This window comes from Microtus pennsylvanicus, chromosome 2 (assembly GCF_037038515.1).
Source record: "Microtus pennsylvanicus isolate mMicPen1 chromosome 2, mMicPen1.hap1, whole genome shotgun sequence".
In the NCBI taxonomy this organism is placed as follows: Eukaryota; Metazoa; Chordata; class Mammalia; order Rodentia; family Cricetidae; genus Microtus; species Microtus pennsylvanicus.
In genome coordinates, this window is record NC_134580.1 from 141,758,513 (window position 1) to 142,038,449 (window position 279,937).

Below are 279,937 nucleotides of genomic sequence, written 5' to 3' on the forward strand. Positions count from 1 at the left end.
TTCCCAGAAAACACATGGTGGCTCACAACCATCTGTAATGAGGTCTGGTGCCCTCTTCTGGCCTGCGGGCATATACACAGACAGAACATTGTATACATAATAAATAAACATAAATATTTTTAAAAAAATTTATCCTTGTTTGATGCGATGCGAATGGGCGTTTCGCCTGAATGTATTTGTGTATCACACGAGTGCAGTGCCTGTGGAGACAGGAGAGGGCGTTGGACCCATGGAACTGGAGTTACAGTCAGTTGTCAGGCACTGAGTGGTGCTGGGATCTGAACTCATCTTCAAAAGCAGCGACAGCTCTTAACTGCTGAGCTCTCTCCCTAGTCCTCTGCCTCTATTTAAAACAAACAAAACCCCAGTGGATGCTTCTTGATTTTAGCGATGGCCACTCTTTCATCGTAGTTGGGCTTTAAATGTGTGATGCAGCCAAGAGAAGGATTGTTCCCTGCAAGCACAAGCAGATATACCCACGCCCTTCTGAATCCAGATAAAAAGATGATTTTCTCATGGAAATGCATCTTTGCAGGGTGGTTTTACGTACTTCAGACAGATTGCTTTGATAGTATTTGGAAATAAAGATAACAGTATGAATGAATACTTGGAAATTCTGCTCAGTTACTGTCTTTGCTTTCAGCATAATCGTTTGGTTTTTCAAGACAGGGTTTCCCTGTGTAACAATCGTTAGCAGTTTTAGCCAACACTAAACATAGGTATTGGTGTTTGTGAAGCTTCAGCATGCAGATCAGCTTTTGGAGGCAGCCACTGCAGGGTTCTTCTGTTGCTACAGAGACATACATGGTGTGTGTGGGGGCGCTTATCCTTACACAGACCTGATCATCTTGGCTCAGCTTGAGAGCTACCTACCAAAGCTGCAGTTATTGACTGATGCTAGATGCAGAACATCAGCCTGCATTCGGGGTATGTGTGGTGTACATATGTATATGTATGTATGTGTGTGTATTTGGATGTGTGATGTGCGTGATATTGGGATTGAGCATCAAATTGTAAGAAACCTGTAAGAAATCTTAAGAGTCTTTTTATCATATACTGTAACATTTGCCTTTATGACAAAAAATTCAAATCTCTTTACCTCTTCTTTATTTACTTTAGTTTCCTTCATTCCATTTTGTTTTGTTGTTGTTTTGTTTGTTTCTTTGTTTTTTGAGACAAGGTTTCTCTGTTTAGCCTTGGCCATTCTGGAACTCGCTCTGCAGACTAAACTGACTTCAACTTGGATTAAGGTGTGTGCCACCTTGCCTGACTCTTCAGTTCCTTTTGAAACTAGCCAGTGGAGAAAGAATGTGTGGTCAGACCCCAGCCAATGAGGAAAAGACAGTTACCACTTGCACAGAATTAAAAACATAGCACATGCCAGGCGGCTGGGCGCGAGCCTTTAATCCCAGCACTTGGGAGGCAAAGGCAGGTGGATCTCTGTGAGTTTGAGGCCAGCCTGGTCTATAAGAGCTAGTTCCAGGGGCTGGAGAGATGGCTCGGAGGGTAAGAGCACTGGCTGCTCTTCCAGAGGTCCTGAGTTCGGTTCCCAGCAACCACATGGTGGCTCACAACCATCTGTAATGTAATGAGACCTGGTGCCGTCCTTGCCAGCAGTACATTGTATACTTAATAAATAAATAAATCTTTTTTTAAAAAAAAGAGCTAGTTCCAGGACAGGAACTACACAGGGAAACCCTGTCTCAAACCCCCCCCTCAAAAAAAAAAGGAAAAGAAAGAAAATGTGGCACAGTTACTGCCCGCTACCCCTTGCTTGCTCTTCTGCGAGCAACACACTCTAGAATCCAGGGAATGCTCTGTCACTGAGTTATAGCTCCAGGCCTTAGGAATGGCTCTCAAAATTGAAAGACAGCAACTCATTAGCTTTCTACTTCCCATGACTAGAAGAAAATAGTTGTTTGGGAGAAATAGGTTAGTATGATTAAGATAATTGCTTATGGGCTGGTGGTGTAGTTCAGTGGCAGAGTGCTTGCTAGCAGGAATGAGGCATCAAGTTTCAGCTCCAGCGACAATCATCTGTATCAATGCCGCAACAGTAAATGTGCCATATTTGTACATGACATTTCACCTATTCCTGTGTGAATACCCAACACATGGGGCCAGAGAGGGAGCTCGGCAGTTAAAGCACTGACTGCTCTTCCAGAGAACCCAGGTTCAGTTCCCAGCTTCCACATGGTAGCTCATAAGTATCCTTAACCTCCAGGTCCAGGGGAACAAACGCCTACTTCTGCCCTCCTCGGGCACTGTATGCATGGCACACAGAAAATAAAAAGAAGTAAATCTTAAAAAAAAATATTTAACACATCTTTATTGAACAGCTAGGTTGGGCTAGGTATTGGAGTCATGAACAAGAGTAGTAAGCCCTGAGCACTTTCATAAGAGTTCTTGGGCTGGTGGGTGATAATTAATTGTAGAAACCTATAAATGCCAGACAGAAGGCATAATGAGGGCTGGTTCTGAGGGTAAAGGCGCTTGCTGCCAAGACTGAGGACCTGAGTTCAACCCCTCGAATCTACAAGTTGGAGAAAACTGACTCTCACTAGCTGTACTCTGACCTTCACACACGCCCCACGCACCCATGTACCCCTCCCCCTACATAAAGAAACAAATCTTTAAAAACATTCTAACTAAGAGCGATATAATAAAATCAGAACATCCAGCTGGGTGGTGGTGGCACACACCTTTAATCCCAGCACTCAGGAGGCAAAGGCAGGTGAATCTCTGTGAGTTTGAGATCAGCCTGGTCTACAGAGTGAGTTCCAGGACAGCAAGCATTCTACAGAGAAAGCCTGTCTAGAAAATCCAAAACCAAAACAAAATATGCCCAGTTTAATGGGAACCTTATATAAATAATGCTTTCTTAGGGTTATTAATGGTCTCAATTAATATCCATTATAAATATAAGTGTTCCCTGAAATTCAAGTAAAGTTGAGCAGTCTTTTAAGGGCTAAATGGTGTGCTGTCGAGTTCAAGTTAAGGTGGAGTGGGGAGTTTCAGAGGGGTAAAGCATCCCTGGGGAGCTGTCATTATTCTGAAACCAAATGCAAAGGGTGCCAGGCTTTGTTGGATCTAGAAGAGATCCAGGCAGAGGTGGTAGCAGCAAATATCAGTGCTGTGAAGTGGGGTAAGCTTGGAACTGGGAGGAACAGAGAAAGGAAGCTGAGCTGGCTGCTGAGTCCGTGTCCCCCACCCTGCATTTGGCCCTGATCTTTTCTTATTACATTTCACTAGTCCGAAGTCTAGCTCAGGCTGGCTTCCAACAGCTATTCTGCCCAGTTCTTGTCAAGCCGACATCACACCGCTGTCTCCTGGCTTTTAAAAAGGTAATGTTTTCTCTTGTCCAGAGGCCTCCCCTGCTCATCCCAGTTATCTTCAAGCTGCCACCGGTTACATCACCTGAAAAAAATATTTTGAGAAAGGATCTCACTCCCTAGCTCTGACTGGCCTTAAATTCACTATGTAGACTACTTTGGGCTCAAATATATGGTGATTCTCCTGCCTCTGCCTCTTACGTGCCAAGTGATAACAAGCACGTGCTATCATCTCCAGCTTCTGTCTAAAATCGTGTTGTGTGTGTGTGTGTGTGTGTGTGTCTGCTTCAGTTCCTCCCAACTTTAGTTTTTGAGGCAGGACCTCTTATGGAAACAGGAGCTCACCGATTAGCTAGGTTGGCCGGCCAACTAGCCCCAGAGATCTTCCTGTTTCTGCCTTCCCTCCTGCGGGATTACTACAGTCAGGCAGCCCAGGCTGGTTTTATGTCTTAATTGCGTGGCTATCCCTTAGCTTGAAATTCTTACTCATTCGGTTATTCTGCTTTTTTTAGGATGGACGGTCTCTCCCTTCTCTGACGGGAACGAGCACAGTCCATCCAACAGTTAAGAGTCATTAAGAGGGCTGGAGAGATGGCTCGGAGGTTAAGAGCATTGCCTGCTCTTCCAAAGGTCCTGAGTTCAATTCCCAGCAACCACATGGTGGCTCACAACCATCTGTAACGGGGTCTGGTGCCGTCTTTGGCTTGCAGGCATACACACACAGACAGAATATTGTATACATAACAATAAATAAATATTAAAAAAAAAAAGAGTCATTAAGAGCCATTTGTAGAACACGCGATGGTCTGAGCTCAGAAATCCAAACCAGCGGCGTGCGTCAAAAGGCACGGTGTCTTGCGCGACGGCACCGAAGACCAGAGCGGGGTTCCGATTGGCCCTTCCAGTAGGGGTGGGACCAAAACGATCCCTGGCCCCGCCCCGTGTCTCGGCCTCGCTCGCACATGCGCTGTGGCCGCCACCTTTGCCGCCGCGCCATTTTGCCGGGGTTTGAATGTGAGGCGGAGCAGCGGCAGGAGTGGGTAGTGTCGGCTGCAGCTCTCGCTTGGGATTCCCGTCTCGGTCTCGGTGTCCGCACGAGGTGAGGCACGGAGTGAGCAGGGTGGCTGCAGGGGCGCTGCTGAGGGCGGGGGACGAGCTCTGGGAAGTGGGTCCGGGCCTCTGCTGGAGGCCGCGCGCCGGCACCTCCCCGCACGCCGCCTCAGGGCCGAGCCTGACCGCTCCGGGAAGCGAGGGCAGCCCGAGGCTCGGCCTCACGCGAGCTTCCGCAGCTCCCGCCCCTTCCCCTCCAGCGCCGCGTTGGTTGGCCGCGCCGCCGCCCTTCGCTCCGTAGGCGTCCGCTGATTGGTCGCGCCCGCGCGTCCGTTCTCGGCGCGCCGTGGCCCGCAGCGTGAACGAACGGTGTTAGGCGCCGAGGCCTGAGTTGGCCGAGTGGGTCGGGTCCTGGGTTGGAAGGAGGCTTCGCGGGCCTTCGGTCTCCACCACAGTGGACCTGGGCCTCGGGCCTCTCCTGGCTGAGTCGTTCGTGCTCCTAGTACAGTCAAATGGGGTTCCCCCTTCCTGGGGCGCGCCGGCTTTCGAGTTGGAAAATCTGGCCTCTTGCACACTTAGTGTGTCTCCCTGGCCCTGTAATTCACGGCCAGTCGTTGCCGCTCTACGAAAATTTTCGTGTTTTGATGATGTGATGCTGGGAGTGGGTCCCGTGTTCTCGCAGAGGTTGAGCGATCTCTCCTGAGATGGCGTTTTTACCCGCACCTCAAACCCTTGCACCCTGGGTGATGTGGCTTCACGGTTCCCCCGATGGCTGGCTGTGCTTCCCAGAGGGCTCACCTGAGCTGCCGCCCGCCTCCCATCCGCCTCTCCAGCGGCGTTGTAGCCATGCTGGCCTGCTCTTAAGATTCTCGGCCCCCGCCTTCTGTGATCTTAGGTCTGGGCGAGGCTGGAGGCTGGAGGCTGCCTCCGTGCCTTTCAGGTTCCCCTCCTAGGCATCCGTTCTCACTTCTCGGTTCTCAGCACCCAGATGGCTTTGCTCCGCAGCACTGACCTTATAGGTAGTTCTTACTGCTTGTTCCTCGTCTTTCTCGTCTGCTCTGATGTAAACCCTTCGAGAATAACCTTTCTTGTTTGTTGCTGTGTCCCACGTACGCGTGCCACATGATGGATGCCCCTGTTGTTATTTCATGAAGACATGGAAGGCCTTTTTTTTTTTTTAAGTTTTAGATAAAGGGTCTTACATAGCCCAAGCTGGCCCCAGATTCATCTTTCTTCAAGTGGAGGCTACCACACTCAACCCTTTTTCACCGTTCCATGTGCACATAGGAATTTTTCCCTCCTCTGGGCTGCTTAGATTTCTAGTTGGGATTTGGGAAACCATTCTCCACCCGGGATTGGGTGTGTGAGCGAACAGTACTCTAATTGTGGAATTGATTTATTATTTTATATGTTTAATAGCTTCATTCTACTTAATCCCTAGGGTTACAGTGAAGGGGCAAAAATGGACACGGTTTCTCTCTTTGGGGACCTCATTTTCTAGTTGGGGGAGAGAACACGAATTAGATTATTTCAGATAGTGACAAGTGACAGAAGTCTCTGAACAGGTGTCATTTGAACAGAGACTATCTAGGGAAGAGTGAGGGAACCGTATTTCAGGCAGAGGGAATAGCATGCAAATTTTCAAGGACAGAAACTAAGGGAATGTTGGGATATTATAGGAAAATCCAGCAAGTTTGAAGAAGAGAGATCTCATGGGACTTTGTAGGTACTGTAAGGAGTGTGGATTTATTTAATAGAGTGGTGGATTACTGTGAGTAGAAGCAGAGAAAGGCAGTAGGTACTCAAGTTACTGTCCAACGTACTGTTGGTCTCTTGAAGTGTACCTAATAACTGTTCTTTTAAAAAAGCTAAGGATAGGCCGGGCGGTGGTGGCGCACGCCTTTAATCCCAGCACTCGGGAGGCAGAGGCAGGCGGATCTCTGTGAGTTTGAGACCAGCCTGGTCTACAGAGCTAGTTCCAGGACAGGCTCCAAAGCCACAGAGAAACCCTGTCTCGAAAAACCAAAAAAAAAAAAAAAAAAGCTAAGGATAGGGTAGGCAAGATGGATTGAGGGTGAGTAGCCCATACCTAGCTAGACAACCTGGGTTTGTTCCATGGGATACACATGGGTGGAAGGAGAGAACTGACTTCTGCACATATGATGTGGCACACAATAAATGCATATGGTGAAATTTTGGGGGACAGGAGAGATGGCTTAGCAGTCAAAGCATGTATTGCCCTTGCAGAGGACCTGAGGTAGGTTTCTAATAACTCACAGGTGGCTTACTATTGCCTCTACTTCTAACTCCAGGGAATCTGATGGCCTCTGGTTTCCTTGGGCATCTGTGCTCAGGTGTACATACATAAAATCAGAAACATGCAGAGAGAGATATACACATAAATTTGTAAAAATTTTAAGGCAAGGATAGGTATACCCTTCAATGTGTATTACGGGTTTTCGTATTGGGTTTCTTTCCCTCTCCCCAGAAATGGCTTCTCTTAGTGCAGTAGACATATCTGAGGAAAAGACAAAAATCTTGGGTCATTTTATTATGGGTGTCTGTGAGATGGCCTTGGGATATAGTATTTATTCCCAAAACCTTCATTTATAACTGAGGATCTATAGGAAGAGGCTAGACTTTCAGCTCCTCATTCAAGATTTTTTTAAAAGGTGTGTATATATTTTTTGTGTATGAGTATTTGTCTTCATGCACCACGGGTGTGTGTGTCTTATGCCTAAGGATACCAGAAAGGGCATAAAATGCCCTGGAACTGGAGTTGCAGACAGTTGTGAGTTGCAATGTGGGCACTAGGAACAAGTCAAGGTCCTCCTCTTAAAGCACTGTGTTCTTTGACTAAGCAAGAGTCATTGGGTAAGAGGGAGCCTTAGTTGATGGGTTGTCTCCATCAGGTTGCCAGATAGGCAAGTCTCTGGGATTATTATTAATTTTTTTGATGAGTGATTAATATAGGAGGGCCTAGCCTACTATTGGTGGTGCCACTTCTAAACAGGTTGTATAAGAGCAAACTGAGCAGGCCAATCAATAGCACCCCTACATGGCCTCTTCTGTTTCACTATTTTTTGTTTATTTTCGGTTTTTAGGGACAGGGTTTCTCTGTGTAATAGTTCTGACTGACCTGAAACTCGCTCTGTAGACACACAGATCCACCTGAGTGCTGGGATTAGAAGCATGTGCCCTTTGCTTCATTTCTTACCTCCAGGTTCCTGCCTTAGGTTCCTGCCCTGACTCCCCTGCCTGATATATTACAATAGGGATAAAATAAACTCTTTCTTCCCATGTTGCTTTTTTTTTTTTTTTTGGTTTTTCGAGACAGGGTTTCTCTGTGGTTTTGGAGCCTGTCCTGGAACTAGCTCTTGTAGACCAGGCTGGTCTCGAACTCACAGAGATCCGCCTGCCTCTGCCTCCCAAGTGCTGGGATTAAAGGCATGCGCCACCACCGCCCGGCTCCATGTTGCTTTTTGAGCATGATATTTTCTTGTTTTTTGAGACCCAGTTTCTCTGTTTTGTTCTGGATGTCTAGAACTTTGTGGACCAGGCTGACCTCGAACTCAAGAAATTCACCTGACTCTGCCTCCTGAGTGCTGGGACCAAAGGTGAGTGCCACCACGGCCCGTCAAGCTTGAGAGTGGTATTTGCCACAGCAATAGAAAGCATACTAAAGCAAGCAGCCAGTGTTCTTCTTAACTGCTGAGCCATCTCCCCAACACCAAAAACTTTTTATTGTTTTTATTGAGCTATATATTTTTCTCCACTCCCTTTCCTCCCTCCCCTCTCCTCTTCTGCCCTCTTCCATGATTCCCACTCTTACAGTTTACTCATAAGATCTTGTCTTTTTCTACTTCATGTGTATATCTCTCTTAGGGTCCTCTTTGTTGTCTAGGTTCTCTATGATTGTGACTTGTAGGCTGGTTTTTCTTTGCTTTATGTCTAAAAGCCTCTTATGAGTGAGTACATATGATGTTTGTTTTTCTGGGTCTGGGTAGCCTCTCTCAATATGATGTTTTCTAGATTCATCCATTTGCCTGCAAACTTCAAGATGTCATTTTTTTCTGCTGTGTAGTACTCCATTGTGTAAAAATGTACCACATCTTCTTTATCTGTTCTTCGGTCGAGGGGCATTTAGGTTGTTTCTAGGTTCTAGCTATGACAAGTAATGCTGCTATGGACATAGTTGAGCACATGTCCTTGTGGCACGATCGAGCATCCTTTGGGTATATAACTAAAAGTGGTATTGCTGGGTTTTGAGGAAGGTTGTTTCCTAATTTTCAGAGAAATCACCATACTGATTTCCACAGTGACTGTACCAGTTTGCACTCCCACCAGCAGTGCAGAAGTGTTCCCCTTTGCCTCACATCCTCTTCAGCATAAATTGTCATCAGTGTTTGTTTTTTTTTTTGTTTGTTTGTTTTTTTTTTTTTTTTTGGTTTTTCGAGACAGGGTTTCTCGGTCATCAGTGTTTTTGTTCTTGGCCATTCTTACAGGTATAAAATGGAATTTCAGAGTTGTTTTGATTTATATTTCTCTGATGGCTAAGGATGTTGAGCATTTCCTTAAGTGTCTTTAAGCCATTTTACATTCATCTATTGTGAGTTCTCTGTTTAGGTCTATACTCCATTTTTTTTTATTGGATTATTGGTTCTTTTAATGACCAATTTCTTGAGTTCTTTGAATATTTTGGAGATCAGCCCTCTGTCTGATGTGGGGTTGGTGAAGTTCTTTTCCCATTCTGTAGGCTGTCGTTTTGTCTTTTTGGCAGTTGTTCTTGGGTAGCTAGACCTCAAACTCACTAAGATCTGCCTCTGCCTCCCATCGCCTGGCTGTTTTTTTGTTTTTGCTTTTTTTCTAGGGGCTGGTAAACGATTCAGCAGAGCAAACACAAGGACTATAACTCAGATTCTTAGCACTCATTTAAAGTCAGGTAGGGCATGAATGCCTATAAGCTCAGCATTGTGGGTGACAGCGATCCCAAGGTTGTGTATCAAACTTGTGGGCCATAACCTGTACCTGTGCCTGTGCCCCGTGTTGGGTCTGGCCACCCTCCTCAAGCTCAGTATTGACTTCCCCTGGGATAAATCCTTTTATAGCTAAGGGGAAAGGACTAAGATAAGAATACAGACAGCATAGTTGTTTGTTTGTTTTGTTTTGTTTTTGAAGGTCTTGGGTTCTGGCTGTTGGGAAATGCCCTGAGAAAGTACATTAGATAGGAGTCCTTGTCTGCTTCACTTTTTCAGAGTGTATATCAAGGTGAAAGCTTAGCAGACTGTGGTAGTACTGTGATTATAATTATGCTTGTAATCTCAACACTTAGGTTGTTATAAATTCAAGGTCATTTTGTGAGACCTTGTCTCAACAAAACGTTGGTGGGAAGGTTTTTTTAATTCTTCAGAAAGGTGCTGTTGGTATCTGATCATCCTCCTTGACTGCTGCTCCATTTCCCTGGCTTCTAGGCTGCCCTCGTTTAACACCCTGCTCTCAGTTCAGCCTTGTCATTTCCATTCAGAGGCTGCCTTGTGAGCAGAAAAAGTGTTAATGGATCAGACAGGTCTTATCATTGTGGGCATGTAAATTATTAGAGTTTCCTTCTTTATTGTTTGAAAATGGTACCAGGTGGTGGTGGCGCACACCTACCTTTAATCCCAGCACTTAAGAGGCAGAGGCAGGCAGATCTCTGTGAGTTCAAGGCTAATCTGGTGAACAGAGCAAGTTTAAGACAGCCAAGGCTACACAGAAAAATCTTGTCTCAAAAGACAAATAAATGGTAAAGCAAATAAATCACCTAGCACTGTATGATTAGTTTATAGAAATTACCCTCTCCCGTTTCAAAAATACTGTCTGAATGGCCTTTACCTCTGTTTTGCAAACTATTACCAGCTCAAAGTTCCAAATTCTCTGCTTTAATTAAATTTCACCCACTTGAAAAACCTCTAGTGAGCTGGGCATAGTGACATATATCTTTAGTCCTAGCACTCAACAGGCACAGGTGGGTGGATCTCTGTGTGTTCAAGGCCAGAGTGGTCTATGTAGTAAGTTCCAGAACACCCAGAGCTACACACTGAGACCTCATCTTAAAAAAAAAAAAAGCAATCAAAAGGACTGGATAAATGGCTCAGTAGTTATGAGCAATGACTACTCTTCTAGAGGACCCAGGTTCAATTCCCAGCACCTGCATGGCTGCTCACAACTGCAATTTCAGTTCCAGAGGATTGGACACCCTCACACAGATATACACGAAGTCAAAACACCAACGCACATAAAATAAGTAAATTTTAAAAAATCAAAAACTCTTCAGTGGCTCCTATTAATACGTTTTAAGTTGTGAAACAGCTGGCTTCTAGGGACCAGTAGTTCTAGTGTTAATCTCCTACTTAATATTCGCCTCTTCCTAGCACTGGTACTGACTCATAGTATTGTCCTTTTGAAGATGATTCCAATTCTTCATATTCAATCAGGACTCAGTCCTAGTAAATCTTGGGTGACTTCATATTCCAGTAACTTTCCTAGCTGTTAAGTGCTGCCTGTAGATCCCTTTGACATTTTTACTCCAGAGGACAATGTTTCTCAGAGTTTAGGGTTTTTTTTAAATGTTTATTTATTTATTATGTATACAATAGTCTGTCTCTATGGATGCCTGCAGGCCAGAAGAGGGTCTCATTACAGATGGTTGTGAGCCATCATGTGGTTAAAGAGAATTGAACTCAGGACCTTTGGAAGAGCAGGCAATGCTCTTAACCACTGAGCCATCTCTCCAGCCCTTAGGGTTTTTTTGACATGCATGTGAATATACTTTTTACCCCGCATACCTTGTGGGGTTTAGGGTAGCACTTACAAACAGGCATGATCTTTTTCTCTCTATTTATTCATTGGGAGGTATGCCACAGTGCGTGTGTAGAAGTTGTCAAGGGGAATCTGTTCTCTCCTTCCACTACATGCCAACATTTTGCCTGCTCACTATCTCATCAGACATGTTATTTCTTTTCTTTTTTTCAGGGTGGGGTGGGATGGGGTATGAGGGGTTCCTTGTGTAGCCCTGGCTATCCTGGAACTGGCTCTATAGACCAGGCTGGCCTTGAAGTCACAGTTCTGCCTCTGCCTCCCAAGTACGTGGTTTAAAGGCATGCACCACTACCATCCACCAACACATTATTTCTTTAGTGAAACAAATTGGTATACTAAACTAGATTATTAATTATATTTGTAGTCTTAGGCAGTCTAGGCCAAGATTTTTTTAATTGTTTTTGGAGACAGTGGGTGTGCATATGTATTTGTGGTGGCATGGTGCGTGTGCGGAAGTCAGGACAACTCTTGAGTCAGTCTCTTTCCTCCCACCTTATGGGTGCTAAGAGTAAACTCAGATCATCAGGCCTGTTGACAGGCACCTTTACCCTTTGAGCCATCTTGTTGGTCTTTGAGGTCAGATTTTGTTGCCAGATGAGTTTGACACATACTTGTAAGAAACAAAAACAAAACCCTTTCCATTAATTGATTGGGGGGGGGGTTGGGACTCTAGAGAGAGATTACAATAGGTCTGTAAGAAACTGAAATCCTTTCAGTTTACTGATTGAGGGATTTTGAGTCTGCAGAAGGGATTACAGGTTTGGTTTCTTAAATTGTGTCTTCTGGGTGCTCTGGTAGCTGTGGAGGAAGAAAGTTCAAGGTCAACTATGATTATTTATTGAGTCAAGGTCACTATAGGGCCGGAGATGTGCCTTAGTTGGTAGAAAGCTGTCTAACATGTTTAGAGCCGAATTCCGTCCCCAACACTGCACAAACCAGGCATGGTGGCACACACCTGTGATCCAAGCTCTTGGGAAGTTCAAGATCATCCAAGGCTATATTCGAAGCCTGAGGCCAGGCGGGGCTAAATGACACCCTTTCTCAATAAATAAACAAATGACTAATAAAAATAAAACTAGCCGGGCGGTGGTGGCGCACGCCTTTAATCCCAGCACTCGGGAGGCAGAGGCAGGCGGATCTCTGTGAGTTCGAGACCAGCCTGGTCTGGTCTACAGAGCTAGTTCCAGGACAGGCTCCAAAGCCACAGAGAAACCCTGTCTCGAAAAACCAAAATAAATAAATAAATAAATAAATAAATAAATAAATAAATAAATAAAAATAAAACTATTTAAAACTTTATGATTGTGAATGTAATATATAAAATAATTATAGTCCACTAGGAAGACAATGAAAATCCCTGTATCCACCATATAAATAGATCATACCACTCTTTCCCCTTTTTTTCAGAGATTTATTTTTATGTATATGGGTATTTGCCTGCATGTATGTCTGTTCATTGTGTGTATAGGTCTGAGGAGGCAAGAGGGTGTTGTTTCCGCTAACACTGGAATTATAATAGTGAGCTGTCATGGGTCCTGGGAATTAAAACCAGGTCCTCCAGAAAGAGAGACCAGTGTTGAGCCATCTCTTTAGTTCCCTTCTACTTACACAAAATTAAGTAAAATTAATTATGTATAGTTAATGTAATTTGAATCATGGTATGCTTGACATTTTCTTACTTAGCTTTATTGAATTTATAAAGATTTGTTGTTTTTCGAGACAGTTTCTCTCTCCTGGAACTCGCTTTGTAGACCAGGCTGACCTCAAACTCACAGAGATCTGCCTGCCTCTGCTGCCTGAATGCTGGGACTAAAGGCTGCCCAGTTGAACATTTTTTTTTTCTCCTCTGCAGCCTAAGGATAATTTGGTGTATGATTTCCCAGGAAAGGCTACATTTCTCAGTTTGCTAGCATGTGTTGGGGTCTACAAGCTACCAGCTTATTATGTTATAATCAAATCTAAGAAGAAGTATGGTTTTTTATTTCACTTTTTACTTTTATTTATTTTGTGTGTATGATGGGTGGGGTGGAGTGGGGTAGACCCTATGTCATGGCGTGCATGTCAGAGGACAATTGGGTGTAGTTTTTTCCACCCTTATGTGGGGTTTGGATGGAATTCAGATTTGAGCAGCAAATGCTTTTTACCTACTGAACCATCTTGCTGCCCCCAAAAGTGGGTTTTAAAAAGGTTTATTGAAGGTATGTTATATCTACCATAGAATTTATCTGTTTTAAATGCACTGTTCCGCTGAGTTTAATAGTTAACTCCTCTGCACCCATCACTAGTCTGGTTTTAGAAATCACCTGCAGCCTTACAGCTCTTTTGTAAGCTAAGTGGTATGACTGAACCCAGAGTCTCAAGTGCTCATTCTTCTAGTTAGCCTCCTGTGTTAGAACGCTTAAAACCTATTTTCTGTGCCTAAAGTCACTATTGTTGACCATGGTCACATGCTCTGCAGTTTCCTGGGCTGTGTTTTTCTTTATCAGCTATTATCTATGTCAGCCATTTATTTAGCTTTGTAATGTGAGGACTGGGGATGTAGTTCAGTGGGATGTATGTGTGTTTTGCATTTGTTCATTTCTAGCACAGGAGAATTATAAGAATTTTTTTTTCTCAGTCCAGTGGTGGTGGTGCACACCTTTAATCCCAGTATTCTGGAGGCAGAAGCAGACAGATCTCTGAGTTTGAGGCCATCCTGGTCTACAAAGTGAGTTCCAGGACAGCCAGGGGTACACACAGAAATACTGTCTCAAAATACAAAAACATAAAAAACAAAAAAAAATTTCTGTTTGTGTGCATATCCATGCACATGCCATGGCATATGTGTGGAAACTAGGACAAGTTGAGGGAATTGGTTCTCTTCTTTACTGTGTTGCTTCTGATCAGGCTTAGTAGAAAGTGCCTTAACTTACAGAGCTATTTCGCTGTCTTTTTAAATAAATATTTGGGGTCACATTCTATGTCACATAGGTATCAAAGGATAATTTTGTGTGTATGTGGTTTTTTTTCCCCCTCTTACATGAGTTCCAGGGATCAAACCTAGATTCCCCCCGAATCTTCTTGCCTGTACACTTGTTTTTTGTAATTCATTTTGTTGTTTTTTTTATTTCCCCCCCTTGTTGTTTTTTTTTAATTTTTTATTTTTTTATGTATGCAGTGTTCTGCATACATGTATGTCTGCATACCAGAAGAGGGCACAAGATCTCATCACAGATGGTTGTGAGCCACCATGTGGTTGCTGGGAAATGAACTCAAGACCTCTGGAAGAACAGCCAGTGTCCTTAATCTCTAAGTCATCTCTTCAGCCCCTCATTTTATGTTTAATTAATAAAATAGTTATGTGTTTATTCATGTGACTATGTGTGCCAGAAGAAGATATCAGATCTGTTGGAGCTGGAATTATAGATGTTTGAGCTGCCTGATGTGTAGGTACTGGGAACTGAAATAGATCTTCTGCAGGATTAGTAGTGTACAAGCACTGCTGAACTATCTGCCCAGCCCCTATTTTTAAATTTTCCAGCATATTGTTGGGTACATGTGTGAGAGTGTGTGTGTGTGTGTGTGTGTGTGTGTGTGTGTGTGTGTGTGTGTGTGTGTATGGTCTCTTTTTGATTATTATTGTTCCAGGCAAGATTAGTTTTGGTTTAAGCTTTAAGAAAAAGGTGTGGTAACATAGGCCTTTAATTGCCAGCACTGGGGAGGCAGAGAGAGGTTTTCTGAAACCATTGAAATCCGCCTGCCTCTGCTTCCCAAGTGCTGGAATTAAAGGTGATTGCCACCACTGACCGGTTTACATTTTACTTTGATGTGTGTGCAGTGGCATGAATAGGAAGCAAGTGTGCTGTGTCATGTAGATGTCAGAAGACAACTTGCAGGAGTTCTCTCTTTTCATCATGTATGTCCTTCAGACACATATATACATACAAGCAAAACACCCAGATAAACAAAATTTTAACATTTTTTTTTTATAAAGATTTGGGTCATCATCAGCTAAATACCTAGTTCAGAGTTAGACTGGTCTATAAGAAACCCTGTCTCAAAGATCCTGCCCCTACCACTTCAATTAAGGAAAAAAAAAAACCCACTCCAACTGTATAATTTTAGAAAAGGGTTGTGATATAAAAGTATTCATAGACGAGTGTGCTGATTCATGTACTTTATAAAGATACAGAAGCAGAATTATGGCACAAGTTCAAGGCCACCTGGTCTAATGAGTTTGGAGCTGACCTGCTGCTAACAGTGGTCTAGACTCACCTGCCTAAAGCAAAATAGAAAAAAACAGTAACAAAAAGATTCGTTTATGTTCTTCATTCATATTCATTCATTTACTTTCTCCTCAATTGATCACTTATCGGACTGTTTTTAAATTTTAGATACAGAGCAATGGAGCTCAGTGATGGAAATTTGCAGACACTAACAGAGTATTTGAAGAAAACCTTGGATCCTGATCCTGCTATTAGACGTCCAGGTAAAGATGTCTTTGTTCTTTAGTTGATTCATTCTTTGAGACACAGGGCACAAACCTTTTGTGCTTTTGTGCAGTCTACCTGGTGGTAAATTTAAAAAAAAAAAAAATAATACTCCAGCCGGGCGGTGGTGGCGCATGCCTTTAATCCCAGCACTCGGGAGGCAGAGGCAGGCCTGGTCTACAAGAGCTAGTTCCAGGACAGGAACCAAAATCTACGGAGAAACCCTGCCTCGAAAAATCAAAAAAAATAAAAAAAAGAAAAGAAAAAGAAAACTTTGTCTCATGAACTTTCTGAAAATCTTATTTAAATCTGCCAAGTTTAGGTGTATAACAATAAAGGCATCAAGATAGGGGTAATTCCCAAAAGGTGATTACATGAATGAAATTAAGTACCAAGATCCTTTTAATTAGTTTTATCAAAGACAGAGTAACTTGTATAAACTTGGAATTTCAACCTCAGATGCCCATAAGAGTCAGGTACAAAAGTAAATGAAGGGATTCTAGCCAGGTTGGAATGTAAATATGTGTCCTTGTTAAGGGAAGTAATTGTTTGGAATATTTTTTTGTTTTTGCTTTTTGAGACAGGGTTTCTTTGTGTAACCCTGGCTGCCCTGGAACTCGTTCGGTAAACCAGAATGGCCTCAAATTTAGAAGTCCACCTGCCTATGCTTCCCAAGCACTGGAATTAAAGGAGTATGTCACCACCGCCTGATTTGTTTGGGATATGTTAACTCTAAGGATGATGCAAATCAGTTTTATGTGGTCACATTGGCAACTTTGCCTGAAAAATAAGGATACCAATATGAATTACCCTTATTTTTGAATGATAACAGCCAACTTCAAAAGACTTTGGAAATGTCGTGGTTCAGAAAGGTCTTATGAACAGACAGTTGGTAATCTTTGATACCACTCTGTGTGAACCAGAAATACCCCAACCTTTTCAGAACATAATAATGTCATGCTTGTGGAGAGGGTTTATCTTCAGAGGATATGAAGACACAAATATTAACATCATGAGTGGAGGGAAAGATTGTAAAAAATACATAGAATTGTGACTATCTGGGTGGCTTGTGTCCATGCCATATTCCCCCTGCTGGGTAAGAAATCTAATGCCAGGAACTACTTTTGAATTAGATCCCTAGCTTTATCTATTCTAGAGAAGTTCATATGATGTCTTTTTCTAGTTATACAGGATTATCAAAGCCATTTCAAGCCAGTACATAATGTACTTTGAGCATATACCCCCCCTCGTATCTGACTACCCTTCTCTTTATCACCCCATCCTTTGTGATATCTGTGTGTGTGTGTGTATATATACATATATATGTGTATATATATGCATGCTTGCACATGCATAAACCAGAAGTTAATGTTGGCTATATTCCTCTTTTTTAAAAAGATTTATGTGTATGCCTGTTTTGCCTGTGTTTGTGTATGAATATGCACTGAATTTGTGTGCATATACACTATGCGTGTGCCTGGTGCCGAAGGAGACTAGAAGAGGGAATTTTATCTCTTGGAGCTGGAGTTACAGATGGTTGTATGATGCCACATGGGTACTAGGAATTGATCTTTGGTCCTCTGGAAGAGAAGCAAGGGCTCTTCTTAATTGCTCTGCCAGCTCTCTGATTCCTTTCCATGGTATTTTTTCAGATAGGATCTCTGAACCAGGAGTTCAGTGATTTGGCCATCCAGGCCAGCAAGCCCAAGGATCCACCTGTTCTTATTTGAATAGCCCTGGGATTACAGCCATGTTCTCTTCACTTGTACCCGGTTTTTTTTTTTTAATTATTTATTTATTATGTATGTATATAATATTCTGCCTGTGTGTATGCCTGCAGGCCAGAAGAGGGCAGCAGACCCCATTACAAATGGTTGTGAGCCACCATGTAGTTGCTGGGAATTGAATTCAGGACCTTTGGAAGAGCAGGCAATGCTCTTAACCTGTGAGCCATTTCTCCAGCCCTTGTACCTGGTTTTTTATGTGGGTCCTGGGAATGGAACTCAGGTCCATATATGCTTGAGTGACAAGCACTTACCTAAGTGAGCCACCTCCATGGCCAGTCTGTTTTTAACATGTTCTTTTAATGTTAGGATGCTAAAGCTTTATGCAGTACAGAGTATAGAAATAAACTGCTGTTTCTAGGAAGCAAATTTTTTAAAGATTGATAGAAGAAGTCTGTGTGTATCTGACCAGACCTACCACCCCTTGTCTCATGCTGAGAATGGAATCCAAGGCCCCATGCTTGCTAGACTGTCTATATCTTTTTGATGTGATAAAGACACATTGTGTGCTGGATCCCAACTCTGATTGGAAGGCAACAGCCTTATGGATGTATATAAATTTTGGAAGACTCTGTTGTCTATGGAGGCCAGAAGTCAGCATCAAGTTTCTACCTCTGTCACACCTTTTGTTTTGTTTTGTTTTGCTTTTTAAGATAGGGTTTCTCTGTAACTCTGACTGTCCTGGAATTCACTCTGCAGTAGACCAGGCTGGCCTCAAACTCAGATCCGCTTGCCTCTGCCTCCCAAGTACTGGGATTAAAGGCGTGCACCACCACCTATTTTTTTTGAGACAGAATCTCTTACTGAACCTAACTTACCTTTCAAACACTAGGGTTATAGGACAAACTCTGGTCATCATCGTGCTTACTGCTGTACTGATGGAACCATCTCCCCAGCCTGGAATTGGAAGACTTTTGAGGTTTCTCGACTATGCAGATACATGTCAACATGGAAAAGTTTTAATTAATTAATTTAGAGTAGGTGGACAGATAAGATAATATGTCACAGTGTATTTGTGGCAGAGGACTAACGAGCTTTTGAGGTCCAGTCCCAACGCACTCTTCAAGGTTCAAAAAAGAAATCTACAGCCAGCGGAAGGCTTGGGATCAGAGGGCAAAAAATGAATCTCACTCTGTACTTTTTCATACTAGTTTCTTTATTCTCTTATGCTGCAAAGCTTCCAGTTTATATATACACCCACACACAATGGCTATTCTCTGGTAATAGCAAAGTTACAAGGCTTGAATTTCTCGGGGCCATCAAAGCATATGAGAACTACCCAAAATAACACTTGTCAGCTTGCTTTATGGACCCAGGAAGTCATGGTTAGAAAGACTCCCAGGCAGCATTAAGAGTCAAAAGAACTGATTTAGGAGGCTTTAAATCCTAGGAAGGGACTAGGGGAATTCATGCATGATATTACATTTGTAGGAGTAATTAATTAAACTGGAGGTTTGTGATAGATAAATGTAAAAGAAAAGGGATGAAGGACACAGTGATTGGCAGTCTCCCTCTGTCTGTCAGGCTGCAGTGCCTGTGATCAGGATTGATGCTGACATCAGGGTTGCTATGGTGATTGGCATAACAACAGAAGAAGATATGGGGAGTCTTATCTGCATTTTCGCAAATGCAACTAGCTAAAAGGGACTTCTCAGATCTAGGAATTACATCCATTACCCTAAATGGTTAGAACATGGGGAAATTATGGTTACATAGTACAAAATTCGGGGCCTGACAATTTTCCACGGCCATGCCAATTGTCAGTGCTTGTCCTCATGCCGCCTATTGAAAGGGATTACTTTTCTCCAGAGCTTGTTAGAAAAATAGTGACTTTTTCCTGTTATCTCTCAGGATTAGGACACAGTCAGTTTCCTAGATTAAAGTCCTGTATCAATAAGTTGAGGTGAAGGTAAGTGTAGGGAGTTAATAGCGTTTTTTAGGGTTAGAGCAGAGTCAGCTAAGGTTAGTACTTTCCCAAGTCAGCTGCAGGTGAATTTGGAACACCCAGTCTCCTTACCAGGAAGGACTAGGAACCAAACAAGCTTGGACATGCCAACCCTTATCTTTGAAGGTCCCAAATGTGATCTATTTGAAAAACACTTTTCCTAATCAAAATGTCATGCCAAAATAATTGCAGGGAGCTGGCTTCTAAATTTATCTCAGGGAGTGGAGTGGAGATTAGACTGTGGAAACCAAGAATTTTGACTGCGTGACTAAATTTCTCACTGGAAAAAAAATAAAAAAAATAAATTTATCTCAGGGAGTGGAGTGGAGATTAGACTGTGGAAACCAAGAATTTTGACTGCGTGACTAAATTTCTCACTGGAGGTCCCACAGAGTTGGGAAGAAGTCACCCAGTATACCAGTACATGGGAAAAATTGTGCCCCATAGTTTATATTCCAAGCCAAATGGTGATGGCACACGCTTTTAATCTCAGCATTCGGGATTAAAGAGGCAGGCAGATCTCGGAGTTCAAGGCCAGCCAGGGCTACACACAGAAACCCTATCTCAAAAAAACGAAAATAATAATAATAATAATATTTTTTTTTTTTTTTTTTGGTTTTTGGAGACAGGGTTTCTCTGTGGCTTTGGAGCCTGTCCTGGAACTAGCTCTTGTAGACCAGGTTGGTCTCGAACTCACAGAGATCCGCCTGCCTCTGCCTCCCGAGTGCTGGGATTGAAGGCGTGCGCCACCACTGCCCAGCAATAATAATAATTTATACACTGCTGAATCTTTTGGGATGAGTTGTACTTGGAGAAAGAGTCTTTGTTTATGGCTTCACAAGAAATTTGCTTTTAAGAACAGCTGTTATTCAAAGGCTGTAGCCCTTCATCTGGGTTTGCCTTCATCAGAATGCATTCATTCTGGTGGGTTGACCTTCTGTTTTATCAGCTGAAATTACTGCACATTTCTATGGACTGAGCAGAGAACAACTTTGTAGAGTTGGTTCTCTCTTCCTATCTTTACCTGGTTCACAAAGATAGAACCTGGGTTGTTAGACTAGTACAGACATATGGTAAGTGCCTTATACACTAAACTGTCTTACCATCAGTGGGTTAAAGGAAACACAAAAACATGGACTTGAACTTTTGAGAAGAATGCTTGAGGGCTAAGGGTGTAGGTAGAGTTCTTGTCTAGCATACTTGAACCTGGAGATTCAGTCCTCAGCACTGCATAGTTTGGGCATGGTAGCCCATGTCTGTAATCCCAGCTTTTGGGATCAGATACTCAGGTTCATCCCTAGCTTCATAGCAAATTAGAGGCTGCTGAGGCTACGTGAAACCCTGTCTGTGAGTAGATGAGATAGCTTAGTGGGTAAGGTGCTTGCTGCCAAACTTTTTGGCTGACTTGAGTTTGGTCTCTGGAACCAACATGGTGGAAGAGAATATCATCACATATAAACTGGGCAGACAGACACACAGTTTAAAAATAGGTAAATATAAACAAATTTTAAAAAATCACATAAGAACCCCAAACAAGAAAACCAACATTATGTGTCTTTTCCTGAAAACATTTTTTTTATTCAGCATTGAATTCTTCATGAAGGACATGGTAGGTGCAAAACAAGGTTTGGGGAAGCCAATGTGGTTACTGCAGTCACATGTGCATACATGCAGGAAAATGCTCATACATGTTCAATTTTTTAAAAAATATCTTTATTTTTCTTCTAGTCCTCCTTGTTTGTTTTTTGGTTTTATTTGTTTGACATAGGATCTCTGAGTGTAGATCAGGTTGTCCTTGAGCTCAAAGAGACCCACCTGCTTCTGCCTCCCAAGTGCTGAGATCAAAACTGTATACCATTAATCTGGAGCATAAATAAGTCTTCTTTAAAAGAAGTAAGTCTTTTGTCTTAGTTTTGTGATCTTAGATGAGCTAATAGTCACAGGCTTTCTGGGTGATAGTGACAGTTTAGCTCACTGGTAATAGCTGTTCATATAAATAATCTTAATCTAATAATCTTTGTAGAAGGTGGCAGGATGTGTAACTTACAGTAACATCTAGTACTTTCTTGGGAAGCAGCAACTTTGGATGGACAATCATCTGAGTAGGCCATCCATAAATGTGGGAGAATTGAGTTGAGGTCATTTGAAAACAAAGGCTTTGGTATACATTTCATCTGATACTATGTGTAAAACTATTTAATGACTAACACAGATGTTACCCTGTAGGAAAAATGTTTTAATCTTTGCAGTGGTTTGTTGGTTGATTTCTATGTATCTGGTTTGTTTTGTTTGTAAGACAGATCTCATTTTGTAGCTCCAGTTGGCCTGAAGTTCAATTCTTAGCCTGGATTGGCCTAGACCCTCTTCTAGGAGCTCAGCTTAAATCTTGAACCATCATTCATCATCTAATCTTTCCCTTTTTTTTTTTTTTATATTTATTTATTATGTATACAATATTCTGTCTGCATGTATGTCTGCAGGCCAGAAGAGGGCACCAGACCTCATTACAGATGGTTGTGAGCCACCATGTGGTTGCCGGGAATTGAACTCAGGACCTTTGGAAGAGCAGGCAATGCTCTTAACCACTGAGCCATCTCTCCAGCCCCTAATCTTTCCCTTTTTAAAAAAAATATTTTTATACTTTATTTTTTATTTTATTTATTATGTATAGTGTTCTGCCTGCATGTATACCTGCGGGCCAGAAGAGGGCACCAGATCTCATAGATGGTTGTGAGCTACCATGTGGTCGCTGGGACTTGAACTCAGGACCTCTGGAAGAGCCGTCAGTGCTTGTAACCTCTGAGCCATCTCTCCAACCCTATTTGTTTGTTTGTTTATTGGTTTTTCAAGACAGGGTTTCTCTGTAGCTTTGGAGCCTGTCCTGGAACTAGCTCTTGTAGACCAGGTTGGCCTCCAACTCACAGAGATCCACCTGCCTCTGCCTCCCGAGTGCTGGGATTAAAGGCGTGCGCCACCACCGCCTTATTTTTATTTTGTTTTTATTTTTTAAATATTTATTTATTTATTATGTATACAATATTCTGTTTGTGTGTATGCCTGCAGGCCAGAAGAGGGCACCAGACCCCGTTACAGATGGTTGTGAGCCACCATGTGGTTGCTGGGAATTGAACTCAGGACCTTTGGAAGAGCAGGCAATGCTCTTAACCTCTGAGCCATCTCTCCAGCCCCCCGCCTTATTTTTATACTTTAAATAAAGACATAGTTCATTACAAGTATAGAGTCTAAATGTTTTTATTATAACGAGTCTAACATGAAAATTCTTTCACAGCTGAGAAATTTCTTGAATCTGTAGAAGGAAATCAGAATTACCCACTGTTGCTTTTAACATTACTGGAAAAGTCACAGGATAACGTCATTAAAGTATGTGCTTCAGTAACCTTCAAGAACTACATTAAAAGAAACTGGAGAATTGTAAGTATTTTGGGTATACAGAATTAAATACTAGTATATTTGATATGGTTTATATAAATTCTCTTAGTATATTCAGATGTAGATTCATGATAAACAGGCTCTTTCTCCAAAACTCCTGTTATTTAAGTTCCACATAACTTTCTTAAACTTTATTACTCAGGTTAAGAGAGTTAAGAGACAGACCTACGATGGGAAGACAGTTTAAATGGATAATTAAAGGAGTTTAAGATGGGTATGTGTTATGTTTCTGTAACCCCAGATTCTGAGGTTGAAACAGAAGGATACTGAGGTCTTGACAGCCAGGTAGCACAGTGAAATCCCATTTCAAAAAAAGTAAAATTTAAAGTAATTAAGATTTCCTTATTCATTCACTTATTATTTTACAATAGGGTCTTACTGTGTAGGCCTGGCTGGTCTGGAACTCACTGTATCACTATCTATCTATCTATCTATCTATCTATCTATCTATCTATCTATCTATCTATCTATCTAAATATCTGTTTATAGTGTGTGTTGTCTAAAGATAAAATTCTTATTTACAGTCTTTTGGGTTGATGACATAAGAATTTATAAAACAAGTCTGTAAAGATGGCCTGGCAATTTAAGAACTTATTACTCTTACAGAGAACCCAGTTTTGATTCTCAGTACCTGCCTGGCTTGGAACTGCCTGAAATTGAAGCTTCAGGGGATCTGATGCCCTTTTCTTCAAGGGGCTCCTGCTTGCAGATGGTGCACGTGTACTTATGTAGGCAAGACACAAACACAAATTGAAAAAAGTTAGAGAAAATGTTTATAAAACAAATATCTTAAAGTGTAAACAGATTTTTCTTTGGACTGCCAGCTCACTAATAAAAACATGGAGACTTTTAATTGTGAAAGTTCGATCTATAACTTTACCTTGTTTCTAACTAGTTCTTAAAACTAACCCATCTATATTAATTTACGTTGTATCTCATCGCTCCTTACCTCATCTGTCTGTACTGCCCATTCTGCTCTGTGTCTGGCTGGTGACTCCACTTTTCTTCTTCCTAGAGTCGTCTCTTTCACAGGAAGTCCTGTCTAACCTTTCCCTGCCTAACTTTTGGCCATTCAGCTCTTAAACCAATCAGTAGGCACCTTTTCAAAGACACATCTTCATAGTGTAAATAAATATTCCTCAACATTTCCCCCTTTTAGTCTAAATAAAAAGGAAAGGTTTAAAATCTAATACAGTAAAATTATATGCAATAAGAACAGTTATCAAAAAGAAATACATTTACAATGTTTAGTACATTAGTATTTAGCAAATTTAAAGAAAATACTCCATTATCTATTGATGGAGTCCAAGAGATATTATCTATTTCGTGAGTCCAAAGTTTTGTACCTGATTTATTTTCTATGTATTTATTTGTTTATTTATTATGTATGCAGCATTTCTTCCATGTATGCTTGCATGCCAGAAGAGGGCACCAGATCTCATTATAGATGACTGTGAGCCACCATGTCGTTGCTGGGAATTGAACTCAGGACCTCTGGAAGAAGAGTCAGTGCTCTTAACCTCTGAGCCATCTCTCCAGCCCCTCTACGAAATCTTTAGACTGAAAAGAGCACGTTCCTGTTTCATGCCACTTTATATTCCTCTCTAGTGCTGGGATTAAAAGTGTGCGCCACCACTATCTGGCCTGTATAGCTGACTAATGAGGCTAGCTTTGCACTCTGATCTTGAGGCAAGCTCTTAATGTTATAAATATATATAAATTATAAACAGAATATCACTATATTTGTGTGTTTGGAACTTTTTCTTTTAAGCTTTCTCAGATTCTGTGTGGGAATACATGCCCCATTTTGGATGCAATTAAAGTTTATATTATTCATTAAATATTGTTCTATGTGGTGAAGAAATAATTTTGAATCTTAGAAAGACCATGCAGTTTGCAGGCATGCTAGCTTTTCTGTACGGTAGGAGGGATGGAAGGGCTTTTTGAGGCTGTCTCTTTTTGTAGCATAGGCAGTCCTTAAACTCATGAGCATTCCTTGTGCCTCAGCATCCTTAGTGTTTGTCTCTATCTATAAAACCAAAGAGAGTCTATAATATCTTTTTTTTTTTTTTTGGCTTTTCGAGACAGGGTTTCTCTGTGGCTTTGGAGCCTGTCCTGGAACTAGCTCTGTAGACCAGGCTGGTCTCGAACTCACAGAGATCCGCCTGCCTCTGCCTCCCGAGTGCGTGCGCCACCATCGCCCGGCCTATAATATCTTTTTTAAGGTTTATTTATTTATTATGTATAGTGTTGTGCCTGCACACCAGAAGAGGGCACCAGATCTCATTATATTAAGATCTCATTATAGATGGTTGTGAGCCCCCTTGTGGTTGGTTGCCGGGAACTGAACTCAGGACTTCTCAAAGAGTAATCTTCCAGATTAGCCTCTGAGCCATCTCTCCAACCCCTCATTAATCTTTAAGAGGTGTACCTCTGAGTATACTCTTAACTAGTAACACAGTGAGTTTTCATAGGACAGATCTTTAAGATGAGAATCAAATTGTTGCTTTTAAAGGTGACTCTTGATAGACCAAGCATGATGGCATGTGCCTTTTATTGCAGCCATGGGAGACAGGCAGGTGAAACTTTTTTTAATTCAAGACCAGCCAGAACTACATAGAGACCCTATCTCAAAAAACAAGTAAATCCCCCAACAACACAAGATGACTACTTAATATGCATTGACAAATCTATAGATTTTAATCACATGCTGATTAGCTTACATGTAAACTGAAATCTTCCTTCTGTAATTGGAGACTGCGCTTTCTCAGCCGTCCAGTCCCAAGTAATCACACAGAAACTTAAATTAATTACCAACTATTTGGCCAGTGGTTTAGGAATATTCCCAGCTAGCTTTCACTTCTTTTTTTTTAAATATTTATTTATTTATTATGTATACAATATTCTGTGTGTATGCCTGCAGGCCAGAAGAGGGCACCAGGCCCCATTATAGATGGTTGTGAGCCACCATGTGTTTGCTGGGAATTGAACTCAGGACCTTTGGAAGAGCAGGCAATGCTCTTAACTTCTGAGCCATCTCTCCAGCCCTAGCTTTTACTTCTTAAATTAACCCATTTCTGTTAGTTTATATTTTATCATGAGGCTCCTGGGCTTGTATTTTGTTCCCTTACATGTTGTTTCCCTGGCAGCTGGTAGTGTCTCTCCCCGACCTTGCCTTTTTTTAAAAAAAGATTTATTTATTATGTATACAACATTCCTTCCATGTATGCTTGGATGCCAGAGGAGGGCACCAGTTCTCATTATAGATGGCTGTGAGCCACCATGTGGTTGCTGGGAATTGAACTCAGGACCTCTGGAAGAGCAGTCAGTGCTCTTAACCTTTTTTTTTTTTTTAACATTTACTTATTTATTATTATACAATATTCTGTCTCTGTGCATGTCTGCAGGCCAGAAGAGGGCACCAGACCTCTTTACAGATGGTTGTGAGCCACCATGTGGTTGCCGGGAATTGAACTCAGGACCTTTGGAAGAGCAGGCAATGCTCTTAACCACTGAGCCATCTCTCCAGCCCAGTGCTCTTAACCTTTGAGCCATCTCTCCAGCCCCCAACCCTGCCTTCTTTCTCCTTCTGCCTCTGCTTGGATTTCCCACCTGTCTATATTCTGCCTGGCTATTGGCCAAATCAGTTTCTTTATTAACCAGTGGTAATAAGACATGATCACAGCATAAAGAAGGGCATCCCACATCATCCTTGCTACCTGCCTGCGTGCCTGCCTACTTGCCTTCTTTCTTTTCTCCCTCCCTCCTTCTTTCTCTCTTCCTTCCCTTCTTTTTGGTGTTACTAGGGATCAACCCTAAGGTTTTATACATCCTAGTCAATGTTTTCCAGAATATACTCACACCCTAGACCTCAAATTATTTTCTAATTGTTCCTTTTCTTTCTCTCTATCTTTTTTCCCCCTCGAAACAGATTTTCTCTGTGTAGCCCTGGCTCTCCTGGAACTATCTCTGTAGACCAGGCTGGCCTTGCACTTCCTGTTTCTACTCCCGAGTGCTGGAATTAAAGACATGCACCATCACTGCCCAGCTTTTTTTTTTTTTTTAACCAGGTCTCACATAGCCCAGAGTGGCCTCAAAATATGTTGTGTCTCTGAGAATAACCTTAAATTCCTAACCCATCTGCCTGTACTTCCTAAGTGCTAGGATTCCAGGCATCACCATGCCTAATTTATTTTTTTAGTCCTTTAAACTGAACCTAGAACGTTGTGTGTGCTGTGCAAGCATTCTTCTTCCTATTATCCGTGCTCTCAGCCCGCCCTCTCTCTCTCTCTCTTTCTCTCTCTCTCTTTCTCTCTCTCTTTTTCTCTCTCTCTCTCTTTCTCTCTCTCTCTCTCTCTCTCTCTCTCTCTTTCTCTCTCTCTCTTTCTCTCTCTCTCTCTTTCTCTCTCTCTCTTTCTCTCTCTCTCTGTCTCTCTCTCTCTGTCTCTCTCTGTCTCTCTCTGTCTCTCTCTGTCTCTGTCTCTCTCTCTCTCTCTCTCTTTCCCTCTGTGTGTGTGTCTGTGCTCTTGGGCTCAAGCACGCACATGCAAGCACACCCGGCCACTTAGTGCAAGTGCATATACAAGAGGGCCACAGTACACATTTGGAGGTCAGAGAATAGCATCTGAGTTTGGTCCTTACCTTCTATGTTCATTTTGTTGGTTTTCTGCATGGTCTACTGTCCTGGGCTTCTAGGGCTTCTGCTTCTGCCCCTCATCTCTGGGTAGCACTAGGATAATAGATGTTCATGCTATAGATCTGGATTTATATAGATTTGGGGGATTTGCTTGAACTCAGGTCCTCACATTTGCCTGGCAAACATTTATACCCATTGAACCATCTCCATCCGTACATCCATTTATTTAGGGACAACATAACCCTTAAACTCACTGTTAGCAGTACCATCTCACTGAACCATCTCCATCCATCCATTTTTTTATATAGGGAGAGTATAGATTTTAAACTCACTCTTCGGTGAAGCAGTACCTGTCACTTATCCTTTATGTGCTGGAATTACAGATGTCCATCTTTATGTTACATCTAAGAAGTAAAATTCTTTTTTTTTTTTAAAAAAATATTTATTATGTGTACAGCATTCCTTCCATGTGTGCCCGCAAGCCAGAAGGGGACACCAGATCTCATTACAGGTGGCTGTGAGTCACCATGTGGTTGCTGGGAATTGAACTCAGGACCTCTGGAAGAACAGTCAATGCTCTTAACCTTTGAGCCATCTCTCCAGCCCAGAAGTAAAATTCTTAAAAAAAAAAAAAAAAGTGGATGTTTTTCCTGCATGTATGTCTGCATACCTCTTGCCTCCTTGGTACCCAAGGAGGCCAGAAGAGAGAGGGTATTAGATCCCTGGAACAACTAGATTTATAGATGGTTATAAGCCACTGTGGGTGTTGGGAACCAAGCCTGTGTACTGTGCAAGAGTAGTACATACTTTTACCTGCTCAACAATCTCCAGCTCAGAACCAGTATTATGTTTTGTTTTTTTTTTTAAGATTTATTTATTGTGTATACAGTATTCTGTCTGTCTCCTTGCTAGCCACATAAGGGCACCAGTCTTATTACAGATGGTTGTGAGCCACCATGTGGTCGCTGGGAATTGAACTCAGGACCTCTGGAAGAGCAGTCAGTGCTCTTAACCTCTGAGCCATCTCTCCAGTCCCCGGTTTGTTTTGTTTTCAAGGCAGGGTTTCTCTGTGTAACTTTGGCTATCCTGGAACTTGCATTGTAGACCAGGATGACCTTGAACTCACCGAGTTATACCTGCCTCTGCCTCCACTTCCCAAGTGCTGGGATTAAAGGCCTGCACCACCACGCCTGGCAAGAAACAGAATTCTTAATTATCATTAGGGAGTCAGAGAGCCCAGTAGTTTTTATGCCAGATATTACATTTAGAAAAGAAAATACATTTGTTTCCTTTCTTTCTTCTTCCCTCCCTCTCTTTCTTTTTGAAACAGTTTAAGATATTTTAAGACAGGTGGTAGTGGCACATACCGTTAATCCCAGCACTAGGGAGGCAAAGACAGGCAGATCTCTGAGTTCAAGACCAGCCTGGTCTACAGAGCAGGTTCCAGGGCACCCAGGGCTGTTACACAGAGAAACCCTGTTTCAAAACACCAAAAAGGAAAAAAATAATTTAATGTAGAATTTAAGCATGAAGCTTAAGAGAAAAAGAGATACTTGGAAAGATAGACCCTGAGCATAGACTTCTCTGGTATCAACAAAATACACATTTCTCTAAGGAAAGAGTTCATGCTTGTGCCAGATTATTAAAATCTGTTGTTATTCCTGAAGGAGGAGTCTGAGGAATGGCCGCATTCTCCATTTTCCTTGATAACCTGAGATAATAAAAATTAGTTGTCTTTTACCTGTGAACTCAGATGAATGTGAATGTGGATCCTGCATCACCTACTTGTTGATGTTTCTCTTTTAGGTTGAAGATGAACCAAATAAAATTTGTGAGGCTGATCGAGTGGCTATTAAAGCCAATATAGTACATCTGATGCTGAGCAGCCCAGAGCAGATTCAGAAGCAGGTGATGTTTCTTACTTGTAGGCCCATGAAGGTGGGTGCGCCTTTCTGAGGCTCTCTGCTAATTAAACCTTTCCTTCCCTAGCTGAGTGACGCTATTAGCATCATAGGGAGAGAAGATTTCCCTCAGAAATGGCCTGACTTGTTGACAGAAATGGTGAATCGCTTTCAGAGTGGAGATTTCCATGTTATTAATGGAGTCCTTCGTACAGCACATTCACTTTTTAAAAGGTATTAATATGCAAGTTTATTCTTTTAGTATATTCTTTCTGTTACATTAGTATAACTTTCTGAGTATGAACATCCTTGAGTGGCAAAGCATTATTGTGTTTGCTTTTTCTTAAGAATCTTCATCTCAGCAGGCAGTGGTGGTGCCTGTGTGCCTTTAATCCCAGCACTTGGGAGGCAGAGGCAGGTGCATCTCTGAGTTCAAGGCCAGCTTGGTCTGTAGAGCTAGTTCCAGGACAGTCTTGAAAGCTACAGAGAAACCCTGTCTTGAAAAACCAAAACAAACAAACAAAAAAGGACATTTATCTCACACTGCCCTATTTTCTATTAGGTAATTAGATATTTGTACCTTGAATTCAGAAGGCTGTCTGGTTGAAGGTGTCTAGTCGCCTGTCTTTGGTCATCTAAATTAACAGAAAGTTGTGCTCCTATACTTCCTCTTCCTTTTCTAGATACCGGCATGAGTTTAAGTCAAACGAGTTATGGACTGAAATTAAACTTGTTTTGGATGCCTTTGCTTTGCCTTTGACTAATCTGTTTAAGGTATGGTATGTCTTGAAAATTACCTAGTATTTTAAATTGATGAAATATGTGTATACATTTTAGAGATTTTCTTTTTTAAAGCTTGGTTGTTAGTGCCTTTTTTTTTTTTTTTAAGATAGTGTTTTTGTATCTTTGGAGTCTGTCCTGAAACTTGCTCTGTAGACCAGTCTGGCCTGAATTTACATTGTCTGCCTGTCTCTGACTCCCAAGTGCTAAAGTATTTCCTTTAGAAAAATTTCAACCCTGTGCAGATATGGGCATGGTGAGGAGTGAGCTTCCATGTTGTACAAGTATTATGTTACTGACACTTTTTTAGTCTGCTCCCTCTTTTTTTTTTTTTTTTTTGGTTTTTTTTGGTTTTTTTCGAGACAGGGTTTCTCTGTGGTTTTGGAGCCTGTTCTGGAACTAACTCTTGTAGACCAGGCAGGTTTCGAACTCACAGAGATCTGCCTGCCTCTGCCTCCCAAGTGCTGGGATTAAAGGCGTGCGCCACCACCGCCCGGCTCTGCTCCCTCATTTTTATAGGGATACTTAAAGACGAAACCAAGCATCCTAGAATTTATATCTGTAAATAGAGATTGATATTTTTGACATATGTGGAATTTAATTATGTTATTTTACAGAGCACGGGGTACTTTCTTTAGAATGTTCTTCGTGTTTATAAGAATTCTATAAAATTGAAAGAAAATTTAACCTTTTTTTTTTCAGACAAGATCGCACAGCTTAAGTCTGACTTTTTTGATGACAGAAATGCTTTTCATTTCTTACCTTCACAGAAAATAGTTGTGTCGTAGTCAGTACTCAGATACAGAACTTATATAAGGGTTTTTAGTGTTTGAATAATTTTTTTTCAAAAATTAAGGCAGTGTAATCAGCTTTCCAACTTTAGATTGGTAAAGATTTTTATTTACTATCAGTGTAAAAAGTCTTAGAGACTGGGTATAGTTCACATGTCTGTAATCCCAGCGCATGGGAAGCAGATGCAGGAGGATTGGAAATTTTAGGCCATCTGGGCTATCTTGAGCAGGTTCCGTCCCCATCAGTTTGGTTTCTATGGTGAGACTGTTTGGAAAAGAAAAATGCTTTATCCAGATTACAGTGTATAAAATGAACATATTTTTCTGCATATTCTGTTAGAAATGTTGCCCCTTTTCTTGGGTATTACAGTTCATTGAGAAAACCTTAATATTTTAAATTCTGCATTCCAGAATAAAGCAAGTAACATTTACTTACATAGAATATATGTGCAAAGTATAGGAATTTTTAGCATATAAAAATCCTGTTGTTTAATATTTATACATTCTCTACACAATAGGCATTCTTTCAGTGGCTTTGAGACGGGTTGTCTCCTTTTTTAGATTATTTTCCTATTTGTATATGAATGTTTTCCTGCCTGCATGTATTTGCACTATGTGTAAGCCTGTAGGATTCTCTGGAACTGTAGGTTCTTATCCACTGTGGTACTTTTAACCACCGAGTCATCTTTCTAGCCCTCCTCTCTACTCTTTATAATGTATCTCTGGTTAGCCTGAAACTCTCTCTGTAGACCATTGTGGCCCTAATTAAGCTCAGCATGCTGATTTTATGATACACTAAAACCATGTTCCTAAATTCCCTTCCAAGGCTACCATTGAACTGTGCAGCACCCATGCAAATGACGCCTCTGCCCTGAGGATTCTTTTTTCTTCTTTGATCTTGATCTCAAAATTGTTCTATAGTTTAAACTTTCAGGTAAGTTTCATTTGATTTCTTGCTTTGGGTTCTCGTTTTTCCTCTCTTACTCTCATTCTTTCTCTTTCAACTTTAAATATACAATCTACCCCAGTGCTCCTTAACCACTGAACCATCTCTGTAGCCCCACCCTCAAGCCTTTTTCTTTTCTTTTTTTCCTTTTTTTTTTCCTCTCTCTATTTTGTTAACAGTTCTTGGAGGTGGTGACGGGGAACAGCTTTGTTTTTCTGTGAAACTGTTGTCAGGACCTTTTCTCTCTATAACGGGTCTACTTTGAACAAGTTATAAAGATAATTCTAAGAAACTGTATATTTATGTCCATGAACAAGAGAAAGTCCTCAAAAATCTTAACATCATTTTAACATTAGGGGTTGGAGAAATGACTTGACATCAGAACTGGAATTACAGACAATTGTGAGTTCCTTTGTGGATTCTAGGAGCCAAAAATCACTTAGCTATCCCTTCAGCATCTCCTCCCTCCACCTCACACCTCTGCCCTAAATTTTAAAAGCATGGCAGAGACAAAAATTAATAAATCAATGTGATTTTTGAGTTTTTATTTATTTGTATGTGTGAAGTATGCCGTGTGTGTATGGGTGCCTGAGGAGGCCAGAAGTGGGCTGAAGTTACAGTAGTGGTGAGTTACCATGTGGATGCTAGCGATCTTAACCACTGAACCATCTCATTGTAGGCTTGTGAGAGGGGAAAAGCTCTGACAGAAATAAGAGCTATAGATATGTCAGAGGGAGTGCTGGTGACCACTGCACTACAGCAAGAAAAATCTGTCGTGCTTGTTATCAAGCCTGTTCTTAACATTCAGAACATGGTAGTGTTTGCAGTGGTCAGGGAGCCTTCGCCAAAGAAATTCCATTTTTTTTTTTTTTTTTTCCGAGACAGGGTTTCTCTGTGGCTTTGGAGCCTGTCCTGGAACTAGCTCTGTAGACCAGGCTGGTCTCGAACTCACAGAGATCCGCCTGCCTCTGCCTCCCGAGTGCTGGGATTAAAGGCGTGCGCCACCACCGCCCGGCAAGAAATTCCATTTTTATTAGGTGAAGGTTGACAAATGTCTTCAAACAATGTATGTGTTAAACTGGATGGCAAAATTTTTAAGTGAGTACTACTGAGTTTTTGTTGTTGTCGTTTTGTTTTGTTTATCTGAAAAATCAGGAAAAATAAGCTTGAGTTGTCACAGGTAGGAAGCCCATTTCTTCAGAAAACTGTACTGTACTGTCTATGCTAGAGAAAATCAGCAATTGTAGAAGAAACCAGAGTCTGGACTGTGGTCATCTTACAATAAACTCACTAGTTGGAAGGGAAAGAGGTTGGTAATGAGTATACTTTGTGAACATGGGCATCATGCTAGTCCTCGTCGAATCTCTTAAGAAATACGTGGATATAGACTGGGGAAACATAGTAGGTACAGTGGTGTGATTTTCAGAGGCCTGGGACTGCAGGACAGATATCAGCTGCCACAGTCACAGATGGACCAAAGTCTGTATGTGAACCCAGAGGCATGGCCAGATGTTTTATCGTAGTGGAGAAATAGGTTACTCTCTCCATTTTATCAAAGTTTCAAGTCCACAATTATTTTTTAGGATCTCCCTGAATTCTTTGAAGATAATATGGAAACTTGGATGAACAACTTTCATACCCTCTTGACATTGGATAATAAGCTCCTACAGACTGATGTAAGTATTTAAAATATTGTCAAAAGTTTTTTTTTCTTCATTAAGAATTATCTTGATGTATAGATGAAATACATGAGTGGGCCCTGGGTTCAAAACAGCAGTAAAGGAAAAAAAATTAGTCTGAAGACTTACTTGTGGATTATTACTAGATAAAATTCCACAAATGTAGTGACTATGTAATATGTAGGAAATTTTTTAACGTAATTGGGTCTACTTTCCTATAACCTCAGCAACGTCGGCATCAGAAGATTTGGAATTCAGTGTCATTCTCAGGTTTGAGGACACCCTGGATTATGAGATTCTGAAGACAGATGCTAAAAAGAAATCTCACACTAGCTCAGAATTGAGTGTAATAAAGGGTTATTTATTTAGGGATAGATCACAGATCACAGTCTTCTGTTCAATGGGGAACAGCAACCAAATCCCACAGCTGGAAGAGAGAGAGAACGCGTACATTCTATTACTCACTATTATTATTAGTGTGAGTAAGCTCACACTAATCTATTATTCCATCCAATCCTCCCCCCCTTTTTAAAAGAGATCCCTGAGCCTATACTAATAATAGCGAGTAATAGAGTGAGTATTTGTGGGCTATTATTTATAGGCAGTTTACATTGATTTAGATTTTTGTATATTGATACAAACTTAAATTATATTGAATATGTTCCTTGGGGAGCTTGTAAGATAGCTCAGCAGATAATAGCATTTGTTGCCATGCTTGATGACTTTCTATTTATTTTCTCTCCCTTTGAGGCAGGGTTCTTCTGGGTAGCCCCAGCTTTCCTGGAACTCGCTTGTAGACCTGGCTAGCCTTGAACTCACATGCAGTGGCCTCTGCCTCCTAAGTTAGGTTATTAAAGGCATGCTTCACCATTCCCAACTCAATATTTAGTTTATTGTTAATTTATTTTTTAGCATATATTTTCAAAGTTCGTAAGAGTTGAGAAATGTTCAATTCTGTGAAGGAGATAGTATGTGGATGAGAAACTGGTCCATACAGCTAATCAAAAATGTGCCGGAGTCACTTGGTTTGGACTCAAAGCGTGAGGGGCACAAGGAGAGACTGCACTAATCAGTTTCAATGCAGTTGGTGAGCCCTACTTAAAGTTATATTAATTAAAGGCTGCTATTTTAAAAATATTTTATGTGTGTTAGTGTTTGCCTGAATACATATATGCACCACATTCGTGCCGTGCCTGCAGAGGCCAGAAGAGGATGTTTGATCCCCTGGAACTGGAGTTACCAGTGGTTATGAACTTCTGTTTGGATACTGGCAAGTAAACCCAGGGCTGCAAGAGGAGCAAGTGCTCCTAGCTTCCTATTGTGTTCCCCCAGCTGTTAAATATTTTATAGCAAAGTGTTTATATAACCTTATAGTGTTAATTTGTTTGGAGATAGGGCATTGCACATATTAGTATACTTAGTAATAAAATGATAATCCTCTGTGGAATAGCATAATAGTAAAATGGGAGTGCACTGATGTGATTGCCTAATGGGTAAAAGCACAAACAGCTCTGACACAGAGGACCTGTGTTTAGTTCCCAGGACCCACATACTGGCTCACAGCCATCTGTAATTCCAGTTCTAGGGGAATTCAATGCTCCCTTCTGATCTCCACTGGCATCAGGCATACATGAAGCACAGGCATACATATAGGCAAAACACCTATGCACATAAAACTTGAAAATAATATAGTTTTTAAAAACCCATGCTACAGAAAGTATATATAATTACTGTTCAAGCTTCTATAGTATTATGTTTTCTGTTTTATATTTTTAAATTTTATTTTTTGTGTATGTGTGTTTTCCTCACACATGCAAATGTATATCACATCCTAGAACTGAGGTTTTCGTTGGTCATGAACTAACATTTGGCTTCTAGGAATTGACCTGGGTCCTCAGCAGGAATGGGAAGTGCTCTTCAACACTGAGATGTTTCTCTAATCTCCACATATTTTTTCAGTCTCATATTTGAAATGTTTCATTATCAACAAGGAGAAAAAAGGCTTACTCAGCTCAAATAGTGAGGATCTAGGTGTTGTGATGCTCGCCTATAATTCAAGTACTTGGCATATTGAAGTCAAAGGATCATTAGTTTGAGGCTAGCCTAGTACATATTGAAAAACTATTTTCAAGGAGGGGCAGGCAGTGGTGGCGCTTGCCTTTAGGAGGCAGAGTTATGTGAATTTGAGGACCGCCTGGTCTACAGAGCTAGTTCCAGGTTAGCCAGGGCTACATGGAGAAACCTTGTCTTAAAAAATGAAAAGGTAGGGGGCTGGAGAGATGGCTCAGAGGTTAAGAGCATTGCCTGCTCTTCCAAAGGTCCTGAGTTCAATTAGTAAATTGATTAGTGATTAGTAAATAATGGTTTTATCACTTGTTTCTTTGAAATATGTGATGCCTGCAGAAATACAGTACAATAGTTGATTTGGATTTAATTACGTTTTAAAGAAGCCTATGCCTGAATTACAGCTTCTCTCCTTCCTTTATATCAACCTAAAAGTTGTATGTTTTTGAGTTTTATCTTTTCTCTCTTGTGAGGATGAAGAGGAAGCAGGCTTATTGGAGCTTCTAAAGTCTCAGATTTGTGATAATGCTGCGCTCTATGCACAAAAGTATGATGAGGAGTTTCAGCGGTACCTGCCTCGCTTTGTCACAGCGATTTGGAATTTACTAGTTACAACAGGTCAAGAGGTTAAATACGATTTGGTAAGATGATATTAGAGACAAGAAATATTCCTTCCCTGTTTATTTCATTAAAAAAATTAGTTTTGCTTTTAAATATATTCTTATTTTTGTCTTTTGTTTCAGTTGGTAAGCAATGCAATTCAATTTCTGGCTTCAGTTTGCGAAAGACCTCATTATAAGAATCTTTTTGAGGACCAGAACACACTGACAAGTATCTGTGAAAAGGTTATTGTGCCTAACATGGAATTTAGAGGTAATTGTGGGAAAGTGGAAAGGATTTTCAGGGGATTAAAAGCTGTTCTCTAAAGTACAAACTGGTGAGCTAGGCATGAGATCCCCCTCCCCTATTGTTTAAAGGTGTTTAACATCAGTTTAATAAGATGTCTTCTGATTGCTATGATTTTGTGTGTGTGTGTGTGTGTGTGTGTTTATACTTTTTTCTTTTGGTATTTTGAGAAGGATTTCTCTGTAGCTTTGAAGCCTGTCCTGGAGCTCATTCTGTAGACCAGACTGGCCTTGAACTCAGATTCTCCTGCCTCTGCCTCCTAAATGCTGGATTAAAGGTAGGTATGCGCCACCACCATCCAGCTATTGTTTCAATTGTGAGTTTTCAAAACACATCTGGACAGGTCCTTATTCTGATAATGTCTGTGCTACTTGTGTTTATCCATGAAATATTTTATCAAATAATAGTGAATACAGTTGCGTTTTGTTTTAATGTACTTACTGGCAAAATAGAAGGCATTGCTAGAATGATGCCTAAAACTTTTGAATGTTGGAGATGAAGGTGGGTTTTAGGAATAGTAAATAAAGAATATTTATTGCAATCATGATTTGTCGATTACTTACTTTTTGGGGTGTTTGCTGTTAAAGTCACAGTGAAAGAAGACTTTTAGAACAGCAGTTCAGATGTAGATTGTGATGACATGTGTTCTCTGGAGGCCACCTCAAATTAATCAACTTTCTCTGTAGCTGCTGATGAAGAGGCATTTGAAGATAATTCTGAGGAGTACATAAGAAGGGATTTAGAAGGCTCTGGTATGTATTTGGTTTTTTTAGTTAATAGTCACCTAGCAAGCCAATTTTAAGGCTTTTTTTTTTTCTAATAAATGTGGGAAATAGCTAATAGTATCGTCTTTTCCTTCTCTAACTCTGACCCTTGTGTCTGTCCCCTCATCTGCTTTCACACTGATACACACAAAAAAGTATGAAGTGATCAAGGAAGACATTCAACATTGACCTCTAGCCTGTACACACTAAAAATGCCTGTGCGTGCACAGAAACATACATATATGTACACACCACATACAAAAGTTCAATGTCATCCTCAGCTAAAGTCATCATATGCTATATGAGACCTGTCTCAAAAGATCCAATTGATAGAGACTGGGGATATAGCTCATAGTAGAGCCCTTATATTGATTACATTGCTACATTGATTACTTGGGTTCAGTCCTTATCAAAAAGCAAAAATAAAAGTCTTAAATCTTTTCTCTTTTCAAATTATTTTTTGTAGAATTTATGATATAACCACTTTAGTTTCATTCTAAACTGTGTTTTTTTTTTAAGGGAAAAAGTACGTTCTTTGTGTTGCTGACAGTTTCTTAAAAATTGGACTGGTTGGTTGCTTCTTTTTCCCAAGATACATTTTCTTTCGATTTTATAGATATTGATACTAGACGCAGGGCTGCTTGTGATCTTGTACGAGGATTATGCAAATTTTTTGAAGGTCCTGTGACAGGAATCTTCTCTGGTTATGTTAATTCTATGCTCCAGGAATACGCAAAAAATCCTTCTGTCAACTGGAAACACAAAGATGCAGCCATTTACCTTGTCACGTCTTTGGCATCCAAAGCTCAAACACAGAAGGTAAATCTTTTCTTGTTGGTTTTGTTTCTGAAATAGCTTAGCAACTACAGGACTCAAGAAGAAATGTCTATCTGCTAATGCAGCCTCTTGCTCTTAATATACTCTCCGCACAGCTTCATGTGGATGAACTGCGTACTTGCCTCTTGATCCACACTGCCCATTCTTACTTCACTGTATAAAACATAATTAATTTAGCTAAACTAATTGGTTTAGGAACATTTATTGTCTTAAGACAGTTTTGTTTTATATCTAAAAATTTGGGCATTGAAGTGTTCATCTCTGGGCTGAAAAGGTAATACCAGCACACAAGAGGCTAGAGGAGAACCGTGAGCTCAAGACCCTCAGTGCTACGTAGTGAGATCCTGGTTCATGAAAGAAAAAGGAAAAACAATGAAGAGATAGCTTTTTGGTTAAGTCTACCATCTATTTTTCCAGAAGACCTGGGTTCAAATCCCAGCATCTACATGGTTCATGCCTTCCGTAACTTCAATTGCATGGGACCGGATACCCTCTTCTGGCCTCCTCAGGCACCTGACATACATGTGGGGCATAGACATAGATGAAGTAAAACATTTATACTCAACAATAATAGAGGGTTAAATAAAGCGCTCATCTCCTAAGTTTGTGCTATTGTATGCGTATATTGTGTTATTTTACTGTTATCTATTTTTTTTTAGCATGGAATCACACAAGCCAATGAACTTGTAAACCTAACTGAATTTTTTGTGAATCACATACTTCCTGATTTAAAATCAAATAATGGTGAGTTTTGTGAAATTGTTTCTTTTCTGTAACTTATAATGTTGTACCTTTAGTTTTTGCTGCAATAATATGGCAGAAGTTCAGGGCTCCCTGTCACTGGAATTTTCAGAGGCAGTAATGACGTGGTTTCCTTAGCTCCTGTCTATGTAAAATTAACCTGACAATACTTTGTTTGTTTTAGAAGAAACTAGGAGTAAGGAGACAGACTGAAACTTGGCTTTGTTATCCTGCTACATTTTTATTGTGTTTTTCATATAGGAAGGGAAAAAAAGTAAATTAAAAGTTCTAAGATGGTTGTGGTGCTGAACATCTTTAATTCCAGCACACATTTAAGTGCAGGAAAAACAAACACATTAAATCAAAATTTTAGCCAGTTGTAGCACATGGATTTATTATCAACACCCATGAGGCACCAGGTCTCTGAGTTCTAGGCCAGTTTGATCTAAACTTGAGTTCAGGATAACTGCAGCTACATAGTGAGACCCTGTCACATATGGATGGATGGATGGATGGATGGATGGATGGATGGATGGATGGATGGATGGATGGATGGATGGATGGATGGGTGGGTGATATGTCTGTAACCCCAGCATTTTTAAAGCTGAGGCAAGAAGACTAAGGAGTTCATAGACTTCTAAAACAACAGGACAAGCTCAAGGCCATATGGTGATGGATCATATTCTGCCTTGAAAAAACAAGGAAAGAAATCAAATTTAGTTTCAAAGTATGTGAAACTGGTAAGAAAAGTTTCCCATGTTTATGAATATGCTGATGTAAATTGAGATAATTCCTTAAACTTTTTTGGTAAGAGGAATGTATATAGCCAGGCACTCTGGAGCATACCTTTTTGTGTGTATGTGTGTGTCATCGGCGTTTATGGGGGTGGGAGTCATCAGTCTTTGGCCACTACCTTCCCATGGCCACTAGCATGTTGCTTAGCTCTTCCTGCCTCCTCTTGGAACAGATGTGCATACCCGTGTTTGTCCTTGGACACCTTGAGCAGCTCCATGACACATCACTCATAGGCTACAAAGCCTCATGTCCCGCAAGAACTTGGGTGCTTAGTGAGGTGCCCTTATTGCTGGCTGTGTGTCGGCATGCTCATGTTCTTTGTCCCCTTATGGTCCTTGCTGAGGCCCATGGCCATTGGCCATGGCTGCTGTTTTCCCATGGCAACCATGATAGGAAGGACAGTGCCATGCATAAACTCAGGATATCTCTGGAGTATGCTTTAATCCCCTTACCAAAAGGCAGCCAACTTTCTATGAGCACATGGCGCTCGCTCGCGCTCTCTCCCTCCCTCCCTCCGTCCCTCCCTCCCTCCGTCCCTCCCCCCCTCTGTGTGTGTGTGTGTGTGTGTGTGTGTGTGTGTGTGTGTGTGTATATGTATATACACATACACACACACATATCAAGTTGCAGACTAGGCAGAGTTACACAATGAAAGTATATATACACACAGGGGTCAACAGTAGTAGCTTCTATGCCTCCATTGTCCAGCTGGCTTTATGATTAGCAACAGCTGGCTGGTATTATATTATCACCAATTTGTTTTTCTTTCACTAGAGGAATTGAAAGCAAATCCCAACTGAATGATGTGAGTTCAGAACAGCTTAATTGTTGGGACACTGACATACATTGCGCAGCAGCCAAACTCCAGTCACTTGACCAGTAGTAGCTCCATTGTTTAAGCTCTGATGTCACTGATTTGTGAGTAATCTTATGTAATTGTGTTTTTGTTTTTTGTTTTTTTTTAATAGTGAATGAGTTTCCTGTTCTTAAAGCTGATGGTATCAAATATATTATGATTTTTAGGAATCAAGTAAGTAGTGCTTTTTCCCCACCTGGCATTTAATAGTTTTGTGCAGCAACTTCTCCAGTCTCCTGTGTGATCAGTATTTGACATCTGCATCTAACTAAAAAAAAATCCTCTTTAATAACCTGTGATTCCAGATGATGTTTAATTTCCCTTAAATGTCTTGTTTTTCTACTTCTTACCCTGAAAACTGAACTCATGGATTCACACATGATAACAAGCAAGTGTTCTCATGGGTTGATCTCTATAACCCACCTTAGTATCTTATGTTTTATAACAGTTTTATTAAAAATTTGGATGGGTGGTGGTGGCGCACACCTTTAATATCAGCACTCAGGAGGCTGAGTCAGGCAGATCTCTGAGTTCAAGGCTACCCTGGTCTACAGAGCTAGTTTCAGGACAGCCAGGACCACACGGAGAAACCCTGTTTCGGGGGGGAAAAAAAATTGGCCATACTAGGTTGTTTGTAGTTGACAATTCTGATATTGCCTACTTTGTCACAGACCTGCTCTACTTACCGTATTTGTCAGAGACTAGTCACTGAAATCGCAGAGTTGCACATTCTGCCTTAGCTGATTGCATCCTTATGGTAGTATTCTATTCCTCTAGTCTCTGTATTGCTATTTTGAAGTAATAAATTTATTTTGGGTAGGTAGGCATGTCACAGCACATATATAGAGGTCAGAGGGGTACTGGATGAAGTGGTCCCTCTTCCTGCCATGTGTATGAAACATCAGGCATGGCTGCAAGCACCTTTACCCAAAAATTCATCTGTATTTTGATCTTGTTGTAGTTGGTAGTTGGATTGGATGTAGCCTCCCAAGAGAAGAGAAATGTATTAGATACGTTTTGTTTCATTCCACCAGAGCAGACACAATCACAGCTGTCCACTTTTAGAAATAACATTTATCAGTTGGTTCATGTGAAGAAAAATTGCTATCACCAATTCATTTTTTAATAGCATTTTAATCTTTCCAGATATGTTTTGAATAATCTTAATTTACTCTTTCAAAACATGTACCCTTGTGATTTTTACTGTATCTTAACATCACCATTATTGCGTCAACGGATAGTATACTTATCAGTCTCTACAGAAGAAAACATACTCTTGTAGTATTACACATGCAGGCTTTAGGGGGTTTTAGCTGCCTATTTTGGCCAACAAGGTTTCTGTGTCTTGATATAGACTCTATAACCTCTGAGAATTTTTCTCAAATAACAGAATGTTCCAGGCTCCTCTTGTACATTTCCTTCCTAGAACTCCTCTCAAAGGTTATACCATAAGATAATTTTTCCCTTTGTTTTGAGTTTTTTCACTTTGTCTTCACAACATTGTCCTACTATTTTCCAGACTGGCCTAGGACTGACTATGAGACCAGGTTGTCCTTAAATTCCACATACTCCTTCCAAGAATTATAAATATGCACCATTATACTCAGCTTTTATGTAACATTGTTATTCTATTTATATTTCTTTAATTTACCCTAAAATGTAAGTATGTGGCTTCAAAATAACTACCAGTGTTCTCACTAAGGACGACAACCGAATGCTGTTTATTTGTGATTTCTAACGAAAATGTCTTTAAATTTACTTTACTATTTTATGTATGCCTGTTACCCTTGACGGTCAGAAATGGGGTATCAGCTTCTCTGGTACTGGTGTTATAAATGGTTGTGAGCCACCATATGGATGCTGGAAACTAAACCCAGGTCCTATGGAAACCATATTTCTAGCTTTTATCTGTGGTGTTTATACCCTTAGCAGATTATTAGATGCTTCAAGGATAAAGACATGCACCTGTGGCCAAGCTAGGCGCTCAGTTCTTCAAATTGTTGAAAGCTGTTTTTCCATATTTTGGTGTATTTGCTTATCTATTAGATTTTGCCTTTATGATTTTGTGTTCAGAAAAGAATTGGAGGGCTGGAGAGATGGCTCAGTGGTTAAGAGCACTTGACTGTTCTTCCAGAGATACTGAGTTCAATTCCCAGCAACCACATGATGGCTCACAGCCATCCATAATGGGACCAGAATCAGCACTCATATACATAAAACGCATGAATAAATGAATCTTTAAAAAAAGAAAAAAGAATTGGAGAGGAAAAAAATTCAGTGAGGTTAGTAGCTAGAGAAGTGGTTTACAACTTTCTATGTAACTCCAGTTCGTGGAGATCTTACTCCCTCTTCTGACAAACAGGCTCCTGTGTGCATGTATTATACACTCATACACGTGAATTAATCTATTTAGAAGGGTGGTGATAGTGCATGCCTTTAATCCCAGCACTGGGAAGGCAGAGGCAGGTCGTTCTCTGTGAGTTCAAGGCTCTGTTCCAGGACAGTCAGGGCTGTACAGAGAAACCCTGTCAGAACTAACTCCCCCCCCCCTCCCCAAAGAAACTTTTTAAAAATTAGAAATTAGTGGGTTTCAAACCATTCATATTTTGTGTTTTTTAACAATATATCATTCTACAGTACATCAGAGTTTGGGGGGGTGCTGTTTTTAATGTCAGTACACCCCATTTTTCCATTGTCTTTTATTAAAAAATAATAATCGGATTTAGAAGATTTGTTAATGTGTTTTTCAGGTACCAAAAGAGCACCTTTTAGTTTCTATTCCTCTCTTGATTAGTCATCTGCAAGCTGAAAGCATTGTTGTCCACACTTACGCTGCACATGCTCTCGAAAGGCTGTTTACTATGAGAGGTCCAAATAATGCCACTCTGTAAGTATTTGATTTCTCATTCATCCGCATACTTTCTAGCTTAGGGCCGAGGGTATATCTTCCTGCTTTGAAATGTCTTTGGATGTGTTCATAATGTCATTAGTCTTCAGAAAAATGTAGATGTGTAATTTTTGTTCGTTTACCTTCTTTCATTCCAAAAGGATGTAACACAACTTGTCAAATAGACTCATTGTGATAATGGATTAGAGCAAAGGAAAATAACAGTAGTGCGGTTAATGGAAACTGGTATGTCAGAGGGCCTTAAATAATGAAGAGGCTGCAAGTTTTATTTGTAATCTTCTAGCAGCCAAAGGAGAGAGGAAAACATGGAGGGAGACTTGAGTATTCAGTGTCCATGAGAGTGAGACTAAAGCAGAGGGCAGCTCAGTGTGTAGCAGCCTGTCTCTGCAGTGTCTCCTTGATCTCGGCTGAGACGTACAGGTCAGTTGAGTGAGTCATTCGGTAGGTGCCAAAGAAAATAGCTCTTGTGGCCTGATAAGGATGAAATGCAGAGGAGGGGGGGGTCTCTGTGATTTTTCACGCCGTTTTTCAAGCGTTATTTCTTGAAACCAAGCTCTAGGTAAGACATGGAACACAGTCGTAGGCCTTGTTCTTCACCCAGCCTTGAGCACAGACACTCTCAGTTACCACTCAGGATGAAAGGTTGCCCTGTGTGGCATCTTCAGGCCCAGATATGCATGCAGAGAGCACGTGCCGCACCTCCAAGAAAAGAGGGAGCCTGAAACCCTCCTGATTGTGAGTGTTGTTCTCCATAGTGGTAGATAGGAACCAAGAAGACTGCAGGTTGAGAAGATAGTGAGTTCACCTGGTGTGTGCTCAGTTACTCGGGTGTGCCTAATTAGGATCGTGACGTGCGCGTGTGAGCAGTTATTTATCAGTGTTGCGCACCAGTTCTCACTGGTTCGAGATGCTTGTTTATGCTAAGGAGTGTGCTGCAGTAGTGCCCAGGGCTCCGCACTGAAAAGCTCGACAGTTGGCAGTGACTGAAAGCTGTTTTTTCATCTATAGTTTTACAGCTGCAGAAATCGCACCGTTTGTTGAGATTCTGCTAACAAACCTTTTCAAAGCTCTCACACTTCCTGGCTCTTCAGAAAATGAATATATTATGAAAGGTAGGCATTTCCCTGGTGTACAGACCATAACTAAGTATCTAACCTCAGATTACAAGGTAAACACTTTAGTTATACATTAGGTTTCATACTTCAAGAACCAGGCACTGTTTGTCCAAAAAAAGTTGTTTTTTTTTTTTCTGTTACCTTATTAACTAACAGTTTTTCAAAAATGTTTTACTTTAGGTTGATGAAGTGCTACTCCTTGTGTAAAACATGTAGCAAAATTTCATTTTTCCTTTCCTAGAGTTACTTTCAGAGGGCAACGATCAGCTGCGCTCTGCTGAGTGGGAATGCTGGCAGCAGTAGTGATCTGCCATACATTGCCTTAGGAAAGTCTCTTGGTGCCAGCTTTATCTTCTGGGAGCAATCTGTCTTTCTCACTGTCACACCTCAAAGGCCTTAGTGCTCTTAGATCATGGCATTTGCTTGCCAAAGGAACTCCCTGATCTTCCAGCTCCCATTAGGATTTTGGGACTGTATATATGTGGGCTTCAACACCATGAGGACAACAAAGGGATCTGTGGTCTTTGTTACTGTGTTCCTAGTGTGCATGGTACATTACCTTTTCAAAAAATAGTGTCACATCCTTTGACTGCCTTAACTTAGGCTGTGTTGATGTGTGTGTGTGTTCAGGTAGAGGAAACACCTTGTGCACAACTTGGAACCAAGAGATAATAGATTTTGTTGCTTGGGACTACCATGTCGTAGCAGGGCTTTTTAGTAAACACTGAATCTGGAAATTAGTGTATGTAATGATAATAGTCATATTTAGCTTACCAGTGTATGCCTTTCCTATGCCACGTGTTTTTAGGCACCTGTTGATGTGCAGAGTTTTTATAGTATGGACTCTGTATTTAGCTTTTTAATGTCTTTAAGGAGATCAGTAGCCAGTGTTTTCTTCTACTTTCCTGTGAGCTGAGATTGTTTTTTTTTTAATATTTTTTATGGTTTATTTAATGTGCATTGGTGTGAAGGTGTCAGATCCCCTGCAACTGATCTTCAGACAGTTGTGAGCTGCCATGTGGGTGCTGGGAATTGAACCCAGGTCCTTTGGAAGAGCAGTCGGTGCTCTTAATCACTGAGCCATCTCTCCAGCCCTGAGATTGTTTATTTTAGATCTTGGCTAATAGTTCTTCCAGTGGTTTCTAATTGAAAATCATGAGATTGGGGTCTGTTACTGAATACTCTGGTTTGCTGTCCTTGCCACCCCAATGTGCCTTCCTCCTCCTTTACTTATCTAGTAATGTTTTTATTGTTCCTTGTTGAATTATTTAAACCTTGGTCTCATAGATGTGCTTTAATATTCTCCACCTAAATGTTGCCAACCTTTAGCCTAATATAAAAGAAGGGAGACATTTTTAAATGGAGGATGGTATATAGGGAATATTTAAGCATCTTAGATTTTTATTTGATTAAGTAGTGGCCTTTTCCTCCATTCACTTTTATTTTAATGATTAACTAAACCGTTTGTGCTGTTTTTATATTTTACAGCTATCATGAGAAGTTTCTCCCTCCTGCAAGAAGCCATAATCCCCTATATCGCTACTCTCATCACTCAGCTCACACAGAAGCTGTTAGCTGTTAGTAAGGTAACAGCCCTTAAGAATAAGATTGCATTTTAAAAACATTGACTGTGTATGTGGGCACACTGATGCTGTGATGTGAGTGGAGGTGAGAGGACAACTTGCAGAAGTTCTCTCCTTACGCCATGTTGATTCTCGATATTGAACTCATACTGTCAGGCTTGTCAGAAAGTGCCTTCACCCTGCTGGGCATTCTTGCCAGCCCATAGGATTGCTTTTAAATTTCCTGTGAATTGTTTGAGCTCAGTGCCCTTGGGCACCAGGCCAGGTGTAGTAGGATGTCCTGCAGCCTGAGACCAGCTCCCTGAATTACACCAGAGTTGCAGAAAGAATGCCTTCAGAGCAGCAGGGCTTACAAAAACGTCCTGTCTATCTGAGGGAAGGAGACTCACGTATCTCTGAGGGTCATGCTCTTTATTCCCAGCTCTTGTTCTCTAGGTACAATTCTCTCCTATATACACGTTCAACAACCAAACTATTTTCAATAAAAAAGTTACAAAAGCAACATCTGAGGGGAGTAACTATGGCAACACCTGGTTTCTGGGTTTCTGGTGTATAGGCTGTGACCTGAGGCCGGGGGTACAGTGCCCGACGAGACAACCTATTGAGGAATTTGCATAGGGAGTGGGTCTTTACCATTCAGACTTGGCAAGAGAAGCAGGCATGAGGTATTTTAGGTTGCTTGTGCTAATAACCTTGGTTAGACACCTGTAACTCTGTCTTTGTGTATATCTGCAAAGTTTTTAACTTAAGATCTGTTTACAGAGACAGTCTAGTTTGAATTTGCTCCTCAGTGTTTTATTTTTGTTTTGTTTGTTCGTTTGTCTGATTTTGTTTTTTTTAAGAGACTAGGTTTCACTGTAGCTTTGGAACGTGTCCTAGAACTCTGTAGACCAGGCTGGCCTTAATCTCTGCCTCCCAAGTGCTAGGATTAAAGGCGTGTGCCACCACCGCCCAACTGATCTTGAGGTTTTAAATCAGTTAAATGTATGTAGCTTGTTTTGGACTGGGGAGAAATGGTTTTCTTACATTAATCTGAATAAAGAAACAAAACAGGCTTCTAAGTGTTTTCCAGTCCTCGTGGAACAATAGGTCTAGTTATGAAGCATATCTTAGTGTATTTCTGTTTATCTGAATTATACAGCTTAGGAAGTTATCTTCCTGCTCATACAGATATGTGTGCCCATAAGATTGAGATGTAATCATGAAATTACATGTACAAATTACATGAAAATGCACAATAATGGGGAGATTCCACAGTTGTTTTTTGCACAGGTGAATTTATAGACAAAAGCAGCCAGTTTTCAGAGTCTACGGTCCTGTAAGCTTTGCTTGAACTGGGTTCTCCTCGATCAGAGAATTATTCATCTGGTGGGTTGACATCTGAATTATCAGTTGCCATCTACAGTATTTGCATCATGGCCTGCAACAGCTCAAACAAGGAGGTCTGAGCATTCTTCTGGCCTCATGTTGGCATGCTTTTATGAAAGTATGGGGACACAAGCATGATATGCTCTGAAAAAGTATTTGATTTCATAAGTAGTAGAGTTGGTACGGTATGATAGTTCACACCTTTCATGCCAGCACTCAGGAGGCAGAGGCAGGAGGGTCTTCTAAGGTTAAGGCCAGCCAAGATTGCATAGTGAGACCTTTTATTAATTTGACAGCAGACTGATTATCTTTTGCCTCCTTTCTTAGTGTAGAACTGCTTTGGGACTTCGGGAATGGAGGGAGAACAAGGCAGGGTTGTGTGAGCACACACACACCTTGTGCGTGCTCCCTTCTACTCTAGCCAGCTCATGGTGACTTTGCAAGAGCGCTTGAGAAGATAGAACTGCTGTTGTTGAGTTTGTAGACCCGACACACGGGTGTCCATGCCGGGCAGGGCCAGAGTGGGCTGTTCCCACTGCCTATAGTGTGGGTCTCTGAGGACGATTGGCTTTAAGATCACTCTTACAGACCTGGGGACTACAGCTTACCTAATCCAAATGGAGCTGTGAAAGACCTAGCTAGCTAAGTGGTAGAGCACTTCCCTAGAGTGTGCCAAGCTGTGAGTTTCATTCCCAGCATTAACACTCCCAAAATAAACAAGAAACAAACACTGGTTTAGTTCTTTTTTTTCCTTCGTTCTTACTGGTAATTTACTTGTTTTTCTGTGTATGAGTGTTTGTACTGTGTGCATACTTGGTACCCACCAAATTCAAAAGAGGGGCGTGTCAGATTCCTCAGAACTGAATTTTACAGATGGATGTGAGCCACCACACCCCGAGTGCTGGGAACAAAACCAGGTCCTCTGTAAAAGCAGCCAGTGTTCGGAACCACTGAGTCATAGCTCGAGCTCCACTATTTTATTTCATTAAGACAGGGTCTCACTGTGTATCCCTGGCTAGCCTGGAACTACTAGCTGTAGTTGGCCCAGAGCTCAGATGATTCTGCCAGTCTCAGCCTCCCTTGTGCTAGGATTAAAGGTGTGTTCATGCCCCCCTTTGATGCCATTTTAAAAGGAGCTAACATCTATTTTACCTGTTTTTAGGAGGATCAAGTGTGTTCTGCTCTATCTAGGTAATATAGTCACTTGGATTTTTCAGATGGTATTTCCTTGGTTTTATTATTTCAGAATCCCAGCAAACCTCATTTTAATCACTACATGTTTGAAGCAATATGCTTGTCTATAAGAATAACCTGCAAAGCTAACCCTGCTGCTGTTGTGAATTTTGAGGAGGCTCTGTTCTTAGTGTTCACTGAAATCTTACAAAATGATGTACAAGGTAAGCTAGCAGAAGTCTCTTCTTATGTGATGAGACTGTGGTTATACAGTGCTGCCCTACAGCTGTGCAGGCTGCCAGTAACGATTCTCTTTGAATTTCATCAAACAGAATTTATTCCCTACGTCTTTCAAGTGATGTCTTTGCTTCTGGAAACACACAAAAATGATATCCCATCTTCATATATGGCCTTGTTTCCGCACCTCCTTCAGCCAGTGCTCTGGGAAAGAACAGGAAACATTCCTGCTCTAGTGAGGCTGCTCCAGGCATTCTTAGAACGAGGCTCAAGTACCATAGCAAGTGCTGCAGCTGACAAAATTGTGAGTCAGGATTTCCTTAAAATAATTAAATTCAATAAAATGAGATGTGATTAGTAGGAATGATAATGTATACTTTGTTGATATCAGCTATTATTTGGTTATTATATCTGTAGTGGAAAAATAAGAGCCAGTAGGTTAATTTCAAAGGTTTACCTTGAATGGGTTATTATGGTAAGAGGGCGTGTCGTCTTCACCCCTTTACAGTTCAAAAATAAGAGCTAGGAAAGGCAGGGAATGGTTGCACACATAGAATCCCAGCTCTGGGGAGGTGGAGCAGGAGGATTAAAAGTTCAAAGTCATCTTTGGCTCCATGTAGCCAATCCTACATGATTCTCAGTCCACTAGTAAGAGCAAGAGAATGAAGCTGGTTGCATTGTTTGGTGGTAGCCGCTTTCCAAAATAACAGCCTATGGAACTTGTAGAATTAGTCTCCACTTCTTTGGGTTCTCATCTTTTTTTTTTTTTTTTAATCTGATTTGTTGCAGCCTGGGTTACTGGGTGTTTTCCAGAAGCTAATTGCATCCAAAGCAAATGATCACCAAGGCTTCTATCTTCTCAACAGCATAATAGAGCACATGCCTCCGTGAGTCATATTAACCCCCTGAGTATTGAAGTAAAGATTGTGTTACATGCTCATAGGACTGACCTGATGATCTGTGTTCTTCTCTTCGGGTATTTAGTGAGTCAGTTGACCAATACAGGAAGCAGATCTTTATTCTACTGTTCCAGAGACTGCAGAGTTCCAAGACCACCAAGTTTATCAAGAGTAAGCAAATCATTTGGAAAACTGAGGATTTTGAGACTCTTGGTGGTGGGCAGACCTTTTATCAGTCATAAATATTACATATAAATATCTGGGAAAATGTTTGTTTCCCAAACAATTGCTTAGTTTGAAATGCATTATCTTCCAAAGTTTGGCGTTTGGTTTGTGTAAGTTTAGGGAGAAAAACCCTTTTCAGTAGAAATAGTGATGTGGAGATTCATAAGACTGTGATCTGACAAGGAGGCTACTCTGGGGTGTCTTGGGAGCAAGTGCTGAACTGATACATACATTCCCATGGCAGGTAAAGAGAAATTTCTTAAAATTTCAGTTAATTCCACTAATAATACTTTGTCTTTTTTTCAACAGGTTTCTTAGTGTTTATTAATTTATATTGCATTAAGTATGGAGCGTTAGCATTACAAGAAATATTTGATGGCATACAACCAAAGTGAGTTACGACTTTGTTTATAAGAAGAAAATTATTTGACCTCTTTAGTATGAACTAGGGGTGTGTGTGTGTGTGTGTGTGTGTGTGTGTGTGTGTGTGTGTGTGTTGATGGTGACTTTGTTCTGGTTTGGGGATAGGTTTTGAAGCCTTCTGGACATAGAAAGGCCTCATTTCCCAAGTTTCTGACATTCTTCACACAGCTCAGCATCTACTAAGAGATGCACTGTTCAACAGCAGCAGCTGGTGGCAATCATAGAACCTTGCAGTTGGTGAAGCTTGGTTCTGACTTCACAGAATGTGTTTGATATTGTGACCTATAGGGAACTAGGAGACTAACAGAGAAGAGATTGAGGACAGCTGTTAAGGGGAAAATCATGTGAGAAAATATCCCAAAACTGCAGATTGACTTTAAAGTCAATTATCTTGGAAAGTAGTATAAGAAAATACAATTTCTAGTAGTAGGGGATTGTGGGGCTGTCTGAAACTTATCTACTGCCCTATGGGACCCTTTTGCACAGAGCAAAACATGTCCTCTTGGGGCTAGAGAGATGGCTCAGTGGTTAAGAGCATTGACTGCTCTTCCAGAGGTCCTGAGTTCAATTGCCAGCAACCATAAATCAGATCTGGTGCCAACTTCTGTCTGCGGGGATACATGTAGGCAGATCATTGTATACATAATAAATAAATCTTTTTTTTTAAAAAAATGTCCTCTTGATATAGGGCAGTAAAGACCCCACCTTTGATCTATTTTCTGTACTTAAATAAGGATTTTGCATTAATTAGAATGTGAGAAGTTTTACTTCCAGAATGTTACCAAAAGCATATTCAAGGACTGATTAAATGCACTGTCAGCATTTATGTGCTTATAGGTGTTTAAGCAAATAAAGACAGAAACTCCCTAATCCAGAACTGGCATACTGGTCCTTGCCAGTGGTAGGTGCTCTGGCTTTTGTATCTTAGCTGTGTCCTTAATTTTTCAAAAATTTCTTGAGCAGCTTTTCAAAAGAAAAATTGGCAATTTTTGAGTAACATTTTAAGTGTATAATTCTTCCCACCTGCCCTGCCCACAAAAGCTGCAAAGGTTTTGCTTAAGGGAAGGCTTATAGTAACTGTGTTAATCAAGGTACCGTGGCAGTCAGTTGAGACAGTAGTACTTTATTTTTATTTTATTCATTTAAAACCACTGAATAAAAACATCTAATTATTTCACTTAGTGCTTGTCTGATACTGAGTGATGTGTTTTGCTTTTATTAATAGAATGTTTGGAATGGTTTTGGAAAAAATCATTATTCCAGAGATTCAGAAAGTATCTGGAAATGTGGAGAAAAAAATCTGTGCAGTTGGCATAACCAAATTACTTACCGAATGTCCACCAATGATGGATACTGAGTACACCAAGCTGTGGTGAGTACTCCCTTCTGAGAGTAGGGGAAAGTGAAGTGTTCCCAAGTCTGTGGCTGCAGATTGTGTTCTGATCTAGTCAGTTTTAACATGACGTGTAGACACTATTGGTATCAGTGTCTCATACTACAATCTAAGCAGTTCTCCTACCTACAACTCCTAATGCTAGTGGCAGATCTGGTTTTTGTAGTAATAAAGGTGGCGGCGGGGCTGCGTCCCCAACACCCCAGCCGCCTGCTCAGCTAGCTTATGCCCCGAAATAATTACACAGACACTGTATTCATTTAATCACTGCTTGGCCCTTTAGCTCTGGCCCTTACTGGCTAATTCTGATATACCGATCAACCCATCTCTAATAATCTGTGAGCACCGGTCTTACCGGGAAGATTCTAGGTCAGAGCTCCATCGCGTGTGTCTGCCTGGGAGCGGGGCATGGCGTCTCTCTGAGGCGTCCGCTCCCAAGCGGAGAGCTGTGGAGTCTGAGCTCACTTCCTCTTCCTCCCAGCGTTCTGTTCTGTTTACTCCTCCCACCTATCTTCTAACCAATAAAATGGGCCAAGGCAGTTCCTTTATTAGCCAATGACCTTCCTCCATCAGGTTTTGGTTCTTAATTTGTTTTTTTAGACAGGTTTTGCTGTTGTAGAACTTGCTCTGTACACCAGGCTGGCTTCGAACTCCCTGCCTCTGCCTCCCAAATGCTGGGATTAAAGGAGTGCACCACCACCTTCTGACTAGGACCTTGATTTGTTTGTTTGTTTTTAAGATTTATTTACTTGTGTAGGTGAGCGCTCTATAGAAGAACTCATCAGATCCCATTACAGGTACTAGGTAGGTGCTGTGAACTGAACCCAGGACCTCTGGAAGATCAGCCATTGCTCTTAACCACTTAGCTATCTTTCAGCCCCAGCCAGTGGCCTTAGTTCTTGATTTGGAGGGGTATGTTTATAGATGTGTTCATGTGTGTATGAACACACCTGTCTGGGTTCATTTGCATATTGTCCACAGTTGACCTTTGGGATGTTTTTCTCATTCACACTTTATTGAGGCTTGGTCTCTTGTTCAACTAGAAGCTTGCTGATGCCACCCAGGCTGTAGTAATTGGACTCTGGTTCTCTCCGAGCTTGTTATTCAATACTGTTTATCCCTAGCCATTTTATTTTGGGATAGATTGTTACTATGTAGCATAGGCTGGTCTGGAAACCACTGCCGTCTTCATGCCTTCATTTCTTTTTTGTTTTGTTTTGTTTCCCCCCACCCCCACCCCCCCAGACAGGGTTTCTCTGTAGCTTTAGAGCCTGTCCTGGAACTAGATCTTGTAGACCAGGCTGGTCTTGAACTCACAGAGATCTGCCTGCCTCTGATTGCTGGGATTAAAGGCCTATGCCACCACCGCCCAGCTTGTCTTCATTTCTTTTATTTTTGGAATTTTGTGCATAAGCCATCTATCTGTCTGGGTGGTAGTGGCTCACGCCTTTAATCCCAGCACACAGGAGTCAGAGGCAGGTGGATCTCTTTGATCTTTGAATTCGAGGCCAGCCTGGTCTACAAGAGCTAGCTCTAGGTCAGTTAGGGCTATTACACAAAAAATAAAAATAAATACATAATTTTCTGTGCTTTTCTTTCTTTTTTACCATCCAGGACTCCTTTGTTACAATCTCTCATTGGCCTTTTTGAGTTACCTGAAGATGATACCATTCCTGATGAAGAGCATTTTATCGACATAGAAGATACGCCAGGATACCAGACTGCCTTCTCACAACTAGCATTTGCTGGTAAAAAAGAACATGACCCTGTAGGTCAGATGGTGAACAACCCCAAAATCCACCTGGCACAGTCACTTCACAAACTGTCTACAGCTTGTCCGGGAAGGGTAAGTGTCTGTGCTGTTTCATTCTTGGGGACAAGACTGGCCAGTCAGGACATCAGTAGCTCTTGCACCTTGGGATTCTAAGGAAACCTTTTTTTTTCTTTATTTATTTATTTTATTTGGTAATATTTTTAAAAACTATAACGTGCTATGCATGGTGGCTCACACCACCCATAGTCCCAGCACTCAGAAGGCAGAATTCCAGGACAGTCAGGGCTACACAGAAAACCCTGTTCCAAAAAATAAAAACAAACAAAAAACCTGCAACATACGCAGAAATTAGGTAAGAGATTATGGATTCAATCTAATCCTGGCCTTTTAGCTGCATTTAGCTAGTCTTTCAGCATTTTTCTACTATATTGTAGTTTCTTTTTCACCTATAGAAACAGCATGACAAACCCAGCTAAAATAATTACCAACATTTTTTGTTTTTTGTTTTGTTTTGTTTTTCGAGACAGGGTTTCTCTGTGGCTTTGGAGCCTGTCCTGGAACTAGCTCTGTAGACCAGGCTGGTCTCGAACTCACAGATATCTGCCTGCCTTTTTGTACATTTTGTAAAGTACTTGTTTTATAAGTACACAGAAGTACTTAATTAGTTAATTAGGCTGTGTTTTTTTTTTTTTTTTTTTTTTGCCAAACATGCAATTCCAGCTGAGTTGGGTGGATAGCTGTGAGTTTTAGGCAAACCTGGGATACATAATTTTTCTGTAAACTAAAAGAACATAAAAACCTTATCAGATGTTAGTTGTACAAGCTTTTAATCCCAGCACTAAGGAGGCAGAGGCAGGAGTTCAGGACAGCCTGGTTGCAGGACGTCTAGAGCTGTTACAGAGAACCCGTTTAAACAAAAACAACAAAAATCTTTTATCAACCATAGCACCCCTAACAGTAATTCTTTATGGGTCTACCATGTATATGTGTATATGTATGGGCCAGAGGGCAATCTACCTTAGTTTTTGAGATGTTTGTAGAGGTCACTTGACGACTAGTCAGGTTTGTTTTTTGTTTGTTTTTTTTTTTTTTTTCGAGACAGGGTTTCTCTGTGGCTTTGGAGCCTGTCCTGGAACTAGCTCTGTAGACCAGGCTGGTCTCGAACTCACAGAGATCCGAGAGATCCGCCTGCCTCTGCCTCCCAAGTGCTGGGATTAAAGGCGTGCGCCACCACCACCCGACTGACTAGTCAGTTTTCTCCTTCCGCTGAATGAGTCCTGGGGATCAAACTTCCTCTACCCATACAGTACCTTTTCTCACCTGTAAAGCCCAGCCGTTTTGAAGGAATGAAGTCAGTTATTTCTACCTCCTGTGGACAGGGACAAGAACTAGCTGCCTTTCCCCACCTGGTGGCAAGCATTCATTCAGGTGCCAGTCTGAGTGTGACTCAAGAGCCTCCAACACCGTGTGCTTCCTTCCCTCACAGGTTCCCTCCATGGTGAGCACCAGCCTCAATGCAGAAGCATTGCAGTACCTTCAAGGGTACCTGCAGGCAGCCAGCGTTACCCTGCTGTGAACGGCTTCTTCCTGACCCCATGGGCCCAGGATGGTTTCTTAGGAACCATGTGGACTCCTCAGCACAGCTCTGGTGAAAACAGTACAGGTTTTCAACCTCTTGGATTTGTGACAAACTCCATCTTACAGAGGACAGTAAATACTGCTCTAAGCAAACGAGGCTGTTTGTGTTGAACATCAACATAACTGGTATCTTGTCTGGTTTGTGGCTTCATGGGACAAGTATTTACAATACCCTGTATGGCCATGGGTTGAGCATTTGCACGGTTTGGATTATTTCAGATTTTTGGCAGACCTTCCCTGTGGAGACCTATTTGTTTCTAACTAAGCCCTTTCTTTTAAAGCTCGTATTTCTCTCGTCATTTGTACTGTTGTCTGTTTCTTTAAGCTTTTATTGGAAATGCGAAAAAGTAAAGGATCACTTGTTGACTTACCAAGCTGTGCACATTTCATAGTTGAAGTCTAAAATCAGCAATTAAAAACACAAAAATGTGCATCTAAGAGCATCTTCAGGACAAGGTTTTGGTGCTTTCTTTAAATCTTTCCAGTTTCCCCTCTGGACTTCGTGAGTGTAGCTCAGAGTCCTTTATGTAATTAGCTCTTGGCAAATGATGGAGTACAGATGGCACGGGTGCAGCAGTAACATTATGGGAGACATTGGGTGCTCCCAGAACTGACAATTCGGTTTTTTCTTCCTCAGTTCATCTGTAAACACAGAGGAAGTGTGTTTTGGGGTTGTTTGTGGAAGGGAGACTGCTGCTTCTGTGTCCGTGTGCTGACCATTGGAGGTCCTGTGGAGTTAAGACAGCTTCAGGGACTGTACCAGATGCAGTGAGCAGGCTCACTAACATGTCAGGTGGTGAGGTACACTGACAGATGGTAGGGGAGGTTTAAGTTAAGTCTGCATTGGCTGTCTGTGGCACGATTAATAAAAACCCAGAGACAGAATTTTGGAGCTCAACCTGAAGGTCAGAAAAGCAAAGCAAAGAGGTTCTTACTCCTACCTCTGTCCAATCCTGCCTCCAGGAATCTCAGAATGAGACTGTGTCCTCCAATCTTACATTCCTCTCTAGGGCTGGGATTAAAGGTGTGTATCATCACTGCCTGGTCTGTAAGGTTGATCAGTGTGTAGCTGTTTTACTTTCTGAACTTCCGAAAAGCTTTATTTATTAAAATACAAATGAAATATCACTACAGCTATCAGCTGTAACAGTTGACTTGGCCTCTTAATTATTTGTGCTTTACTGAGAAGCAGGTGTCAATAGCCATCTTCAGGCTGAGAGACAAATAATGCACACAGCCGTGAAAGCAGAAAACCTGTGGGGAACCAGCACTGAAGGCTCTGGTCCATGATCTGTTAGTGGAGGCCAGGGACAGGTTGTGAGCAGAGGCTCATTCTCACTGAGCTTGCTGACCACTACCACCCTATCTTTCTGATGATACCACGACCGACAAGTGCATCAAATGAGGGCCTTACTTGACAGAGTAATGTCAATGTGCCTTATAGCTGCCTCTGGGTCCATTCTTTCTCTGATAATGTGATCCTGTGTTTTTTAGCAAACAGACTGCTGTGGTTTTTTGTTTGTTGAGATGGGGTGTCTGTGTAGCTTTGGTTGTCCTAGGACTAGCTCTGTAGTTCAGGCTGGCCTTGAACTCAGAGATCCATCTGTGTCTACCCCCAAGTGTTGGGATTAAACTGCCAAACACAAAGGAACTTTTAAATAACTAATTTCAAAATATTTTTCTTTGTATAATGTTATTGAGGCAGTTTCCCACTAAACCTGGAGTTGGGCATTTTCTGAATGGCTGATTCTGTCTATACCCCCTGATCAGAATCCAGGTGTACCCTCATAACATTGCAATCATGAGAAATTCTCCCTTTGGCTTTTTACTGAAAGTCCTTTCTTCATTTGGCTTCGTTTTTGAGACAGGGCTTCTCTGTGTAACAGCACTGACTGTACTGGAACTAGCTCTGCAGACCAGGTTGACCTCAAAACTTGGGATTAAGTGTGCCCTGCCGCTACCCTGTAAAAATTATGCCTTAAAATTTATCTTTTTGCTGGGTGTGGGTGACACTCTTTTCTCAGTTAAATGGTTCAGTTGCTGGGATTCCCCATGACTCCTTCCAGTGTCCTGGGCTGCCTATCCACTTTCATGCTAAGCATGTATTGCTGGCAGCCTCCCTTTCTGTGCCCATTGGTATAAAAATGCATCCTCAGCCCAAAACCCACAGTGTACTAAGCTTTTCTGTGTTTCTTTAGTTAAAAAACTAAACAGGGAGCTGGGCAGTGGTGGCACACATCTTTAATCTCAGCACGTGGGAAGCAGAGACAGATGGATCTCTCTGAGTTTAAGGTCAGCCTGGTCTATAGAGCAAGTTCCAGGACACCCAGGGCTATACACAGAAAGCCTGTCTCAAAAAATAAGGGACCAAAACTGACCAGGTCACAGTTTATAGGAAATCTGGTCTTCAGAGCTCCTGTCATTCTTTGCTGATAAGTGTTTGTTGGTGATAGTATTTCTTGACTGATGCCAGTCCTCTGTCCTGCTTTCCCTCTTGATAAAGCCTGTAGTCTATCCTGCCTGCTGCTCTCTTCATCTCATCTTTATTGTGTTACTAGCTTCTCCAGGCATGGAAATTTAGCAGATGAGGTCACATTTTAGACTCCATTTGTATTGACTTTATTGCTGTTAAGAGTGTCAAAGCCGTGCCTGAGTTATTTTCATACACACACACAAACTTTTTTGCTTAAATGGGTTTAACATTGCTTACCCAAGCATATCTGTTGTTTTCTGTGGCAATAATCAGTTAAGCTACCTCCTTAAAGTATCAACAAAGATCCTGTGAAGACAAGGTCAAAAGTGTCCGAGGCAGTTCAGTGAAATAACTTTTATAGGACAATAAAACATGCAAGGGCAGGGAGATAAAAACATCCCTAGCCTAAAGAGGTAAAGGGGCCTGTGTAGCCATCGTGCCTTGGTGTCTGAAGCTAAGAGACTCCCTCACTCAGAAATATTGTGTAGTGTCTTAAAATTGTAACCTCTAGTGCTCTCTAGCCCATCAGGAGCCATGAAGTATGTCTGTGGGTAAAAGTGCATGTTTAGTTTTATATGACATATAAATGCTCATGGAGAGACATGGAAAGAGTTCAAAGAACACAACAGCATAGGCCACAGACAATGTGGCTGGCATGCTGTCTGGCTGCAGAAGGGGCACAGGAAGATCTATAGGCAGGTAGTGGTTACTGGAAGAAGGACGATTTTCATCAGTTGTTTAGCCATATTCTTGAGTTGGCAAGGTACCTGTGTCCCTGTAAGCCATGTGGGCATGAATCAGAATGGCTTCCTCATGCTCATGTATTTGAATACTTGGTCCCCAGTTGGTGAAAATATTTGAGTATGATTTGCCTAACAGTCTGTGCACTAGGGAGTCTCAAAAGGAACTACTGAATTATGGCAGATTTTTATTTTGAAGATAAAATGTCTCATTTTGCTGCATTCATATTGAATGTGTGCCATTAATTTTTCATACATTCCACAGGCAAGTGTACATGTAGCCTTTAAAAGTAAATTCTGTCAGCATGGTGCTGCAGGGCTTCAATCCCAGCACTCAGAAGGAAGGTAGATCTCTGAGATCAGTCTGGTTTTCAAAGCTAGTTTCCAGGACAGTAAACCAAGGCTGAGAAACCCTGTCTCAAATAACCACACACACAAAAAGTAATCCCTTATTTTAATCTTCAATCACTGCCAACCTGACTTCCCCAGCTGCCACATCCCTTCCTCATAGCCTTCAGTTACTGCTCAATTGGAAAAAGACTTTCTTAGTAGCTGTTTATTGATCAATAGTTTAATATAAAGAGATTTTTAGGTCTTCAGATTTTTGCCCAGACAGAATCACAAGCATTACAAATATTCTCCTTTTTGTTTTAAAAAAAGAGGGATGGGTAATGAACCAGAAGAGGTTTGATCTAGAAGTAGTGGTGTTTGAAAATAAATTAACCAAAAAAAAAAAATTTTAGTATTACCATTTATTGTTGACAAAGACTACTTACATTCCATGGGTGAAAAGGTTCCAGCTAAACCAAATGTGGAAGCAGTGCTCAGTCTGAGGTTGCAATGCTCTCCACCAGGGCCAGCTCACCTACCTGCATCTGTGCACAGCAGCACAGCACCAGGAAACCTTTCCCCTCCAAGGAGGTTGGAATTGACTGCATTAGGCACTCCAGAGACACCAGCCTGCAGGGTCTGGACCCACAGGTAATGTCCTGTAGTGTGGTAAAAAGCTACCTCCTTAAAAGACATGCCCACTGATGATTTATGTAATAAGGTCTGGGCTCATTTAAGTCTGCTGCTTAAAATAAAAAGACCACCTAAAGTTTAAATTTCCTAAGCTGTCCAATTTATACAGGGGATGGGGTGGGGGGCTGTAAAGGATTCTGGTAAAATCTGTTTGGCCAACCTGAGGGACAGACGCATCAAACAGGCCTGTGATCTTTGCTAGACTGATAGCATCGGTCTCAGACAAGTTTCTAAACTGTGCTAGATAAGTAGATGCAACTGAGAAACTGAAAAGAAAATTATATAGTGTCATCAACCAAAGGAAATAATGAACCAGCATCGCTGTTGAGAAAGCAGTGGTTCCAGTGGGTGGGCACTACACGGGGCAGGCTGAGCACGCTGCGTCTGTTCTGCAGGACAGGAAGAACTGGCTTTTCTCTGGTGCTTTTAGCTCCGGGGCCTCTCTGGCGTGGCTGTCCAGGGTTGTCCGAAGTATCCGAATGAGCCAGCATGAGAATAGGCCATGCTTTCTGTTTCTCTTTTATCACAATATAAAAATTGAAGGTGATGGGGCTGGTCTCTCTTGATGGCTGGCAGAGCACAGCATTGTCACTAGCAGCCCAGCACAACCAAGGCCACATCACCTGGCGTCTGTGTCTTCTTTGCTACTGCTGCCACCTTCTATATTCGTGTCTCAGCCCACTGGAGTTATCAGAAATTCCAAATTTTGAAAGCAGTTCTCAGTATTTTCAGTATACATGTTGGGATTTATAATGGTTTGTGGCCAGAAAAGGTTCAGCACCTCCCACACCTTTAAGGAAGAGAAAAATGACAATGGCAAGAATGTTGAAATGAGAACTAAAGCTAACTACATGTAGCTCCCATTTGTAGGAGCTGAGAACAGTCATCCTAGAACTGGAGGGAGGAAGGAATGTATTCTGTGTCTGAGGAAAGAGATAGTGCTCTGGGAATACTTGTCTGACATGACCAAGGACTCTGGGTTTAGTCCCCACCATCTTCATAAAGAAAAATATTTAGTTGAAAGGGTTATTTCCATAAACACAGGAAAGGCTGGAGTTTCTTCACTGGTCAAAAGCACTGGCTGTTCTTCCAGAGCATGGCATCTCAACAATCTATAACTCCAATACCCTTTCTGGCCTGTGCCCACAAAATACCCTTACACATAAAAAAAAGTAAATAAAAAGAAGAGGTGACCCTTAGAGAAGGTGTGTCACCATGTACCATTAAAATCATGTGATCATGTGACTACTGAGAGTCAGATAAAGAAGGGTACTTCTGGGGGCCTGCAGGTGTTAAAGCCAGAATGCAGTTCTGGAAAATACTTCCTCAGAGTCAACCAACAGTGGCAGCAATTTGTGCATATGCTCACTCACGCTGACACTGGTCCATTTCCTGTTCTCGGCATCTCTGTGCTCTGTTGGTCCAGTTCAGACAGCAACTTTAAAATGTTCAATGCAGCCTAAGAGAGGGGAAGGAAGAGTCAAATCACAGAACACAGGCTAAACTCACATGGAAAGGGACATCAACAAACTGCTAGCAACCTTTTGGAACTTTTTTCTTCCCAATAAAATATTTAAGTCCCCTACCCCAAACAACCAAGACAGGGTTTCTCTGTATCCCTGGCTGACCTGGAACTCACTTTGTAGACCAGACTGGCCTTGAACTCACAGAGATCCACGAGTGCTGGGAAAGGCTTGCGTCACCACCGCCCAGATAAAATGTTTGAATTTTTAAGATAAGGCACCAAACTGCCATTTTCCTCGGGTACCACATATTACTTTTGGCTTTTCACCTGACAGTGACCTACCATGCTCTCAACAAAAGACTCCCATGTTTCCCTCTAAATCAGAGGCGTCCGCTCCATGCAGCATTATCATCCAGTAAGTGACAAAGCTCATGTGTGCAGGCTCTTCTCTTTTGGGGTTTAACTTTATCTGAACCAGACTCTCTAAAAGGGGGCTTTCTACAGCTGCCAGAATAGGGGCTGAAGTGAGTAAAATCACAGAACTTTGTCTCTCTTCCTGAGACCACTAACAGCCCAGAGAAGGAATGTGCCAGGTGCCCAGTCAGCTTCTTGAGGCACCTCTGAGGCCCACGTACCATATCATGACAAGACTCCACATCCTTGCCGATGCCATGGCTAATGAGGGGCGGCTGCGAGGAGCAATTGATGAGAGAGACACATTCGTTCTTGTTGTTCTTGGGGAAGTCTTTGTATTCAACCTAAGGAGAAAGAGCACCGTGTGGGACACAGCCAGAGTCCTTCAGGAGCCTACTTAGGTTTTAAATGCTGCTTCCTAAGGAAAAATATCTTCTCTCCCTGTAGACCTAAAGGACAACTTGCTGGAGTTGGTTTTCTTCCCACCAACAACCAAACTCAAGGGTTTTTGTTTTGTTTTTTGTTTTTAAAGATTTGTTTATTTATAATGTACACACTGTTCTGCCGGCATTCCAGAAGAGGGCACCGGATCTCATTACAGATGGTTGTGAGCCACCATGTGGTTGCTGGGAATTGAATTCAGATCCTCTAGGAAGAGCAGCCAGTGCTCTTAACCTCTGAGCCATCTCTCCAGCCCCCAAACTCAAGATTTGAGGATGCGCCTTTACATGATGAGCCACCTTATCATACGCCACAACTATTCCTGTTGTTTTACTTCTGCGCAAAACCATACTGTACTTCCGATCTTTTAGACAAAGCATATGATCTCACTTTTTCTGGTTTCTGTGGTGCTAGGGACAGAACCCAGGATCTTGCAAACACTACAAAAGTGATCTTATGCAGAAAGAACCTAATTTAAAGATGCTATAAAAAAGACAGTCACCTGGAATCCCTGGGCTCTGGAAAGGTAGTATAGTTGCTCAGAGGGTCTTGTGCGAGGTCCATGGGATACGTGTCCTGAAGAGATGTTACTCTTTAAAATGGTCTCGGCTGTGGGCGAGGTGCCCCCGTACAACAACTCGCGAGCTATCATGGCAGTTACCGTGGCCTTGGCAGGATTCGGAGCTGCCCTGGTGAAATCTTTGGTGTGGTGTCCTTGACTAACCCCAACAGCCTGAGCAACCTCCGGCACCATGGGGAGGATTCCAGCTGGCAGCTGCTGATGGCTAAGATAAGGCATCCGGAACTCGTCCTCCTTATTACCTATAAGGGACATAGAGGTCACAGCCACCTAAGAAGTTACAGTGCCACCCTTCCCACCATCCCAGTCCTAGGAAGGTGGTGCCTACTGGTGCTTCACACTGTCACACAAGAACCATGCAAACCCAGACAGAGCACATTGGACCAAGAGGGTTACACTTACTAGTTCCATTTTCATCCCCATGGCTAGGTTCAAAAAACGTTACTTTCCTTCCGTCTCCTGGTTTCTTTACTGGGGTCTTAAGAAAGAAAAATAGCAGTGAGCATGGACAAGCACTGGGGTCTGTGTGCATAGTCTCTCATGTCCCCCACCACACAAACTCTCATGTCTGCCCATGATGGCAGTCACATGGAACAGCTCATGAATGCAGAGCTGACTCTGCCAAGGACCAGAGAATGCTGGCTTCAAAGTGCTCAGCCCAGTAGGGTCTACACTGGTGCTAAGAAATGTGTATGTCTTACATTACCCAGAACTAACATTCAGAAACAGTACTTCCACAAAGGACACAGAGCCATTTAGTGCATAACTGTAAGACACAAGGCAAGGGTGCTTACATGTACTCTACAAGGTTTTCAAATGAGAAATCTGAAGGCCAAGTCCAGGTCTATGCAAATTCCTTATGGAATGTCTGGGTCCCGGGTACTGACTTCACAGGCACAGAGGGAGCTATTTCTTGGTCACGAAATGGCAGAGCTCAGAAGAGACTCAGTCCTACTTTAGTCAACCCCAACAGGACAATGGCTGGAGCCAAACTATAGATCTGGCCTGTTATTAACCATGCTATCTAGTCCCAGAAAAACCAAAGCCAGATCCACAAGAGCAGAAGACTAGATCATGCAGACCCCTATGAAGCACAAATGACAGCCATACTTGTTCATTCCAATCCCAACTACCCATCAGGAGAGAGCAGGACATCCTCCCAAAATGCACATCCACCCCACAGTGACACTAAACAGACTTCAAACCACGCGCGGGACACGGTGAACTGGACAGGAACCTTCCCTCCTGCAAACACTATCAACGGACGAACCCCAGGGGGCAGGCTGCTTACTGCAGGGAAGATGAAGCCTTGCCCCAGGCTTGCCCATGCAGGGAGCTAGGCCACCTGGCAGTGAGAGTCCCAGCAGTCACCTTCTCTTCTGATTTGAGTGCTGGCTTGGCAGGCTGTGCCTGGGGAACTTTGAACCCCAGGATCTCCAGCATGTTCTCGGCAGCATTGCGCTTGGCCACCTTCTTATTGGTACCCGCTCCTTCTGCAGTGTGATTCCCAACCTTTACCTGAAGAAAACATCAAAGACCTGTGACTAAACCTTCTAAGACACAACAGGAACTGGTTGGTTGCTGCCAAAAGCCCGAGGATGACTTTACTACATGTTTTGTGTACTCTGAAACTATTCCTGTGATGGCCACAATCAAGTTAAAATCCAAGAATACTATATGGAAATGTGTGCCACAATCCCTTCCAACAGCATATTTACAAAGACAGGTATGTGTCTAGATCTAACCACAGTGAAGCCTCCTCCTCCACTCTCCTGAGGGCTGGCTGTTGGACAAGTTCCAGTATACTCTTTTAAAGCTGTTCCATCCACAGGTATCTGGCTGCTAAATCAAAATCTGCCAGAACACTGAGAGGGTTAACAGGGACTCCTTCTCTGGCCTAGGCAGAGTGGCCTAGACCAGTCACTTCAGGCAAATTGCCAGTCTAACTTCCTCTTACCATATGGATCCTCATTTTCTTGCCTTTGTTTCTGTTTGGTTTTTGAGGTAGGGTCTTGCTGTGTAGACCAGGCCAGCCTCAAACTCAGACCCACCTGCCTGGAGAGTACTGAGATTAAATGCATGCATCGCCAGGCCCAATGAACTACAACATGGCCTTACTGACAGTATGTACTGGTAGAGTATGGACCACCAGGGACTGATATAGTTGGGGAAGGGCTGTCCGCAGCTGCACCAACCCACCTGCATCACAAATTCCCTGCGACGTGGAAGGCCTCGCTCTGTAAGGAGCACATACTCCGGCTCCTTTTCCTTTTTGGCCTGCTGAATCTGTGCCAGTCTGCTAATAGGATTCATCCCCTGGCCATAATCCGGGGCTGTCTGTAGCTGAAGAGAAACAGTACAATACAGTGTGCTACGTTATATTTTCTATTCCACAGGAAATCAGCCACCCAGAGTCAGCAGTTGACAGGAGACAAAAATCTCAGTGTTGGTGTAATGGCTCAGAACCAAACCCTTTAAAAATTGAATGTGCCTTATAGTCATACTAAAACAACTTTTGTGTCATAGAAAATGGACTTCAACATTTCACTGTGAGGGGAAAGCACTCATGTCTTCACAGTAAATGAAAAGGAATATATATATATTCCCCCAAAATTTGCTCAGAAAACTTGCAGGATCCCCCAAGGACAGAATCCCTTTGCATGCCCCAACCCGGCACAAATGCAGTGTCTGCACGTGTCCTCTTCCACTTCCAGGATGAGGAAGAGGACTCCTCATGACTGCGACATTCACCTACTGGGATTTGCCATGTAAAGGGCTATGGGGCCACAGTGTTTGGTCAAGAATGACAGAAAGGGTAGATGGAGTCAGGGCCATCACCCATGTTTGACTGAATAGGCACATGGCCCACAATCTAGCTTTCTCAGTCACTAAAACCTAGAAACCACTGAAGCTTGTGTAAGCCCTTAACTGGAAGATGCAGCTCAGTGGTAGAGGGCACGGCCAGCAAACCTGAGGCCCTTATTCAATCCCCAGTAATGCAAAAACAAAACAATATTATGAATTAAACACATGCCAGCTGAAGCCTGGGAAAGGAGGCTCCTTCCTCAAAGCACTTGTCAGGTGACTAAAGTGACTTGACACCACAGCTGAAAACTGGTAAAATGTAAGAAAATGAGCAGTGGATGACCCAAGTCCTGCCCTTTAAGTGCCCAACAGGGGTCAATATTTTTTTGTTTTTAATAAAAATTTATTTTTATCTTATGTGTATGAATGTCTGGTTTGCATGTATTACCACATGTGTGCCGGGTGTCCACAGAGGGAAGGAGTCACATTCCCTAGAATTGCAGTTACAGACAATTGTGAATCACCATATGGCACTGAACCGGGATAGAGTCCTCTGCTAGAGCAGCCAGTGCTTTTAGCTGCTGAGCCATTTAACTGCTGCTCCAGCCCCCTGGGTCAATGTTTTTCATTGTGTTTGTTTTTTCAGAGACAGGGTTTCTCTGTGTAACAGCCCTGGCTGTCCTGGAACTCACTTTGTAGACCAGGCTGGCCCTGAACTCAGAAATGCACCTGCCTCTGCCCCCGAGTGCTGGGATTAAAGGAGTGCACCACCACTACCCAGCTGGTCAATGTTGTCTTTCTCCCGCCCCCAGACATGGGCTCGGTCATTGTTTTTTTATAGACCCATTAAGTTTCATTCAAATATCCAAAACTCTTCCAAAACAGTCTCTATGGGCTCTGGTACCCAAGACCTAGCCCTGTGTGTGCCAATTCCACCTTGAGCCCTGAACTAGAGGTGGCTCAAGACAAGAATCCACAGGTGGTCTACTACCCCACCCATTCCACAGAGACCAACAGGCTTTGATGCCCACCCCCATATTAACCTGACACTTGGATGTGTTTGTTTTCAACCATCTCTACTCCACCTGCAGCTCATGTGCTGCCTGGGAAGCATCTACTGCAAACTGTGGTGCTGGACAGCAGCCAAGCTTCTACCCTAACCACTGCAACACTGCAGCCCTGCCATACAGGCTCTCACCTTGCATGTGGGCTGACTTTTCTTCTTGATTCTGGGCTTCGCTCGCTCCACAGCAGGCAGAGGTGGCAGCCTCCTCAGCTGCTCCAGCACGGCCCTTGCTGCATTCTTCTTGGAGATCTTCTTGCTTTTGCCCTCTCCTTCCCCTACAAACTCCCCGACTGAAACCCTGGTCACAAAGTTCTTCATGTGGGGTGGGCCACTCTCCCGGGCCACCTGTGTCAGAGGGTAAGACTGAGTGAAAGCGTGACAGACACTTGTTAAAAGTGGTAAGGCACACTACTTGGCACACGTGTTTCAAAGAAATGCATGTGGAGCAGATCTAATAACCATCTGTGAACACATGCAGAATATCAAAGGGGAGAGAAAGGACTGGTTTAATTGACAGCAGAGGCTTAGAAATTCAGATGGTTGTCAGGGACAACCCCACAGATGACAATGGGAATGCTAATTTCCAGACTCAAGGGTATCCTCAAAAGGTCCCACATCCCAAGGGAAGAAAGAGACTCTCTGCAAGGACCCCATCCATTGGAGAGCCCTGACCCAATGCACCAGTGGGACAGTGGTGGCGCTCGGGGCTCTGAGAAGGACTCTACCTTTGAAAAGATGCACATCCTGATCTAGTCCCTCAGAATGAGAGCACTCAACTAGCCTTCCAACACACCAAGCTCATGAAGAACGAAGGCTGAGGACTGTCACAGATGAAAGGTGACCACAAAGACAAGACTGAAAGGAGGCCCTGGGCTGCACGGCAGAACAGTAAAAACACCCCCCACAACAGAGAGTGCAGGAAGAGGGTGTGTGTGAGGTGACAGCAGAGCTCAGCTTCCTGTACGATCACGGCATGGGCTTAAAGTCCTTCCAGTCACACATCTGTCTTGCTTCAGGCTGTCCTGTCAAATCTGACAGTTTTGAAAGCAGTCGAAAGAAATGCCCAGGAAACAAAGTTCGTCAGAGAAACAGCTGTCCATGGGAGAGGAGCCCACAGGTCCACACATCCTCAGATCAAATATATGTTGGCTTACTCTGACCTCAAAGCCCACACTGAACCTGACTGGAAATTAACTATTGTGTTCATTTATTCAACAATACCTTCTGAGAATCCAGTATGGGCCAGACAATCTGCCACAAGCATCAGAAAAGGCAGGCCCTGCTCAACCCACCAATAGATGCGGCTGTGACCCTTCTGACCTGACAGTCACTCAGCAGGAATATTTCAACCAGCACCACCTAGAGATGAACCACGATGGTTCCACATCATTACCTCATGTACTGATTTGCATGAAAATATTCCCACAGCCCTAGGCACTAGAACACACTTGGTACCCAGTTGGTGGCACTGTCTGAAGAGGTCAAGGAGGTGCTAAGGAAGTAGCACATCACCGTGGATAAGCATTGCGAATACGGAGTCTCATCCTATTCCACTTCTCTTTTTCCTGTTTGCCACTGAAGACACTCAGCACCTGTTCTTTCAGCCCCGCCTACCCACTTGCTGCCATGATGGATAGACTCTTACTGCTCTGGACGCAGAAGCCAAAACAAACTCTTTCTGCCTTGGTAGTAGTATCTTAGTACAGCAAGAAAAAAGTAGTAGGGGCTGGAGAGATGGCTCAGAGGTTAAAGCACTGGCTGCTCTTCCAGAGGTCCTGAGTTCAATTCCCAGCAACCACATGGTGGCTCACAACCATCTGTAATGAGATCTGGCGCCCTCTTCTGGCATGCAGGCATACATAGAGGAAGAATGTTATATACATAATAAATAAAATCTTTTTAAAAAAAGAAAGAGGGGGCTGGAGAGATGGCTCAGTGGTTAAGAGCATTGCCTGCTCTTCCAAAGGTCCCGAGTTCAATTCCCAGCAACCACATGGTGGCTCACAACCATCTGTAATAAGGTCTGGTGCCCTCTTCTGGCCTGCAGGAATACATGTAGATAAAATACTGTATACATAATAAATAAATAAATATTAAAAAAAAAAAAAGAAAGAAAGAAAGAAAAAAGTAGTACACCTTACAAGACCATCACTAGGGGGCACCCTGATGATTTCTCTTTGGTGGCTGCTTGACATGTCTCTGGAATGCTACCTATTCCTAAAAGCAAGTTGTGAATGTGGAAGAGGGGGTAATCTAATCCCCAGATGCCACCACAATAAAAGGCTCCAAAAAGCTCTGAGACTCAGGCAGGGCAGTGACCAGTAAAAATGGCTGACAAACTTATCAAGAATTCAGGGGTGATCCTGAGCAGGGATCTGGGGAGCCGGACACCTTAATCTTGGTCATCCTCTCTCCTGTCTCTAGAGCTGCACTCTCGTGCTATTCTACCCTAAGAAAGGGCATGTTTTCCTTTACTTACAGGGAACGCTCAGGGAGAGTCTGGGATACAGCTTCCACCCAGCAACTAACTAGCCCTGTCATTCTATGTCATGTCTCCTTCCTACCCTAGCCAGCCACATGGTGCCTCCCCAAGGGAAGACAGCATATAAGACAGGAGTATCTGATTTCTGAAGCAGGGAACAAGGACAGTTCTCACACAGGCTGGTCTGGGAGGCAAGCACAGATCACCCTGCCTCTGCCCCTGGTGGGAAGTGGACATCACCTGCCAGATCATAGGACAGTTACCCTAACCTGGCTATGGAATGAAGGTTAAATGGGAAACATGCATCAGGAGAAGATATGCATTTTATGAAATAAAATGAGGGGATCATTATAAATGCAGAATTAAAATATTCTACAAGATAACAGCTTCACGCTGCCAACACTCTGCCTTTAATCCCAACACTCGGTGAGGCAGAGGCAGGCGGATCTCTCTGAGTTCAAGGCCAGCCTGGTTACAGAGCTAGTTCCAGGACAGGCACCAAAGCTATAGAGAAACCCTGTCAGAGAAAAAAAACAAAAAACAAAAAACCAACAATCCTCCTTCAGGCTATTCCTGTTGGGTACGTGTTCTGCAGCCAGTCTGACTGAGCCTCCACCTAAGGAGACAGGATCTGGGAGGGAAAGTTGCTTTCCAGAGCAAGGGGAGGGACAGGGCCCGTGTGCAAGTGTGAAGACGACCTAGGGACAGAGACCCACAGACACTCGCAGGAAGACACAGTAACCCCTTCTCTGAGGGGACTGTCCAGCCCATCAGTATGAAGGGCCACCTTAGCTGAGCACTACTCCAGGATTTAGGAGCAAACGGATCCCATCATGAATCCTGACAGGATCTGGTAAAGACAATGTTGTGCATGTCTTACCTCAAAATTCACAGGCAAATTCCGCTTCAGTGCAATCTCAAACACTTGGCTTATTTCTGATTTATTGAGGTTTTCTTCTTCTGATTCTCTTCCATTCATCTACAGAAAAATACTTGTTAGAGTCAACTTTGAGGAGCCAAGTATGGTGATATACACCTTTAATCCCAGTAATCAGGAGTCAGAGGCAGGTGTATCCCTGAGTTCAAGGCCAGCCTGGTTTACAGGCTGAGTTCTAAGATAGCCAGAACTTTATGGTCTCAAAAAAATTAAAACATAAAAAAATACTCAATTTTCAGTTAATCATCTATAGTAACTGAGCCTCAGCTTTACAGAGTTAGCAATGAACCAGAGATGGAGGCCATATGGAATTGAACCTTCAGCCTCATGTCAAATACTGTACAAATTCAGCTAGTAAACGCACTATAATAAGCCACAGCAGTGCCTTGGGGTACAATGGGCCTGCCGGTGCTATAGAAGGCACCAATGCTTCCAGGGAGAGTAAGAATGGCCAAGTCCGGGGCTGGAGAGATGGCTCAGAGGTTAAGAGCATTGCCTGCTCTTCCAAAGGTCCTGAGTTCAATTCCCAGCAACCACGTGTGGCTCACAACCATCTGTAATGGCCTGGCCAGCAGGCATACACACAGACAGAATATTGTATACACAATAAATAAATAAATATTTAAAAAGTCCACAAGCCAGAGTCAGTCGGAGGAAAATCCCTCCATGGTAGGCGCACAGGCATACTACAGAGGCCCTGGAAACCATGTCTGTAAATAATGCAGAGGACCAGAATGCCCAGTAGCGCTGGCTCACACAGTGCAGCAGGCAAACAGCCAAGGCACAAACCAATAAAGTCTCCTCAACCAGGGTAGAGTCCACCTTGGTACCAAGGTTCACCAGTCCTCATTCCTAGCAGGAGGGCTCAGAGGGGGGCCCAGGCCACCTCTCTTTAGCTGGGAATATGGATTCTACAGAGTTTAACAGACTCTGGACAGCTAGCTCAACACAGCACCAGCAGATCCGGACCTGACCAGAGCTGCTAACTTGGCACTGTAGCTTTCTTTTGCCAAATTTGTCAACCTCTGTTTCCAGGATTAGCCCTAAGAGGAACTCCTGGCTGAACTTGCTAACAGGCTTTGCTGTGTGGGTCAGTTCATCAAGCAGACCCGCCCACAAGAGAGCGAGCAAGCTGTAAAGGTCAAGTAAGATAAGAGAAGCAAAGCTCCTGGGCACTGACCACTAACCCACAGACACCATCAAGGCAGACCCCACAGCAACACATGTTTATTCCAGATCCACACCAGTGCTTTCTCCTCCTCCTCCACAATGTGTTCGCTTCCTTCCTAGCGAGGGCCCTTTCATTGCAGCCTCATCAGCATTGTGTGCCCAGTGCCTGGATGGGTCCTTACTCCTCAACAGGAAGGGCCCTGGCCTTCTTTTCCTTATGGGCTGGCCATATTGCTCAAGCTGGACTCAAGGGACATTTCTGCCTCAACCTCCTAATCAGCTGGGAACAGAGGGGCACATCACTCCCTGGCCTTGTGCCGGCTTCTTATAGGGCACCTCTTAAAGCCTATTTTACAACCAAGTGCCATAGAAAGCTGAGCATCTAAAAGGTTTAGTTTGAAATTTAACTTTGTGTGAGGGAACCAGGCCACCTCAGACATCACCCTCAAGCCCCACCCTTCTTTGAGACACTCTCTCACTAGCATGGAGCTGCTCAAGCTCACTAATAAAAACATGAAGACTTTTAATTGTGAAAGTTCGATCTATAACTTTACTTTACTGGCTGACAATTTAAGAATTACTCTTCTTGCCAGGCAGAGGCGACACACACCTTTAGTCCCAGCACTTGGGAGGCAAAGGCAGGCAGAGCTCTGAGTTGGAGGCCAGCCTGGTCTAGTGAGTTCAAGGCAGAAAAGGCTACAGAGAGAAATACTGTCTCAAATAAACCAAAAAAAAAAAAAAAAAAAAAAATTACTCTTCAGTCACAGAAAAGAAAAACAAAACATTCAGATTCCTTTCCTAACCATGGAACTCTTAAATTGCAGCCCAGGGCTGATAGCATAGCTCAGTGTATGATTAGCATCAACCTTCCACAACAGGAAAACAAGACAAAGAAAGGCCCCAAATTCATAAACACTCCTCTCTTCCAGAAGTGGCTTCTCCACACTGAGAATGCCCGAGAAGCAGTTGGATTATACATGTACAAGAATTAAGCTGAGTTTATCTAATGTGATCTTTAATAAAAACAACATAAAACATGAGGCTCCTTGTCTCCCTCCTTTGGCTCCAGGCCTGCCTAGCCTATAAAACATGGCAGGAGCCAGGCTGTGATTTCTGGGAATGAGCCTTAAGAACCAGTTTCCATTTCCTGTCTTCAAGGATGCTTTTGTTTATTTATTTATTTATTTATTTATTTATTTATTTATTTATTTATTTTTAGTTTATATGCACTGGTATTTTGCCTGTGCATATGTCTGTGAAGGTGTTGGATTTTCTGGAACTGAAGATATAGACAGACACCATGTGGGTGCTGGGAACTGAACCCAGGTCCTCTAGAAGAGCTGCCAGTGCTCTTAACCACTGAGCCATCTCTCCAGCCCAAGGACACTCATTCTTCAGTCACCAAACTGTGAGGAAGTGCAAACAGTCCCAGCAGAGGGAACTAAACAGGAACTATGGTCCATGCAGAGGGAGTCATTTTGTCACTAGGCCCTCCCAATTGCTGGTGAACTTCCTGTGCCAAAACTAAGCAGAGCAGACAAAGCTGCCACACCTATAGCCCTGCCAAGCTGCAGGGTGAGCAAAAACCTGTACCGTGTTCTGGGACAGTGTGCTAGAAAGACAGCAATTCTCTAACTTAATACCACAAATCAGTGGGGTCTAGCTGGGTGTGCTGGCTTCACAGCTTTGATTTCAGCACTTAGGAGGCAGAGGCAGGCAGAGCTCTGTGAGTCTGAGGCCAGCCTGGTCTACATTGCCAGTTCTGGCCAACCAGAGCTACACAGTGAAAGAAAGAGAGAGAAAGAGAGCGCACATCAATCAGCAGCTCCAACAGCTCGGTGTCAGCCTTCCCAGCACACTCCCATCATGTCCACGTCATTAGGGCTGTGCCAGAGTAGAAAGAAAGGAAAGGCTGCTCGGCTTTCCTGTGGAGACATTTAGGAGACATCTCCAGGCCACAGAATGTCAATGGTTATCAGCCTATGACTACAGACAGCGTCAGCAGCAGCGGGCTGTCCCAGGCCTGTGTCCACCTACCTCCAGCCTCTCTGGTGGAGGCTCATTCTGCAGAGTCCTCAGTGCTCTGGCGGTAGCATCGTGTTTCACAGCTTGTCTTGTCTTTCCTTTCCCGTTAAACTGCTGTCCTCCCACAGAAAGCTCAACTTGGTAGAGTAACGGCGGAACTGGAAATGGGTAAAAGTACCTACAAATAGAGGGTGGGGGTTTCAGTCTCCGGTTGGTAAGTCACCCATGCCTTCTTCAGCAAATCCCACATTTCCTGTACTGTGGTCTCATCACTGTGTTTGCAGCACGGTGGAGGCTGCCTCAAGGCTCACACTGAACTACAGCTGCTGCAGAGGACAGACAGACAAGCAGGGGACGAGTCACACTGACGTCAAGCTCGTGGCTGACTCTCCATGCGGCTGTACTGGCAGGGTCCAGGACGAACTGGGTGCGCTCAGACAAACTCAGCTCACTTTATGCATTCACACATCTCCCAAGCAATCTGGGGATTTTAAGGGTGAAGCCTTTTAGAAAGGACCCTCATTTCTGCAATTTCAGTAACACCAAATTCAAGAGTTGGTTCCTTCAACTTCAAAGTCTGTATTTTTGAGGTTTTGCTACTTCCCACTTCATCAGAGGAAGGGAGGAAAATAAACGTCTACTTCGATCACTGATCTATTCACTAACATCTCACTCCTTACAACAAAGGCTTGCAGCAACACATCGGGATCTCATGTAGCCCAGGCTGGCCAGGCTACTATGCGGCACGTGATCTTTCTGCCTCTACTTCTTGAGCGCTGGGATTACAGGCATTCTGGAAGCACACTAGGTTTCAGTACTTCTCAGTGTTCATCAGTCTTAGTGTCTGACAAAGTACAACAGTCAACAAACAGCAGGCAGGGAGCATGTGTTGCAGGGCCCAGGGTGGCCGGACGGTGAGTGTGAGCAGCTGCTCCCCAGGAACCTGCTCCGGCCATCTGCCAAGACAGCACCAATGGCACACCCTAACCCCAATCAGGCCAAATCATGACTCCTGTCACAATTTATAGACATCCCAGCTATTTCCACCCCAGCACATACCTGGGGGGATAGGCACCTCCACGCATGCCGTAGCTGTAGGTGGACTGCATCCGAGAGTGAGGGTCCACGGGCTTATACATTGGTTTTCTTTTCAGTTTCACACAAAGTGCATTGAGCTCAGCGGTAGGACCTATACTTTCTGCAACACAAAATCATACAAACAACAGTTTCAGGCCCTGGACCCTGATGAGCATGCCTGTAAATCAGACTCAAGAGAATGTACTGCAAAGAGCTGAGTCCTCTACCCCTGGACATCCATTGGGAAACCCAAGAATCTACAGTGTACAGAACCACAGGAAAAACCTGGGAAAGACGAGGCAAGTAGATTGTCTGGAGAAGGCAAATAAGAACCAGAAAACACCCAGATGTCTCTGACTTGACATTACAGTGAGACTCAACTATGGTCCCAGATGACAGGAAACCCAGTTTCATTTTCATATACACTGAGAGAGAGATTTTACCTCAAAATCATCCATATGAGAAAACAGAGACTAGGGCTCAACAGGAAGACCACTTGCGGTCCAATCATGAGACCAGTTTAGATCCCTGCACCAACATAAGGAACCTGGCTCCCACACACACCTGTAACCCCAGCTCTAACAGGAGGATTACAGGCTTCCAACCTAGCTGAGAACATGAGCCTGAGCTGTAGGGATAGTCCCACCTCTAAGGCTTAGGGAGACAGTGACATGAGAAATCACCTGATGCTACCTTTGAACGCCACACATAGTACACACATCTTCACAAAGCGTTCAAACAGCCTGAAGAGATTACTGTCACTCCACACACCCCATCGTAAACAACACTGAGAGTGGGGTGGGCTAGACAGATGCTGAGCCATCAAAAGCACTAGGTGCCCTTCCAGAGGATCCAGGTTTAATTCTTTGTACCTACAAGATAAAACTATGTAATTCCAGCTCCTAAGGATCTAACACCCTCTGCTGGCCTCTGGAAGCACCAGGCAACAGTGGTAGGCAGGTAAACACTCACACACATAAAGCAGTAATTAAAAATGAGAAAACACCCCTTTTGGTCCTTGGAGATGACACAGTAGGTTAAGGTGCTTACTGTCTAACCTGAAGATCTAAATAAGCAATGCAGGCAAGTTGTCCGCTACCTCCACTTAGCACTGTCATACAAGTACCAAACATACACAATGAAGAAATAAACCTTTAAAACAAACACTTGCTTTCCTATAATCTCAGCACCAGGGAGGCTAAGGCAGAAGGATTATAAATGTGAGACCAGCCTAAGCTGCGTATCTCAAAAACAAACAAACAGTGCTGGAGAGATGGCTCGGTGGTTAAGAGCACTGGCGGCTCTTCCAAAGGTTCTGAGTTCAATTCCCAGCAACCACATGGTGGCTCACAACCATCTGTAATGAGATCTGGTGCCCTCTTCTGGCCTGCAGGTATACACACAGGCAGAACACTGTATACATAGTAATTAACAACAAACAAACAAGCACAACAAACAGAACAACACTAGCAACAGCAAGCTTGATCAGTGCCATGAAAACTACATTTAGGGGCTGGAGAGATGGAGTAGTGGTTAAGAGCATTGGTTGTTCTTCCTGAGTCCACAGATTTGATTCCCAGCAGCACCTGGTTGCTTACAAAGACCTGTAGCTCCAGTTCCAAGAAATCTAACACCCTATTCTGGCCTCCAAAAGCACCAAGTGCACAAGTACTACACACATATATTCAGGCAAAACAATATACATTTTTAAAAAAAGAGAAGCTGGGTAGCGGTGGCACACGCCTTTAATCCCAGCACTTAGGAGGTAGAGACAGGCAAATCTCTTAAATTCAAAGCCAGTCTGGTCTACAGAGTGAGTTACAGGACAGCCCAGGCTACACAGAGAAATTCTATCTCGAAAAACCAAAAGAAAGAAAAGAAAATTCACCTTTAAATGCCTTTAAGATATTATATAGAGAAAAATAAGAATGATTTTGATTTTATATTAAAATTGGCTCAACTAAATTTAGACTATGAATCAAATTCATAAGAATATGAATGGGCTTGCACAATCAGAAGGTCAAATGAGTTACTGTTCTTCCTCACAACAGAATTCAGCGTCTCTGTGTGTGTGTGAGAGAGAGACAGACAGACAGACATAATTGCATTTTAAGAACACCCTCAACTGCTGGGCAGTGTTGGCACACACCTTATATCCCAGCACTCAAAAGGCAGAGAGGCAGGCTGATCTGAGTTCAAGGTCTATAAAATGAGAAACCCTCAATCACTCTGAACAGCTGTGACTGAGAGAAGACACAGACCACCACAGAGAAATTAAAGGCAAAAAGGTTGACCTGAGATGCTCGGAATTTCTCCTGATGACCAAGGACTGGGGACTGTAACTAGAGCCCACCAGCCACAGCCTCCTGCAAGTGCCTCCCAAACACATCCCTAGGTTCCTGATTTGCTTCGGGCCCTTGTTTGAAGCACTATGACCTAGCAGGTTGCATGTAGGCAGGGTCTTCTCACCCTTGTTAATCATGGGGAGATACAGAAGCAACACTGCTGATGGACAAATTATAAGCAATACTGCCATACTGAGTTGACATGGTTCTACTAAAAACCTACGCTCTTGACAAACTACACAGCCTTACCCAGGGAAAGGCGCTTCATCATGCTTGTCCTCAACCTAAAACACTGCACGGGGAAGCATCTCCGCATGAGTCCTCTGAGACCACCCAGTCAGGGACCTCAGACTGAGATGGTGAGGAGGAATCTGCCATTCACAGTGGAGGACCGACGCTTAGGAAGCCATCAGGACATACTGGGCAGCCTCAAGACACATTTTTGAAAGAAGACTTTCTTAGCCCAGACAGACTGCCAGATTCCTCTCTTCCTGTGCTTTTAAGAAAATTCTTCCTTTCCCTAGCTGTGGCAGCAGCTGTACTGAGAACAAGCACAAACCACCTCCAGGGCTGAGGTCAACCTGGACCCTGGGCACTTCTGGTGGGTGTGGTTTAGAAGACTGCCCAGCAACGTAGAAAGATGTTTTTTCACTTCTCGTTGTGAGACAATGTCACATTATTGGGATGCACCGACAGAAAGAGACCCTTCAAATACAGTTATGCTGGTTTGTAAAGACTGGTTTTTATTTTATGTGTATGGATGCACCGACAGAAAGAGACCCTTCAAATACAATTATGCTAGTTTGTAAAGACTGATTTTTATTTTATGTGTATGGATGTTTTGCCTGTATGCATACCACATGTGTGCCTAGTGTCCGAGGAGACCAAAGAATGTGTAGTATCCCCTAAGTGGGGTGACAAACAGTTGAGAACTGCCATATGGTGCTAGGAACTGAACCCATGTCCTCAGGAAGCACAGTGACTGCTTTTAACCACTAAGCCACCGCTCTCGCTCCTGATTTTAATCAGATATCAGACAGACTGAAAGAACTAAAGGCAGACAAGAGGGTCCCAAGGGTTAGAACATTTATGGCAAATCAATCATAGCACTTGGGAATTGTTTACTCCAAATCCTACACAATCTCATGTGACTTAGAGTTTTAAAAGCCAAATACTCCAGGCTGGAGAGATGGCTCAATGGTTAAGAGCACTGGCTGCTCTTCCAGAGATTCAAATTCAATTCCCAACAACCACATGATGGCTCACAACCATCTACAGTGGGATCGGATGACCTCGTCTGTCGTAAAGGTGTACACACAAATAGAACACTCGTACATAAAATAAATCTGGAAGGAAGGAACGAACAAAGGAAGGAAGGAAAAGAAAGAGCCAAATACTCCAAGAGAGTATGTATTTTCTTGATCTACCTTGCAAGGGTAAAAGTAGAGGCAATTCGCTGGGCAATGGTGGCTCACTCCTTTAATCCCAGCACTCAGGAGACAGGCACAGGTGGATCTCTGTGAGTTCAAGGCCAGCCTGGTCTACAAGAGCTAGTTCCAGGAGAGGCTCCAAAGCTACAGAGAAACCCTGTCTAGAAAAACCAAAAAAAGAAGAAAAAAAAAGTGGAGGCAATTCTCAGTGAGCCAGGCATAGTGGTGCACATTTGGGAGGCAGAGGCAGATCGGTGAGTTCAAAACCAGCGTGGTCTAGGTCAGGACAGTCAGGGCTACACAAAGAAACCTTGCCTAGAAAACCCAAAAGAAATAAAAATAAAGGCAACTGTCTAAAATCTGTGAGCTTGTATTTTGAGCCACAGTCCCATGTGCAGTAGTACAGAAACCAGACAACCTTGTCTGTATAAGCCATCAGAGAAGGTTGGACAATCATTTACCCCAGAGAGGTAGGCCTTGCTCAGACACAAACTTGATTCAGGCTAAACCATGCTGACAGCTGACTCATTCACAAGATAAATTTAGATTTTTCTCCTTGAATTTTCCATGGTGGAAGAGACTGAAAATTAACCAAATTCATGGACATTAGCAGCAGTATGACTTCTAGTTTCTCAGGGATGGAAAACTGCAAAGCATTCTGGGAGTGTATGCTTAGAGAAGACAAAACCAGAATCATTCCTGAACCACCTATAGCCGAGAAACCTAGGAAAGTGAGTATGTACTGTGTCTTCATAGGGCTAGGACTACCGTTCATTTAAACAGCCCTGACCTAGCATACATTGCAGTTCCATACCCAGCACTGCAAACTAACAACAGAGAGAGCACACACCTAGGATGGGCACAACCGGAGCCTGACAAGGCACTGCTGCTGGAGCAGCCTGTAAGCCCACAAGCAGGGCCCCTGAGCAGGCTGCCATGCCAAAGCTCAGCTAAGGGTGCATCTCTAGCTCCCAGTCATAACTGCTGTTCTCAAACCTGGCTTCTCATTCCTTGAACATTCTTAAAGACTGCTGTTCTCCACTGTGATCTACTTTTGACAATTATCTAAGTAAAATGCCATGGCCCTGTGGGAGTCTTACAAAGTGAACCACGTAGGCCAGCCTGCTCTACAGAGTGAGTTTCAGCACAGGCTCCAAAGCTGTCCACAGAGAATCCCTGTCTTGAGAAAACAAAAACAAAGTGAACCACGTGCAAACGGAACAGCGCACACACATGGCTGGCAAAGTAGCTCAGTGAGGCTGAAGGCTGAGTTTGAGGCCTGGAAGGCAGGAAGAGAGCTGACTCTACAGAGCTGTCCTCCAACCTCCACACGCAAGGTATGGTATAGGTGTATACATGTAGGATACACAATAAATAATTTAGATCTTTAAAACTACGCCTGTTGCCAGGCATAGAGATGCAGGCATTTAATCTGGCAAATGGGAGGCAAAGACAAGCATAGCTTTGTAAATCTGTGACCAGCCTGGTCTGCCCAGTGAGTTCCAGTGAAGCCAGAACTGCATAATGAGACCCTATCTCAAAAAAGAAAGAAAACAAACAAAACAAAACCCAACTGTAATCCCAACATTAAGGAGGCTGACTCAGGAGAACTGCTTTGAGTTCAAGGACAGCCTAAGTTACCTGGAGTTCAAGTCAACCTGGACTTTGTGGTAAGGCACTTCTCCAGGCAAGCAAAGACGTGGCGGAAAGGTGTGGTGATGCACACCTTCAATCCCACCTGGGAAATAGAGGCAGATGCATCTCAATGAGTTTGAGGCCAACCTGGTCTACATATTTCCTGGACAGTAGGAGCTACATAAAGGGATCCTATCTCAAAATTAAACAAAAAAAAAAAAGAAAAAGCAGTAAATCCCAGGGGAATACAATGGTCGGTGCTTTTCCCTTAGGACAGTCAAACACATCTGGAGAGAAGTGAGGTGACAATCGGGAATGCCATCCTGTGAGGCAGGCTAAAGGATTCTGATGTAGCAGATTAAATTGTGGAACAGCTAAGCAAAAAAGAGCCAGGATCTTTACAGATCTGCACGCCTTTAATCCCAGTACTCAGGAGAGGGAGGCAGAGGCAGGTGAAGTTCTGAATTTGAGGCCTGTCTGGTCTACAAAGTGAGTTCCAGGACAGCCAGAGCTACACAGATTAAAAAATGAAGAACAGATTTACACATCAGGCAAATACGCTCAGAGAGTAAAGACCTTTGCCAATAAAGCTAGATGTGCTGAGTTCTGTTCCCAAGTCTTAAATTGTCCTTTGACCTCCACACACACAAGTGTCCACACACGCACATGCATGATTTATTAAAGTAAAACAATGTTTTTTAACAGACAGATTTATAAAATAAAATTAAAAAAATGAGACAAGCAAGAACGGTGTCCACAGAAGGGCAGCTATCCAGACAGGGCTGTAAAGTTTGTTACAGGTACCCTGGTGTGGAAGCACTCAAACTCACACGCATGTGTGCAATGATCTTGTCACACTAGGGAAGAAGGAAGCACCTGTATGTTCTTCCTCCAAATGTGTCAAGACTTTCCTAACTCATGACATCTTTAGTTATTTTTCATTTCCTAGTGACCAGATGTGAAAACCTTTAAATGCATCCCTTTTCAAAAGAAATCTATTTCTTTCTTTAGTTTCTAACCAGCCCTCCTTACGGGCTCTGAAGTACCCTACAATTTTCCTGACTTAAACTCACTTTAATTCAAAATAAAAATTAAGGGCCTACATACATGACAACTCGGTGAACAAAAGCTTTGGATGCCAAGCCTGGAACAACACGATAAGAGAGAACAGAGCCTCATCAAGTGTCCTGGTTGACACTTGACACAACTTGACAAAGTGCTGGAGGAAAGGGCCACCTGACTGCTTAGACCCAAAATAATCACACAGAAACTGTATTAATTAAATCACTCCGTGGCCCATTAGCTCTAGCTTCTTATTGGCTAACTCTTATATATTAATTTAACCCATTTTTATTAATCTGTGTATCACAAGGTCATGGCCTACCAGCAAAGTTGCAGCACAACTGTCTCTGGCGCCTCCCTGGCATCTCTAACTCCGCCTTCTTTCTCCCATGCTATATGCCAAGCCAGTTCTTTATTCATTAACCAATAAAAGCAACACATAGACAGAAGGACCTCCCACACCACAAAAGCTAGAGTCATGACACAGGAGAAGAGGGAAAATGCTTCTATAAGACTGGGCTGTAGGCAGGCCTGTGGGGCATTTTCTTAATTAGTGATTGATGGGGAGCGGGCCGTACATTGCAGGTGGTACCATCCTGGGTAGTCCTGGCTTCCATAAGAAAGCAGGCTGAGCAAACCAGTAAGCAGCACCCTTCAATGGCCTCTGCATCAGCTCCTGCCCCCAGGTTCCTGTCATGTTTGGAGTTCCTGCCCTGACCTCCTTCAGTGAGAACAGTAACTATGAAAGTGTAAGCCAAATAAACCCTTTCTTTTCCACGTTACTTTGGTCATGGTACTTCAATTAATTAATGAATTATTTAATCAAACAATCAATTAATGTGTTTTTGTGTTTGTTTGGTTGGCTTGCTTTTGAGACAGGGTTTTTCTGTGTAGCCCTAGCTATCCTAGCATTAGCTTAGTAAACCAGGCTGGCTGTGAACTCACAGAAATCCTCCTGCCTCTGCCTCCCAAGTGCTAGGATTAAAGGAGTGCACCACCACTGTCCAGCTCTGGTCATGTTATTTCATCACAGCAACAGTAACCCAAACTGAGACACCAAGTTGCCCTCTGACCGCCAAATGCATGCCACAGTATATATTCACACACGTAAATACACGCAAGTAAACATAAATGTATATATACATACATATATATATATATATTTTTTTTTTTTTGCTGGGCACTAGTGGTGCATGCCTTTTAATCTCAGCACTCAGAGGCAGAGGCTGACAGATTTCTGAGTTTGAGGCCAGCCTGGTCTACAGAGCGAGCTCCAGGACAGCCAAGGCTACAGAGAAACCCTGTCTCAAATAAATTATAGACAGACAGACAGACAGACAGATAGATAGGCAGACAAACAGACGGATAGATTTCAAGAAAAATTAATGAATGTTAATGACTCTGGTCTTGTAGTATCTGGCCACCCCTTTTTCTTGGTGAAAACTTTGCTGATGCCCTGAAAAGTGACTCAGACAGAAAAAGAGTTCATTAGTTCTGAGAAGTCATTCAAAAGGCAAAACTTTGATAGAACAATGACCATTCCAAGTGGTATTTCCTGTTCATGTCTTTCTGCCAGCTTCCAAACTCTGAAACAGAGGTTTGGGTTGGAGCAGTTACATGTCTGTCTACCCCACATCCAACCAAGGTTCCCTATCTGTTTTTGTTTGTTTATTTATTTATTTATTATGTATACAATATTCTGTCTGCATGTATGCCTGTAGGCCAGAAGAGGGCACCAGACCTCATTACAGATGGTTGTGAGCCACCATGTGGTTGCTGGGAATTGAACTCAGGACCTTTGGAAGAGCAGGCAATGCTCTTAACCGCTGAGCCATCTCTCCAGCCCCCAAGGTTCCCTATCTGGACACAGAAGTGTAGACAGCAATACCTCCTTCTGCTTCCTAAAAGGAAAGTGGAGCACCTCAGCACTACCTCTGGAAGCTGCCAGTCAGATGGGAAGCCAGATGAGGAGAGGCCGAGCTCTTCTTTGTTGTGCTGGAGGATGTGCTGCAGGGCTGTGAGCTGGTCTAAGTGCAGGTGTGGTGAGCAGGCAGCTAGCAGAAAGCTAGAAGACGCCCGTCCTTGTTTGGTGTCTGGCTCCCAGAGAGAGCAGCAGACACAATCTGAATTAGAACTTCACGATGAGACAGGCCACTCTCAGCAAAATGAACAACGTGCAAACTAACAGCTTTTGATGCAGCTAAGCCAGAGCAATGGAATCTAAATCTCTACATGAAAGTAGCGAGGGAAAGAAAATAAAAAGCTAAATTACAGAGGCAGAAGAGTAATTGCTGAAATGCCAGTCAATCCTGGCATTACCTCAGTTACAAAACAGTCCATGCAACATGTAGCTATGCTGATCAGTTAGAAGTCTACAGCTCCTCATGCTGCTGCATCCTGGTTTGCATTTCCTGCAGTGATTTAAGATGGTTTGCCATACCCATGCAATGTGTGGTCATATTGCAAAGAGAATCGGCGATGTGTAGGGCTTAATATTTATAGGATATGGAAAGACCTCCTTGTCTCAAACCTGTGAGAAATTGAAAGCAACCTGGGTAGTGACACCATTAGCAGGTCACTAGGAACTGCTGTTGTCTCCCATCATTTGACTTATAGGAGGCGTTTCTCACTATTGCTGGTTCTTTCTCTTTATTAGGAGGTTCATATAATTATAGATTCTAAGCCAGAAAATCACTGCACCAACCTTCAGGCTCACAATCCCGGAGTGACTTGAATAGACCCTGTGCTGCCCTGGGACCACAGCAGGTGCGAGTGAAGAGGCTAGGAGCCCAGGGGACTGCAGGATGGCAAGGCTGCAGGAAACAGGGGCTGGGGTGGGCTGAAGAGTTGCTCAGCAGTGGCTGTTCTTGCTGAGGACTCGGGTTCTATTCCCAGCACCCACATTGAGGCTCACATCCGCTCTAACTCCAGCTCCAGGAAGTCCAACATCCCTCCTGGCCTCCATAGCTACCATACTCACATAGCTGGAACAGACATCAATATATAGGCAAAATACAATAAAATAATTTCGAAAATAAAAAGTCAGGCATAGTGGCTCACACCTTCAATCCTAGCACTCAGGAAGCACAGGCAGGTGGATCTCTGAGTTGGAGGCCAGCTGGTATACATAATGAGTTCTAGACTAACAAGCCTACAGAGACCCTATCCCCAAAACAAAATAAAACAAAAAGTGGGGGGTTTGGAGAGTTGGCTCAGTGATTAAGAGGTCCGGCTTGTGGCCAGCACCCACATGGTGGCTCACAACCACATATAACTCTAGTTCTTCTGACTGCCGTGGGCACTGCACACACATCATGCACAAACATACATGCAAGTAAGACATATACATATAAAATAAAAATGTAAGAGTGGGAACAATTCCATACACACTTATGTCCATTTTTCACAAAGCAGAGGAAGTTTGAAGGGAGCTGAAAGTGCTAGGATTTTATGGAAACAGGCAGCCAGGCAGGCCTCCAGCACACACCAACTAACTAGCCGTGCACTGGCAGAAAAACCACACAATGATTTTTACCACCATGCCTCTCCCACAGATAAACCAGAGCAAGTAAGTTACTTGAAGCAAACCTCCAAAGAAGTGCCAAAGAACGACCTCGCGCCCTCATCCCCAGTGCTGCTGCTCCACACCACATGTTTACTCTGGGAGTGAAACAAAAAAGTTACCCACCCATCCAAGATGCAGACAAGCTGCGAGTGTGGACTCACGAGTGTGCCCTTGTTCTGGAGAAAGAGCTCCCTCTCTTTCCCTGGCTCACTCCTAGTCTCCCTAAAGTCTTTCTTGAAAGCTTTACTCACTGGCAGGAGCCAATCAGTTTACTCCTATCGTAAACACCAACCAGAGTCAAGAGCAGAAAATGAACTAAAACAAAGCCCGTCCCAACAGGATCATCCCAACCCGTGGCAGAACTTAGACTGAATGAATGCCTAAATTTAGAAAGGGTGGGGCCCAAAGGAATCCTTTTTTGCTCCTACTGTATAAAGCAGGCCCAGTGACAACATTTCCAGCTCCAGTCATAAATACGTGAGGATTTTAGAAGCTCAGAACAATCAGGCTTTCAATGAGACTGCCCCCAAAATGCTAGTCTCAAATACACCTCAAAGAGTTCAAATAAGCAGCTAAAAACTAGAGGGGAAAAAAGTATGGGTGGCTCAGTGAGCTGTGCTTGCCATGTGAACACAAGGACCTGAATCTGATCCCCAGAATTCACAAAAAGTCAAGACCAGTGGCAGAACACAGCTACTCATCCCAGTGCTGGGGAAGAACCTGGGTTTGCTGCCCAGATAGTCTAGCCAATCAGCAAGCTACAGAATCAAAACAAGAACATGTCCATAGAAGGATGGATGGACGGACGGACGGACGGACGGACGGACGGACGGACGGACGGACGGACGGACGGGCGGGCGGGCGGGCGGGCGGGCAGGCAGACAGACAAATAGGGTATATGGCAAAAGGAAGACACCAAGTGTCAAGCTCTGGCCTGGCCACCACTGCCTCTCATAACATATGGGACAGGGGGCAGTTAAAACATAATATACAGCCGGGCGGTGGTGGCGCACGCCTTTAATCCCAGCACTCGGGAGGCAGAGGCAGGCGGATCTCTGTGAGTTCGAGACCAGCCTGGTCTACAAGAGCTAGTTCCAGGACAGGCTCCAAAACCACAGAGAAACCCTGTCTCGAAAAACCAAAAAAAAAAAAAAAAAAAAACATAATATACAGCTGGGTGGTGGTGGTGCACACCTTTAATCCCAGCATTCGGGGCAGAGGCAGGCGGATCTCTATGAGTTCAAAGCTAGCCTGGTCTACAAACTGAGTTTCATGACAGCCAGGACTGTGTCACAGAGAAACACTGTCTCAAAAAACAAAAACACAAAAGAAAAAAAACCCACAATATACAACAACTAGATAAGCTTTAAATTCTCACACAGTCAGCACTAAAACTCACCAGGCAAGAGGCTGGGGGATGGAGGCTGGTGAAGCTGCACTTACTGTGCATACATAAAGAGGTCTCTAGATTCAGTCACAGACCCAGGCAAAAATGATGATAATAATAATAATAATAATAAATTTGCCAATCACTCTTTACTTACTAATGTAACCCTGGGTGTCATGTTTGAGCCTGAAGAGAGAATGAGAGGCAATGCTGTTAAGAGAACAACTCTGTTCCTCCAGGAACATCTAGCAAAGGCTGGGTATTTCTGATTGTCACATCTGATCAATGTAAAAGTGACCTCATATATCTAGAGGACAGAGGAACTAGAGCACCAGTACAACACCACAGCTGTAAATGGGAAAATATGCCATGTAGTCAGCCGCTCAGAGAACAAAGCTCTCCACTACTGGCATCTGTCGAGTTCAAAGCAGTCCTGAGGACCATGGCATTCCAACTGCTGTTAGCATCTTAGCATCTCCACCGCTGCAGCTATACAATCCTTCACACAAACCACCTTCCTTTAAACCTGCCTTTCAGGGTTGTTTCCTATCCAGTACATGAGGGCCTTGTGAGAGATCAAACTGTCACTCATAGACAAAGGAGGCTAGAAGCTTGGAACATGAGTATCCTTAGGACTCACTGGACACCTGACTGTAAGGGTCCAACTTCCTCCATTGTCCCGCATCGTCTACTGAAGGGCCTCAGAGCCCAGCTGGAGAATATGCTAGTCTTCCTTTCAGGCCAACATTTACTTACACACAAGCACTGCAACACAGAAGAATGACACGGAGGAGCTTAGAGCACTTCTTTCAAAAGATCTTCATCTGCTGAACACCAGAGTATCATAAAAACATGTATCTTTCATCTGAGCACTGGGGCCAGTCAGGGCTACATAGAGACCCTGTCTCAAAACAAACAAACAAAAACAAAAAAAGCCTCATACAATCTCACTGGGAAAAATGACAGGCATCCATAGTCTTAGCACTCAGCTGTGACAGGGTAGAGCAGATTCCCCTCTGTATGCTGTGAATACCATTGGTTAATAAAGAAGCTGTTTGGGCCTGTGATAGGGTACAGCAGAGCTAGGCAGGGGAAATAAAACTGAATGCTGGGAGAAAGGAGGCAGAGTCAGAAGGAAGCCATGTAGCCCTGCTGGAGACAGATGCAGAAACTTTACCTGGTAAACCACAGTCTCATGGCAATACACAGATTAATAGAAATGGGTTAAATTAAGATGTGAGAGTTAGCCAATAAGAAGCTAGAGCTAATGGGCCAAGCAGTGATTTAAATAATAATTTTAAAAAAGAGTTAAACACAGCTTAACACCACAGCTCCTTTAAGAGAAGTTTTTCTGATCCAGTGGTAGCAGAAAAAAAGCCATGCCTTTTTGAAACATCAGCTTTCTGGGCCATGCTGCCAGTGCGAACTCTGGCTCTTTCAAGAGGACAAGCATTTAAATGGGATTTGTGGGCAGCATAGGCCCACTGGTTACCAGAGTTGAGGTGGTGAGGATGGCTCCCACCGGGCAGTCTCAGAGGCAGTAAACATGCTTCCTCCATGTTAGACCAGGTGGAGCCAACAGGCAGGGCCATGTTGGCGCTAGCCATGCCTACTTAGCATTTAATTAAAGAAGAAAAAAGTAGTTCTGGTCAGAAAAGGATTACAGATATGCAATAAAGGCAGATTCAAATGAAAAAGACCTCTAAATGGGTCATAGTGTGTTTTAAAAAATGTACGTAGGCTTGGGAAAGAAGAAAAAGAGTATAGAGAGTTATAAAAAGAAGTAAATGGTTTTAAAATAACAAAACAAAGTCTTTAAAGAGACAGAGTACAGAAAGTCATAGATTAAAGGAATAAAGATAATAAAATAAATATTAAAGTAATAGGGTAAAAACAAGCCACTTAAAGATGGAAAATTCACAGAGAGTCTGGATTATGTATATTATTGTGTTTTCTTTGAATTTTTTGACTGTTAAAGAGCTATGTAATGAGAGACATTTCGCTGTATGGATAAGTTAAACTAACATAAAGGCATCCTGACTTCAGAATTTGAGTCTCAGGATATGTTGCTTTGGAAAAGAGGTTCTTCTTTTGTTTCCACAGAAGATGAAAACATAAAGAATCCTTCCAGACTAATGTGGTTTGATGGATCAAGACCACCCAAAAGGTCTCTGCGACACCACAAAAAATACTTTGCCCAACAAAAAGAAGGAAGCATCTTGGAGAGAACTATGCCCAAATTCCCTAAATGATTGTTTATAGATGTTTGTTTACATTTAAAGGGGGATATGATATAGAGATCAATACTTTGCATTGCCAGGCAGTGGTGGCGCACGCCTGTAATCCCAGCACTCGGGAGGCAGAGGCAGGCGGATCTCTGTGAGTTCAAGACCAGCCTGGTCTACAAAGGGAGTTCCAGGACAGGCTCCAAAGCTACAGAGAAACCCTGTCTCGAAAGAAAAAAAAGTACTTTGCATTGGTATAGATCTAGGTTTATTGACACTAATTTCAGGTCAATTTTGTTATATGTATATTTCTGCTCTTGATTAAGGTAGCTTGTGCAATTCATTTAAAAATGTAAAGTATAATTAAGAAATGTAGGTTAATAGTCATCTATAACAGTCAAGCTTGTAGTCATGTCAGTTAGATTTTCTAAGTGTACAGAGATATATTTCAGATGGCATTCTTCAGACCTTTCAAAGACTACAGAAGATGGCATTTAAAATGCTTAAGAATTTAGGACTTTTCATGACAATGAGACACATCTGCTCCTGGCAGCACCAATACATCAAAAAGGATGATGGGCATCGAAGAGGCTCCTTATGGAGTTTGTTAGCCATTTGGGCAGGAAACTGCTCTTGCCTGGACTGCTTGATGTTATGCTGTATGAACTGGACATGCAGACCCACAGAGAAATGACTATGGAGAAAGAAGGCTGAGTCAGAGAGATGCCATGTAGCCCTGCTAGAGACAGATGCTGGAACTTTACACAGTAGCCACAACCTCCTAGCAATATGCAGATTAATGGAGATGGGTTAATTTAAGAGTTAGCCAGAAATACGCTTAAGCTATTGGCCAAACAGTATTGCAAATAATATGATTTCTGTGTGGTTATTTTGGGGCTAAGCAGTTGGGAACAAACAAGCAGCCTCCTAAAACATAGCTGAGACAAGAGACTCATTTGATGACAACCTGAACTACACAGTGAGGTCTTAGCTAAAATAAATAGACTTATACACACACAAATACATACATACATACATATCTATATATATACAAACACACATGCAAAGAAATAATAATAAAAACAAGAGTAGAGCCTCACCTTAATTGACAGATACCACTTTACAGTGCAAAGCACCTTTTCTGGTATGGAGAAAGTACATGAGCATGTAAACCTCACAAAACCTTGTTTCTTTGTTTTTCAATTGCACGTAATGTGCTACAAAGTGGCAAGGTGCGAATATGTTTCTCACTCAGCAGTAAACGCAGGACCACCTGATGACACTGAGCACACTGGAATGATTTAATACACAAGGAACAGGTCAGAAGAGGCCAGAGTTATATGCAATGGCCATTAGTCATACTAACTTTCAAATACAATTTCCAAGTCTTTTGTTTTGTTTTGTTTTTTTGAGACTGGGTTTCTCGCCTTGGGCTCTTCTATAACTTGCTCTGTTGACCAGGCTGGCCTGGAACTCATAAAGCTCCGCCTACCTCTGCCTTCCATGTGCTGGGACTCCGCCCAGCCCAAGTCTCATTAGTAGTATACACCAAGTTAAGCACTTTTGTTGTAGTTTGGTGTTGTTGTTTTAAACAAGGACTTACTACACAGTCCAGGCTGGCCTGGTGGCAATCCTCTGCCTTTACTTCTTGAGTGTTGGGAATCACAGGCATGAGGCACCAAGATTAGATAAACCCTTAAGAAGAAATTAGCAGTGGTGTGTGTGTGTGTGAAAAATAATAAATCACTCATAATAAACATTACCTGGCCGGGCGATGGTGGCGCACGCCTTTAATCCCAGCACTCGGGAGGCAGAGGCAGGCGGATCTCTGTGAGTTCGAGACCAGCCTGGTCTACAGAGCTAGTTCCAGGACAGGCTCCAAAGCCACAGAGAAACCCTGTCTCGAAAAACCAAAAAAAAAAAAAAAAAAAAAAAAAACATTACCTGGTTACTGAAAGAGACACATGGAACAGAAAAGCTGCCGTGGCTGTGAACTGCTGACCCAGGGTAAGGGCTCAGGATAGACAACAACGCTAAATAGGGAGAAGCCTTGAAGAACACCAGTTGGGTGGTGGTGGTGGTGCACGCCTTTAATCCCAGTACTTGGGATGCAGAGGCAGGTGGATATATTTGAGTTCCAGGACAGCCAGCGCTGTTACACAGAAAAGAACACCAGCTATCTCCTGAGCTGTCATCTGCCACTGGACTTTACTAAAAGTGATACATTGACTATAGACTTATTTCTTGATAAAAAATAACTTTCACAGCCTGGTCTACAGAGCTAGTTCCAGGACAGGCTCCAAAAAGCCACAGAGAAACCCTGTCTCGAAAAAATCAAAAAACAAAAAAAAACTTTCAGCTGGGCATGGTGGTACATACCTTTAATTTTTGGGAGGCAGACAGGCAGATCTCTGTAAATTCAAGGGGAGCCAGGGAGGCTTGTAGTTCAGGAGATGAGTGATTCAAAAGGAAGTGGGAGAGAAATGGTCCAAAAAGCAGCTTACCCGTGAACACTAAACTACTACATCAGCCAGGCTCTTAGAGCAGGTGGGAAAGACAGCAATAGATACTGACCCTGGAAAATTCATTGTGCCCCCCCCCCAAGAAAAAAGTTAACTGGAATTCATTCCTCAGTATCATCACAAGAAAAAAAAAGTAGCAACCTTCAAAAGTTAATTAGAGGGCTGGAGAGATGGCTCAGTGGTTAAGAGCACTGCCTGCTCTTCCAAAGGTCCTGAGTTCAATTCCCGGCAACCACATGATGGCTCACAATCACCTGTAATGAGATCTGGTGCCCTCTTCTGGCCTGCAGACATACACACAGACAGAATATTGTATACATAATAAATAAATAAATATTTTTTTAAAAAAAGTTAATTAGAATCTTAGTGCTTTTTCCAATAAAGCAGAATATTATAATTCAAAAGAAAGTTGTTTTTTTTGAGGCAGGGTTTCTCTGTAGCTTTGAAGACTGCCCTGGAACTAGTTCTTGTGGACCAGGCTGGTCTCGAACTTACAGAGATACAGAGATCCACCTGCCTCTGCCTCATGAGTGCTGGAATTAAAGGCGGGCACCACATGCCTTTTTTTTTTTGAGACAAGGTCTCACTGTGAAGCCCTGGCTGTCTTAGAACTTATGGCAGTCATATCCAGTCAGTCGTCTGTTATGACTGATCAGTGACTTACTGCCTTTGGCCTTGTGCTGCCACAGAGGTGGTGTGTGATGGGTGACAAATCAGAAGGGATGAGTGTGCCTCACACAATAGAAGGGTGTTCTCTTCTCAAATGAAGTACGTGTACAATACTGCTAGGGTACCAACTCCTTCCCTCAGAAACATGTCTTGCCTTATTTTCCCATGTCGTTTTTTTTTGTGTGTGTGTGGGGGGGGGATTCAAGACAGGGTTTCTCTGTGTAACAGCCCTGGCTGTCCTAGATCTCACTCTGTAGACCAGGCTGGCCTGGAACTCACAGAGATCCCCCTGCCTCTCCCTCCGAGTGCTGGGATTAGAGGTGTGTGCCCCTGCACAGCTCCACAACATCTTTTTTGGAGGAGTGAGAGACAGGTTTCATGGAAACTGGAACAATCTCACTCAAGGTGTGCAGTCACAATTGGCCTTGGATTCCTGATGTTCCTACCCCACCTTCCAGACGCCAGGATTACAGGCTTAGGTTACTAGACTTGCCTGAAATCCATGCTTCCCATAAGTAGAATTTTTATGAAGTTTTATGTTTTACAGAATTCCCTGATAGAAATGGGAATATTGCTTGCTGATGCTGTAATGTACAGAATGCTGGGCAGCCCTCTCTGTCAGAGGCTACCATACCCAGCGAAGGCAGATTAGATTGGAAGCCGACAGTTCTGTTGCCCAATTTACCAACTCCACCCCGAGGCGCCATGACCCTTTACCTGGATGACAGGCAAGTAGTCAGGGAGATAAGGTCCTTTTAGTTCACTGCAGAGTAAACGTCAGTGTGGCAGTGTTTAGACAGCGCCTGTGTGCTGAGGATGAAGCACTGAACAAACAGAACACAAGAATGTTGTTTCTGAGTGCACACTCCTTTGTTTGGTTGGTTTGTTTTGTCTGAGGCAGGGTTTCTCTGTGTAGCCTTGGCTGTCCTGGAACTCACTTAATAGACCAAGCTGGCCTCGAACTCAGAGATCTGCCTGCCTCTGCCTCCCAAGTGCTGAAATAAAAATGTGAGCCACCATGCCTGGTAGTGAGATGCAAATGCCTCCCATCTGTGCTTCTGGAGTGTACTTTTATTAAAGAAATGAACACAAGACTCCTGGGGTTTGTCACCTCCACTTATAAGGTGACATCAGTTTTAAATCAGTCTGCACAAAATAAATAAGTAAATAAATCAACCTGTCACTAGTGTGAGAATGAAAATATTAATATTAGGTACTGGCAGGAATTTCCTTCAACTCCCTTGAAAACAGTTCACAGTGGTTTTTAGTTCAGAGCACTGAGCTGTCAGCAGGAGCTATTTAAGCCCTCACCTGGACCCTTTGACAAGCCCCCATGGAGCTACTTCTAACCCTACCATTTCCTGAGGGTGAGAACAAAAGATTTGGTCAACATTTTCCTGATGCAAAAGTTCAACAAACAATTAGCCTTAAAAACAGAGATTTTTCAGTCAAAACCTAATTGGAAGTAAAAATCAACGAAGCTCTTGACTTTTAAAAAAGATGAAGGCTGGGCATAGTTGCACACACCTTTAAATCCTAGCACCCAGGAGGCAGAGGCAGGTGGATCTCTGGTTGTTGGATGCCAGCCTGATTTACATGGCAAGTTCCAGGACAGCCAGGGCTACAAAGGAAGACCCTATCTCGAAAAGAGAAAACTAAAAAATAAATAAAATAAAATCAACCTTAACAGCTGAGATGGAGCTAAGCGGTGGGGCATTTGGCTAGGCCCACCCTCAGCACAGCAAAACCCACAAACCCCAGTGAGCATCATCTGAAGCGTGTCCTGTCTGTGCACCAACTGCCACGAGACAGACAAGCATGTTAGTGCAAGTGGGGTCGGTGATAATGGTACAGTAGGAAGGACCTAAAGCGCCAAGACTAAAATTTTAGAAACTTCGGTATGTGTTGGAAACTTTCTAATAAAATGTTGGGAGAAAGTAACCATAGCAACTCACAGGTCTTCTCATGTTCAGTCCTTTAGTATGCAATGTCTGTACTTCAGAGCAGCATAACACGACAGCTTTGATTCTAGTAAGGAGTTTTTGCTTTTGTGTTTAAAAACCCACGGAAAATTCCATACAGGTTATCCACTAACAGGTCTACTGTGAAACAAGTCAAGAAAATACTGTCAATAGTTTTTTTTAAATAATTTATTTAACTTTATTTTTTATTTATTTATTTTTTTTGACTTTTCGAGACAGGGTTTCTCTGTGGCTTTTGGTTCCTGTCCTGGAACTAGCTCTTGTAGACCAGGCTGGCCTCGAACTCAGAGATCCTCCTGCCTCTGCCTCCCGAGTGCTAGGATTAAAGGCGTGCGCCACCACCGCCTGGCTACTTAACTTTATTTTAAGTGCATTGGCGTAAGACATCAGATCCCAGAAAACTGGAATTACAGACAGTTGTGAACTGCCATGTGAGTGCTGGAAATTGAACCTGGGTCCTCTGGTGCTCTTAACCACTGAGCCATCTCTCCAGGCTCCCACTGACAGTTCTGAAGTCTCTAAAACGCCAGGCTAAGAGAAGGCCTTGCAAGCAACTCCAAAAGCTGTCAACTGAGGGAGCAACAGTATCATTTAAGATGGCCCCGCACAGCATGGAGGTCATAACACCCCTGGGAGGGACCCGTGAGGAGAGCAGTCAGACTGCAGCGCACACAAAAATACCAAAGAAGAAAACTAGTAAAAGTTCTATGGTTTTCAAAAACCTGCAGCCTGGAAAACCAAGCAGGTCAATTCTGAAGGCACCTGTTCCCCCGAAGCTGGGTAAAGAGCCTCCAGGAAAGGTGCCCACACTGGTTCCTGCTGTTTGAGCTGCCATGAGTACAACCGAAATGATGCTCTGGTTTAAACAACGAGCCAGGGGATCCATGAGTCAAGTTCATGGCTAAACTTATAAATGTTTTATGGGTGAAACATAAGAACATGTATTTTGACTACAGTAAAAATTATAAGTACTCCAAAGTTTTACTTTAAGTCTAATGGGAAAGACCAAGTGGGTTTGGGATTTTGCTGTGGGAACTCCTTCAACCAAAAACCTTTACGATACTGGCCTACTTTGGGCATGGTCTTATGTACTACATATGCAGACAAAAAGGAGGGCTTGACTGCTGAAGTCGAATCCAGCCCTCCTCCCACCCCCCGCACACACACAGAGGACTGTAGATCACTACTCTTTCTGTGAGTTTATCCCCTAATAAATTCTGTGAGTTTTACCCCTAATAAATAAACTTTTATTATACTCCATTCTGGGCTATTGAAAACATTTTCATACTGCAACAGGTTTTGTTTTGGTTTTTTGAGAGAGGGTTTCTCTGTGTAGACTTGGCTGTCCTCAAACTCACAAAGATATAACAGCCTCTGCCTCCCAAATGCTGGGATTAAAGGTGTGCGCCACCACCACCTGGTAGACCAAGTGTTTTTAAATATCTTCTTCCTTCTTAGACATGGAATTCAGGGATTAAGAAGAGGCTCCTAGGGGCTGGAGAGATGGTTTAGCAGTTAAGAGCACCGGCTGCTCTTTCAGAGCACCTGGGTTCAATTCCCAGCACCCACATGACAGCTCACAACCATCTGTGACTCCATTCTACGGAATCTGACTTCCTCTCATGGATATATTTGCAGGCAAAACATCAATGTACATAAAATAATAATAAATAAATTATTTAAAAACAGGCTCTTAAATTGATGTGAAGAGGCAGCCCCTCTTCGCCACTCAGGCTGTGACAACTGGAGCGGCAGAGCACTGGCACTGACCAAACTGATGTACACGTGCAGCCCAGAAATAACAGTCACAGAGAAATTGAGTAACAGCAGCAAACATTTACAACATTCTGGTCAACCTCAACGTTGGAAAAGATCTGCTTTTAGACAAGGGAAATACCAATCCCTAACCTGGTGTTGCACACTGCTCACAAAGCTAAGGATCTTAACACTCAGCCAATGCGTTGCTTGTAAACACTGCAGGGGCCCTTCAGACAGCAAATCAACAACACATGATTTGTAGTTTTGCAATACTAGAGATTAATCCTGGAGCCTTGTGAGTGCTAAGCAAGTGTCCCACACTGAGCTACAGCCCCCAAACCCTTTTCTTTTTACTTCTAAGACAGGGTCTCTCTGCCTGCCTTGGTCTCCCAAGTGCTAGGATCAAAGGCATTCAACACTGCTCAACATTTCAATTGTCATCAACAGCTGAGGAACGACCAACTCGGTTCCTGAACAGAAAGACAGACTGAAATCTGGGCTCTACCTTGAGGTGGGGAATCTGCTAACTCTACAGCTGCTTCCCTGCTGTGCATAAAGCACAGGTCAACAAAGAAGCCAGATAAAAGAAAGAAGGTGGTGGCGAACGCCTTTAACCCAGCACTCAGGAGGAGAGGCAGGTGGATCTCTGTGAGCTCGAGAGGCCAGCCTGGCCTACAAGAGCTAGTTCCAGGATATGTACCAAAGCTACAGAGAAACCCTGTCTTGGGGGGCGGGGGGACGACGGACGGACGGACAGACAGACTGTCCCAGCACTCAGGAGGCAGAGGCAGGCAGATCTCTGAGTTTGAGGCCAGCCTGGACTACAGAACGAGTGACAGGCTAGAAAGCTACACAGAGAAACCCTGTCTTGAAAAAAAACAAACCAAGCAACCAAAAAAAAAAACCTATTGTACTCAACAATTTATGCTAGAAACTATTTCCCAACTGTTACAAATTTTAGGAAGAGTCAAAACGAAAACACAGAGGCTGCCTTGCATTATTGAGATGGCTGTGATATAACCATCTCCAATTACTAAGGAAATTGACTGCCCCAAACAATCTGGTGGTAGAGGGGCTGAAGAGATGGGCAGGTCAGGAGAAGCATCATGCACAGAGATACCGTCTCTGGAAGGTAGAGAGCCACCACGGAAGAGCAGCAAGACACCAGAGGTTGACCTCTGGTCTCCACAGGCACACAGGGTCATGCACATGTGTACACTCTATCACAAACACAAAGGTAAAACACACACACACACACACACACTAATATACACAAAACAATCCTAAAGCATAGAAAAGTCATTGAGCACAGCAAACACACCATATTACTTCCATAAATCTGCATGTGCCTGTCTTTAAGGAAGGGTACGCCAATGTCACTAAGCAGATTTAAAACAAACAAAAAGCAGACACTTTGAGACCGCTCAGCATATAAAGTGCTTGCACAGCTAGGAGTCCCAACAACCAATTGAACCCCAAAAGTTGTCTTCCGAAGTCCACACAGCTGCTGCTGCTGCTGCTGCTATTACACTCAAAAATAAAAACAAAAGAATTTCATCTTACTAAAAGAGAGAAAGGCTGAGTCAGAAAAGATGGTCCTCTAAAACTCACCAGAACGGCCAATACTGGTCCCTCCACACTCACCAACTACAGTTTTTAGTTTACCCTTCAACAAGTAATGAAGTCGAAGTCGTTCATAATTTACATTTGGTAGGCAGAGATGCCTAAAAGACCAAGATCCTTGTTTCTATCTCTGCTAACACCTTCTCAAGAATTACAGTTGCCAGCAGATGAAAACAGACGGACCTGAAAATGGGCCCCCACATCACGCCGGGTAAAACGGAACAAAATAAAGCTTCCACAAGAGCCAGCAGTGTTGGCACAGGGAGGGAGGTGCGGCCAGGGCTTCCGGGAAACTGCTAAATGCGACCCCGGAGTGAAAGAGAAGTTCAGTCAAAGAACGTGAAGAGCTGTGGATGCGACCAGGAAGGCAGGGCTTTCACACCTTTGCATACTCCATCTCCAGAGCCTAACACACAGGAGGGCTCCAGAAAGGTCTGCTGAACCCAACGGGCGCTTGTGCCAGCAACTTCCACAGAAAAAGAAATCACAAGGTTCTGGCTGGTGACCGGGAAACATGGGACAGATTATTGAGCTTGGGGGAACAGACGAAGTCCCCACAGTTGGTTCTCCAGAAAGGACAGCTATGTCTACATCCATACTTTGCCTGCTACCGTGTCCCCATTAAGCGCGCGCCCCTTTCTGATGCTAGGCAAGCACAATGCCCAGGCTCTGGCAGTGGGCACGCGGGTTCTTCTACCTCGGAGGAAACCCAAATGGGAAGGTAGGTCAACTTCTGTCCAGTCTGCACCCTAAATTATACCTTCATATCACGCTAATAAATTATGCAAACCGTTTATTGGGACACGGTGTGGGTCTGGCACGCTGATAAGCTCTTTACACGCCCCATTTCACTGCACCTTCACAGTCTGAAGAGGCAGGGACAGGACTGGGACGGGATTAGTCTTCTACCTCCCCCAGTTTCCCCTCACAACTGAAACACAAAAGAGTATGAAGTGACTTGCGAAGGGGGCAGAGCCGGGAATTGGCACCATGTCCCACGGCTCGGCAGTGGCCGCAGCACTGTGCACTGTGCAAGGCGCCGAGACCTGGGGGCTCCGGATCAACCCAGCCCCTGCCCGCACCCCCGCCTAACTCGGGCACCGGGCCCACGAGCGCCGCGGAGGGCCCGCCTCCTCCGGGAAGGCCCCGCGGGCGGAGACGGGCCTGGGCCGCAGCTCGCGCGCCCGCGAGGCCTCGCCCACCCGCCGCCCACCTCCCGCTGCCGCCGTGCCTACGGGGCCCTACCGAGGCCCGGCCCGGCCGCCTCACCTGGCTGCTTCCCCGGAGCTCGTACCCGGCCGGCGGTCCTGGGAGGCGGCGAGGAAGAGAAGGAGCAAAGGAGGAGGGCGAGGAAGAAGGGACCGGGAAGGAAAGAGGCGGTGTAGCCGCGGAGGAGGCGGGAGCCGCCAGGCCGGGGATCAGAAGAAGGGGGATACGACACAGACGCGACGACCGCCAGCGCAAACGCTGAAGAGCGGCTCCGGCGCCCGCAGCCCGGCAGGAAGTGACGGGGGAGGGGCCGCGCCCGCCCCCAGCCCCCGCCCGCCTCCATACCGGCCCCACCCCCACCGCGGCCGGGACCACAAGTCCCGGCGGGCGCCGCAGCCTGCCTGCGCCCTCTAGACATGCTGGTGCGTCAGGGACCGGCATGGTTCCGTCTGGTCGGGGCATGCTGGGAGTTGTAGTTTTGCAGGAGCTCAAGCTGGGCCGGGAAAGCAGGCCTGTCTTCCTTTCTCTCTCGGCTTTGTGTTTCCCCCTATGCAGACACTCCTTCTTAATGTCAACATTTGTGAACCTGCTGCCGTGTGCAACGTCAGAAGCCAAGAAAACGGCGAGGGTGCACAGGTCCGTGCTCTCGTGGAGTTTACATTCTAATGCAGAACAGGTGTTTACTGGTTGCTGGCACGGGACTCTAAACAGAGTGTGATTCTGTGGACAAGAGGCTGGTGCGGTTTTATTTGATGTGGTCCTGGGGATTGAACCAAACTTCTACCACTGAGTTCTATCACCCGCTCACCATGTAGGTTTTTGTTTTGTTTTGTTTTTAAAGATTTATTTATTTATTTATTTATTTATTATGTATAGTGTTCTGCCTACATGTATACCTGCGCCAGAAGAGGGCACCAGATCTCGTTATAGATGGCTTGTGAGCCACCATGTGGTTGCCAGGAATTGTACTCAGGTCCTCTGGAAGATCTGTCAGTGTTCTTAACCTCTGAGCCATCACTCCAGCCCCTTGTTTTAATTTTTTAAAGTGTGTATGTGAGTGTGTGTTTAGCTTACTTCAAGTGTGTGTTATATAAGAGAAACAAGATTGAAAAGCACTTCTGAGTCCAGATAAGCGGTTCCCAAATTTGCTGGAAACTTATTACACTGGACTAGTTCTACATGTTAGAGGGTCAATAGCAAGAAGATGTCACCGAAGAAAGGCCTCTTTAGAAAGCAGTGGGAAAAGCTGGAAGTCCTGGCTCGCACTGCAAATTCCAGCACTTGGGTTCAAGGCCAGCCTATGGTACTTATTGAACTTCTCTTAGAAAGAGACTGCTGCCAGTATGTATATACTGCTTGTAAGCCCCGTGTGGGTGTTGGTAATCAATTCCAGACCCCTTAGGAGAGCAACGAGTGCTTCAATCACTGAACCATCTCTCTGGATCCCAAGAATTTATCTTTTAGTAGTTTATATGTTTTTCTTTATGTCTTTGCCTGCGTGTGTTTTACCTGGGGCTGAGAGCAGAAGAAGGTGTCAGGTCCCCTGGAAAGAGAGTTACAGAAGGTTGTGTGTGGTTGGTTGGGTTTTTTTGTTTGTTTGTTTGTTTGTTTTGTGTTTTGTTTTTCAAAACAGAGTTTCCCTGTGTAACAGTCCTAGCTGTCCTGGAACTAGCTCTTGTAGACCAGGCTGGCCTCGAACTCACAGGGATTCACCTGCCTCTGCCTCCTGAATGCTGGGATTAAAGTCCTGTGCCACCTCCGCCCAGCAATGTGGTTGGTTGTTTTTTTTAACTCTTACTCTTTGACTCTTTTGGGAGCCCACTACTCAACTCCCAAGTAAAGACAGAAGGATCACCAAGAGTTCGGGGGAGATAGTTCAGTTCTTCCTATAAAAGCCTGGGGATCTGAATCTATGAAAAAGCCAGGCTCTAAGGTGCCTATCTGTGACCCTGGTGCTAGGGAGAGGAGGGTTCCTGGCACTCACTGGCCAGTCAGGGTAGCTGAATTGGTAAGTTCTAGGCCCCAGTAAGAGACTCTTTAAAAAACGAGTTTGAGCTGGGTAGGGTGGCCCGTGCCTTTAGTTACAGCACAGGAGAGGCAGAGGCAGGTGGATCTCTGAGTTCAAGGCCAGTCTGGTCTACAGAGTAAATTCCAGGAGAGACAGACAGAGCTACACAGAGAAACACTATCTTGAAATATATATGTATATATGTAATGTATATAAAATAAGGAGTTTGAGAGGGATTGAAGAAGATACTCAACAATGACCTCTGGCCTCCATACACGTGCACACAAATGTGCACCCAACACTTATACACATGTAAGAGCTCAGGTCTACCCAGTCTTGAGATAACTTGCATGATTGTTATTTTTGGGTTTTGTTTTTCAGACAGGATCTCACTCTGTAGACTAGGCTATCTTAGAACTCACTCTGCAACCAAGAACCCACACTCATGATGTGTAGCTCACACAAATTAATTTCTGTTTTGTACATAATTTTTTTGAGACAGGTTTCTTTGTGTACTCCTGGCTGGCTTGGAACTAGCTCTGTAGACCAAGCTGGACTTGAACTCAGATCCACCTGCCTATCTCCAGAGTACTGGAATTAAAGGCATGTACACCACTGCCCTGCAGTATGTAAGTTTTAAAATGTAGTTTCCTGTAGTATTTTGGTTTTTGTTTTATTTCTGTCTGTCTGTCTGTCTGTCTGTCTTTTTGAGACATTATCACTCTATATTGCCCTGGCTGTCCTGGAACTCACTCTGTAGACCAGGTTGGCCTCAAACTCACAGAGATCCTCCTGCCTCTGCTTTCTTAGTGCTGGAATACACTACCACATGGGGTCAAAAATACTCCTAAAGGAATTTTTTGAAAATGTTATTTTATGAGTGTTTTGCATATATGTATGAGCGCCACATATGTGCCTAGTGCCAGGGAGGTCAGAAGATGCTATCAGAGACTAGAGTTACAGGTGGCCATGAGCTACTACGTAGGATCTGGGAAGCGAACTCAGATCCTCCATAAGAGCAGCAAGTGTTAACTGCTGAGCCAGTTCTTAAGCCCACGTTTTTAAAAAAGTATTTGTAGCCCAGCGGTGGTGATACATGGCTTTAAGCCCAGCACTCAGGAGGCAGAAACAGGTGGATATTTGTCAGTATGAGGTCAGCCTGGTCTACAAGAGCTAGTTCCAGGACAGGATCCAAAGCTACAGAGAAGTCCTGTCTCAAAAAAAGAAAAAGATGGGCTGGAGAGATGGCTCAGTGGTTAAGAGCATTGCCTGCTCTTCCAAAGGTCCTGAGTTCAATTCCCAGCAACCACATGGTGGCTCACAACCATCTGTAATGAGGTCTGGTGCCCTCTTCTGACCTGCAGACATACACACAGACAGACTATTGTATACATAATTAATAAATAAATATTTAAGAAAAATTATTTGTGTGTATATGTACATTGTATATACGTGTATCATGACATGTGTGGAAAGAAAAGACCGGGGGGTGGGGTCAAACTCTTGTCAAGTTTGGCAGCAGATGCCTTAGGATAAAGACATCTAGTCTGGCCAACAGCATCTCTGCTTCTTCCTGCTGAGTACACCAGGCTACCTGGCCCACAAGCTTACAAGATTCTCCTGTCTGCTTCTCATCTCCAGGTCTGCGTTACTGTATTTTATGTGGATTCCGGGGACCCCAACTCACGTCCTCACCCTTCCAGGGCACATCCACTGAGCCATCTCCACAGCCCTGGGTGTTTTGTTTTGTTTTTTAGATGCAGCATCATATAGCCCAAGTTAGCCTTCAGTTTGCTATGTAGCCTAGGACAACTTGAATTTCAGATACTTTTTTTTTTCCCCGAGACAGGGTTTCTCTGTAGCTTTGGAGCCTGTCCTGGAACTAGCTCTTGTAGACCAGGCCGACTCTGGTAGACCAGGATGGTCTCGAACTCACAGAGATCCACCTGCTTCTGCTTCCCGAGTGCTGGGTTTAAAGGCGTGTGCCACCCCTGCCTGGCCAGATATTCTTATCTCCATCTACAGAGATGCTGAAATTAAAGACGTGTGTCACTATGCTCAGTTTATACAGCTCTGGAGATGGAATCTGGGGTTTTGTCCATGCTAGGACCACAACCCACCAAACATGGAGGTTTTATCTCTTTTTTTTAATATTTATTATGTATACAATATTCAATCTGTGTGTGTTTGCAGACCAGAAGAGGACAGCAGACCTCGTTACAGATGGTTGTGAGCCACCATGTGGTTGCCGGGAATTGAACTCATGACCTTTGGAAGAGCAGGCAATGCTCTTAACCACTGAGCCATTTCTCCAGCCCCTGGAGGTTTTATCTCTTACCATGGTCAAATGAAATTGCCAGGGGCTCGAGAGATGGCTCAGAGAGGTTAAGAGCTGCTCTTCCAGAGGTCCTTAGTTCAATCACCGGCAACCACATGGTGGCTCACAACCATCTGGTGCCCTCTTCTGACCTACAGGCAGACAAGCAGGCAGAACACTGTATACATAATAAATAGATAAAGCTTAAAAAAAAAAAAGCTGGGTGGTAGAGACAGGCAGATCTCTGAGTTCAAGGCCAGCCTGGTCTACAGAGTGAATTCCAGGGCAGGTGCCAAAGCTACAGAGAAACACTGTTAAAAAAACAAAACAATAACAACAACAACAACAATAATTTAAATAAATTAATTTTAAAAAATTGCCAATATCCAATGATTTCTACCTAAAGCAAGAGATTTCAATAGTTCATCTTAATGCATGGGAGTGGATTTTAAATTACTGGATTAAGCAGGGCAGTGGTGACACATGCCTTTAAGCCCAGCACTTGGGAAACAGAGGCAAGCAGATCTCTGAGTTTGAGGCCAGCTTGGTCTACAGAGGGAGTTCTAGAACAGCCAAGGCTAGAGAAATCCTGTCTTAAAAAACAAAATAAAAATAAAATTGCTGGACTGAGACTACCTGGGACAGTCCAGTAATCAAGAGAATGTGTTTTATTTTGTTTTTCAAGACAGGAATTCTCTGTATAGTCCTTGATGTCCTGAAACTCACTATAGACCAGGCTGGCCCCAAATTCACAGACATCCTCCCGCCTCACACTCTCAAGTGCTGGGATGAAAGGCATGTGCCACTGCAAATGCCCTGATTATCACGTGACAAAACTTTTCCTGGGCCAACACAACACACATGTCCACTCACCCCAGATAAGGAATCTGCCACAGAGCTAAGTTAAGATACCACCAAAGCCAACTTGGTGAACCAATGAATTTTATTGGGGTCACTTACAGGAGCAGAGATGACTCAAACGCAGCTCCATCATCAGGGCCCACCACAGCATGGGCAACAACTCACAAAAGCTGGGAACCTGGCGCACACTGCATAGGTTGGAGAGTCTTCTTTCCAGGTGCCTCCGTCGTCGGTCTAAACCTCTCCCAGCAACTGGACTGGTTTTTGCTTCTTTCCGGCAGCTGTTCTGTCAGGTTTCAGTCTTTGTAGCTTTTACTGATTATTTTGGCAAGGTGGGGCCTAGTAGATCTTCTCAGGTTCAGGGGCTTCCTGAACCTATTTTGAGTTCCTTACCTTCCTGCCTAAGGAGCTCCCTGCAGGATAGAATGTTTCAACCTCAAAAGAAATCGTTGCACAATACTGAACAAGAGAATATAATACCTGGAGCTGGAGAGATGACTCAGCAGTTAAGAGCATTGCCTGCTCTTCCAAAGGCCCTGAGTTCAAGTCCCAGCAACCTCATGGTGGCTCACAACCATCTGTAATGAGGTCTGGTGCCCTCTTCTGGCCTGCAAGCATACATGTAGACAGAATATTGTATATATAATAAATAAATACTTTTTAAAAAAGAATATAATACCTGTAATGACTGAAAATGCCCTGTTGTGTCCCCAACTTCCTTCAAGGGCCTGGGAAAAGAGTGTCTTCATAAAGACATAGCAAACTGCTGCTGTGGGATATTTGTACACTGGGTGAAGATGCATTGCTGTGATTGGTGTGATAAAGAGCTGAATAGCCATTAGATAGGCAGGAGGTATAGGTGCAACTTCCAGCGACAGAGAGGACTCTGGGAAGAAGAAAGGGGGAGATGCCAGGAGACAGAGCAAGAATGTGCAGGAAGAGAGGTAACAGCCACCAGCCATGTGGCAGAATGTAGATTAATATAAATGGGTTAATTTAAATTGTAAGTGATGTGGGATGCCCTTCTGTATGCTGCGAATATGTGTTGCTTTTATTGGTTGATGAATAAAGCTGCTTTGGCCTATGACAGGCAGAATAGAGCTAGGTCAGAAAGGCAAACCGAATAAAGGGAGAAAGAAGGCAGAATCTGGGAGACACCAGCAGCTACAGGGGAAGTAAGATGTGAAGTAACAAACCACAAATCTCGTGGTAAAATATAGAATAATAGAAATGTATTCATTTAAGTTATGAGAGCTAGTTGATAAGCTTGAGCTAATAGGCCAGTTTGTAATTAATATTAGGCCTCTGAATGCTTATTTGGAAACTGGTGGGTGGAAGAGAGACTTCCAGTTACATTTAGGATCTAGTGGGACAAGCCTAAGCTATAGGCCAAGCTTTCGTAGTAAGTCTCATGTCATTATTTTGGAGCTGGCAGGACAGAGAAAGACTTGTTACAAAGTGCCAAGAATAAAGAATAAACTTTGTATCTAAGAATAAACTCCTCTTCGGCCCACTGCATTGATGTGGATTCCCCTCTGTATGCTGGGAATATCTTTGGTTAATAAAGAAGCTGTTTGGGGTCTATTGCAGTGCAGAATAGGGCAAGGCAGGAATTCCAGGCAGATAGATGTAAAGAGAGAGCAGGTGGAGTAAAAAAGAAGTCACATAGCCGCCACAGGAGACCGACGCGGGATGTTGGAAAGAAGCATACTGGTAGGCCACAACCACATGGTGATTCACAGATTAATAGAAATGGGTTAATTTGGTCCAAATGAGGAGCGGAAGGAGAGGGAGCACGAGCAAAGTACTCAGGACCGCGAGGGATGCACCCACACACTGAGACAATGGAGATGTTCTATCGGGAACTCACCAAGGCCAGCTGGCCTGAGTCTGAAAAAGCCTGGGATAAAACCGGACTTGCTGAACATAGTAGACAATGAGGACTACTGAGAACTCAAGAACAATGGCAATGGGTTTTTGATCCTACTGCACGTACTGGCTTTGGGGGAGCCTAGGCAGTTTGGATGCTCACCTTACTAGACCTGGATGGAGGTGGGCGGTCCTTGGACTTCCCACAGGTCAGGGAACCCTGATTGCTCTTCGAGTTGATGAGGGAGGGGGACTTGATTGGGGGAGGGGGGAGGGGAATGGGAGGCGGTGGCGGGGAGGAGGCAGAAATCCTTAATAAATAAATAAATTTAAAAAAAAGAAATGGGTTAATTTAAGATGTAAGAACTAACCAATAAGAAACGAGAGCGAATGGGCCAAGCAGTGTTGTAATAATAAAGTTTTTGTGTGAATGTTTTGGGTCTGGGTGGGCAGGGAATGAGCACTCTCCACTTACACTGCTTGGGGCCCATCTGTTCATCAAGTTGGCTACACTTAGTTGCCCAATGTGTTTGTCCTAACTCCCACTATGAAATCCCAGAATAAAATGGGAAACTCGCTTAAAAGATTAAAAACAAGTAACCTGTAAACATGTTTTCTGTTGTTATTGTTGATGATGGTAATGACAATGTTGTAAAACTCTTTCTTTCTTTCTTTCTTTCTTTCTTTCTTTCTTTCTTTCTAGACAAAGTTTCTCTTTAGCTTTGGTGCCTGTCCTAGAAATAGCTCTTGTAGACCAGGCTGGCCTCAAATTCACAGAGATCAGCCTGCCTCTGCCTCTTTTTAAAAAAATATTTATTTGGGGGCTGGAGAGATGGCTCAGTGGTTAAGAGCACTGCCTGCTCTTCCAAATGTCCTGAGTTTGATTCCCGGCAACCACATGGTGGCTCACAACCATCTGTAATGAGGTCTGGTGCCCTCTTCTGGCCTGCAGACACACACACAGACAGAATATTGTATGTCTCTGCCTCTTGAATGCTGGAATTAAATGTGTGTGCCCACACTGACCAGCATAAAATTCTATTTCTTTGTTGTTTGTTGTTGTTGTTTGTTTGTTTGGGTTTTTGTTTTGTCCTTTTGAGACCAGAGTCCAGGCTGAACACAGAAACAAAACTGTTTGTAGTATCAGCAGGCCAAATAACCAGGTCACACATGGGCAATCCTGTCGCAAAAACCTGGGGGATGTAGAAATGCTGACTCCGCTCCAAGCAGCAGATTATAGGCTGTGGGCCACAATCAGAACCCTTGGTTGATATTCAGAGCAGGGGAGGAGGGGGTACCACTGACATTATTAGTGGGTAGAAAATGCTCCAAGCACCTCACAAGAGACAGGCTCCCACCAGCCACAAATGTCAAAGGTGCTAAGATGGAGAAAAATCTTCGTTGTAATTATTTTTGGTTATTTTATGTGTGTGAATGTTTTGCCCACAGGTGCGTATGTGCACCATGCACATGCTTTGTGTCCTCGGAGTTCAGAAGAGGGTGTCAGATCCTCTCGAGCTGACATTACAGATGATTGTGATCCAGGTCTGGGTGCTGGGAACCAAACCCAGTCCTTTGCAAGAGCAGATAGTGCTTATAGCTGCTAAGCCTTGTCAACAAATCCTACTCTGTATGTATGTATGTATTTACTCTTGGTTTTTGGAGACAGTGTTTTTAAACAGGGCTGTGCAGCCCTGGCTGTCCTGAAACTAACTCCATAGACCAGGCTGGCCTTCAACTCATAGAGACCTGTCTGCCTCTGCCTCTGGGGTGATGGGATTAAAGGCGTGCACTACCACTGCCTGGCATATTATTTATTTTTGTTGTGGGGTGTGTGTGTGTATGTGTGTGTGTTTCTGTAAGTATATCTTTGGGTGTTCACCCATGCATGGGTGTGTGAAGAAAAGACTCTTATTCCATTGCTCTCCACCTATTTTTTGCAGCATGAACTCTCACAAAAAACGGCGTTTACTGACTGACTAGACCGGATGGATGGCCAGTGAGCTCCACTCATCCACCTTTCTCTGCCCGGCTTCCCTCCTCCCGGCATGTGGTTACAGCCACATACCCCCACTCCATCTCTAGCCTGTCCTTTCTGTGGAGGCTGCCTCATAGCCCACATATAACATTAGTATACAAGTACTCGGAGGACAGCACCCCAAGGAGGCATCATGGGAACAGAGCCTTTGCCATGAAAAGGAGGCAGCCCTGTATTAAACATGGGAAACAGTATTTTAGACAGAGGGAACAGACCATGCAAAGACTGGTTTGTGTGAGGGTAGGGGGCACACATGAGAGACAGAAGTTAAAGCTGGAGGGGCGGGTGGATAAAGCGTGCTGCCTGAATTGGGATTATGTTCTATGTGTAGTGTGTTTAAGCAGGGGCCATGGCAGTAGTCAGTGTTTTTCTTTCATTTATTTGGTTAATTGTATGCATGTGTAGCGTGTGTGTGTGTGTGTGTGTGTGTGTGTATACATGTGCATTTGTTTATGCACATTAACATGGATGTGGGCGTGTCTTGGCCACTGTCTTAGGATTTCTACAGCAACTCTTTTTTTTTTTTGGTTTTTCGAGACAGGGTTTCTCTGTGGCTTTGGAGCCTGTCCTGGAACTCACTCTGTAGACCAGGCTGGCCTCGAACTCACAGAGATCCACCTGCCTCTGCCTCCTAAGTGCTGGGATTAAAGGCATGCGCCACCACCGCCCTGCTCATCAACTCCTATAAAGGAAAACATTTCATTGTGGTGGCCCGCTGACAATTCAGGGGTATAGTCCATTATCATCACGGTGGGACAAGGCAACGTGCAAGCAGATAAGGTGCTGGAGCTGAGAGTCCTGCATTTTGAATGACAGGCAACAGGAAATTAACAAACAGTGGGTGTGGCTTGAGCATATATGAGACCTCAAAGCCCACCTCCACAGTGACACACTTCCTCCAACAAAGCCACACCTTCTAATAGTGCTACTCCCTAGGAGCTTATCGGGACCAATAAAATTCAAACTACCACATCACTGTTCTGTTGCTGTGAAAAGACATTAGGAACATGGCAGCTCTTATAAAAGAAAGCCTTTAGCTGGGCGGTGGTGGCACACGCCTTTATTCCCACCCAGCACTTGTGGGGCAGAGGGATCTCTGTGAGTTCACCTGGTCTACAGAGCAAGTTCCAGGACAGGTTCCAAAGCTTACAGCTTCAGAGGTTTAGTCCATTGTCATAGTGGGAAGCAAGGCAGCATGCACGAAGTCATGGTGCTAGAGAAGGAACTGAGAATTCTACATCTTGATCCATTGGCAGCAGAAGGAGATGGATTTTGTGGTTGGCTTGAGTCCTTTAAACCTCAAAGCCCACCCCCAGTGACATACTTCCTCCAATAGGCCACACCTCCTAAACCTTTAAAATTGGGCCAACTCTTGGTGATCAGGCATTCAAGGCTATGAGCCTATGGGAGCCAATCCTATTCAAACCACCATAGGGGTCCACGTGTATAAAGGACACAGGTTGACACTGGGTGTCACCTTATATATTGAGGCAGTCTCACACAAAACCTAGACCTCTCTGACTCTGGCTAGTTTAGTTGACTAGCTTGGACTCAGGATCCTGTGTTTCTGTCTCTCAAGTGTTGGGACTACAGGTGACAGGTTTTTTTGTGGTTTTTCAAGACAGAGTTTCTCTGTGTGTGCTTCTGGCTGTCCTGGAACTCGCTCTGTAAAGCAGGCTGGCTTCAAACTCAGACATCTGTCTGCCTCTGCCTCCTGAGTGCTGGAATGAAAGGTGTGTACCACCACTGCCCAACTACAGGTGACTTTTATGCCTGCTCAAATTCTACATGGATTCTGTCCTTCATTCTTGAGGGAGGAATGAAAAATCAGGACTTTCCCTACTGTACCATCCCCTGAGCCCAGGTCATGCTGTTGTTTAGCTATGGTCCCCTAAAGCCCATTCTGGCTTTGAATTCCAAAGGATAGCCTTGAACTTCCTATCCTCTTGTCTTGTTGCCTTACCTCTTAAATGTTGGAATTGCAGGTGTGCACTAATGTAATCGGAGGTTTCTCTCCCGCCCGGCAGTTCCCAAATATCCACTCAGAGGCCTAATATTGTTATAATTTTAAAAAGTGGCGGGAAGAGAAGTCATGTCATACAACAGGACTCACACGGGAGGGTTACTGGAAGAGGAGAGATAAGGGGAATAGAGGGGAGCAGATATCGGTCTGGGGACAAGAGTGGCTGAAGAGAGAGGGGGAGGTGAGCAAGGCCTGCCTTTTATAAGGGAACGTAGCAAATGTGCACAGGGAGTGCTCTTAGTGGCTGCAGCTGAGGATGTATCATGTCAGGACCCCGAGGGCAGAGCTATGTAGATGCCTGAATACTAACAATCCTCCCATTTGCTTATCATAAAAAGGTGAGGAGTTAGAAAGGGGTAGCAGGTGAGGCAGGGATGAGAATGCTGTGTTCTCAAGACTGCTTCCTGCTGACCTGGGGGCACTATCTTTGGGGGAGCTTGAGAAAGCTGAGGTGCTGGCCATGTCCTGAGGTAGCTGGTTGTTTCAATTTGCTGTCCATGCTATGTGGGGCCGTTTGGTGCCTCTTGGACCTGTTTGAGGAGGATCCAATCGACTCCCCGGAGCTCACAGGAACTTAAAGCATCTCTCCCATTCCCATTACTACAGTATCAACTGGAGTCTCTCTCTCCGATTCACCAGGAGACGCAGGTGGTTGCTTACTGAGGACATTCAATAGTAAAAAGTGAAACAGAACAAATTTGTATCACACTGGTAAGGCTGTCTCCTGAGAAGACAAGGAAAAGCAATGGGAAAGATCACCAGGGTCAAATGGAAACAGGAGTTGAGTTAAAAAAAAAAGGGGGGGGTCCGGGCGGTGGTGGCGCACACCTTTAATCCCAGCACTCGGGAGGCCGAGGCAGGCTGATCTCTATGAGTTCGAGGCCAGCCTGGTCTACAAAGGGAGTTCCAGGACAGGCTCCAAAGCTACAGAGAAACCCTGTCTTGAAAAGCCAAAAAAAAGGGGGTGGTGGTGGTGGTGGTGGTGGTGGAGGGAGAACCAGTGTGTGCTGAGCAACAGGAAGCTGGCTTATCCATCTGACCCACACAGACAGCAAAACAGACAGGATTTAGAGAAAGAGAGCAGACAGACACAAGCAGGTTTGGAACAATGAAAAAGAAAGAAAATTGAGAATTCTTTCTTGGTCCCATGACTGTTTGGTCCCAGGAATACTGAGACCAGATTTAATTTGAAATGAGTGGTCAGTGGTCTCCAAAAGACACTCCAATGGTAATGAGGAGATATAGACAATGACACAGTACCCATGAGTAAGGCAGAAAAGTGAGACCCAAGGGTCTGCAATCTTTAGCATCCTGGGAATTCAGAGAGGATCAGATTAAGTAGGCACAGGCTGTCCCGTGCATCATCATACAAGACTGGGGGCCGCGGGCTCTGAGCCCAAGAGAGATGTAGAAGCCTGGTACCAGGACTTCAAGAAAAGCCAGAAGGTGAGGAGAGAACTGTGCTCAAGAAATGAAGCCTCACATTCAGGGGACTGGTCAGAGGTGGGTAGCCCAGCAAGAGACCCAATTACCAGTACTGAATGGAAGGCAGAGCTGCCAGTGAACAAGAAAGCAGATTTGTTGCAGGTAGAAGAGAGCAGATCTTTTGAGGGTGGAGTAGGTGGGTAGGGTCCTGGCCCAGTGATTGTCTTTCAGTAGGTTGTGCCACTAAGCAAACATACAGCACACAACAGAGTTAGTGTAAGAGGTTTATTGGGGGAGGGGGAAGCAGAAGAGTGAAAGGGTGATACCTCCTTCCATCTTTCAGATCATTGGGAGAATGTTGCAAAGTCCCGTAAAATATCAGGATATAGGGTGCCGAGAAGTAGCCATTTTGATTGACATCTAAGGAGTATTAAGACCATGTCTGACTACAAAGGTGGTTGCAGTTCCCATGAGTGAGGCAGAAGAGTGAGATCCAAGAGTCTGCAATTCCTAGTGTCCCAGGAATTCAGAGAGAATCGGATTAAGTAGACACAGGCTATCCTGATTGTCATCATGTAAAGAACAGGGGCCAAGGGCTCTGAGCCCAAGAGAGCTGTGGTTGCCTGGTATCAGTACTTGATGAAACCATGCTCGAGAGACGAGCCTTCACTCGTGGGAAATGGCAGGAGGTAGAGAAGAGGGGGCTCACCAATCATGCTGATGTTGGATGGAGGGACCACGATCCTTTAGTTGGAGAAGTAAGGCTGTCATATGTAGACCCAGTTCCAGGGTCCTGGCATGCCTCTGGCAGGCAAGAGGAAGCACCAGGAGGGCCTGCAGAGTCTTCTGGCACCAATGCTACAATTTATTTAAAAACTGGTAGAAATAGAGGGGGTGTCTGACCTGGCCTAGCGCTGTAGTCAGATTGATGACTATCTTTTTGGGGGGAGAGGGCTGAGAAAGGTTTCTCTGTAGTTTTTTTTTTTTTTAGTTTTTCGAGACAGGGTTTCTCTGTAGCTTTGGAGCCTGTCCTGGCACTAGCTCTTGTAGACCAGGCTGGCCTCGACAGAGATCCGCCTGCCTCTGCCTCCCGAGTGCTGGGATTAAAGGCGTGCACCACCACCGCCCGGCTCTCTGTAGTTTTTGGTGCCTGTCCTGGAACTAGCTCTTGTAGGCCAGGCTGGCCTCGAACTCACAGATCTGGCTTTGATGACTAGCCTTTTATTTATTTATTTATTTATTTATTTATTTATTTATTTATTACGTATACAATATTCTGTCTGTGTGTATGTCTGCAGGCCAGAAGAGGGCACCAGACCTCATTACAGATGGTTGTGAGCCACCATGTGGTTGCCGGGAATTGAACTCAGGACCTTTGGAAGAGCAGGCAGTACTCCTAACCACTGAGCCATCTCTCCAGCCCATTTAATGGCTATCTTAAATGTCACCATAGATCCTTCATCCAGCAACTGATGGAAGCAGAAGCAGAGATCCACAGAGGAGCCACCATCTGGCTAAGATTTTTAAAAAGATATCCCTAGTCTGTAAAGAATGAACTAAAGGTATCAGGGTTTGGTGGTGCATGCCTTTAATCCCAGTACTCAGGAGGCAGAGGTGAATTTCTGTGAGTTCTTGGCCAGCCTGATCCAAGATAGCCTAGTTTATGTAGAGAAACCATGTTCCAAAACAAACAAAAAACCAAACCAAACCAAAAACCCAAAAACCAACCAACCAAACAACAAAAACCCAAAACGGCAACAATGACAAAAAAAACCCAAAACAAAAAGTAAATGGTACCTGGCTGGGCTTGGTGGTATATAGGCCTTTAATCAAATTAAAAGTAGAGGAAGGAGGATCTCTGTGAGTTCCAGGGTAGCCTGGTCTATGTAGCAAGCTACAGGCTACATAGTGTAACCCTGTCTCAAAACAACAACAACAAAATTCATAAAGCATTTTGTTTTTATTTCCAGCACTCTGGAGGTAGAGACAGATGCATCTCTGTGAGTTAGTTCGAGGCCAGCTTGGTCTACATAGCCAATTTCAAGGCTACACAGAGAAATCTTGTCTCATAAAACAAAACAAAAGCCAGGCGGTGGTGGCACACGCCTTTAATCCCAGCACTTGGGAGGCAGAGGCAGGCGGATCTCTGTGAGTTTGAGGCCAGCCTGGTCTACAAGAGCTAGTTCCAGGACAGGAACCAAAAGCTACGGAGAAACCCTGTCTCGAAAAATCAACAAACAAACAAACAAAAAACCCAAAAAGTATGTGATTGAAAACAATCACACAAAAAAAACCCAATGTGTTTATTGTTGTGGGAAAAAAAACTAAGAACTTAAGAAAATAAAAATTCCTTACAATTCAACCACTCCAAGACAATTATTTGTTCCTGTGTTTTCTGTGGCAATTATTTTAAAAACTTAAAATACAGCAGTGTGGTGGTGGTGCAGGTTTTTAATTTAACACTTGGGAGGCAGAAGCCGACAATCTCTGGGAGTTCGAGGCCAGCCTGGTCTACAGAGTGTATTCCAGTATAACCAGAGCTACACAGAGAAACCCTGTCTCAAATACCAAAATAAAAAGTTTTTTAAAAGATATTATCTATTATTTACATTTTTATGTGTACAGGTATTTTTGTCTGCATGTCTATGTACCAGGTGCATTTAGCGTCCACAGAGGCCTGAAGAGGGCATTAGATTTGGGATTACAAATGGCTGTGAGTCCCCATGTGAGTGCTGGCAATCGAACCTTTGCAAGAGTAGCCAGGATTCTTAACTTCCGAACCAGCCCTCTATGTCTCCAGCTCCCTGTTTATTACTATTATTGTGCGTGTAGAGGGGCGTGTTCTCTTGGACAGGGTGCGTAGTTCTGAGGACAAATCTGTGGACTCGCTCTTCTTCCACATTGTAAGTGTCGGAGATTGAACTCGGGTCCTCAGCATAACGTGGCAAACGCCTTTACCAATCCGAGGCATCCGGAGGCCTTTGCCACCATTTCTTGTTGTTATTGTTTTGGTCCCAAACGTACGCATACTTCTAATTTTTCCCTCAGCCTTGCACACGCTCTCAGGCTTCATTTTTCTCCCGAAATTTGACTGTGTAGTATTCTAATTTAAAAGAGCCCCATCCATTTATAGTCACCATCCGAAACCACGCCCCCAAGCGGCGACGGCGTTCTGGGAACGCTTCTTTAGAACGGAAGTGACGTAAAGTACATGCGCGTGACGGTAAGGCGAGCGCCGAAAAGGCCGGTGCGGTCGGAGGACTGCACTCGCTTCCGGAAGTGGCTGCTTCCTCAGCATGCTGGCCGAGCTCGGATTCATCGGGACCATCGGCGAAGATGACGAGGTGCCGGTGGAGCCCGAATCGGACTCCGGGGACGACGAGGAGGAGGTTGGAGCCGGCAGACGGATTGGCGGGGGAGGGAGCCGTGAGCGGGAGCAGCCGGGAAGGAGCTGTGGGCGCCAGGCCGTCCTCAGCGTGCTAAGGTGTCCCCAGGCAGGCTGTTTGACCCAGGCTGTGCAGAGGCGACCTCCGCCCCCGAAGTCAGTCTTGCTTCCTGCCTATTCGGGGATGTTGTGTTCCCATCTGTCCATCCAGCCTCCCAGGCGGCTGTCGTGGCATTGGGCGGTGGGGATGTAGTCTTGAGCGAGTGGCGAGAAAAGAAAACAAAACGACGTGGCCTCACGCTGTCATCTGCCTGCCTGACATGGCCCTTCGGATGGCCCACGGCCTCTGCAGTCGACTTCCGAGAAAGCAACAAATACTTTAAGGCTCCGCTCTTTGCCCCTCACGATGGAGCCGTGAGGTCGTTTTTGACCGTTTGCCCTCTGACCATCCGCACTATTCTCTGTGCCGAGTCACACCTGGCTACCTGCAGCCCTCTCTTCGTTTGCAGTTTGGTCAATGTCCCCTTCTAGTCCTCTCCTCACCTAGCAGCAGGGTGGGCTTCTCATGACGCGGTCCCGTTGGACCTGCCCCTTCCTCCCAACCCTGCAGCTGCTTCCTCCCGTGGCTTTCAGAGTAGGTCAGGCTCTGTCCTTTCTGCACGCACAAGCCCTCTTCACGACAGTCCATTCTGCATGCCCCCCTCCCGGTGTGTGTGTGTGTCCATGCTTGAAGGCATATATGCACCTGCAGGTGCAGTGTGTGTTTTTGGGGGTGGGGTGGGTACGGACACTGTTGGCAGGCCAAGGGTTAATGCACAGCGAGTGTCATTCCTCAGGAGCTGTCCACCTCGTTTCTACAGACGCTTCTCCCCCTGGAACCTAGAGCACCAGTTAGGCTAGGCTAGACTACTGACTGTCCACCGACAGGTGTGTTAAAAACCTCCCAGGACAGTTGTAAGCTGGACACTTCCTTATCATCTGCCCGTGTTTGCCTTACATTGCTTTTTTATCCTGCCTGTTGATTTGAACCAGGGCCTCATACACGCTAGGCAGGCTCTCCCCGCTGATCTGGGCTCCCAGCTGTGGGTTTCTTATGGTAGGCCTCCTCCCTTCCTTCCCTCTTCCTGTTCTGTTCCTCCGTCTCAGCCTGTTACTTTTCCCTCTCCTCTTTGCAGGGGCCCATTGTGCTGGGCCGCAAGCAGAAAGCCCTTCAGAAGAGCCGTAGTGCTGATTTCAACCCTGACTTCATTTTCACTGAGAAGGAGGGCATGTATGACGGCAGCTGGGCCCTGGCTGATGTCATGAGCCAGCTCAAGAAGAAGGTGAGACTGATGGAGATGTGTTTTGGGTGATGGACAGTAAGTGGGTATGAGGACAGACCCTTATCTCACAGCCTTTTACCTTTATTTTATCTTCAGCAGCATTTGGAACCCTTTGAAAATGGGTTGTGTAGGTTTGATGGGGTAGGGAGAGGAGGCTCCAAGTACCCCACAGTTCTCATGAATTGCCAATAGTGGAGAGCACTGTAAAGTAAGTGGTCTTATTGTAGTTAATCATCAGAAATATATTAGTTTGTCTCCAGGTGGCATTTAGAATATCAGAGATAGCTTACTCTGTTTGATGACGGGGTGAGGGTACTTGTAACCTGCTGACCTAACTCTGATCCCTGGAACCCACGTGGTGGAAGGGGAGAACTGAGTTCCGCTGGTTGTTTGTTGACCTTCACATGCTCTATGGCTATTGTTTGCCACACCTGCTTCAATAAATAACTGAGCTTATTTTTCCTGTATTTATTCAATGCCCATACCTGCGCATGGTGGCACATGCTGTAATCTTAGCACAAGAGGTTGAAGTTTGTATGTAAGCGCACTCCATGCATGCAGTGCCCATCGAGTCTAGAAAGGGTGTCAGCTCCCCTAGAACTGAAGATATATATTTGTGAGCTGCCCTGTGGGTGCTGGGAATAGAACCCCGGTCCTCCAGAAGGGCAGCAGTATTCTTTACTGAGCTGAACTATCTCTAACACTAGGATTGATTTTATTTTTGTGTGTATATGGGTTCCCACGGAGGCTAGAACAGGGAGCTGGATCCCTTGGAGCTGGAGTGGGCTGCCCAATATGGTTGTTGGAAATGGAATTCAAGCCCTATAATTTGAGTAGCAAGTGATCTTAACTGCTGACCTATCTCTCCAGCCTCTAAAATAGTCTTTAAAAAATGTGTTTGTATTGGTTCTTAGTAATCTAGCTTTTTTTCCTTATTAAGCAATTATTTATTTATTTTGGTTCTTCAAGGCAAGGATTCTCTGTGTAGCCTTGGTTGTTATGGAACTCACTTTGTAGGCCAGGCTGGTCTTAAACTCATGGAGATCCTCCTGCTTCTGCCTCCTGAGTGCTGGAATAAAAGGCATATGCCTTTTCATTTTTCTTTTTTTCTTTTTTTCTTCGAGACAGGGTTTCTCTGTGGTTTTGGAGCCTGTCCTGGAACTAGCTCTTGTAGACCAGGCTGGTCTCGAACTCACAGAGATCCGCCTGCCTCTGCTTTCTAAGTGTTGGGATTAAAGGCGTGCGCCACCACTGCCCGGCCAGACAAGCCTTTTCTATCCTAACATTTGAGGCCTGGCCCTGTGACATACTCGTCGGTGTCCTTCTACATATATGTTTTCTTTTTCCTGTCTTGATTTTATCTGCAGAGGGCAGCCACCACCCTAGACGAGAAGATTGAGAAAGTACGGAAGAAAAGGAAAGCCGAGGTGAGAGTGAAACCCGGCTGGTGGGGGTTGTTGATGAACTCTGGGCTGTGTCTTTGGCCTCACTGAGAGTGGTGGGTGGCAGGGACAGTCTGGGTGTTTATTACTCTTCATTGCCCAGCCACACAGCCTGTCCTGGCTATTGAACTCAGTATGGCTTCTCTTAGGTTCTGAATTTCCTGTAAAGTAGTCACCTCTACTTTATTTTTCCCCAGGAAAAGGAAGCCAAGTCTGGGAAGGTGGAGGAGAAAGAAGGCAAGGCGAGCAGTGACCCGAAGGGGCAGGAGGATCTGGGAGGAAATGAGGCAGACTCCAAGGATGAAGACTCTGAGACCGACTACTCCTCTGGGGATGAGGAGGTCCTCACCAAAGCAGGTAGGCTGATGTCGAGCATGCCCCATGGCTCTGTGGGAGCTGTACCGTCTCCCCACAGTGCCGGATGCCCCACCGTTGGTTCTCTCTTCACTTGACACTGTCCGGTGCTTATCCTTTGCAGGCAGCTGCTCCTTTCCTTACCCTCAGCTCTGTGCAGTGCCCGTTCTCCTACAACTCACCCGCTTGGGGTGACTCAGGTGCACTGGGTCCAGCCATGTATTGGGGGTCAGTGAGCATTTTGGTAGAACTCACTAACGTGTCAGCCTTGTGTTGAGAGCCTACTGCTGTCTGCACTGTACTGGCCGGGCTAGGGTCTTATCTGTTACAATGGAGTAGTTTTGCTACGTGACCACATGGTGTCCTTATCTGTGAAAGGAGGATGGGAGATCAGCCTCCCCAGATGTCTGTGGACAACACTGAAGCCATGGGAAGAAGAGGCAGGTGCAGGGTACCAAGGGCCATGCTCACCGCTGTGTTTTTCCTGCAGACACACTCAAAGTGAAGGAGAAGAAGAAGAAGAAGAAGGGCCAGGTGAGCCTGGGTGTGAGGTCGTTGGGCAGTTCTCTTTCCCAACCTGAAAGGACAGGTAGGCTCGGGTGGCTTTGCTAAGTCCTCTTCTGCTGTCTGATCTGGTGCAGGAAGCAGGAGGATTCTTTGAAGATGCATCTGAGTATGACAAAAGTCTCACCTTCCAGGACATGAATCTGTCCCGGCCCCTCCTGAAGGTAGTAGCTTTGGCAATGGGGGTTGGTTCTTTTTTGATTGATTTAATTCTCTCTGTGTGCATGATGTGCTCATGTGAACTATCTGCATGTGTGTGTGCTGGTGCCTGTGGAAGTAAAGAGGTTCATTGGAATCCCTGAAGCTGGAGTTACAAGTTGATTGTGAGCTGCCGTAGGTGCTGGCAACCAACTTCAGATCTTCTCAAGAGCAGCAAGTGATCTTAACTGCTGAGCATACATTTTAGATGCCCATTCATTTTGGACAGGGTTTCATAGTCCAGGCTTGCTATAAAGTTACTGTGTAGCCAAGGTGGGCTTTGAACTCCTGATCCTCCTGCCTTCATCTCCCAAGGACTGGGATGCACAACCAGCTGATAATTATGGGTTGATTCTTGCAGTAGTCCCCATGTATGGTTCTCGTGTTCCTCTTTGACTTGGCTCCGCTGCAGAGAGCCCTCTGACGCAAATCCCGCCAGCTCTTAGGGCCTTTCTGATGTACAGACTTGTTTCTCTTCTGATCCTTTTTGAGGACAGTTGTAGCACTCTTCTTTTTCGTACTTCCTGTTCCCTCTGTTTGGAAGACTCTTCCTCCAGAAGTCTTCTGGGGTATTCAGTCACCCCATTGGGGTCAGTGAATCATCCCTGTTGTGACTTGCACTTTTTCCTGCTTGTCTCCAGCTCCTATGTGACTGCTTTTATTAGTCTCTATAGAATGGGTGTTTGATTTTGGTCTGTTTCTTTTTGCTGGTTCCCAAAGGCTTTTCTTTCTGTCTCCTGCTGTCCTGGGTGCAGCTGGTGCCTTAGGCTCTGGAGGGAAGGTACCCAGGAAGTTGTGTCCCTTGCTGTTTGCTATGACTCCCTCCCTTTCCACCTACCCTCTCTGACTAACTTTTCTCCTCAGGCAATTACAGCCATGGGCTTCAAGCAGCCGACCCCGATCCAGAAGGCGTGCATCCCTGTGGGTCTGCTGGGAAAAGACATCTGTGCCTGTGCGGCCACCGGGACAGGTGACAGGGTAGGCGGGGCAGGAGGCCAGAACACACTTGGCTTTTTAAAGATTTATTTTATTTTAAACATGAGTGTTTTGCTTGCATGTATGCTTATGTACTTTATGTGGAGGCCAGGAGAGGGTGTTGTATGCCCTGTAACTGGAGTAGTAGACTGTAAACCGTCATGTGGATGCTGGGAACCCAACCCAAGAGTACCAAGTCCTAACCACTGAGCCATCTCCCTCTGCTTGCCTTTTTGAACTATAGAAAAAGTTTATAAAGCCAAATATGGTGGTGGGCTATATAGAAAGACTATCTTAAGAAGAAAAAATCTGGCTGGTGTGGTGGTGGTGCACCTCTTCAGTCCCATCACTCGGGAGGCAGATGTAGGAGGATCTCTGAGTTTGAGGGCAGCTGCACAGGGAAAGCCTGTTCCGAAAAACAAAAACAAACAAACAAACAAACAAAAAAACAGAAAAAAGTCTGTAGAAATCTGTACTTAATTGGTGATTTGGTGGGATGTTTTTTGTCGGGGGGATGACACAGGATTTTTCTGTGTAACAGTTCTGGCCATCCTAGAACTCTGTAGACCGCCCTCACTGCCCACCTGGCTGTACCACCACTGCCTGGTGATTTTTTTTTATTGGGGGGAGGGGGCTTCAAGACAGGGTTTCTCTGTGTAACAGCCCTAGCTGTCCTGGAACTAGCTCTTGTAGACCAGGCTGGCTTTGAACTTACAAAGATTCACCTGTTTCTGCCTCTCAAGTGCTGGGATTAAAGGCGTGCGCCACCACTGCCTGGCTTCTAGCTGGAGACTTTTGTTGTTAAAATTATTTTATTTTTAGCTGGTGTGGTGGAGCACATCTTTAATTCCAACCTTTGGAAGGCAGAGGCAGGTGGATCTCTGATTTGGAGCCCAGCCTGGTCCACAAAGCAAATTCCAGGACAGCTAGAGCTGTTACACAGAGATACCCTGTCTCAAAAAAAAAAAAAAAGGAAAAATTTATTTTATTTTAAATTATGTGTATGTCTGTAGGTATGTGTTCACGTGGGTGCAGGTGCCCACAGAGTCAGAAGAGAATGACAGGTCCCCTGAAGCCAGACTTAGCAGCAGTTGGGAGCTGCTGGCTTGGGTGCTGGGAACTGCGCTCCTCCTCTAGAAGAGCAACATTCACTTCTAACTATGAGGCCAGCCCTTCAACTGGAGACCTTAGCAGCCTTTATAGCTATGGGATGCCAGTTTGTCTTCCTATGCTCATGCTGTAGAATGTTGAATTTTGGGACTGGGGAGGTGGCTCAGAATTGAAGAACACTGGCTACTTTTGCAGACAACCAAAGTTTGGTTCCCAATACCCATTTGACAGCTTAACAACCACCTATGACTACAGTGCCAGGGAATCAGACACCTGATCTCTACTGGTCTCCATGGTACCAGGCACATACATACAGGCAAAATTCTCATACATATATAAAATGTATAAACAAGTAAGTGTTGGGGTTGGTGAGAGAACTTAGTGGTTAAGAACAGGGGCTATGCTTCTAGGGGACCAGGTTCAATTCTCAACCCCCACATGGTAGTTTATAGCTGTCTCTAATTCCAGTTCCAGAGGATTCCGTGCCCCTGTTTGGTCTCTGTGGGCACACATGTGGCATGCATTCACAGGCATATACATACATGTAGATAAACAGATCTCTAAAATAATAAATATCTAAGTCTCTCAGAACGTTGAGCCTTGTTTCTGGCATCCACTGGTGTTGGGATGGGGCAGGATGACAGTGGGTCCTTTGGAGAGCAACTAGCCTGGTAACAGCTGAGCCAGCTCTCCAGCCCAGTTACTCTTCATGTCCTTCCCTTAAGTTTACATTGATACTGTTTGGCATCAGGAAAACACTTGCATGCATAAGGCATGTTCCCATAGGCAGAGATGTGGGTTCCTGTAATCAGGTGGAACCAAAGCATGGAAGGTGCTGAACCTGCTCTCTGCTCTCCTGTTGTCCTCCCTCTAGGCAAAACTGCAGCCTTTGCATTGCCTGTCTTGGAGCGTCTGATCTACAAGCCCCGCCAGGCTGCGGTCACTCGAGTGCTGGTGCTAGTCCCTACCAGAGAGCTGGGCATCCAGGTACACTCCGTCACCAAGCAGCTGGCCCAGTTCTGCAGCATCACTACCTGCCTGGCTGTGGGTAAGTGAGGGCCACTGCGAGACACAATGTGATGCATGGAGAATGAGGTGTGTTTCACCCCACCCCCAGTGTCAGGAAAAGACTCTTTTGTGGATTGGATCCACCAAAAAATCAGTTGACATATTTTCATAGTGGATAGAGGCAGGGGAAGACATTTCATTAAGATTTAACTCTTTGTTTTGTTTTATATTTTTGAGGTAAGGTTTCATTCTGTAGCTCAGGTTGGCTTAAAACTGTGTAGCTCAGGTTGGCCTCAAACATAGCAGCCCTCCTGCCTAACCTTCCTGCTACTAGTGAGATTCCAGGTATGAGCCACCACACTCAGCAGGACTTAGACTCTATAGTTTGTGGAGCTGGGGACAGAGTCTAGGGCCTTTCGCATGATACTGCGTCACTGAACTGTTGAGTTGGTCTGGTGGTTCAGAACACTGAGTTTCAGTTCCCTGCCTCCACGTGGTAACTTACAGCTGTCTGTAACTTAAATTCCAAGGGATCTGACATTTTCTTCTGACCTCTGAGGGCATCAGCACCAGGCATGCATATGGTACACATAACACATACAGGCAAAAGACTCATACGTATAATACAGTGAAACAGACCTTTGAAAAAGCCTGGTGTGTGGTGCCCACCTTTAATCCCAGTACTCAGGAGGGAAAGGCAGGTAGATCTCTGTGAGTTGGAGGCCAGCCTGGTCTACAGAGGGAATTCCCGGACAGCTGCACAGTAAGATCGTATCCACAAATCCAAAGAAGACTTAACCTTGAGAAATAGAATTCAGCATTGGGGATAGAGGTCCTCGGTAGAGGGCTTGTGTAGTTTCTACCAGTCTCTGGGATCCATTCCTAACACACAAACAGTATTATTTTCCATAAATTATGGTAATTCTCATACTTGGGATGATGAGGTAGAGTCATTGCCAGCCTGGGCTACAGGGTGAGACTCTGTCTCAAACCAGGAAAAAAAAAAAAAGAATGACGAGGCTTTAGACTTTTTCTTGTTACTGAACCTTACTGTGAATAATAGTGATTTGGGAGGACGTACCTAGTCTCAAAGACTGTCTTACTCCCTGTGTGTGCTGTGCAGGTGGCCTGGACGTGAAGTCTCAGGAAGCTGCTCTCCGGGCAGCGCCAGACATCCTCATTGCCACACCTGGCCGACTCATCGACCACCTTCACAACTGCCCTTCCTTTCACCTGAGCAGCATTGAGGTGCTCATCCTGGATGAGGCCGACAGGTGGGCCTGAGGGGCAGGGCCTGGGGGCAGGGCCTGGGGGTCCTGCACTGTCACCCTGTGGTACTCTAAGGCTCTTGGTCACCGGCATGTAACACCATTTAACTGTCCACACTGGATCTCTGTCCTCTTTAGGTCAGGTTTCCATGCGTATGCATGTGTGCTATCTCCCCACCCCTTCCTCCTTTTTCCCCTCTCTGGAGTGAGCTGCTTAAGAGGTAGGAGAGGTCTTTCCAGGAATAGTGCTGCATGCCTTTAATCCCAGCACTTGGGATGCTGAGGCAGGAAGTTTGAGCTAAGCTCAGGATACACAGTAAGTTCCAGACCAGCCTGGACACAGAGTGAGACATTGTCTCAAAAAAAGGTTAAATAATGTGAGCTCTACCATTTCCCAATGTTTGAGAATGGGACTGAGATTCTTGGAACAAATCTTTTTCTTGTCTGTGCCTGGGATTAAGAATGGCATCCATGCAGGACACTACAGGGAGCAATGCAAGCAAGCCAGTATAGCTTCCACAGGCCATCGCCAGGGCTGCTCCCTCCATGTGTTCACCCCTCCACACCTCCAGCTTCTCTCTTGCTCCTTTGCTTGCTGACTCCTTCATGTCCCAATTGAACCAGTGATGGAGGTCAGTTGGGCAGATGGTTCACCCTCACTGTGAATCCTGGAAGAACTAAGCCGCGCCTTACATGTGCCTCTCCTCAGCTCAGCTGAAGGCAGTCCAGTCCTCCCAGCTGTTCAATTCTGTGTGTTTCACATCTGTATCTGTGGTACACCCATTGGGAAATCCTTAGCACCCACCGTGGGGCTCTTCACAAAGCACTATCTCTTTAACCTGCTTCAAGCTCCTTTAAGTTCTTACCCAGCAGTCTTGTCCCGAGGATGGCTTATCAGTCGAGTCACTGGGACACAACCAGACAAATGCAGAGAGCAAGGCTGAGGGGATATTCTGGTTGGAGACCAAAGATGTGTGATCACCAACTGCAACACAGAAGTATTTGGGGAACAGTGAAGGAGATTCCGTCTTGCCCAAACACTCAAATGTTTGACACTTTGGTTATATAGGAGCAGGTTAATCAGTAGTATATGCTGGGACATTTGGAATAAGTGATCATGATCTCAGTAACTTGCAGAATAGGAGGGTAGAGTAGCAGCGATGACAGGGTAAACGTGAGTCGTTGGCCTATGTGATGCCGTGACCCTCATTCTTGACGGAAGAGCTGCTCTTCAGCCCATCTGTCCCCTCTTCCAGAATGCTGGATGAATATTTTGAGGAGCAGATGAAGGAGATCATTCGAATGTGTTCCCACCACCGCCAGACCATGCTCTTCTCAGCCACCATGACAGATGAGGTGGGTGTGCCTAGTGGCATGCAGAGGATCCCAGCTGGGCAAGCCCTCTTCCCTTGTTCTCCCACCTTTCCAAGCTATGCAGCTCTGACCCTGTACTTGGCAGGTGAAAGATCTGGCTTCGGTCTCCTTAAAGAACCCTGTGCGGATATTTGTGAACAGCAACACAGATGTAGCTCCCTTTCTTCGGCAAGAGTTCATACGGATCCGGCCTAACAGGGAAGGGGACCGGGAAGCCATTGTGGCAGGTAAAGGCCCAGGGTAGGACTGAAGAGGTGGCCATCTGCACTCACGCTCTTCTCTTTGTCCTTCAGCCACCTCCATCTATTCTCCTGAGCTCAGACAGCAGCATTGCCTCTCACCCAGCCTGCTGCCTCCCATTTCCCCCACTCCATGATGTTGACCACATTTGAGAGTTGGCGTCTCTGTCTTTGTCTTGGCTTGTACAGTCTGCCCAGTGCTGGCTCACTCTTCTCCCTTCAGCTCTACTGATGAGAACGTTCACCGACCATGTGATGCTCTTCACCCAGACTAAGAAGCAGGCCCACCGCATGCACATTCTTCTGGGGCTGCTGGGGCTGCAGGTGGGCGAGCTCCACGGCAACTTGTCACAGACACAGCGACTGGAGGCCCTCCGGTAAATACTCAGGGTGCTGCTCTCTTGGGAAGGCCTGGGGAGCTCGTTATCAAGGGAATTGGACCCTGGGGATTGTGACAGGGAGCACAAACAGCACAGTGCCCCCACTTTAACAGGTGACTAGTGTCCGCCACCACACCTGTGGTCCCAGCTTCTTGGGAGACTGAGGTGGGAATCAATGTCTCAATACATTTAGGTTCAGTCCGCACACTCTAAGGTTGCATGTAATCAGAACTCTCCTGGCCTTTGAGCAGGGCACCCTCTGTGCTCTCCTGGGCATCTATAGCAGGAAACACATGGTCTGTGTGGCTTCCCCAGAGACGCTCACCTGTCAGTCGATTCCGACTCACACTCGGGCAACAGTCACTTCATGAGCTTCAGTGCTCCAGCAGTTTGCAGTTTGTCGCTGAGTCCTCAGCAGAGGAGAGCTCCAGGAAAGGGGCCCTTCAGGACGCCCCTCATTCCTGACTGTGTATGTGAAGCGAGGAAGCTCCGCCCACTGAGGCCTTAGCCTCTGCTCTGTGCTGTAGTCCACTTAGACTGTTCCCAGTCTTGAGTGTGATGGGAATTGCTGCCATTTAACTGTGTGCCCACAGGCTGGGGTGTGGCTCTGTTAGAAGGCTTGCTCAAGTCCCAGTGTTACATTCCCAGCTTTTTTTCCTTGTTCCATCCACACCATAAATTAAAATATATGATGAGCCACACACTGCTGCTTGGACTCTATGAGGATTTAATGGTAATTTTATTTTACTTTTTTTTTTTTTTGGCTTTTCAAAACAGTGTTTCTTTGTGTAGCTCTGGCTGTCCTAGAACTTGCTATGTAGACCAGGCTGGCCTCAAACCTGGAGCTCCACCTGCCTCTCCCGAGTGCTGGGATTAAAGGCATGTACCACCGCTGCAGAGCTCCAACTTTATTTTTTTATTGTATTTTTATTTATTTGTGCTTGGGCATGTGTCATGGTGTCAGGATTACTCGCAGGAGTCAGTCCTTAGGCTTAGAAGCAGGTACCTTACCTGCTGAGCCATCTCATGGTGTTGGGCTCAGGCAGCTTACTGAATATCTCTGTGCTCTTTCTAGGCGCTTTAAGGATGAACAGATTGACATCCTGGTGGCTACAGATGTTGCCGCCCGTGGGCTTGACATCGAAGGTGTGAAAACAGTGAGTGCGATTTCTGCTGCTTACCTTTGGTAGGAGTCTTGCTGGGCCTGCCCACCACACCTCACTGATGTTTGCTCTGATTTCCAGGTGATCAACTTCACCATGCCCAACACTGTCAAACACTATGTGCACCGGGTGGGGCGAACTGCACGTGCTGGCAGGGCTGGACGCTCTGTCTCTCTGGTGGGAGAAGAGGAACGGAAGATGCTGAAGGAGATTGTGAAGGCTGCCAAGGCTCCAGTGAAGGCACGGCTCATCCCCCAAGGTGAGGAGCACAGGGTGCTGGGCTCAGGCAAAGGATGATGCCAAGAGCTCTGCAGTCGACACCTCCTGAGTCTCCTGGACAGGCCTCCTCCACACCTTGGGTGTCTGTGTGTGTGCCAGGGAATGATAGATGGTAAATGTAGGGTCCAACTCATCAGAACTTCCTTAGAAGTTAAGAGAGGCCTCTGTGTCATCAACGCCCCTTTCCTGTTGGTTGGTAGGCGGGAAGGTGAGGTTGGCACTCACTCCTTTTTGTTTGTTTTGGTTTTTGAGGTAGGATTTCTCTGTATAACAGGTCTGGCTGTCCTGGAAATCACTTTGTAGACCATGCTGACCTCACACTCACAGAGTTTCCTCCGTCTCCTGGGTGCTAGGATTAGTGATGTATGCCACCATGCCTGACTTTGGCTTACCTGTAGTGATGCTGCAAACTTGAGTCCGCTTGTTGGAATCAGTGAGAATAATGAAATCTGTAATCCAGGAGCTCATCCCTGTCTGTATTGGGGCAGGGCCTTCAGTGTCTCCTCTATCTATGGATGCCTTTTTTTTCTAGTTTCTTTTTAATTTGCTTTGAGATTTTGTTTTTATTTTATGTGTATGGGTTTTTTGCTTGCATGTATGTCTAGGTAACACATGTATATGATGTTCTAGGAGGCCAGAGAGAACTACAGTTACAGATGATTGTGAGCCACTTGTGGGTGTGGAAACCAGTTCAGGTCCTTGAAGATCAGCCAGTGCTCCTCCAGCCCCCTTTCTCCCATTTCATTTTAGGTTGTCAGGAAATAGCTAACTGTGTGCTCAGTTTTAGTGCTGCTGTCCCAGTAGCCAGGAATTGAGCAGGGAACGGAACAGCTGGTGTGAGAGTCAGTGAGTTGATAATCAGTGTGGCTGAGGGTGACGGGAGGAGAGGGGCCTGTTTAGAAACGCTACTCAGAGCAGGGTGTGGAGTGATGCCCATACTCCCAGTGCTTGGGAGCTATAGGCAGAAGATGAGTTCAAAGCTATTCTCAGCCACATAGCAACTAAGAGGCCAGTCTCAACTACATGATGCTCTCTTAAAAAACGACTGCTTAGCAAAGGCCTCTGAGCAGCTGGCTCTGAGCTAAGTCCAGGCTGACAAAGTAAGGTGGCCATGAGCCAGCGCTCTGAGGACTGGCTCCCTGACTGATCAAGGGCAGCAGCTCTGGGCAGGAATAAACTTGGTGTATGAGTGAAGGAAGGGAAGTCAGGGAACCAGGACACAGTGAGCTCAGGTAGATGGGGCCATTCTGAAACATTGGCAATTCATTCGAAGAGGAACAGGAAGCCATGGGGGTGGTTACAGGGTGGCTTTTGTTGTGGTTTTAATCTTTGTGTTTGTGGGTGGATGATGTGTGTGTGTATGTGTAGGGGGCACATGTATGTGTCGTGCATTTCTAGAGTCAGTGGACCTCAGGTCTTGGCTTCACTTTCTACCTTATCTAAGACAGGTCTCCTGTACATGCCAAACTAGTTGGCCTTTAGCATCTGGCGACTCTGATTTTAGTTCCCATCTGGCTGTAGGAGCAATTGGGATCACAGATGTGTGCTTTTGTACCTCACTTTATATGGGTTTAGAGATCTGAACTCGTGTCTTCATCCTCGTGTGGCGTCTCCCCAGCCCTTGTTAACTTTTGAGATGAGTTCTGGTTCTGTTGGGCTCGGCTGGCCCAGACTCCTGGGCCTAAGTAGGTCTCTCTGCTTCCTGAGTAACCAGGGATATAGGCCAGCATCACAGGGCCTCGTTCTTAGTGGGAGGTATTCAGGAAGGAAGTTCTGTGTCAGTAGGTAGGCGTCTGCATTATACTCACAAGCTGCCAAGTAATCACCCTCAGTTTTATTCTTTTTTGTTTTTGTTTTCTCAAGACAAAGTTTCTCTGTAGCTTTGGTGCCTGTCCTGGAACTAGCTATGTAGACAAGGCTGGCCTTGAACCCACAGAGATCCGCCTGCTTCTGACTCCCGAGTGCTGGGGTTAAAGACGTGTGCCACCATATCCCAGCTTCTCAGTTTTATTCTTTATTCGATTCTTGTAAGATGTTATCCTCAAATTCCGGGACAAGATTGAGAAAATGGAGAAGGATGTGTATGCGGTGCTGCAGCTGGAGGCAGAGGAGAAAGAGATGCAGCATTCAGAGGCCCAGGTGAGGCCGGGTGGCCGTCTCCCTACCTGCGGCTCAGTGGCAGCTGCACCGCTCACCGGGCAGTGGCTGCTGCAGCTCCGCTAGTGTCCTCATGCCCACCCCACAGATAGACACAGCAAAGCGGCTCTTGGAGAAGGGGAAGGAGACGGCAGACCAGGAGCCCGAGAGGAGCTGGTTCCAGACCAAAGAAGAGAGGAAGAAGGAGAAGAGTGAGTGCTGAACCTTAGTGGGGGAATTGCTCGCCATGCAAAAACCTAAGGACCTGAGGCTGAATATCTAGAACCTGCCTCACAGCTTTTAAAATTAAAATGGCAGCATGCTTCTTTATCATCTGAGTAGATTATTACGGGACTTTTCCCTGCTAAAGGATAGTGAAAGTTCTTCCAGTTTTTGCCATGGGGATGTCATGAGAAACTTTGAACATGTGCCCTCTAGTTCAGCAAGCTATTTGCTTTGTAGGATAAACTACTGCAGGTGAAGAAGAACTATGCATATTTCTAATTCTATGACAATTTCAAAACTATCTCCCATATAACTGTGCCAGCAGTTTCAGAAATCCTGCCCCTCTCTGATGGGCCAGGCAGGAAGGGTGAGTGTGTTAGCCTTCTTTTTTTTTTTTTTTTTATTTTATTTTTTTTTTTGGTTTTTTGAGACAGGGTTTCTCTGTAGCTTTGGAGCCTGTCCTGGAACTCCCTTGGTAGACCAGGCTGGCCTCGAACTCACAGAGATCCGCCTGTCTCTGCCTCCCAAGTGCTGGGATTACAGGCATGCACCACCACCGCCCGGCTGTGTGTTAGCCTTCTATGGTGGAACTAGGGCTCTGTTAATTGGTGGAAGGTGCTGAGTACTGGGTAAAACCTGTCTTTGTCCTTTGTAGCAGGAGTTGAGACAGTGAGCACCTTCAGTGTAATGAGGCTCCTGGGGCTTAGTGAACTGGAGGTAACCAGCAGAGGAGTGTATGTGGAGGAGAGAGCAAACCTCGGCTGTCATTCTCCCAGTGTCATGTGTCAGGGCCTTTCATTGGCCTAGAAACTGAGCAGATAGGCTAGTCTGACTGGCCAGTGAGTCCTAGTCTCTGCTAACCAGCCTCCCCCCCGCCCAGGGTTTCTCTGTAGCTTTTGGTTCCTGTCCTGGAACTAGGTCTTGTAGACCAGGCTGGCCTCGAACTCACAGAGATCCGCCTGCCTCTGCTTCCCAAGTGCTGGGATTAAAGGTGTGCGCCACCACTGCCCAGCCCTTTTTCTTTTTTGAGACAGGGTTTCTCTGTGGCTTTGGAGCCCTTTTTTTTTTTTTTAATGGGTTCTAGGTGCCTGGGTTTACATTTAATCTACTTGTGGATGGATCTCTGTGAGTTTGAGTTTACACAGTGAGTTCCAGGAGGCTAGGGCTACATAGACCCTTTGTCAAAAAGCCAGTTAAAAAAAAAAAGTTGGTTTTAGGTATTAAATTCAGGTCTATATTCTTTTAAATTCGTATTCTGTCACAGTTTCATTGTATATATTTGGATCATACCCTCCTCTACTGTTCCCTTCTGCTTTGAGGTCTGCTTTTTGTGGCTGCTGCATTTAATTAGGTCACTGACTAGAGCATGGATGGGGGCTATTCCCTTGGAACTGGGGCAACTTGCCAGTGGCTGGCTGCACCACTGAGGAATCGGACTCCCCCTCTCAGCAACCATCAACTCAGCAGCCCCTCTTCCTGTGCCATTCTTCTTATGTGGTAGACACTTTTCTACTGGGTGTCAGGCTCCCTAGTTAGCTTTCATCTTAAGCTTTAAGGACATAATGAAACCCCACACTCTGTTCTCACTGCAGTTGCCAAGGCTCTGCAGGAGTTTGACTTGGCCTTAAGAGGAAAGAAGAAAAGAAAGAAGTTTATGAAGGATGCCAAGAAAAAGGGGGAGATGACGGTGAGTGGCCTCCCTCTGGAGTTAGGTACCATGCAGCACTGGTCTGTTCTGTGCTCATCCCTCACTCTGCCCCCAGCCAGAGGAGAGGTCCCAGTTTGAAATCCTCAAGGCACAGATGTTTGCAGAGCGGCTGGCCAAGAGGAACCGCAGAACCAAGCGAGCACGGGCAATGCCTGAGGAAGAGCCTGCAGCAGGTCCTGGTAAGAGATTCATTCTACCTGACATCCTCATCATGGCAGGAGGAGTCGGTGGGGATATGGTGGTGGCCAAGCTTTGGAGAAAGTGGGATCTATTGGTGTATATGGCCTTTCACTGGCTTTGGAATCCTCACCTAGAGCTTCAAGGGACTCAACAGCCTCCAAACTCATTTTTCTCTGTGCAGCCAAGAAGCAAAAGCAGCAGAAGAAGTCTGTGTTTGATGAAGAACTCACCAACACGAGCAAGAAAGCCCTGAAACAGTATCGAGCTGGGTAGGGTTTTAAGTGTTCCTTTAGCCCTTGGTATGCAACAAACTGAGGTGTCTGCATCCTTGCCCACTTCCAGCTCTCCTAGCTAGAGCTTTATAATGCCGTGAGTAGGGTGCTTCTCTGCCCCCAGGGCCTGATGTGCAGGAGCAGGAGAGGTATTCCTTGTGAGTTCCCTGATCTGGATGATCTCAGTCTAGGCTGGGTAGGGAAGGCCTCTTCCTGCTGATCTTAAACTGGTGGCTGGCTTCCAGAAATGTGTACTGTTTTGTAGAAGACCGTGGGACCTGACTCCGAGGCACTGAAGCTCACATGGCTGCACCCATCCCACCTATGCTGCCCTTTCTGTGAAGCTGAGATGGGTGCCGTCACTCACGCTCCAGTCTGCTCATCTCACATTTCCTCTCTTACAGCCCTTCTTTTGAAGAGAGGAAACAGTTAGGTCTGTCTCGCCAGAGAAGAGGGAACTTCAAATCTAAGTCCAGGTAATGTTGCGTTGTGGAGGGCAGAGGCCGTACCCTTGGGGCTGGAGAAGCAAGCAAACGCAGAACTACTCCTCCCTTCTGGCTTTAATTTTGTTGTTTTTCTTTATAGGTATAAGAGAAAGAAGTAACCTAGTGGCATGAAGAAGTTGGTGGGACAATTTTATATCCCTTCCCTGTGGGAAGTCGTCTTGGTCTGTTTTTTTCCATTTGTAAAACAATAACAACAAAATCTCCTGAACAAGCTATGTGTGTATTTGGTGTTTTAAAGATGTTGGCTGAATTTCTATCTATCTAGGAGCTATTTCCTAGTGTTTCGTCCATGTCTCCTTTTTTAAATTTTGAGAGTGTCTCAACTGTGTATAGCCCAGGCTAGCTTGAAACCTACTATTCAGGCCTCATACACTGCCATGCCTGGCTGTGGATCCCTTTCTGATTAACTTTCCTGACATTTCAAATGCAAGATGTAATTTTGAGCTCACACTCCTTCCCTCAGTTTGGAAATGACCAGTTCTCCGGCTGCACATACCCTGAGCCCATGCATACTTGCCAATGTAGGGTTCTGTTTAGAAAATCAAGGCTTACACTGGGTGGTGGTGGCGGCGCATACCTTTAATCCCAGTACTGGGGAGGCAGAGGCAGGCGGATCTCTGAGTTCGAGGCAAGCCTGGTTTACAGAGCGAGCTCTACGACAGGCTCCAAAGCTACACAGAGAAATCCTGTCTTGAAAAACAAAACACACACACACACAAAAAAAAAAAAATCAAGGCTCACCTGGTCTGGTGCTGGGCTGTGGTTCAGACCAGACTATGCCTTTGGCAGAAAGAGCTCCATGTTAAAATCTAGGTGCAGGGGCCGGGCAGTGGTGGCGCACGCCTTTAATCCCAGCACTCGGGAGGCAGAGGCAGGCGGATCTCTGTGAGTTCGAGGCCAGCCTGATCTACAAGAGCTAGTTCCGGGACGGGCCCCAAAGCTACAGAGAAACCCTGTCTCGAAAAACAGGTGAGAAGGCTTAGCCAGTAAAGGCAAGACTGATGACCTGATCTCCATCCTGGGGCCCCACAATAGAAAAAAACCATCTCCTTCCAACAAGCAGACCACACAACCATAAACAATAAATGTGTTCTAAAGAGCCAAGTGCAGAACTCTATTAGGAATATCTACTAGTGTGTAGACTGAGTGAACTCATGAGACATCTGCTATATGCTGAAGAGTGTCTTACCACCAGCTAAATGACCCCCACTACAGGAAGTGATGCATGCTTCACCATAGACAGTATCCTACCCACAATTCTACGGCCACCCAAGTTGTTACTGAAAGTTAGGAAGATAGACAAGCCACTGGGGTGGTGGTGGAACACAGCTGAAGCCCTAGGTTCATCAGTTACCAGTACAGTAAAAACCAATCACAGATAGAGTCCACTGATTTTTTTTTCAATCATTGTTTTTATTAATTGGCATTATAGGATAAAGTGCATAGTAAAGACAAAAAAGGAAACACATACTTACGAAAGGGGCTTTTGTGATCAATATTAGAAAGGACCTGAGATGGCTAAATTTGTTCTAAGGAACTGGACAGAGGTGCAGATGCAGGCCTGGGGCCGGAGCCTGCAGAAGCTGCTGGCATGCTAACCCTGCCCAGGCAAAGGCTGCAAGGGAGGGTGCTGGGACAAAGACTCACAGGAGGTGCTGCTGACACTGAGTGTGCAGATAGCACCACCACCAAATCTCTCCTACAGAGGCCAAGGACACACATACCACCCTCGCTATTTGCCAGTTTCAGGAGGGTGCAGGGGCCACTCAGCCTATGCCTACTGTAGAAGCCCCACCCCCAGGGACCCCACCAGGGATGGAAACTATGTAACTGGGTCAAGGGGAGTTGAGTAGGTCACAGGCCTCCATCTCCAGAAGGGCAGGAGCCCAAGGAGTAGGGTGCCAGAATTCTTGCGCTCCTTGGGTAAGTCGTTCCTAAAGCTCTGGGCTGCTGTTATAACAATGGAAATTAGTCTGCAAGTTAAGGCTTGGCCATGAGAAGCAGTGCACCCTGGGAGCACGCAGAAGGGCTGACCATGCCAAGACCCAGTTACCCTAACAGCCCCAGGTGGAGGCCAGATGTTCCCAGGAGTCCTGCTTGCTGCAGCAGAGGAGGTGAGAACTGTGGGCTCTGCTTAGAGCTGGAGGTAAAGTGCTTATTCTAGCGCAGGGGTTCATCTAGAATCACATGTGGGCAAGCAAGCCCTAAAAGTGGATCCTTAAACAAGTGCGAAGACTAAAGGATACTAACAAACTGGTTCCTCCGCAGGGGAGCCAACCCTGCCTGGCTCTGAGGTTGCAGGGCAAAAGGCATTGGGGTGCCATCTTCTACATCATCCTGCGGATCTCCTCAAAGTTCATCAGGTTGTTGGCTGTGTCTGACCAGGCAGGGTACTGGGCTCCATCCATCTCAGGGGCCAGCTGGTTGCTCCTCACCAGAGTATGATTTTCACCGCCAATCACCTCCTTGCACTCAGGACAGGTGCTCCTCTGCATGGCTCCCCCACACTCAGTGATCACATAGATGTGGCCGTTGGGGCACTTGAACCAGTGGCCACGAGAAACACCCAAGGCAGTGACAATCTGCACCCGCTCTTCCTCTGAGATGCCCAGGCAAGAGCAGGGAAGTGTGCTTTTCAGAGCATCCATCTTTTTCTGCACAAGCTGTTCGTCTTCCTGGGTGAACTTACATGTTTTTTCCAGAATATTCCGGATGCTGGAGACCTCTTCTGCTATGCTGCCTTTCACCTTCTCCTCTGCCATCTTACAGCGTATCAGGAGGGTCACAAGATAAGTGAGCCTCTGGATTTCACTCTGGAGGTCGCTCAATTCCTGGCTGCTGAAGCTCAGGCGCTTCCTGGCCAGCCACTCATAGACCTGTTCGAGTCGAGTCCTCACTTTGTGATGTTCTGAGTAGTGCACCTTTTCCAGGGACCCCTCCAGATTGGCCAAGTGGTCGTAGAAGCTGATGGAATTTTCCACAAGGCCCAGGTCCTTCACTGACAGGTTTTTCTGGGCCAGCTTCTCTTGGAGCATCAGGAAATTTTCAGGATGCAGCTGGAGGAACAGAGTCTTGCTCTCCAGCAGGGCCTTAAGTTGTTCCTGGCTGGCTGCAATCTCCCCTGCAGAGCCCTGGATCTTTTCCTTGACAATTTCTATCTCTTCCAGACGCTGTTTGATGCTTTTTCCATACCTCAGATTTTTGCGGATGGGTACCTGGCAGATGGGGCAGACCTTCAGCCTGATGGCGACTTCATCATCCTGTTCATTCATGTAGCGGTCCAGGGCTTGCACCTCGAAGATGTGGTTGCAGTCTTCCAGTTGCACAAAGCGGGCATCGGGCTCATCCTCAAAGCCAAAAAAGATTTGGGTGACCTCATCCGGTTGGCAGACACGGCACTTCTTGGGACAAGGCTCCCCACAGAGACCAATGCAAGGGTGGCCGCAAGCCAGCATCTTTGAACAAGGCACGTAGCATGGGGGCCGGTCGCAGGGCTCTGAGCAGAGTCTGGTGCATTGGTAGTGCTGACAGCGCCAGACACAGGGCTCCACACAGGGGCTGCACAGCTCCCCACACTTCTTCTTGCACTGGCTATGGACACAGCGGTTCTGACATGTCCGCTGGCAGGGTGGGCACTCACGGGTGCAGGGCTCCTGGCACTTGTGTGAGCAGATGAGCAGGCGCTTGCAGGGCTGCTGACAGCGCTCATGGAAGCGCCCTTCAAAGCAACTGTTACAGGAGCCTGGGCAGGGATGGCCACAGTCTAGGACGGTGTCACACTTGGCGGTGCACTTGACTGGCAGACCGTATTTTATACATTCCACATCGCCACACTTCACCTGTTGGCTGTGCCCACACTTCAGTTTCACAGTGACCTTTTCTGGACATAGCCGCACACAATCCTCACCACACAGGTGGCTGCATCTGTGACCACATCTTAGGACCTTGGGGCAAGGCTCCTGGCAGCAATAATCTGACTCTGGCATTGAACAAGGGACCATCTGTTCGTGACCACACCGAACAATGATTTTGGGCACTTTTACCTGACAAGACTCGTGACACTTCTGGAAGCAAACAAGTGGGCACCGGTGCCCATCTGGGCAGATGACTTTCTGGCATGGCTTCATGCACTGGAACTCCTTGTGGGAGGAGTCATATGGGTGGCAGGCACGTGTGCACACATGCCCACAGGCCAACCGGAACTCACAGGGCAGGCTGCAGCCTCCTTCTGGCACTTTTTGGAAATCAGAAGCTTTGGATACAAGGGTGTGGGTGTCAGGGTGATTCTGGCAACAGAGGCGGAGGGATGGGCCTATTTGGTTGTTCTCTCGAAGGGTATGGATGATCTTGCTCCACAAGGGCACCTTGGCAAGCATCTGCATGTTCCCAATGCAGTACATCCCCTTCTTGGCCCGGGACAAGGCTACACAGATGCGGTTTGGGATCTGGAGGAAGCCCACCTTCCCCTCTTGGTTGCTCCGCACTAATGAGAGGAGGATGATGTCATTCTCTTCCCCTTGGTACTTGTCCACCACATGAACCTTGATGCCAGCAAATGTCTTGGCAGGCATGAGTTTGCGCAAGCAGAAGAGCTGCCCAGTGTAGGTGGTGAGGATGGTGATCTGGGAGGGGCGATACTCCTGGCACAGCAAGTACTGGCACAGCTCCACCACAAAGTGTGCCTCGTGTTGGTTCTGATGGCTTTTGCCTTCTTGGATCTCCTGCTCAGGAAAGCAGTGTTCCACAAAGTAAAGGTTGGAGGAGACCCCCTGAGAAGCAAGGCGACATGTCAGAGCGTCCTTGTGGTGCCTCCCCTTCCCTTCAGCACTGGGACTAAACTCAGGGCCTCACACATGCTAAGCAGGTGTTGTACTCTGAGCTACACCCCAGCTCTTGGCACGTGTCTCAAGGACACTGACCACTGGCCCTCAGAAGAGACTGCTTTCTGCGCCCTCTACCTCACAACCTTTACTTCTGAAGTCAGTCACCAGGGCACGGAGCTGGAGAAGGAGAAAGTCTGTCTTAGTTTTCCAAGTATCTGATCACTTGCCATGATGAAGGCAACAGGCAGCAGCGGGTGATGAGGAAGGAGCTGATGCTCTGAGTGCTCATGTGCCGACTGTTGCACAGGCCCTTCCTCAGCACTGCTGGGGACAGGCAGGAGCCACTGTTCTTACCACACAGAACACCTGCAGAACGCTCTCTCTCTCTCTCTCTCTGTTTTTTGAGACAGGGTTTCTCTGTGTAACAGCTCTGGCTGTCTTAAAACTAGCTCTGTAGACTAGGCTGGTCTTGAACTCAGAGATCTGCCTGAGTGCTGGAATTAAAAATGTGCACCACTATCGCCCAACTCAGATTCTATTTTTCTTTTTATTTGTGTGTGGGTATGAGGGGGTGGGTGCATGTGTACGTCCATATGCGGGTATGTACACTGATTGTGGATGCCCATGAAGACCAGAGGATGCAGAGAGGCCAAGAGATGATCAGTGTTGGATACCTGGGACTGGTGTTGTGAGGTCCCCAGTGTGGGTGCTGGGAACTGAACTTGGGTCCTCTGGAAAAGCAGCACAGACTTTTTTAGACAGAGTCTCCCTATTATGTAGCTCTTGCTGTCCTGGAACGTAGACCAGGCTGACCTCCAAGTCACAGATCCACCTGCCTCTGCCTCCCAAGTGCTAGGATTAAAGGCGTGTGCCACCACGCTGGTTTCAGGTCACACTCTTAAGCACCTGAGCCATCTCCAGCCCCTCTACTACTTTCCTTTCCAAGGAAAGGAAACTTCTAGGCTGACACCATCAGAGATGACCAGGTAGGACAGACTGACCTTAATCTGCTCATACTTGAGAACAGAGGGATGGTTCTCCAGATCCTGGTAAATGTGGGGGGTCAAAAGGCGGGCGATTTCAGGACGCATGCGGTGCTGAAACGACAGATGTTGGGATCAGCAACAAAAGCAAGACAAAGGGCCACATCTCTGGAGCTGCAGCACCAGCAGGAAACCTGCAGAGGGAACACTGAGGCGCACTGGGAGAAAGCATGATACAAGCGGCTGGGTCCTGAAAAGCAGGGGACCTTGTAGTGGCTGAAACCGTCTTTCTGATGGGCAATTTCAGGTAAGCCAGCTCTAATTGCTGGCACGTGGCACAAACCAGAAACCTTCTAGACGTCTGTAGCAACACAAACCCAGCCGCTCACCTGGTGATTCAGACGGACGAAGGGGATGTTCACTTTTACCAGCCGCTCAAACAGGGACACCTCAAGGTTGAAGTTCTTGGCCAGATCATACACGTTAGCACTGGGACGTAGCTGGGGAGAGAAACAGATGAGAATTCTCTGCTGGAACACACTGATCACCCGCAGCATGTGTCTGAAGCATAGTCTTCATAGGTGGACACGAGTCTCGGTGCTGACAGGTCAAGGATTAATAGTGACGAGGACTGGAAAACCCAGGCGATATAATGAAGAGCCAAGGGTGGAAATTCTTTAGCTTGGCCTCTCAACAGTGACATCTGAGTTGACAACAGCATGGAGGAAGCTGCCAGTCATTTATCCATTTGAAAAGCAAACCATGAAAAGGGACAGGAAGGACAGTGAATGGGAGCCCTGAGCAAACGAAGTGAGCCAGAGACACAGGACAACACCCACTCTTGATTTTGAGAAGGTCTCGCTAGGTTCAGCTTCTAGACCCAGGTGTGGTTGTGCATGATGCTGTAATCCCACACTTGAGAGTTGGGGGCAAGGGTCAGGAGTATAAATCCATCCTCAGCTACAAATTCAATTCAAGGTTACCACGGGCTACATAAGACCATCTCAAAATCAAAGAAGCTTGATTTTTGACATCAAGAGCAGTGAAAAGCCCCTGGGGGGTGGGGGTAGAGAGTGACATGCTCTCATTTACAGGAATTGTGAGGTTTGGGCTCAACTGAGGCAGGCGTATCAGTATGTAGCACAAGCTTGTGGCCAAGCCTGGCTAATTTACTTTTTGTTGTTTTTTATATTTAATTGACTTTGGCTCCTTTTCAGGGGACAGACCAGCAGGTAGCAAAAATGGAAGTAAAAGACTAAAGAACTTTCTATGCAATTGTCCATGCAAAGGGCTGGAGAGATGGCTCTGTGGCTGGTTAGAGTACGGGCTATTCTTGCAGAGGATCCAAATTCAATTCCCAGCACCCAGGCAGCAGTCATAACTGACTGTAACTCCAGTCTATGGGAACCTGTCACCCTCTTCTGGCTCCACAGGCACTGCAGGTATGTGCACGATGACATACACGCAGGCAAGATACAAACATTCACCATACACATTAAAGAAAAAGGACACTGTTTAAATCTTTTTTTTTTTTAAAAATCTTTTTTAAAGGCACGGTGAATTTGAACTAAGCAAGGTAGTACAGTTCTACAATCCCAGAAGCCTGAGGCAGGAGGATTACAAATTTGAGGCCAACCTAATCTGTATGGCTGGGGAGGGGCCCTGGGTGCAATCTCTAGCAGTGGCACTGTGCAGGAAAAGAACGTGGGATTCAAGGAAGAGCAGGCATAGAAAGTCACCAATAAGCTCGAGGACTGTTACACAGAGACGCCAGAGTCCCCTGTCCTATTTTCCAGAGAACACCCCACCTTCTAAGAATTCTTGCTTTACCTGCTGGTGGTCCCCAATCAGAATGAGATGCTGGCAAGCTTTGCTTAGCGTGGCAATGGTGTGGGCCTCAAGAACCTCGGCAGCCTCTTCTACAATGACGATCCGAGGCTCTACTTGCTGAAGGATCTGGCGGTACTTGGCAGCACCTCAAATCAGGAAAGATGAGAGAGGCTCCTTTGAGCTGGGGCACAGAACCCAGAGGGCTACCTCTTCTGTATCTTTCCTGGGCTGACAGATAACTAAGCCCTCCTTCTCATCTGGGGCTGAAGTGGCCACTAAGCAAGAGGATGGGCACTGAGTGAGAGGGTGGGCACTGTGTGGTCCTGAGCTTTATGCTTCTTGATTATTGTTTTGAGTTTTAAGCTCTGCAGCAACAAGTAGGAGACCATCACCAAGAGTTCCCAGGTAAGGGTGGCTTCACCCCTCTCTGCAGTTTTCTTCATTTGATGGGATCTGGACACCACGGCGAACTCGGCTTCAACAGGTAAAGCCCCCATCTTCCTACCTGTGGTTGTCATGCCCACAACCTGGGCATCTTTAAGGATGTGCAGGTCTTCCTGGAGTCTCAGTTCAGCCATTCTGTCTGCTGATGTGCGGTACTGGCGTTCATAGCTGAGGATCCTCCGGCGAGTGTCAGCTTGGTACATCTGTAGCCACAGCCTGGAGAATGAAACCAGGGAAAGGAAGCCTTTCTTCTCTAAGTGTTTTTTGAGGAAATGATATACCAGTTTCTGAAGTGAATCCTAAAGCCCTACAGAGCTGACAGGCCAGGCAGAGAGAATGAGACTCAGAGTTATAGAAAACAAGAGAAAAATGGCTGGGTGGTGGTGGTGCATTCCTTTAATCCCATTATTTGGGAGGCAGAGGCAGGCGGATCTCTGTGAATTCCAGGGCAGCCAGGGCTACATAGTGAAATTCTGTCTCAAAAAAAAAAAAAAAACAGAAAAAGAAAAAAGAAAAAAAAAAACAAAAAAGAAAGAGTCTAAAATGCCACATAAAAGATGTTCAGAGTCCTTGGGATAAGGAAGAAGCGCAGGCACAGGGTACAGACAGCTCTGCCGTCAAAGCTTCCCAGTGGCTTTCTACTTTTCACCTCAACTGTATGAGGTCCTGCCCAATCTGACACATTCCCCATCCTAGAACAGAAAAGGAATTCTGTGGGAAATGACACAGACTGACTAGGCTTGGGCACCATACCCGTACCTATAAAGCTGCCAGCGGGTGTTCAGGTCCAGTTGCCAGATGTCCTGGATGGCATTGGCCTCAGCCTCAGTCATGGTGTTCAATTTGCGAAGCTCAGCCTTCACTTTTCTCTTCATTTTCTTTTTCTGGGTACGCTGGGTCTGTAGACGTCAATACCAGGCCAGAGATTGAGCAGAGGCCCCAGCACAGAAGTGAAGGAGTTACCACCCCAGCAGACATTGTCTCATTCTCTCAACAGCTACTCCAACATGAGAAGCTGATCAGAGGCTCTAGACCCTGCCTGGGTCCCAAGCCTGTCTTGTCTTTTATCAGGCAGTGTGACCTAGGTGCTGGCTGTCGACTTGGCAACATGAAGAACCCTGGGAAGGACTTCCCCTGGTCAGCAATGGCTGTCATTGGCTATCTTTACTTATGTTTGACCTTCTAATACCACACACAAAGTCTTCTATAGCGTCACAACATTTTCTAACAGGTGGGTTTGTGCCATACCTCCATCCTTCCCTTTCCCTGCTTCTCCTGCCTGAGCTCGCCTGGACTATCACCTGTTTCTCTTTCTGAAGTGAAGTGGGTGTGTGTCATCAAAGCAGAGGGGATTGGGCTCTCGGTGGATGCTGCCTAAGAGCAGGTGTTTAGTTCTTGGCCTGCCACAGGCCGACTACAATGGCCCAATGCACTCACAATATCTTAGGAGAAAGCATTCCCTTCTGGATCTGTCACTGAATGAGGTTACAAGATTTTAGGAAGATTGGTGTGTGAAGCAGCTGTCACTAAAGTCCCCACCCCCAAGTGACACAACAGAGAAAAGCACAATACACAGTTCTGAGAACTGGGCTCATATCTCTGCCCCACGCAATGCTGTTGACCCAAACCAGTAAGGTACAGAGAGCATCAGGTGAAAACTACTGCATCCAAATTGTCCTTCAGAGACCTTCATTCTTAGTAAGGGGTTCAAATCGGTATTTGGAGTAGCCAGTCTCCTGCTGTCACAGTAGCACAGAGTAAATGCTGCTAAGGGCCAGGTCCTAGGCTTATTGAGGACGAAGCCTGCACTCCTGTCTTGCTTCCATCCTCTATGTCTACACTGGCTGCTCATGAACAAGGGAATGAGGCACTGTCAGTATGTACCACGTTCTCCTGAAAACGGCAGGGGAGCACCCTGGCACCTGTTTCTTGTCTAAGTTGCTAGTTCTTGCGGGTCCCCTCTGACTGACTGTAGCTTTTCTGTCCCCAGCTGTGAGGATGACCTGAAGCCGCAACAGTCACAGGAGTGGTCCAGCCCTACAGTGTCTGCTTCAGTAGAACCTAACTCAAGCCTGCTTGGTAAACCTGAATCCTCTTCCCCATTCTAGGCCTTAGGGGAAAAAGTGAGTTTACCTCCCACTCTTCTGCAACTTGCTCCTGTCCAGCCGTAGTTCCAGGCCCATACTGGTCTAGCCTCATGGCCAAAAGGATTTTAGACAACTCCTGGTCCGCCCCATTCTCTTCCTTTTTTCTTCGCCGGGGTCTCACCACCTCTTCTTCTTCAATTACTCGGTCTGCTTCAATCAGGTCGGCTTCCTCAGCGATGTCAATCAGGGAAGACTCCTCTTCCCCTTCCTCCTCCTCTTCCCCTTCTGCCTGGGCTAAGAGAGGAAGCAGGAGGAACAAGGACGCCGATAAGAGCTCACACAGTTTCACAGCAACAAGCAGGGGAAGGGAATGTTAGGGACAGATACCTAACATTTTTTGTATGTTTGTGTTGTTACACTTTGTGATGGTTTAATAATCAGATAAAAAAGGCTTTTTTTTTTCCTTTTTGGAGACAGAGTCTCATTGTGTAATCCTGCTATGCTCTATGAAGACCAGGCTGGCCTTGAGCTGTAAAAGATCTGCCTGCCTCTGGCCTCAAACTCACAGAGATTCACCTGCCTCTGCCTCCTGAATGCTGGGACTAAAGGCAAGTGCCACCACTGCCCAGCCAAAACTGTTTATTTGGTTTTTTTTTTTGAATTTTCGATTCAGGGTTTCTCCGTAGCTTTTGGTTCCTGTCCTGGAACTAGCTCTTGTAGACCAGGCTGGCCTCAAACTCACAGAGATCCACCTGCCTCTGCCTCCCGAGTGCTGGGATTAAAGGCATGCACCACCACCGCCTGGCTCCAAAACTGTTTTTTAAGAAAGGTTTTACTCTATCAAATATACAAATGAGGGTAAGGAAAAATAAAATGTAAATGTGAAAATTACTTACTTTTAATGTGTATGAGTTTTTGCCTGCATGTATGTCTGTGCACCACAAGTGTGCCTGATGTTGATGTTGGATGCTCAAAGGCTAGACGTTTGTGAGCTGCCATGTAGGTGCTGGGAACGAAACCCATGATCTTAACTGCTAAGCTCTCTCTCTAGCCTCTCACTCTGTACAGTTTCTGTTTCTTCTCTGAGTCACTCTTGCCATATAGCCTAGGCTGGCCCCTGACTTCTGGGATTGTAATTGTTCACAGCCATACGTTAAGCTCTCTGCTTTTTTTACAGTGACTTTTATTATTGTCAATATGTGCATATGTGTGTTGAGAAAAATTCTCACATAGATCAAGCTAGCCTTGAAGTTGTTATACAGTTGGGTTTTTTGAGACAGGGTTTCTCAACAGTCCTGCCTGTCCTAGAACTCACTATGTAGTCAAGATGATTTTGAACTCACAAAGATCTCCCTCTGCCTACCTAGAGTTGGGATTAAAGGCATATGTCACCACGCCCAGTTTCAGGGGTGCAGAGGATGTGCATGAAGGCCAGCAATGTGCCGAGCTCTAACTCCCCAGGTCTAACAAGCACTTCCATGTCGTACTCAACAAGAGCACTCTGTCATTTCTACTGTGCCTGCTCGGTGTGCGCCTCGCTTCCCTGCAGTCTTCTGCTGACTGACTCAGACTTGTTAAGCATGGGCACCGCATTGAGTCATGTGGTTCTGGCTTTCACCACACTCCAGCTGAAGGTACGGTGGATCACATGGACTTCTTACCTGTGCTCTCAGGTGCTGCTGGAGGAGCACTATGAGTGAAAGAACCCACACCAAGTCCCAGCCATTCAAGCATCATGGAATGCTTCGAGGGCTGGACACAGACCCAGTCCGCATCCTGTGAAGGAAGAATTGTCGGTCGTGAGACTTCTATGACAACCGGTTTGAAGACAGTGTCTCCTCAGGGAAGTTAAAATTCTTTCCTCTGGGCAGAGGTGGCATGCACACCTTTAATCTCAGCCAGGTCTAAGGAGTGAATTCCAGGACAGCCAGGACTATACAGAGAGACCCCATCTCAGGAAAAAAAAAAACACAACCAAAAAACCAAAAAACCAACAAAAAATTTCCTGAGGGCAAATCTCAAGAGCAGGTTCTTTCTTAATCTGTATGAAGTTCTGGGTTCTAACCCAAGCACAGAAAATCTAAACCAAACCTTAAGGTTCAGAGGCTATTAGGTTGCTGATACATATCTGTGATCTTAACACTCAGGAGATGATGTAAAGGGGTCAGAGGTCTAAAGGCCAGCCTCAACTATATAGTGAGTTAGAGACCAGTATGGGCTACCTGTGCCCTCACCTTAAAATAAATAAATAAATAAAATAATAAATGAAATGGGGAGACTACAAAACTGGAACATTTAATACTATTTACACAAAATGTTAAAATCCAAATATCTAGTCTTTCCTGACAAAGTCAAGAGAACCCTAGCAACAAGAATCCTTTGTACCAAATGGCAGTGAGCAGCTGGAGCTGAGCTGTACCTTTCAGATGGTCACAGGCTTCTCTGTCCCACCGTTTCTTACCAGCCCAGTGAGACAAGGCCAGCTACCTTACAGAGTCAGTCTTGGTGACTCCTAGCAGGGCCCTCTGAAGGCTGGCAGTGTAATTGCTTACTTGGGATCACACAGGCACAAAGGCCACAGTATATGCTCTACACCTGTCAACTCCCAAGTCCTTGAAATGAAAGGTTATGATTTTCTTCCATATGATACTTATAACCGGGCACAATGTCATAAGCCTATAATTTCAGCATCTAGGAGATGAGGGCAGGAGGATCAGGAGTTCCAGGTCATCTTGGCTGTGGATTACATAATGAATGCAAAGACAACCGGAGATATATGAGACTGTCTCACAAACAGGCTAGAGAGACAGCTCAGCAGTGAAGAGCACTGGTAGACTTTCCAGGGGCCTGAATTCAATTTCCAGCCAGCATCTACATGGTGTTCACAACTGTTTCTAACTTCAGATACAGGGCATAGTGCTTTCTTCTGGTCTGTGTGGGCACCAAGCATAAAAGTGGTGGACACACATACATGCAGGCAAAATACCCACCCATGCACATAAAAATAAAATTAAACAAAAGCAAAGCACACCTTTAATTACAGAACTTGAGAGGCAGAGGCAGGTGGATCTCCTAAGAGTTTGAGATCAGCCTGGTCTAGACAGTGAGACCCTATCTCAAACAAACAAACAAACAAACAAACAAACAAACAAACAAACAAAAAAACAGTTGGCCAGTGGCGGCACATGCCTTTAATCTCACCACTAGGGAGGCAGAGACAGGCGGATCTCAGTGAGTTCGAGGCCAGCCTGGTCTACAAAGTGAGTTCCAGGACAGCCAGACTGTTACACAGAGAAACCCTGTCTCAAAAAAACAAAAACAAATCCCAGCACTCGGGAGGCAGAGGCAGTCGGATCTCTGTGAGTTCGAGGCCAGCCTGGTCTAGAAAGAGCTAGTGCCAGGACAGGAACCAAAAGCTACGGAGAAACCCTGTCTCGAAAAATCAAAAATAAAATAAAATAATAAAAAAACGAGTTCCAGAGAGAAACTCCAGAAACACTTGAGTTCTGAGGGTTACAGATATTAACTTGTTTGTCTATACAGTAATCCTCTAACAATGAAGTTGATCAGTAAAACATTTCCATTTTTGCTGGTTTTGGAGACAGCATTTCAAGGTGCATCCTTAGAACTCACTATGTTACTCCAGGCTGGTCTGCAGCCTGCAGCGATCTTCTTGTCTCTGCTGCCAGGAGCTAGGCATGTGCCACTGTATCTACTGAAATTGCCACATTTCTCTAAGCCAAATTTACAAGTGCTAGCAGCTTCACAGTGCTCAACTTAATGCTACTGTTTTTAGTGTGTGTGTGTGCACGCACACACTTGCAGGATCCTGCTCTCCAAACTCCAACATAATGTTAGCCTCATCTTGTAGCAGAATAACTTGGCATATAAAATCAAGTAGCTTGTCAAAAGCAAAGCCTATCCCAGCAGGTGTACTACAGAGCCTGGGTCCTGACAGGGCCCTTGACGGCCTCATTTCAAGAGGATACTCTTCACCAGCAGCATCAGACCTGCAGACAGATAAAGGTCTGGTCTGTGGCTTCTGCTGGAGTTGCCTCCATGTGCTGAGCATCCTCCGGGCAGCCCTACCTGCACAGGTCCACTCATGAGGCTGTCCCAGTGCTGGGGCGAGATGTACTTCTCCAGGTACTGCTCCCGAACGACACCATGCATAGTGCATTCCAGGGTCTTGGCCCCTTCAAGAAGTTCTTGCTCTGATTCCTTCATCCCTGTCACAATCTGCCAAGAACAGAAAGAAATACGATGAAGAAACATTCTCTCCCAATGCTAGCCTCTGCCCTGAGAAAAAATAAAGAGAAGAAAGAAAATACAAGAATGAATAAGAAACCGGGCGGTGGTGGCACACACATTTAAGCCCAGCACTGGGGAGGCAGAGGCAGGAGGATCTCTGTGAGTTCGAGGCCAGCTTGATTTACAGAGCAAATTACAGGACAGGCTTCAAAGCTACAGAGAAACCCTGTCTCGTAAAACCAAATAGAAAGAAAGAAAGAAAGAAAGAAAAGAAAGAAAGAAAGAAAGAAAGAAAGACTGACTAATAAACACACCAGTGAGTCGACGACAGTTTCTCAAGTACATCATGCGGTCTTGAAACCCACGGACGAGGGTTCAATGGCTGCCCAGGCAGTTAGCAGGGCAAGCAAAGGAGGACCCAGTAGAAACAGGCCCCAAGGTGCTCTAGATCAGACTTCAAGCCTCACAGCCTCTTTTCCTCCTTGATAATAAGACCTGGGTTTTTTTTTTCTCTACTTGTTTAAGAGACAGGTTCTTGCTACATTGCCCAGGCTGGTCACAAACTTCTGGTTTAACCAATCCCTCCTGCCTCAATTATTTCCCTAATAGCTGGGAATAAAGGTTGATGCCACTGTACCCAATTATTTATTTATTTATTTATTTACTATGTATACAATATTCTGTCAGTGTGTATGCCTGCAGGCCAGAAGAGGGCACCAGACCCCATTACAGATGGTTGTGAGCCACCATATGGTTGCTGGGAATTGAACTCAGGACCTTTGGAAGAGCAGGCAATGCTCTTAACCTCTGAGCCATCTCTCCAGCCCCCCAGTTATGATTTTGATTGGGCACCCTGGTCAGATAAAAGATACATGCACCTTTAATCCCTGCATTTGAGAGGCAGAGGCAGGCAGATCTCTGCGTTTTGTGGCCAGCCTGGTCTACAGAATGAATTCTAGGATATCCAGGACTACACAGAGAAAACCTGTCTTGAAAAACAAAGACACTTCATAGTAGGCTGTATTGTAGATAATTGGGGGTAGCAGACGGAAGGTCCTGGTAGGGGCAAGAAATGAACTTTTTCACCCTTTGACTTGAGCACCAAAAGATTAGCAGAATGAAAGGCTAGAAGGAAGCTGGTCCTTCAGAGGGCTGAGAAGTTTGCCAGAAAGCAGCTGCTTTGTTAGGTGGGTTGCTTAGCCCCTCAGCTATTCCAGTGTTGGGACTTACGCTCATGTAGGCCCTTCGCAGGTGCATGGGGAGATTGCGGCGGAATTCCCGCTTGTTCCTCAGCTCCCTCAGGGTGAACTGCTTCAGGATTTCACTGCTGCTCCTTCCACCCACTCGCACAATGCTGGTCTTCTGACACCTGTAAATGCCTGTGAAGAAACACGCAGTATTCCAGGGCTGAAAAGAGCAAGATACTGACCTGACCTGGTCCAGATGAGAGTTGTGTGTTCTAGGATCTTATCTCAATTGGTCCCTTAGGGAGCAAACCTGTGCTTACAGAATGTTCACTCCACTTGTGTGAGGAGGCTACAAATAAAGTGTGGGCTGCCAAGCAGGAAAGTGTAGCACTTAAGAGCATGATGACAGCCTGGCGGGAAGGAGTCAGATCTGTGGGATTATTTCGGGGGGTTAAGCTAGCTGGGCAGCTGGAACAACAAGCAGCTGGTGCCTCCTGTTACAGAATGGTGCCCAACATGGGCTCCAGGCAGCCAGGGCTACACAAAGAAACTCTGCCTCAAATAAACAACAACAAAAGGTGTAAGGCCATGACCTAAGACAAATGGAGAGAGCGCTCCGGCTTTAAGACTTAAGGCTGCAGAGCACAAGCGGATGGTCAGGCACTGAACTGGTGGCTGCTCTGTGTAAGACCAGAGACAGCAACAATGTCCCTGTGTGGCTACAGTCTGAGTAAGTAAGAGCCCATCTCTGCAGCTCTAGCACAGCAGCAGAAGCAAATGGCCAAGACCTGGGGCCCATTCCACACATGGAATGGCTGCTTATATGGAAACTCAGCTTTTGATCTGCTTTCCACTGCTCATTAAACCACTGATCCTAACACCCACAGCTCTACTGCTGAAGGACCTGCTGCTGGAAACTCCAGAGGATCTGAGCTGGCTGCTAGGCAGAGTCCACCAGGGCTTACATTGGTGGAAAAAGCACAGAGAAATACAGAGCAAGGTATTTCAAAAGGAAGGATGCATACTTACTTATTCATTGGAGCAAATAGCACTAAAAAGATTTATTTTATCTTTATTTTGTCCCCTGGAGTTGTTACCACAGGTAGATTGGAAGGTGTTCAATGTGGGTGCTGGGAACTGAAGTCATGTCCTCTGGAAGAGCATGCAGCCATCTCTCCAGCTCCTAATGAGTACTGTCTTGAGTGACTAACATGTTGTGTAAGTACAGGAAGAATATTTATAGCCCTTAATGTTTAGAGTCCATAGCACAGACCAAAAGGAAAAAAAAAAAGAACAAACTGGGCTGCTCTTCTAGAGGACCTGGGTTTGATTTCTAGCACCAACACAGCAGCTCACCACAACTGCTGTAACTCCAGTTTCAGGGCCCTGGATTCCCCTTTAGTGTCTGACAGCACTAGGCATTCACGTGCTATCACAGACATACATGCAGGCAAGCGCCCAAACACATGAAATAAAAATAAATTTTCTTCAAAAAATCAAAATTAAGGGCTGGAGATATGGCTCAGTGGTAAAGAGCACTGGCTGCTCTTCAAGAGGTCCTGAGTTCAATTCCATCTCACAGCCATCTTAATGCGACCTGATGCACTCTTCTGGCCTGCAGTTATACATGCGGGGCACTCATACATAAAATATAAACAAACAGATTTTTTAAAAATAAAAATAAAAAAATACAAAAAGAACAGAGAAAAGGGACATAACCTGGGCAATGGGGCAAGTGTACTCGAGACCCGAGTTGGTACAACCTGGGTTGAATGCACTCAAGCTGAGTGGGGAAGGAAAAGGGGATAGCTAAAGGAGAAGAATCCTTGAGGACTGAAAGTGACTGAGGCCCCTGGGCTTGGGAAGCAGAAAAAAAAGACAGAGAGCTCACGGCCCAGTACAGGGAAGATCAGTCAGCCATGCGTCTCAGGGGAACTACTAGACAAAGACTAGAAAGCCACTAAGGTTGCTGACATGTCGTGTGTGCATGTGCCTGCTTATCTGTGCACGTGTGGTGCTAAGGATGGAGCCCAGGGTCTTGTGATGCACCAGGAAGTGCTCCTCCACCGGGCTGTATCTCCAGCCCCAGTAGAAAACAACTTTGCATGGAGACATTTATTACCTTCTAGAAACTGGTCCAAAGCATGATTAGTATAACATACAACCAAGATGGGGAACTTCTGGGCACTAATTTGCCAAACAGACTCGTTGCGCAAAAGGGCCTGAACAATTTTTAGACCCACGTAAGTTTTGCCTAGAAAAGAAAAAAAAAAGACAAGTTACAAAATGGACATTTTTTTCAGTTTAATATTTTTATTAACTTAAAAGGTGAACAACTGTTTCAAATCTTGTTAAACATATTCATCTGAAATTTGCTTACATGGAGAAAAGACAGAATTTCAAATACCAGTCCACTATCTGCTTCAAAACATTCTCATTACCCAGATATGTTGGCACAGACATGTAATCCCAACTCTTGAAACAAAAGAGGCAGGAGGATTGCTGTGAACTCAAGGTCAACCTGGACTTCATAGTGAGACTCTTATAAAACAAAGAATTATTCCTCCTTTTTCCATGAGAATGCATTGGAAGGCAAAAGATTTTATAATGCTATATGAGCCGGGCAGTGGTGGTGCACACTTTTAATTCCAACACTCAGGAGGCAGAGGCAAGTGGATCTCTGGGAGTTCAAGGCCAGCCTGGTCTGTAGAGCGAGTTCCAGGGCAGGCTCCAAAGCTACAGAGAAACCCTGTCTTGAAAAACAAAACAAAACAATCAGCTATAAAAACAAAAAACAAACCAACTTTCTCTTTCTTTGTTTCTTGAGACAAGATTTCTCTGTGGAATGGCCATGGCTGTCCTGGATCTGCCTGCCTCTGCCTTTCTTTTCCTTCCTTTCTTCCTTCCTTCCTCCCTCCTTCCTTTCTGAGACAGGCTTCTTGTAGTCCAGTGTAACCTGAAATTTACCATGTAGCAGACACTTTTCTAGAGCTAGGATTATAGATGTGAACCACTGCTTGATTATTTGGTGCTGGCTTCGTGCATCCCAGCCATACATGCAACCTGTCTAAATTACATGCCCAGCCTACATGAAAAATTCTGCTATCTTTCACTTTTAATTCTAATAATGAAGATAGAAGGCACAAGTGGTCATATTACAGTTAAATAACAATACTCCAGGAAGCCTTGATTTGTTTCCATAGTTACTCCAAACCATGCCTTCCCCTTTCCACATCCCTCTCCTTACAGGAGTCTTGGGCTGCTGACTCCTGTCTGTGTGCACACTTCACTGACTTACAAGATGGGGACTCTACAAGTAACAACTGCCATCTCATCGTCCTGCCTTAGCCTCCCTGTCATCACAGGATGCCAGTCTCACAATTTAGACCCTGTAAAAGGACTAACAGATTACTTAGAATAAATTATTTATTTATGTCGGGACAGTGTCTATGCTGCCCAGGCTGATCCTCACCTCTGGAGCCCAGGTGATCCTCCTATCTTCCAAGTAGCTACTACAGCAGGTATATGCTCACTTATAAAACATTTTTAAAAATCCATTTGTTGTTGTTTTGAGGCACCATGTGGCCTTGAACTCTTGTTCCTCCTTAGGCCACCTTCCAAATTGTAGATTCACAGATGGGTCACGGCAATGGCTCAATTTTTTCCCCCCTCTCAAGACAGGGTTTCTCTGTCCTGGAACTTTACTCTGTAGACCAAGCTGGCCTCACACTCAGAAATCCGCATACCTCTGCCTCATAAGTGCTGGGAGTTTAAAAAAAAAAAATCTCAGGGCTGGAAAAATGGCTCTGTGGTTAAGAGCACTGGCTGCTCTTCCAGAGGACCTGAGTTCAATTTCCAGCAACCACACGGAAGCTCACAACTGTCTGTAACTCCAGTTCCAGATCTGCCATCATCACACAGACACGCAGGCAAAACACCAATTCGTATAGAATAAAGATAGTTTAAAAAAAAACTTAAAAAAATTTAAAAAATACATTGAGATGGTTTGAAATGTAAGTAGCACAGATGAGTCTGCTGGAGAGTCTTGGAGCCACATGGTCTTACTGGAGTAATCCACGTTAGGATCCCTGTGTCCCCAAGCCCATACAGGGACAGGGAGCCTCCTTCCTTCCTTCCTTCCTTCCTTCCTTCCTTCCTTCCTTCCTTCCTTCCTTCCTCCCTCCCTCCCTTCCTCCTTCTTTCCTTCCCTCCTCTTTCTTCCAAGATTTATTTATATATGTATACGAGTACTCTGTCTTCCTGTACATCTGCACAACAGAAGAGGGCATCAGATCCATTACAGATGGTTCTGAGCCACCACCATGTGGGTACTGGGAATTAAGCTCAGGTCCTCTGGACCTGTGCTCTTAACCATTGAGCCATCTCTCCAGTCCCTCTTTTATTTATTTATTTTTTTAAAAAAACATACAAATAGCCGGGCGATGGTGGCGCACGCCTTTAATCCCAGCACTTGGGAGGCAGAGGCAGGCGGATCTCTGTGAGTTCGAGACCAGCCTGGTCTACAAGAGCTAGTTCCAGGACAGGAACCAAAAGCTACAGAGAAACCTTGTCTCGAAAAAACAAAAAAACAAAAACAAAAACAAAAAAACCCCATACAAATAACAGCAAACTCTTTTCAGTGTTTATTTGCTTTTTCCATCAATGTATGTTGGAGATAGTTTCCTGTTGGTACACAGAGACACATTCCACCTGCCTTTGAACAATTTTCAGTCAGCTCCCCCTTTTCTTTCTTTTTTTCTTGGTTTTTTTGAGTTATGATTGAGTGCTGGGATTAAAGAAGTGCTCCACCACCGCCCAGCTTCTTTTCTCTTTTTAAAGACAAGGTCTCATGTAGCCTTGGCTAATCTCAAGTTTATTACATGGCTGAGGCTGGCTCTGAACTCCTGATTTTCCTGTCACTGGGCGCTGAGTACAGAGATCAGAGGAGTGTGCTGTCAACCCAAGCACCCACTGCCTGACGACATTCACATTGTTCCCTATCTTATCTGAAAGGATCTCACCAATATATTCCTGGCTGGCTTGGAACTCACTATGTAGAACAGGCTGACCTCATACTTAGAGATCAATCTGCTCCTGTCCCTCCTGGGATAACAGATTTATGTCACTATGCTTGGCTCTTATGTGGTAAATTCTTTTTTTCTTCTTTTCTTATTTTATTGTGCATTGATGTTTTGCCTGTATATATGTCTGTGTGAGGGTGTCAGATCCCCTGGGAACTGAGTTACAGACAGGTGTGAGATGCCATGTGGGTGCTGGGAATCAAACCAGGCTCCTCTGAAAGAGCAATCAGTGCTATTAAACAGTACGCCATCTTTTCAGCTCCTGTGGAAAACACCTTCCATATGCTTTTTGTAGACTATGGTATACTTGGGTCTGTGATGAGGGAAAAATGCAAATACTTCATTATTAGACTCAATAAAGTCATTAGCAATTGGCCATAAATTAAGTCCAAATTTCTACACTGTGTCAGGCTAAAGTAGACAATGTCCTTAAAAGCTTCAAGCTGACTGAGGGAACAACAGGAAAATCATTTCAACATGGTACAGGGAGCAACTGATTCTTCCTTTTGTTTTCTTCAAATAGTACATTCAGAGTCCTTTAGCAGACACCAGACCCATGAGATGCAACGTCAAGGGAAAGAAACAGGACTCCTACCTTCCTGGGCTGTCCACACTCATGGTGGAAAGATAACAGTCACACAAACCACTGTAAAATCGTGAGTGTGGCAAAGGAGAAATTTGAAACCAGAAAAACATGATAGCTTCTGAACTCACTGAGGCTGGGTAGCCTTCTCCAGAAAGACAGGTAAAGAAAGAGGGTGACTGTACAGGCAGGCTGCCCAGTCTTATCAGTGAATGAAGGCCAAGGTCTTCTTCCAGCAGAACAGCTTAGATCAGTGGACAGCAGAGATATGTGGCAGAAAATGATTGAAAGTAGGTAATGGCATTGCTGGGGGAGGAAGACAATGTTAAATCCTGGCTGCCTCTGTAGGCCTGTGACGGACAGGGAGACTCGGGAGGAGGGAGAATCTTGGAAATTCAGCATGCTTTATGCTTCCTCCCTCTTACAGGAGACACATGCTGGAATTTTTCACTGTGTCTGTGGCTAGTGTGTAAATTCTCTGGGTCTGAAACGATTACTAAAGTGCACTCATTCAAGTGACGGTGGGAGAAAACGCTGCTTGCAGCACGTGGGTTCACAGTGCCCAAGACACCGGGGAAGAGCACCAGAGACGGCAGAGAAGGAACATGAGGAGTCCCATACGTGCAGATGCGTACAGCTAGGAAATTAAAGATGGGGTATTTGGTAATTTTTGTTTTGTTGTTTTTGAAACAGGGTTTCTCTGTACAACAGCCCTGGTTGTCCTGGCACTCGCTCCCTCGACAGGCGGGCTCTTCTTTCTAAGACAGTGTCTTGCTGGATGAGAATTGAACACAGCCAGGCTCACCTCAGCCTTCTCAGTGCAGAGGTTTACAGTTCTTAGTCACTACTAATGTCATGGCTTTAATCATTTCTCTTCCCCCACACCCTTTTTTTTAAAAAAATATTTATTTATTTATTTGTTATGTATACAATATTCTGTCTGTGTGTATGCCTGCAGGCCAGAAGAGGGCACCAGATCCCATTCCAGATGGTTGTGAGCCACCATGTGGTTGCTGGGAATTGAACTCAGGACCTCTAGGATGAGAAGCAATGCTCTTAACCTCTGAGCCATCTCTCCAGCCACCCCCCCCACCTTTTTTTAAAGACAGGGTTTCAGGCCAAGCAGTGGTGGCACACACCTTTAATCCCAGCACTCAGGAGGCAGAGGCAGGCAGAGCTCTGATTTTGGGGACAGCCTGGTCTACAGAGCAAGTTTCAGGAAGGCTCCAAAGCTATAGAGAAACCCTGTCTCAAAAAACAAAACAAAACAAAAACAGACAGGGTCTCATGGTATACAGCCCTGGCTGGCCTTGAACTCACAGAGTCACCTGCCTTTGCTTTCCAAGTGCTAGGATTAAAGGCATGTGCCACCTTGCCTAGCTTTTCTTAATTTTTTTAAAATTCATTTTTAAAGATTTATTTTTAATTATGTGTGTCTGTGTGGAGACATTATATGAATGTACAGTCGATCTCAGAGGCCAAAAGAAGTAAGTCATTGGATCTTCTGGAACTGGAGTTATAGGCCAGCCTGGTCTATACTGTGAGATCTAAGACAATCAAGGCAATATAGTGAGTTCCTATCTTAAACAACAAAAACCAAAGCTGCCGGGCGGTGGTGGCGCATGCCCTTTAATCCCAGCACTCGGGAGGCAGAGGCAGACGGATCTCTGTGAGTTCGAGGCCAGCCTGGTTTACAAGAGCTAGTTCCAGCACAGGAACCAAAAGCTACGGAGAAACCCTGTCTCAAAAATCAAAAAAAACAAAACAAAACAAAAAAAAAAAAACCCAAAGCAACAACAACAAAATTAAATTACAAATGTCTATTTTTCTTGATACAGCAATGGCTGTCTCTTCTGCACACACAGAGTGGAACCGTGCCACACAACTCATGATACGCTGATACAACAGTCTATGAGTACTGTGCTGGAGTCTCCACGAACACAGCTCATACAGTAATAGGAAACATCTCCGTGACAACACGAACAGAGCTGACTACAGGACGGTGTTACGGCAGGAAAACTGAACCCAAGTGTATGTCCCTGGAAGGATACACAGGAAAATCGTTTTTATCATTTGCTTAAGGAAGGGACTGGGGTGGTGGGAGCCAGGGACTTTTAAAATTATGAGCTGCTATTTCTTGAAAGGTAACACTAAAATTAGTGAGCCAGAAAACTTAACATCTCAAACGAATAAAAACCTGATACCATGTAGCTTGGCCTGAAAAGACTGACACCACCCAGAATCCACACTGGAAAGGAAGGACATCACAGCCGAGCACCAACACGCCCCTTCCTACATCTGCACGTGTTATTCCTTTAGAAAGAGACAGCTCTCTGCTGGGCCGTTACTCCCAGCACTAAGGAGGCAGAGGCAGGCGGATCTCTGTGCTTGAGGCCAGCCTGGTCTACAGAGTGAGTTCCACAACAGCCAGGGCTGCACAAAGAAATGCTATCTTTAAAAGCCAAAAAAACAAAGAGAGAGAGAAAGCTTTCTAGTCTGCTTCATGAATTTTTTGTTTTGGGGACAGGGATGGAGTTCCAGCTGGCCTGGAACCTTATAGTGGCAGGAAAGCCATAAAGTCCTAATTGCCTGTGGAGGCCCACAGAAGTGGATCCGCATCCGTTTCCACCTTGAACTAAAGGTCAGACAGTTCAGACCGTCTGACCTAAGGTGTAGCTGTAGGAAGTCTTACACAGATACAGTGTGGTTACTTAATGTTTAGGGTATTGAAGAGGTAATTACATTTATTTGTTCTTTATATCATGGTAAAGGAGCCCTTTACCTCCCTCCCCTTTCAAATTCGGGTAGATAAGGACAGATTATTCACTGGATGCCCTCCCAATTCTATCTCTTGTCTATTTCTTTCCTCAATCCACATTCCCCTGCTCTGGAACGTGTACAGACCCGTGGGGCTGGACCCAACAGACGTCACCTCAACACGGGACAGACCCAACAGTCCTTAGCTTCTACCTCAAGAAGAATGCTGGGATTGCCAGGCCCACTTCATGAGTTGTTTTTTAAACAGTCCTGGCTGTCCGGGAACTCACTATGCAGACTAGGTTAACAGAGACTGAACTCACAGAGAGCAACCTGTTTCTGCCTCCTGAGTGCTAGGATTAAAGTTGTGAGCTACCACACTTGGCCTCATTTTTTTTTTTTTTAAATCATGAACTGCCTTTTCTTCATTACTACGTTAAAGACCTACCTCTGCTTCCTTGGCTAGTTCTGAACATGTTTTTGGGAAGTTAATTTAGCAGTCTTTGCATATCCATTAGCATAAATATGCTCAAACAATATTACATACAAGTCAGTGTATACAAGCACAGTCTTATGTTTGTTGTTAAATAAAAAATGTATACATAAACTCAGAAGTACAGATACAGGTCAAATGCATGGCTAAGCACAGCTACTACCCCAGAGCAGGATAGGAATGTATGTGGGGGTCCTGTGTGAGTGCAGCAGAGAGGAGCCAGGACTCTCCATGTAAGCTACCCAAGTTCAAGTTCCAGTCCCAGGTCTGCTCACCTGTGTGATCTTCAAAACACCCCACAGCTCTTAAGAGGTAGTTTAACTGTTCTTTTACTTAGTTTTTCCACTGCAAGTTGATTTTATTTACCCAGTAGGGCCGTTATGACGATGAACTAACATACGTAAAAAGCAGGTCAAATGGTGCCTGGCACATCATGGTATGATAATCTATTCACTACTACTTAATTTAAAGCAGCATAAAGCCAACAAACTCTCTCTGACCCCAGCAGTCTTCCTGCGATATTGAGATTCTGGTCCATCACTACGCTTGCCTATGGTCTCCACTGGGAGTTACTACGAGTGGCCATGTCATGAACAATATTCATTGCATTTCAGGGGAAGTATTTCTAAATGAGGCATTCTAGAAACCTAGAGCGACATTTCCCTTGCCTGATGCTCTGCGAGCCTCTTACCTGTTCCAGGGGGTCCTTGAATGATAGCCAGCTCCCTTGTGAGAGCAAACTGTAAGGCTTCCATCTGGGAGTCATCCAGCTTCAGTGATTCTTTTGAGGGCCATTGGCCAAAGTCTAAGACATTAACTCTAGAATATCGCAAGACCTCAGCACCCCTCTGACGCTCCCCATTGGCTGAGGGGTTCTCCATTAGTTGGGTGAAATCATATCTGCCACCCATTAGCAAGTATCTTGGCTCCTTTACTTGGGAGTCACACTCCACAATGTTCCTCTGGAAGGGGACATCTTCCTCCTGTATCTCCTGTAGTCCTTCTAGGACATGTCTGTAAGCCTCAAAGTAGGCCGTTGTCTCTACCATGAGGAAGGAGTCTGAGGGATGGACGTCTGCGAGCAGTTGCTGGCTCTGCTCATTGAAACACAGCTGGACAATCCCTCGGCAGAGATCTTCGTGCTCCCGGTTTGAAACAGTGGCAAAAAGAAACGTCTCAAAGTTGTCCTTGGACATGCACACTAATGACCCATATAGGAGTCGCTTGGAATTCTGCCACCGAACAAACTTCAATGGTTTTGTGTCAAACTGCACTTTGTACACAATGCCTGATGCTGAGCACATCGGGGTGATAATCCTAGCATCAAAGTAGATTCGGATGTCATCGAACTTCCTCTTCCTCAGACACTGGTCCTCAAAGCTTTGTAGAAGCTCCAAAATGCCTTCTCGAAGGGGTCTAACAAAATCCTCTCGCAGGAGGCGGAAGTGAGTGTCTAGGTAGACAGCGGTGCTCTCGTATTTCCCAGAAATGATGTTGGGGCGAAGGAAGGGCCTCTCATCCAAGTGCACTTCGTTGTAGGTGGGGTAGATGGGCATGGCCCGGTAGCTCTCAACCTGGCCTTCTGCCTCAGACTGCACTAGAGTATAGGTGTCCACTTTCAAAGTGCCCTCTCGTCTCTTTTCCTGCAGATGTTCAATGATGATCTGCACCTTCTCTAGATTCTTCTCAGTCTCCTCTTCTATGTCAACCCCAGAGGCTCTCAAAGCATTAAGAGAAGCTGGCAGGAGAGAAATGAGCATAGAAGTTTCTTGCACGGAGCTGGCGGGAAAGACACTGACGAGGTCCTGGAGGAGGGAGATGATGTTGCTTAGGTGTTCTGGATACTGGTTTCGAACGTCAGGGATGGGCTCAGTGATCATTCCCACCACATAAGCCGGCAGGCAGACTCTGAGGAACTTGGAGTTGTTCAAGATGCCCAGCACATGCAGGATGCTCTGACGGTCTATCTTGGAGCTACAAGCCTTTCGGAGAACTTGGCAGATCAGCTGAAGGAAGCTGGGTTTCATGGAAGAATAAGAAAGCAGCTCCTTGAGTCCTACACTTGTGGCAAGTGTGATGGCCACTTCAGAGGGCTCTTTCTGCAGGAGACTCTCCAGAAACTTGTAGCCAAGTCTCTTCGTCTGCTGTGGCTGCTCTGCGGGCTTCTGCTGTGGGGTCCGCCACTGCTGGAAGTTGTCGCTGGACCATGGTGGTCTGTGGTTCCTACCCTCCTGGTTGTCATTTCTCCTCCTGGTATCATTCTGGCCTTGTCTCTGGTCTCTAGTTTCATCACTGGTGTGCCCCTCTTGGTTTCTTCTTCCCTGATGTGGGTTCCTGCCCATAGCCCTAAATCTCTCTTCCCTCAGTCTAAAAGGAACAGGAGGGTTGCTGGACCTGGGATGCCTTCCAGCATGGTTGGTTCCGCCTCGGAGTGCACTGGCTGCTGGGTTACTGGTTTGATTTCTAGCTCTTGGTGGTAATTCTCCATCTATAGGGCCTAAACACAATGGGGATGTTGGGTTAAGCACCAAGTCAAGAAGTGAGGAAGTCCAGTAAAACAACAAAGAACATACTTCCATCCTCCAGAACAAACAAGCAGCTCAGATTTTGCTCGGAGAGATTTAGAAAATTTCTTGGCAAGGACTGAGAAATGGGTGGCACAGCAGTTAACAGCACACACTGCTCTTCCCCAGTTCAGTTCCCAGCACCCACACCAGGTGGTACAAAACTACTATAACTCCAGCTCCATGGGGATTCAATGCCTATGGCTTCTGCAAGCCCCTGCACACAGGTAGTATACATAGTCCAGATAGACAGACAGACTCTGTGTATGCTGAGCTAAAAAATACTTAAGTCTTTGCTGTTGTTTTCTGAGACAGGGTCTCATTATTTAGCCCTGGCTGTCCTGGAACTCACTTTGTAGACCAGGCCAGCCTCGGACTCACAGAGATCCACCTACCTCTGCCTCCCAAGTGCTAGAATTAAAGCTGTGTACCACTCCACCCAGCTAAGTCTTCTTTTTTAAAGTTTCTTGTCAAATTGCATAATAAATAAAAAACTATAGAGCCAAGTGTGGTGGTTCATATGTGTTATTCCCAGAGACTAAGGCGGAAGGATCAGGAGTTCAAGGCCAACTTGGACAACCCAGTTTCTTAGAAACTAGCTTAAGCTACATGGCAAGACTCTGGTAGGGGGGCTGGGGCTGTGGTGTATCAGCAGTGGTAGTACACTTGCCTTGAAGCCCTGAGTTCTATCCCAATGCTACAAGAAAAGATGATTACTATTGCAGTGTAGATTATGAAAACACTGTTTTCCTCAAAGAAACAAGAGAGAAACTGGATGAGCACCTGCTGAGTGCTTGCTACATGTTAGAGAGTAAATGAAATATTTTACTTGGTGTCTCATGCTGAGGCCTAACTTTCCGAGGGTTCTAGTCTTTGGCCAGCAAAAAACAAGTCAGCACACAACAGTCAAAGAGCAGCTTAGCTCCACCACTTCCTCATTGTGGAACCTTGTATAATTTCTAGGTTTCTCAGCATCTGACTGCTTTGGATAAAATGTTTATAAAATGTCAGATAAGGCTGGGCAGTGGTGGCTCACACCTTTAATCCCAGTCCTTGGCAGACACAGGCAGATCTCTGTGAGTTCGAGGCCAGTTTGGTCTACAAAGTAAGCCAGGGTTGTTACATCGAGAAACCATGTCTCAAAAAGCCAAAAAGAAAAAAAAAATCAGGTAAGTACTGGAGTACTGGCTCAGTAATTAAGAGAACTGGCTGCTCTTCCTAAGGATTTGGGTTTGATTCCCAGTACCTACATGGCCGCTAGCAACTGTCTATAACTCTAGTTCCAGGAGATCTGACACCCTCACAATGTATATCAATGCACATAAAATAAATAAATCTTAAAAATAATAAATAAAAGTAATTTAAAAATGTAAAGTAAATATTGCCAATGTATACCTCAATATTTCATGTAGACATAAACATGGGAAATTTATTTGAACACATATTTATTTAACATATATTATAAAATGCTTGGAGCTGTTCTTAGGACTGTCCTGTGGTTCCTGTGGCTACTCTACAAGGACAAGTGGAAACAGTGACGGAAACTCTACCCGACCTTTGCCAGCACAGGAAATGCAACTTGAATTAAAAAGAGGAAGACAGCACTCCCTCTTCCAAGACGTTTTTTATTTTAATGCCTAACCAACAGACTGTAGAGAAAATGAAGTACGCACATCCAGTTTCCTTACAAGAAAATGAAACTTAAACTTTGATTCAGGAAACTGAAACTCCGAACTCAGGTTGTGTGTTATCAGCCACTCTTCCCCTCCCCCATCTATTGCTGTCCTCACAAAGGAAGCCAGAGAGGGAGGGTGGTGTCCCACAGTGCCTGGGGCCTGGGAGCCAGCACCCTACGCAGGGGGCTACCTTTGCTAGATAGACAAACTCACAATCCCTCTTCTTTGCTCTAAGGCTGGTTCCAGAGATACTTACTTTAGCAGAGTGGTATGGAATTTACAAAACACTGGCTGTGCAAAATTTCACAGCTAGTTAGGAAAGCTACAAATACATGCAATACTTAAGATGATGGACCATCTCACTATATCAGATGCAGAACACACTTAGCTATTTTTTTGTGGTTTTGCTTTTTGATACAGGGTCTCACTGTGTAATCCTGATTAGTCTGGAATTCACTACATAGAATAGACTGGCTTAAAATGCATACATAGAATTTGGTGCCTCTAACTCCCTACTGCTGAGATTAAAGAGATATACCACCATGCCTGGCTAGGTACTTTTTTTTTCTGAAATAGGGTCTAACCCAAGCTGGCCTTTAAATTTTTTAAAATATATAATTTATATATATATATGAATGTTTTGTCCCACGTATGTCTATATGTGCATTAATTCTCATAAAATATTAATATTTAGAATATGATTAAAATAAGAAATAAGAGCATTATATTTATTAAGTTGGCATTAAATTAAAAAAAAAAAGTCAAGGTCAGTGAGACATCTTTTTTTTTTTTTTGTGGTTTTTCGAGACAGGGTTTCTCTGTGGTTTTGGAGCCTGTCCTGGAACTAGCTCTTGTAGACCAGGCTGGTCTCGAACTCACAGAGATCCGCCTGCCTCTGCCTCCTGAGTGCTGGGATTAAAGGCGTGCGCCACCACCACCTGGCTCAGTGAGACATCTTAATAGATAAGGGCACTCACTACCAAGCCTGAAGATCTGAGTTTAGTTCTGAAGACCCACACGGCAGAAGGAAAAACTCTCTGACTTCCACAGGACGGGCACATATACACATAAACAAACAAATGTCATAAGTTACTGACTGGTTTGCTTTTAAATTTCCTAATGATGCTATTAGAGATTACAAAGTAGTTTTCAGTGACCCCAAGTTTCTACTGGACAGCCCTGTTGCAAACCAGGGATCATGTTGTTTTCACATGCCATCACTTGTTTCTTCTCACCCTCACAGTGCCAGGGACCAAACAAGAGCCTTATGTGTGGCAGGGGGTGAGGCAAGCACTCCACCGCAGAGCTGAACCTCTCGACCCGGGTTTTTAAGACAAGGCTTTATTATGGAACTCTGGATGGCCTTGATCTCACTGTTCAGCTGGCCTCAATCCCTCAATGCTTCCATCTGATGGCATGGCAGGCCTCCCATCAGTACCCATTCACGGCTCTCAGAGGTAGGAAGTTTTACAGGTCATTTGTGCTGTAGCTAAGGTCTTGTTTGTTTGTCTGTTTGGTTTGAAGACAGGGTTTCTCTGTAGCCCTGGCTGTCCTGATACTCTGTTGACCAGGCTAGCCTTGAACTCAGAGATTAGCCTATCTCGGTCTCCCATGCCACCTCTGCCTGGTTTCCTTATTTGAAAAACACAGGCTTTTCCTTTCCACTGGGTAGAACCCTGCTTACCTCTGTGGTTAGCAGGGGGATTCCTGGGCCTGGCTTCCAGATGTGGTCTTCTGTCTTCCATGTCTGAGCCACCGGATCCTTCTACATTCACCTGACTTGAAGTTATCTGTAACAGCACAGGCTGAGAATTACCAGTGCCCTTCAAACACAGCAAACGCCTAAACACCGTGAAGCCAGCCTTTCTGCCTGTCCATGTTAATGATTTATTAACTAAGAGTAAGTTAGTAAATGCAGATTTTAATCAGAGGCACAAACACTCATCCTTGTGGATTCCCAACCATGATATAAACTAAGTTCACAATTTAGGCGATTCCAAGAGATCCAACAGTGCATTCCTGGGCTCTCCCTGTACCTGCTTGTGGACAGAGTGTCATCAACTCCCAAACTACTGTTTGGTTTGCCTTCAGCAAAGTTACTTAATCCATTGCTTAGGTTTCGTTTCCTTTCTTACAAAATGATTGCTGGGCAAAAGGAGCCGTGTTTGTCAATTCCAGACTCGATACTAGCCAGCTAGAGAGTGCACGCCCACCCTTTCATCTCAGCTCCTGGGAGGATCAGAAATTCAAAACCAGCCTCCACTGAATCTGAGTCCCACGTGGACTAGGAGACCCTGCTTCAACAAAGTACTAAAGTACCCACCACCGTACCTGGCATTCTTACGACACAGCAGTCTATAAATTCCTGCTCCCTACAGCTTGGAAACAAGGAAACATTGGTGCTATTTCCTGGGGACCAGCCAGAAGTCAGCAGTTCTCACCCTTCTTCCATCTCGATAATTTCTGACGCTGGGGGAAGAGGAAGCCCCTTCAGGGAACTTCTCAATATAACTCACGCATATCATGTGGGTGCAAAGGGGGGTGGGGTGGCGGTGACTCAGTTCCCAGCAAAAGGATTTTTGAGACTGTCCTCACAGTTTTAAAATATTCATAGTTGGAAACTGTGAATAGATTTGGCATTGTATGAGAGGTAGCTTTTATTCTTATCTGAAAAAGAGTCTCTTTTCTTCCCGCTGGGAATATTTTTGTGGTGTCTTTTCTTCTCAGCTTACCAAACCCTGTTCTCTCACTGCAGGCTCAATGGTTAGTGTCTGTTTTTAATTTTTCTGGGAAGAAAAATTTCTTCTTCTTCATTTTGAAAAACACTAAAATAGAATGCCAGCAGTTTGGGAGTGTAGAAGAAAAGTGCTAGAAAGGGAGGGGCACACAGAAGAGGGGACTGCTTTGTTTAGGGTTTTGAGGGGATCAAGGCAGGAAGGGCAGGAAGAAGATCCGCAATGGTTAAGCTGTTGCCAGGATAGAAATTAGGGAGCGGTAATTATGGGGTAAGATGAGAGAGGTGGAGCAAGAGGTGGCAGCTGGATTGTTTCAAGTCAGAGAAGTCACCACACCATTCATCCCTTAGCGCAAGCTGGAGAGATCTGGGGGCTTCTAGAAGTGGGCAGAGCTTAGGGCATTCTGCAGATGCTAATGAATGCAAAAGGAATGAAGCCAGAGGCAGCGGATGGCTGTGGCAGAAGTGGGGACAGACAGGGATGAGAAACGGAGGTGGTGAGATCACCAGGATGGGGACTGTGGGGATGCAGTGGAGAGCTACTGCTGGTGAGTTCACGGGATGCTCAAGAAGTCTCCTAGGGGTGCCTGGGTGCTGAGATGAAGGGGCACTGGGGGGTGCAGGGTGGTGACAGGTGAGCTGAAGGGGGGGAGGGTGGCAATGGCAGTGGCTAGGGACTCAGCAGGTGATGATGGGTGCTGGGGGAGGAGATAGAAACTCTGACAGAGCAGGGATTTAGGGGTAATGGGGCTGCTGATAACTGGTAACAATACTGAGGATTGAGGGGGATGGTGAAGCTAAGGAGGGGGAGCAGGACTCTTGGGGTGGTGAAGACAGTGGGAAAAAATTCTAGATGCTGAGGGTGCAATGAGAAAAAAGGACAGGTAATCCAGGGATGACGGAGAATTTAGGGAGCAGTCAGGGGCTCCGGAGGCTGTAGGGGAACTGAGGGAGCAGTCAGGGACTCCCGGGCTATAGGAGAACTGAGGGGGCAGTCAGGGACTCCCGGGCTATAGGAGAACTGAGGGGCAGTGAGGGACTCCCGGGCTATTAGGAGAACTCAGGAAGCAGACAGGACTCCGGGGGTTGTAGAGGAACTGAGGAAACAGACGGGACTTCAGGAGCTATATAGGGGAACTGAGGGAGCAGACAAGGACTCCGGGGGTGATTGGGCGCTGAAGGAAGGGGACAGGGACTCTGGGGACTATAGAGGAACTTAGGGAAGGCGGCAGAGACTCCAGGGGCTATAGGGGAAGCGAAGCGAGCAGGGACCCTGGCGGGACTGTAGGGAGAATAGGGGGAAGGGGACAGGGACTCTCTGAGCTAAAAGGAAACCGAGGGAAGGGGACAGAAATTCCGGGGGTAATGGGGACGCTGAGCAGGGCAATCAGGGACTTCAGGGCTAACCTGACACCGGCCCGAGGCAGAGTCGGGCACTGGTGATCGCGGCGCCGCAGGAGCAGGTGCGGGATGGGGCGGAGGCCACTCACCGGCTCTGGCGCGTCCTCCACCGGGATAGCACTGAGCTCCGGGCCCTGGCAGGTCGCGGCCCCGCCCGACGCCGCGCACTTTCGGTTTCCAGTCCCCGCAGCCCCTGGGCGGGGCGAGGAGCCGGGTGGGCGGCCCGGAGGAGGAGGTGGAGGCCGCACAGGACGAGGAGGCGGCGCCGCCGGCGCCAGCGAGAGGCCGGGCCGAGCTCGGCGGTGCCCCCGCCCTCGGGGCGGGCGGAAGGGCGGTGTCGCCTCAGCCCCCGCGGCGGCGGCTGGACTGACGGCTGCCGTGGGCGCAGCAGACGGGAGGGCGCGGCGGGGGGCGGGCTGACTGCGCCCCGGGCGGCCGCAGGTCTCGGCTGGCCCCGGAGCAAGGGGGACGCGGCGGGCGGCTCGTGCGTGCCAAGAACGACATGGCGCGGAGGCTGAGCAGCCCCGGAGGCCCAGTGAGCATGGGGAGGGGCTAGACGCGGGAGGAACTACCATTAGCGAGCTGGGGCCTGGCAGCTCGGGACTCTATTTCCCAGAGGGCATAGCGGCCGAGACCGGAAGCGGCGCGCCTGAGGCCCAGTGCGCAGGCGCTCGATTTGCCTTGGTCTATATAAGGAAGGTCGGCTCTCATCCTCGTTCTTTCGTCCCTGAGATACTTCTTTCGCAGTGTTGTGCGTCATGTCTCGTCCTTGTTGGAGTAATGTTCAGATGGTGAGTTGAGGCCCCACGGTACAATTTTCTGTTCATCTTTTGCCAAGTTTATGCTGTGGTTGCTGTAATTGGTCATACTCTCACGGTGTGACCTGTCTAGCGCCAGCCCCAGCTTGACCTTCGGGGAAGTGGTTTAGATGGAAAAGACGCCTTCTGGTTGGGCCTGAAAAGCACTTGGCTGGTGTAAATGATGACTTCGCTTTTTTCCCCGTCATATCGACAATGCTGATTTCTTAAACATTTTTGCCAGTTAATCCTGATACGCCAGCCCCAAAGGCCTTAGTCGGCTTTGTTCAGACCGAGGCAAAATGGCGATTGACGCCTTTGTTTTGCAGGTTGGCATGGTTAAGCGGTGCAGAACAGGGGTTGGAGGGAGAGGAGACGTCACCTTTGGGCCTCCAGGGAGATGAGACTCCGTCTATGATCTTCGACTTCATAATTTCTTAAGGTGCGATTTGTCTTATGGTTTAATGTATGAAACACGTGCTTTTAAGAGCCTTTTTTTGGGCTGTGGTACGGAATTCAAACGCAAGATTCAATGCTGGGAGTAATAGGTTTGGACAGTGGGAATGGGCACGTGTCTTGCCTCTGAACTTTTCCTACTGGTAAATCCTAATGAATGGATAGATTTAAGAGAAACTTGTAGAATGCCTGCTTTCAATTTACATTCCTTCTATACCTCCATTTCTAGGGGATGTAATCTGTGCTTGCAGATCCCCCCCTAGTTGGTTTATTTTTTGGTGACTTGAGTCAAATGAGAGATGCCTAAGGAAAGGGAATCTCGGTTGAGAGAGAATGATCCCGTGAAATTGGTCTGTAGGCAGGCCTGTGGCACATTTTCTTTGTATTGAGATTGTCTAAGAAAGTTATAGCTTGAGTTCACGTGCCTGTAATTTCAATGGAGCATTTTTCAAAGTGGTGTGATCGTAATTCTCACCCAATCTGTTTAGGTAGAATTTGTGCTCTGGGACAAGTGTCCTAACATATGCTAAGTCACGGCACTCAGGAGGTCCAGGCCGATGACCAACTTGAGGCTACTGCTGTATGCCTTAGTGGGACAACACAGATTATTTGCACGTGAACAGTGTACCAGCCGAGTCAGTTGTGCACTTAGGGTTAGTTAGGTTTATTGCTGCACTCGGTGGCCCTTGAGCGTGTTACCCACCGGTATTGGGGAACAGCCAGCTTTCCTGAGGGACATTCTCGTGTAGGTGAAAGATTCCTGGACAATGCAATGGAGAAGGACATTTCAGAAATTACAAACTTTGCATTTGCAACTGTCATTTGTAAGGGGGATCCTGTCCTACTGACTATCCACACGTGCAGGACTAGGCTCAGGGGTTTCCAGGCATGTATGATGACAGAACTTTTTTCCCCATCAGATCGACCATGTTGATCACATCTTCTAAGCCAGTTTGCCTGACATGCCTGTATGAGCAGCGCCTGCTGCTGCTGCATCTCGTGGTCCAGGCAGCTGATTTGTTTTACCTGCATTTTGTCTCAGGTTTGCTGGTGGCTGGTAGGCATTGAATGGAGGATGAATTCTGGAGTGGGAAAGGACTGGTAAGTGGTTTACCCCTCCCCTGGGCATAGAAGCTCTAAGTTGTCTTTCAGTACAGAGTTGTTTGTGTTGACATAAATTTGGCTGATGCAGCTGATGACATAACTTTTTTCCCCGTCAGATCGACCCTGTTGATCTCAAACTAATAGCCAGTTTTGTCTGATGCATTGGCCCTGGGAATAATTTCTTGGTTTGGCCTTGAGCTGTTTTCGTTTATGATAATGGCTTCATCTATATACTTTATACAGGCCTGAGGTTGCCATGGATGCCAGTGTGTTCTGATCTTCCTTGATTTCAATGTCCTGAAACAGGTGAGATTTCGGTTTTGATGGTTCTGAACCAATTCTGGAGATGTTAATAGGTGTGTGAACTCTTTTTGGACATCTTGATGTTCTGGATGCCGTTGAGGTTCCCAGTGGAGTTTTTCTTTGGCCTTTTGAGCTCGCATTAAGGGTGCATTCATTCATTTGAACACCATGTTTGAAGGGGGGGGGGTGTTTCAACAAAAATTTTGCCCCTGGTGTCTGATCTTAAATCATAAAAAATGCGGGCTTCAAGCAGATGCAGTTCATATCAGGCAAGACTATCAACCTTTTGTTTTCTGTTTTCTTTTTAGGTACTTCTAGAAAACAGATCAGCAGTTTCCGGCTGGCCCAGTCCCATAAGGATTTTATACATTTGGTCCCAAGGGCTGTGTGTGACCCGAAAAGGACTTAACTTTTTAGGTTGGGATGTGGCGTGGTATGCACTGCTATTGAAAATACTGAATGGTACAGACCTATCTGTAGAAATAAAAATCTGACCGGGTATCTGTTTGCATTTATTTGCTTCTGGGTGGGACCAGCAGCTGCTTCCTGTGAATATAACGTCAGTGTCAACCAAGTGGGACAGTACCCTGGAGTTAGGCCTGTTAGTGGCCACCCTAATGCCAACTTTATTGGCGGTCAACCTGGTTGTGGGTAACCTTTCGCAATGGCCTGGAGTGGGCTGAGTCCACTCCTAGTCATTGGTGATTTCACCTTGATTTGCCAGGGTGGCCTTTCATGTCAGCCCCATGCTTATTTCCAGGGTTCACTTTCATAGGGTCTCGCCCTCTTGTGCCCTAAGTGGGTTCTGCTTTCAGAGCTCTACAGCATCCCCTTTTCTGCGTAGAATCCAACATTTCTCAGTTTGGATCACTGCTGTCCCTTTAATGTATCCAAGCATCTCAAGTTGCTTTCCAGGGTCATTCTGTGGTGCTTAGTAAAGAAAGCCATGATTTCCTTTACAGCCATCAAACAGCTTTTGGGATCTCAGGACACTTCAATTCACAGTGCTAAATCTAGACACCCTATGCTCCCAGTCCCAGGAAAGCTTCCTGTGAGCCAGGCTGATGTCTGAATTTCAGAAGACAGCCCTAGTTGATAGTGAAATCTGTTTTGTGGAGTCCAAGGATCTTAAAATTAGAAGTGACTGTATTTTAAACATGGTGTTTCTGAAAATAAACCTGAGAGCTACTTTGGAGCTGAGTGGGCCATGGGCTTTTACAGGTGCAGCTGCCCTGTGAATTGGTTAGTGCAGCCCAGTTTTTCCCGATTTACATAATGACCACCATGCTGCTTTTTTAAAAAAGTTATCCGCCAGGCTCCATACCAGTGACTTGGTGACCTGGTAGAGTCCAGCTCCAGCGGGGGTTCTTGTGCCAAGGATAAAGAATGAAAAGTCTGGCCACCAGCTGGTCAGTCTTTCAAGGTGACCTCGTGCCGTCTTCATGCGAGTTCTAATGCATCCAAATGTGGGCAGTCATTTCTTAGTCATTTTTCCAAGAATCATTAATCTTAGTTTCTCTTGCCCACTTTCTTCGCATCATTGGCCTTTACTCCATATCAGGATTCAAGCTAAACGTTTGTCTGGCTAGATATAGCTGGTAGCAAGCTTGTATAGTTACAAAGTAAGAGTTAAGCTCTGATTAGTTCTCACTGTGAATTCAGTATATTGTGCCTAGGATATTGCTTTTGTAAATGGATTACAGTTATTCTATTTTTTACAGGTTCTGAAAATAGTAATGGTTAATACCTTTGACTGTTGGAACTAAATTTCTATACCTGGCAGTTTCTGCGTGTGCTTTTAAGGGAAGTGGGAGTTAATTCCTTTATTGATATATTGGGGGGATTAAGTGTTCTTCATGTTCTGGTGCCAGATATGTCTGACCTTTTATGGTCATATCTTTTCCTTACTTGTTTATGAGTTTTTGATGGCATCTTTTAAGATACTTTCCAAGTTCTTTGGAGTATCACTTTTTGGAACTGGAATAAGCAATAATGAGAAACCGGTTTCAGTAACAGACCAGAGGAATTTTTAATTTTTCCGTAAAGACTTTTGTTACCAGTAAGCTCAGGCATAATCATGACTAACCAGCAAAACTAAGAATTACCATAAGAATAACACAGAAGGGGGCTGGAGAGACGGCTCAGTGGTTAAGAGCATTGCCTGCTCTTCCAAAGGTCCTGAGTTCAATTCCCAGCAACCATAGTGGCTCACAACCATCTATAATAAGGTCTGGTGTCCTCTTCTGGCCTGCAGGCATACACACAGACTATTGTATACATAACAAATAAATATTTTAAAATAACACCGAAGCCTGAAGCCCCATGAGTTCTCTCTAGCACGTGAGTTTGCAGTGTTGCTTCCATTAGTCCCTGCCAAATGGATGGGTTTCTCCAGAGGGCCTTGCCCTCTAAAGAGCTTCATTTGCAAAACATTTATACACCGTTCCCAGGGGTGACAGCATGACTTGTGCTAATGACCCGCCTTAGCTTTATGGATGAGGGAAGAGGCAAATGTTCTGTGTCTGGGGCAGGACACCTCTCCCCTCCCCTCCTGCTGGATCCTCTCAGGAACATAACAAGGACAACTCACCCTGTGCCTTTTGGGTTCCTAACTAGAGCTTCAGAGGGAGTGAGAGGGGTCAACCCTAGGCTCTGCCTGCCTCAGGCTACTCTACCTGCCCCCCTGGGAATAAAGGCAGAAGCCACAACACCTGGTTTTTCTTTTTTTAGAATTTTGTGGAGGCTGCAGAGATGGCTCAGATTAAGAGCACTTAATAAGAGCCTTTCCTGAGGTCATGAGTTCAATTCCCAGCAACAACGTGGTGGCTCACAACCATCTATGAGATCTGGTGCCCTCTTTGGCGTGCAGGCATACATGTAGCCAGAACACTACAATAACATCTTTAAGAGATTTTCTTTTTCTTTTGGGGTGTGTGGGGAGCTTGTTTCAAGACAGGGTTTCTCTACACCAGGCTGTCCTGGAACTCTGAAGAGACTGCCTGCCTCTGCCTCTGGAGTGCTGGTATTAAAGGCGTGCACTACCAACCTCGCCTGATGTTGTTTTTTTTAATAAATTGTATGTATATATGTGGGTATGCTCACATGAGTGCAGCTGCCCACAGTTGCTGTTGGAGCCCCTAGAACTGGAGTAACGGGTGGTTGTGAACTGTAATGTGGATGCTGGGAACAGACTCCGGTCTGCCAGAGGAGTGCACACTCTTAACCACCGGGCCACTTTCATGGCCCCTATGATTCTCCTGTGGGACTCTGGTCATTTCCCATGTGGCCCCTGCAGATACAGGGGTCCCTTGCTGTTTCCAGTTGCAAGCTTTGTACTGGCCCCGTGTCTTTCTGGAATTCTCTTCCGTGGGGCCATTCACTGTTTATACCTTAGAGGTAGGCAGGCATAAGATTAGAAACCGAGACTCAAATAGCTTCTGCCTGCTGCTTCCTGAGGCAACTTGCTGGTTGGTCTTGCCTGTTCTCCATCTCCATCCTGATTTTTAATGCTTCCCCACAATGCAGGGAGTGTTGCCTGGAACTAGTTCTGTAGGTGTAGATCAGGCTGGCTTCAAACTCACAGAGATCCACCTGCCACCTGAGTACCAGGGTTGAATGCATGCACCACCCAGCCCCAAGACTTTTTTTTTTTTCTTGGTTTTTCGAGACAGGGTTTCTCTGGTTTTGAAGCCTGTCCTGGAACTAGCTCTTGTAAACCAGGCTGGTTTCGAACTCACAGATATCCGCCTGCCTCTGCCTCCCGAGTGCTGGGATTAAAGGCATGCGCCACCATTGCCCGGCCGGCCCAAGACAATTTTAAAAAATAATTTTTTATTTCATGTGCATTCATGTTTTGCCTGCCTGCGCATCTGTGTGCAGGTGTCAGATCTGAAACTGGAGTTACAGGCATATGAGCTACCATGTAGGCCCTGGGAATGGAGCTGGGGTCCTCTTGGAAGAGCAGCCAGTGCTCTTAACCACTGAGCCTTCTCTCCAGTCCCAAGCCCAAGGCATTTTTGACAGATACCCAGAATGTTTCATTTGCTGGAGAACTTTTCTCAGGCCTATCTTCCAGGGTGCTGACCCGCCCCACTTTCGTGCTCTGCCTAGGAGGAGTGCTGAGCTGGAATGTAAGCGTCACAGAGAAAGAGAAGCCTCAGGCTTTACCCTGAACTGCACCATTCACAGGCGGAGCCAGGCCAACACGTGGCGGGAACAGCCGGTGTTGCATCCTGGGTTGCACAGCGCAGCCAAACAGTTGAGGAAAGGTCCCTTGTGCCTGACACTCCTCTTTTTTTTCTTTGAGTACACTTGGTTACACAGAAAGTCAGGATACTTTATTGTCCTCTGAGTTAAAAAAACCCAACAGCTTGTTTGTCTTTTTTTGTTTCGTTTTTGAGATATGGTCTCCCGTAGCCCAGGCTGACCCCCAGCTCACTAGGTTGTACCAAGGATGACCTTGACCTTCTGAGTCTTCTGCTTCTACTTTCCAAGTGCTGGGGTTGCAGGCCTCTGTCCCCACACCTGGCTTCTGTGGTGCTGGAGAACCCGGCACTTCCTGTCTACTAAGCAAGCACCAACTGAACCTGATTCCTCACCTTGCTGCTGCATTCCTAACATCCTGGGGTGGGGTGGGGTGGGTGTCACGCTGTCTGCACAACAAGGGTCAAACTAGGTTACCCTTGAGGTTTGTGTGGGCTGGTGGGAGGCCATTCCCTTAAAATGCTCTTGGTGCTATTAGTGAGGAAAGAGAGAGCAGTTACTGACTGAAGTAGGTTCCTCCCTCAGCCGCCAGGGAGCTAAGATTTAGGACAAGGTTAGGAGAAACCAAAGAGCACAGGTGGCCCACACTCCAACAGAAGCTCCATCTGTCCTCAGCTCCACGACACACTGGAGAGGACTGTTTACCTGAGCCTTGGACCTCAGCTTGTTCTGACGTCATCCGGGAGCCACGACTCAGAGCCGTCAGGCATGCATCCAGAGATGTCCACTCCTCTGCCCACGGACGTGGATAGAGACAGACCCAGCAGGTTAATTACCCAGATGGAAGCTGACAGGGGATGCCCTGCTGGGCAGAGATCAACAGCTCTATTCCTTTCTCGGCAAGCATCCAGGTTGGCCTGGAGTACAGAGCCAAGGTAGCTATCGGGAAGCCCTTGTTCTGAGGGAGCACATTTGCCATGATCTCAAGATGAAAAATCACTTCTGGAGACCACTGGCTCCAGTCCAGGAGGGGATTTTGTTTGGCAGAATGACCTGGTCAGGTTGCCGATGTGGCAGGCTTCCTGAGCGTTGGACTGAAGCCTGGGGACAGAAACTGTATACACACTTAAGTGGAACATGCTTGTTGGGCCTGTGAGGCCGTTCAGTGGTTAAGAGCTGCGGCTGGCCAAGCCTACAAACCTGAATTCAATCCTCAGGGCCCACGTGGTGGAAGGATGCCTCAATCTCCCATGAGTTATCGGCATGTTTACATAATGCAGTGTGCTGGGCGGTGGTGGCGCACGCCTTTAATCCCAGCACTCGGGAGGCAGAGGCCAGCCTGATCTACCAGAGCTAGTTCCAGGACAGGCTCCAAAGCTACAGAGAAACCCTGTCTCGAAAAACCAAAACAAACAAACAATCAACAACAAAAATAAACAATGCAATTTAACAATGGAAGAAAAGGTTGTTGTAGACAACCTCAGCCACCCCATAATGTATTTAAATCATATTCACCCTCCCTACCTGTATCCCCACTTGCCCCTCCCACTAACCCCTTTCCTCGTCTAAATCGCTCCATCATCTACTTTTGCGTCTTTTATGTGTGACCCATTGCGCCACTAGTCTGTTTACAGGATGGAACATGGGCACCTTGAGAATGCTACACCATTGAAGGGATTACTGGCTGTGATGGTTAAATATTGGCAAGTTGACAGGATCTAGGTTCTCCTAGCAGGCAAGCCCCCAGGCATGCCTGTGAGAACTTGTCTAGATCAAGTTGACCTAACCGAAAGGCCCATCCCACCGGCAGGGGTCACAGACTGAGTGAAAAAGACAAAGGGAGCAGAACATGTTTTTGCTTCCTGACTTCAGAGGCGATGCGACCGGCGCATTCCGCCCCTTGTTGCGAAGATTCTCTGGCCACGGTGGGCTGTACCCTCGAACCGTGGTCCAAAAGTTATTTCTGTCACAACAAAGATACATGTAACTAACACATTGCCGTGATAGATGTTTGGAGATAAGACCCCTACCAGGCTGATGGGAGATGCCCCTCTCTGCTCTCCGTATCTCTTTTCAGGCCTTATCCTAAGCAGCTGTCCCTGTGGTAGCCAGAAAGGCTATAATGGGGACGTCTCAGGGATACACACACGCCACAAATCCTTTTCTCCAGTCCCAGAGAATCATTTTCAGGGAGACCCTTAATTGGCCCTGCTTGGAGCGCAGGTTCATCCCTGAGCCAATCACCGAGGCCAGGAAGATAGGGAGCCCTGATTGGTCCGCTCTGGCGTCGGGCGTGGCTACTGGATCAGGCACCTTTGGAGGTCTGCCTTTGGGGCTCCATGCAAGAACCAGGAGTCCCCTACCAGTTAACTCTAATAGACAGAGCCCTCAAGAAGACAACTCTTCCCAGCAACGCGGGCTGCTAGCAGGCACAGAGGGGCAGAATAGGTGGGGCCAGGCAGCTTTGAGCCGTCTGGAAGAAGCCTATCTGTGCCTTCATGCTGCCCATCGGTACGGCCACCAGGGGGCAGCATCCCCTCGTGGTCACCACTGTCTCCTCAAGCAAGAGGCTCTTTCCAGCAGGGGGCGCTGCTTATCTCCTTGTTCTCTGGGATAGAGGCGGCCGGACAGGGCCGGGGGCGGGAAGGCAAGAGGTGAGGGGCAGATCCGTCTTACTTCGGATACCTTGGAATGAGGAGCTTTGAAATTTTCTTTTTGAGACAGGGTCTCACCTAGCCAAGGTTAGTTTCAACTCACTAGCTGGGCAAGCCTGACTTTGAACTTTGATCCTCCTGCCTTTACCTTATGCATGCTGGGAGAGTCGTCTTTAACGACTATTGTGGCATTTTTCTATAAATTAGTATCCTTTGCAAAATACAACGGCTAGCTTTCAAACCTCCCTTTTCCATTTGACTCTTCAGGGTGCCCCATTTTTATTTTTATCAGCTGTGTGACTTTCGCTTCTTGGTTTCTTGTAGTCTGGGGTGACACCTGCCTTGCAGGCTTTCCCCACCCCATCCGATGAGGTGATTTGTTCAGCAAATCTTATGGAGTTGGGTGCTGTCTGAGGATTGAACACAGAGGCTAAGAAACGGAGGCTGGGGAATGGCTGTGTTGGTCAAGGGCTTGCTCTGCAAGCAGGGGCAGTTGAGTTTGGGACAAGCAGAAAAGACTTGTGTGTGTGCTGGCGCCTGGTAAGCATGTCACAGGTCTCCCCATTCAGGCCTTTTGAGACCAGGGCTGCTCATTTTGGTTTTATTATTTGAGATTGTGTCCTGTGTAACCCAAGCTGGCCTCTAGCTGACTGTTACCGAGTGTGACCTTGAACTCTTGACTTGATCCTTCTGTAACCAGCTCCTGAGTCCTGGGATCACAGGCGTGTGATTTAAATATTTATTCTCTCTCTCTCTCTCTCTATATATATATATGTGTGTGTGTGTGTGTGTGTATGCGTGTGTGGGGGTGTATGTATGGTGTTTTACTTGCTTGTATGTCTTTGTACCATGTGTGTGCCTGATGCCCTTGGAAACTAGAAGAGGATGTTGGCTCTCCTGGAGCTGGGTTACAGATTGTTGTGAACTGCTGTGTAGGTGCTGGGAATTTAACCCAGTTCATCTGCAAGAGCAGGGAATGCTCTCAACCACTGAGCAATCTCTCCAGTCCACCCCTCCCCTAGAACTCAGTATATAGACCAGGCTATGCAGATTTCTGCTTCCCAAGTGCTGGGATTAAAGGCTTGTGCCACCATGCCCAGACAGGCATCTGGTTTGTTTTTTTCTTTTTTGAGACTTTTTTTTGTAGCTTTGGAGCCTGTTCTGGAACTAACTCTAGTAGACCATGCTGGCCTTGAACTCACAGAGATCACAGAGATCCACCTTCCTCTGCCTCCCAAGTCCTGGGATTAAAGGCATTTGCGCCACCACCGCCCAGCTGAGACAGTTTTACTATGTAGCCCAGGCTAGTAGGATTCTTGATCCTTCTGACTCCATCTTCCCAGTTCTGGGATTCCATGCCTATCTTATCTTTGAAGATGTGGGTGATGTTTACAGGATGTTAGCTAAAACATAAATGAACAAGTGTTTGGGAAGGAGACACACCCCATCCAGACCAGAGCCTGGCCAGCCCTTAGTGGTCTTGCTGTCTCTCCCACCTCTGCACAGAGAAGGCCAGTCTGCCTTCCTAAATCCACGGCTCAGGCTCCTTCACCAATTCCTAAACATTGGGGACAGCGTCATTTGATATAACTGAGATAAAGTAGACCGTGTCCTTGGGCATACTGTTCCTCCTTTTGCTTACATGGAGTTGGCCAGGCGGATCTCTGTGGGGTGTGTGTGTGTGTGTATGTGCATGTGTGTTAGCTAGCATCTACGTGTGCATGCTTCTGCATGTTCTTGTGAACATGTTGAATGCACAGGTGTGCACACCTGGAGGTCAGAAGACAAATTTCAGGAGTCAGTTTGCTTCTTCCTCTCTGGCTTCTGGGGATCAAACCCAGACCATCAGACATGAGCTGCAAGTCCTTTACTTGCCGAATCACCTTGTCAACCCCAAATAAATTTATTTTAAAAGGAAACTTACATTGCAGGATGAACTGTATACTTTGACTGCAGAACCTAGAAAGGCTGTTGCTATGGTTTGCCTAACATACCATGATTATTGGCTTTTTGTTTTGTTTTTGTTTTTTGAGACATGGTTTCTTAGTTGCTTTGGAGACTGTCCTGAAATTCGCTCTGTAGACCAGGCTGGCCTCAAACTCACAGAGACCCTCCTGCCTCTGTCTCAAAAAACCAACCCCCCCCCCAAAAAAACCCAAGACATTTTCCTGTTCTACATATTTGAAGTCTTGTGCCTACTAAGTTACATCCCTAGCTCAACAAAATGATCATCTTTAAGAAATTGTCAGATGTATTTTTTTTTTCGAGACAGGGTTTCTCTGTAACTTTGGAGCCTGTCCTGGAACTAGCTCTTGTAGACCAGGCTGGCCTCAAACTCACAGAGATCCGCCTGCCTCTGCCTCCAGAGTGCTGGGATTAAAGGTGTGTGCCACCACTGCCCGGTATCAAGATAGCTTTTCACAGGCATGCCCAGAGGCCCACCTCCCACGTGACTGTAGGTGTCACCAAGCTGACAATTGAGATTATCACAAAGGTTGTGCTCAGCAAGTTTGAGGTCAGTTTGGGCTACCTAAGACCCTGCCTCAAAACCAAACAAGGATACCGTTACAAGTACAGCCAGACATTTGGCTTCTCAAGATGCTGAGTATGAAGCCTCCTCTTTGTCCAGCAGAAAGGCAGTGAGTATTGGATTAGATGACCAGGATCTACCAGACGCTGGGGAGGCTTTGGCTCCAGAGGACCACAAAGCCATGAGAGGCTGCAGACAGCAAGAGAGCTCTCTGTTCTTGGGAGTCAGTGGCGTGGTGTCAGCCTCACTGAGGTCTCACGCAGGCACGTACCACCTAGCCCTCCCTGCATACCATCCAACTCTGTAACCACCACTAGAACTACATTAGTCACTGTTGCTGTGAAGAGACACAAGGCAATTTATAAAAGAAACATTTGATGGGGGATGGCTTACAGTTTCAGAGGGCGAGTCCACGACCATCATGGCAGGAGGGCAACACGGGAGCAATAATTGAGAGCTTACATATTATCTGCAGGCAGCAGAGAGGAGAGACAGAGAGAGAGACAGAGACAGGGCCCAGCAGGGGCTTTTGAAATCTCAAAGCCAACTCTGGTTGCAGTGCGCCACGCCCATCCGCGCTCCATGCGCTGCCAAACAGTTCCTGAACCGGGCAAGGGGCTGGAGATTGAAACACACAAAGACACACAGAGACACGAATCATCCTTGAAACAGGAATGCCTCAAGAATGCCCCCTTTATGGTGTACCAGAGCCGCTTATATAGAGATTCTTAACTGATAGCCACGCCCCAGACACGCACCAGAAACCACTCTCCTGCCATCAGGAACTCCTGAGGATCTCGTGCTCAGAGCAGCTGCAGGCTGTCTCAGAGCAGAGGAAAACAAGTTGTTTACAAGAAATTCAGGATCTGGGGGTTCATAGTTCCCAACATCTAGTGATGCACCTTCCCCAACAAGGTCACACTTCCTAATCCTTCCTAAACATTTTCGCCAAACCATCAAATACATGAGTCTTTAGGGGGCTTTTTTTTTTTCAAGGCAGTTTCTTCATGTAGCTCCGGCTGTCCTGGAACTCGCTCTGTAGACCAGGCTGGCCTCGAACTCACAGAGATCCACCTGCTTCCACCTCCAAGTGCTGGGATTAAAGGCATGTGTCACCACTGCCTGGCTCTTTGGGGGATGTTCTTATTCAAACCACAAGAACACCATTGTGAAACAGCTTCGCTCCCAAAAGAAACCCTGTCCCTGTTGGAATCACCCTCCCTCAGATCTCTGACCTTGTCATTCTTAAATGATAAATCTGCCAATTCCAGCCATTTTGTAAAAATGGAACCATATGTTGCGCGGTGGCGCACGACTTTAATCCCAGCACTCGGGAAGCAGAGTCAGGCGGATCTCTGTGAGTTCAAGACCAGCCTGGTCTACAGAGTGAGTTCCAGGACAGCCTGGGCTACACAGAAAATCCTGTTTCAAGAAACAAAGAAACCAAACAAATAAATGGAACCATGACATTTGGCCTTTTCTGACTGGCTTCTCTGACTTAGTGAGATGTTTGTGGGGTTCACTCTGGGGCTCACTTACTGCATACTCTGCCCTGGACCTCTGTTGAGCCCCCTCACATCACAGCCCCAGTTCAGGGCCTCTGGTGGGGGGGGGGGGTTCAAGGTTCTGTCGGGTCGCCTGAGATGATAGCGAGGAGACACGTCCAGCTGTCCTTGGCTGGTCAGGAAGGGCTTTGAGTTGCTGCTACTTGATCCTGCCTGAGTCAGGACCCACGGCTGTTCCCGCTCTGGCAGTGAGTCACCACATGGGCATCTCCTCTGCACCTGTGTGCCAGTCTGGGGTCAGGGGCGGGGCTGGAGGGACAGGACGATGCACCACCAGGGGCCAGCAGTGATGCTAGTCACATCCTGGTGGTGGCAGAGGTGGCTACCAGCAGCCCTAGGTCTCGTTCCTTCCAGTGGAAAGCGCAGGATGAGGGCAAAAGTGAAAGCCCCAGCGTTATTGCTTCAGCTTCCTGAACCAGTGGGGTAGGGGAAGGAATGTGCTGCTCTGATTGGTTAGGACTGAGCCAGGTGTGTGCCCTTGACACGCAGGAGGGGACAGTTTTACTTGAACCACACAACCTGAGAGTGGGGAAAGCTGGACTGTCAGTAGGAACTCGGGGTCCGGAAACCAGAGGCGGAGGTGGATGGACAGACAGGTTCCAGGCAATGGAGTCTTTATGGACAGCAGAAGGGCTGCCACCCAATCCGCCCATCACGTGTGTGCACATGATCCGGAGAAGAGTGCTTTCTTTCCCTGAGCCTCAGTTTCCCCATCAGAACAGAGACAGTTCAGAGCTCTCCTAGCTCTAAACTGGGAAGGTCAGATTACCATGAAAATCCAGCAGCCCAGCAGCCCAGGGCAGCAGATCTGAGCTGGGGGCTGGGACTGTGTGGCTTTCAGGGGACTCTGGGGATGAGCCTGGGGCCTACAGCTGGCCTCCAGTCTCTGCCCAGCCCACAGGGAACAGCCTGTGATGAGGAAGGAGGTTTCTGAGGAGGGCTTCGCACATCCCTAGCATTCTTTAGCTATAATCGCCTCCAAATGGTATGATCTCATCCCTGAGCAGGAAAGGCTGGGGGGGGGGGGGGTGGACGAGCTGGCTGCCAGCAGCTGACACAGTTTGTGACTAAAACCGCTTCCCTCTGGGAGGCAGGGAGAGATGGCCACGTTCTCGAAGACAATGTAAAGTTTTGGTGGGGGGATGTTGACATAAAGAATAGTGGAGGTTCCTCCTTTTCCAGCTTTGAGGAGGCCCATGGTGTCTCCCCAGGGGGTCCAAGCCAGGTGTGTCCTGATCAATGCTTACAGTGAACTCAACCCGGCGTAGGCCACGGACAACCCCCAAATGTTGAGGTGGAAGCCTGGCAGCCCCTCAAGTGGCCCGTCCCTTCTGGATTCCTGGGCTCATTTAAATGCCCATACATTCATTTGGAAAGATAGACTTGCGGGAAGCCTGTCACGGCACCATCTGCTAGGCGTTTGTCACGGCCGCGTTACATAATAGGAAAGACATTTTTTCAGGAATCAGCGCTGCCGCATTTAGTAATTGGATCGCCGGAGAGCAGCCAGGCCCGGGCATTTGGCACCGCAATTCAAAGATGCCACAGGCTTCTCTCCGGGGCGTGGCCTCCCCAGATTCCAGGCCGTCTCGGCAGACACCTGAGTGCAGCCCGGGGCTGGGAAGCAGACCCGGCCTCAGCTCTCCTAGGTTTTCTCACTCTCCCTTTCTTCCCTGGTTACGTCCCTGGTTGCTCTCCGGTATCGGCAAGAACCAACTGACTTCTCTACAGCCCCAATTTCCATGACCCAGGGCACCAGCCTAGATGCTCTCTATCTGAGCAAGGGACAATGGAGCCTAACAGTAAGGGTCATTCAGTTCCTGGGGCACAAGATTTCTCATAATACTGCGTGAGGGTGACGGGTGAGAGTCAGGGGCTTGGCTCCCAGGCCTGTGGGGAGTGAGGGACAAGAGCTAGCTGTTTTGTAAAGCCTGTCTGATCCCAAACAGGTACCAGGCTTGTGTTCTTTTTCCTCTCCCTTCTATTAGACTCAGCAAGTAGAGAGGAAGTGGCCTTGACAACCGGTCAGCCCACAGCTTCCTGCGTCACCAAGGACGCAGGTTTGCTGCAAGACTGGGACGTGAGGAACTGGGAGGGGTGCTGGCAGAAGGGGGGGGCAAGCACCCATTGTGATGCAGGATATTCTCATTTTTCAGTTTTCCTAGAGCTGGAAGAGCCTGGTGTTACCACATGGTGTGTGCGTGTGTGTGTGTGTGTGTGTGTGCGTGTGCATGCATGCGTGTTGGGGGCAGGTCTGTGTGGAGCCAGGGTACCTCGATGTCAGCTTGACTACTCCTTGAGCAGGTGACTTAACCTCTCTGTCCCTTAGTCCCCTCACACATAAGACACGGATGGCTCATGTGGGGACACCATGGCACTGGAATGCGGTTTGTATTGTGTCTCCTGTGTTTATTTATTTATTTATTTTTGGTTTTATGAGACAGGGTTTCTCTGTGGGTTTTTTTTTTTTCGAGACAGGGTTTCTCTGTGGCTTTGGAGCCTTTCCTGGAACTAGCTCTGTAGACCAGGCTGGTCTCGAACTCACAGAGATCCGCCTGCCTCTGCCTCCCAAGTGCTGGGATTAAAGGCGTGCGCCACCATCGCCCGGCTTTTTTTTTTTAAATATTTTTTTTATAGTTTATTTAACTTTATTTTTATGTGTGAAGGTGTCAGATACCCTGCAACTGGATCTTCAGACAGTTGTTAGCTACCATGTGGGTGCTGGGAATTGAACTCGGGTCCTCTGGAAGAGCAGTCAGTGCTCTTAACTACTGAGCCATATCTCCAGCCCTTCTCTGTGGTTTTGGAGCCTGTCCTGGAACTAGCTCTTGTAGACCAGGCTGGTCTCGAACTCACAGAGATCCGTCTGCCTCTGCCTCCCGAGTGCTGAGATTAAAGGCGTGCGCCACCACCGCCCGGCTCCTGTGTTTATTTTATTTTTATTTTTGGAGGCAGAATTTCACTAAGCAACTCAGGCTGACCTTAAACTCTCCATCCTCCTGCCTCGACCTCTGGAGTACTTGATGTTCCAGGTCTGTATTGCCATGCCTCACTCTATTCTTCAGTTCTTTATGTAGGGGTGGGCAGACGTGTGTGTGTGTAATTAGGTTTATCTATTTTATGTTTATGAATGTTTTTGCCTACATGTATGTGTGCACCGCATGCTTGGTACCCACAGAGGCCAGAAGCGGGCATCATCCCCTGGAACCAGAGTTGCAGATGGTGGTGAGCCACCATGTGGGTGCTGGGAGTCAAACCCAGGTCATTTGCAAGAGTAGCCGGTGCTCCTAACCACAGAGCCGCTGCCCTCGGCCTCCACCTTCATTTGTGAGGCGGAGCCTCTCACTGGGCTCATTGATTGGCGTTCAAGCTTCCTTGGGATCTTCTTGTCTGCTTCCCTAGCATTGGACTTACACAAGACTTTCTTATGTGGATGCTGGAGATTCAAACTCGGGTCCTCACGCTTGTACAGCAGGTACTCTCTAGCTGAGACGCCTCCTCTGGCCTTGTTCTTTACTTCTTGAGATGGACTTGCATTTGTTTTGAAACTATCTTCCTACTAGGGGTCGTGGGGTGCTCTCACCCCAATTTCTCTTATTCCTTCAACAACTATCAACTGAATACCTACTGTGTGCCTGGCACAGTCTCAGAGGCTGGCATGCAATGAGTAAAGTCAGCCAAAAGTCCTGTCCAGGTAGGTAGACATTAAAAGTGACCAAAGGGAGAGTCCGTATCATACCGTGTCGGACCGCATTCAGATGAGGAAAGGGGCTGGGGTGACAGCTATGCTTAGGAGTGCTGATGAGTGCAGAGATTTTAGACAATGCTAGGGATGCCAGTGTGTGAAGGGAGACTCCCCTGAGCAAGTAGGAGTTGTACCAAATTTGCAGGAGGTGAAGGAGAAAATTATTAGTTATTTGGGGCAAGAAATTCCCACCTCCTTCCAGGCAGAGGGAACAGAAAGTGTGAAGGGCTGGAGGCAGGAACATGAACTTAAAGCTGCATTGTTTTTCCCTTAAAGATGAAGATTTTTGGCCAGGCAGTGGTGGCGCATGCCTTTAATCCCAGCACTCGGGAGGCAGAGGCAGGCAGATCTCTGTGAGTTGGAGGCCAGCCAGGTCTACAGGAGCTAGTTCCAAGACAGGCTCCAAAGCTACAGAGAAACCCTGTCTCGAAAAAACAAAAACAAACAAACAAACAAAAAAAGAATATTTTTCTTTTTTTTTCCTTTTACTTATTTTTTTTTTTTTTTTTGAGGCAGAGTCTCTCTATGTAGCTCTGACTGTCCTGGAACTCGCTCTGTAGATCAGGCTGGCCTTGAACTCACAGAGATCTACCTGCCTCTACTTCCCAAGTGCTGGGATTAAAGGCAGACACTACCACACGCAGTTTAAAGAAGATTTCTTTTATTTTTAATTGTATGTTAGTGTGTCTGTGTGTGGGTTTGTGCATGTGAGTGCAGTGCCCACAGGCACCAGAAGAGGGCACCAGATCCCTGGGAACTGTAATTACAGGTGATTGTGACTCATTCAATAATGTGGCTCCTCTACAAAAGAATGTACTGTTAACTGTGGAGCCATCTCTCAGCTGTTCTATTTCTGTGTCTGCGTGTGTGACATCATATGGCACATGGTGGCTATGGGTTGACACATGGGTAGTAAAATACATATGTCTATACTTGTGACTCAGGGGTGTCACGCAGCTTGCAATGCAGGGGGACTTCCTGAATCCAGACAACACAGTGCCCTGAGTGCATCTGCAAGTGAGCAGCCAGACACGCCTGCGACCCCTCCCACATGTGTGTATTTGGGATCTTTTGGATATTGCTGGTATGCAAATACACATATATGGATATTTAAGCTGTTGGGCATGGAGGAGCATGTCTAATCCTAGCATTTGGGTGGCAGAGATAGGGGGACTAGGAACTCAAGGTCATTCTTAACTACATATTGAGTTTGAAGCCAGCCTCGGCAACTTGAGACCCTGTCACAAACCAACAAATAAAACACAAAAAACAGAACTGGGGAAATTAAGAGCACTGGCTGTTCTTCCAGAAGATCCAGGTTCAATTCCCAGCACTCATCTGTAACTCCAGTTCCAGGGGATCTGATGCCCTTCTCTGACTTCCACAGGCATACTTGGGGTGCACAGATATTTATGCAGGGAAGCCACCATGCATCTAAAAATACATAAATTAAAAAAAAAACAATATAAAATGATTTTAATGTTAATGAACTCATTTATTGCAGGCTGGGCAGGTTTCAAATGGTAGCATTTCTATTGGTCCTTCAGCTCCTTCAGTCTTTTGATGGCCGACTTCACCGTGACAGCAGAAGTGGTGTTGTAGGTCCAGGCCCTGCCAGGCACTGTTTTCATGCAAGAACCATCATGCCAATGCTCATCTCCATTATCGGTTTTTATATGTGTGTGTGTGTGTGTGTGTGTGTGAGTTCATGTGCCCCACATGTGTGCAGGTACCTTCTCAACAGAGAACACCAGCTGCCCTAGAACTGGAGTTAGAAGCAGGTGTGAGCCGATTGATTGTGGGTGCTGAGAATCAAACCCTGAACCTCTAGAAGAGCGCTCAGTGTTTCTAACTACTGATTCATCTCTCCAGCTCCTGAAGACAGGGTCTTCTGAAGCTCCGGCTGGCCTTGAACTTTCTATGTAATTGAGGATGACCCTGAACATCTGATCGTCCTGTTTCCATCCTCCCAGTGCTGGGATTTCAGACATGCAGGGGATACAAGCCGGAGCTTCATGCATGCTAAATGTTACTCTCTCGGCTGGTGTTGATGCCTCATTCTCCAAAGGTTTTCGTGTTGGCACTGATGATTCGGAAAGTGGCATTGACATCAGTGATCTGGATTCGCTGCGTCTTCTCTGCATTTGCTCATGGATCAGAGGCAGACACGCCACTCTTGTTGCATTGGCCGAGTACTGGGAGGGAGGCATGGCTGCTTCCTGTGCCTGAGCACATCAGCATGTGACCACAATCCACGCGTCTGAGCGTAGTCTGTTCCCTTAGATAAGATTTAGCCCAGCTCAGGGAACTCTGATTGCTCTTCAGGCTGATGAGGGAGGGGGACTTTACTGGTGGAGGGGGAGGGAAATGGGAAGCGGTGGCGGGGAGGAGGCAGAAATCTTTAATAAATAAATTAATTGGGGCTGGAGAGATGGCTCAGTGGTTAAGAGCATTGTGTGCTCCTCCAAAGGACCCGAGTTCGATTCCCAGCAACCACATCGTGGCTCACAACCATCTGTAATGAGGGCTGGTGTCCTCTTCTGGCCTACAGACATATATGCAAACAGAATAGTGTGTCCATAACAAATAAATAAATATTTAAAAAAAGAAAAAATAAATAAATTAACTAATTAAAAAAAGATTTAGCCCAGCTGGGGTGGCGCATGCCTTTAATCACAGCACTCAGGGGGCAGAGGCAGGAGGATCTCTGTGAGTTCGAGGCCAGCCGGGTCTACAAAACTAGTTCTAGGATATAGCCAGGGATACACAGAGAAACCCTGTCTCAAAACAAACAAACAACCCTAAAAAGACCAAATGTAGTGATATCTCATTTGTAGCTTAATAAATAAAGCAGTCATACTAGTCAGCCATACAGGTGAGGGCAGTGGTGCATACACCTTTAACCCCAGCAGCCACAGTTAGCCATAGAGTCCTGGCTGTGGTGGTGCATGCCTTCAATCCCAGCACTAGAGAGGAATATAAGGCAGGATGAGACAGCGACTTTCTTCAAAGAGGTAAGAGCTCTCTAGAAGCTCGGCTGCTTTACTTTTCCTTATTTTCAGATTGAACCTGAGTATGTGTCTATGGATTTTTATTACTCATGCTACAACCAAAACCAAACCAGAACAAACAAAAGGCAAGACTTTGAGGAAGGTGTTGTAGCTCCTGCCTGGAATCATCACCCTTGGAAGTGGAGGCAGGAAGATCAAGAGTTCAAGCTATATGATGAGTTTGAGGTCTGCCTTGGCTACATGGGACCCTGCTTCAAAACAAAACCAGAAATAGGAACCCAAACTAAACCAAACCAAACCCCTAAACCAAACCAAAACAACCCAGGGACTGGGATGTGGCTCAGGGGCAGAGCATTGCCAACACACACGAGGCCCTGAGTTCCGTCTCCAGCACCATGAGCGATAAAGAAACAGACAAGGGGCAGGCTGACTGCATGCCAGGACTCTGCCTGCCTCTCTGATTTCATGTTTTCCTTAAAGCCGTTCCAACGGGAGGTATCTGCTGTTTCAGTCAATGACGTGTGTGTGTGTGTGTGTGTGTGTGTGTGTGTGTCTCCACGGTCTTGCTGTGTGACCTCAGCAGGCGCTCCTCCAATACAAGCCTCAGTTTCCTCACCTGCAAATGATGGCACGGTGTTGCCTGCCCACAGGGTGAAATGAGGTAGTGGGTAGAAATGGGGTTCTCAGACCGGGCCTGGTAAGGGGTGATGAATGGGAGCTGTTATCATGGCTCTGTTTCTGAGGGAAGGAGGGGGTCGGGGCTCCCAGCAGCCCTTGGCGACACCTTCATCCGTCTTCTGCCAGACGCCAGGCCTTGGCGCTCCTATCCAGGCAGCACTTAAGGAGTCGCTCCCAAGTTTCTCTTTTAATTTTCATTATGTAAATTCCACATTTCCTGGAATAGGGATCTTGACTGTCTGCACTCATTCGGAAATTGAGTCAGCAAAGGCCCTCATTTATATTAATGGGGCCTAGAGTCTGCTTCGAGGGGAGCCCAGTCAAGGATGGATGGTGGCGGTTGCCCTCCGAGCCACCCAGGCGGGACTCGCGCTGGCAGGGGAGCAGCTGCCTCTGGCTGGAGGCTGCAAGTCAGGATGAAGGGACTCCTCGCCTGGCCTCGTTCCAGCCATTGCTGCTCACTGTGAGGACAGAGCGGTAGGCAGTTCACCTTGCCAAGAGGTGGCATCACGGGTTCCCCGGCCCCTCCTATCTTCTACCCCCACCCTCTCCCTCACCCATCCCTCCAGTTATCTTGAATCACAGGGTTGAACTGAGGCTGGGAATCTTTCCATAGCCCACTGCTCCCCTTCAACAGCCCCTGGCTGCCTGGCACAGGGGTCATTGCCCGAGAGTCAGACAACGGGATTTGTTCCTTTACCTCATATCTATATAGCCTGAGTCCCCCACCAGTCTTGGGAGCCTTTTGCCATTCCGGGGTTCCTCTCCCAGCCTGTCAGCAGCTGGATCTGAATGAGAGAACGGCATGCAGGTGTGCACAGAAAGAGCATAGGCAAGCCTGCCAGGCCCTGCTTCCTCTGGTGTTCCATGGTGGCAGGGGCGCGGGGACAGGAGGACAATTTTAATCAGCCCCAGGCAGCTCCAGGCTCAGCAAGCTGACTCTGCACAAATGCTCTGCACATAGCTGCTGGAGGCCAGCAGCTGACAGGAGAACCCTGTCTCTAAAGTGGCCCTGAGCTCATGCCATGGGCATGGGCGTTCCCACTCCTGGACCTAGTCGGGAGGCTAGGCAGTCATGACAATGGAACCTTTATTATGGAGGACTTAAGTGTGTTCTTGGGAAAATGCAGGAGGACGGACAGGGGTCAGACCCTGGTGGGGTCCCAGAGAGGGACAAGCTGCTTCCAGATATCTGTGGGCTGGCTAGGACTAAATTGGACCCTTTGCCCCCACGCTGTAATTTCTTAGATTTTGCTTTGTTCTGTTTTCGAGGCAGGGTTTCTCCGTGTAACCCTGCCTGTCCCGGAACTCTCTCTGTAGACCAGGCTGGCCTCAAACTCAGAGATCCTCCTGCCTCTGCTTCCCAAGTGCTGGGATGGAAGGTGTGTGCTGCCAGACTACATTTCTCAGATACTTTTAACCTTGAGTTGCAGGAAGAGGGATGGTTTCCACCCATATTCTCTCTCTCTCTCTCTCTCTCTCTCTCTCTCTCTCTCACACACACACACACACACACACACACACACGCACACACACATCAATGAGAATTTTATGAGTCTCACTTCCTAATTCTGAGTGCCGTAATGCTGGCTTCAATGCCACTCTCTAGTCTGTCTGTTTTATTCCTTATGCTATACTGGACTTTACTCCTAAGAAGGAGCAGTCAGTGAATACTGCTCTCGACAAGGACCTGATTGATTCCCAGACTCCACATGCATTGTAGGGTAGTCCACCAATGTCTGCAAACATCGCTCCAGGGGATCTGATATATGTGCCCATACCCACGCACAGATACACACATCTACACGCAATTAGTAAATAAAATAAATCCTTGGAAAAAACTGAACGTGTTGGGAGCTGATGGATGTTATACTGAGAAGGCACGGGGTGTGTGTGTGTGTGTGTGTGTGCGCACGTGTGTGTGTGCATGTATGTGTGTGCATGTGTTGTCAGATCAAAGGGTTATTGACAAGTTGACACCTGAAAGAAGCCAGGGCGATAAGCCAGTCACATTTTCAGGCCCTTCCTTTTCCAAGCAAAGTGAAGCTACCAGCATGGCCCCTCCAGGTCCTCAGACTCTGAGATTCACATGGCTCGTCTGGAAACATTCTCCCATGCAGAAGGGACAGCCAGAGCAAAGGCCCTGAGGTAGACATGTACTTCGTGGACCAGAAAACTGACAGAGGGCTAGTGTGTTTGGCAGTGAAGGAGGGAGAAGACAGGAGATACAGAGGGCAGAAGTGCCCTCTGAGGGGGAACAGGGTGGCAGCATTTGGTGAGTGAGGTGGGCATGTCTGAGAAGCAGGAAGGAGATGACAGGAGGCTCTCAGTGCAGGGGCAGGAGATGAGGGCCTGGCAGGACTTACCAAGGACTTGGGCTTTGTGCCACATGTGATTGGGGGCCTTGGGAGCTTTCCGAGGACACGGTGACATGCCCAGATTGACAGCTTGACAGGAAACCCTCTGGCCATTGTGCTAAGGAGAGCCTGGAAGAGATGCAGGGCGGAACTGAGGAGCCTGGCTGGGGGTGCTGAAATCATCAAGCCACGAGCGGTGTGGCTGGGGAGGTGGTGTTGGAGTGGAAGGCAGATCCCAGCTCTGTGGAAAGCTGAGCCCAGAGGAAGCGCCCACCAGCCATTTACTTCAGCATGGCTTGTTACAGGGGAAGTCAGGGCAACTACAATGCCTGGCTGTAGGAGACCAGCCATTACACAGCCTCGTGGGAGGACTCGTGAGTCTCTTATGGGATGAGGCCCACGATGCACCCAGTGAGAATGTGAGGGGCAGGGAGGGCTGGCCACCCCCATATGTTTGTGTGTGCGCAAGCACATGTATGTGTCATGACCCTCTCCACGAAAAACTAGAGCTGTAGACAAGGATTGCACTGGAAATGGAGGCCTGAGGCAGGAGGGAGATTTTGACTTTGATGTTTGATCCTTTTCTAGTGGGCCTCAACTGGAGGTAATTTTGCCTTCCCTCCCATTCTGCACCTCGCCCCCACCAAATCCTCAGCTGGAGATGTAACTGCGGGAGGGTGCTCTTGGCATCCCAGGATGCTGGGATGCAGTGTGAGCCATCATACCTAGTCTGTGGAATGCTGGGGCTAGAATCTGCATGCGAGGCCAGCACTCTACGGATGGAATCACATCGCCAGCTAGGAGGAGAGCTTCTGAGCTCGGCTTCCAGTCCCAGGGGAGAAGATGTCTGCAGTCAAGGCACTGTGACCTTCGTCACCCTGTACAGCTGCTCCTGACTTTGGGGACCATAAAACCCACAGGAAAGCAGGTGCTCCAAGTTGCTAGGCACTGGGGTAATCTGGTTCATCGCGGCTGGAAACAAATGGATAGTCTCCATCTTGGTACTCACGACAGAGAGCCCAATACCAGTGGCTGTTTCTGGTCCATAGTTCTGTTCAACCTATAAGCTGTGTCTGGACAAAGACTGTGGTCAGTCTGTGGCTGTGGTCAGCCTCTGGCTGTGACTGGCCTGTGGCTGTGGTCAGCCTGTGGTTCTCTGTGGCTGTGGTCAGCCTGTGGTTAGCTTGTGGCTGTGACCAGTCAGTGGTGTGGCTGGCCTGCACACATACCTCTACTGGCCAGCACATGTAAAGGAACTAGAATTCATCATCAACACTTAAAAGCTGACATCTCTTGTAAAATACACAACTTTCTGATTCCTTTTCATCATTATTATTTACTTATCTATTTGTATGTATGTGAAAGAGAGGGGGGTCATGCTACAGCATGCCTGTGGAGAGAAGTCAGAACACAGCTCTCCTTCCACCATGTGAGCCTAGTGGTCAAATTCCGGCCCCCAGGCTCGGCAGCAAGTACTTTTACTCTCTGAGCCGTTTTGCCAGCTCCCTATTTCTGGTTCTTGTAAGATGTGGCAGGGCTATCCTACATCCCTAGGCGATAAGAACCAGCTGGACAGCGTGGTGGTGGCTGTGTCCTCCAGCTGGCCATGCCCACCGTTTCCCTTATTCCTGGAATCCAGGTAGCTTTGCCCATCTGCCACCCTCTTGGCCCTGGGGGTTAACGCCGCTACCATCTTTGGCTTTTGTTTTGTTTTGGGTCTGTCTCCTGGAGCGCAGTTGCCTGGAGCTCTGAAACTCCGGCTTCCACTCCCAGGAGTGCTGGGTGACAGGCGCCACCTTGCCTGATCTACAGGAAAGCATTTTTATGGGAAAAAGGCGCCTAGGTAGAGCAGACATGAGAGCCACGCGGCTCTAGGTTTTGATTCACGGGTACTGTCCAAGAGCTTGTGTACTGGGGATGATAAACCAGTTGCATTTTCGTGCTCTTTCTTCCAGGGAAAGTGAAGCTCCCAGCACGGACCTTCCAGGTCCTCAGACCCTCAGTCTTTCTTACATCCGAACCTCCTCCCTCTCCCACAAATAAGCCAAACACCACCAGGCTTGTTTTCTCCGGATCTTTTATTGAACGCTGCAGACTTCATTAAGGGACCATTTGCTTGGAAATTCTTAAACATGTGAACGTTTTTTTTACAAGACAGGACAGCAGCCGGAGGTCACACAAGGGTCACAAGTCCATCTCACCACATGCAGAAGACAACACTGGGGTTTGGTTGGTTTTCTTGTGTGCACACTCATGTGCATGTATGGGCACATGCACACCAATGTACATTGTCACATGTACAGGAAGGACTAGAGCCTTCCACTGGTGAAGGTTCAACAGGACCCATGAACACAACCGGAAGAAAAGTGGCTGAGGACCCTGGTGGATTATGGCTAATATGATTGGCTTGGCCCCCTTGGAGAGTGGGGCAATCAGAATGGCTTTGCTGGCAGAAGAACCCCAGCCTTACGCTATAGGGTCCTGGGAGGGGCAGAGGGTCTGAGCTGATGGGATTGGCATGCTTGTCAATGTAAGCGAGCCTTTGGGGCTCAGTTAAAAGGAGAGACCATTGGTTCTTACAACTCAGGAAATGAGATCTGGTTACAGACACTGGCTCCCATCTTCCTGCCCTTGCTAAGTCCCAGGCCGCCTCCTACCTTGGACCCTTGGCTTGAACTACTGGATATCTACCGTGGTCTCTGTGGGACCTCCCTGTGAACTGAAGTAGAGCAAGCAGGAAGGCAGCAGGTGCTGGCCAGTCTCAGGGCAAGAGGCTCTGAGTAGACCATGGCCCCCATCAGTTCAAGGCTACCAACCTCAAATGTGTGCTTTGCTGTGACTCCAGACACAGTCATAGAAGACATGGGATCAGCAGGGGCAGTGCAGAGAGAAAGGAAGTCCCACTCTTTTCTTCCCAGTTAGCAATCCCCGAGCCAGGTGAGGCTCCTTTTTACTACGCCCCCATCCACTTCCCACTCCCACATCCATGTTCCCCAAAACACAAGCCGAATGATCATCGTGTGCCACAAGCTTCTGGTGCAGAAAAGGGGGGTTCCCTGACCTTTAGCTTAGACCCAAACCGAACAGACCTAGAGAGAAAGAGGATAGCTCCCCTGTACTCCCTACAGTTAAATCTGGCTCATGGATGTCGCTGGTCTCAGAAGTCTCAAACTCCAGGGAAGCCCAGAGGCTGGGAGCTGCACAGTTGAGCTAGACCCTTAGGGTCCCTTATGTGCAACCCTGTCTACCCAGAGCTTTGCCTAGGGAGGCAGGAAGTACGTGAGCTCTGTGTGTGTGGCTTGGAGCACATGTAAGTGGGACAGAATTGGGGTTCCTTACTTTCCCCCAATTGCACTGTAACTGCAGCTGAGTGTCTTGGGCAACACCTCTGTGGGCTGAGATTTTGGAAACTGGTTTCTGTTTAATTCAGTTTTAGAAGAAAGTGATTCAGCCAACCTTGGCCTACTGGTCTACCTTGCCTTTCAAAACCACTGAGACCACCTGGGCTTGGATTCACTAGGAAGTTCCCATGCCACCTCCTCCATACCCATCATGCCCAGCGAGGAAGATCTCACCAGCTCTGTGTTGAGTGAAGGTGAATGGCAGGAGGCAGGTCCTTTGGGGATGGATGTGGGGAGCAGCCTCTCTTCTTGGAAGCAGCTGGAACTTTGTTTCTTGAAAGCAGAAATTACGGCTACCTCAGTCTTTTTTATTTTTCTGAATTTGTTTTGCGGGTAGAGATCTTTGAAAATCTTGACTAGGTTCAATATTTTATTTAACAGGGAAACAAAAAGCCCTTTTTGGAATGGCGTCTTTTGGGATTGCCTGGGCAGTGGGTGGCTGGCTTGTGGGGTGATCACTGCGTCTTTTTGGTGGGCACAGGATCTAGGGGAGGGGGCTGAAGCACCATGCGGTGACCAACCACAGGTAGGACTTTGTGGATTGACCCTTTGCTGGCCAGGGAAAGGGCCAGGTGAATGACTGACAGGGTCAGGCTTGTGAGTTGAGTCCCCTGCTGCAACCTTCTTGTTTTGGTGCCTCCTCCTGGGATGGCCCCGATCCTATAACCTTAGGTCCCACTAGCTGTGCTCCAAGACCTTGTCTATGTGGCCTGAACCTGGGCCCAGAATGTTCAAGACACCTATGCAGATTCCGACACGTGCACATAAGGCCATGGACAGCAGTATGCACGCACACACACACACACACACACACACACACACACACACACACACACCAAGAAAGAATTGCTTTGAATTTCCAGTCCAGTTTTGCGATTATGCCAGGGCCCATTTGTGTATTATCTAGACTCCCTGTGAACACCTGCAATACAGTGGGTAGTCAGGAGCTCCTTACCCAGCATGCATTGCATTCTATGAGCAGATCAGCTGACTTATGATAAAGGGCTCACTGGCTTTAAGTGGAAATTGACCAACTCACGTTAAATGGTTACTCTCTTGGGCCAACTCCCTGCCCATGTTCTCCTGCTAGCTTTTAGATTTCTTCAGGACCTTGGCTAAGGGGGACAGAGGTAGGGCTAGAAGTGGAGAGGAGAGCTCACTTGACTAACAGCCCCTTCCAAATTCCATTCAGATTGCCGTTCGGAAATTTCTAGAGAAATCCTACGGCAAGGAAAGAGGATCAGAGCATACCCCCTCTTTCTTGGGAAGACAGCCAGTGCTTACTTATCTGGGTAGGAAACCTGGGAAATAACAGGACAGTACTTTTTAATTTTGTTCTTATGCAAAAGTTACACACACACACACACTCACACTCACACAAAAACAAAATCTTGTCTGTTTTATTTGGCTCTGGAACAAACCAGACTACCAGGAATTTTAGGGTTGGGGAAACTGATTAGAATCACATTCCAAAATAATACATTCAGGAACTGGATATAGCTCAGGGGTCAGGCGCTTGTCCGACACAGCCAAGGCCCTAGTTAGATTCCAAACACCACAAAACAGAACAAAACCAAAGGGAAGAAAAGAAAATCCAACCACCAGGATAATGAATTGTGTTTGGGTTAGCATCCTCTTGGGGTTCTTTCAGTTGGGGACATCATCACTGTTAGAGATGGAGAAGGTCCTGGCTCGATCCAAATCTCTGATGCTGGTGAAGCGGAGGCAGGCAGGTGACCTGTTGAGCATGGGAGGCAGTCTGGTTGGCTTTCTTTGCTGTCCCAAGTGGGTGACTGGTGGAAGAACCCCTTGATTCCACGTGGTGTCTGCCCATCACCTGCCCCCAGGCTCAAAATCGCCTCACACACGAATGTTCAGAACTGACCAAGGACTAGAGGCTTGGAAAAACGGAAGCTGGAAAAATACTCACACTTGGCGCTGCTGGGAAGGGCTGGGCAGGACGATCGCAGCTTTGGGCTGTCACGCCTCAGTTTTTGGCTAGAAGGCTGTCTGGTCACTGGTTTTTGGTGAGATTGTGAGAAATGGATCGGAAATGCAGCACATTCATTCTCTGAGGTTTGCCAGAGCCTGCACAGCTCTGGTCCCTGGATCCAGCTGGTGGCCCTGGGAAGCAGGATGGTGGAGATGGGAGCGGCCTGGCCAAGAGGACTCAGGAGTGTTCCAGAGCTCAGTGATGCCCGGAAGCAAGTTTGTTTGCAGGAGGGTCTTGGTTCCAGTATTTTGGGAAACTAGAAAGCTCGGTCCTTTAAGATCCTGGGAGGGCAAGGCCTGAGCTCCTGGCAACCCAGGTCCCAACTACACCTCTGCTTCACCTAGCTTGCTCCTGAACACCTGGATTCTTAAGAGTGACAGCCAGGGGGACACAGACCTAATGAAGAAAGACACAATGCCCCCCCCCACTGAGGGGGGCCAGGAACTCAGTCTTCTAGGATGTCAAACCTCAGTCTTTCCTCACCTCCAGACAACCAAAATCCAACAGAAGAAAAGAAAAAAACAGCCCAAGGGACAGTGGGAAGGAATAATGGGGAGCAGAAAAGACCAGCTATGCAAATGAGCAACGATAAAACCCCCAAATATTACTGTTACAAAAGAAATTAGACTAAATTGTCCTATTATAAATATACTAAAAATACATATTATATATATATTTTATCTGAACAAAAAAATAGACTACTCTGAGATGTGTGGACGTCCTAGGATATAGATGCTTCTAGAGCCAGAAACAATGGCAACAGAAAATGCAGAGGTAACTCTTATTTCCAGGTGTGCCCAGGGCTGGTTTGGGTGGCCCTGGCCTGGTGACATGAAAGCATTTGAGTGTTGTCATAGAAACAGTAATAGGTTAGGAAATGCCTGGGGCTGGAGTGTTCCAATGTCCTTCTGGCGACCTGGGAGTCCCCCTCGTTCTTCTGCCAACTTCTCAGCTACACACGTACAAAGCACATCTCCGAAGAAGCATGCTCTAGAAGCTTGCCTGTGCAATCTTTGATTCAGCGCAACCTGTGGTTTCTTTCCTTGAGAAAAGTTGGCAGAGAAATAAGGAAGAGATATTTCTGTATCTATATCTATGTGTCTATCTAGCTATATAGAGGAACCTGGCTTTAGGGACCCTTGTCTGGGATGAATTTTAAATATGCTCTTGCTCATGGACTAGATACATTCCAGCCATGACCAGAGTCAGACAAACGCATAATAGTTACAAAAGTCGACAGTACATTACAGTTGTATAGACGAGGATGCTGTTGTGTCTTGAGTGGTTTTTTTTCTTCCTTCTTAAAAACGTGGATCTTCTCAGGAGAAGGGACCGAGATGAGGCTGCAGCTATGGAACACAGAGGAGGTGGACCAGAAGGCGAGGCTCAATTGTTGGGAGCGAGCAGAGTGGCTCAAGGATGGCTTCCATTTCCTCTCTCCTCGATGACCACCGTTCTCTCCTTTCTCTCTTTCTCCTCTCAATGTGCTTAAGATGGAATCCCAGAGAGAAATCCGCGGCCCGAGACCTGTTGTTTTGGGGCCATCCATGATGGAAGGGTGAGAGCACTGATCTGTCCTCCCCTCTGGGTGGGCACAGATGCCCGATGCCCTTTCTGATGATGGGATGGATCCCGGAACTCGAGTTCTGCTGGGTTCTTGACAGTCCTGTTGGCTTCACAACTGGACCATAAGTGAATCTCCACCTCCAGCCCTCGATGTTATTCAGGGCACCTCACTTCCTTTTGCTCCGGTTGGCTCAGGACAGGTGGAAATGGACCACCAAGTTCAGGGGCTTCTGCCTCCACACCCTGGCTTCCCTTTTCATGACTGAGAACCATCTGTCAGATTCAGCATCATCTTGGTGACCCTTCTCCAGCTTCCCCAGTGCATGTAAACGCAGGTACCCATGTTGGGTGTGTGTGGAATGAAACTCGGTTCCTTTTTAGCAGGCGGAGGGCTGGTAGGAAAATTTACAGTACTAACTTGAGTCACACGTGGAGGAAAAGCTGTATTCCCACGGCACACACACGTGAGTGGGGAAGAACAGAAACAACAACAACAACAAAACAAACCAGCAAAATCCAAAACAAAGCAGAAAACATTTGCGCATAGTTTACTCTGAGTTGAATTTCTATAGGAACTCGGTCGGACTCTGTTTATTCAGCTGGGAAGGGGTACTCTGAACTCGTCCTTCATTGACTCTGTAAAATGCTACTTTAAGGTCAGACAAAACGCAGGAGGAAGGGACAGCCAGGTCCTGCACGACACCAGGCAGAAGGGGCCTTTGGTTACAAGGAGAAGTCGCACCAAGTGTTTCTTAAAAAGAAAGAAGTCATTTCTCTTCTGTACACCTGCCTTCGGCTTAACCAACCAATGAAATGCCTTGATTTGAAGGAGGGGGCGGTAACTTCCTTCTGGCTATATATGGCTATGTTAAGACATGTTTACTTCCTGATATGTAAAATAGACTCTATCATCAGTAGGAGTTTTTACAGATAGCTCTAAAAATATCTGAATCGGAAATCACAACTATTTACTTTTTATCAAAAAGCATTTGTTTTGTTTTCCCTGAATTTTCACATCTGTGCTGCTGGGTGACGTCTAGGGTGACGGAAAAACAAAGAAGAGACGTGAGCGATGGTGAACACAACGGACCCGACCCGTGGTCACAGCAACAGGCCCCAGCACCAGGCCGAGCTCAGTCTTCTCCAACCACACAGCAAATGCACCCTCCGGAGGGAGAGCACTCTGGTCCCCGGAGATGCTGAGAACTGTCACAAACTGTAGAAGACACTTTGTTTAAGGTTGATGTAATAACCCTTGAGCGGTCTACCTGTGACAGGTGGCCTGACCTCAGCCATGGGAACGGGAGGCAGAACATTGGGATGTAAGAGTGCTGATGGGTGGATCATGCCATTAAACTGTTGGGCAGACCAGCCGTAAATCATACTGAGGACAGGTGATCAATACCATGTCATTGTTCCATCAGGAAGACACACGCCTGTCACTGTTCTGAGGACAGAAAGGAGGACACTACAGCCTCTGGGACATTACCCACTACCACTAGAGTAAGAAAACCACACTGCTCCGTGTACTACCGACAGGCTGACCGATAACACCATCTTTACTGATAGACAAGCCATAGCTACAGCATCGTGCGGACTGGTGTCACTGAGGAAGGGCCAACAACACCGTGCCACTGGGTTACAAGTAGGCAGGACAACGCCAGGTCAACACGCTAGGACAGGAAGACTGACACCAGGAAGTACGTCAGAACCTCTAGGGATACACACGGGTACTTATTGCTTTTGGCTGTGCCGTCTGCCTAGATGACTGCGGGAAGGAGCGTCAGGCTTCCAGGACAGACAGGGACACAGAACACACAATGGCTGGTTGACAAGAAAGAACAGTACAATACCCAACCCCCAGTTGCTGCGCCCTTCTGAGACATGTGTGTCTCTTTCACACGGGATTTTAAGAGAGCCCTGCCCCGAGGGCTGAGGACCCCTTCTGACCCATGATGGATGAGGGGTGATCCTGCGGGGCCATGGAGGAGCCCCGGACTCTAATGCGGTGACAGTGAGACCCAGTGTGGCCAGAAAGGGGCACAAGTAACACCCCAAGTGCAGGGCCACCATGGGCCCACGGGAAATAGTGCTTGTTTTAAAGTGCAAGATCTTGACACTGTCCCTGGTAGAACCTATTAGAAAAACATAAAGTGCTTTTATTAACTTATTATTATTTTTTAGTTTGAATACCACAGGAAACAAACAAAAGAACAAAAACAAAACAAAACAAAAAAAGAACTTCTCTCATAGTAGGTATATTCCTATGTTCCCCGCCACAACGAAAAGTCGTCAAAAGCCTGCACAGGGCAGTTCAGGGAGGGCTCTGGCTTTTTTCTTTTTCTTTTCTTTTTTTTTTCATGTAGAAAATGAAATTTATTATTTTTTAATGCCGTTCTTCAGCCACACAGTCTCTTTGAATAATCTATCTTGTTTGCATATTTGACGCTCACCTATCTTTTGAGTTCAGGCTAGTGCTGTCTGGAACGCTCATTCCTGTGACAGCCCTAAAAGCGGTGGTCTGGTTTATCCCCCTGGCTGCATGCCAACCGTCTGAACCCTTCCTCGGTTGCCAGGTGGGCAGAAAGAATGGAGTCCGAATTGTCAGCTCACCCTGACAGCGTCCTAGAATAAAGCCCTGGGTGCCACAGAATACTGACTCATTCAAGCCGCTTGCCTGGTTACGGGTTATGCGCTGGGACCATGGCTGATAGAGCAGAGGATTCCTCACGATCAAAGTGTCCCCTGTACCCTTCTAACAGCACGGTCTTGCCACGGAGGGCAGGTGTTCTTGGAGGTGGCTAGGCAACACCAGTACTACTTGGTCAACCCACTCTTTTGCTAGCAGCCCCTTGCTCCAATGTCCTCATCCAGCTGAAGCCACCAGAGATGGAGATGGCACACTCAGAGGTTGGGAGAGCCTCAAGAGGGAACTAGGAAGTGGGTGGCCTAGGCTAGGTCTTAGTGGCTGGGAGCTCTGCTCATTTCATCTCTGGAAGGTGCTGTTAGGAGGTATGGTCCCCGTGACTCGGCTGGCTATGTGTCCCATAGACCTGTCATGGCTCTCAGGGTCTCTCCTGTTGTTGGAGCTCTGCGGGGGGCCTTGTGTCTCCGAGGTCATGTAGAACTCAGTGGCAGCAAGCCAAGCATCCCCCCTCCTTGATTTCTTCTGCAAACTCCCTTCTGTGGTGGGCAGCTCAGATGCTCTGATCCCGAGTGCTCCCGTGTGCTCCTCCCCCAGGCAGCATGTGTACATCGGGGGAGGTATGGTTCTCCAGCTTGCACTTCTCTTGAGCTCCGGGGCCTTTCCCAGTCAACCCTTCTGAGGAGTAGACACAGTTCGGCCTTAGGAACTTAGGGGAGGTGGGCAAGGGGGAGCTTTCGAAATGATTCTTCTCTGTTCTAGTTCCGATGCTGAACTTGGGGCTGGTGCTCCCGTGGATACTCTTGGGAGGACTGGAGTCCACGCTGTAGAGCGGCTGCCCCTCATCGTCTGTGTCTGTGTCTATGTACTGGTGGACGCCCGCCTCAAAGTTGAATGCTATTGCTGTGTGTTTCTCGGGGGAGAGAGGGGGTGTCCTGGCACTTGCTGTGGTGTAGATGGAGGACTCTGGGCTCAGCACAGGCTTGTCTAAGAGTGAGGCGCACTCCAGTCCTGCGACTGCAGCTGCTGCACCCCCTCTGTTCCTAAGAGGATCGTACATCCCCAGAGAGGGCAGCAGCGGGCTGGGATCGCCCTCCATGAAGTTGACCTTGAGCGCTCGGAGCTTCATGGGGTTGTTGGTCTTCATAGAACTCCTGGGGCTCTCAACGAAGAAGCCAGAGCGGCTGGCCTCAGGAGTGGGGTTGGCCTCGATGAGTCTCCCACCACTGGCACCCAGAGCCCCTCGCCAGCCTACCTCTGGAGCTGTGCTGCCCCCAGCCTTGCTGGGGAGGGAAGCCAGAGGACTGTGGGAGAATCTGGTGGCTTCAGGGAAGTCCGTAGCACAGCTGATGAAGCTGTCGATGCTGGACATGCTCCGCATGTCGATGACGCCTTCTGTGCGTGTGGGCAGAGGGGCCACGGGGCTGGGCATACTTTCCATCTCCAGCTCCTCCTTCGGCATACTCTGCGGTGCCATCTCCTTGGTATTGAGGATAGGTTGGGACTGCGTCTTGGCCATCTTATTGTACATGTCTTCCAACTGCTGGACATTCAGGTGCTGAGGACTAGAAGACGATCTGGCCTTCTCAGGGGACCCCTGCTCCTTGGTTTCAAAGGACTTGCTTGAGCTGGTCTCAGATAGTGCCCTCTTGGTCCATTTCCACTTGTTGGGAGACAGGTGGTTATCCTGCACTTTGTCCTTCTTAGCCATGCTCTCTCCGTTTTTCTCCACCACGATGTCCATCATCTCGATGCTCCGGGCGAAGGCATCCTTCATGTTCATGGACACGATGCTGCCATTCCTCTTGGCTCTCTCCAGAGCCTCTCTCCGCTTGATGGCTTTCTCCTGCCGTTTCTGCTCCTTGTAGAATTCCGAGAAGTTATTGACGATGATGGGAATGGGAAGGGCGATCACCAGGACCCCAGCGATGCAGCAGAGGCCACCCACGATTTTCCCCAGGAGAGTCTTAGGGTAGATGTCTCCATACCCAACGGTTGTCATGGTGATAGTGGCCCACCAGAAGGAGGCAGGGATGCTTTTGAACTTGGTGTCATCCTCATCCTTCTCGGCAAAGAAGACCAAGCTGGAGAAGATCATGATGCCCATGGCGAGAAAGAGGATGAGCAAGCCCAGCTCGTTGTAGCTCCTGCGCAGTGTGAACCCCAGGGACTGGAGGCCGGTGGAGTGGCGGGCCAGCTTCAGGATGCGAAGGATGCGCATGATGCGGAAGATCTGGACCACGCGGCGCACATTCTGGAACTGCAGCACGCTCTTGTTGGATTCCGTGAGGAAGATGGTGACATAGTAGGGCAGGATGGCCAATAAGTCAATGGCATTGAGAGGGCCCTTAAAAAACTTCCATTTCTTGGGCGAGGACAGGAACCTCAGCAAGTACTCCATGGTGAACCACGCAATGCATACCGCTTCCACGTGTGCCAGCTGTGGATTATCCGTGCTCTGGCCAAACTCGTCCAGGCTCTGTAGCTCGGGCAGTGTGTTGAGAGACAGGGCAATGGTGGAGAGGACGATGAACATGATGGAGATGATGGCCAGGATCTGCAGGGAGAAGAGAGAGCTCGGTCAGCACCCAGCAACTCCCTGTGGGGAGAGGAGAGGGCTCGGTCAGCACCCAGCAACTCCCTGTGGGGAGAGGAGAGGGCTCGGTCAGCACCCAGTAACTCCCTGTGGGGAGAGGAGAGAGCTCGGTCAGCACCCAGCAACTCCCTGTGGGGAGAGGAGAGGGCTCAGTCAGCTCCCAGCAACTCCCTGTGGGGAGAGGAGAGGGCTCGGTCAGCACCCAGCAACTCCCTGTGGGGAGAGGAGAGGGCTCAGTTAGCACCCAGTAACTCCCTGTGGGGAGAGGAGAGGGCTCAGTCAGCTCCCAGCAACTCCCTGTGAGGAGAGGAGAGGGCTCAGTTAGCACCCAGTAACTCCCTGTGAGGAGAGGAGAGGGCTCAGTCAGCTCCCAGCAACTCCCTGTGAGGACAGGAGAGGACTCAGTCGGCACCCAGCAACTCCCAGTGAGGAGAGGAGAGGCTCGGCCAGCGCCCAGCAAAGCATGACCTTCACACATGGTCACTGCAGCATTCGAGGGCGTCTCCATATCTCGCCAGTTACTTCATGGTTGACCGACTTTAAAAAGACAATTTCTGCAAACCCATTTATGACATAGATGTGAAAACTGAGGCTAGAAAATGAAAACAATTTCAAGGTAAAAACTCGTGGCTGGTGCATCGTGTTGCAACCATGCAGCTTTGTGGAGGGAGCAGCCTGGACAAAAATGAGACGGAACGAACATGGCTGCCTCTCAATGCAGTGCGATTTATAAGAATGTCAGGGGGCCGAGGGTGACTGTGGGCATAGTTCTGGGGTGCAGTGCCGGTTGCGCAGGGCTGAGTACGGAGCCAAGCACTTTCTATGGTTTATCTCGTTGTTGTTGTTTTTGCTGACAGGGTCCCACTTGTTACCTTGTTACTGGGGCTTCTCCCTTCCAGGATTCCCATCTCTGCCTCCCGAGCCCTGGGATGATGGGTAATACCAGCAAGCACAGTCCTATCTCACTGCACTAACGTCAGCCCATTAAGTGTTATTCACTCCACTGAACCCAGACGTGGAGACATGCTCTTGTAAGCCCAGCACTTGTGAGGGTCAGGAATTCAGGGCCAGCCTGGGCTTTATGAGACCCCATCCAGCTCTGCTGAACTGTGAGACTTGACACATGAGGGGCTGAGGAGATGGCTCAGTGGTTAAGAGCACTGGCTGCTCTTCTAGAGGATGGGGTTCCATTCCCAGTTTTTGTAACTGTCTGTAACCTTTTTTATAGGGGGAACCAGTGCCCTCTTCTGGGCTCTGTGAGTACTGCACACATGTGCATGTGCACAGACATACATGTATGCAAAACACCCAAACACATAAAATAAATGAATAAAATTACAAAATATAGGATATGGCAGAGCCAGGATTTGGACCCAGGTCCCTCTGATTCCTCAGCACGAGAGCATGTTGAAAGTCACATGACCAGGGGTGGGTGGGTGACGGGACAGCTCAGTGGTTTAGTGTACTTGTTGATTTTCCAGAGGATCTGAGTTTGAGTCTCATTATCCTAACCATCTGTAACTCTATTTCCAGGGGATCTGATGCCCATGGCCTCTGATAGCAATGCCCTCATGCAGATATACCCACCATGCACACACACACACACACACACACACACACACCTGATAACAATGCCCTCATGCAGATATACATGCACACACACACACACACACACACACACACACACACACACACACACACACACACCTGATAGCAATACCCTCATGTACATATACCCACAGACTCAGATACACCTACACATAACTAAAAATAAGAAATATAAATGTCAGAAGAATGCAAAGGATCATTTGATAACAACAGAAAACCCAAGATCTTGCAGCTCACTTTCCTACGGGCACAGATGTCCTAGATGTGTCTAAGGATTGGAGGGGAATATGAACTTTGGGGCCTCGGTCCTCTGCTTTACCATACAGTCCCTGGGTCAGGAAGAGAGCTCAAGGGCTGTTGACAGGGAAGTGGGCAAGGGCCCTACAAGTCTGGGGACCTGAGTTTGATTCCTGGCACCCACATAAGGGTGGAAAGAGAGAACAGACTCCATGAAGCTGTCCTCTGACCTCCACACACACACTGTGGCACATGAGCTCTCTCTCTCTCTTACACACACACACACACACACACACACACACACACACACACACACACACAGTAGAAGAGGGATTGCCCAAGAGAAGAGGCTTGATGAACAATGAATCCATCTGCGAGTAGATATAATGAATGACTTCGGGAGTCTTTCTATAAAAATATAAATCTAGAGACATTAATTTCCACTTAATACATTTCCCAGACTTCTCAATGCAAAACTGAAACCCTTAGTCTGTCTGTCACAATGCCTGTATCTTCTCATTGGCCACCTGTCCCTCTGCCTGAGAATGGGTGGCTCACAGGTTTATATTCTTGCCTGTTGCTGACTGGATTTGTGGTAGACAGAAAATTCAGGCCCAGTCAGCTCACCCTGGGGAATCTGTGCTCAGGGATCCAGGAAGAGAATGGCTTGGGGGTGGGGGAGAACTAAATGGTCACAGGTGCCTCCACTAAGCTGTAGTTGAGAGGCCAGAAAAGATCAGAGAGGAGGTCAGGGTGGGGACTTCGTTGTCAGAGTGTTGGCCTAGCACGATTGTGAACATCTGGAATCCCAGCATCCTGGAGCTGGGGCAGGAGGGGCAGGAGTTCAAGGTCATTCCTGGCCATGTAGTGAATTTGAGGTCAACCTGGGTTATATGAGACCCTGCTCCCTCTCTCTCTCTCTCTCTCTCACACACACACACACACACACACACACACACCAATACATAAAATAAAACCAACCAATCTCTCACTCTCCTGAAGCAAAACAGCAAATGGAAAACAGGCCTGTGTGGCCCCCATCCCTTCTCTGACATCATCCCTGCTTTCCCTAGATACAAGGGCTACTCCATTGTCAGATCTCCGCACCATACTGCTGTACCTTGGGGATACTGACATCTCGTTCCAGTCGTGTGTGGGTGTGTATGTATGTGTAAGTGTATGTTTATGCGTGTCTCTATGTCTGAGTGTGTTTGTGTGTGTGTGTCTGTGTGTGCGCGCGTGCACGTGCAGATGTGCCCATTGCTGCCCATAATCTGTAAGTGCTGGGGAAGAGGACTGACCCTCAGTCTTCTCTGCATACCCTGCTGCAGCTCAGGGCGTGGCATCAACACACGACAAGCTGAGTGCCTGTGACTGGCAGAGGATTCGCACACACTGGCCAAGGGAGGAGTGGGAGCTCACCCTGCCCCCGCTTTGCTGCGCTGTGAACCTGAGCAACGGGCCACAGACGGGGTGTCACCCTCTTCCCGTGACTTGGCTTTTCTGCAGCTGTCGGCACGTCAGGACCCCCAAACAAAGCCTGTTTCTCTCAGCCTGACGCCAAACTCTGCGTGTTCCCGTTACCTGCACTCCTCTGTGAAAAACTCACACGGACCTACTTAATTCCAGCCACATTTTACAAAATGGTATGCAAACCTTCCCGTTTTGCCTGCCTAATGACAGATGTATTAAACAGCCAAGATAAATATGTCACCACTCCCCAAGAGCAGCTGTGCCCAGCTCTGCCACCCTTGGCCTAGGGCGCTGGCAGTGTCCTTGTTTGTACAACAAGGTTACTTCCTAGGGGGGTCTTTCCCTAGGGGACACTTAGCAATTTTTCGGAAGCATCTGGTTGCTATGGCCCATGAGGGAGGTGTGACTGGCATCAGAGAGGCAGAAGCCAAGACCATTACTCCACAATGGCCCCTAGGAACAGAGCATCATCCAGGTCAATAGTGCTGAGGGGGTGAAACTCTGGGACACATCAATGGTAGCCCCAGAGTGGAACCTGTGACATCGCTAGTCCAGGCTAGGGACACAGTGGTCTTGAGGTTAGGCAGTATAGGCACAGGCCTTAGGCTGAATCCTCCTGGCACCTGCTCCCATCTCTGGAACGGATGTTGGGGGTCTGTCCCTTTAAGAGCTGGGAGATTCTCTTTGCTCAGTGGCTGGCAGGGGAAACCTTTTCCTATTTCCAGCCCCAGAGAGCTCTGGGCAGACTCCGCATAGAGAAGGCCTTTGACAGAGGTGACTATTGACCTGGCTATTGTGCGCCCACAGTTTGTTGCTCCAAGGCTGAGTCCCTGTGCATCAGAGGCAAGGCCTCTGAGCCCTAGTCCCAGAGAGGGGCATTCACCCCTGGGGGGTTCTGCTGCTGTGGTGGGAGGAGGGGGGCATTCACCCCTGGTGGGGGTCTGCTGTGGTGGGAGTGGGGAGCCCAGGTCCCAGCCTCCGTGTGCCTACACTGACGCCATCAGCACACATGTGTCCAGGCAACCCAAGTGTCCCTAATCTCACCGACAAGGTTGGGTTCTTCCACCAAAGCCCTTAGAGTCAGAGCCACCCTCATGCCTGGGGAACTTCCTAATGTTAGTTAAGTCCTCTGTGCCTGGTTTCCTACCTTGGCAGGATGACCATCTCTGCAAGGCTGAGGTAGAACCCACCGAAGGCCCCTAGATCAGTGGGTGGCACAGTCGCTCTTAACTGTTACTGCTTTGATTTCTCCACAGCTCTGTATTCCTTTATAAGAGGCTGGGCACTCGGGTACAAGCCTCAGTGATTTTATTCTTCAGCTGTGTGTCCTCGGACAAGTTACTTTCCGTCTCTGAGCCTCCAGTTCCTTGTTGAGTGGGGTGGAAGTAACTGAGCCCTTGCCCACAGCAGTCACTAAATCCATCTTTGCCATTAGGTCACCATCCAGGTAATCTCTTACCAACCCCTGCAAGCGTCATATGAACACAAACGTACAGGTCCTGGAGTGGAGGGCCAGCCACCACACAAGGTCCTCCTGGTCCTGGGAGCTGGGACCTCACTGGCTCAGAGCCGGACTCTAGGTTCCAGATTTGGAGGAAGGGGCCAACCTGGGGGGGGGGGGACTGTGCTCACATTCTCTTCCCACGAGGAAGTTCCAGGCCTTGGGGTGCCCTGGGTGTGCCAAGCAGGAGAGGGATGTAGGGGGGACTCAGGGCTGCTTGGATCAGGTTTTCTTCAACTGTTTCAGTCTGGTGACTGTTCCCACTGTTGCTGCCACCTCCCTGCCCTTCCTTTGCCCTCCCAATATGGTAGATGAGATGGCATCGAGTGTCCAAACAGCCTAGGGCTCAACCCTTCTGTATGAGGAGACTCTGGAGAGAAAGGAGAGGCCACATCCATAGTCACTTGGCCACCATGGTCAGCAGAGACACAAGTGTCCCTGGCAAATTACTTAGGGCATTTGAGGCTCATCAGTTGCTTCTTCTATGTGTGTGCGTGCATGCATGTGTACATGCGCGTGTCCATGCGTGCTTGTGTGTGTATCTAATAACTGTTCCTAAGGGCAGTGTCTATAAACTCATGACCAGACCAACCAAAGATTGACTATCCAGCTATCGGAATGGCCCTGAGCAAGCTCCTTAGATCACGTCCTCAAAAGGCTCCGGAAACTGAGAGACACGAGACAGCAGAGGTGCCACTCTCAGTACATCATCCGTCCATGCCTGCCCAAGGCCACACAGGACCAGCCCTAATCAGTCAAAGAAACGAAAGGGACACGGGGGGCCCAGCCTTTACCTCTGAACTACTGGGAGAAGGGGAGTCTGGGGGAATCGTCTTTAGTTGTGAGCCTGCTGCTGAACCCAGCTGGCTCCGAGAGATGGCTCCAAGCCCACAGTCACACAGACAGCCTGGCTTAATCTTGGTGGGTCTCAGAACTAAACAGACAGGGACGTGAGAGAGATGTGCGGGGTGGGTGGGGTGAGAGGGAGGTGGGGAAGGGCAGTGGTCAGGGTTTAAGGTGAGCATATGTAGAGATATTAACAAGTGATAATTTAAAAAGTTAAAAACAATCATCGAATTGTACATGAGAAGCAGATAAACTGTGATATGTAAAGCAAGCTTTAATAAAATAAGACAGTGTCATTTTCTGGCTGGGAGATGTTTGGTGCACACCTTTAATCCCAGCACTCATGAGGCAGAAGTAAGCAGATCTTGCTCTGTAAGTTCGAGGCCAGCCTGGTCTACGGAGTGAGTTCCAGGGCAGTCAGGGCAACACAGAGAAACTCTGTCTCAGAAAAACAAAAGTCATTTTCTGCAAAGGCTATCTGTTGCTTTTAGTCCCCATGGCCTCAGGGGTGTCAGGGAAGCAGGGCCTCTGTAGATGTGATCTCAGGCTGTGGGGCTCCCCAAGAAGTGCTCAAGGACACAGGAAGTGGCTCCTTTTATGGCCCTTCCGCTTCCCTGGCTTTAAAAAGCGGGGTAGGGGGTGAGGGCTGTAGAGGGGGGATTACATCAGGGAGTTTTAATTGGAAGGGTCACTGGAGCAAATCCGATTAAAGGGATTGGGAGCAGCCTGAGGGGCTGTCCCCTCCCTGCCTGATGCAGGGTTGGGGAGGGCTGGAGCAGCAGGAGATGCTGGAGGGTGGGCATGTGAGCCTTAGCAAGAGAAGCAGTCGCAATTGGGAAGTTGTGTGTGTATGTGTCTGTCTGTCTGTCTGTCTGTCTGTCTGTCTGTCTGTCTGTCGTCTCTCTGTCTGTCTGAGACAGGATCTCACTGTGTAGCTTTGGCTAGCCTGGAACTCAGTACCAAGCTGGCCTTGAACTTGAGATCCTCCAGAGTTCTGGGATCACAGGCATGCACCACCACATCTGGTTAAATTGGGAGATTTCACATAAAAATCCAGATAAATATCACATAAAATTCCCTCAGCAAATCAGAGGCACTCCACTGACCTGCACTTCCAGTTGTAGCCACTAGGTGGTGCTAAGGAGCAGTCACCCCTTCTGAGGGGCAGGCTCCCACCCAGTGCCTCAGGATCTTTGCATCTACCTCACTGTAGGCCTCTGCATTCCTGGGCCTACTTCGTGCCATGACAATGAGAATAGCTATTAGCAGACCTGCTACTGTGTGCAAAGAATGTTCCAGTGATCTGCATGGATTTACAGAGGTAGAAACAGGGCAGCGTGTGTGTGTGTGTGTGTGTGTGTGTGTGTGTGTGTGTGTGTGTGTGTGTGTGTGTGCTGGTGTCCCACCACCCTGCCTCAGTTTGCCCCATATTCACATCTGGCCAATTCCTGTTCACAGACATCTCCAGACTCGAGCTCTCCTGGGCACCAGGACCACCTTGCCCTGAATTACCATCCACCCCTATCGGTACCACTGCAGACAGATGATGTCTCTCCTGCCCCCTCAAAGCCACTGTAAAGTCCACACACCCCAGTGTCTATTCCTTCCTTTTTCCACTGCTGGGCATGGACCATCTGAAATAAAGACTGCATTTCCCAGCTTCCCTTGCAGCTAGGTGAGGTCCTGTGAATAGGTTTGGAATTGGAGTGGACCCTTCTCCTTTCTCTCTTGCTGGCTGGGAGACAGGTGATATTCCGGGAGCAACTGTCTTGGATGTGAACTCCAGCACCAGGCTGACCTTTTACAGAGAAGCCTGTCAGCGCTTGGTCTGTGTGGGTTAAGCCATAGTGTCTGGGATCTCATCATCCTAGGAGCGTGGTCTGTAGACCCGGCAGGCAGCATCTGTCTGATATGCCCTCTGCTCTTTCACCTCAGGCTTCCTGGGCCCCTCACTGTCTCTGTGATCCTCCCTGCCTCAGGGCCTTTGCCCATGCCCTTGCTTGTGCCTGGGATATTTTCCCTTCTGTTTTGCTAGCTAACTGCTTCTGCTCTGTGATTCAGCTGGAGGTCACCTCCTCAGGGAAGTCACCCTCGCTGTCCCCAGAGACACGGGCTTCCCTTCTCTCAGAAGTGTCCACGGGGTATTCCAGCAATGAGATCTTCCACAGACACTTTCCAGTTTGTGGATATGGGCTGGGTCTTCAGGGTCCACGGCAGAGCTCAGCAAAGTCGCAGAGAACCAAGACGGGCTTGGCGGCACATAGTACCGTCCCCGCACTCAGCCTAACAGAGGAGGATGGCTAGTTTCAGGGCAGCCTGGGCTACACAACAAGACCCTGTCTCAGTGCATGAATGAATGAATGAGTGAGTGAATGAATGAATGAATGGCTTGGATGTGGCCCAGTGGCGGCATGCACAAATCCCAGGTGTGGCAGGCTACTTTGTCATCTTAGTACTTGGGAAGTGATAAGGAAGGTGAATCAGGAGTTCGAAGTCAGCCAGGGGTGGTGGTGCATGCCTTTAATCCCAACACTCTGGAGGCAAGCATGCATACGTACACTGCGACACACACATACACACTGGCCCGCACACAGGCACATGAACGCACACAATCAAATATAATTTAAAATCTGTAGCATAGACGTATGAAAGGCAGAGGCTGCCCTGTGGAGGTCAGGGCTGGGGACCGTCACCCCTCCAGTCTCCTGAGCGACCGACCTTGTGAGAGGACAAGAGAGGTAGACTCTGGACTGCATGGGGAGGAGGTGTTCCAAAGGTTCCTTTCTGAAAGGGAAAGCCAGGGATTCTGCCCTTCCGGTTGGGTGACTGCCAGTTCCCTAGACCTGCTGAGGACATGGGCAGTCAGGGGGACTACCAGTCAGCATTGACTAATGGCTCGGGCTGTCCCTGCTGGAGAGAGCCGCACTGAGAATAAAATGAAGAGGTATGTGGCTGGCTCTAAGAGCCTCAAACTGGTGCCTTTGTCTCCTGGTATGGAGGGACAGGAGACAGAGCATTGTCCCTGAGAGTCCAACCACGGTGACTCACGGCTGGAAGCGAACCCCGTGTGTCAGGAGAGATGATGGAGCAGGGGACCATGGGGCTAGCGAATAAAGCTGCAGCCAGGGCTTCAGGAGAGCCGTTCTTCATGGCCACATTGGCTGCTGGAGCAATATGGCTTTCTCACGCCACTGTCCCGTCTCACTACAGAGTCACTGACACAAAATTGGACAGGTAAGCCTTGCCTTCTAATTCCAACTGGACAACCTCTGTAGAGTGTCTTCATGTCTCTGGCCTAGAGAGCCTTGTGGGCTTCCTGCACTGCTCCCTTCCCTGGTGACTCGGAATCTAGTGAGTCTCTCACGCCAGTGTGCAGCTTTCACCTATACCACAGGACGTGACAGGGGACAGGAGGAGATGTCTAAGACGTCCAGGCTGGCCTTGAACTTATGATCCTCCTGCCTCAGTCTCCAGATTGGCTGGGAGATGCTGGTCTGACCTCTGTCTTCCTTCATGCATTTAAAGCACGAAGGTGGATCAACCACTCCCAGCATTGCTGGGGACCAAATCCAGGGCATCTGGAATGGATGGTGAGCCACGCCCAGCAGGAGGGAGACAGTGAGCGGGTTGGTTAAAAACTTGAACTGGGCTGGGATGTGGCTCAGCTGGTGGTACTTGCCTGGTGGGCATGATGACCGTCACCTCAAAGAGTGGCTCAGGTGTCTCTATGATGACCCATTGAGTCTTTCACTCATTCATGACTAGCTCACTCATTCACATGCCAGGTCTCTGGGTCCTAGAGACCCACTGATGAGCAGCGGGAAAACTTGAGTGTTGTCGACCAATAACAAAACAGATTGATGTGGTCTGATAGTTTCTATGGAAGGTGAAGTAGGCCTGTGGGAGAGAGGTGACTACCAGGTGGTTGGCTTTGGCTGGGGTGGCCCGGCGGGGGGGAGGGGAGGGCGGTTCAGGCCTGGGATGAGGAGAAGCTGGGATGAGAAGAAGCTGGCCTGAGGGAAGCATTCCAGGTGAAGGGATGGCAGATGCAAAGGCCCTGGGGTGCGAAGCTGCTGGGCAAGTGTGTTTGAGGTGGAGGGAGGGGAGGAGGGAGAAAGAGGTGAGAAGCAGACACGAGAGGGTCCCCCCTATACTAAGTGCAGCGCAGGCCGCGATAGCAAGCAGTCTAAGGAGACAGTCCAGGGAGTGCCGCCATATTTGTCCTCCGAGAGATGCTGGCCATGTTCAGCTGTGCCCAGGAGACACTGGGCAGCAGAGTGCAAACCTGAACCTTAGAGGGGGGGCGGGGCTTAGTCAGGAGCCTGGAGCGGCTGCTTTGCTGATCAAGGAAAGGGGAAGAAGCTGGGCTGAATTTGGCCATAGGGCTCTGAGCTCGGGCCTCTGTCCTAGGAACCCTCTTAGGGCCTCTTCTATTCCTGATTCACTGAGTCCCAGTGATAAGCGCCCTGTGCATCCAGGGCCACTCAAGGAAAGGCACATGCTGCCAACAGCATGTCCCCCAGGTCCTATTCTTTCATACCAACAGAACCCCGGTTTTCAAACGCCTAACACAGATTCTTGGCTTAAAGATTCCATCTCCCAGCCTTCCTTGCTGCTAGATGGGTGAAGTGTTGTGTGGGCATTCAGACATCTCTTTAAAGCAGAGAACACTGCCTCCTCTTTTGAGATCTTTCCTCATCCTGCTGCCAGGGACGATGATGTGATGGCTGGAGCTACAGCAGCCACGTGGTGCCACCATGCTGAAAGCTACACTCTTCAGGAAAGGGTGAGCAGGAAGATGGGGCGAGCTGGGGCCGTGACAACCTTCTAGAGCCACCGCCCTACCCCCTTGGCTGTTGATGTCCAAATGAGTGGGAAAAATACACCTTTGTCCTCAGAAGAATCAACGCAGCAATGGTCAGCCCAGCAACACCCCAGTAAATGGAGGCTTTGGAGAGCTACTCACGCAGGGGACTGCCCGCCTCTCTGACTGGTGGTACCACTGAGGCAGTAGGTACCCAGTTGCTCAGAGACCTCAGGCAAAGGACTTGGAGCCCTCTGCTGTGAACACACCTCCAGTCCACAGGGCCAAGCAGTGTTTGTGGCTTTCACCTGCTCTTCCCATCCTTTCCTGGGCCCCACTGGCTTCGCTTTTTCCTGTAGCAACGGGGAAGTAAGGAGGCTTTGGCCCCTCCCTGTCTGCTGTCCCCTGGCCTGGCCCAGGAGTTCTTTCCCCTGCAGTTCACCCTGGAGGAAATGCCTCCTCTGGAAAGTCTGAAGTGAAATCACAGACACTTCCTGTGGGGTCCAGCGCTTACTATCCCACCACGATGGTCCTGGTACAAACCAGGTCCTGGCACTCCTAGAGGCCCGTGGTGGCTTCCTGCTGCACTCAGATACAGTGCAAAGCCATTGAGGCTTATGTAGCCTGCCCGCGCTGGCTGGTCGGCCTCTCAGACCCCTCTACCAGCTTCTTTGTCCCCGTGTGCCCAGCACACAGGAGGTGCTTTGTAACTATCAAGGAACCAAAATTTCCAAATAAGTAAGTGAGCACCATAGGGTCAGGGCAAAGGACTGAGGGACATGGTAACAAGTCCAGTACACAGCAGGCGTTCAATAACTACAGACAAAGAATTCAGGGCTGTGCTCACAGCCCTGGGTCCAGGGTCTGGAGGGTGCTGAGGCCACTCCAGGATAAAGAGCCTGGAGTCAGAGTGTGCCTGTCACACATGCTCTGGTCCCTCTTGGGCACGGTGTCTGCATTAATCCCACTAAAGACCTGATATGTCAGGGAGCATTATCCAGACTGAGCAGATGTCCTGCTGGCTTTAGCCTCACCTTGACTGGAGATCCTTACCACAGCCGAGACCCTCTCCACCCCCGCGCCTCTGCCCATCACAGAGAGACCCTCTCCACCCCTGCACCTCTGCCCACCACAGCCGAGACCCTCTCCATCCCTGCACCTCTGCCCACCACAGCCGAGACCCTCTCCATCCCTGTCTATCTGCCCAGGGTCCTCCCTACTGGGCGTCAAGCTGTGCACAGTTTCGGGAAGGCGTCAGGCCACCCACCCATTCACTCACTCACTGACCCCTTCAGCAAATAATTATGGAACCCATACCATGTTCCAGGTGCCATCCCACAGCCGTACACAACAGTGACCAGAAGCAGACCTGTCCTGTAATTGTGTGTGTGTGTGTGTGTGTGTGTGTGTGTGTGTGTGTGTGTGTGTGCGCGTGACATCTTGGGCAGAAGCAGGCATGCCACACAGGAGCAACCACTCACATATCACATCAGGAGCTACAAACACAAGATAATGGGTGACGGGCGGGGAGGGGGGGGAGCTATGACTGAGTGAGCGGGCTGCTCACTGTGTTGGCCAGGAGCTGGTATGGACTGGGTGCCCTCCACAGACTTCACATGAAGACATGGCTCTCAGTGTGGCAGTGTTGAGGGGAGGGTATCTTCAAGGGGGGTGTCTGGTGGAGTCTTAGGTTTTGGTTCTCTTGAATTAGCCCTGGGAAGAGGATTGTTTTAGCCCTTGGGTCCCTCCCCAGCCTGCACTCTCCTCTCCCCCAGCCTCTGGCCCCCTAACTTCTAGACCCAGAGGGCCATTGATCTCCCCTCTTACTCAGCCACCAGCCACCGCAGTGCCACCTGCCAGGAAGCCTTGCAGCCAAGAGGCCCTCACCGGAGCCTGCTCTATGCTGCTCCGACTTCCAACCTGTTTCCCGGTGAGCTAAATAAAGCTCCTTGCTTCAGGGATTTCATTACAGTCTTGAAAAACAGACTAATAGCGGAGCAGCTGTCTGAAGTAGGAGCGTAGAGCCGTCTGCAGCCCGGGAGAGGAACATCCAGGCAAGGCGCCGGGGTGGGGGTGGGGTTCCCAGCACCCATCACACGTCACATGAGTTGGTGCTGTGACTTCCACTCTGTAGACAGCAGAAATAATAATGTTTACCGAGCACCCACTCACTGCGTGCCACGCTCTGTTCTGAGCATTTTACACACAACAAACTACGTCACATTCTGGTGCCGGGAAGGTGGCTCAGCAGCTCCTGTTCCAGGGCATCCGGTGCCCTCTTCTGCCCTCCTTGCCTCACCTTTGATTCTTTCTAGCAATTTCTTACTGATCTTTCGAGCTCTGAGGCCCCGTGTCAGCTGCTGTAAGATGATTACCAGTTCCTCTGAGACAGAGCACATCTGGACCAGTGAAGTGGTCCCCATTTCCTGTCCCCAACCTCTCCTGAACCCTGCAGAGGACCCCAGTCTCATCTGGACATACGTGGTCCAGCTCTGGCTTCTGCAAGGCTCTCTTATAGTTTTTGGTTGTGAGCCTAGCCTTTAGCAGCTGCGCCATCTCTCTGACCCCATTAGGACTCATATGCTGTATCCTCAGCTGGCCCTGGCCTCCGCCTTCAGTAGACGTGGTGCTTGGCCGTCCAGGTTAGAGAGAAAGTACACATCCTGCCTTAAACGCTGCTAGGCTCTGTGATAACCAAAGGCACAGATAAGGTGCCTACTGTGTGCTGGCCTAACAGGGGGGAATGAAAAAGAACGACTTAGGTCTCCGGCCACAAGGCTCCTTCTCAGTCCACATGGCTTCTGCAGCTTGAGGCTGGGAGTCGGCCAAGGGGAAGAATCGTCAAGGAGCTCAAGGGGTCAGGCCCGGAGCTGGGGTCTGAGGACACACATCCTGTCAGGCTCTGGCCTTCTTGGGCAGTAGAGAATTAGGCTGGCCCCTGATTCCTGCAGCCTTCTTCCCAGGCACGTGAGTACTTCCTGGCTCTCACGAGGCTAGGGCTGGGAGGCAGAATGCTTGCCACACAGGGGTGAGGACCCTGGGTTCCATCCCTAGCCGGACTTCACTGCCAGGGTGGAGACCTCCTGAGTCTTCAAGTCCTTTTGCCCTGGACAGGACAGACCCCAGCGGTTTCCTGTCATATTTCTTTCCAGAAGCCAGAGTGGGGACTGTCCTTTCTCTCTTCTGCCAGAGGGCCTGACCTCTCTGCTCTGCTGGGACCAAGAGGGAAGTACACAGGGCTGGGCTAGGTTGGGTGTGGAACACCAGCAAGGGTGGGCGGCCCTCAGTGGCTCCACAAGGGTGTGGAGGTGTCTCCAGGCTGGCCTGATTTCCATGCTTCTCAATAGAAGTCAACAAAGAAGGCTATTATAAATAAAAGTAATATAAATATAAGCATATATAAGTATTCAGACACATATATATGGTGTGTGTATGTGTGTGTGTGTGTGTGTGTGTGTGTGAGAGAGAGAGAGAGAGAGAGAGAGAGAGAGAGAGAGGGAGAGCACGTCAGTAAATTAAATTACGTGAATGAAGCCAGGTCTGAGGAAGTGACCCCAGCACTGAGGAAGTTGAGGCAGGAGGACTATAAGATGGAGGCCAGTTTGAGCAAATGTCGTTCAGCGGAAGCCCTCATATTCAGGAGTGAGGTCTTTCTCCTTCTCTCACGGCACCTTCAAGGTGCAAGCTGGCTGTCTCTCCCTCCCCCGAAGATGACAAGCAAAGTAAGGTTCCCCGAGGGCTCATTGTTTCTGAGCATATAACAATGACGACACCAGCAGTCACCAGAAGTGGGGAGGGGAAGGAGTGTGCCACAGGATGGAAGACGATACTAAAATCACCCCTGCAGATAGATATTAGGAGGAAAACATAGGGCTCAGAGAGGTTAATCACTTGCCCAAGGTCACACAGCTAAGTGACAAATTGGTTTTGTGCCCAAGCTGTGTGACTCAAAAGACTATGATCTAGGCTAGTGACGGTGGCACTGTTTCTGGGAGGCATTTTAGAAACATGGGGAGGGCAGGTACATCTGGTTGCCATGGTACTGATGTTGGGGGGGAGTCAGAGTGGCTTTCGGTGGGTGCAAACCAGGAATAGGACCCATCCTGGGATATACAAGTAGCCTCGAGTCATGAAGTCACACCCTGGTCCCTATGCCAACAGCGCCCCAGGTTTCTCTTTCCCATGGTGGTATCCACAGCTGGGCGCTGGCTGAATCCCAGTGGGGTGGGCACCGCCGGCACCCAATCTTACAGATGGGGACACTGCAGATCAAAGAGGAGGGGGCACAACAAGCTGGCAGGTGGCAGCTGGGCTGGAACTGGAGTTAAGGGCACAGATTCTGGGGAAATGTCCCCAACCTCAGTTCAGGATGGAGCAATGCCCTGAGAGGCTATAATGTTGGAAGTCACAACTGTATTGATACAACTACCAGACTTCCCTGCAGAGCCCAGCTGCTTCCTAGCACACCCATGGTGATGTTGGGCATCCTGTCAGAGTGTCCTCATCTTTTCTCACCCCTTCCTTCCTTGGGGTTCAATAACCCAGATCTTCACACACGCCAGGCAAGCATGCTACCAGTGACAGGCACCTCCAGTCCTCAAGAAAAGGCTTCTTTAATGGTCTCATTAAACTACTCAGGCTGGCCTTTGACTGGGGATCCTCCTGTCTCCCACCTCCAAATAGCTGGGGTCATGGGCCTCTGTCACTAGGACCGGCCTAGTCCAGATCACTGACTGTTAAGCTACACCACACATCAGTAGCCTGGAGTGCAGGGCAGGGATGGGAAATAATCAAGATTCAAAACTCTAAGTACGGTGTCCGCTGAATGAGTCACAGTCACCCACCGTCAACCATCACACAAATCCAAATGTCTTATGTCAAGTCATTCCCAACCAAAAAATGCTCGAACTAGTTTAAAGGCGATTTCTTTATTTTGAAGATAAGGTCTCAGTACTTAACTCAGGTTGACTTAAACTTCTAAGTTTCCTGATTCAGCCTCCCAAGTGCTGGGATTTCAGGTGTATTCCATGGTGCTTGGTGCAATATTAAAACAGAACAAAAAAAGGTTCTTGGGTCACACAGCTCAGTTGTTGGGTTGTGTGAAGTCCTGGGTTCAGCTTCCAGCGCCACATACATTGGGTGTGGCAGCCTGTGCCTGAAATCCCAGCACTTGGGAGATGGATGCAAAAGAACCAGCCTTGGCTGCATAACAAATTCCAGGCCAGCTTGGGTTACATGAGGTCCTGTCTTCAAATAAGACTTAGCACTGAATACAGGGGGGTTGGATCAGTAGTACAAGGCCCACCTAGTATGTGAGAGGCCTAGGGTTTGGTCTCCACACATTACACACATACACACACACACACACGTGTGTGTGTGTGTGTCATTGGAACAATCTACAATGAATAAAATACCCTAATTAAAAACCAGAGTCTGAGAAAAGTGGGAAATGAACACTGATCTTGTGTACTGGGCAAGTCCCTCCATCTACGCATGAGCAGCAGGCTCTCTGTCTCTCTCTCTGTCTCTCTCTCTGTCTCTCTCTCTCTCTGTCTCTCTCTCTCTTAATATAAAGTTTTTATTTGTTTTTTTTTAAAAAAAGGTTCTGTTTCCTCCTGGAATCTGTGTGGGTACATTGTCTCTGCATTTTATTGGAACTAGGGATGGGATAGGTAACAGATACAATTTGTTTATTCCTTAGATGGTAACAATGACGCTTCTTTGAGGGGAAAGGTAACAGTTTGTTTATTCCTTAGATGGTAACAATGACGCTTCTTTGGGGGGGAATGTGTGTTATTTTATAGGTTGTCATAAAACAGACTGCTTGCTGAATGTGATGGAGAAACAGAAAATCTGAAACAGATATTAAAGAATTATACAGCTGAGTTACTCAGTTTTGAAAGTGAAATCCCGAGGACACAGGACCCAGATGGAAATTGTCAAGAACCAACAATTCTGTTTCGTTTTTTTTTTTTTTCCTTCTTCTTGACACAGGGTCTCACCATTTAGCCCATGCTGACCTTGAACTAATTATGTGACCCAGGCTGGCCTTGAATTAATTTTATAGCCCAGGCTTTCCATCCTTTTGCATAAGCTGCCCAGGTGCTGGGCACACCCTATTTCAAAGCCAACAATAAAGAGCTTCCTTTTCCATGTGGCCTCCCTCCCTGAGGGAGGAGAGCAAAAGGCTCCTGCAGGGTCAGAGGGTGTACCATGGAAGAAGGAATAAAGAGAAGAGGTTTTAGTGTCTTTTCCTTTTCCAGCGTGAGGAAATCGGATCTCAGAAGCTAGATTCTCGATGGCACAGTGCTCCCAAGAACGGCCCTTGTCACCTGCCGCTGCCGTCACCACACACACCTGGGAGCAGCCATGTCCCCTACCTGGCTAGTGCACACAGTGCTGCTGAGACATCCACAGTGGATTGTGACAGGGCTGCTGATCTCTCTGGAGTCTTCTCTGGTGCTTTCAAGACCTCTGGACTTCTGGGACTAATTAACTGAGGATATTCGGGGATGGAAAAGGGACCCTGACAGTGGTTCTGTAGAAAAACTATCAGTCAGCTACCAGCTGCTACCAGCCAAGAGATCCACACAGGGCTCGCTGTCACTCGGGTTGGGTCCAGGATTCCATTCTGGAAGTCTGAGGATGTTCCATGATGGCAGAGGATGTCACGGGCAGGAGCGAGCAGATGCTGGGACTCCAGGTGATCTGGAGACACCAGATGGACCTGATCCTCAGAGAAAGCCTATTCCCTTGTGTTGATGGTGACAGGTCCTCCAGGCGGTGACAACTTAGGTCACATTTCTCAAGCCTAGATTCTGAGATTTCACTTTAGTTCTTGTCTTTTTGAGACAGGGTCTCACGTAGCCCAGGCTGTCTTTGAACTCCCTCTATAGCTGAGGATAGTCTTAAATTTTTGACCCTCTTGCCTCCCTGGTGCTGGGATTACAAGCATGCCGGGTGTGAGACCCAGGTGCTCTGCCCACTGAGCCATACCTCCAGCCCTGCTGGGGTTTTCATCTTTGTTGAACTTCCCAAGGAAGAAGGGGATCAGAACTGCTTTTCCTTCTGTTCAGACTTCACACGCTGGAACCGTGGTGTCTCTGTGTTTCTGTCTCTGTCACACTCTCTCTGTAGAGTGTGAGCACCTGGCAGCTCAGCGGCCTTTTCTGGTGTCATTGTTGTGAGAAGACATTTGCATATGCAAATGAGCAAATGCACATCATCTCCATGCAATTCCCTGTTTCATGAAGTTAGGGAATATATATATATATATGTATGTATGTATGTATATATATATATATATATATATATATATGGTTACATGTGTAGAAAATACATTTTTTTTGAGACAGTCTTCTTATCTGTGATCCTCCTCCCTCTGCCTCTGGAGTGCCAGGATTACAGGTATAGTAGATTACAAATATTACAAGATTATAGGTATAGTAGACCTATTATATATAGATTCATTGTCCGATGACCACTGAGAAGATGGATTAAAAAGTCTCCACAGATGGAGGGACCTGGGGCTGGGTGTGGGGAGCCACTGGGCCTCTGTGCCCTGATCCTTCCAGGCTCCAACCCCACCCGTGGCTAGGTGACACCTCATCTGAATTTTCACAGTATCTGTCCTTGCTCGTTGCTTTGTGCTCCAGATACCATAGGGTGCTTCTGTCTCTCTTCCAGCCTGCAGCCCAGTGACTTCTGAAATCAGCATACTTGTGCACACACACACATGCACACAAAAGAACATGCACACACAAGAACAAATGCACACACGCGCAGACACAAGAACATGCATACATGAACGCACGCACACACACATAAAAGCATGCGTGCGCACACAGGTGCATACACAAGAACACGCATACACACACACACACACATACGAATGCTCTTTTCTGTCTTGCTCAGGTTTGAGAATTCACAGCATCATTTTGACATAACATTCCAGAAAACACATTCTGCTAAAGCACATTTTTCTGTGACAGAAACATGTCACCTTCCCAGCATTGCAGCATGTTCAATGACAGCCAATGTTGTCAGAGATGAACCAAGAGCGAGCGAGCAAAGGGGGGGGGGAGGAGAGAGCAAGAGAGCGAGAGAGAGAGCGAGCGAGCGAGCGAGAGAGAGAGAGAGAGAGAGAGAGAGAGAATTAGTGGGAAAGAAAGCAGTACTCAAATTGCCTATGTTCCCTTGTTGATTTTCGTTCCCTTACACTGCTGGGTGGACGGCCATGGACAGCTGCCCTCCCTCAGCGATATCAACAAATAAAGTAACTTCACTGCGAGAAAAGCCAGTGCTGGAGGGGGGCAGCAAACAGGGCAGGGCATGGCCCCTGTGATTCGCCCACTCCTTTCATCAGCATTTAGGGAGACAATGGCTTCCCAGAGTAAGGATGCTTCCTGCCTCTCTTGCAGCTAGAAACACCATGTGGCTCTGTTCTGCCTGTAGGACAGGAGTAGGAGTGAGTAGATGGGTGGGGTTGGTGTTTGTTCTGAATACTGTGCTGTCCAGTTTCCTCTCTTCCTCTCTTTAAGACTTCTGCATATTTTGTTTGTTTGGCTTTAGTCTTTGAGAAAAGGCTCATATATCCCAGGCTAGCCTTGAACATGCTACAGGGCCAAGGGTGACCTTGAATTTCTGATCTTCCTGCTTCTACTTCCCAGGTGCTGTGATTATAGGTGTGTGCCACTATGCTCAGTTCAATGGGGTCCTGGGAATTGACCTCAGGGCTTTTTGTATGCTATGTAAGCATTCTATGAACTGAGTTATTCCTCAGTCTTTCGTATCCCTCTTTTCTTGATTGATCCATTTATCTGCTCATCCACTCACCCATCTATCCACCAGTCCCATCCACCAGAGAGCCTGTGCCACATTCTGAGAATGCAGAAATTGAACAAACTCTACCTGTCCCTCAAGGAGCCCTGAGTCTTTTATGGAGAGAGACTGGAGAGAGAGAGAGAGAGAGAGAGAGAGAGAGAGAGAGGGAGAGAGACAGGGAGGGAGGGAGGGAGGGAGAGAGAGAGAGAGAGAGGAGGAGAGAACCCAAGTGGCTTTATACAACAGCACAGGAGACAAAGAGTCTGACACTGTCCCTTTTCTTATATGACTTTATGATTGTATTAATAAAGAAATAAAGGCATGTGCCACCCAAACAAACAAAACAGAAACCTAAAAAAGAAAAAAAAAACACAAGACAAAGATAACAAAAGTCAAAAGCCAGGAAAGAAAAGTGCTCTTGGGAGCGCAGGGACAGCCGAGACTCACAATCCAGTTGTAGCTATTCTAAGTGGACACTGGGAAGTTGCTCAGAGGGCCCAAGGCCTGACACAGGATCTGATGAAGCTAGGTTTGTGTGAGCGGAAGTGTGGACGACAGGGAGAGCATGGGTGGAAGCAGGGCTCCACCGCCTCCTCAGAGCACCTGCCCAGAGCCTCCCAGACAGCCACAGCAGAAGGAACTGCACCATGAGAGGTAATATCAGCAGGCGCAGTCTTGGGAACTCGCCCCTGACCCCTGTCCCCAGCACATGGCTGCTCCCATGGACCTCTGATCTTTGGTCATCCAGGCATACTGCACAAATCCTTCCATAGAGTTACCATGTCCTGACTACGTTCCCATAACCAAGCCACCCATGTGTCCCACAGAGACTGTCTCTCACTGGTGTCCCTGTGTCCCCTTCATCTCCACAGGCTACACTCTCCTCAGACCCAGCTTTGTAACACAAACCCTAACCTGTTCAAAAGTCCCTGTGCTGCCTCCCCCTCCCACTTTCCCAGGACAAAAGCCCCTGGCCCCTCACAGCCTTCAAGACCTTGGCACTGAGACCTCTGCCCACCCTCATACTATTTTACCCACCTGGACTCTCCCCCAGCCTTCCATGTTCCACCCGGCCCCTGCCCCAGGGCCTTTGCACTGGAATTCTATCCCACCATAGCTCAGTCCCACTCAGAAGTCTCTCCCCCCCCCCCGCCTCAGGTTTCAGCTCAATGACACCCCTACGGAGGATCCCTCAGTGACACTCCTACAGAGGACTCCTGGCTGCATCCTGGGTGCTGGGGATGTGACCCAGTTGGCAGAGTGCTGTCTAGATACAGGACACCTCCAGTTTCATCCCCAGCATTGCATAAACACTCCCCACCCATTCCGGCACCCAGGAGACGGAGACGGGTGCATCAGATGTTTAGGGTCAACCTTGGCTACATGGAGAATCCAAAGACAGCCTGGGCTATGAGACCCTGTCTCAATAATAAATAAATAATAAAGCCACTTAACCCTCATATATCCTGAGAGTCTCTAAGGCTGTCAAAGCTCTTGCTCAATTCTTCGACAACAAATGGACTGCCTCTCATACTTGCATGTGGGGTTCCTGAGAGGTAGGGGCACTCGACAAACCCACCAAGCAGTCCCAGCATGCTGGTAGCAGGTACACGCTCACTGGGTGAGTGAATACACAAGCCTTGCCCCCGTGGTAAAGGTGAACTGCCTCAGACTTGACTTGGGGACGCCTCCAGGATGCTTTCAGGATGTGTGAATGGAGCAGTTGACTGCTGAAAACTCAGAGGGGCCACACCCATTGCACAGCGGTGAAGCTGAGACCCAGAAGGGGAGGAACAGATACAGCCATGGAGCCCAGTCAGCAGTCAAAGCCATGCCACGGTGGCCCTGCCATAGCTGTCCTCAGGTGGGACCTGAGCCTCCCACCTCTCCTACAGACACTTGTCCTTCTTCAGAAATGACACTCCTGGTCTTCCAACAGTCCCTCTCAGGGCCCTGCTCAGTCTCTGTCCTCACCTCTGCTCCCGCTCCACTGATACACTTCTGGAGGAGGGGAGGAAAATTCTCCATCTTCCCCTCTGGGCTTCAGGAGTGTCATGTCAAGAGCTGAGTCTCCTGCTGTTCCAGGTCAGGGTGACTCAGTCCAGAGGTTCCTCTGTCCCAGCTTCCCCAGGTCGCCCCTGGTAGCTGGATGAGTCCCAAGGGATAGGCTCTCTCTGAGAATGGCTCCCTGGTTACAATAGGATTGTCTTAGGGTTTTTATTGCTGTGAAGAGACACCATGACCACGACAACTCTTACAAGGGAAAAGCATTTCATTGCGGTGGCTTGCTTACAGTTTCAGAGGTTTAGTTCCTTATCATCATGGTGGGAGCATGGTGGTGTGCAGGCAGATGTGGTAGCTGAGAGTCCTACATCTTGCAGGAAATTGACTGAGACCCCGGGCAGCATCCTGAGCATAGGAAACCTCAAAGTCCATCCCTACAGTGACACACTTCCTCCAACAAGGCCTACTCCAATATCTCCTAATAGTGCCAGTTACTATTCAAACTACCCTAGGGATGGGGGCCACGGCACCACAATAGGGATGGGATGCCACCACAGGATGGCACCCCCAGGACATAGGAAATCTCTTCTTGCTGCTGCTAACTATCTGCAGTCACAGATTAAGCACCTACTGTATGCATTTTCCAAAGTGTTTCTGTGTTTTCTGGACCAGAGAGCAGGGTGTGATTTACATGTTCTGTCCTCACCAAAGGCTGGGACCCACTGAATCGATTTATGACCTTCATCATTAGCTCACCCTGTCTCTGCAAACCCTACCAGAGAAACTCTCCACATACGGAGGAGAGGTTCCTCTTGGGGTACAGTGATGGGATCTCTCTATCACCATGCCCCTCCGGCTGCTTCCTGTTCTAGGCCCTGGCAACTCCTCTTCTGCTTTCTCTAAGCAAGATGTCAGGTTAAGGAAACAGACTCCAGCCTTTAATGAAAATCATGAGCTGTGTCAGAGCAAGGGCGCCGGCGCCAGTGTGGCAGAGGATGAATTATGGCTGGGCCTGGGGTCGGGGGAGACGGCAGGGTGGACACCGGTGACAGAGGCTGTGGGAGGCAACACAGGGCAAGAGAGAAAGGCAAAGCTGGACAGAGAAGAAAGATGGAGGAGAAAAGGAAAAGGGAAAGAAAGAAGTGGGGAGGGAGAGGGAGGAGGAAGAAGAGGGAGGAATAAAGGAGGAAAGAGACGAAAGAGAGAAAGGAGAAAGGGGGGAGAGACGAAGGGGAGGAAGAGGGGAGGTAGAGGAGATGGCAAGTCACTACTGTTTCCATTAGGCCTTGTTCTGGCCTCCTCTGACCTCGCTTTTCAGAGAGCCCTAGCAATCTCTCTCCAACATTTAAATCTTGCCAGGGTCTGCTATGGAGCCTTCTAAGGCTCAGGAGCCTGCAGATAAATGAGATGCACCTCCTTCTTGTGACAAACTCAGGGAGAATCTGACTCCTGTCAACCCCTCCTCTTTCCCATCCTCCTCCATTTCTTCCCTGGGCTGTGCCCAGCCAGCTCTTCCTGCTGAGTGAACCTCACCCCTGCCTGCCTCCAGTATCTGGAGTAGGGGGCTAGTAGGACCCAGAGGCGACTACAGGAAAGTAGGGAGACCATCTCAGGTGATTCCCCAGCTAGTGTAGAAAATCAAGATAAAGACACCAAACCCTGAGTCTCTGGAGTCCCCAGTGCTGGGAAGCACTGAGCACTGGCTACTGCCCCTAAGCCGAGGCTAGGAACCACCAGGACTAGCGATGGGGTGGGGGTGGGGGTGGGCGGCAGAAGAGGAGACAACTCGACAGTTGGTCATCTAAAGCGACCTCCAGCATCCGTATAAAGACAAAGGGACAGAAAGAGGCAGCATCCTTAGGAGAAAAGGGGAGGGACAGAGCAGCATGGGAGGATTCTGGGTCCCAGGAGTCTCCACTCTTCCTGGTTCAGGTTGCCAGGGCAGGCCAGAGCCAAGAGCACTGAAACCTGGGGGGCGGGACTGGGGGGAGGAGGGTGCATCTGAGGTCTGTAGCAGGGCAGAGTCGCTTCCTCCTTGGGCAGGCACTGAAGAAAGGTCTAGAAGAGCAGCGGGAGAAGGCCTCCAGTGTTCCTAGCAACAAGAAGGGAGGCACGGATCGCAAGTGCCTCTTGAAATACCACAGCGTCATACATCATATGGGTGGCTTCTGTGGCCCACCTGTCTCCAGCCTGTCTACCTCACCTCTTTCCCAGAGCCCCTCCCCCCATCACCCCCCCACCCCCCGGTTCCATGGCAGCCTTGGTGGCCTTTGGCATTGGAGCTACCTCTACTGAGAATTATCCCCCTCCATTCTTTGATGGCATCAGGCAAGCCTCTGTTTCCAGAAAGGAGCAGAGGCAATGGAAGGGCACACCACACTTTCCAGCCAGACCAGAACCCATAAGGGTATTAAACAAGGGTTTTCCTAACAGGTTGTTCACGTCAGCGTTACATATCTGGTCAAAGAGTTTGGAAATAGGCTCTCTGCTCATTCATGATGGGTGAAGTTCAAGCTCGCAATGGAATACGATGAAGCTGGAAAAGAGAAGGGTCTCCTGCATGAACGGGAGCACGCTCCCAGCTGGACGGCTAGCACACAGAATCAGGTGAGCATTATAAAAACACAGGCTCCTACCTCGGCAAAAACAGAAGAAAAATATGCGTGCATGTGGGCTTGCTAACACACGAACGTCCTATTTCTGGAAGGATTCATAAACTGGTGCCAGTGCCTGCGTCTAAGGAGGACTGGGTGCCTGGAGTTGGGGTGAAAGAACATTTCCCCATGAACTCTTAAAACACCCTGACTTTCCGACAGGGAACTATATTCACCATTCAAAACCCAACACTGTAATATTTTTAGAGTTTTGACCTTATCTCTAAATGGGCCGCGGCTGTGTATACAAACAGCGGCAGAGCGATGGCGCGTAAAAAACGCTCCTGTATCCATCACCGAGTCACTCCCAGAGACCAGCGCGGCGCAGAGGGAGCAGAGACCTTCATACCCAGAATCCTTGCAGTCTGTCTTGTGGTCTCCTCTCCCACGGCCTGACATTTGTGCAGACGGATTCGACCTGGCATTTCAAATGCACCAACCTGAGGGGTGTTTTCTTGTTTCTACGTTGGTCCAGGGGTTACAGAAAATAGAAGCGTCCCAGGCCTCTGTCCCGAGGGACCCTGTCCCTGTTTTCCTCAGGGAGGTGGAAAGCCTAGTTCTCAGGAGGCATGGCAACCACATGCCCACATTTAGCCTCCCCCAGGGGGACAGTGATAAATTTGTCAAGGGCACAGGGCTGTGGGGCCTGCTCCTGGGAATTCAGTTCTGACTGAATGTGGGAGAAAGGGTACACTGGGGGCATCTGTGGCCTGCTACCTCTTCTGGAAAAGGTCCCCATCCCCAGCACTCAGCCAGGGGCTCCATCTAGCCCTGGGTCCAGAGTCCAGGTATTTCATCCTCCATGTCAAAGTGAGAGACACTGACCTGATGGTGACTTTGGGCTGACTGAGCCAAGGTGAAACTTTCTGCTAGCCAGAATGATGGCGGAGGTGTCAGAATGACATGCTGAAAACAAATGTGTTACACACTTGACAGCATCGCCTAACCCCTCTGTGTCCACTAAACCTACCTAAACCTAAACTTGACCTTCATCGCTCCCAACCGCCAGGGGAAGTGGTGGCCGCAGGCTGGCTTCTTAATGTCCAGACATCCTGCTTAGGGACGGGACTCACTTGGGCTCCCTGAGCTGAAGAATGGCTTCCGCAGTATTTCCAAAGAACCTGTCCTTAGGCAAGCTGTGGGCCCTGGCAGAAGCTGCTGGTCCAGGCCTTGGAAGCAGGAGCCAGAGACAGAGAGTGCCTGGGAAAGTTATCTGACGCTGACCTCTGGCCTCCACACACATATGTCCATGCGTGTGCACAGGCACACACACACACACAAGGTAAACAGATTCTGGACTCAATGTCTGGTGTCTCGTGGTTTCCCTCTCTCCCTTTCCCCTCCACCCTCCCCCTCTGTCTGTCCACGCGTCCAGGTGACTTCAGAGGTGACGCTCCTTAATTAGAGTACTTCATGGCTGGAGATAAAGACCACTATTCTCTGTCATTCAAAGTGAGAGCCACTGGGACCCAAGGCTTTCAGGGAAGCAGGAGAAAGGCAGAGGCTATGCCTCTGTAAATCACAAGGGAGGCTTCCCCAAGGCTGCATCCCCCTTCCAGGAAAGTCTCAACCTTCTATCACATGGGAAATAACCATCCACAGCAATAATGGTGGTGTTCAATAGGGCAGTTATGACAGGCATGTTGCTGGGTGGAGCACACTGTGTGCCTTCTTATTTAAACCTCAAATATCTCCAAATACTACCCCTGCTTGTCAGGAAAGGACACCGAGGCTTAGAGAGGTGAGGTGCCTTCCCCAATGTTCCACAGACTGAAAAAGGAGACCTCAGCTTGGAAACATCCTCACCTTCATGATTTGGTTAAAGCCAGAGCCCTGGGGCAGCCATGTGCACAGTGCCCTGTGGATTCACGTGGCCCTCACTAAGTAGACACAGCTGAGGCTGGCAAGAAGAGCTTGGATTCTACATGTTCAGCCTCCTGGGGGACACAGCAGAGACGATGACAGTGGCCGAGAGCAGACAACCTTGGGTTGCATTCTCCTCAGCCCACCAGGCAAAGTGGACTTAGTTCTAGCAATCTTTAGCCAACACAGAGTGTTGAGGCTTGCCCAGTTCCTGGACAGCCTGTGGTCTCTCTCAGTTCTATGCAGGGTGGTCCTTCCAAACCTGAATCCTTCCTCGACATGAACTTGGAATCACAAGAGTCTCAGAATGTCACCCCTATTGTCTCTGAGGTGATGTTCTGTCTTCCCCTTGATTCTGGCTCAGAAACTGAGGCTTACACAGGCAGAGTCTATAGGATGCTGCTAACATGAGCTGTCCAGGAACAGCGCTGTAAAGATCCAGGATAGACCACTGGTCACTTGAACAAGGGCAGGGAAGCAGGACAGAAGGCATACGGACATGAGGTTCCTTCAGGAATGTTCTCAATTTAGATTGTGGCGGTGGCTGCTCAGATCTATAAACTTACCAAAATTCATTGACGCATAGACTCATAATGAATGAATCGTGAACATATGAGTTATACTCTAGCTGGGTGTGGTGGTGCACACCTGTAATCCCAGCTGCTTGGTCTGGACGACTAAGTTCAAAGCCCATTTGGGCTAGAACGGGTTCAAGGTTTTAGTGAGACCCTGTCTCAAAATAAATAGTAAAGAGAGAGATGGAGTGTAGCTCTGTGGAAGAACACTAGCCTAGCACACACAAAGTTCAACATCCAGTAACCTTCTGAAAGAACCAAGGGATGAAAAAGGGGATGGAGGATGGAGGCTGGGGCTATGGATGCCTCGCTGGGACATGTTAGGCTGACAGGTGTATGCTGGCTGGAAAGGATTAGGGCTATGACATACAAGCCATTCAAGAGGAGAGGAATAAGGATAACGTGATGGCTGGTAAAGGGTTGATCCTGCCCCCGGCATCCTGCAGAAGTGGCTTACATCCGAGATGCATGTGCCTGCTCAGAGCCCTTGTCCAGGAGGTGACGGAGGACAGCTTTTGTGGATTTCCCAAAGTCTGTGTGTCTACTGAGCCTCCGCTGGGATGTCTGGTTACCAAGCAGCCGGAGAAGACAGAGCCAGCATTTCCTCTGGGACCACTGAGAGGGCATCGTTGCTCCTGCCAGCAGCATGAAAGTAATGCCTACCAGGGCAAAGGCTAGCCAGGCTTGCAGGAGACATCCTGAAAGGGGGCTCCTAAGCCTGGGGAGCCACAGCTGTGTGTGCTATGGCTTTGACTGGAATGCAAGGACAAAGAAAATCAATACGAAGATCCTGCGCCTTTCAGACTGATCAGAGAAGTCCTTTATCTCTCACCCAGAAGGCTCTGGTCTTCCACCAGTCGGCGGAAGCCTGCCACGGGTCAACTCAGCAGCTGTGTGTAAGCTGGGTTCTCAAGGTCTATGCCTGTCAATCCACACCAAAGGCCCACCCTGCAGATGATTGCTCTGAAGCCCAGAAATTCAAGCTTCTTATCCAAGATCACATCTTAGCTAGGTGGCTGGAGGAAACTCTCAGTCGGTAAAGTGTTTGCTTTGGGAACATGAGGACCCGAGTTCGAATCCCCAGAGCCACTGTGAAAAAGCTGAGGGTGGTGGCATATGTCTATAATCCCAGTACCGGGGAGGCAGAGACACATAGGTCATTAGAGCTCTCTGACCAGCTAGTGACTCCAACTTGTGAGCTCTGGGTTTGGCTAGAGACCCTGTATCAAAATATAAAGTGAAGGCCTGGTAAGATGGCTTATTGGGTAAAATGGCTTGCTGCCAGGGCGGTGATTTGAGTTCAATTATCAGGACCCACGTGGTAGAGAGACAGAGTGGACTCCTGCAAGTTGACCTTTGACTTCCACACTCGTGCCACGGCACATGTGACCCTCCGCCCACACAATAAATAAATATGAAATAAAACATCTGTTAAAAACAAGGTGGAGAGTGATTGAGAAAGACACTCGACATCCATGTCTGGTCTTCACTCAAACATGCACACATGAGCTCGTTCACTTGATGCATTTGAACACACACACACACACACACACACACACACACACACACACACACACACAGAAAGCAGTAGCAGATTTGGGGCCAAGCTTCAGGCAGACTGGGAGAGGCAAGAACTCTAAGCAGGGATGGGAGCAGCTAAGAACAGCAGCATCTTAAAGGCCTTAGTGGTACCCAGAAGGTCTCACCTCAGCCTCCCAACTCCTGCCCCCACCCCAGAGGCCACCTGTCCCCACATCCGGCTGCTGGGTTTGAGCAGCCAATTTGGGATGACCGTGATATATTTAACGGTGAGTCACGCTCTCCCCCGGCAATCAGCAGTGGTTGGGGAGGATGCAAGAGCATCTCTGGGAATCCGTGCCCGAGGGTCGCCATGGCAACCCCACCCGAGTTGCTTGCCAGCAGCTGGGATGCCAGTACCTAACGAAGGCAGAAATAGTCTGCGAGGCTGAGTGCGGCCAAGGATAGGCGCCACCCGCTGCAGCATCCTATGGGGGGCACAGGAGTTGACTGGGAGTGGAGGGACTGGGTGGTTAGAAGTCTCATGGACACCTTGTCCAGTCCGGGGTCCTGATGGTAGCTTGGAGTGCCTGGTTTGCTGGGATGGACATAGGGCTGTGAGGGCTGTTGAGTGAGCGCCATTGCTTCTGCCCTTGGTATACCCAGACTGTTTTCTTGCTCATCACTGCCTGACTCTCACGGAGACCCCTCTCCACATGTGGAGAAAACAAGTGCCACACAACCCCTAAAGACTGGCAGCCACCCACACAGTCACCTTCTAGAAGCCTTCAGAACCTAGGAGGCATCAGGCACACCCACATACCCCGTCACATATGAATGTTCCTGTGAAAGCAGTTTGGAGTCCATCCGTCCATCCATCTTTCCTTCCTTCCTTCCTTCCTTCCTTCCTTCCTTCCTTCCTTCCTTCCATCCACCCACCCACCCATCTATCCATCCATCCATCCTTCCTTCCTTCCATCCTTCCACCCATCTACCCATCCATCTATCCATCCATCCATCCATCCATCCATCCACCCACTAACCCTTACAGTTGTCCATTCTAAATTCGAAGCAGGCTCTATGGGGCTGTAACTTTACCCTCATTTCCATCCACTCTCCCTGCACTAAAACCCGACAGCCTAATTGCTGCTCCTCAGACAGATAGGTACCGGACTGCCTCGGGTCCTTGGCATAGTCTCAACTATCTGGAAAGCGCTCTCCTCAGATAACCACAGCCTGACTCTCTCACTTTAGGTACACATTCCACTTCCACACTCTAGAGATGCCGCCAAGACTACCATAGAAAGCAGTTAGCCATCCAGCCTCAGGGGTATACATACAAAACACAATACATATGTGTGCCATAGTTTCCCCAACTGTAGCACGGTGGCCTGGGATCTGAGTCTGTTCCCACGAGTATGCTCTGCTTTGTCTAAGCAGTGTCTCAAAAACCTTAGACTAGCACTCGCTGCTACCATAACTAAGATTCTTACGTTAACGTAATTAACACAACGAACATCCATAGCTGCTAACATTCACATATTTAGGAGATTACATTTTTAAATTCTTAGTTTTTTTACTTTAAATTCTGAAAGAGTGAGCTATGGGTAGATTTAGTTCCAGTGTGCCAAAGGCCCCATGTGGTCTTCCTCCTTCATTCATGGGACCCGTCCAGCCTCTAGGAGGGACTACTCTCCATCCGATTCTCGGGTCTGAGTGGGTGGAGGGTACTTGCTGGAGACAATGGAGAATAGGGTGGCTCAGGACTGAGGGATGGGGGCGCGACCTTGCCCACTTGCAGCACACAGCCTGTGGTTTCCAATCCCAAGGACTAACTTTAAAATTGAGTGTCCATCTGAATGGTAAGTCATGCTGCGGGAGTCTGGTGAGCAGGACATAGCAGTCACAAACTAGGAAAGAAGGTGAACTTTCCGGCCTCGGGGATAGTGTGTCACTTGGCTTGGCTCACCAAGGAGGAAGGAAGGGCTCTTTACTGAGGCAGGAAAGACTTCGGGCCAACCTTGCAGTTCCCATTTCTGAATCTCAGGAAAGACAACTGGCCCTGAAGACAGGCTCCACCCAAGGGAGTATCTCCACGCTTCCCCAAGACCTCCACCCCAATGACGCACCTCAGTGCAGCCCCAGCTACAGCACTGTATGGACGCCTGGTGTTTTCCAGCATCTCCTCACCCTTTGCGGTTGCTGTCTCCAGGAAACGGCTCCCGATTATGTGGATTCCACCTTCCTGGGAGGTCAGAACCTTCATGGGGTTGACATAGAGGTTCATGCTGCCTCCAGTCCCAGGCAGTGCTGTGGCAGAGTCACTGGCGCCCACTGAGGTCGCCACAGTAGTTGGACACTAGCCTGGGAGTGCAGAGAGCCGTCCCACTGGCCTTTGACAGTGAAGCCAATGCAAAGGAGACAAGGGACAAAGTCGGGGACATGGAAACACCACAATGGAAATATTCATGGGCTTTTAGTTCTTTAAGCCAACCATTCTCCTTGCCCCTCCCCCTTTCCTTCAATGAGCTAGAAGTAATTTTATAGATAAAGGTAGATTTTTAGGTGGCGGCCTTGGGAGACAATGGTCTAGAGGCATGGGCACAAGGGAAGCATTCTAAGGGTGTTAATGAGCAGCTGGAGTGGAAAGGTGCGGGCTATGTCACATGACATTAGGACCCACAGGGGCTTGAGTGGTTTACTGGCTCGTCTCAACTCTATCCAGGGGTATTCCACAGAAGATTCTGGGGGACATGAGGGGACAGAACCAGAATTGGAAGCGGTGTGAAATCTGGCTCAGGGTTCTCTCAGGGTCACACCCCCCCGCTGGGGTGCACATAGTGTGGGGGGTGCTGTCTTCCACCAGCACTCAGCTCCCAGAGCCCCACCCTAGCTAGTTCATAATAACAGTGTTTGCAGTAGAGACGTCCTAGGTCCCCTGCCGTGGAGCACTCAGCTACCCTCCCAGGGAGAAAACAGAAAGCCGTGGGTTTCATGCACTATTTTGGGATCTGCCCACATCTTTGTTCTTTGTGAGTACACTCCCAGGGTGCCCTGCTCAGCTGCGGCCCAACCCAGGTGTAGATCACCAGCCTAGTTTCATTGTAGCCTGGTTCGCAGATGTCAGATGGTTGCCACAAACCCCACAGGGGTGAGGATGCTGTCAAAAGGTGCCAAAGCAGGCGGTGGTGACTGGGTATAACCAGGTATCTTATCCTAGGTCGCAGGCCCACCCGTCCCCACGTCTGCCTGATCCATCCGCTCTGGAAGCACAGCCCACATCCGAGGATGCCACATGGAAGGGGGTGGCCGGCACTGTGTTTGACCCCTGTGCCCTTTCAACCAGCAGGCTGGCAGAAGGGAGGATTCTCCTGAGTCTTCATGGGTCTAGCCCAGACTTACAGGTGGTACAGCTGAGGCAGGAAGAGAATGCCAGTTGGGTCAGGATGACAGAGCACTGGTCACGGCTATGTCTGAAGTCAGACCTCAGACGTATTTCTCCATCTGCACTGGCTGCCTCGTCCTGACTGTGCTGAATGCACAGGAGACAAATGAACAAGACCTCCACTGCTCTGTCTGGCTTCCATCTGCATGGAAACACCCAGAGAGGGCTAGCTGCCCACTTAAGATCACACTGTCTGACAAAGGTAGAGAGGCAGGATTTGACACTATGCTGAAGGCTTGGGGCATTTCTTAGAGGCTTCGGCTAGAAGAGGAGTGTCTGGAAATGCCTACCTGTGAGGCGGGAGTCCCAATTCACAAGGATCACTCAGAACTGAATTATACTGCCAAGGTAGAGGACCGAGGAGACCCAAACCAGCAGATATATAAAATGATACAGTTTCCATGCAGTCCAGTGACCCACTGCTAAGTATAGATGCAGGAAAATGGAGACACCAAGAGACATATCAGCGGATCAGGAGGTCTATCCCCCCATCCACCCACTCACCTACCCACCACCCATCAGTCCACCCACCCACTCACTTATCCACCACCAATCAGTCTATCCACCGATCCACCCACTTATCTAACCTATCCACTCTCCTATCTACCCACCCATCAATTCATCCGTTCATACACCCTTTCATCCACCTATCATCCACCCATCCAAGCATCCACTCAACACCAATCTATTCACACACATCCATCCATCATCCACCCACCCACCCACGCATCCACCCATCCACGCGTCCACCCATCCACGCGTCCACCCACCCACACGTCCACCCATCCACCTAACCACCTATCTGTGGAACCGTCTGTCAGCCATCTATCCACCCACGTGTCCACCTACCCACCCACGCATCCACCCATCCACGTGTTCACCCACGCATCCACCCATCCACGCGTTCACCCACGCATCCACCCATCCACCTATTTACTATCATCCAATCATATATTCGCTTACTCTTCCATCCGCCCATACCATCCATTCATTCATACATTTCTCATTTGATCCATGCACTGAAGGACAATCATTAATGAAAGCCTGCTCTGCACCCGTGTTGCCTCTGGGAAGAAAGGATAAAGGAGGTGTTTGTCACCAGATGCTCACAATCTAGTGGGAAACAGGCCTTAGCACCTACATACAGGTATTTCTGTGAACTGAGACAGATGCCACTAGAGAAAAGTCAGAATAACACGGGGACCAAATGTCCACTGTGATATGGGGAGGGCTTGGTGAGGAAGGAGACACAAGATGAAATGGAAATATGACTTATGACATATCAGTCAGGAAAGATTTTGATTTACAGGTCTAGCAGTGAGGGAAAGGCTCATCTACAGGGGGTCAACTGCCCTGACTCTGCTCCAGGCTGCCTTACCTCATGGACCTAGCATGGCCGCCACTGACATCATGGGAAGAGATGCTTTGCTTGAGGGAATGAAACAAGGAGTTTCTCCTTCTCCCGCACCAGAACCCCCCACAGCCCTGACTGTGGTATCACAGGGTCACGCACAGATCACAGCTGGCTGTCACACATCCTCCGGCAGTTCTCACTCATGGTGAATGTGTCCTTCAGACACATTTGAAGGGATTTTTTTAACCCTTGTGTTTGTGTGTGTATATATGTATATATGTGTGTGTATAGGTATACATATGTGTGTCTCTGTGTGTATATATGTGTATGTGTGTCTGTGTGTGTATATATGTGCATGTATGTGTGTCTCTATGTGTATGTATGTTTGTTTATATGTGTGTATGTGTGTCTCTGTGTGTATGTATGTCTGTGTGTTTATATGTGTGTATGTGTGTCTCTGTGTGTATGTGTGTCTACATGTGTGTGTATGTGTGTATGTGTATGCATGTGTGTCTCTGTGTGTCTGTGTGTTGCTGTTGGCATCTGGTGGGAGGAGTCAGGCTGTGCCGACACTTCCTTTAACACAGAGCTATTCTCCACAGAGAATGTCCAGCCGTAGACAATAGGAAGATTGAGATTTTTGCTTTACATTGGTTATAGTTAGATCCTGGGAGTGAGGTGCCAGCAGAGGCATAGGGGGAGGCAGCCCTAGTTATATCCCTCCAGGCCATGAGGCATGAGGCATGACTGTAGACATGGGCAAGCCTACCACTTTCTCTGTCTCTTCTAGGGCGATGAGCCCCAACAGAGGCAGGAACCTTCCAAGATATTTTGCTATCCCCATTCCCACCTGGTGACAGTCACCAAGTTCCTCAACACATTGTCAAAGGGACCGAGATGGGACCCACTCTTGATGAGGTACCAACTCCAAAGCTTCACAGCAAGTCACACAGGGAATGCTCGGGACAAAGATGCTGAATGAACTGACGAGAATGACAGTTTCTGGACAGGGGTGGTGCATGCTTCTAATCCCAGCACTCCGGAGGCAGAGGCAGGCAGATCTCTGAGTTCGAGGCCAGCCTGGTCTACAGAGTGAGTTACAGGACGGCCAAAGCTCACAGAGAAATCTTGTCTCAAAAACAAACAAACAAACAAAAAACCCCAAGAGACAGACACACACACGGGGTGGGGGGGGGGAGAGAATATGACAGTTATGAGAAAGATCCCACCCAGAAATCACTGTACAGATGGGGAAACTGAGGCACAGAGGATATTCTAGCTCACGGTCACTCAACAAGCAGAGGCAAGTACAGGTTGGATCCAAGTGGCCCCTTCCTAACCTATGGTCAGGATTTGCTGTTACATCTGTGTATGCACGTGTGTGTGTGTGTGTGTGTGTGTGTGTGCAGGTGCCAGAAGACAAACCTCCTTGGGTGTCATTTCTCAGGTACCAGGTGCCATCCATCTTGGTGAGGTTTTTTTTTTTTTGGTTGTTGTTGTTTTTGAGACAGGATCCCCCCACTGTGATCTGGGGTTCACTGATTAGCCTGGCTGCCAGCAAACCCCAGGGATTCTCCTGTCTCTGCCTCTCCAGTGTTAGAACTACAGGGGTGCCCCACAACACACCGCTTTTCACCTGGATTCTGGAGATTAAATTCAGATCTTTGTACTTGCAATGGAAGCACCTCACTGGCTGAAGCTTTTTGCTTTATCTTGTTTTTCCTTCAGACAGTGTCTCACTCTGTAGCCCAGGCTGGCTAGAACCCACCCAGGAACCCGGGCAGGCTGTAAATGCCACCTGTGGGTGGGGCTCCAGGGATGTACCACCACATCTGCTCCAATGGCAGAGCCCCAGGCATCACTGAGACCCTGGATGCAATGGGCCACGTTCGTTTCTGATCCCAAGTCTTTTGGGGAATGGGGCTACTTCCCACCTCCCCTCCCCGCACAAAGCCATCTTCTCATTCATTTCCTCCAGGACCCCTGGGATGCAGGGGTGGCCATCTGTGAATGCCATACCCTGATGAGCTTACAGAACGGTGACTGGACAGACCAGCCCCAAGTGCCAACCCACAGCCACACTCTGTCTGGCCACATGGCTCTTAGAACAATTCTTGTCTGGGTTCTTTGGCAGCAGTGGTGTGCCCATAACCACACTGCCCATCTCTCTGAGGCAGTCAGAGGTTGGCAGCGCTGAGTCCATTTTTCTGCATGTCACTAACTGACTGGAGCCAGACAGCAGTCAGATGCAAGCACCTAGCCGCCCCCGGCTTGTCTCTCATGTCCGGCTCTTCTGGGCCCCAGGAGGCCCCACAGCTGACAGGAATGGCATGGGTGGGTGAGGCCACTCCAGGACCCCAGGCAGGACATTCTCTTCTCTAGGGAGGAAGGAAGTGCTTCAGTTGCTGTGGCAACCGATGCTGTTTATACAACATTTACCTGAAGCCCATTCCTCAGTCAGGCAGTGGCTGTTCCTGGCACCCCAAACCCAGAGAGCACGAAGGAGGAGTGTGATATGTATTCTCCAATCTGGGCCCCAAAAGCAGACACCCCACACACCTCCGTTTGTTCAGTAGACCCAGGGCTGGGGTGTTGGGGTGGCTGGCTTAGATTCTACCTTATATAAAAACACTAGAACATTTTTGACTAGAGCTGGAGGAAGGCGTGGGTGTCTGAGATGGGGCTCTGTTTTTGGGGCACATACGCACTCCTGACGCCTCCCTTCCCTCCTCTTCCCCAGACAGACCCTAGGGCACCCCAGTAGTTGCACTTCTCTCTGCAGGCTTCCAGCCTGCCTGACACTCTGGACCCCCTCAGTTCAGGGGGTGGGGGACGCTTTTAGATTGCCGTCAGAACGAGAAAGAAGCGAAATAAGAAGGACGGGCAGGTGCAACGCTTTCCTTTGAAGCTCAGAGGCAGAAGCAGAGGCAGCAGCCACCAGCAGCCTCATTGAGAAAGGAGGCACAAGAAAAGGATGCCAATTAACACCCAGGTCCCCTCCGGAGTGCCAGCCATAAATATTAATGACCCTAATCACCCGGCATTAGAACTAATGCTTTGTAAATTAAGGGCATTTTCTTAGGAGTAAATAGTCACATTAGTGGCAGAAAAAGGTGACAGCAGGTGACAGCATCCTTACCAACAGCAGACTGGGCAGAGTCTGCCCAGGATGGATGAGTCACCAGGGCAGGACCAAGGTGCGGCATGGTTAGTGGATGCAGGGGTAGAGATGGAGGTGCATGGCTGTCGTCAGAGTGGACGTAATAGCGTTCCCTTTGAGGAGGCTGGGGAGGAGGAAGTGCAGGTTGCAGAGGAAGGAGAGGCCATAGCAGGGACAGATTTTGGGGCTCAGGCATTGGGGCTCAACCTATGGGGCGCTGCTTTGAGCCAGGGTCTCATTCTGTAGCCAAGGTTAACCTCAAGCTGACTCATAGCCCAGGATGGCCTGTGGTAAGCTTCCTGCCTCAGCCTCCCAAGGGCTGTGAATTCATATGTACACCACCAGGTGTGGCATCATCATTTTGTCTTTTTTATCTAAGTGTGTCGTGTACGTTCACCTGTGAGAGGGTGGTGTGTGTGTGTTTGTCCTCAGTTTCCAGCCTTGTTTGAGACAGGGTCTCTTGTTCATTGCTATGTACCCCAGACAACCTGACCTTTGAGTTTCTGGAGATTCTCTTGCCTCTGCCTCCAGTGTCAGCACTGGGATGCTGGGATTACAGACACATGCTACTGAGTCTGACTTTAAGTTAGTTCTGGGGATCTGAACTCAGGTCCTTAAGTTTGCATGACAAGTGTTTTACCCACTAAGCTGTCTCCTGGTCCCTGTTTGTTCTTCGTTTGTTTGTTTGAGACAAGGTCTCTCACTACGCACTTCAGTATGGCCTCAGATCGCCATCTTCCTTCCTCAGCTCCCCAGTGTTGGCATGCATCACCCTGCCTGGCTCCTCCCATCGTCATGATGGGACCAGCCTCTCCCTCCTCCCTTTTCTCCTGCCTCCTCCAAGGCTGACTTCACTAACCCTGAGGCTCACACGACTTCCTGGTTTTAACTACAAATTTCAGGCTGAAGAAAATGCTGCCATCCGTCACATGGTTTGATCCTGACACCTAAGCAGCCACAGGCAGCAGGGTTGATCGTTGTTATGAAAGAAGTCAAGAGTGCAGAGCGCTCACACTTTCACCTCTGGCCCTTCTGCCCATCCCCTCTTCCATCTCTCCCTTCCCTCCTCACTCATGGAACCTTCAGCAATTAGCTTTGCTACCATTCCCAGAAAAGACATTTCATTCCTTGCGACATGTGTTGACCAGGGGACACCACACTGAACACTTACAAATGACCTCGGGGACCCTAAGCAGGGAGCCGCTGGGCGGCTCACACCCTCCCCTTCCAGGATGCAGGCCTCTCTAAATGAATCACCTGGCCCCATCCCTTCACCAGGCTCTCCAGGGAAGGATGACCCTCGCAGTGACGCTCCAGAACTGGCTGGATTAAATCAGACAGCCCCTCTGAATTTCCTCTGAAAGACAGTGGCCATAGGACCTACTAGTGGGGCCACCTGCGCCCTGTCGGCCAGGGTAGACTGCACACAAGACAGTGGGTCCTTGTTCAAGCTGAAGACTTCAAGATGACAGAAGAGATTCAAACAAAATGAGGGCTTTCCCCAGAGCGCGCCCAGTGTCAGTTCAAGGTGAGGGTGAGTGTTCCCCTCCCCGCTCTTTCTCTCTCTCTCTCCCTCCAAGTTCAGCCAGAAAGAAGACCCCGCCTCCAATTTATGCTGGGCATGAGCACACACACCCAACTTCAAAAAGCAGACCAAAGATAAAAATAAAATAAAAAAGAGTTAACAGGCACTTGGGGGTGTTGACCTCACCACCGCGTGTCCCAGTCCACCTTGGCTCTCAGGTGAGTGCTAACATTATCTTCATGGGGAAAATGGGGAAACAGAGGCATGGAGCACCATCATTTGTGCCTGTCCAATGATGAGGAAGTAGGTAGAGTTGGGACTCTGTGGGGCTGGAGTGGGGTTACAACAGGAAAAGGTTTGGGGGTGTCAAGCCACCTGGGTAGTTCAAGTTTCCAGGCAGGACCTTCTGGACCAAGAGCCGTGTGTCCTGGGGCAGGACAGGTTGATCAGAACATCCAAGGACATGGACGCAACCCGAGACTCCAGGGGTTGGCCTGAGCTCTGGGCTCTGCCTCCAGCTGCTCCCAACACACACCAGCACCATCTCCTGCATCTCCTTTTGCAGCCCCCACGAGCACCGTGGTCCTAGAACCTTCTCTGGGCATCCCCACCCCAGGGCCTTTGCACTGCCGTTCTCACCTCTACTCGCATGGGAAGCATAAACCATTACGTTTATGTAGTGGGGGGGGGCACGTGTGTGCTACTGCACGTGTGGGAGGTCAGAGGACAACTTGCAGAGGTCAGTGCCCTCTTTCCACTGTGTGGGTTCTGCCATCAAACTCAGGTCGCCAGCCTTGCAGGAGCCGTAATTACCTGCTGAGCCATCTTGTCATCCTTACTCGGATTTATCAGTATCATTTTCCTTTAGATTCAAAGAGCAAGATGCGGAGGGAGGGAGGGTGAGATCTTCCTTCCTGGAGGGAGACCTCGGACAATCCTGCCTACCTGTGTACACCAAGTTCAAGAACTGACTGCCACAACTACAGATTCGTGCCCTCAGCTGTCACTCTGAACCCCTCCTCTTCCTGAGGCTTTAGGGAGCCTTAGGCTGTGGCCAGTGTCCACACTGCAGGTGCAGCTCTGACAGGAAAGGTCTCTGCTCAGTCACGATGAGTCTCAGACCGGCGCAGCAGGGTGAACACTGGGTCTCTGCAAGGAGATGCCACTGATGGGTGCTTGGGGCCAGGGAGCAACACTGACATCCCTTTTCCTTTGTGCACAAAGGAGGTATGGGCAGCCCCTGCAATGGGGCACGGAGCAAACCTCTGCCAGGCTGGGAGGGAGGACAAAGCCTGGGCCACAAAGCCGGCAGCAGCTGCAGATCAACTAACTACCAGGCTTGGCTGAGGGTGGTGTGGTGTAGAGGCCAAGGTGGCTTTCTGCACACATCCTGAGCAGAGAGGGCTTACCATATGGCCTGACCCAGGACACCGACCAGCCTTAGAGGCCTCCTAAGACTTCCAAAGCTCCAGTCACACTGACCCTGAGTGGGCCTTCTAGTCCAGCACAGAGTTCACCCCACTTTAGCAGGGCATAGTCACGACTAGCCAGCAGGAGAACATGCAAATCAACACTACAGTGAACAATGCTGGGTGGTGGCGTACACTTTTAATCCCAGCACTCAGGAGGCAGAGGCAGGCAGATCTCTGTGAGTTTGAGGCCAGCCTGGTCTATATAGTGAGTTCCAGAAATACATAGTGAAATCCTGTCTCAAAACAAACAAACAACAACAAAACAGCCGCAGTGAACGAGCTTCCGAAGGAGGGAAGCCACCAAGAGTCCTACCACGCTGTGACTTTTGGGAGCCATGAGTGAGCAGCGTGGTACTGTAACCCCAAGGGTGCAGCAGTGCCATACAAGGTTTAGCATCAACAGCTCTCCAGTCAGACTGAAGACTCACTTAACAAGAAGGAAGATCACGCCCAGTCCTGGAAACCTAGGCAACTACCCAGGGCTACTGCAGTCATGAATCTTGGAGGAAAACCCGCAGCCACCACTTTACCAAGCCAGCATAGGCACTAACTATATTCTAAGTCTTTGTCCTGTACCCACGGATAAGTATAGTTCTCACGCCTCATCAAATAAACAGACAGAGAACATTACAGAAAACCACAACCAATCAAAATGAAGAGAACAAGGGACCGTATGGTTCCTAGTCCCCGCTGAAGCATCTACAACACAACTCCGGCACCTAAGGCTGAGGGGATCATAGCAAATGAGGGGGTGGAAAGATTGTCAGAGCCAGGGGAACAGGAAGTTTGCTGGGAGACTGTGTCTCTTGGAAATGTCAGAGAAGATCCACCCATTAAGTCTCTCAACATGGCTGCCTAAACATGACCCGAACAAGGATCGCCCCAATGGGAATGCTAACATAGAAGCCAAAGGAACCCTTTCCTCCTCAAGTTGCTTTTAGTTAGCATTTCCCCCAGCAATAGAGAAGCAAATGAGGAAAAGAGATGGCTGCTAAGGGGGACACAGACAGGAACGGAGGGAGGGACTACTTTAGAGGGTGGGTAGAGGTCCTGGGGTCTAGGGAGGTCACTCTGAAGAGGTGACATTTGGAGAGGGACGTCGGAATGGAAAGAAGGAGCTACAGTTGCCCAGGAGAATGTGTGTGTGCGTGCATGCAATGGTCCTGTGGTAGCAGTGATGGGCTGACCAGGATGAAACAGGAAGAGTCAGAAGGAGTTGAGGCTGGGGAATAATGGGGCTGGTAGACCCTAGTGAGAACAGTAGTTTTATTCTGAGTGAAGTTGGAGTCACGGGAGGGTTTTGGCTCTGACTTGGGTTTTCAGAGTCTTGCTGGGAGGTGGAGCTGGGCAGATGGAAAGCAGACACCACTAAGAAGCCTCCTGAAGTAGACCAGGGGAGAGATGCTAGGGCTCACAGCAGATAGGGTACCCAGGTCTGAGGTGCTCACGGCTGGGCCCAATGGAGCCATTTGTACACGTTCTCACCCAGACTCCCACACCCTTGAGGATGACAGCGATTTTTGTCATCATTGAACTTGAACCAGATGTCAGCTGGGGTTCCCCAGGCAACAGACGGTCTGTGAACCCCCTCTCATCCCACAGATCATTTCTGGGTCCACAGTCCCTCCACGGAGCTCCAGAAGCACCCGCAGATTGGCAGATTCATGATTCCTGCCACTTTTGTCTCCCGTGTCGTGTCTTGACCGCAGCTAGGTGGTGCCTTAGTCTCCACCCACCCACAGTGACATCCTGATGGCTTCTTCCTCCAGATGGAGGACACACACAAGGACCACTCCCGAAAGCATCATCAGGAGTAAAGAGAGAACCAAGGCAGAAACATCCCAGCTCTGATCACAGCGCAGCCATGCTCAGTGCCCAGGGATACGTGGGAGGCCACACCCTTTCTGGAAAGCTTCAGCTCGCCCACCCCCATCCCACAGACGTTCTCATTTTATGAGCCACGGAGAAGCCATCTTCCCAGCACCACCGGGACTGCGGAGGGATTCTGCAGCTGGGAAGAGGGCCTGCTCTCATTTCATCCTTCCCCTGGGAAATCAGAAAACCCTGGAAGATAAAAGATCCAGTCCAGGTCATGAGATCCAAGTGCGGTCTGAAGCACTGTGTCCACATCTGGTCAAGAAGCCCCGTGCCAACTTAAGGAGAGCCGTGTCATTGGGTGTCTTTAGACAGAGTCTGCACCACCTCTTTAAAGGCTGCATTTATATATAAATTGTGCTTTTAAAAAATTCTTTGAGCCGGGCGTGGCACACGCCTTTAATCCCAGCACTTGGGAGGCAGAGGCAGGTGGATCTCTGTGAGTTCGAGACCAGCCTAGTCTACAAGAGCTAGTTCCAGGGCAGGCTCCAAAACCACAGAGAAACCCTGTCTCGAAAAACAAAAAAAAAAATTCTTTGGATGCTTTTAAAATGAAATTTATTTATGTTTATATACGACCATTTGTACATGTGTACTGTGTGCATGCAGCACCCACAGAAATCAGAAAAGGGCACTGGATACCTTGAAACTGGAGTTATAAATGTGGGTGCTAGGAACCGAGCCCAGGTTCTCTGCAGGAGCAGACACTGCTCTTAACCACTGAGCCATCTCTCTGGCCTTTGCTATGTTTTGAAAGGAAATACACGCATAGGCTTGAAACAAATAAAAGCAGGTATAGAGTTAGAAGGGATGTCCTTCCTCACCCCACCCAACCTGAAAGCCGCACTGTCCCGCGCTGCTCTGCAGAACTCTGAAGCAAAGGGCTATGTATGGCAAACTCTTTTTTACTGAATCCTACTTTTATTCAGACGATGAGATGTCCAGACAGAAAATAGTCATGCTCCCAGACTCCCTTGCAGCTAGAGCAGTAGTCATGTGACTCAGGGAGAGCATTCTTTCGCACTATCGGCCAAAGTCAAAGTGGTCTTGGGCCACTGAGAACAGAGCAGCAGGAAGGCCTGGAGCTAGGTTCCCTGATCTGTACAGCCACTCATCTTCCTGAGAGATAGGTTGTGGTGGAGCATATATTTGCATTTTCCCCACAGACACTGCATGCAGCGTGCCCCTCACTGGCCCTTCAGGATGGTTCATCTTCACTTAGTGAAAGATGCTGGAGGTTCCCAGGCATCATCAGCTCTCTGTGTGTGTATGTGTGCATGTGCGTACTTGCAGGTGCATATGGAGGCCAGAGACCCAAGGGGAGCCTCCTCCTTTTCTCTCCACCTTCTTCTTTAAGGCAGAGTCTCTTTCTTAGCCTGAAGCTCAGATTCAGCCAGGCCAACTAGTCAGTGAGCCCCAGGCGTCTTTCTGTCTCCTCCTCCCCAGCTGGGGCCACACCAGCTGGCTACCCCAAGTTTTAATGATTGTGTCACAGGCCTGAGCTGATGTCTCATTGAGTCTTCAGCTGGCCCTAAGGTGCTGCCCCCTGCAGAGATGTGTGACCTGTCTGCATTGTACCAGCTATGCAGGTGTCACCACACTGTCTCTGACCCCTTCACTTTGTTGAGATGCAGGAACTTGGATGTGGACTGTCCAAGGTTATTGAGTAGGGAGGGTGGCATAGGTTTTGACCTGGGGCTAAGGTGATGTCCAAGCCGGGCCTGCAAAGGCTCAGCTTTCCAGCAGGCTAGGATATGAGGCTCTCATATTCCAGACAGGTCTGGCATGAGAGAAGCAGATGGGGTAGCCTCTGAGGGCCGGGTTTGTTCAGGGCAGGATGGTGGTCCTGCTCCATTTGGAGGGGACCCGTGCTCAGCTTCCCCTTCTGTCAAGTGTAGGGCTTGGAGCTCTTGATCTCTAACTTCCCTAAACTCAGCATCTTCACAACCCACGTCCCAGGGTCTCCTGGGAACTGCTTTTTAGACCCCAAAATGGAAACAATCTTTGAAGGGAAACTTCCTCCATTCCCAACAGAGCGAGTTTGGCGGCGGTGTCTGGGGTTCTATTTCCATCTTCGTGCTGAGGTCACACTCCCTAGGGGAGGATGGGCTATGGGAGGGAAGTCTGGGGCAACCTCTGACAGCTCCCTCCACTCTCCAAAGCTGACTCCAAGCCCAGTTCTGCAGCCAATCACAGCTCCAGCGATCCCTCACCTCACTTGCAAGAGGGAAAACCCTATTTCACAGACAAGGAAATGGGTATAGAGAGGTGACAAATTGGTGCTTGGCCCCAGAAAGTCTAGAACCAGGGTTCTGCACCAGTCATCCAACAACCCCGCTTTTTGTCACAAATGGGGGGATCATTTGGTTTTAGGGCCATTCTAAGCAATGTGGGGCATTGGGTGACATCTGTGGCTCCTCCTGGGTATTCTCCAGCTCAGGTATGATAACATCTCGGACCTTACTAAGAGTCCTCTGTAATCAAAATCACCCCCTTCTCCCCACGGAGAACCACTATCTTAGCACAGCTCTCAGGGGAGGGATTCTGGATCCATCTGGGGACCGTGATCCTCTTGAGCTCCGCTCTGAGGTGACACTAACCAAGGGCATGATGACAAAGTCACAGGAACCTTCTGTGAAGTTGGCAATGGAGGTGCTTCAGTGAGGCACAACAGTGGGCAGTTGGCAAGGACTCGGGTTGCCTGTGTGATGTCACACAAGCGTCTTAAGCCCTCTGAGATGTGATCTCCTCAGCCAAATGAGCAACAACTCCTGGAGAATTGAAATGAGATGCGTATCAAGGGGGTCACATTCATGGATGAAAGAAAATGAAACTGGAAACAGCCCCCACCAAAGTGTCTAGCAAAGTCAGTAGAAGCACGGAGTCTCCCCAGCAGGGAAGGTATGACTTTTGGTTAAAGTTGGATCCCTGAAGTGGATTTACTAGTGAGCAGTTAAACCAAAGCACAGAATGTTATAATGACGACATCCCACGAGTATTCAGAATTGGGGGCGGGGGGGGGGGCGAACCTTCAGCATCTTCTTACTTAGGACCTACTACGAGCCGGATGCTATTCTAAGCAACCAGTGACAGATAAAACAAACAAAAGTCACCATTTCTGCAGGCTGGTGGGACGTGACCATGAACAGGTCTATAAAGGCGCACAAGGAGATACTGGGCTGGGTGTATCCTCACAGTTCAAGTTGGTCTTGAGGGCAGTGTGGGGCGGGGAGTTCATTGGAAGTGTCAGACTCTAAAAGACTTATAAGCCTCAGAAGGAAGGCAGAGAGCAGGACTTGGCTCAGAGGGACAGCTGCTGGAATGGCTGTTACCTGTCTGTTGATTTTCTGAGCACTTACCCTGTGCTGGGTGCTGGGGACACAGTGCTGAGCAGGGGAGACAGCTGTGGCGTGGCAGAGATGTTGGGGAAGTCGCCAGCATTATTGCGATGACCAAAATATATTAGAAAGGAGGCCTGCGCTCTGGGGAACTGGCCAGCAGTCGGACCCTGGCTCCACTCTGCCCCCATGACTTCTGCCTGTTTACAAGGTACGGCCTGGACAGCAAGGGAACAGCTGACGTTCCTTGAACACTGCCAGCACTTCTTACATATGAGCTCTGGTCAGCTCTCCTATGACTCTACGGGAGTTCTTCTTAGCCTGCCTCTTGTCAATGAGAAAGCTGAGGCCCAGAGAGTTTGGGTAACCTATCCCAGGTCACACAGCTAGCAAGTAGCAGATCCCAAATTCAAGTCCAGGCCTCCTGCATGAACACCCCCTCACTCTTGGCAGATCTTCCTGGCTCCTGGCCTCAGAGGGTGTCTGGCTTTGCTCTGGAGCCCGGGAGGTGGAGAAACAAGGTGAAGAGGAGCCAGCTAAGTGCACATAAGTGCACACCATTTTTCTGCCCACGGTCCTACAGGGAGGCATCGTGGGATTTCTCTCAGAACTTAGACAGCCCCATGGAACCCCAAAAAGCCCCTGTTCAGCGATTCCCAAAACCCTGACTCTGGTCACACAGTCAGTCAAAAACTGAGTTTGAATGCAGACTGAGCCTTACCACTGAGTCCTGATCCTAGTTGTACCCAAGTCCCTAGCCTTGACCACTGATGATCCATGACGGGGGCAGCCAGATCTGATGACCCACTTATTTCCAGCTCCCCAAACACCCTGGAGAGAGATCAACAGTCTATCAGCCAGAAGGACAGACATGGGGATAGGTGACTTACGTTTTCACATGACACCAGGCAGACAGACCCAGTCATCCATTGATTTTCTGAGCACTTACCCTGCTTGAACCCCATTGCTGCTTGGCTTGTGACAAAGCTGGTCATTGAGATAGAATGGACAGAGCCAATAACCAGACACTGGAGGGTGTTAGGAGACGGACACACAGACGGACACATGGTCCCGTACCCACAGACGCCCTCAGAGGAGCTTCCTAGAAGAGGAGGAGGGAATGTGGGGAAGAGAGAGGAGGGAGGGGAAGGGGACGAGGAGGGGCAGGAGAGAAGGAAAAAGGAAGAGCAGCAGTCGGGATGCTCAACTGCTTTTCTATAACTCTGCCCTCTATTAGCTGGGGAACGGTGCCCTCACATCTGACCCAACTTCTGTGTCGTCACTAGGTCCCCCCCACCCGCCCACAAGGAGGCACCCTCTCATTCTTGGATGCGTCCAGCCTCCTTCTACAGGCCACAGGAAAACTGAGGGGCAGCCAGCTCTGTGGATACGCGCACGCGTGTGCATGTGAATGTGTGTACCCGTGTGCCCACGTGCACATGAATTTGGAGTTGGTGGGTAGAGTCCTTGCTCAGTCTTTCCTGTCCCCAGCTCTGCCAAGCTTACCCCCCTGCTTCATGGGGGTGGGGAGCCGTCCCTCCCAGCTGTAGGTGTGGGGGGCGATGTATACAGCCCTCCCTCCTGGCTGCATGGTATGGGGTGGGCAGCCCTCCCTCCAGGCTGTGCGGTGTGGGGATGGGCAACCCTCCCTCCTTGTTGTGTACTTTGGGGGGTGGGGAGCCCCCCTCTATGCTGAATGGCGTGGGGGGCGGAGAGCTCTCCCTCCCTGCTACACGGGGTGGGGGTGGGGAGCCCTCCCTTCCTGTTGCATGGTGGGGGGAGAGTCATCCTTCCCTGCTGTGTGCTGTGGGGGTAGGGAGCCCTCCCGCCACTTCCCGTTTTGGGAATCAGGCTAAGAACTATGCATGAGACAGAAATAATTCCTTTTTCGAGCCTGGCCAGGGCTGCAGCAGCTCAAACACTGGCTGGCACAAGCCCAGTGCTGGGGAAGGGCCCAAGAGGGGGTGGCGGGGGTAGAACTGAGCCCTGGGTCCCTGAGAGACAAAGGCCTGGTACGTGTAGTGCACCTCCTCATCCCGGGGCCAGGAAGATTCCAGACTCCTAGTGTGAGGCTGCCAGGCTAGAAAGGGCTGGAGGTGGGGAGAGGCGGGGAAGAGGCAAATTACAGAGAACGCAAGAGACAAATCTGCTCAAGATAACATGAGGAACAGACCATGCCCGAAGTCCCAGAGGGGCCCTTGGGTCCCCCTAGAGAATGTACCCCATGATCTATGCGTGCCTCCACAGAAATGGGATTGGGAAGCACCCACATATAGTAGTTGCACACTAAACCCAGGGGTCCTGGGAGGTGTGCAGAGGCAAGCTCACAGCCTCCTGGGTCAGTCACCTTAGCACTGCAGAACAGAGTCATCAATAGAAGCCTCTCTGCAGGTGGCCAAAGGATTAACTGGTTAAGCAGCAGGTGTGTCAAACATGCTAGTCTTTCCTTCCTTGTCAATCACTAGTAGCCCCCCCCCCCCAAGAGTCCCTAGCTACCCAAAGGCAGCCTAGTCTTTACTCTCTGGGTAACACCATGTGCCTCCTCTCCGAGCTTTGGCGTCCAAAATGACTGTCCCAAACAGGTGCAATCCTGAGAACACAGCCTCCCGGACTCCCCTGTAATGTGGACTGCTGTCACTCGTGGGTACTAGTCTCCTTCCTGACCCTCCCCTACACTCCCGGGGTCCCTAAGGACTCCCAGGAATAAGCACCAGGCTGGCTAGGGATGCCGGGACTGAGTCCTCGTTCCCTCTGACCCCGTGTAGTGCAAGAAGGGCTGCAGTCTTTGGGCCCCAAAGCGAAACAGACAGGCCAGAGCAGCACAAAACAGAGACACCCGGGGACCCCTCCCCAGTCCAACCAACACTGCCCTGTGGGGTGGGGTGGGAGGGACACCGCTGTAGTCACCAGCATCATGTGGCTTCTCGCTTCTAGAACGCAAATGTATCCACACAAGCCACCCCACACCAGCTGAAGTCCCCACCCTGACCCTCACAGAGAAGCCGCTGTTTCTCCTTTTTATGAATAAGGAGACAGATGGTCTGTCCCAAAAGCATAGAGCCCCAAAGTGTCCACACCAGGATTTGAACTTGGTGTCCTACGCTCGTCTAATGGTGCGACATCACCCTCTCCAAGTGAGTGAGAGAAAAGTAGTGAGAAACCACCAAACTCCAGCAACCACCAGCCAGAGAGTGACTGATCGAACAAGCCTAGAGATACTTAGAAAACAGGGGCTGGGGAGAAGCCCTGAGGACCCAGGGCTGGAGCCACTGTGGGGAAGTTCTCAGCCTTTCTGGGGGCTTCCTTCTGGTGACACACCCTCCCACACATCTGGAGAATGAGTTCTTCTAGTCCCTTCTCCAAGATCCATCATGAGGTGTAGGTGAGAGCCAGGTCCACCTCCCTTTCCACGCTTGGCCAGTCAGAACTCTGCATTTAGAGAATGTGCCAACAGTGATTGGCTCAATTTGGACATGTGATAGGGAAGCCAGATTGACTTCCAGATTAGGGCAAAGCTGGCTGTGGTGGCCAGATGCAGTTCAGGAACCTGCTTGGTTCTCATGGGCTTCATCTTCTTCTGTCTTGGGTGGCAGCCCTGCCTGGTTTGCCTGGATCACCCAGATTTTAAATTCAAAGGTCACAGCCAAGAGTCACTGCAGTCCCTGGTATTCAAGGCAGGGATAGTTGGTCGCTATGAGTATCGATGGTTGGGTGCAGGCTTTAGTAATAGCAGGTTCCTTCTTAAATCAACGTGGACATTTAAAAAGTGAGTTGGGATCAGGGGATGAGTCAGTAGTTAAAACACCTGCCCCGCAAGCCCTAGGACCCGTGTCCGCAGAAATGCTGGGTGGACATGGTGGTAGGTCTGGAATCCCAGACTCTGAAAGTGGAGGTCAGGACAGAGGTCTCCTGAGCAAGCTGGCGAGCAGGACCAGCTACATCAGTGAGTTCTGGGCTCAACTGAGAGCCCCTGCCTCAGTGAATAAGGAAGAAAAATGAATGATGATTCCGCAATTTACATCAGGCCTCAACATGTGTCCACACGCATGCAAAGCATGCACATATACCCCCCCACACACACACACAAGGGGGGAAAAGAGCTAACGTACATCCTTGGTGAGAAAAAATGGCTCTGGAATCATTAAAGTTGCATGTGTGTGTGTGTGTGTGTGTGCTCCTAAGCAATGGGAAACACACAATGGCCTGAAATCTACGCCCTGTATCTGAGTCACTGGCTGTTTTGAGCCTGGACATGACCACTATCTTCAAGGCTCCGCATCCTTCCTGGATCACTGGCCAATCAAAGAAGTCAGAAGCAGGAGGACTCTGCTCACATTCCCTAACCAGACTGTCTCTTCAAAGCGTAACCTGGGGCTGGAGGATTGAGTCGGCTGTTAAGGGCACCGCTCTTCCTGAGGACCTGGGTTCAATTCCCAACACCCACATGGTGGTTCACAACCATCTGTAACTCCACTCCCAGGGAATCCAGTGCTCAATTCTGGCATTCACGGGCACCAGGCGAGCATATGGTGCGCATATGCACAGGTACGCAAACACTCATAACACATAAAATCATTTTTAAAAATTATCAAAGTGTAACCTCTCCTCTGGGGCAAACCCCAGAGCCAACAACAGTGATGGTTTTCCCAGGCTCCTGGGGAAGGCTGTCATTCCCTACCCTCAACTGCTGTGTGCGTGCCCAATGGGGCCTTGTCTGCCCATTAGCCACCATTCAGTAGAGACACCCTTTAGAGATGCTAATTGCCTGGTACCCAGGCTTCCTCAACCCTCCTGGCACAGGCGGCTGGCTGTCGATCCCCTGCCATTATCTTCTGATACCAGTATTTGAGTTGTCTGCAGAGACCAGAGGCCCTGCCTGGCGCTGCTGGGGCCTCACTACTGGGCAGGGCCACACAGAGTGCAGCTATTAACCCTCGCTAACGGAGTACTAGGTGCCAGCAGACATCTGTGCAGTGTCTGTGGCCACACACACTTCCAGGCCTCTGAGGGTGTATGTGTAAACCATTCACATATCCACTTAGAGGCAGCCTCTGACGCTCAAATGTAAGATCTTGTGCACACTGGTCTGGCACTCGAGTGAGTCTTTAGTAAGGTTTGGTATATGCATAATAGAACAGACATGTTTGTGAGTTCTTTGCAATGCCCCCCCTCTCTCTGTGTGTGTGTGTGTTGGTCTATGCTACACCAGCACCGGGATCACAGTTGTGCTACCACACCCAGCCTTTTACATGGACCCTGAGGACTTGAGTCAGGTCCTCATGCTTGATCAGCCGGCACTTTACAGCATCGCCTCAGTCCCGGGAATGCTTCTAAATAAACAAATATGCCTGGGCCTCCTCAGCCCCTAGTGAGGGAGGAGAAGGCTCCCAAACAAAAGCCCCACTGCTCCAGGCTCTCGCCAGCTTCAATTCCGCCTCCTTGAACCTCATGTGCACGGAATCCCATGGTGCATCCTTCTCCGGGGTGATGAGGCATGCTCAGGTACAAACATGTATGGCCACACGCTTGCACACACACATGCACAGCCGTCGACCAAGCTTGGGATGGGACACACTTGCACTACAAATCCCTTTACTTTTTTGTCTCAGGGAGCCTCACGATGAGGCAGGGACTGTCCTAAGGGTTGTACAAGCCCTAATTTACCATGTGTCCCTAGCAACCCCATAGCTGTTATCAGGCCAAGGAGCCTGAAGCACAAAGACATCCAAGGTCACACAGTTAGAAGATGACATGGCTGGGATTCGAACCCAGAACAGCTCAATGTTCTCCCCATGGATAGACTGTGGGGTTGTTGACAATGTTTATGTCCCGGAAGACAGGAGGTGCTTAATAAATGTCAGAAGTAGCTACTTCCAAAACCACTATGCCTACTGCCTCACAGATGTCTCCTAGTAACCCCATTTACAAATGAAGAGATGAACCTCAGTTAAGTGACTGAGGCCATGGAGTGGGTCTGAGCAAAAGGACGGGCTAAGAAGAGCTGGTGAGGGGGAGGGGCCAGGGGATGGGAGCATGTGCTGCTGCCACTGGGAATGCCAGCTCGTTCAGTCGCCATAAGGAACAGTACTGAGGCCTCTTGACTTAAAACACAGAAGAACCATGTGTGGCGGTGGTGGTGGCGCATGCCTTTAATCCCAGCAGAGGCAGAGGCAGGAGGATCTCTGTGAGTTCAAAGCCAGCTTGGTCTGCAGAGCAAGTTCCAGGACAGCTAGAGCTATTACACAGAGAAATCCTCTCTCAAAACCCATAAATAAATAATAAATAAATAAATAAGCAAGCACTGAGGGTTGGTGAGATAGCGCAGGGCTAATAGCACTGTTTCAGGGGACCTGGGTTCGATTCCCAGCACCCTCAGGGCAGCTCACAAGCAGCTGTAACTCCAGTTCCACGGGACCTGACATGCTCTTCTGGCTTCTCCAGCCACCAGACATCCTTGTAGGCAAAACACCTATACCCATAAAATAAAAATAATAAAATAAATAAAATAGAATATTGAACACTATAGCAATCCCAATGCTGCAACTGTTTCCAAAGGGAATGGACTCAGGTTGGCCAAGAAACGTCTGTGCCGGCATGCTTATCACAGCCCTGTTCACGAGAGTTGAGCTACAGCCTCAGATCAAGTGCCCATTAATGAACGAATAAAAAAAATGTGTATATGCACAGTGTACGATTATTTAGCCACAGAAAGGTGAGATCTTGCTGTTTGCAACACGGAGGAACCAGAAAAACCTACATCATGCCAAGTGAAACAAGCCAGGCACAGAAGGGCGAGCATTTAATAGTCCACTCCGATGCAGAATCCGAAACAGTCATCTCTCAGAAGCAGAGACTGAAAGAGAGAGACTGGGGACTGTTGGGGCTGGACGACTGCTACAGGCTACAGTTAGGAGGTGTTCTTTTGTGCAGTGGGGTCACTAGAATTAATAATATAATGTGTTTTTCAGATTTGGGGGAAGGGAGGAGATGATAGAGCTAACTGCCAATGTGACAGAATCACTGGGGACATGGGTCTCTGGGCACATCTGCGGGGTTATCGTGAGTGTATTAACTGAGCTGGTAGGGTGTGCCCACTATGGGCAGTACCATTCCCTGGTTGGGGTCCTGCCTTGTATAAGTAAAGAATGGGAACTGGGCAGCATGCGTTCATCACTCTGCTCTCTGGTTGTGGATATCATGTACCCGGCTGCCTCCAGCTCCTGTGCCTCGATTTCCCTGCTGCTATGGATTGCAACCGGAGCTGTAAGCCAGAATAAACTCTTCCTCCTTTGAGTTGATTTTTTAGAGTGGTCTATCCCAGCAACAGCAAGGAAGCAAAGACAGAGGGTTTCGAATGCTCTTACCACAAAGAGACGATAAATGTTTGAGGTGGCGGGCACACGTGTGTGCGTGTGTGCGTGCGTGTGTGCGCACACGCTGATCCACCTGCTTGGATCAACATTCCATACTTTACCCCATGACTGTGTGTGACTGTTATGTGAATAACATCTGAAAAATAAAGACATGGCCTGTGGATCAAAGAGATGGCTCAGTTTACCTTGCAAGCACCAGGACCCAGTTTGAGCCCCAGAATCTGCATTTTAAAAGCCTGGCTTTTTAAAATCCCAGTGCTGAGGAGGTAGAGAGGATCCCCAGAGTTCCCTGGCCAGCCAACCCAGCCTGACTGGTGAGCTTCAGGCCAGTAAGAGATCCTGCCTCAAAGGCGGTGGAAGGCTGCTGAAGGACATCCAAGGTTGCCCTTTGACCTTCAGATGCATGCGCCTGTGTGCACACACACACACAGAAACACACATGCATATATACATATGGTAAAAAAAAATAAATGTAAGTCAGAAAGTTAAAGTTAGTGTCAAACCCCTAGGCTTTCTGATTCTAAAACCCACCCTTTTCCCATCCACACTAGGGACTTTTATTCCACAAGACAGGACTCTGTCTTCTTTTGTCCCAGGAACCTAGGAGAGTGCCTGGCATACACGTGGTGGTCAATGGATGTGTTTCCAATGTTTGGGTGCAGCAGGGAGCTGGGGGGATCCCTTGGCCCCTGGATTTCCCTCCATAGCTGAGGGACCCAGAAAGGGGTGTGTGCGACTTGTTGAAGGACCCACAGTGTCTCTGAACCACTGACCTCTTGCTTCCTTCCTGCTTACCTTCTCTGTCTTCCAGCCTGGGTGGGCGGGAAGGTTCTGGAACACCGAGGGACTTTAAAAGCTGAGCTAATGTGGAACTGGCACCAGGCCCCTCCCAGCTTCATCAAGTCGTCCAGGGTCGGCAACGCTGCCAAGTCAAACCTCAGGAACGCCACCAGCAAAGGAAACAAGGCCCAACTGGCCAGAGCACTTGCTGGAGACGGGGGAGGCTGCGTTCCTGGCAGACAAGGTGGAAAGGGGACCCGGCCAGCCTTTAAAAGCCCTTCGCAAACAAGCGCTTGGCCTGCGTCCCTTCTGGCCAGGGTCGACACCAACTCAGCAGAAAAGACCAAACCTCTCAGGCCAGTGGGGACAGTGAGCCAGCCCTGAAAACAAAGGCAGGGAGATGCTAGGGAGGGGACATGCTCCTCACCCCTCAGGGACAGGGGTTCAGAGCAGGGTAGGGGTTCTGCTGAGGCCAGGCCTCAGTTGAAACCTGGTCTTGACCTTGACCTGACCACACAGGAGCTCTGGGCACTCTGGAAGCACAGTGCAGTCCACCTGGAAGAGGATCAAGCTCTCCTGTACCCGACTCAGGGCTGCTGGGTGTGACGGGAGAGCCAGGGCACATGGGAACCCCCCAAGGAGTCAAGAGCAAGCATGCAGTGCTGCTTGCAGTCAGTGTGGCTGGACCACCAGCCCGTGGGATGCTAGGGGAACCCTCCGGCATCCCATCCCCGCTACCCACTCTTTGTCCAAGTGCCAGCTCAGGGACACCTCAGAAGCAGCCGCCCCCAGCCCCCACTGAACATAGCCTAGGACCTCAGAGGTCATCGCTCACACACTCGGGTTGGTAGCACACCAATGTACTAATAATGTCCATCTAATGTACGCGACTCCAGAATTGATGTGTCAGAGAGGGTTTCAGGGTGGAGCTTCCGGGCTGGGAACCCATGTGTCTGCTCAGGACCAGCCAGAGAACACACTGGGCAAATGAAGCCACACTGATGGGAAAAAAAAAGACAAGGGAGCTGGGCTGGGTCTAGAAGGGCCCAGACCACAGAGGAGGGAAGACATGTGCTTGAACCAGAAAGACAGAGAGGGATAAGATAAGGACCTATGGCACCTACAGCCTCCACCCCAGGTGGCAAGGACTCACAACCACAATGTCCTGATCCGAGACCATGCTATAACCCTCACTTGGGCACCGAGCTCTACAGTGAGCACCCAGCCTTCAGTTCAACACCTTTAAGAGGGTGTACTGAAATCAAGTTCTGCCCCTGGGGACAGAGGCCTCAAGAACCGTGCTTAGAACAAGCATTAACCAACAGCAATCAAAGGTTTACCGTGTGCCAGGTATGGACTCACGGGACAAATCAGCACACCACCAAATGTCCCTGCCTCACCCCTTAAAAGTTCAGGTGTGCTGAACAAGGGCCCAGGAGGAGGCTACTACTGCTCCCGTAAAAACACGCAGTCGGGGAAAGGGGCGAGGTGGACACCGCTCCGTGGAAGCAGACGGCTAGAGGACTCACAATCTACCAAGGAGATCTTTGAAGACAAGCCTGGAAGGGAAGTAGCCACGCAGGCCAATAAAAGCAAGGCAGCCTGTGCCAAGGTCCTGAGGCAGTTTCACGATGGAGATGGGGGCAGGGGTCAGAAGGGACATGTGGAGGAATGATCCTACAGGGCCTTTCAGGCACTGTAAACAACTGGCTTTTACTTGGAGCAATGAGGTTTTGAGTGGCAGGCCCCATGGTATGACGTGAGTTCTCTCAGGACAGCCTTGGCTGTGGTGGGGAGAACAGACTTAGAAAGGCAGGTGTCCAGGGAGGAGTGGTCCAGGTGACAGGTGACAGTAAGCGTGTCTCCTGGCTCTACTCCGGCACATTCGGCTTGCAGGATTAGAATATTCAGGTGGGCGCAAGGGCCAGCCTAGGAGCTTCCTGGCTGTCGTTCCTCAGTAGTGTCTCGGTTCGTTCTCTGTCCAGGAAATGCTGTGTGTGGATTCACCTCACTGGGCACCCGAACCACGTCCAGACATCAGCAAATGACCTCGGGGTCAAGGGTCAACCAATTACAGAGGAAATACAGCTGGATGCCAGTTTCCCACAAAATGACCTCAGTGCTGAGTGTCATTGTACACCTGGAATTAAGCACTTGGGAGGCTGACGTGGGAGAATCTCCAGTTTCTGCTTGGGCTAAACAAGAACTGGACCCAAAGTCCAAACCAACATGAAAGACATGAAAAGAAATACGCAATGGAGACAGCCCTCCTAGATTTAAATGGTTCCGTTTTAAGCGATTTTTATAACAGCCCTGACTTTGCCTCTTGGCCCACAGATTGGAAGTGTTTACTGTGAGGTTCCTTAAGAAGCTGCCACTGCTCCTGGCCGGAGATGTTAACGGGGTGGTGAAAAGGCTGCAGACAGCTTGGGGAGCTGGGCCATGGTGTCAGTGCAGAGACCAGCACTGCACAAGTGGAAGGCACAGCCCTCAGCTTTCAACCTCTGTACCTGAGTTAGATGCTAATGGGGGATCCCCTCAGAGGTAGACGTGGAGTGGTAGGGATTTCGCTTAGGGCACATGTATCATTGACGCCCGTCTTGTACAAAGACAGGAAAAGCCCTGACCTCAGAGTTAGCGTGTTCATGGAACTCCAGTCAGGCCTGGCCGCACTCCTTGCAGACCCTGGGCAAAGGATGAGGGTTCTCTGGGCCCCGGTGTCTACCAGGAAGGCTGTTGCATGAAGGCTGAAGCACATGGCTGGGCTTCTGCATAGGGGCTTTTATAAAGAGCCCAAGACACTGACAATGTGCTCAGGTGTCCTGAGAACTACACAAGGACTGTAACTAGATCTGGGGACACTGACCTGTGGTCTGGGGAGAGACTCGGCCACCCCAGCTGTCTGGGGTTCGGGAACTGCCCTACCCTAGGAACAGAAGTTCAGTTAAAGCCGGGCAGTGGTGGTGCACACCTTTAATCCCAGCACTCGGGAGGCAGAGGCAGGTGGATCTCTGTGAGTTCGAGGCCAGCCTGGTCTACAAGAGCTAGTGCCAAGACAGGCTCCAAAGCTACAGAGAAACCCTGTTTCGAAAAACTAAAAAAAAAAAAGAAAGAAAGAAAAAGAAAAAGTTCAGTTAAGGGGCCTATGGGCTTTCCCTGCTCAGCGATTCTCAAAGACCCCAGAGTAAGGATAACCTGAAGATATCCTAGGTCAGTGATGTATCCCTGGTCATGATGCCAAACTTGGTTGTCAACTTGACCACATCTGGAATCAACTAAAACCCAAGCAGCTGGGGACACCTGTGAGGGATTTTCTTGATTGGATCGTTTGAGGTAGGAAGACCCACCCTAAATCTGGGCCACTCCTTCTGGTGGCAGCCATGGAAAGGGTTTGAAAGGAGGAAGCGTTTGCTCTTTGCCTGCTTGCCCTCACTCTCACTGGCGAGTTCTTCTGTCCTGCTGGTGAGACATGTGTTTGCTGGTGTTCGAACCCACCTATTCTGGATCCCAGTGCAGACTGAAGATCAGTGTGCCTTAGGAATCCTCTGGGACTCCAGCACCAGATTGAGACTGATGAGACATCCAGCCTCATGGACCGAACAACGGAACAGCTACCGGATTCTTGGCCTTTCTGAACATGAATATGAATATACCATCACCACACTTTGGCATTCCTGCCAGACACAGGAGCCTGGTGCCTCCTCTTTGGGATAAAGGGCCCATCTGTGTGTGAGCGAGGCATCCAAATCCCTGTTGTCTCCTTCTGGGCTGTTTCCAGCAGGGAGGCGGACACTCTGACGAGAACCAGAGAGGGTGGTCCCTTCTTTGGGGACCGGGGACCAGGGACCAGTGTTTGTTTCTGGGCAGCTAATTTGATCTGGCCCACATGGGAGATTCTTCTGAGAATGCCTGTTAGAATCATTTAATCTGAAGCTCAGAGATGAGGATGGGACCCAGGCACTGGTAAAGTGGTTCCCAAGATGACCTTTTCAGGCCCACTGTAGGTGGTGTGTCCCATGTTGGCACAGGATATGACAAACCCTGGGGCTGCAGGAAGGGATTGCCCTGGGTTGGCAGGGTGGTGTTACACACACACACACACACACACACGAGAGAGAGAGAGAGAGAGAGAGAGAGAGAGAGAGAGAGAGAGAGAGAGAGCGAGCGCGAGAGAGAGAGCCTGTGTCGGTTCCAGTCCCAGAAGTGTTCAATTCCCAGGATGAAATTCAACTCTCACCTCCTTCCTCCCCACCTGTCCGGACCCAACTCCTATTACCCAAGCCAGCTGGTAGCTGTTTGTCTCTCCATCAAGGGCTCTAGCCATTAGTCTGCCGTGTGGCCTCTGGCAAGCTGCTGGTCAAGTCAATCCCCCAATCATCCACTTGATTTCCTTAACATAAACAAGCTGGAACAGAAACTGAAGAGAGTCCCACACTGGGCACCTCCAGATTTCACAGTGGCCTGAGACCTAAGCTGATCCTCTGTCCCCTTTGTTCCCAGCGGACTGTGTCTCCAGAGTGTCCGACAGGAGCCAGTCCTGGGCTTTTGCTGAGAAAGCCAGAAAACAAGGCTCCTTGTTAGACTCTATGCTGGGACATTGGGAGTCTGGAAAAGAATCAGAGGGGAAATGACCTGTAGGCTGTCGGCTGTAGGCTGTAGGCTCCGGCAGTGACCCTGTAATTACAGCCCGGCCATCATCTTCAACACCTGTGCGCATAAGTGACTGGAACAGAGCTAGGTTCTGTGCGAAACAATCGGGGGATCCCTGAAGGAATAACAGTCATTCATTCATTCATTCACTCACAAATATTTATTTTGTGACTATTTTTCATTGGACAAAGTTTGGGCAGTTTAGGGGAAACTGAGTGAAGTCTGCTAGGTCCCTCTAGAGTAGGCATGCTGACGTAGAAGGATGAGACAGACAGGAGAGAGAGAGACCTCAAAGACTGGCCTATGAGAGAGCTGGGCATGCAGCACAGGGGGTGTGGTATGGTGAGCTTAACGATGGACCTGGAGAGCGCAGGCCGGTGTTCCCACCAGCCCCTTCCAGCGGTGTTCCCACCAGCCCCTTCCAGCGGTGTTCCCACCAGCCCCTTCCAGCGGTGTTCCCACCAGCCCCTTCCAGCGGTGTTCCCACCAGCCCCTTCCAGCGGTGTTCCTACCAGCCCCTTCCCAAGGTGTTCCTACCAGCCCCTTCCCAAGGTGTTCCCACCAGCCCCTTCCCAAGGTGTTCCCACCAGCCCCTTCCCAAGGTGTTCCCACCAGCCCCTTCCAGCAGCACCTGCCACTTCTATGCTGTAAACATATTTTCAAGATGGTGGCCCTCACTCCACCATGGAAAAAGTGCTCTCAGTTGGCACCACAGGGCATTTACAGTGACCACAGCAAAACAGCAAACGATTCCACGTTCCCATCTGCCTCTGCTTGTCACGCCTCCCCACACTGCATCGCTACAAGCCTTTGGCATACCCTGGAACCCTTGTTTGACACCGTTCTCCCTTCTCTGGATGACAGCACGGGAGGTCGTCCAGGGCCCCCGAGAGGCCCCAGCATTGCACGGAGATGACAACATTACTCCAGGGACTTTGGTGGGTTGGCCAGGAGCGCTAGGCTTCCACCGCTCGCTGAGGGACGGAAGAGCCTGCTGGCTAAGTGGAGGCTTGGGAACCTTCTGTGGTTTCCATTTCTTCAGGACTGCTGCCAGGAGGATGTGATGGAGTCTTAGAGGCATGCGGAGGGGGAGTAGGGGCACGCTGGGGTGAGCAGAGCTCATCTGCACGTACCTGCCAGAGTTCTGACCTTGAGCCTCAGAATTCCAACTCTGGATGTGAGTTCCAACCCAGAACATCAGCCGTCTGACCTTGCCTGCTGGTTTCTATCACACAGAACGATACTCTGGCAATACTTCCCGGGTCCAGTTATGGATCTGAGGGTTCTGACCAAGGGTGACAGTGACCTTGAATTTGAATGCACACATGATCTTTTAGCCTGAGTGCCTGGATTCCAATGCAGAAACTCAAACCCCAGGCACCCTAATCCCCCCGGAAAATCTCTGAACGCCCAGATCCCTCTGCCTGAAACAGAGCTGGTGTTTCTCCATAAGGATGCGACAGTGAATGCCTCCTTCCAGGGTGGGATGTGGATCAGCAGGTCAAATCTTGCCCAGAATGCAAAGCTCAGGGCCCCATCCCTAAGCACCTCATAAGTCGGATATGGTGGTGCACACCCGGTGGAGACAGGAGGATCAGAAGTTCAGGGTCATCTGCCTGCTGGAAAGCCACCAAGTGCTCGGATGATGAGCAAGGAGGAGGACGGAGGAAGAAGTGGCTTGCACTGCTACACGCCACGCTGCCCCTGCTTTATCTCCTTCTGGCCCCTTGACGGCCCTGAGGACTTTATTACCCTCATGCTACAGATGAAGGATCTGAGCTTGGATCAGTTCGGCTGACAGTCCCAACATCCGGGGTTTGCCTGCTTTGGCTTCTGCCAAACCCTTCTTTTGGATCTGGTCAGAGGCACGGTGAAGGACTCAGAAGTTACTGCTTAGTGGGTTTAAGATATTTTCCCATGAATTGCCCTGACTGGTGTTGGCGTCTGCCAGGTCTGGGAAGCCAAGGCCCACCTGGGTGGAAGTCATTAAATTTAGTAAATCCTTGCCACCTTGGGCTGTGTTGATGATAAGAATAGAAAGATGAAGCAGAGGACTGTGGTTGTGGCTGAGGCTGTGGCTGAGGCTATGATTGTGGTTGTGGCTGAGGGTGAGGTTGTGGTTGTGGCTGAGACACTGTGGTTGTGGTTGTGGCTGTGCAGTATAGTGTCTGCTTGGAACATACACACCAATAAGGGGCTAGGACCCTGGCTCAACAGTACAGCGCTCGCCTAGAAACCCCAGAAAGGATTGGGGCTGTGGTCAGCAGTAGAGCACTGGCCTAGACTCCACCAATGAGAAGCTGCACCATAGCTCAGCAGTAATGTATATTCTCCTAAAATCCCCTAGGGAGGGGCTGGGGTGTGGCTCAGAGGCAGGGCACTTGCTTAGCACGCGCAAGGCCCTGGGTTCCATCCTTACACCACAAGAAATAAAGGATGGTTAGCATAGCATATGCCAAGCTAGTGTGCCACAGGGTGGCCAGAGGAAGCATTCTGGGTGTGTCTACCAGCCTGTTTCAGGGTGATGTTGGCATTTGAGCTGGGAACTCCTCAGGCTTGAGCATGACAAGAGGTTAGGGGGCTCTGGTATGGCAGCTCAGAGGGTGAAGTTTTGTCTAGCATATGTGAGCCCAGACCACAGAAACCAGGGCATCAGGGCACATGCCTGCAATCTCAGCACTTGGGGTGGAGACGGCAACAGGAGGATAAGGGGTTCAAGGTCATCCTTGGTTCACAGAGAGTTGTAAGCTAGGCTGGGCTACATGAGACCCTGTCTCAAAACACCCTCCACCTAAAACTGTAGGTTGTAAAGTGTCTGTGGCAGCTGCACGCGTGTGCAACAGGCCCACGGTCTCTACATTTCACTGTCTCTTTTTCATGTTGCACTCAGGATAGCTCATGTGACATGTCACTTTCCCTGCTGACTAGGGCCCAGTCATCTCTCAAATGCAATGGCCAACCTCCACAGCCTGTACCCCAGGTCTGCTGCAGCCCACACCTGGCCCTCCCACCCACCTCTGGAGAAGACGGGCTGACAGGCAGCTACCTGGGACCTGGCCCTGAAGTCCTTCCTTCCAGGTGCTTCCTGCCGGTGCCGCCCTCCCTGGTAGTCTTCCCATCCCCAAACAAAGGGCTTGAGTGGACGGTTCTAAGGAGTCTCAGGTCATTCCACATGATGAGTGGCACCGGCTTTAGAGGCACCTTAGGGGCTGCCCAGCCATGCAGGGCCCAACGTTTTCAAAACTCTACTCTAGGGCTGGGGAGTTGGTCAAGTGCTTGCTGCTCAAACACGAGGACTCAAGTTCAATCCCCAGAGCCCACACAAAAGGCAGACATGATGTGGGCCTCAACATAGACCATGTGTGATCACACCACGCCAACACATACAAAATAGAAAGAAAATCTCTCTTCTTGAAACAAATTCAGGTGCCCAAGGATGGTTAGAGTTATTTTTTGTTTTTGTTTGGTTTGGTTTTGAGGGTTTCTTTGTGTAGCCCTTGCTGTCCTAGAACTCACCCTGTGTAGACCAAGCTGGCCTTAAATTCAGACATCCCCCTGCCTCTGCCTCCGGAGTGCTGGGATTAAAGGCCTGCACCACCACTGTCTGTTATGTTTTGAGGTCTTTGTTCCCACCCGACATCATTTTGAAGAAGGACACCCCATTTTCATCTTGGCTGTACCTCATAAATGTGTAGCTGGCCTTACCAATGTATGTCTCAGGACTTAGGCGCTCCTAACCCCCACCTGCTCTGTTCCCAGGGCTGTTCACTCATCTGGCACGCCCGAGTGTAAGGAGCATTTTCCCAGCCCAGAGCCAACAAGAGCTCAAATGCTTACACTTCCAGGGGTGCCACCTGCTGAAGGCGGGACAGGGAACCTTCCACGAGTCAGGCTTTCAGAACTCTGTGAAGTGGAGAAGCTATCTACCCATCAAGAATGGGGTGACTGTGGGGGCTTCTCCCTTCCCACTCCTGTCACTCCTTGCGGTCACTGTGTGAGGTAAAGCAGGTCACGAGGTCACTGGTGCGGCTAGGCAGGGTTGGGCACAGAGTGGCACCATGCCTGAAATGCTTGACTCCCAACACTGGGGGCCACCATGCCCATTTCTCAGCTGGGGATGTAGGCTGAGAAATGCAGAGGTGAGCAAGGGTCAGATACTTCACACAGCACACATGGAGATTAAGAATGCCCTCCACCTCCTCCCAACTTACGTGGGTCCTCTTGGTCGGAGTGTTTCCGGTTCCCTTGGGGGAACCTCCTCCTTCCTGTTCTCAGGCCATCTCGGCACCAGCCATTGATGACCCAGACACAGCTAAGTGATTGGCTCAGACATGGGCCAATGAAAACCAGCTTTGAGTTTTTGCTGACTTAGTTGGCACACAGGAAGGACGCCTGGGGTGCCAGAGGCCACGGTGAAGAAGCTTGGCTTTCCACTGAGAAGGTCAAGGTGAGAACTGAGCTTAGAGATGGAGAAAGCCAAGTCCTGATGACATCTGTAAGCTCTAGATCCTGACATGCCTGAAGGCTCACCTAACTCAAAACTTTCGAGCTGCAGTTTTGCTTGCGATACTCTGAGCTGCACTTCTGTCACCTGTAGCCAAAGCGTCCTGACACTTGCCTCCTCGGCACCCAGCACAATGCCCAGCATATGGTAACACACACCAAATGGCTGTTATCACAATTAGGTGGCATCCAGGCGCACATACACACACACACACACACACACACACACACACACACACACACACTTAACCCAAGGACTGGCAGCTCTGGAGCTTACGGGACTAACCCCAGGCTGGGAGGGAGGACTAAGACACATTTCAGCCGCTACTTTAAGGATCCCCCAAGGATGAAGAGGCACATTTACTGCGGGGACAGGTAAGAGATTCCATGCAGACACAGGTCCGTGTGCGGGTCAGCGGTGGGAGGCCTGCTGCTCGCCTTACTGCCTTGGACTGTCTCCTCAGGTGCCTCTGCCAATCAAGTCTACCTCTGTGAACAAGCAGGTCTACCTAGGCTCTGAGGGGTAGGGCTAGCCTGGCCATGTCAGGCTGGGTCCTGGCCGCTATTGTAGAGTACGACTGTCTACTTTTAGAAGCTTCGCGATCCACTAGCACCTAACAGGTGTGAGTGACAGATAGCATGGGGCTGACAATAAACCCGGTTCTCACAAAGCCTGCTCCTGCCTGCCAGGCCGCAGGGGCCAGTGATGGTGGAGGCCAATGCCATTGCCAAATAAAACAGAAGCAGTGGGGATGTTAGGAGACCTCAAGGGTCCCACAATGTCTTGTCTCCGTAAATGCAGGCAAAAGGCCACTTCTCTCGGCCTATTCCACAGTCCTCACTCCACCATACCTCAACATCCAAGACTGATGTGAAAGCCAGGCATAGCATGGCATCATGTGATCAAGCCTGGCATCCAGCACTCAACAGGAGCAGGTCAGAAGATCAGGAGTTTAAAGTCATCTTTAGCTATATTGTGAGTTTTAGGCCAGCCTAGGATACATGAGACTTTGTCTCAAAAAAAGCAGAAAGAGGCATGTATTCCATCATGGGACATTTTTTATGTGTCCTGAACAGATAAAGACACTAACAATGGCCACAGTGGCATTTCTCACTAGAGGCAGTGGTCCCTCCGCACTGACATCACCGGTCCAGTGAGCATCCATCTCTGCTGACTGTCTCCCGATTGCTGTGTGGTTGCCATGGCCCCAGCAGTGTCTGTATTTGTCTCACCCTCCCTCCCTCTGGAAGGCCAGGGCTAAGGGACCAGTGTCTTTGTTTTCCTCTCTGCAGGGCCCTGACACCCAGCACAGTGCTAAGCATACAGCAAGAGCCCAATAAAACCTGACTGGACAGGCATGGCCAGGCCTCATAGCAACAACCTAGGACTCTCTGTTTATGGTTTTGGCTCATTACAGCCTTCCCATCACTGCCCTTACAGCTTACTTACAAGTCAGGGCTGCAGTTAGCGCCACTGTACAGTGGGGGAAACTGAGGCAATCCAACCCAGGCTAACACTGACCAGTGCCCAAGACTCCCACAGACAGACTGGATATCTGTGCCCACTAGGCAGTGGCTCCCTTGGGTTGCCTCATGATCTCACAGACACTGCGGATTCAGGATCCAGCCACACACTCAGCGCTAGGCCTCCTACAATCCACCGTCACCTCCTGTGAGCAGGATTTACCCTTGCCTTGATGATGCCCACTCTCCATAGGGCATTCAGCACTCTGCAATGCACCATGGGCACACAGTCAACTATGCATCCCAGGTCCGTTCCCAGAGAGGAGCAAGGCTGAGGATGAGGAGCTGGGATGTGTGGGTGAGGCTGAGGGCATGGAGCTGAGTGTGCGAGGCTCCAGACAGGTTCTTTGGGGAAAGGCAGCAGATGTAACTGACGGTCATACTGCTAGCCACGTGCCAGTAAGGATAGCGACGGTCCCCCATACATCAATTCCCTCTTTTCCAATTAGTAGGAATTTTCAGCCAGCTCTGTGACACCTCATCCACCCATTCATTCATTCACTCACTCATTCATTCACCATACAGGTCTTGAGGTTTTATTCTGTGGCAGCCATTGCTTCAGGCATTGAGCAGGCAGCTTTAACTTAACCAGGTAAAGTCCTGTCCTTTAAAACCACATCCAAGGGACCGGGTGAGGAACCCACAATTCAGGGGTAGCACACTGTGTGTGTTGTGTGTGTGTGTGTGTGTTTGAAAGAAGCCAGTAGAAGGGCATGGACAGAGCTGGGGACAGCCCCTAATACAGAGTGGTCCCAACCACAGGTTGCCTGAACCGCTGATACCTGAACACAGTGAGGTTGGGGGTGAATCATGTGGCTGTCTCCAGGAGGACTAACCCCCCCCCCAAGTCAAGAGCTAGTGTAAGGGCCTGAGCTGGGAAAGTGCCTGGTTTGTATGATAGAGAGATGTATAAGGAGAACTGGTACGGAGGAGGACCGGCGGGGGAGGAGGGTGCAGGGCATGGAGACAGGAGAGCTGGGTCCTGTCAGATTTATAGCTGTTTTGAGTCTCATGTACCAGGTTGGTTTAGGACTCACTGGATAGTGGAGGATGATCTTAAACTTCTGATCCCTCTGCCCCCAGCGTCTGGGTGCTGGGTTATCGTGTGCACCACCACGCTCCGTCTAGGCAGCACTGGTTGCAGAATCCAGAGCTTCCTGCATGCTAGACCAGCTTGCTATGGATAGCTGAGGCCTCAGTCTGCATGAGGATTCTGAACAAAGGAACCAGTCACTGGGTGTCTGTTATCCCACAGCAAGGACAGATGCCCCTGACCCAGACGGCCACACTAGACCTTTCTAGAGCTTCTAGAATGTGGGGGCCCAATGAGCATCAGCACTTTGCTCCCAAGCCATCCGCTGCACCTGCATGCCACTTCCTGTCACTCAGAGTCACCTAGGCAAACAGACAGCATAGCCACAGGAAAGACACTCCTCAGATTACATCACCACAGCAAATGGTCAAATGTGAGACCTGAGCCACAGACCAAGAACCTGGGGCTGGACCACACGCAAGCACAGGGAAAGGTAGCAAAAACTAATGGTGGGCTGAGGATATGGCTGTTAGCAGATGCTTGCCTAGCATGCTCAAGTCCTGGGTTTGATTCCCAGTGCGGTACTTGGAAGGTGGAGGCAGGAGGATCAGAAGGTCAGGGTCATCCTAAGCTGCACGGTGAGCTCAAAGCCAACCTGGGATACACAAGGCCTTGCCTGAGAAGTGGATGAACCGGACTTCATCAGTGTTAAAAGAGCTGTGCTGTGAACGTCAGCGTCAGCCGAGCGAGCACACCCACGGGACGGGGGAAGGCAGCTGCAAACGACACAGCTGATAAAAAATGGATGTCCTGAATATATAAAGGGTTTTAAAGGCTGGGAGATGGCTCGCTCCGTGGGTCACCTGCTTCCTGCGTGAGCATTAGGACCGGAATCCAACCACCAGAACTCATGGGAAAAAGCAGGTATGGGGGTGCTAGGGGTTGGAGAAGGAGGGGTGGGGGATCCCCAGGTGTGGGAGGGCTAGAGGTCAGAGACAGGAGGATCCCCTGGGTGTGGTGGTGCTGGAGGTCAAAGATGAGGGGATCCCTCGGGTGTGGTGGTGCTGGAGGTCAGAGACAGGGGGATCCTCTGGGTGTGGTGGGCTGGAGGTTAGAGAATAGGATAATTTTACCTGAGCAGAGGGTCCAAGTGTGAGAGACTCCGCCTCCCCAGTGTTAGGGAGGTGCAAAGCCCCAGGCAGAGGTAGGCTCATCTGGATGGCTACTGTACACAAGCAAAAAGAGCCAGTGCACAGATGGTCCGGGGGTGCACACCTGGAATCCCAGCACTGGGGAGGCTGAGGCAGGAGAATATCTAGCTTGAAACTTTTTGTTTTTTTTTTAAAGTGGGATAGTCCTGGTGGCATACATCTGTGATTGCAGCACTCGGGAGGCAGAGGCAGCCAGATCTCCAAGTCTGAGGCCAGCCTGGTCTAAGAATGAGTTCCAGTTCCAGGACAGCCAGGGTACACAGAGAGATCCTGTCTCCAAAAAAACACAAAAGTGGGAAGCTGGCACGGGTGCCATGAAGATGAAGTTAGCATCCTTTCGCTTTGTTGGTGGGATGGAGAATGAATGATAGAGCTGGCACAGAAACAGCTTCTTAAAAACTTCACCATGAAGCTAGGGAGATGGCGCCATGAGGAAAACCACACAAGCAATGGCTAGCACCCATGTGAAAGCTGGGCATCAGGGTGCATCCATGATCCCAGTGACTGGGAAGCAGGACGACTCCCAAAGCTCACAGGCTGGCTAGCTTGATCCAGAGACTAGGAGGACCACCACATATGTGCTGTCACACCCAAACTCACACACGCAAGTATGTCTGTGCACACACACATGGGGGCAGGGCAATAATGGATCCTCTTCTGGGTACAGACTGGAAAGAACTGAAAGTCAGAGTCACAGCTTTGTACCCTCATTCCCAGCGGCCAAAGGGTGAGGGCACTGAAGTGTCCACCAACAGAGGAAGCTAGAAACAGAATGTAGGCTATCCACACGAAGGAACAGTGTTCAGTCTTAAAAGGAATGAAACTGTGACAGTCTACGCGCAGATAAACCCCGAGGACATTATGCTACACAAAAGAAGTCAGGCACCAAGGACAAGCGATGTATGATTCCTGTGTATAGCTTCCTGTAAGAATCAAATTCAGAGACAAGAAGTCCAAGTGCCTTACCAGGGGTGGGGGTGGGAGCTGTCTGAATGGAGCAGTGGCTCAGTGCACCAAGAAAATGGTGCACACTAGAAAACGGTGAAGGTGGAAAACCTTCCATTATGTGGATTTTACAAATTTTAAAAATCACCTGGGGCGTATTCCCATCATGGGTCCTGGTCACCAGAGCTCCAATGACCCCAGGTTCCCGTCATTTTCCAATCCCAGCAAGGCGAGGAGCTTCTAGGGCACCCACAACCTGGAAGTCCAGAGGGTGGGACTGAATCCAGGACACACCCCAGCCTGGAGGAGATGCTCACATGGCAACATTTATGTCACTAACAGAAACACATGAGAACTGGCATCTCGGACATTCATCTGTGGAGTCTGGCTCCTGCCCTTCCCCCAACTTGAAACTGGAGTGGCCTTCCTATTTATTACAAGTCCTACCTCGTCACACCTAAGTCTACCAGAGACAGCCAAAGCAAGAACGCCCACCTTGGGAGAAGAGAGGAACTCCTCTGTGTAGATTATCTTATAGATAACAGTTAATGCCATTCTTGTATCTCTGGGACCAAGTGGTCTACCAGGATGCCCTTCGGGGACAGAGCCAGGACCACTCCCTAGTGGGGCAGAAGATGTTGGACACATTTCTTTGCTCCGAGCACTTCCAGTAAGAAAAGTGACTTGGGCGGGGGACATCCCTGGGACTCCTCAGTACTACTGAAGGTCGTTCCCACTGCAAAGACAGAATCAGCAGTCAGAGTGTCCTGGGTGGGCTCTGTCTAAGCTTCTTATTTGCTGGGCGGCTCTGGGCCAGCCACTCCACCTCTCTGGACCTCAGTTTCCACAGCTGTAAGAGAAGAACAGACCAATGGGGCTGTTGGAGCCCCCTTGGTGTGTGTTTGTGTGGGGGTACGTGTGTGCTGCAGTGTGTGTGGAGGTCAGATGGTGACCTCGGGTACCGTTCCACCTTGCCTGACATCAGATCTCTTTGTTATTTGTCACTATGCATGCCAGGCTGGCTGCCCACCAGCTTCTGGTAATTTTCCTGCACCCCCATCCCATCTTGCCTTTGAAGCAGTGGGGTACAGTTGTGTGGTCTGGGCCCGGCTTTATGTAGATTCTAATGATTTGTACGTGGGTCTTTACACTCGCACCTCACCCACTGAGACCTCTTCCCCAGCCTTTGCCCTGGGTCAGCGCCAACAGGGACGGCCACCACTGCTGCTGCTATTCCTATTTTAACCCAAGACACGAAGGCAAAACTGAGCATGTGCAGCCAGCCTGGGATCGTGCTGCAGAGACCACCGTGGCTAGGGGGTCTGTTGTGAGATGCTCATCTAACCCACAGCACAACCCAGGACATCCCAAGTGAGATTCCCAGTGACCAAGCTTTGGTGATTTCTTCCCGAATTGAATCTTAGGCACACGTGGTGTGAAGTGGAAGGTGACCTCCCCCCAAAAAGTGGCGAGCAAGCAAACACCCCCGGGACTCAGGGCCTTGGTTCCACCCTGAAGAGGAGCTGAGAACCAGCCTGGAGCAAGGCAGCTGCAACTGCCATCATTCTGCCCTTCCAACAGTCAGTGGTTGAGGGTAGCTATTGCTGGGGCGCTGTGTCCCTGACTTTCCCGGGCCAGTGGCCAGAGAAAAAAGTTTGGAGACTTGCAGCAAGGATGTGGCATTCACTCAGAATTATGTTTTGAAAGGGGTTTATTCATTCTACAGTAAGACCGTAAACCTTCCAGGCCCCGGGGGCCCCTTATGTAGGTGAACATTGACTTCTGGGGGCAATTATGTTGTGGATCTCACATGGCTGTCACCTGAAGGAACCATGAGACACACAGTTAAGAGGGTGAGGAGCCAGGCAGCCCAACTCCACAAAGAGGTTTCAGTCCAGGCCACTGGGCTACTGAATATGGGGCGAGGGGAGTGTCACGGAGCTAGGCTTGAAGTAAGTACCTAAGCATGAGTGTTTTCCCTTACTCCCACACTCCCTCGGCCAGCACTCTGACTTCCTAAGGGCCCTTCTTCCAATTCCCAGTCCTGTCACCCCTTCTCTGGGGTGAGGACCAGAGATCCTGGATCACAGGTGAGGCAGCAAAGACCTGGGAATGGCCCCGATCTTGGTGTGACTAGGTTAGCTAAAGGGGCATTCCAGCCCCTGGGTTCCCCTTTCCCCAGTGAGGAGCCTGGATTCGTCAAGCGCGACGTCAGTGCTGTTCATGTATGATCATATTTCACCCTCCCACGGTCCCAAGGGGCAGGTTTATAGCTCTCTCATTTACACAGTGGGAAGCAAGGCCAGGAATGGTCCAGAGTCCACAGCCAGAAGGCAGGACCCACACCCAGTTCTAGAACAGAACCTCCAGCTGGGATTCTGGGTCTCAGGGCACGCGATCCCTGTAAGTCAAACAGGCCTCCGGCATGCCACCTGGCTCAGCTGGGCAGCACAGAGCACAGGGCCCTGGGCTCCTCGCACAAATCCCTCCAGCTCACATGGGGAGCTGCAACCTCATCGAGCTACCCCCAGCACCACAACAGGGCATGTAGCTAGGAAGGAGGACTCTGGGGGACTACCAGTAACTGGTGTGGCCATTCGCCAAGTGCTACCTCATACTAGGACAGATCCCATCCTGGGCCTGCATGGCAGCCTCCTCCTAATTCCCATTTCCTACACAGGACTCCCTGGAGCAAAGGGGTTCACCACAGATTAGTCGTCAGACATGATGAAAAAGAAACCCACAGGCACTGTACCCAGTCAGCGGGGGCAAAATTCTAGCCTGTCCCCAGCTAAAGGCTACTCCCCTCTTCGATATAATATAACATTTATCTTTCTTATGTTATGTGTGTGTGTGTATGTGTAGGTGAAGGAGGGGTGCGTGTGGAGGGCAGAAGACAGACGAGCCATTCCTCAGTCACTCACTACTTTGTGTTTTGAAACAAGGTCTCTCACTAGGACCTGCGGCTGGCCAGTTAGGAGGGATTCTCCTGTCTCCACTTCCTGGGTACCGTGGAAATTACAACCATGTGCCACTGTGCCTGACTTCTTTAGACGGGTGCTGGGATTGAACTCAGATCCTCACACTGATAAGGCAAGCACCTCACCAACTAACCCATCTTCCGGCCTCCGGATTTTACCCTTATAATTACTTTTTTCTCTTTTTTCTTTTTGTTTTTTTTTTTTTCATCACAAGGTTTCTCTGTGTAACAGTCCTGGCTGTCCTGGAACTCACTCTGTTGCTCCGTCGACCAGACTGGCCTTGAACTCAGATAACCGCCTGCCTCTTCCTCCTGTGCTGGGATTAAAGACTTGTGCCATCCATCACTCCCGGCTTTACCCTTATAATTTCTATTTTCAAACTACACTCACATCTGAAATCCCTTGACTCATTAGAATATCCCTGAGGGTGGGTGTGGCCACTGTCCCCATTGGGTAGACAAACCCACTCAGATGGTGTAACTGGTCCATCCAAGCTTAAGACAAATCTAGCTCTAGACCTTGATGTCCTTTGAATGAGTGCCCCCCCCCCCCGTTGGCTCAAACATTCAAATGCTTGGTCCCTGGTTGGAGGAAGTATTTGGGAAGGATTAGGAGGCATGGCCTTCTTGGAGGAGGTGTGTCACTGGGGGAGGGACTGGAGGTTTCCAAAGCTCAGGCCAAGCCTAGTCGGCCCGCAGATCTCAGCTATGCCTGTCTGTCTGCTGTCACGCTCCCTGCTACGATGGTCACGGCCTAACCTTCTGAAGCTGTAAACAAACCCCAAATTAAATGCTTTCTTTTAAAATTAGCTACAGCAATTAAGACACAACTCCACCATTTCCACTCCTTTAACACATGGTTACCAATCCTTTTAGCCTAGGCTTAGGTGAAGCAAGTCACTCCAGGGAGTCTTTCTTCTACTGGGAAAATCTTGTTTTCACTTGTCAAACACATGCCCTGAACCATCTGAAAACCCCAACCACTTGCTTTCCCAGATTCCCTTACCCTAAAATATAACTATACGACCAATGGCTAACACCGTCAAAACCATCTGCTAGGGGACTCCTGGGAGAGGCTGTCCTCAAAGGAAAACACAATTGAGCAGATTGTGGAGCACAGGAGGAAATACTCCTCTTTGCAGGGTAGACACCACCATGCCTACATTTGAGGGCTGGGACCTGATGGTCGCCTTTTGACACGAGGCATCAAGCATAAGTTCCAAGTCCTTTTCAGGGTCTAGAGAAGCAGAGAGATGGACAGAATCTTGAATCCTGGCGCAGTGGAGGACCTTACTTGCCACCAGGCCCTATGACCAGAGTTCAAATCCCAGGACCCACATGGTAGTAGGAGAGAACCAACGCTCACCGCCCACAGTGGTTCCCTCCACAACAATACTACACAGGCACACACAAAATAAATAAAAAGTAAATAAATGTAACTAAGTACACACAGTTCAAAACAACAACATTTAAAACCAGCAAGATGGCTCAGCAGGTAAGGACACTTTGCACCAAGCCTGAGTCATATGGTGGAAGAAGAGAACTGACACCCCCCGCCCCCCACCAGCAACTGGCCTCCATACATGCTCTCACACACATACAAAGCAGCAAATAAAGTAATTAAACACACACATACAAGCACATGCCCACACACAATCTAGAATCCTGGCAGGATTACCAAGCCATCAACTCAACCCAAACCTCTGCTGTCCCAGAATGACAAGAGACAATGTGCTGTGATGCATCTTCCTTCTTACTGAAGCTGCTTTGAGTTTTCTGCTTTGTCACTTACAACCCCGAGAAGCCCTAGTGGGCACCCCACTGCCCAGGAAGGCTGCAGAAGCAATGTCTGGATCACACCAGCTAGAGAGACCACTGATCTGTGCCCAGTGCAATAAACACTCTGGCAATTTGGAAGCGGTCTTGGAGCTTTAATCCAGAGACTCTGGCCTCACACATTAGCTCGCCTCACACCCCACTGAGAAGCCTGAGACTGTTCCAGGAGAGCAGAGACTCAGAGGAGGCCATGCCAGTGCCGCCTCCCTGACAGGGCTGACCCTAGCTCCCAAACAGCCTAAAGGGTTTGCTCTTCATTCCCCGATGGAACATCCGGGTCCCTTACTTGGCAGCCCATCAATTATTCACCGCGTCGTCTCAGTCTCCCCAGGACGCTATCAGGAGGAAAGTGATTGCTGCCCACCCTGCCCAGAGAAAGGACACAGCAACTCAGCACGGATAACAACAGCGCCCTCCTACTAGTGCTAAGCACTAAGCTAAGTTGTCACAAATACAACTTCACTGTAAAGTGGCCTTCAATCTTCATCTCAGTGATGGGAGGCAGGGAAGTGGGGGATGCGAACAGCTTCAGGCCAGAGAGCAGTGAGGACTCAGCCGGTCCTACAGCCCGGGTCGGTCCTTTCTCCGGACTATGGGAGAGGTGTCCATTTCTGCACCTCACAGACACCTTGAAATGATCCCACATTTGACCCTCAGCCTGTGTGTTTTCTGAGGGCCCTCCCCTCCTCCAAGCCTCGTTGTGCCGACAGGCTTGGCTTTGGAGCTTGTCAGATGGAGCGGGCCAGGTGCAGATGATGAGATGGTGGAAACTGAGCCACAGGAAGGCTGTGAGAAAGAAGTGACCGACAGGACCCAGGACCCTGAGATAGTCAGTGCCTGACTGCTTGTTTGATATATCCACCCAGCCATCAATCCACCTCTCCATTTACCAATCTATCCATCCACCAATCTATAAATCCATCCACCCATCCATCATCTACCCTCCCACTCACATACCCATCCATCTGCTCACCATCCACCTGTCCACCAGTCCACACATCCATCTACCTATCTACCCACCAATCCAGCCATTATCCACTCATCCACCCAGCCATCCGTCCACCTAGCCACTCATTCACTGACCCATCCATCTGCCAACCCATACACCCATCCATACATCCACCAATTCATTGATTCATCCGCCCACCAATCCATCCATCCATCCATCCATCCATCCATCCATCCATCCATCCATCCATCCACACACACCCTGAAGCTCTCTGAATCAGGCACCGTGATGCATGCTGGGAACGCAGCAGTGTGTATGATACATCCTTATGGGTGTAAAACAGAAACATGTGGACCAAATACCATTTCAAATAGTATTTAAAGCTCACGCAGGAAAGATACTGCATGAGTACGGGGAGGCGACAGGAGTCAGGGAGGTCTCCTGGGGAAAATAGTGGGGTAGGGACCATAGCAAACGCGGACGTGGAGAGAAGGGGCCCGTGGAACGATCCGGGCAATGTCAGCAGCCAGAAAAGTAAGCGCAAAAGGTCCTGGGGCAGAACAGACCATAAGGAAGTCAGCAGGACTGGGACCACACGAACCAGAAGAGAACAGGGAGGTGAGCCCAAAGAGCTCAAAGGGCCAGAATCTAGGCCTCAGGCGCATGGCGGCACAGGGATTTCATGCTGAATGTGACAGAAACCTCCGTGGGTTACAAGAGATGAATAATGCAATCTGACTTGCACCTTGGGCTGCTGGGGAAAGGACTGTGGGAAGCAAAGTGAGAGAAGGCTCCAGGGAGGCATTTGTGGCCCTCAGTCACCACAGAAAGAACAGGGTGTTCCAAATGTCACTAGGGGGTACGTTTCTGGCTACTTCTAGACCTTCTAGGCTACTTTGTGACCTTAGGCAAATTACTTCACCTCTCTGAGCCTTGTATTTGTTAGGTATTGGATCCGTGGCTATCAGAGTTTCCATACTGACAGCCAGTGAACCTTCTCCTTTCAGCTCTGGCTGCAGAAACTGCCAGAGTGTGAGCTGACAGCCCAGCCTGGGATCACAGTGAGGTCGTGATGCTGTCCGGGTGAGCCGACCAAGCGGAGAAAGAGGAGAGACCGCTCATTCCCACACACAGCCTCTTGCGACACTTCGAGACTTCTGCTTGTGCCCTGCAGCCAGAAGCCAGTTCAAACACGGCCCTTTGCCTGTTTCTTCTTGGGGAGCGCAAATCCCCACTTCCTGTCCCTGGATCTAGGGTCTTAAGGAAGGAGGGGCCTGCCTGGGACCTCAATGGGCTGAGCAGTGGGGGAACCTGTGTCAGGCCTAGAAATAGCAAAATAAGTCTGTTGATCCTAAGCCGGCTAAGGCTCCCATCTTAGAGGGAGGCTTTCTGGACACGGAAACTGGGGGAGGATTATGGTCAGAATCTTCTAGGAGGCGGACCAGGCCCAGGAGCCTCCTCAGAGTCCAGTGGGGAGAGAAAATGACTGTGGGCGCTTCCTCTCATCCCAGCAGCCAGCCCTTCCTGTGTCTACTGCAGCCTTCTTGAGCAAGTCAGTTCTCTGCAAATAACCCCAGAGTTCCCTCAGAGAAGGGATCAGTGAGGGGCCGGCCAGCTGGGCCACCAAGACTCCACGCTGAGAGGCCAGGCTGGCCAAGAGCCAGGCCTTGCTACTAAACTATGGCTGGCCGAACAGACAATCTCAGTCGCTTGCCTCTGGTTGTCTTTCCTGGGCTCTGCTCTCAGAGACATTCTAGTCTCTTTCCGAACTTGATCTCTCTGGATTCTCACACATCGCTTTTCTGGGCCCCTTCCCAACCTCCCTTGCAGCCCTGAACACACTGCGCTGTCATTTACTCCTGGCACCCAATACGCAGGCCACGTGAAGCAGCCCTCACCCTCCAGACACTCCCTGGTGACAGCCTGACTCAGAGGAATCGCACCTGCCCCGCTCCTCACCCCAAGCCCCTCCTGGCCCCCCAAGGCTTCCACTTTGCCCCACAGCCCACCCTGACTGATCTCATTCACTCATGCCTCATTCTCTAGGCTTCTACTCTGCTTTGATTCGGAAATCCACATCCTCCTCCACCAGCCACCGAAACTGCACCACACTGCAAGTCCATAAACAAGGAACCAGGAAGGGCCGCTCACACACAGTCTGAGCCTTTGGGCAGGCCTGTCCTTGCCACTAGCCTTCCCGTGTCTTCTGTAATCTCTTAAAATACCCACGGGTGCCTCAGCCTCCACCAAGCATGCCTGTGGGCTGCATTTATACCCTTCCTTGGTGGCGGAGTGGGGTTATAGTACGGCTGAATACCACAGCGGCAGGGCTGGCTGCTCTGGCCTGGATTTAGGGCCTAGAGGGCAGGACACCAGACTGTACTCAGCAAAGCCAGCCTGTTCTCACTGCAGTTGTAGCATTTTAGAGTCTTACAAACCCATCTCCATCCAACAAAGTGAGGTACACAGCACTGAATCATCCAAGGGGGGTGTCTTATGACACATGGGAAGGGTACAAGAGCGGTGGCCCTTGGAGAACTTGCTTGGAGTCCCTGCCTTTTACTAGTTCTCATGGTGAGGAGCCCGGAGCCGCGGCATAGGCCTCCAGGAGGGAAGCAGATCCCAGACTCACCTTGGCGGCCACCGATGAATTGGGCTTCTCCAGCAGATCCCAGAGTTTCTTCCTCTTCTCAGCGCAGCACGTGTTGTCGAACTCCTCGCCCTCCCGCTCCCGCAGAGTCTCAGCCTCGCGCTTCAGCTCCTCGTTCATCTGCTCCTTCTTCTGGTGGTAGCGGGCCTGACAGCAGGACTCCAGGTAGATCTCATCGATGCCCCAGTAGTCCAGCTCCTGGCTGAAGCTCAGCGCGCACATCTCCTCCATCATGTGTAGGCGGCCCGTGCGGTAGAAATTGAGAATGGAGGTAAAGGCGCCTGGGTGGCGGTCGAAGAAGTACTCATTGTCCTCAAGGCTGTAGTCGTCGCACACCTGGAGCAGCGAGTCGTGCGTGTTGCAGTCCCGGAGCTTGCCCAGCCGCGTGCGGGGCAGGCGGTCCAGAGTGCGCCACAGCACCTCGTGCGCCAGTCCCCCGACGTTGAGGCGCACCCGGCGTGAGCACGCCTTGCTGCGTACGATCTCCATGGGCTCGGGCGGCAGCGAGCTGGTGGAGCGCGAGCCATGCTTCGTCATGCCCGCCGGCATCGCTGGTCCGGCCGTCCCCGCCCCCCCTGCCCCCCCAGGCCGCTGTCACTCGACGGCAAGGCCCGCTGCCGCGGGGGCGGGGGGCGGGGAGCGCTGCGGGCCGCTGCGGTGCAGGGGTACGAGGGCGGGCGTCACGGCTGCCGTCTCACCTCCATCCCGACGGCTGCGAGGCGGAAAGCGAAAGCGGACGCAGGTCAGCGAACACCCTGCGAGGATCCTCCCCCAGGGTCCCCACCGGCCTTGACCTTCCCGAGGCTTAAGCGGCTCAGAGGGGGGTGGGGGTGGGGGTGGGGGACTGATGGCCGCTGTCCCTCCCGCCGGTGCTGAAGTCAGCCCCACCCCTGGACGGAAGGAGGGGTGGCTCTCCCGGTGGGAGAGGCCCCCAGGAGGCGCCCAGGAAGCCCCACCCCCGCCCTGGCGCAATCCGGCCGCCCGGGGCGCTGTCCGCCCCGTCGAGTGCTGAAACTCCCTGCTCTGCGGGTCTTGGGATGTAATGCCCAACCTGGCCCCGCAATGGGGAGGCAGGAAGAGGCAGGGAGAACTTTCTTTCTCTTTTTAGTGAGTTCTCATCTCCTCCCACCCAAGATAGTCAGGATTTGGGGTGGGAGCATAACGATGGCATTGGACTTGCTTTTTCTAAATCTTAAAAGATTTTGGGTCGAGTGGGGATTGTGGAGTCTAAACAGATGCCCACCTGTCGGAGGTCACCAGGCAACCCTGACCTGGGGCGACCCCACTCCTCACAACATCAGGACCTGAGGTCGCTCCCGAGACTAGGTGAGGGTCGAAGGAACCAAGCCAGCGGGGTCTCCACCTCCCTGTGTGCCCCCCACCTTAGCGCAGGAGGGTGCGGAGTCCTCCGGATCCGCCTGCTCGATGCTCCCCTCCCGCCCCCCTCCCCCTTCTTTCTCCTCCTCCCCCTCCTCCCGTTCCTCCTCCTCCTCCTCCTCCTCGCTCCTCCCGGCTATGGCTTTTTATAACTCCGGGTTCTGCGCCTTTGCCCGGGCTCGGGAGGGAAGGGGTGGGGGAGGTGGGAGGCGGGGAAACCAGCGGAATCTTCTGGCCTTTCGGAGCGTGCCCTCCTCCCGCCACGCACCGGTGATTTCGGGGGGTTCCCGGGGCCCACAGCACGCCGGGCGCACGCCCCGCCCCCCGCCCCGGGGTGGGCCCGCGCCGCCCCCGCCACACTCACCCCCAGGGCGGCCGCCTCCCGGGGCCGCGCCGCGCGCATCTCGCCGGCCGCCCGCGCCCCCGCCCGCGGCAGCGGCGGTCCCGGGGCCGGGCTGGGCCTACCCCGGCCGGGCGGGCGGGCGGGCGGCACCGGCACCGGGGCTGCGGGGCGCGGGCGGGGCGCTCTGCGGGGCGCGGAGACTGCGCGGCCCGGGCGATCGGCGGCGCCTCCGCCTCCACCTCGGGCTCCGGCTCGGCTCGGCGGCGGCCGCGGCTGCCTGCGCGAGATCAACAAGTCGGGCTGAGCTTCGGCTCTGCGCTCGCTGCGATTCTGTCCCGCACTTCGGAGCGCGGCGAGTGGCACCGAGGCGGGACGGCGCCACCTGCGGGTCGGAAGCGCGCGCGGCTTAACCCCTCCGTGCCCGGCCCTGGCCCAGGCCCAGGCCGCGGGGCCCACCCGGGAGGGCTGTCTGCGTTCTGGCCACCACGAGGCTGAACGCCTACTGCATGCAGACTCCGCACGTAGATACAGCTGCGAAGGCAACAAGCCTCCGGGTCGCGGGGCTGCCGGGAGAGCGACTGTAAACAGAAGTAGGGGACTATGTCAGACAGGCAAGATGCTGGGAGGATGGGAGAGCTGGAGAAGGCAGGTGGCAATTTTAAATAGCCCTTGCCTCGATTCCATTCCAGATTCTAAAATCAAATTCTAGGTTCTAGAGGAAGGTGGACAGTCTACCTACTAACAAATAAATCTGCAAATCGAGTGGGCAGGTGGGTGGTTGCTGCTGAGGAGAGACGTAAGGCCAAGGCAGCCAAGACTCAGAGCTTGCATGGTCCCATCAATCGCTCACCCATTCATGCTAGCTAGGACGGCTGCTTCTGTGGAGCTAAGCGTTATACTCAACCAAGGGATGCACTGCCCCCTGCCTCACTCTGCAGTGGGGCATGCAGACTGTATCAGGCCATCTCGAGTGCTGTGGGGTGGCAAGGTTTGCATGCAGAAGGGTCCAGGCTTCCCTCCAATCGGCCACACTTAGGCTCTGCCTGGTCTTTGCTGGTTTGTTCTTTCGCATCCATATCTGTGGTGTGGTATGAGGGTGGCAGAGATGCAGAAGAGAGAAAACCTTGTCCCTGAGGGGGAGAGGGGGCAGAGATGCAGCAAAGAGCCTTGGCCTGGAGTGGGGAAATCTTAATGAGACTTAGTGCCCTGAGATAAGTCCCTTCCCCTCTCCACTCTTGGTCTCATTGCCTTTGCATCACACAGAGCTGTTTGGAAAGATCTATCTCATCAGTTCCCTCATCATGACGCAGCCCAAGCTGCTTCTGCCTTCTTTCCCTGTGACCTCTGCTCTGAGCTCCCCGTCCCTTCTCTGCCTCCCACAGGTCACGATGATAGCCACATGATAGCCATGCCTGTCAGAGTGAATGTTCCATTGCCTGAACTGAATGCTGTTGTCACAGTAGTGAAGCCTTGCCCGGGTTTTCCTTGCTCTAGCTGATAGATCTGGTTCAGTCCCTCCCTCTTCTCTGCTTGCCCAACGTGGAAGCAAGACAATCAACTAAACGTATTTTTATTTTTTAATGAGAGTGCTAACAGGAAATCAGGAGTGCGATGGGAAGGGATGGGTTATACTGAGAGCTTTACCCAGGTGCTCAGGGAGGGCCTCTTAGAGGCCGAAGACAGACTCCACAGGTAAGAAGGGAGTCAGCTACGGGGAACTATGAGGCGTTCCAGGTAGCGTGTCCAGGTCAGAGGTCAAGGGCAAATGAGGAACAAGTGCCTTCCTGGCTACTACAATATCAACATAGAAAGCACAAGACTTGCTTCCCTTCCTTATTGTGCCAGATGTGTGTGAACTTACCACAAATTAAAATCACCTGAGCAGGGAGCTGCATCTAAGGCATTGTCTTAATTGATGTACAAGAACCTACCCAAATGTGGGCAGCGCTTACTGGTAGGAGCCCAGATTAAAGGGCTTGGAAAAAGGAAGATTGCTCCCTTTTGCTGGCTTGGCCTTGCCTCTTGCTGCGGAGTTGGTTGATGCTGCTGCTGTTGCTGACAATGACGGTTACGATGATGATGACAACGACGACAATGATGATGCTGATAACGACGATGATGGTGATGCTCGTTCCTTCACTGATATCAGAACCAGCAGTTTTAGACTTCCAGTTTTAGACTAAGGACCTTCAATTCTCCAGGAACCTACAGATTTTCAGTGCTGACTTGGGACAGCTGAGGCACCTCAAGGACCGAGAAACTACCAGATCCTGGCCTCATGGTGCTGGGATCATTTCAGAGTAAGCTGACTAAATACATTTTTAACATATTTGATATATAAAATGTCTTCTATTTTAACATGTAAAATGTGTGTCCTATTGGTCCTGTTTCTCTAGAAAACCCCAGCTCATACAAGGTGCATGTGTGTGTGTGTCCGTGTCTGTGTGTGCGTGCATGCATGTGCATGTGTGCATATGGAGGCCAGAGGTCAACTTTGGGTATGCTCCTTAGGTGGCATCCATCTTTTTAGTTTTATTTATTTGTTTAGAGATAGCTTCTCATTGGCTGGGAACTCGCCAGCTAGACAGGCTGACTGGTCCATGAGCCCCTGGGATCCTCTTGTCTCTGCCACCCCTGCCTTGGGATTGTAAACACACACTGCAATGCCCGGGTTTTGTTTTTTGTTTTTTTGTTTTGTTTGTTTGTTTACAAGGGTTCTGGAGATTGAACTCAGGTCCTAGTACTTGTGAGGCAAGCACAGTACTGGCAGCCACTCCTCAGTCCCCATCATTTCTTCATCCCTTACCCACCCACTTCCCCTGAGATTGCTCCCTACCTCACGGGCAGCACTTGTTACCTGTTCAGTGGATTTTATATTATTTTTTGCGTTTCTTCTTTCTATGTGAGATTTTGAAAAAGTGGTGTTTTAGCCGGGCGGTGGTGGCGCACGCCTTTATTCCCAGCACTCGGGAGGCAGAGGCAGGCGGATCTCTGTGAGTTCGAGGCCAGCCTGGTCTACAAGAGCTAGTGCCAGGACAGGCTCCAAAGCCACAGAGAAACCCTGTCTCGAAAAACCAAAAAAAAAAAAGAAAAAGAAAAAGTGGTGTTTTGTGTGTATGTCTCAACTCATACTTTTTTGTTGTTATTTGTTTTGTTTTACACCCCCCCCCCCAGAAAATAGTTCAGTATGTAGCCCAGGCTGGATTTGAACTCACCATGCTCTGTTTTATCCTCCTGAGTGGTATGGGATTGCAGATCTACCTGCCTGCACCGCCGTGCCTGCTCGTGCTGATGTGGGCTCACCAGTTCACCGGGCCTCACAATGCATGTCCCTTCCTCCCTGTTGACTCCCTCAACGTCACTTGTCCTAGTACTCAGCAGACTCTCCTTGAACTCGGCTACGTAGCCAAGGATGCGTTTGGATCTCTGATTTTTCTGCCTTCTCCTCCTAAGTGCTGAGATTATAGGCATGCTCCACCGCACCTGATGTACACAGCACTCGAGCTGAGCTCAGGGCTCTGTGCATGCTAGGCCAGGGCTCTACCAGCTGAGCTTTGTCCCCAGCCCTGACTTTGTAAACCTGCTTCCTGAAGCTTTGGAACAATGTGTCCAGGGTGTGTACACTCTTGACTAAGTGCACCCAGACTCCACTGCCTCTGGTGGCGTATCCTCCAAAGTGCCAGGAGTCCTTCGGCCTCCATTAGCTTTTATCCAGAGAGAGGAGCGCTGAACATCCAGTGTGTGCCAGGAGACAGCTCAGTGTATCGAAATTAATGAATCTCAGGATTGCTTCATACACAACAGAATTTGTGTGTGTGTTTGAGCTATTGCCGTGGTGATGGAGCTGTTGTGGTGGCTGTTGTTTTGAGTATAGTTATGATTGTTGTAGTAGTGGCTGCTGTTGTAGTGGTGGTAGCTACAATTATAACTGTAGTTGTAGTTGTTATCATTGGGGGCTCTTGCTATAGGTGTTATGATTGTGGTTGTTGTTATGGTTGTTTTGTGGTTGTTGCTGTGGTTGTTACAATTGTGGTTGCTGTAGTGGTAGTGACTGTTGTGGTTGTGTTGGTGATGGCTGTTGTTTTATTTTTGGTTATAGTTGTTATGGCTGAAAGCTTGTTATGATTGTGGTTGTTGTTTTAATTGTGGTTGCTGGTTGTTGCTGTGGTTGCTGTTATGGTTGTGGTTGTTATGGTTGATGATTATTGTGATTGTGATTGTTGTTATAATTATAGTTGTTATTATGGTTGTTGGTTGTTGCCGTGGTTGCTGTTATGGTTGTAGTTCTTATTATGGTTGATGATTGTTGCTGTTTTGTTTGCTGTTGATGTTTGTTGTTATGTTTTTCATGTTATTATGGTTGGTGATTATTGCTGTGTTTGTTGTTATGTTTGTGGCTATATTATGACTGGGATTGTTGCCATGGTTGCTGCTATGGTTGTGGTTGGTTAGTGCCTATTGTCATGCTTGTTATTATAGTTGTTGGTTTACAGGATTCCTTTATGATCTAGCTGCTAAACCCCTTGATGACTTTGAATGTTGTAAACATCTATCTGTCATCTGTGCATTATTTTTTTGCTCTTGATATCTTTTGTTTCCAGAATATTTTTGAGGGGTCTGTGAGATGGCTCAGTAGTGCTTATCCCCAAACCTGACAACCATCCTCCTGCCTCAGACTCCTGATTAGCTGGGATGACAGGCCTGAGCCTCCAGTCCTGGTTGTGGGTGGTTTTCTGGGGCAAGCCACTTTCCTGCACTGGTCTGAGGGGTTGCCTTTGCCATCTGTAACCCCTCAGTCTCATTGCCTACCTGTCTGGTCTTTGTGTCCTCCTGCCCACATGACCCTCATCAAGTAGCATGGGATTCTGCATGCTGAGTCCTTGAGGCCTCTCTCTCTGCTCTTCTGTTTTAGGGTGAGTTTATCTACTGTCCTCTTTAGTGAGGGACGAATCATGTCCCTGAAGGGACAATCATGCCACCCTGGTTGTCATTTTGTATTCCCAAGCACCAGGCTGTCACCAGCTCCTACCCAGAGCTCCCATCTGCCCAGGGAACCCTTGAAAACAGCAGTCTCTAGGAAGAAACTTGACTTGAAAGCCCAGGGAAGTACTTCTTCCTACCACCCACGCCCCCGCAAAGAAGGCCGATGTTT

General features: G+C 47.8%; 5 protein-coding genes, 1 long non-coding RNA gene and 3 other non-coding genes across 15 annotated transcripts; 6 read left to right on the plus strand and 3 right to left on the minus strand.

Annotated features, from left to right (window-relative positions):
• The first annotated feature begins 4,296 nt into the window (after positions 1 to 4,296).
• On the plus strand, positions 4,297 to 56,453 carry Cse1l (chromosome segregation 1 like). Its single transcript, XM_075963113.1, has 25 exons — positions 4,297 to 4,431; positions 15,614 to 15,708; positions 22,728 to 22,870; positions 29,331 to 29,432; positions 29,514 to 29,659; positions 30,109 to 30,199; positions 31,823 to 31,930; positions 33,526 to 33,618; positions 36,159 to 36,326; positions 36,429 to 36,558; positions 37,278 to 37,343; positions 37,972 to 38,174; positions 38,852 to 38,936; positions 40,697 to 40,758; positions 43,335 to 43,471; positions 44,501 to 44,604; positions 46,096 to 46,193; positions 48,805 to 48,955; positions 49,064 to 49,272; positions 49,758 to 49,855; positions 49,953 to 50,038; positions 50,402 to 50,483; positions 51,741 to 51,887; positions 53,523 to 53,754; positions 55,169 to 56,453. Exons 2-25 carry the CDS (start codon positions 15,624 to 15,626, stop codon positions 55,256 to 55,258), a joined length of 2,916 nt encoding a protein of 971 aa, XP_075819228.1. The 5' UTR covers positions 4,297 to 4,431; positions 15,614 to 15,623; the 3' UTR covers positions 55,259 to 56,453.
• Positions 56,454 to 59,088: 2,635 nt separating this feature from the next.
• Positions 59,089 to 97,750, minus strand: Stau1 (staufen double-stranded RNA binding protein 1). 5 transcript variants are annotated; one of them, XM_075963115.1, is made up of 12 exons: positions 97,491 to 97,750; positions 74,001 to 74,139; positions 72,954 to 73,119; positions 69,690 to 69,788; positions 66,460 to 66,690; positions 64,656 to 64,799; positions 63,828 to 63,974; positions 62,859 to 62,934; positions 62,379 to 62,698; positions 61,657 to 61,779; positions 60,930 to 61,015; positions 59,089 to 60,346 (listed from the first exon to the last, which is right to left on the minus strand). In XM_075963115.1, the coding sequence occupies exons 2-12, from the start codon at positions 74,078 to 74,080 to the stop codon at positions 60,331 to 60,333; spliced, it is 1,488 nt and encodes a 495-aa protein (XP_075819230.1). In that variant the 5' UTR covers positions 74,081 to 74,139; positions 97,491 to 97,750; the 3' UTR covers positions 59,089 to 60,330. The 5 variants fall into 5 exon arrangements, with proteins under 5 accessions (XP_075819230.1, XP_075819231.1, XP_075819234.1 ...); XM_075963116.1 differs by having other exon boundaries at positions 66,460 to 66,672; positions 97,491 to 97,749; XM_075963119.1 differs by lacking the exon at positions 97,491 to 97,750 and adding an exon at positions 83,195 to 83,295.
• A 15,443-nt stretch (positions 97,751 to 113,193) lies between these two features.
• On the plus strand, positions 113,194 to 130,272 carry Ddx27 (DEAD-box helicase 27). Its single transcript, XM_075963120.1, has 21 exons — positions 113,194 to 113,360; positions 114,532 to 114,678; positions 116,046 to 116,105; positions 116,318 to 116,477; positions 116,965 to 117,008; positions 117,116 to 117,202; positions 118,101 to 118,206; positions 120,196 to 120,369; positions 121,453 to 121,603; positions 122,854 to 122,953; positions 123,057 to 123,198; positions 123,434 to 123,587; positions 124,666 to 124,747; positions 124,835 to 125,012; positions 127,065 to 127,171; positions 127,278 to 127,380; positions 128,986 to 129,080; positions 129,157 to 129,280; positions 129,463 to 129,550; positions 129,958 to 130,029; positions 130,139 to 130,272. The coding sequence occupies exons 1-21, from the start codon at positions 113,268 to 113,270 to the stop codon at positions 130,155 to 130,157; spliced, it is 2,286 nt and encodes a 761-aa protein (XP_075819235.1). The 5' UTR covers positions 113,194 to 113,267; the 3' UTR covers positions 130,158 to 130,272.
• A 1,179-nt stretch (positions 130,273 to 131,451) lies between these two features.
• Znfx1 (zinc finger NFX1-type containing 1) lies at positions 131,452 to 163,546 on the minus strand. 3 transcript variants are annotated; one of them, XM_075963121.1, is made up of 14 exons: positions 163,043 to 163,546; positions 160,503 to 160,608; positions 155,270 to 157,075; positions 147,787 to 147,918; positions 145,708 to 145,856; positions 144,316 to 144,465; positions 141,888 to 142,002; positions 140,273 to 140,520; positions 138,899 to 139,038; positions 138,201 to 138,355; positions 137,696 to 137,841; positions 136,255 to 136,365; positions 135,884 to 135,979; positions 131,452 to 134,828 (listed from the first exon to the last, which is right to left on the minus strand). In XM_075963121.1, exons 1-14 carry the CDS (start codon positions 163,526 to 163,528, stop codon positions 132,387 to 132,389), a joined length of 6,282 nt encoding a protein of 2,093 aa, XP_075819236.1. In that variant the 5' UTR covers positions 163,529 to 163,546; the 3' UTR covers positions 131,452 to 132,386. The 3 variants fall into 3 exon arrangements, with proteins under 3 accessions (XP_075819236.1, XP_075819237.1, XP_075819239.1); XM_075963122.1 differs by having other exon boundaries at positions 162,960 to 163,117; XM_075963124.1 differs by lacking the exon at positions 163,043 to 163,546 and adding an exon at positions 161,150 to 161,287.
• Positions 163,547 to 163,605: 59 nt separating this feature from the next.
• LOC142844532 (uncharacterized) lies at positions 163,606 to 166,112 on the plus strand. The gene is made up of 5 exons (XR_012909737.1): positions 163,606 to 163,744; positions 164,080 to 164,192; positions 165,249 to 165,307; positions 165,554 to 165,616; positions 165,922 to 166,112. It is a non-coding gene; the product is annotated as an uncharacterized LOC142844532 (long non-coding RNA).
• LOC142845309 (small nucleolar SNORD12/SNORD106) lies at positions 163,922 to 164,013 on the plus strand. The gene has a single exon (XR_012909869.1). It is a non-coding gene; the product is annotated as a small nucleolar SNORD12/SNORD106 (small nucleolar RNA).
• LOC142845310 (small nucleolar SNORD12/SNORD106) lies at positions 165,089 to 165,176 on the plus strand. The gene has a single exon (XR_012909870.1). It is a non-coding gene; the product is annotated as a small nucleolar SNORD12/SNORD106 (small nucleolar RNA).
• Positions 165,389 to 165,477, plus strand: LOC142845308 (small nucleolar SNORD12/SNORD106). The gene has a single exon (XR_012909868.1). It is a non-coding gene; the product is annotated as a small nucleolar SNORD12/SNORD106 (small nucleolar RNA).
• Positions 166,113 to 191,143: 25,031 nt separating the features above from the next.
• On the minus strand, positions 191,144 to 275,375 carry Kcnb1 (potassium voltage-gated channel subfamily B member 1). The gene is made up of 3 exons (XM_075963125.1): positions 274,807 to 275,375; positions 273,048 to 273,777; positions 191,144 to 198,517 (listed from the first exon to the last, which is right to left on the minus strand). Exons 2-3 carry the CDS (start codon positions 273,612 to 273,614, stop codon positions 196,514 to 196,516), a joined length of 2,571 nt encoding a protein of 856 aa, XP_075819240.1. The 5' UTR covers positions 273,615 to 273,777; positions 274,807 to 275,375; the 3' UTR covers positions 191,144 to 196,513.
• Between the last annotated feature and the right edge of the window lie 4,562 nt (positions 275,376 to 279,937).

What these genes read in the sequence shown, in the direction of transcription:
- Znfx1 (XM_075963121.1), bottom strand. Translation starts at nt 163,528, where the DNA reads ATGGTAGTTCCTCCCGCGTCTAGCCCCTCCCCATGCTCACTGGGCCTC. An exon ending in TTTGGACCAGTTTCTAGAAG is followed by an intron (nt 145,857 to 147,786) that starts GTAATAAATGTC and finishes GTTTCTTCACAG; the next exon opens with GCATTTACAGGTGTCAGAAG. An exon ending in TCATGAGTGGACCTGTGCAG is followed by an intron (nt 142,003 to 144,315) that starts GTAGGGCTGCCC and finishes CTTCCTTCACAG; the next exon opens with GATGCGGACTGGGTCTGTGT.
- Ddx27 (XM_075963120.1), top strand. Translation starts at nt 113,268, where the DNA reads ATGCTGGCCGAGCTCGGATTCATCGGGACCATCGGCGAAGATGACGAG. An exon ending in CCGGGGACGACGAGGAGGAG is followed by an intron (nt 113,361 to 114,531) that starts GTTGGAGCCGGC and finishes TCCTCTTTGCAG; the next exon opens with GGGCCCATTGTGCTGGGCCG. An exon ending in CTGTGCGGCCACCGGGACAG is followed by an intron (nt 118,207 to 120,195) that starts GTGACAGGGTAG and finishes TCCTCCCTCTAG; the next exon opens with GCAAAACTGCAGCCTTTGCA.
- Cse1l (XM_075963113.1), top strand. Translation starts at nt 15,624, where the DNA reads ATGGAGCTCAGTGATGGAAATTTGCAGACACTAACAGAGTATTTGAAG. An exon ending in ATAATAGAGCACATGCCTCC is followed by an intron (nt 49,856 to 49,952) that starts GTGAGTCATATT and finishes TCGGGTATTTAG; the next exon opens with TGAGTCAGTTGACCAATACA. An exon ending in GACCACCAAGTTTATCAAGA is followed by an intron (nt 50,039 to 50,401) that starts GTAAGCAAATCA and finishes TTTTTTCAACAG; the next exon opens with GTTTCTTAGTGTTTATTAAT.
- Kcnb1 (XM_075963125.1), bottom strand. Translation starts at nt 273,614, where the DNA reads ATGCCGGCGGGCATGACGAAGCATGGCTCGCGCTCCACCAGCTCGCTG. An exon ending in ATTCATCGGTGGCCGCCAAG is followed by an intron (nt 198,518 to 273,047) that starts GTGAGTCTGGGA and finishes TTCTCCCTGCAG; the next exon opens with ATCCTGGCCATCATCTCCAT.
- Stau1 (XM_075963115.1), bottom strand. Translation starts at nt 74,080, where the DNA reads ATGTATAAGCCCGTGGACCCTCACTCTCGGATGCAGTCCACCTACAGC. An exon ending in ATTTGCCTGTGAATTTTGAG is followed by an intron (nt 66,691 to 69,689) that starts GTAAGACATGCA and finishes GCTTTCACTCAG; the next exon opens with TCTTACCCTCTGACACAGGT. An exon ending in TGGAGTCTTGTCATGATATG is followed by an intron (nt 61,016 to 61,656) that starts GTACGTGGGCCT and finishes CCCCTCTCTTAG; the next exon opens with GCTGCATTGAACATTTTAAA.